This window comes from Phyllobates terribilis, unplaced genomic scaffold (assembly GCF_046119375.1).
Source record: "Phyllobates terribilis strain yellow unplaced genomic scaffold, ASM4611937v1 Scaffold_3__8_contigs__length_932513732, whole genome shotgun sequence".
Taxonomy (NCBI): domain Eukaryota; kingdom Metazoa; phylum Chordata; class Amphibia; order Anura; family Dendrobatidae; genus Phyllobates; species Phyllobates terribilis.
The window spans coordinates 224,808,403-225,096,760 of NW_027362763.1; the positions used below are offsets into that span (position 1 = coordinate 224,808,403).

Below are 288,358 nucleotides of genomic sequence, written 5' to 3' on the forward strand. Positions count from 1 at the left end.
AGAACCGTCAGTCAATAAGCCAAAAGGCACTCAGAGTTCAGAAAAAAACAGAGAGAAAAAAAAAGATCAGCGATCCTCCAACAGCTCCATCTCAGCCAGGATAGCGTCCTCGCCTCTCTTTCAGGTTGATACCCATTCCTGCGCAATTTTCTTGCCTTTAGCAGGTTGTCTAGGAGCATAGGCAATCTTCTAGGATACCAATTTCTCTTCCGCTTGTTTGGGGGTAAAACACGCTACCACACCACTGTCACGGTGTATGAGTAGTTTTACTGGGTTGAATCCCCATCTATACCGTACGCCGACCTCTCTCAATGCCCTGCACACATGGGTAAATTCTCTTCTCTTGCCAGGGTAGCCACAGAAAGGTCTGGGAAGACCTGCAGATTTTGAAATTCCTCAGGCAGCCTGGGAGTTTTCCTTAGTTGGTATAGGAACATGTCCTTCATAGTGAAGAAATGAATACGTGCCAAGATATCTCTAGGCAGGGTAGGGTCTACGTGTCTGGGCTTCGGTGTTCTATGAATCCTGTCCACATTAATTCATTAGGGGAAACCTCAGGTAATACAGCCACCAAGAAGCGTCGCATGAACTCAGATAGATCTTTATCTGGCACTTCTTCAGGGATTCCCCTAAACCTCACATTGTTACGTCTGGATCTATCTTCTAAGTCATAAACTTTATCAGTGACCCGAGACATCTCTTCCCTGAGTGCTTCATTTTCATCTACCAAGGCATTGATCGTTCTGGCATATTCTTTCATCTTGTTTTCAATGTGGGAAGTGCGATCCCCAATGGAAGTAATCTCCCCTTTCATTTCCTGCAGCATTGCCTGCATATCCTCCCCCATGGAGGAGCGAATTGCATCCAGAAAATCTTGCATATCTGCCCTTGTCATTGGAGCTGTGGGCTCATTATCCCTGCTGCTGTGTCTCACAGTCTCTGCTTCCCTTCCCCCTGAGCTTCTGGAAGAGTGTGAAGAGGCTGCAGGGGAAGCCGGCGCCATCTTACTCACTGTTCTTGTTGTTTGTCCCCTTTGGAAGAAAGCCTCCAATCTCGCCGGGGATCCTCTTTTCTGGGACCTTCCCCTGGTCATCATGGGCCCTGGGTGTTCCGCCGCCACCGGGTGTTAGGTAAGAGGCTGTAGAACGATGTTGTGTGCTGCTTTGTGCTGGTTTTAATCCTGGCTGGCTGGAGCTACAGTATGTAATTAAGCTGCTGCCACCTTGTCTTGCAAGCCACACCCAGTGTGTGAAAATTCTCAAGCAGCACCGGTGCCTTAAATGAGGTCCCGTAGCTCTCAGCTGATCTTCAGCTGTTTGAACTCCGGTGACCTCAGTGCCGGCAGCTTCTCGCAATATACTGCAGGAGCGAGCGCGCTCCTGTCAATGTATCTCTGGCTACCTGATAGGATCGTCACATCTCTGGATGTGGCTAGGCTATCAGTGAGATCATTGTGGGAAACTCGCTATATGGACTGCGGCAGGCAGATGAAGATTATGGTGGTTTATTATTTTACCTTTATTACAGGGGACAATGGCTTCAGGGATTAGCTGTAAGGTGAGTATATGGTGTTTTTTTATTTTTGATTTTTTAAAGGAGACGAGAACATCAGGGACAAGGTGTAGGTAAGTGGTAAGTGAGTATAATGTGTTTATTATTTTTATTTAAATAATTATTTATTTAAACTTTTTTTTTTTTACTTTCACTTTCACTGTGGAAGGGCCGCTGATGAGAGATTACTCCTCACATCAGCGACGCTTGCATACAGTGACAGGAGGCGCTAGATGATGGGGGTAGTAGCCCCATCAGCCGACGCCTATGACCCGCAGTAAGCTTTTTACCGCGGGTCACTGTCACAGCTGCGGGATCATGCTGACACCTGTCAGCATGATCCCGCAGCGCTGTGACTGGTGGTAGCGATCTTACTGACAATCACAGTCCCCGATTCCCATACTGTCACGCAGATGACAGCATGAGAAATCAGCTATGTTCGTGTTCGGGGCCGACTTTTGCAGATTTTTGCGTAAATATTTCGGGAACACGAACACGAACCCGAATGTGCCATATTCGTGCCAAATTTTAAATTGGCAATTGTTTTTCAAATTTATTCGCTCATCTCTAGTCATGAACACTGAACTTAACTGAGGCACGTGAGGCTTGCAGTTCTTTGGATGTTGTTGTGGGGTTTTTTTTGTGACCTCCTGGATAAGTCGCCGCTGTGCTCTTGGGGCAATTTTGGTCAGCCGGACACTCCTGGGAAGGATCACTACTGTTCCATTTTTTCGATGTTTGTGGATAATGCCACTCACTGACATTCGCTGGAGTCCCAAAGCTTTAGAAATGGCTTTATAATGTTTTCCAGACTGATAGATCTCAATGACTTTATTTCTCACTTGTTCCTGAATTTCTTTGGATCGCTGCATGATGTGTAGCTTTTGAGGATCTTTCGGTCTACTTCACTCTGTCAGGCAGGTCCTATTTAAGTGAATTCTTGATTGAGAACAGGTGTGCCAGTAGTCAGGCCTGTGTGTGGCTAGGGAAATTGAACTCAGCTTCCCAAAGATGTGATAAGCCACAGTTAATTTATGTTTTAATAGGGGAAATCACTTTTTCACACAGCGCCCTGTAGATTTGGATTTCTTTTTCCTTTAATAATAAAGATTTTCATTTATAAACTGCATTTTGTGTTTACTTATGTTATCTTTGTCTAATATTTAAATTTGTTTTGTGATCTGAAACATTTAAGTGTGACAAACATGCAAAAGAATAAGAAATCAGGAAGGGGGCAAACACTTTTTCATACCACTGTATAATAACTGAGAAGGGGTTGTCTGAGTAATTGACAACTCCTTTAAAGGTAAGAATTTTCCAAAGCATGTATTTCCTTAGGGGTCTGCAAGAATGGAAACCACCAGAACACCAAAAAATGGTACTAGGCATCATGTGGGCAGGGTCAGTATTGATGGAGGGTTAAAATGGGAACTTACCCAGGGCCCAAAGGTGCCGCCAGCAAGATTCTAAACAGCTTCTGGTTCAGTGGGCCTGTTATTCTGTGTACACCTGCCTTTACAAACCATAAACTGCTCTGATAATGTCCCTCCTGCATTATCATTTCCGTTTCAAAGGATAGATGAGTACAAGGACCTTTGGTGACATCATAGTCCCATAACCAATGTATTGAATTGATAATGAATATCTAATTTTATATTTTCTTAGAAGGTTAAAGTTCAATGTGTTTTATGAAATCCATTTAATTTTAAATTGATGAATGATTATGTACCCTAAAATGGCAAAGCTTTAGATTTGATAGAAAGCTTTCTACATTACTATGTTTTCGTATGTCGAATTGAACTTAAATTCTGATATAGCAACTTATATAGTAAGAATTAAAATTTTAAGAGTTATTTTTATTAAGACACTGAAATGAACACACATTTTTAAAATACGGTACATTTTTTTTCATATAAAACACAACAGCTAAATATTTGCTTGTCCAGAACAAAACAATACCATCAATACTATAAACCATACATAAAAATAAATATAAAACATCACTATAAAGAGCAACTGTGTGGTGCGTATCATTTACTATATTCTATAATATTACCTAAAATGTAAGCGTAAATGAAAAGATCCACTGTTTAAAGCCCTAACATTCACTTTGGGTACAGTACAGTGTTGACTATGACGTGTATACGAATTATGAGACATTTAAAGGAGTTATCTGGGACTTTTGTATTTTTTTCTTATGGGGGTTAGAACTCTTACAGGAAGGTAGCAGCTAACTATTCCTGCTGAATATCACCAAGAAAATACAGCTGCACTCTGAAATGCTCTAATATGCAAAAATTGAATATATAAATTTGGAACTGCATTTCTGCTATTGAAAATGTTAAAAAATGAAGGTACTTAATGCACAAATTTGCCAATTCATGAGAGCCTATCAGCCGCGGCAAGGCGTACGCCTTTGATGGGACCTTAACCATATATGCATCTCCCGATATGAAAGTCTACAATTTTAAAGGCAGGCAGGATAGAGCTCTAATTAAAAATGCATTAGGCTGTCTCTTCTGCTGGGCACCAATCTCTGCCAGCTCAGACTGGTCCCGGACCGCTCCTGCCGGCGATTTTGTTGCTTCATTCGACCACATGTCAACCGAGCAGCTCTTTCTTTTCTAGTCTGGTCTGTCGATGGGGTGCCACTGCTGATGTCATGCTGATTGACAATGGCACCCCGCAGTTAGGCAACTTGAAGCCGGCTTTCAATCAACATTACAGAGCAACATAGCAGAACAGAGTGAAACAGAAGAAGCTGCTGTGATGTCAACGTAAGTCGCAGAATCACTGGCAGGAGTGGTCCGTGACCACTCTGAGCCTGCAGAGACCATCGCTGGGCCGAACAGCCAGGTAGTTAGTAACTACCTGCCTGTAAGTTCTTAGCCCCATAAGTAACAAATACAAAAGTCCCAGATAATCCCTTTAACTTGTATCTAAGACATGATAATCTATATTTTATACCTCCATTTCCAACATGTAGATGTTTAATGTTTTTCCATCAATGACTTTAAGATGTTGAGACAAATATTTAAACACCACAATTGGGCAAGTTCTAGCACTATACAAAACCTCAATTATTTTTAACAATGCCTGCAATCTATTTTTTAAAACATCAAATATCTGATTATGTTTTTTTATCCCTTTTATCCCTTTTAACAAACTGACAAGTTTTATGCAAAAAGAAATATTATTCACAATATTTATAGTCATTTCCTTCATATGAAGACCAATACAATGTAGCAAATACATATGTCGAAAATACAATAGGCTGCATGGGCATGAATTGAATGGCAATAGGATGGATACCATAATATAGATAATATTGTAAATGAAATATATAGTAGGACACTTATAACTCTGTTTTAAACATAAACACATGGCAAGACACACAAATATTTATTAGCAATTTTTCAAAGTCCAATAGAAAATCACTCACGAATAACGAAAAATTGTGTTTGAAAACATTTCTAATATTTATTTTATAATTAACTATTACAAATAAGGAAACATGAATGATCACTGTATGCTGCTATTTTCATTGATATGTTGCCCAATTTTAACAAAATAGTTTCATTTATGTTCATACCTTAGATATAATCTACATCAAGGGAGCACAACCTGTGGCTCTTGGCCCATGATGTGTGGCTTATGGCTGTCTGCCAATCGGTACATTAGTACCAGGTCTAGCAAACAGCTAACGAGCATGTCTCCAAATTGTAACTTTTGTAAGTAGTTAAACACAGAAGAAAACATCTGGATGACATATACCAACCATAAAGGTAAGAGGGTAATATTTTAAGTTGGAAATAGGATAATACTGCCAGTTAGAGGGGTGCTTAAAGCTAGATAGTGTGTAGATAAATATACTGCCTATAAGGGAGGGTTGGCACAAGGTCTCAATGTGATTTCTGCATGGAAGCTTTGCTGTTATTATATTGGTAGTATGGGGCTTTGGATGTGACTCACAACCATTTCTCAGACCTGAATTTGGCTCTTCAGGAAAGTCCACTGAACTACACTATAAATGAATACATTTTTTTCAAGTTCCCATTTTCATTTAACAAATAGCCAAAATAATTGAGACTACTCTTAGGCTTGGAAGACACTTTGTGCCATATTTTTTATAATATGAGTTGAAAATGTTTCCATCCTATGTGTTTAATGTTCTTACACATTTCTGTTATATAACACAAAGTGGGCATGAATACAGCAATACAACTGGATGCCTCAAAGGATATTGCAGACATCTAAGGAATATATCTTACACTATGTGACCTATAAGCTGCTCTGTCATCTCAGATGACTGCTCAGAATTAACTTGCATGCGTGTACACATGAGGAAAAACACCATTTATTGCCATTATATAACTTGAATCTTGCATTTTCAACACTTATCTCAAAATTTTTAGTTATCTCTGAGCTAGTGGATGGAGACTCAATACTATGATATCTTCCATACATAGCACACACTTGAATGTGTCCTGCTATGTCTATGTAGCAAATGTTTCAGAAGCAGCAACCTAGAGAACATTATGCAATAGTACTGAACAGTATAACTGTGAATCCAGCTCTGGGGTGAGATACCCACTGACTAAAAAGTACAGAACGTTGTAACAGCACAGGTCTGTATGTGTCTATGTATGTCTCCCTTTCATTCTGCTTCTCTCTCTACTCATTCCATCTACTCTCCCTGCCCTCCTATAAACCTCAATAGGCAACTTTAACATGATCCTTCAGTGATCTCGAAGTCATTTTTTACTTTTTTTTAACAAAGATATTTTTTGCTCTATTTCTAAGTGAAAGATGAGTTCAAGGAGCAGGAGAAAGGAGGCACTGCTGACAGATGGCGAAAGAAGCACATTTTCCTGTTAAGATATTTTATAAAATTTCTTATATTTGCATGTATTTTATTCTAAGTTTGTTGGAACAACAGTGATTATTTAGTGTGAGCCTTGCGGTTTACGTTGCTGGATTTTCCATTTAATTCCAGACTTCTGTCTATCTAATAATATGCCTGGAGATTTGTGAGACGATTCACATACAATACATTTGTGACATCTTAGTTAATAATTCTGGCTTTGTTGTGCTCCTTCTTGCTGCAATTCCCAAAAAATTGCATTTTCATTCATATGCAAATGAGGCGTTAACGGGCATCTGTCAATAGGATCTCCCCTCCTAAGCAGTCAACGTGAGCATGCAGGTCATAGAAAGCTGAATAAAATGATACCTTGATATCTGCGATCTGATGTCTTATTCCAAAGAAATCCCCATTTTTTTATATTTAAATGAGCTATTAAGATCTATGGACCGGACACTGATCTGCATGAGAATCTGCCACTAGAGCTTATTTTGAATAAAAGGGAGGTTACATGTATGAGACATGTAATGACTGACTGTCTGCTGTCATAATCACACACAGCTCCGCAGTGAGAGCAGAGCTAACACAGTACAGCAGTGCTAATGCAGTACAGCAAAAGTGAACTTTGTCTCTTTGCAAAAATATTTGCAGCTGAAGTCCTGTCACAGTACTTCAGCTTCCACCTCACAGACAGCCACTGATGCAGAAATGGAGTACAGCAGAGCTGACAGCACTGTGAGTAGATACAGGCAAATGTGCTTGTCCTTGTAATAAGACAAATTCAACACTCCTGTACTAAATTACTTATAATCAGGCACAGCTCTGCAGCAGAGATGAAGCTCTATAAGAGGACAAGTGCTGTTACAAATATTTGTAATAAAGCAAAGTTCACTTCTTCTGTACTGTGTTAGCTCTGCTGTACTGTGTTATTTCTGATCTTGCTGCCGACCTGTATGTGATTATGAGAGCAGTCTGTCCGTCATTACACATCACACTGTTAAAGCTCCTTTCATTTAAAATAATCTCTGGAGGCAGATTCTCATACAGATCAGTGTCCAGCCCATAGTCCTGAACAGCTCATTTACATGTAAATGTAAGGGTGTGACCGAGGCCACTCATGTGCTTCATGCCTCCTTAATAAAACGAGTACTCTTTCCTTTAGGAATGTGGATATTGCTATAGACTGTGTATATATTTTGATGTAAGGTTTTCTAATTATTATGATTGAAATGTATAGTGTATAAGGAAAGCATAGGATACAGTTTAGGGTTTAGTGATAGATTCAAACATTAGTGCTGATAGGCAGTGGTAGGCCTATTAATGTATAAGATATAAGGCATAGTTTAGGACATAAGAAGTTCAGTGCATGTTGTTAGATGGTAGTGACTGCAGTTAAGTGGTGAAGGGTGACGTTTGCCCAGCAACCAATGGAGACAGTTGGGGATTGGTCAAGTTAAAAGTGGGATGGGTTTGGCCTAGTGAAGAACAACGGTTTTGACAGTCAGTCAGAGATGTAGAGAGATAGGGAAGATACAGTTATATGAAAAAGTTTGGGCACCCCTATTAATCTTAAGCTTATTGTTTTATAAAAATTGGTGTTTTTGCAACAGCTATTTCAGTTTGATATATGTAATAACTTTTGGACACAGTAATGTTTCTGCCTTGAAATGAGGTTTATTGTACTAGCAGAAAATGTTCAATCTGCATTCAAACAAAATTTGACAGGTGCATAAGTATGGGCACCTCACCAGAAAAGTGACATTAATATTTAGTAAATCCTCCTTTTGCAAAAATAACAGCCTCTAGTCGCTTACTGTAGCTTTTAATGAGTTCCTGGATCCTGGATGAAGGTATTTTTGACCATTCCTCTTTACAAAACAATTCCAGTTCAGTTAAGTTTGATGGTCGCCGAGCATGGACAGCCCTCTTCAAATGATCCCACAGATGTTCAATGATATTCAGGTCTGGGGACTGGGATGGCCATTCCAGAACATTGTAATTGTTCCTCTGCATGAATGCCTGAGTAGATTTGGAGCGGTGTTTTGGATAATTGTCTTGCTGAAAGATCCATCCCCTGCATAACTTCAACTTTATCACTGATTCTTGAACATTATTGTCAAGAATCTGCTGATACTGAGTGGAATCCATGCGTCGCTCAACTTTAACAAGATTCCCGGTGCCGGCATTGGCCACACAGCCCCAAAGCATAATGGAACCTCCACCAAATTTTACTGTGGGTAGCAAGTGTTTTTCTTGGAATGCTGTGTTTTTTTGCCACCATGCATAACGCCTTTTTGTATGACCAAACAACTCAATCTTGGTTTCATCAGTCCACAGGACCTTCTTCCAAAAAGACATTGGCTTCTCCAAATGTGCTTTTGCATACCTCAGCTGACTCTGCTTGTGGCGTGCTTGCAGAAATGGCTTCTTTCGCATCACTCTCCCATACAGCTTCTCCTTGTGCAAAGTACGTTGTATAGTTGACCGATGCACAGTGACACCATCTGCTGCAAGTTGATGCTGCAGCTCTCTGGAGGTGGTCTGAGGATTGTCCTTGACTGATCTCATCATTCTTCTTCTCTGCCTTTCTGATGTTTTTCTTGGCCTGCCACTTCTGGTCTTAACAAGAACTGTCCCTGTGTTCTTCCATTTCCTTACTATGTTCCTCACAGTGGAAACTGACAGGTTAAATCTCTGATACAGCTTTTTGTATCCTTCCCCTGAACAACTATGTTGAATAATCTTTGTTTTCAGATCATTTGACTGTTGTTTTGAGGAGCCCATGATGCCACTCTTCAGATGAGATTCAAACAGGAGAGCAACTTGCAAGTGGCCACTTTAAGTAGCTTTTCTCATGATTGCATACACCTGGCTATGAAGTTCAAAGCTCAATGAGGTTACAAAACCAAAAAAAGTGCTTTAGTAAGTCAGTAAAAAATAGGTAGGAGTATTTAAAACAAGAAAATGATAAGGGTGCCCATACTTATGCACCGGTCAAATTTTGTTTGAATGCAGATTGCACATTTTCTGTTAATACAATAAACCTCATTTCAAGGCAGAAACATTACTGTGTCCAACAGTTATTACATATATCAAACTGAGATAGCTGTTGCAAAAACACCAATTTTTATAAAACATTAAGCTTAAGATTAATAGGGGTGCCCAAACTTTTTCATATGATTGTAGATAAGTGAGTTGTAATGTTTAAGATTATGCAGAAGGAACACCTGAGAGGAAGGGCAGAATAGGCTAGAGGGCTGGAAACATATGGAAAGCATGAGATAGCAAGGTACAGCATGCGGGCGGCTGCCACTTCATTCAACGGTATCTCTTGGAAAATCTGGGGCCTACGGCCCAAATCTGGTATGGAAACGGGTACCTCTTTCATCTCCTGTAAAGGGTAGCCGGAAGGGAGACCGACACAGAAGAGTGAGACAGGAGGCATGAGAGCTGTAGAGCCAGAAACAGCATCTCGGGAGCCAGAAGGGCCAGAAACGAAAGGGAGAGCTCAGGCTGACAAAATGGATACGTGCCGTACTGTAACTGCTATGGAAACTGTGAACTTCTTGAGTAAAGTAAATATGTTAAAAACGGACAAGGAATCTGTCGTTCAATAGATGGAGGCATCTGGATTCAGGATCGTGGTACCCATGGACACTTCCAGCGCAACAGTGAGCGTGATGCATTTCACCCACAACACACGACAGATAAGACTTTATCTTTTATTTGTGGGGTGCAGGGTGTGGGAGAAGAACAGCAGCCCCTCGTCATGACTACCACCCTGCGCCCCTCACATATGAAAAAAGTGCCATTCTCTGGAGTAAGGGTGCTTTTACACTGTGTTTTGGCACCTGTTCTTTGGTCCCGTTGGGGTTTATGTCCGATCCCCCCGCAAAGCGGGATTCGGGAGTATGTGCCGATGGGGTGAACGTGAGCTCGGCCATGCATCATTTTTGGACATGTATGCCTACTGGAGACGGACACTCAGTTGTAGTCTACTACGACTTAGGAGGAGAGTTGATCCTATTGACAGATTCCTTTTAAGTGCTCTAGGTGTAAAATAGCATATTCTGAGCCTCTGCCTCCACAGGTTGTTTCCTTGCCCAACACCAGTTTTTTAGCTTGATAGATAGCTCACTGTCTAAGTGACATCAAGGACCAGACAAGGAAATTACATAGTGAGCTGTCCACAATATAACTTGGGGACAGTAATTCTTGTTATGTTTCAGGTTTTCATTCTACTGCAAAGAAGATTTCAAAATGAATAGGTGGAAATAGAAATCAATACGGTCCTTCCCAAAAATGGATTTCGGATTGAATATTTTTGACTGGAATTTTAAATATTACAAAATACAAGGTCAAATATCTATACCCCCTGTCGCAATATATCCCCCCTGTCTTAAGCAATCGCAACATATTTCCTTAAAAAGGTTGTTAACAGTACCTTTATATAAAAATGGACTGAAGTATGTCCATCTATGAACACCATTTCTAAGTATACATTTAAAAATAACAATCTGTATGTCCAAGTATATTGGATTGCTTATCTTGGTCTGATTCTAAACTAAGTATTTTAATCCAGAACAGCATTTACAACGGCTCATGAGCACATGTGACTTGCGGGCCCCTGATGTATGGCTCATGGCTGACTATTCAGAAGAGTGCCATATTCATTGTATCAGCGTTCACATGGGTCATTATTAGTGTTGACCAAGTATGTTCTATTAACCCTTTCGCCGAGTATGCTCGGGCCCAGCTCCGAGTATTTACAGCTGCTCGGTGCTATGATTGAATCGCTCCCGTGTGCATGATTTGCGACTGTTTGACAGTTTTAATACATGTAAGGAATGTCTATTTCTTACACATTCCTCACATGTAATAAAGCTGTCAAACAGTTGCAAATCATGCACACGGGAGCGATTCAACCATATCACCGAGCAGCTGTAGATACTCGGAGCTTGGCCCGAGCATACTTGGCGAAAGGGTTAATAGAACATACTCGCTCAACACTAATTATTACTTGTTGAGGAGGTCACTCGGTGACATTATTACTTGGTATTGGAGCACTTATGGGCATACTTACTTTATAAGTGATACTCAGGCCATTATTACTCTTATAAGGGGGAACTAAGGGCATTACTGCTTTATACGTGGAAACTCAGGACAAAAATCCTTTACAAATGGATACTCTTGTCATTTTTACTTTCAAGGAAGGTAGTCGGGATACTACCTTGTAAGGGGGTTCTCAGGACATTATAACGTTCTGAGGGGCACTTCTATGATTTATTCACATAGAATGAGGCTCACAACAATCTCTCAGAGCTGAATTTGGCTTTTAAGGTAACAAAGTTTGGGGTTCCTTCTTTAGAGCATAAATCTCCCTGTGTTCTAGCTGGCTTATTGTCTGCACATTGCATATGAAAAAAAAAACCACCTAACGATAAGACAGCATCCAGTAATGAATATGTTATGCATTCCTTTATCTGAATACAGTCACATTTTACGGCAGTACTTTTTTTTTGCATATTTTACGATATATCTGTGCTATCAGCATTAGGTTTCCAGCCTGCCATGGAGAAGACGTGTAAAATGTGACTAGAGAGGCTGTCTCCATCCTGTGGCCATCGCTGTCTCCAAGCCAATAATTCACAGCTGTGCTGGTCCTCAACTTTCTCCAGAACTCAATCCAAATCTGACACCAGACCCGAGATGACACTGTCGCTGTAGCCCGAAGGATCCACTGTCGTACACTTAAGCAAGAGAGAAGTTGAGGACACTTATGGCACATTTACTGGGTACCACACTGAATACACAGCCATTTGATTTTGACAGAACGTAGGTAGGAGGGCTGGCTGTGCATCAAGTGACAGGAAATGTGACAGGAAATGCGGTTTGCTGTGACCCTCAGAAAAATGTCAGACTCATTTTAAACTAAAAAAGCCCTACAAGATTTAAAACTTTGTGGAGTCAAATCTTGGTGACAAGTTCCTTTAAATGACAATTCCAGGCAAAACTAAAAAACAGATATAGATTTTATATCGGTATCTGATATGAAAAATATGTTCTGCATTTTGTTCAGCACAGATGAATATGTGGCTCTGGGGAGACGTACCATCTAGCAGTGGGTAAAGCTGCCCTATTAGGTAGTGTATCCCTAGTTACCAGTCTGTTTGATGTAGTTCAGCCGTTTAGATCAAAGCTGGATGGGCACCGCGCTGACATCAGAGAGAGGGGAGAGCCGCCATGTAGCTGTCAGGCCATTCCTCATCTCCCTCTTCTACTGTAAACTAAGAGCTTTCTAAACATCCATTTACCTATTTCTGGCCTTTGTGATGTCTTAAAGGGCTATACTCTGCATAGCGCTTCAGGAGCAAACTTGCTTCTCTTGCTCTCAGCTTTAACCCTGTAGGTTTTTACCATCTCCAGAAGTAATACCTGCAACATCCAGATGGTAAAATGACCCCTGGGGCATGTGAATTGCTGCAAAAAGCACTAGTAGGGCACATCATCAGAGAAACCACTGATTATGTGCTTTGCTAGTCACCTGACCACTACAGCTAATCACAGGCTTCATGGGTCTTGTTGAATTCTGGATAACACAGACTTTGTTTCTGGAGCTCCAAAGTAACCTGCATTGGGGTGATAGAAAGTCGATATTCCTCTGTGTTTTTACTTTGAAAACATTAATGCTTAAAGGAGTTGTCTGGTCTTAATCTACAAGTTTGCAGTCATTCTATGTCACTGCAGACTTGTGAATTCTCACATCATGAACACTGCATACTGTGAGGATTCTCCGATTCCGGGAATGGACGGTCATGTGACTGCAATTATGCAATATGCATACTCCTAGCCACATTCCAACTAGACTATGTCAGCCCTCATTCAATACACTTACATTGAGGGAAGCTGCATCCATCTAGTCAGCATGTGACTGCATGTATGCAAATCACATACTTGCTGTCACACGCCTGTTGCTCCTGGTGCTGAAGATTCCTCACAGTGCGCAGTGCGCATGATGTGAAGATTCACAAGTCTGCAATAACACAGAATGACTGCAGACTTGTAGATTAAGACTGGACAACCTCTTTAACACAAATATTGTTTTGTGCAACCCCTTTAAGCTATTGACCATTTAATCATATGTCAAGTTAAAGTTGAGTTGGATTTCAATGAAGGCTATTTTGTATTGTAAAACTGGCTCTACTTTTTCATGGGGTGTATGTGGCACTGCAGTACATCACTTTCAGGTAAAGAAGGTGGAGCTGCAACACCAGACACAGCCTTTAGACAGAAGTGGTGCTCTTTCTGGAAAAGAATACTTTTTTCTAATACAGGTCAATCCATATAACTGTGTCCCTTGGTTAGAGGCCAACTTGATGACAATAATGCAACCATTAGTCTTTTTTAATGTTATCACTTTCTGTAACTTCTTTCTAACTTAGTATTGATAGTTAGGCTACGTGCACATGCATGTATAAAAATATAAAGCTTTATTGGCTGATAGTGGCAATTTGAAAAGTGACATAATAATTTTGCATCTATCTTTCCAAAGCTCTTAATTATTTAAGCAATAAGATTGTATTTTGTGACACTGTCTCCTTATTTACATAGTCTCTATATACACATAAATATAAAATAATATGTATTCTTTTCATTGTGTAAATTCTCTCTACATAAAAATAAAATATTCTGAAATATTCTTTACAAATAATGAGGTATAGTCATTAATGATGGTTAGAGCATTCTTCCATTCAATCATACGTTTATCCATTAATTCAAACATTTTAATTGATTTAGGCTTTCTTGTGATGTGTTCATATTGTACATATACAAGGGTTGTCCGACCTTAGGCTACAAGTCTACAGTTACTATATGTGACTGCAGACTTGGGAAACCTCACATTGCATGCACTGCTTGCTGTAGGGATTCTCCTGTGTCGGGAGAAGTGGGTGAGTGACAGCAAGTACTGTATGTGATTTGCATACATGTGGTCGAGTGCCGACTAGACGTACATGGCTTCACTCAATGCAAGCATATTGAGTGAGGCTGGGCATGTCTAGTTCGAGTGTGGCTGGAAGTATGCAAAGTGCATACTTGTGGCCACATAACCGCCCACTCCTGGCAAAGGCACCAGACAATCCTCGCAGCATGTGGTGTGAAGTTTCAAAATTCTGCAATCACATAGACTGACTGCAGACTTGTAGCCTAAGGCCAAACAACCCCTTTAAAGGGAAATTGTCAGCTTGAAAATGCTACGCTTTATGGAAAAAGATTCAGTCTAACTTTCATGCATTTAAATCATTGCTCAGTCTGGACTTTGTAATCAAGGAGGTGTTTCTAATGAGTAATTCACAGCCTTCCCTTGATAAGTGTGAATACATAGATTGTTGTCAGTCACTGATTAGGACCACCCACTTGATTCCTAAGACCAAAATCAGTAGGGATTTCAATGAATAAAATGCAAGTTAAATTAAATCTTTTCCCACAAACCTATATATCAATCTGTTCGGCATCTCCGACTCTGTAAGATTACACTGTAGATCAGACTACATTTGCAATGTGACAGCTTCAGTTTAAAAGTCTTTTTTGCTATCATACTATCCATTATACTAAATTATACAATATCTTTATACAGGAAAAGTTTAGTGGCCACTGGTTATGTGTTGTAATTCTTGTAGGCTTTTGATACTGGAAACGGGCCGTGATTAACTAGACGCAAGTGAACGTTAATTTCAAGATTCCGAGGCCATTTGTGTTAACTCAAGATCTTTGAATAGTAGCAATTACCATTCTAGATGTGTCTATTGTGTAGTTCTTCGTGTTCACTCAAATGCGATGAGTTTTTCAGTGAAGCATTGAGGTGCTCTGATGGAAGATATGAAAGTGTACTCATCTTCATGTTCACGCTTGTATTTGACCGAAGTTTTGGTGGTATGTTTTTCAGAAGTTGTAGAAAGTGTTTCCTGAAATTCTTTCCAAAAAAACCATACAAAAAAGGGTTCAAACAGCTGTTGAAGTAGGCGATACAAATAGTGATAGGCATTCCTGTGTCGACAATGTCTTCAAATTGACAGTTTTCTATTATCTGAAACTGTATTAAAATATCCAAGAAGGTAAAAACTTGATGTGGAAGCCAGCAGAAGAAGAACACCAGAACAATGGCCACAATCATCTTAAAGATGTCATCATTCCTAGTCTTGCCCCTCTGTCCATGGAAGGTGGCCTTCAGTGTCTTGCCAATTAATGTGTAGCTTGTTAAGATGATCAAAAAAGGAACAAAGAATCCAAGAACGTTCTTTGTTATGTTCATCCCAGTCAAAACTGTTTTTGAAGAGTTGGGATAGAAAAAAGCACACACTGTGATGTTGTCTTTGAGGGGTATTACTGTACGATATATAAATGCAGGTAGGCTTGCCAGACATGCAATGATCCAAATGGAAATACAAATGATCTTACCAACCATTATTGTCCGGCGAATACGGGATATCATTGGATGGACAATGGCTATATATCGGTCAATGCTGAGGCAAGTAAGCAAAAATACAGTGGTGTACAGATTAAAGGTGACTGCTGCTGCGGATAGTTTGCACAAAAAGTTGCCAAAGGGCCAGTTATAGTGCATGGCTGTGTAGGCTGCCCATAATGGTAATGTGATCACAAAACACAAATCAGCAATAGCTAAATTCATTAAAAAGATACTGGCCACTGTCTTCATCTTCATGTAACAGTAAATCACGATGACAACAAGGCTGTTTCCAAAGACTCCTATAATGAATATTGTGCTGTACACTATTGGAACAGCAATAAATATGTAATTGTGTCTTCCTGCTGTGAAGCACGAAACTTCAACCTGATGTGATGAAATATTCTGCATCTTGAGATTTGTACGTTTTACAGTTTTCTTCTTTTCCCTTAAACCTAAAAAATAAGCACACAAGCAAAATTATTAATGTCTTTGAATTTATAAGTAGTTGAATGACTTGGTATATTATCTTTGTATCTAAAAAATTATTTTCATTATCATTTTGTTATATACAATACATATATGTATGTACAGCAGAGCCACATGCAAGAAGTTATAGAAAGTGTCATATATACAGTATATATATATATATCATATATATATGTACAGTACAGACCAAAAGTTTGGACACACCTTCTCATTTTAAGATTTTTCTGTATTTTCTTGACTATGAAAATTGTACATTCAAACTGAAGGCATCAAAACTATGAATTAACACATGTGGAATTATATACTTAACAAATAAGTGTGAAACAACTGAAAATAAGTCTTATATTCTAGGTTCTTCAAAGTAGCCACCTTTTGCTTTGATGACTGCTTTGCACACTCTTGGCATTCTCTTGATGAGCTTCAAGAGGTAGTCACCGGAAATGGTTTTCACTTCACAGGTGTGCCCTGTCAGGTTTAATAAGTGGGATTTCCTGCCTTATAAATGGGGTTGGGACCACCAGTTGTGTTGTGCAGAAGTCTGGTGGATACATAGCTGATAGTCCTACTGAATAGACTGTTATAATTTGTATTATGGCAAGAAAAAATCAGCTAAGTAAAGAAAAATGAGTGGCCATCATTACTTTAAGAAATGAAGGTCAGCCAGTCCGAAAAATTGGGAAAACGTTGAAAGTGTCCCCAAGTGCAGTTGCAAAAACCATCAAGCGCTACAAAGAAACTGGCTCACATGAGAACCGCCCCAGGAAAGGAAGACCAAGAGTCACCTCTGCTTCTGAGGATAAGTTTATCCGAGTCATCAGCCTCAGAAATCGCAGGTTAACAGCAGCTCAGATTAGAGACCAGGTCAATGCCACACAGAGTTCTAGCAGCAGACACATCTCTTCAATAACTGTAAAATAGCTGCAAGGAAACCACTGCTAAGGACAGGCAACAAGCAGAAGAGACTTGTTTGGGCTAAAGAACACAAGGAATGGACATTAGACCAGAGGAAATCTGTGCTTTGGTCTGATGAGTTCAAATTTGAGATCTTTGGTTCCAACCACCGTGTCTTTGTGCGACGCAGAAAAGGTGAACGGATGGACTCTACATGCCTGGTTCCCACCGTGAAGAATGGAGGAGGAAGAGTGATGGTGTGGGGGTGCTTTGCTGGTGACACTGTTGGGGATTTATTCAAAATTGAAAGCATACTGAACCAGCATGGCTACCACAGCATCTTGCAGCAGCATGCTATTTCATCCGGTTTGCGTTTAGTTGGACCATCATTTATTTTTCAACAGGACAATGACCCCAAACACACCTCCAGGCTGTGTAAGGGCTATTTGACCAAGAAGGAGAGTGATGGGGTGCTACGCCAGATGACCTGGCCTCCACAGTCACCAGACCTGAACCCAATCGAGATGGTTTGGGGTGAGCTGGACCGCACAGTGAAGGCAAAAGGGCCAACAAGTGCTAAGCATCTCTGGGAACTCCTTCAAGATTGTTGGAAGACCATTTCCGGTGACTACCTCTTGAAGCTCATCAAGAGAATGCCAAGAGTGTGCAAAGCAGTCATCAAAGCTAAAGGTGGCTACTTTGAAGAACCTAGAATATAAGACATATTTTAAGTTGTCTCACACTTTTTTGTTAAGTATATAATTCCACATGTGTTAATTCATAGTTTTGATGCCTTCAGTGTGAATGTACAATTTTCATAGTCATGAAAATACAGAAAAATCTTTAAATGAGAAGGTGTGTCCAAACTTTTGGTCTGTACTGTATATATATACAGGGTGATCCAAAAGTAGGTGGCCAGAAAATAATAACATTTATTTTGATTTATATATAAAATTATATTTACTAACACAAGCATAACATTGACAATTAAATTTTATTCTGAACAATAATACAAAAGCCCTTAAATTTTATCAACGCAGGAGCTCAAACTGTTTTCCATTACAATTTGCACATCTTTGAAGTCTGCCTCTTACTCTTCGACAAACTTTTTTGCACAAGTCTCTTTGGGTATTAATTTCTTGAAATGCATCTCTTATGCAATTTTTCAAATCACTGACACTCTTTGGTTTTCGACTATAAACTTTGTCCTTGAGTACTCCCCAAAAGAAACAATCCATTGGGGTCAAGTCTGGTGAACATGCAGGCCAATCAAGTGGGCCTCTTCGGCCAATCCATTTATTAGGAAATGTTTCATCAAGTTACTCACAGACTACTCTTGAATAATGTGGAGGGGCCCCATCTTGCTGGAAATAAAGGTCATTTGAATTAGGCTGTTGCTGTAACTGGGGAACCACTTGATTCATTAGAATTTCGAGATACTTATCTCCTGTGACTGTTCCATCAAAAAATATTGGTCCTAAAACACCAAAACTTGAAACACCACCCCAAACATTGACACCAGGCTCATTTAGTTGTTGCTCTAATGTTAAATGCATGTTCTAATTATACCAGTAAATACAATTATGTCTGTTAATATGGCCAGATAATTTGAAAGAAGCTTCATCACTCCACATAATGTTGTCTAAAATTACTGGATTTTCTTCAATTTTGTTAAGCATAAACTCACTAAATTGCAGCCACCTGTCTGGATCATCCTCCAATAAACCATGAATTAGACGTGGACGATAAGCTTTCCACCCAATAGATTTCAGGATTCGCATGAAAGAAGCTCGTGAAATTCCCAATTCCAAAGAGGCTCTTCTGGTGGACTTTTTTGGACTTTGAACAAATGTTTCAGCAACAAGTTGTTTATTATCTTCTGTACAGACTGTTTTGGGCCGACCAGTTTTTGGAGCATTAAGGATTGAGCCAGTGGCATTTAATTTGACACGAATGCGGTAAATGGTTTGTCTCTTTGGGGCTTGAGTACCAAATGTTTCAACCCAATTTGCTCTAACGGTTTCAGCATTTTGAGATTTCCAATACTCTGTTAAAATCCATTTTCTTTTATCTGTATTTAAATTATTTGCCATTATGTGTTATCTGAATTATCTGAAAAGAAAACAGATTTGGGGGAGATCTATCTGTGAAAACTAGATCTGTGAAACTGGCTCAGTTGCCCTTAGTAACCAATCAGATTCCACTTTACACCATGTTTGATAAATCTCCCTCTTTATAACCTTATTACAAGGAGAACTTGTGTATTGAGTGACGTCACCCAAGCACAGGACGGCAGACCTCCACATACTAGTGTGAGAACCGACGTGACCGGCCGGCACGCTGTCTGCACAAGCAGTGGAGGATTAAGCAGGAATCCAGGACAGCTGATTTACTACCTTGGGTGAATCCAGGACAAGATCACTGTCTCCTCTCCTTACCCCTAGAATTTTTCAAAGAGAATACATCAGATCTTGGATACACAGACATAAAGGTAGGCGTCCAACAATATTAGTTAATTGTATCATATACATATCCCCTTTATTCTTATTTCAGTACATGTATGCAGGGTGGCAAACAGTGCGCCTGTATGCAGCTCTTTTAACAAGTCTATAAGGGAACACTTGTACACATCTATTTTGTATCTTATTTTATTCCAGTTGCTCCCTTGAGAATTTCATTGTTTTTTAAATCCTCCATATGGTCCCCGATATATGAACATTTTGATTAATTGCAATTTTTTTAAAATCTTTACCAAGGAGGTATTGCTCACATGGTAGTAAGTCAGAGTTACCTAAAAAAACACTGTCAAAGAATTCTATGAGCAACGCCACTTTGGTAAAGACAATAAAAATTAACAGTAAATAAAAAAAGCCCATATTTATGGAACTGTATGGGAAATTAAATAAAAAAGACAAAAATGGAAGACTCTGAAAAGAAATAAAATGAGTTGAAAAACTTTCCACTCTTGACTTGGTGACAGGTCTACATAAATGATCAACTAATTTTTAGTATGATGTGGGTCCCACTCTTGGGTCACCTACCAATTGCAAGAATAAGACACTAAGGAAATAAAGTAAGAAGAGCACAACCTATTACCTACGTAATTTTTTAGACACCATCTCCATCTCCATCAGTGTCATGTACTTTGGTGTGTTTGTGACCAGCAGCTTCATTCAATTCCTTCTTGCTACAGTTCTGAGGCCACAGGACAGGTAGATGAAAATGTGGGATGCAAGTCTCGATTTTGATATTACGTAGGGCATTACTGGTAGAACCAAAATTGGAACCCTCAACAATCTAAAAATTATATCCTGTTCAGTGGCCAATTTATTGTAATTATTCATGCAGACTGGAATACTCCTTTAACACATTATTTATTGAAATTTGGAGTTTACCATAGTAAGTATTCATTAGCGACTGGTAAATAAGTAACCTAGCAGAACTAGTAGCTACTCTGGTGCCATGTGACCATATAAGACCCAGTATGATCATAGAGGTGTAACTTGAAGAACTGGCAGCACATATCACCTTTAAAGAAAACCTGTCACGTCATTTCTATAAGTTAAACTGTCCCCAGGTTCTTGCTAGTGATGCAATTTGCATCACTAACATGCTTTTTCTATGCAAATCACTGCTATATCCCACAAAACAGGCCTATAGAAAAAAGCCTAGCTGAGCAGAGTTATTATGTATTAAAAATGATCTTTAGTAAACACACCAAAGAGTACAAACAAGGTTAAAACCACACAATTCTACAAAGAGGAGACACAGATCCCTTACACCTCTATTTAATTAAATAAAGTGCTACTGCATGTAAATTCACTAAGAAGTCTATTCAACAGATAGTGACTACAAGTGTCCTTAATACTGTATAAAGTGACATATGCCTTGTGCAAACTGCATCCAAAATTAAACCCTTAAATAGTAGCGGTACAGAGCATCTCTATACAAGTACCAGCACTCCTTATTAACATTGAATCCATATATCAGGCTTATGGCAACTTCCAACAAGGTAAATAGCATACTTACAGCAGGCTGTGGGTGAATACAGCATGTCTTCATGCCCCTACACGAGCGTTTCGCCCTCGCTTCATCAGGGGGCATGCCTACAGGTGAGCTATCGAGTGTTTTTATAGGGCACACCATTAGGTGTAATTACTATCCAGATGTGGTGTGAATTACTGTGGAGATGGTCTCTGCCCCCTATGGCGCATGCATCACTGCACATCACTTTCTACAGGGCACTTCCGCCCGCCGATGTTGGAATGCACGTGTCCCACCGCAGCCTAGCAGCGGTGGGTGTGCACGCGTGCGCACACAGTGTCAGGGGGGGTGGGGGGGGAGTCCTGGAGCGTGACCTCTGCTATAGTCACTTGCTAAAATCACTTTATATACTTATAACTTACTTGCTCATTTAGCCATAGGGGTGTTCCTTTCTGTATTTAGTCATCCTGGTCACCGCCCACTCAATTTGAATCTTTATTTTACGCTTGCATACTTTCAACCTGTTCTCCAGCGTTCTCAGTGTGTTTGTCCCATTGCGCAAGCGCAGGTAATGAACTTGTGCTTTGGGAATGGGGTCCCCGCACATGCGCAGTGATGCTCGGCTCTCCCGCACTTGGGATGTGAAGCGCGGGTCACCCGCGCATGCCCAGTCAAGCTGTGTTGAGGTCATAGCTTCACTGACTGTGCAAATGCGCAGGAGCCGCATGTCACAGCGCACGCGTGGGGGAGCCGTGACACGCGGGGGAGCCGTGATGTGCGGAGGAGCCGCACGCATGCGCCGTGACTCGCAGCTCCCCTCGCATGTGCAGTGAAGCTGTGTTGAGTTCACAGCTTCACTGACTGTGCGCATGTGCAGGGACACCAATATCAATGCGCAAGTGCATTGCACATTACCTGAGCTTGCGCAATGGTACAATTACCCAGAACGCTGGAGAACAGATTGAAAGTGTGCAAGCGTGGAATAAAGATTCAAATTGAGTGGGCGGTGATCAGGATGACTAAATATGGAAAGGAACACCCCTATGACTGAACGAGAAATAAGTATATAAAGTGATTTTAGCAAGTGACTATAGCAGTGATTTGCATAGAAAAAGCATGTCAGTGATGCACATTGCATCACTAACAAGAACCTGGGGACAGTTAAACTCATAGAAGTGATATGACAGGTTCCCTTTAACACTTCCATAGCTGCATTTTCAGGATAAGTGACATTGGACTTGACAATAAGTTTCATGTCAAGTTTATATGGTCAATAAATATGATTCATTCTCTGGCTTCAGCAACGGGGCATATGCCTTTGAACCTTGTGCAAATGTTTGGCCCACAATTGCTGGTAGATTAGTACACCGGTGAGTGATTTTCTATAGAACTATGACGGAGGGGGCCGTTATTATTTTTCCAGCCCGCGTTCATAAACAAATGCTCCTGTTAATATTCTCCATTTGCGAATAGCCCCTGATGTCTCTAAAGAGGTGGCGGTACTGTAACTAAATGAACATCATCCTGTAATGTGAACTATGATACTCTCGTGAATGAATCTTTAATTTCATTTTCATTTAGGTAGACACTTAGCTTCAATGTATTGTAAAGAGATAATTGTCTATTAAGTCAAGAGGCTGGGAAACAGGATACTTTATGCTAATGTCATTGTACTTTAATATGGGAGCAAAGATGAATAATCATAATTTCTGAAGCTGCTCTTTTGTGTTTGGCAATAATTCTTGCTCTACAATCTGCCATGCTGGTTATTTTTATGATAATTATATCCGTAACTATATTCCTGTAGCCAATGACCCACAAAGCACTGCTGATTTTTCAACCTTATCTTATCAGAACTCAAAAATACTAATTATAGAGCAGTCGAAAAGAACAGGTCTCCAGTTTCCAGATCCCTGCTTGAGAAACTGGTGTTGTTGAAACACCTGGTAAAACGTATTCTTTGCATGTAAGTGGTGACTGGAGTTATCAAATATAATTTGATCATTTATCATTTCAAATAAATTCACTGAGTCTTCAGGCCTTCAACAGCAGAAGTGCAATTCAGTGTTTTGGGTGGTATTTAAAAAAAAAAAAATACACATATTATTTAACAGAAAAAGCATGTTCAATTTAGGTTTCGCATTATCATTTAAATAATAGTACTCCCTCAAATTCATCTCTTCTTAAGTTTTTTCACACGTGAAAAATTACTCTCATCTTCAAAGATGTGTAAATTTGTTTTTTTCAATTGAAAAAGACACCGGTAAGGCGTCGAAATGCGTTGTGAATAAAAAGCCTTTTCCTTATCATCATTTCTGAAGAATCAATTTACTCCAGCAGCGCAGTCCTCCTATGTGTTCATCCAACTGGATCCATCTTCAAAGATGGACATAATTGGCAAGTACTTGTAAAAGCAAGCAACTTTCTTATTAACTATTTTCTAAAATTTTAACATTTTCTATTTTTTTGTGTGTAGCTCACTGCCTAGAAGACTGGAGCAGTGCTTATAACCTTTTTTTCTATTGAGATTGTAAGCACTCTACTGAAGCTGGTTGGGATCACTAGATCACACCATTAGCTCTCGATCCCGGCCAGTTTCAGTGCTACTGCTCTCCTCCGGTGTTGCAGAGACAACGCTGCCACATGTAACTGCATCTAAAATGCACAGTCCGAACTAGTGTGATGACAATGCTGTTGGTCAGTCAGTCAGAAATGACCACCCATGAGGAATCAAGAAGTTGGCTGGCTGGAGAGAAGATAGGAGAACCCATTTAATAAATCAGTAAATTTGCCAAGAATTGATAAATGAGAATTAATTGTGATTAGATAATTAGTAGAGATGAGCGTTGTTCTACTCAAACTGTTCGCCAATCTCAAATTCGAGCTGTTTTGGGCGGTGTTCGAGCCGTTCGGCGAACACGAACAATTTGAGAAAAATTCGGCTGTTCGAGGTTATGTTCGATAACTGTTCGTGCACCAAAATCATAACTGGATTTTTTCTCAGTAATGATGAAAATTAATGTTAATACGCAGTTTGAGTGTACAGCGGGGTGGGGGGAGGGGCAGGGGATGGATCTCTGCAGGAACAATGAAGATCTCCATTTTTTTTTCTCTTTCCCGCATTTGCAGTGGGGAGGTGCAATCTGTCAGCCTATCAGCAGCGCACACACGGAGCGAAGTGCTTTTTTTCACACAAGCAAGGGCATGTGTCATTGGCAGTGTATGTCACATGTCCTTGCCCTATAAGACCAAGCCATTTTCCCCGTCGCCACCATTTTCTCACTGCTGCAGCTGCGTGTTAGACGGCACCGCTGTTGCTGTGTGCGCTATACCTTGTTAATTTCAAGCCAATTTTCGCACAAATATACAGATAGCTTGGGAGTAGGGAATAGTTGTGATTGCAGTCCTTTTAAGGACTAGGTTACAGCATTTCCTACGACTTTTATCAGGCAGGTCTGTGCTCTTAAATAGATAGGTTGTGGGAGTAAAGACTAATTGTAATTGGAGTCCTTTTCAGGACTAGGTTACATCAGTTCCTATCAGTTTTTGCCAGGCAGGTCTGTGCCAGTGCTGTGCAAGTTTTTTTCACAGCATTTGGCTGAATTTAGCAAAGCTAATCCTTTTTGGCCTATTGCAGAGTGTGTTAGTCAGTGGAGTAGCCTATCTGTGTTGCAAGATATACCACCTGTGTATAGAATACCAATTTTTTTACTGCACCTAGTGAAGTAAAATCTTTTAGGCATAGCATCATTCTATTAGTCCATCTATACTGACCTCCATCAGGTTGCAAACTGAATCTAATTTTTTTCTGCATCTAGCTCTGAAAAAATATTTGGCCTTCTAGCAGTGTGTGGGACTTGTTCTATTAGTCCACCTATACTGACCTCCATCAGGTTGCAAACTGAATATATTTTTTTCTGCATCTACCTCTGAAAAAATATTGGGCTTCTAGCTGTGTGTGGGACTTGTTGTATTAGTCCATCTATACTGACCTCTATCAGGTTGCAAACTGAATATATTTTTTTCTGCATCTACCTCTGAAAAAATATTGGGCTTCTAGCTGTGTGTGGGTCTTGTTCTATTAATCCATCTATACAGACCTCCATCAGGTTGCAAACTGAATATAATTTTTTTCTGCATCTAGCTCTGAAAAAATATTTGGCCTTCTAGTAGTGTGTGGGACTTTCTCTGTTAGTCCATCTATACTGACCTCCATCAGGTTGCAAACTGAATATATTTTTTTCTGCATCTACTTCTGAAAAAATATTGGACTTCTAGCTGTGTGTGGGTCTTGTTCTATTAATCCATCTATACTGACCTCCATCAGGTTGCAAACTAAATATAATTTTTTTCTGCATCTAGCTCTGAAAAAATATTTGGCCTTCTAGTAGTGTGTCGGACTTTCTCTATTAGTCCATCTATACTGACCTCCATCAGGTTGCAAATTAAAAATAATTTTTATCTGCATCTACAGTACCTCTGAAAAAATATTTGGGCTTCTAGCTGTGTGTGGGACTTGTTGTATTAGTCCATCTATACTGACCTCCATCAGGTTGCAAACTGAATATATTTTTTTCTGCATCTACCTCTGAAAAAATATTGGGCTTCTAGCTGTGTGTGGGACTTGTTGTATTAGTCCATCTATACTGACCTCCATCAGGTTGCAAACTGAATATATTTTTTTCTGCATCTACCTCTGAAAAAATATTGGGCTTCTAGCTGTGTGTGGGTCTTGTTCTATTAATCCATCTATACAGACCTCCATCAGGTTGCAAACTGAATATAATTTTTTTCTGCATCTAGCTCTGAAAAAATATTTGGCCTTCTAGCAGTGTGTGGGACTTGTTCTATTAGTCCACCTATACTGACCTCCATCAGGTTGCAAATTCAAAATAATTTTTTGTATGCATCTAGCTCTGAAAAAATATTTGGCCTTCTAGCAGTGTGTGGGACTTTCTCTGTTAGTCCATCTATACTGACCTCCATCAGGTTGCAAATTAAAAATAATTTTTATCTGCATCTACAGTACCTCTGAAAAAATATTTGGGCTTCTAGCTGTGTGTGGGACTTGTTGTATTAGTCCATCTATACTGACCTCCATCAGGTTGCAAACTGAATATATTTTTTTCTGCATCTACCTCTGAAAAAATATTGGGCTTCTAGCTGTGTGTGGGTCTTGTTCTATTAATCCATCTATACAGACCTCCATCAGGTTGCAAACTGAATATATTTTTTTCTGCATCTACCTCTGAAAAAATATTGGGCTTCTAGCTGTGTGTGGGACTTGTTGTATTAGTCCATCTATACTGACCTCCATCAGGTTGCAAATTGAATATAATTTTTTTCTGCATCTAACCCAGCCAATAGTTTTGGCCTAATACCACAGTTTGGCCACTCAGCTCTGCTCGGTTACCATCCATTGTCTTTTTGTGCAAACAACTCCAGAGTTGTGAATTAGTTAACCACCAAAATGAGTGGAAAAAGGCCTGCTGCTGGTGGAAAGGGGAATAGGCGTGTTGGGAAGGGGAAAAAAGGTTGTGTCCGTGGGGTAGGTGTTAAAGCAACAGTAACATCTGCAGAAGAAATACCATCTTCCAGCCAAACTAAAATGTCTACTTCTTTTAGCGAACAATGTGATAAGATCCCTTTCTTACGGCCACGCCAATCGCTACAAATTCCAGATGAGGCACAAAAACAGCAGGTGCTTCAATGGATATCAAGTGCTCCTTTAAGTGGGCTCTCCTCCACATCAACTTCAACATCACAAATACTCCAGTCCTCAAAGGTGTCACCCAAATCGCACTTGCTTCCTCACAGCTCCCAAATCTCCAGCTGCCCGTCTGAGTATGAGGTAGAACAGATGGTTGAGTCTGCAGAGCTGTTTACTCATACTATAGCTTGGGAATCAGAGGTCGACTGTAGCGCTTCTGTGAATCCAGACGAGGAAATGATCTGCACTGATGCCCAGAATCTTTATGAGTCGGATCCAGGACCAGACGCAGAAGGTTCTGACCATAATGTAGACCCTCATTCCCAAACTGTAACTCCTGTTGGTGGAGACAATGAGGAAGACGATGATAAGACTCAAATACCTGATTGGAGCGACAACGTTAGTTTTTTGTCAGGGCAGGAACAGGTTGGCTCTGAGGACGACTGGTGTGATAACACACAGGGTGATGATGATGAGGTTGGAGATCCCACTTACTGTCAACCCACAGTCAGCCAAGAGATGAGGTCAGCAGAGGAGGTGGAGGAAGATGCCAGTGACGACGAGGTCAGGTTGCGCCTTCCTGGACAGAGACGTAGTACTGGAAGCACGTCAACAACTGCATCCTCAAACACAACTCTGCCTCTCACCACAAGTCGTGGTGGCTCTTCAGGTCGCATGGGTGCTAAGCCTTGCATAGCCTGGGCATTTTTTCAGATCGATAAAGATGACCCAACTCGTGTTATCTGTAACATTTGTCAGCAAAAGCTAAGTAGAGGCCAAAAAATACATAGTTTGAGTACTTCATGCATGAACCGGCACATGTACATGAAGCATAAGTTGCAGTGGGAAGCTCAGTGTGCTACAATGCGGCCTAGCCGGCCGGGCCAACCACCGTCTGCCATATCTTGTGCATCCGCGGCCTCTTCATCCTCTGTGACTGGGGGGACAGCAGTCACACCTGTTTTGGGGCGCAGACCTGCCACCTCTTTACCCGCAACAGCCAGCGTGATTGGCAGGTCATCATTTTCTTTGGAGGTGGTAACACCAGCTGGTGTTGAGCGCTGTCCGACATCGATAGCACCACCTTTGGATCAAGGCAACCTAACATGTCCGCCTGCATCTTCCTCACAGACTGGCAGTTTGCCGGGGACACCCTTATCAACCCCGTCTAAGCACAATAGCCAGCCCTCGGTCCCTCAGATGTGGACAAGTAAAAGACCATTTCCTCCTAGCCATGAGAAAGCTAAGAGGTTGAATTTCACCATCTGCAAGCTCTTGGCTACAGAAATGCTGCCTTTCCGCCTGGTGGACACAGAGGATTTTCGAGACCTTATGTCCGTCGCAGTGCCCCAGTACCAGATGCCCAGTCGGCACTACTTCTCAAAGAAAGGTGTGCCTGCGCTCCACCAGCATGTCGCACACAACATCACCGCTTCTTTGAGAAACTCTGTGTGTGACAGGGTGCATTTCACCACAGACACTTGGACGAGTAGGCATGGACAGGGGCGTTACATGTCGCTGACTGGGCACTGGGTAACTATGGTGACAGCAGGACAAGGGGCTGCTGTCCAAGTCTTGCCGTCCCCACGAGTTGTGCGTCAATCCTCTTTATGTCAAAGTTCCTCCACTGCTTCTGCCTCCTCAACCTCCTCTCGGTCTTCCACCTGCACCCAAAGCCTGTCTGGTCATGCCACAAGCTTTCTAACTGCGCAGAAGGGATCCTGCACACCTCCTTACTATGCTGGCAGTAGGGCTCAACGTCATCAGGCAGTTTTTACTTTGAAATGTCTGGGAAATGTGAGTCACACAGCTGAGGAGTTGTGGTCAGCTCTGGAGAACCAATTTCATGAATGGCTGTCTCCACTGGACCTGAAACCAGGGAAGGACGTGTGCGACAATGCTGCAAACCTGGGTGCGGCCCTTCGCCGGGGCAATGTCACACACGTGCCTTGTATGGCTCACGTGTTGAACCTGGTTGTCCAGCAATTTTTAGCCCACTATCCCAGACTAGATGGCCTTCTGCAGAGGGCACGGTCGCTGTGTGCTCACTTCCGCCGTTCGCATCCCGCAGCCTAGCGACTTACATCTCTACAGAAGTCGTTGGGCCTGCCACTTCACCGGCTAAAATGCGATGTGCCTACCCGGTGGAATTCAACTCTGCACATGTTGCAGCGACTGTGGCAGCACCGACAAGCCCTGGTGCAATACGTTCTGACGTATAGCCTGGGCCAACGAGATCCAGAGGTGGGGCAAATCACGCTGGAGGAGTGGTCTCAGATCAGGGACCTATGCACCCTTCTGCACAGTTTTGAAATGGCGACGAAGATGTTTAGTGCTGACGATGCCATTATCAGCATGACTATTCCGGTGATTTACATGCTGGAGCACATGTTAAACAGAATTCGGAGTCAGGTGGTGGCACAAGAGGAGGTGGAGGAAGTAGAGGAGGAGGAGTTGTATGCGGAAGGGCTAACATCTGCAAGGTCCAGACGGTCGGCAGCACCAAGGCGGCAGGCATGTGAGGGTGGGGGAGATGGTTTTACCAGGGCGCATGGTAGCAGCCAAACTAGTGAGGAAGGTGCAGGAGCCCAGGAAGAAGTGGAGGACGAACTGATGGAAGACTCATCAGATGAGGGAGACCTTGATCACATTTCTGTTGTGCGAGGTTGGGGGGAGAGGACAGAGGAAGGAAGCATGATTGTTACCTCGCCACCAACACAACAGGGACTTGGTGCTCCTGGATGCGCAACACACATGAGTGCCTTCTTGCTGCACTACCTGCAACATGACCCTCGAATTGTGAGAATTAGAAATAATCCTGACTACTGGGTTGCCACACTGTTAGATCCCCGGTACAAAAGTAAATTTGCCGAAATTATTCCTGCCATAGAAAGGGATGCACGCATGCAGGAGTATCAGCAGAGACTGTTCCAAAATCTTACATGTGCTTTTCCACAAAACACCAGTGGTGCACGTAGTGAATCTCACAGTTCCAACTTGCCAACCGTGGGACCGTCAAGTGTTCAGCACTCAAACCGTAACAGAACCACAGTATCTGCTGGTAACATCAATTTTGCGGAATCATTTCACCACTTTTTTAGCCCATCCTTTGCAAGGCCACAGGAGACAAGAAGTCTGACACATAGTCAACGCCTAGAGACGATGGTACAGGAGTATCTCCAAGTAAACATTGAAGCCACGACTGTGTCACTGGACCCTTGCTCTTTTTGGGCTTCCAATCTGGATAAATGGCCGGAGCTAGCCACTTACGCCTTGGAGATCTTGTCATGCCCCGCAGCCAGCGTTCTGTCTGAACGTGTGTTCAGCGCTGCTGGTGGTGTGCTGACAGATAAGCGCACGCGGCTCTCCACTGATAATGTAGACAGACTCACGTTCATAAAGATGAACAAATCATGGATCCGAAACGACTTTTCTACCCCTGTGTCATCCTGGGGAGAGTAAAAGCTTGATGATTGGTTAAAATCACCCTACCAACCGTTTTAAGCTTTCAAATTACTAATCATGTTTATCTGTATCTTGACTGGAAAATAATTTGGGCTTTGTAGCAGTGTGCAGCACTGATCCTATTAGGCCATCTATAATAAGCTCCACCAGATTTAAAATTAAAAATAATTTTTAGCTGCATCTAGCCCGGAAAATAATTTTGGGGCTCCGAGATGCGCAAGACACATAAGTGCCTTCTTGCTGCACTACCTGCAGCATGACCCTCATATTGTCAGAATTCGAAGTAATCATGACTACTGGGTTGCCACACTCTTAGATCCCCCAAACTTTTCGATCAACCTTTTCATTTTAATAAAGACCAAAAAAATGGTCATTTTTGAAATTATAAGCATTAGCAGGTTGTTAGAAACTGAAATCAAACAGTTTTCAACTCAAAACTTTATTCTAGGTGATGTTACATTTTCACATAGGACCCCTTGTTCGAAAGGAGCTTCTGAACTCTCTCGTCCATTGAATTTGTCAGGTTTTGGATGGTTTCTGCTTCAATTGTTTTGCATGAGGACAGAATACCCTCCCAGAGCTGTTGCTTAGATGTGAACTGCCTCCCGCCATCATAGACACTCCTTTTAATGATGCTCCAAAGGTTCTGAATGGGGTAGAGGTCAGGGGAGCATGGGGGTCACACCATAAGTTTGTCCCCTTTTATGCCCATATCAGCCAGAGATGCAGATGTTTTATGTGCAGCATGAGATGGTGCATTATCATGCAGAAAAATGATCTTGCTGTGAAATACACGGTTCTTCTTCTTGAACCATGGCAGGAAGTGCTGTTTGAGAAAATCCACATACATTATGGAGTTCATCTTTAGCGCCTTCAGGGATCCTAAAGGGGCCGACAATCTCTCTCCCCATGATTCCAGCCCAAAACATTACTCCACCTCCTCCTTGTTGGCGCTGTAGCCGTGTTTGCGTGGGGTGTCTATCAACCAGCCATCCTCCACTCCATCCATCTGGACCATCGAGCGCTGCGCGGCACTCATCCGTGAACAAAACAGTTTTGAAATCAGTCTTCATGTAATGTTTGGCCCACTGGAGCCGTTTCTGCTTGTGTGAAGTGGATAGAGGAGGTCGACAGGATGGCGTATGCACAGCTGCAAACCTCTGAAGGACCCTGCATCTTGTTGTTCGGGGGACGTTGGAGGCACAAGCAGCTTCAAAAACTTGTCTGCTGCTATGACAAGGCTTTTTTGCCGCTGCTCTTTCAACCTGACGTAATTGCCTGTAGGAAAGAGTCCTCAATTTGCCCTTATCAGCACGCACACGTGTGTACTGTGAATCAGCTACATACTTCTTGATTGCCAAGACACTTCATCCTGATCATCGCACAATGTTGATTGTAGTCATGCCTTGACCTAAACACTCCACAATTTGTTGCTTCTCAGCAGCCGACACATCCTTTTTCTTTCCCATTTTGGCAGAAAATGTAGGCTGCTTAATAATGTGAGAGAGCCTTCTTAAGTAGTCTTGCCTTTCATTGGACACACCTGCCAAACTAATTAGCACAGGTGTCTGCAATTGCTTACAGTGATATAAAGAGCCCTGACACACATCACCATCAATGAGTTTAACTGACAAACAAACAAATTCTTCCCTTATCACTCCTAAACACTTTTTGCATAATAATTTGGAACGCAGTGTACATGTGCTTTTCCACAAAACACCAGTGGTTCACGTAGTGAATCTTACAGTTCTAACTTGCCAACCGTGGTCTGCATGGAATTGTTCAATAAAGGGCCCAAAATTAAGATAACATAGATGGGAGAGCTCTCTATGAATAGGAATTCCTAAGTATTTGATACCCTGTGAGGGCCAGGCAAAGGGAAAGTTGGACTGGATGGAATCCTATATGGATTTGGGGAGGGAGACATCGAGGGCCTCAGACTTCGCTGCATTGATTTTAAAATTTTACCGTGTAACAAAGTGATCTATTTCAGCCATAACAGCAGGGATGGATATATGTGATTGAGTGATATATACTAGGACATCATCAGCAAATAGAGAGCACTTGTACTCGGTGCCTCCCACCTCAATCCACCTAATATTGGGGTTATAGCGAATTGATGAGAGCAGGTGCTCCGTCACTAGGATGTATAAGAGAGGGGACAGAGGACATCCCTGCCTTGTCCCATTGGTGATTGTGAAAGGTGATGAAAATGTTCTGACGCACCCCCTGGGCCTTGGGACACCCGGAGCCGGACCCTTTTTGGTGGATGCTGGTGGTTGTAGTCTTCGTGGCGGCGACCCGGTTCCGTGGCTCAGGGCGGTCAAACCAGTGGCGGAACTATTTATGTGGTTTTGATGTTTAAATGTCCGACTACGCCACCCGTGGATTGCGGTCAGAGTGAACCGCCGCTACAGGGCAGACCGCTGAGGCTGGTGTTGTGGGTGCAGCAGAGCGTAGCATAACTCCCCACGGGAGGAGTATAGCCTCAGGGCAGTGTATGCGGAGGATGGGGGTGATGGTGCAGGGCAGCAGCAGTAATGACACGGAGTCAGTGATGCAGTCCAGGGCCTTTACTCACAGTTCTTATTATCCAGACCACGTCTGCAGGTAACGGCTGCCCACGTCGTACTGTGCTCACCAGGTGAGGGGCTCAGACAACTCCCAGATAACTTTGGAGCACTTCACAGGACCCCCTTTGTGTGTCCTTTGTCTGGCCTTTCTTACCAACACTTCTGTCCGGCTGCCTCGGGCCTCCTCTTGGTAAACTTGGCGCCAGTTTCCCTGACCCTATGTGGTGCCTTCCTAGCGGGTGTAGCGAGGGGCTGCGCCACATAAAATGTCAGATCCTCCGGTTTCTAGCTGAGGGTCGTTTCCTGCCTCCACTAGTTCGGGGACCGGTCTCCCCCTTTGGCCTGACCTCTCCACGCAGGTGGATTCGGGCGTGTGGTGGCGACTCGCCCGTCCGCACCCCTGGGATCCCTTCATTCCTCGTTCCTGGAGCCTTCTCCGCTCCTCTTCCTTCCTTCTCCCTCTTCCAGGCCTGGGCCTCTGTTACTAGGCCCGCCTCCGGAGCAGAGCTCATGCAGAGCCCCTGCTCCCTGCCACTTCTGCTCAGACTTCTCTGCACTGAACTAAGATGGTGCCCAACTTTTATACTCCCTTCTCAATGCACCCAGGAACTGCTTCCTCCCTGCTCCTGCACTACAGGGTTCCCCTTCCTCAGTGTTCCCTCCCCCCACTCCAGCCAGGGACAGGGACTGTCGTGCCCATCTCAGGGGCATATTGGTCGCCCTGCCCCACGGCAATGTGGTGTAATGCATGCAGGTGTCGGGTCCTGATCCACACTCCATCCTTACCTGAGAGTGAGATATCATACCTCTGGGTGAGGTGCAATACGTCTGTAGCAACCGAGCCCTCAGGGTGCTACAGTTCCATTTATCTTCAGCCTAGGTGACGTATTGCGATACAGGGCCGTGATTTTGGCTATAAAAGGGTCCCCTAGACCCCTACCCCAAGCTTTTTAAGAGAATCATATATGGCGTGCCAGGAGACTCTATGGAATGCTTTCTCAGCATCCAACGAGAGTATCTAATTACAAATTTTTAACTGCATCTAGCCCAGGAAATACTTTGTGCCTAGTAGCAGTGTCTGCTAGTCAGCGGATTATCCCGGCTGTTAAGCAAGCTACACCACCTGTAGTTTGGACACTTAATTTTTTCAAAGGAAATGCTTCGGGACCATGGGATACTTAGTGAAGAGCATCAGGAGGCACCCCAAGGCATAGGGGCTGGGACTGGCAGTAGGATGCCTTGTGGTGGACAGCCGAGCTCGATCCTTATAAAAGCTTTTTAACTGCAGCAGCTTTAGTGGACGCTACTGGAGCTGGAATTACCGCGGCTGCTGGCATGAGACTTGCCCTCCAATAGATCCTTGTAAATGGATTTAAAGTGTATTCATTCAAATTAGAGAGACAATTTAAATTAAAAAGCTTAGAGCTGCCTCCACCACAGGGGGGCTCGCTCGACCCACCAGCGGACAGGCACCAGTATTGGGAGAGGGGGGCTGGCCGTCAGGGTTCACCGCGGCTCTGGCACAAACCCGGCGACACGGAGGTGGCACGGGCAGGAGCGGACTGGCCGTGTCGGCTTCTCACTTTTTGGATTTTAGAAGGGCATGACATGCCTATATCTGTGTCTCCCCCTCCTTTTACTCCTCCACCTCTTTTATTTTCGCATGACTATATGTACTTGTCACTTTTCCATGTGTTAGTTATGTCTTCTGAGCAGTTTGTCAGCTTTTGGACACCTTTGAAGGTGTTTTCTATGTGTTTCTATGTGTTTTTGTTTGCCTGCCATTGGTTTTAACGGTGTTCGAAGGTGTTCGACGAACAGTTCGACGAACAGTTCGGCGAACACACGGGTGTTCGACGAACCGAACCGAACTCGAACACTACGGGGGTGGCTCAACACTAATAATTAGTACACCTGTTACCTTCAATGTTCTGTATGATACAGGTAACTTAAGAAAAAATATAGCTTAGACATCAAAAGTCAGACCAACGTGTCTGGTAAAATCAAATATTTTAGGTTATATCTTAGTTTTGGAATATCTTACTTCTTTAAAATGGTTAAGACAAAACGTATCCATACAGCTGGTTAAGGCATATTCCACTCGTGGAAGAGTTGCTTTAACGAGTTTCTACCAGGACCCGACTACATCTTGCATTTCATAGCCAGGCCAATACATTTATTGAAATGCTTCTTCTCCTTTACATAGGAAATTTGGATTTTCCTGTTTCTTCCAGTAATCATAGTCAACATCTTCTCCTGTCCCAGAAGAAGGGGTGGTCCGTAGCGGAAAACTCTTTCAAAGTGTTGGATTGAAAATGATTGAGACTGGACAAAAAGAGCTTTATACAGTATGTTCTTTTTAGGCTATGGTCACACCACCATATTTGCTCTCATCAGAGTTTGATCATAGAGTGATCCAATTTTCTGTGATCAGGAGACTCCATTCTGTCAGTCCATGAAAATCCAACCGAACTTGGATGTCATCCGAGTGCAGCCGATTTTTTCCACAGACTCATTGACTTGACTGCCGAGTGCAATCCAAATATTGGATGCAAATTGAGCATGTTGTAATTTTTTCCTCGAACAGAGTTGATCCGAGGAAAAAATCAGACATGTACCCGGCCCCATAGAATAACATTGGTCCAAGTGCGATCCAAAGTTTTGTTGCTTTTCACTCGGACCGAAAATATGTTCGTCTGCACAAAAATATGTTTGTCTGTACCAGCCCTTAAAGTAGCTTAAGAGCATTGACAAAGTACTGAGATGTACCTAGGAATGAGTTCTCCTGTTCATTCATTTGATCACCCATCTTTCAGCAAGTATTTGTAGTCACTTTTTGAAATCTGCACCCTGATTTAGTGCGCTGCACAATGCAGCATCTTACATTTTCAAAGTGATTGGAGTTTGGATATTCAAAACCAAAAAATAAACAATTTATCATCCTTAATCTTAGTAAAAAAAAAAAACATGGAAAATATTAATGATTTGAAATGGATCCTGCCCCTAATAGCCATCTCTCGATTTATATATTAACACATTAAGGCCTTGTGATTGGCCTTGTAGATCACACACAAATGACATTACCTCTTACAAAGCCCCTGGGCTATAATTAGGATGACATACTATTTGAAATCCACCTATAAAACAGCTTTGCTCCAGCGATCAGTGTCACACATGCGAGAAGACGAAAAGCAGGAAATTCAATTATGTCTGAAAGTTCACCTTTCATTCCAATTAAAGGCTAGAAAACAAATGGGAAGAGAGGGCTCCTTGCTTACATCCTACTTGATTAATGTTCTTACAAATGCTATAATTTGAGACGAGAGCTGGGAACTCGGAGCTTTTAGTTTTTAAACCAGGATGCAGTCTACAGTCTGCAAATACATCTCTAACTTTTACAATTAATCAGACAAATGAAAATAATAAATATATTAGTATTATTAACTCCTTGGCGTCACAGCCAGTTTTGACTTTTATAACAGATCTTTTTTTTTTCAGTTTTCTACTTGTTTCGTTCCAGGAGTCAGAACTCTTTACAATTACATCGACTCGCTAACGACCCTTGTCACATGACTTAGGATAAAAGCCAGAACCAGAATCTCAAGGTTCCTTAGAGAGTCGATATTGACTTTTAGGATTGCTGCTTCCAATAGGTGACACTAGAGTTCTAGTCCTCTTCCTCTCTGAAGAGACAATTGGCATAGTCATATAAGGGCTTGTTTTTTTCCAGACAATTTGTGTTTGTCAGTGGCTTCATTATGGGGTACATGAAACTTGTTGACAAAATTTAATTAACTCTTTATAGGAAGGAATATGAAGAAAACAACAATTCTGCCACTTTTCTTGCACTTTAAGTTTTACTCAATTCATCACTCTGCACAAATAAAGTGTAAAAGGGTTGTCCAGGTTCAGCACGAAAGTTTGCATATCACTTGTATTGGGCGAGGTCACGCACGTCTAGTTGGAATGTGGCTGGTAGTATGCATATCGCAGACTTGCGGTCATATGACTGCAACTTCTGGCACCGGCACCGCAGAATCCTCACACTTAATCAAAAATGTCCAAAAAACCACAAGAAAAATCAATTGCTAGACACTTCGATTCGACATTTACACATTAGATCCCTATTAGCAACGCAGTAGGCTCTGGGATAAAAAGTGACTCCAGCTCACAGAGGCATACAAATATATTACATTTATTAAGGCAAGGTAAAATTTACAAAATTAATACAAACAGAAATAGAAAAGAAGTAAAAATGATGGAGGGGGGACCTCGAATAGATAGGAGACACAGATATGTTCACCTTTTCTCTGGTACTTTGAAGCAAGTCATGCCAACAGTATATGGCATGAAAGTAAATTCATAATGCCTATGTATCTTTGTATGCTAAATATCGACTTCTATATTCAATACCAAGAGAGTTTGAGAAGTCAAAAAAATACCTAATACAATCTATAATTGTCAGTTCATAAAGTGCATTGTGCAAATGGCTAATAACTTCATTGTAAACTAAATTGACTGGTAGTAGCAGCAAACAAAGTGCATGGTGCCAAAGGAGAGCATAGCTGTCCTATAAAGGTAGGTGGTTACTTAGATTAGTTGCTATTGACCAGCCCAGGGGATGGGGATGACTCGGTACCCGGGCCTTTGCCTGGCCTTTGAGGATGTCGCGGTGGTCGGCTCCGGGGCCCGTACCCTGGGGTCACTCTTTAAAAAGGGATAGTTTGTTTATTTTATAAAAGTTCGTAACTAGTGTTGAGCGAGCACTAAAATGCTCGGGTGCTCGAAGCTCGGGCCGAGCTCGCCGTGATACTCGGGTGCTCGACCCGAGCAACGAGCCCAATGTTAGTCTATGGGAGACCCGAACATTTTTGTGGCGGCACTCCCGGCAGTCTGTAGAAAGCCTAAAAAGTGCCCAAAACGATAGTGACAGTGCTCAAATGACATGGGGACAGCATGGGGATCGACCCTGGAAGCATTTCTGACCCCCAGTCCACTGCTGTCAACAACGTGGTCAGAGGTATTAAGCCACTTTTACAGGCTCACAATAAAATGCTCAAAAACGAAAGCGAAAGTGCTTTCCTGTGAAATATGTTAACCCCTTAACGACCATGGGTCTTTCTGTTTTTGTGTTTTCCTTTTTTGCTCCCTTTCTTCCCAGAGCCAGAATTTTTTAAATTTTCGTTCAATATGGCCATGTGAGGGCTTATTTTTTGCGGGACGAGTTGTACTTTTAAACACCATCACTGGTTTTACCATATCGTGTGCTGGAAAATGGGAAAAAAATTCCAAGTGCAGTGAAACTGCAAAAAAAATGCAATTCCACAGTTGTTTTTTGGGTCCTTTTTTTACCACGTTCACAGATTGCTAAAACTGACCTGCTATCATTATTTTCCAGGTCGTTACGAGTTCATAGACACCAAACATGTATAGGTTCTTTTTTATTTAAGTGGTGAAAAAAAAATCCAAAGCTTGCTAAAAAAAACAAAAAAAATGACGCCATTTTCCGAGACCCTTAGCTTCTCCATTTTTCGGGATCTGGGGCCAGGTGAGGGCTTATTTTTTGCGTGCCGGGCTGACATTTTTATTGATACCATTTTGGGGTAGATCCGATGTTTTGATCGCCCATAATTGCATTTTATTGCAAAGTTGTAGCGACCAAAAAAACTTAATTCTGGCGTTTAAAATTTTTTTCTCGTTACGCCGTTTACTGATTGTATTAATTCTTCTTTTATATTGATAGATCGGGCGATTCTGAACGCGGTGATACCAAATATGTGTATGTGTTTTTTTTTTTTATATATATATATTTTATTTTGAATGGGGCGAAAGGGGGGTGACTTAAACTTTTATATATTTTTTATTTTTTTATTTTTTTAAAAACTTTTTTTTTACACTTTCTGCTTGCTTCTGTAGTCTCCAGAGGAGACTAGAAGCAGCAGTTGTCTGATTGCTTCTACTGCATACAAGCGATGAGCAGATCGCTTGTATGCAGGAGAAATGCTCACTTGCTATGAGCGCTGACCACTAGGTAGCGCTCATAGCAATTGAGACATGACAACCACAGGCGTCTGCTACAGACCCTGAGTTGTCATGCCCACCCATTGGTGACCCGCGATCACGTGACGGGGTCACTGATGGGCGGGGCTTAGGACTCTGTTAAATGCCACTGTCAGAGATTTAACATGTTAACAGCCGCGGGTGGATTGCGATTCCAATAATCAGCTGACATGTGCTCGCTTCAGTGCGGGCTCACCGCCGGAGCCCCCGCTGAACCGGCCTTCCCGACCTGGTGCGTACTATTACTGACCAGGTCGGAAAGGGGTTAAGGAACATCCTTTCCAGAGTAAAGACTTGTGTATAAGGTAAAATAAATAACCAAAAAAAAAATACTCCTCCACACCTTGGGCTATGTTCACAAGTAGCATTTTTAATGCGTTTTTGCACCTTTGTATTGCTTTCAACCGTGACAAATGCGTTCACCGGGAAATGTAATTTTAACATTTTACAACCTTATCTGGCCATGTGCTGTGTGACACATGCATACAGTGCTGAAAAGACAAGGGATCAGCATGGGGAAGACCCCTGGAAGCATCTCTGACCCCCAGGTCACTGTCTAAAAGTGTGCCCATCAGAAGTGATCCTTGCCGCATCAGAAGATGCAGACTTGCAACTATCCCCGTGCAAGTCCTTGTACCAGGGCAGTGTTCAATTGTACCTCCCCCATTCCTTGCAATGCAAGCGAAAATATGCAGCCAACCACCCACCCACCCGCAGGCTGCAATACCATACTGCTAGCTTTCAATTGAAATGGGGCCTTTTAGTTTGGAGGAGGCCGAAGCTGACCACTACCTCATGGCCGCTTCGGCAGCGAGGTATCCATACTCTGTCCCCAGCCGCCCGGCGTCCGGGTGTCCACGCTCGGTCCCCAGCCGCCAGGTGGTGGCCAGGTGTCCATACTCGGTCCCCAGCCGCCCTGATTTCTCCTGTCACCTTCCCCCACACTTTTCTTAGCCTGGCCTGCTTTAGGGCAGCATTGGACGAGCCCACCAGAGAACCAGACTCCTCCGGAGGGCCCTGGCTACTCCATCAGGGGAGTTGAGAGTGCCTAGGTGAGGAGCATGATGATGATGATAGAAGTTAACATCTGCTTTGTTTTCTTGGAATGCAAGCACATGTATGTAGTAGCGGCTAGGCCTGAGGTGGTCCGCGTTTTGGCGCATATCCTACCTCCTCCGAGGATTGCTGGATGTTTTCCTGCTACTATCCCAGTTCTATGACTCCCGTTAAAACAATGCTTCAGGTGATAAATGATGGATGAGGTGGTGGCAAAGGAGAAAGAGCAGGAGGAACAGGGACCATTCACATCAATATCAGGCCAGTCAACCAGATATGTCTTGTAGGATATGTTTCTGTAACAAAAGGAGCGGTTAGGCTACACAGTTATAGGGCATACAGTGAGTGCAATGCCTACCAAAAATTTCGAGCCACTCCAATGCCCCTTGGAAATGACATGGAGGTCAGAGGGCGTTAACTAAACCTTTTTTTCGATTTATAGCAACTGGATCTCCCGTGCACTGTTGGCCTAAGCAGTGAATGGAAGGCTTTCCAAAAATTATGAGGAACTGCAATGCCCCTTACAAGAGCCATGTGTGGCACCCCAGGGGTCTGGTCACCACAGTAATAGAGATATTACGTCGGAGAGCAAGTGGGAGGTTTCCTGGTCAGGATCCCTTAAACATGCAACATCCTCCTGCCCCAGTCCTGGGAGGGGAGAATACTGCCCTTATAAACTGGATCTGGGGCGGGGTTGAGTGAGTCAGAGAACAGTCAGAGTCAGAGTGAGAGCAAGGGAAAGTAACAGCAAGGAGCTCTGTAGGAGCTAGGAGCTAAAGACCAGGGGCTGGAAGCTGAGCAGAGCTCGCCCTGGCAGAAGACAATAGGAACCGGACACAGTAGTCCGAAGCAGTGAGGACTTATATATCCAGCAGCAGAAACCAGCCGGCAGGGGATTTCAGGTCCTTTGGCCATAGAAGCCCGGAGGCTCAGTCACAAGCAAGGGACCAGCACCGCCGTCGTGGAGCGGAGGCTAACAGAAGGCCCCAAGTCACCAGCCATACGGGTGACCACTACACGGTACACCCTGGGACGTGGGCTACTTCTACCCGCTTACAGCAAGGTAGCCAGGAAGAGTGCAGACAGACGGGGAGGCCTACAACTCCACCTGGCCAGGTGAACTCCTGCTTGCTCACAAACTGACCAGGCCTCTTATGCTAGCCAGTACTCCCAGGAGGGTCTACCTTATAATCATCAGTAAAGACCCTGAACTGCACTGCAAAGACTCTGAGTCGTTCCTGCTGCGCTCGTGCACCATCACCCCCATCATCCACACTCACTGCCCTGAGGCTATACTCCTCCCGAGGGGAGTTATCCCATTCTATGCTGCGCACACAACACCAGCCTCAGCGGTCTGCCTCGCAGCGGTGGTACTCCCTGACCGCAATCCACGGGTGGCGCAGTCGGACAATTAACCTCAAAACCTAAGAAAGACTGCCACTGGTTTGACCAGCCTGAGCCACGGGACCGGGTCACCGCCACGGAGACTACAGACCCCAGAGACCCGGCACCGGGTATCCCACACACGTGTACACACGGCTCAGGGGGCGCGTCACATGCAGTACAGCATATTACAAACATAAGTCCCATTATTGGGGAGTGGGTGTCCCATGGTATTTGCTTATGCTTTCCCTGCAAAAGCTGCCAAAAATTAGGACGGAGGAACTTGCAATGCTGGCACCCTAGTGGTATAGTGGTGGTGGAGGCTGAGGATAAGGAGAAGAAGATTAAACAGCCGAAACGAGGAAGCGTATACCCATGTGTGGGTGTGAAGCGGTGCATGTGAATACACCTCCCGAAATAACACAGTGGATTTGACTTTATGTTACTCTGCTGTCATTTGGTGGTGATGAGAAGACTGGCCCAATCCAGCCCTTGTTCATTTTGATAATGGTCAGCTTGTCAGCATTGTCAGTTGACAGGCGAGTGCGCTTTTCAGTTATAATTCCCCCAGCGGCACTAAAATCACGCTCCGATAACACGCTAGCGGCAGGGCAGGCCAGGACCTCCAAGGCGTACACAGCGAGTTCATTCCAAGTGTCCAGCTTGGATACCCAATAATTAAAAGGCACAGAGGAATCACGGAGGACGCTGGTACGATCGGCAAGGTACTCCCTCACCATCTTTTGAAACTTACCACTCCTTGTGAGAGTACCCCGCGCCTCAGGGCCTGTAAGCTGGGCGGGTGTCAGAAAACTGTTCCAGAATGTTGACAGTGTTCCCCTGCCTCTGCTGGATTGGAGTTGCATCTCTCTCGCCTGTACGCCTTGGTTGGGCAACGAACTGTGACCTCTGCCGCTAGCGTGTTCAGATGGGAATTTTTTTAAGAGTTCTACAGCAAGGGCCTTCTGGTATTGCCCCATTATTGTAGACCTCTCCACCTCAGGAATAAGAGAGTGAAAGTTCTCCTTGTAGCGGGGGTCTACAAGTGTCACCAACCAGTAATGACTGTCACCCAACATTTTGACAACGCGAGGGTCACGGTTAAGGCAGCGTAACATAAAGTCAGCCATGCGTGCCAGACTGGTAACGGGCAAGATTTACGTGTCCTCACCAAGATGACGACTGACCATGCTCTCCTCCTCCTTCTCCTCCTCCTCTTCCTCCTCCCCCCTGTCCTCAGGCAACCCACGCTGAACCGACGGTATGACACTTGTACAGGTGCTACCGTCTACAACGCATGATAGCAGCTCCTGTTCTTGCTCCTCCTCCTCCTCTCCCTCATTGTCCCCCAATGCACGTTGGGATGAGATTAGGCTGGGCTGTGTGTAATCGCCCGCTATGGCTTCTTGATCCATCTCATCATACTCTGGCTGCAATGCCTCCTCTTTAATTCTCTGCAGAGAGCGTTGCAAAAGACAGACAAGTGGGATGCTGACACTAATGATGGCGTCATCGCCACTCGCCATCTTGGTGGCCTCCTCAAAGTTTGTCAGGATGGTACATATGTCAGACATCCAGGTCCACTCCTGAGGTCTTATGTGTGGAGTCTGACCTGAATATCGACGGCCTTGTTGCAGCTGGTACTCCACAACTGCTCTCTTCTGCTCACAAATCCTTTGCAACATGTGGAGGGTAGAGTTCCAACATGTGGGGACATCACACACCAGTCGGTGTGCCGGAAGCTGCAAACGCTGCTGCAACACAGCAAGGGTGGCGGAAGCTGTAGCCGACTTGCGAAAATGAGCTGACAGGCGGCGTACTTTCACGAGCAGATCTGGCAACTCGGGGTACGATTTAAGAAACCGCTGAACCACGAGGTTAAGCACATGAGCCAGGCATGGTACGTGTGTGATCTCACCTCGCCTCAGAGCCGCCACCAGGTTACGGCCATTGTCACACACGACCATGCCGAGATGTAGGTTCAGCGGTCTCAGCCACAGATCTGCCTGCTCTTTCACAGCTGTCCACAACTCACAAGCAGTGTGAGGTTTATCACCTAAGCTTATGAGTTTCAGCACAGCCTGTTGCCGCTTGGCGGAGGCAGTACTGCAATGCTTCCAGCTTGTAACTGATGTGGTGATATCTGAGATGGAGGCTGAACATGAGGAGGAGGAGGAGGATGCGCAGGAGCTGTACACTGTGGGGGCAACTCTGACTGACATAGGGCCTGCAATCCTCGGTGTGGGGAGGATGTGTTCCGTCCCAAGGTCCGACTGGGTCCCGGCTTCCACTATGTTTACCCAGTGTGCCATCAGAGAGATGTACCGTCCCTGGCCACAAGCACTTGTCCACGTGTCCATTGTCAGGTGGACTCTCCCAGTAACTGCGTTGTTGAGGGCACGGCAGATGCTTTGGGACACATGCTTGTGTAGTGCAGGGATGGCACACCGGCAAAATAGTGTCGGCTGGGGACCGAGTACCGAGGGACGGCCACCGCCATAAGATTGCGGAAGGATTCCGTCTCCACCAGCCTAAAAGGCAGCATTTCCAATGCAAGCAGTCATGAAATGTGCGAATTTAGGACTGTGGCCTGTGGGGCGTTAGCTGCAAATTTCCGCTTTCGTTCAAAGGTCTGGGATATGGACAATTGAACGCTGCGGTGGGACGTGGACGTGGACGTTGATGCTGTTTCTTGAGAAACTGCCATAACAAGTGAAGACTGAGAGGAGGGGGCATCTTTACATGCAGTATGGACAGGGGATTGCCTTGCACACACAACAGGGGGTTCTATTGCACGCACAACAGTGGAAGAAGCAGTGGTGACACGCGCTGACACTTGTCGGGGACCCTGGGTTTCGCCCCACAAAGTCGGGTGCTTTGCTGCCATGTGCCTGATCATGCTGGTGGTGGTCAGGCTGGTAGTTTTGTCACCCCTGCTGATGCTGGCATGGCAGGTGGAACATATGGCCTTTTTGGAGTTATCAGCAGAGTCTTTAAAAAATTTCCAGACTCTGGAAGACCTACCGCTTGTACTGGCAACGTCCCTCGTGTTGATGTTACGGGGAACGGTTGCCTGCCTTCTGTCTGCGGCCACCACACTGCTTCTTCCTGCCTGTTGGGGTACTCTGCCTCCCTCCCCCTGTGTGCTGCTGGCCTCGCTCTGCATGTCCTCCTTCCACGTTGGGTCAGTTACTAGATCATCCACCACCTCCTCCTCTTCCACTTGCGCACCACGATCCTCCTCCTCACTTCCTGGCAATTGTGTCTCGTCATCGTCCACCTCTTGTGACAGATTGCCAACGTCAACTTCCTGTGGCCGTGGCTGTTCAAATATTTGGGCATCTCAACATGGGATCTCCTCTTCCACCACTTCAAGCGTATCAGGCGAGGGGCCCAAATATGGAAATGGACCAGTGAACAGCTCTTCAGAGTGTCCAAGTGTGGGATCACTTGCTGTCTGACCACACTCGGCATGGTGGGAGGAAGGAGCATCAGGGTGAGGAGGAGTATGCGGTCGAGACTCACGGCTACTAAGAGTTGACCGTGTGGAAGACAGACCGGAAGTGGTGGTGCCCAGGTAACTGGAAGTATTGTCTGCTATCCAATTAATAACCTGTTCACACTGATCAGTTCTCAATACTGGTGTTGTTCTGTGCTTCCCTAGTAATTCGGTCAAGAAGTGGGAGCGAGAAGATGTGGCTGTTGGTTGTGGCACATTTTCACCTTGGCCACGGCCCCGTCCTCTGCACGAACCATCACCAGAATGTCCACTTCCACGTCCCTTGCCACGCTCTTTGCCCATTGTAAATGAAGTAAAATAGCTTACACTTGCACTATCAATGGAAAAAGGGTAATAAAGAGTAGATTAGAACCGTGGAAGAGGAAAACCACAGTTATTGTTTACTGGGGTATGCCACACTTTTTTAAATAGAGATATTTGCGGCTGAACAGTGAGCGACATACTCAAACTGCTTTTTTTTAGATACCAAAGGCCCAAAACTGGATAGTACAGCGATTTGACCCGTGGAACTGCGAAACTACACTGGGATGTCGGGCCTACACAAGACTATTTTCAACAGATATATTTTTGTGTCACAACAGTCAGGAGACACTACTGTTTGTCTTTACGGAAAAAACTACCAAAACCTGAATAATAGAGATTTTTTACCATGGAACAGCAAAACCACAGTTATAATTTACTGGTGTATACCAAGCTTTTTAAAATATATATATATTTGCGGCTGAACAGTGAGCGACACACTCAAACTGTTTTTTTTTAGATACAAATGGCCCAAAAGTGGATAATACAGAGGTTTGTACCGTGGAACTGCAAAACCACACTTGTATTTCTCGGGCCTACACCAGACTATTTTCAACAGATATATTTGTGTCTGAAAAATCAGGGAGACACTATTTTTTTTTTTTTTACAGCAAAAAATACAAAAAGCAGGATAATAGAGATTTTTTACCATGGAACAGCAAAAGCACACTTCTGTCTCTCTGGCCTACACCAGACTATTTTCAACAGATATATTTGTGTCTGAAAAATCAGGGAGACACTATTATTATTTTTATACAGCAAAAAATGCTAAAAACAGGATAATAGAGATGTTTTACCGTGGAACATCAAAACCACAGTAATAATTTACTGGTGTATACCAGGATTTTTAAAATATATATATATTTGCGGCTGAACAGTGAGCAACACACTCAAACTGTTTTTTTTAAGATACAAATGGCCCAAAAGTGGATAATACAGAGGTTTGTACCGTGGAACTGCAAAACCACACTTGTATTTCTCGGGCCTACACCAGACTATTTTCAACAGATATATTTGTGTCTGAAAAATCAGGGAGACACTATTTTTTTTTTTTTTACAGCAAAAAATGCAAAAAGCAGGATAATAGAGATTTTTTACCGTGGAACAGCAAAAGCACACTTCTGTCTCTCTGGCCTACACCAGACTATTTTCAACAGATATATTTGTGTCTGAAAAATCAGGGAGACACTATTATTATTTTTATACAGCAAAAAATGCCCAAAACAGGATAATAGAGATGTTTTACCGTGGAACATCAAAACCACAGTAATAATTTACTGGTGTATACCAGGCTTTTTAAAATAGATATATATTTGCGGCTGAACAGTGAGCAACACACTCAAACTGTTTTTTTTAGATACAAATGGCCCAAAAGTGGATAATACAGAGGTTTGTACAGTGGAACTGCAAAACCACACTTGTATTTCTCGGGCCTACACCAGACTATTTTCAACAGATATATTTGTGTCTGAAAAATCAGGGAGACACTATTTTTTTTTTTTTTTTACAGCAAAAAATGCAAAAAGCAGGATAATAGAGATTTTTTACCGTGGAACAGCAAAAGCACACTTCTGTCTCTCTGGCCTACACCAGACTATTTTCAACAGATATATTTGTGTCTGAAAAATCAGGGAGACACTTATTATTTTTATACAGCAAAAAGTGGCAAAACAGGATAATAGAGATGTTTTACCGTGGAACATCAAAACCACAGTAATAATTTACTGGTGTATACCAGGCTTTTTAAAATATATATATATTTGCGGCTGAACAGTGAGCGGCACACTCAAACTGTTTTTTTTAGATACAAATGGCCCATAGAACTGCAAAACCACACTTCTATTTCTCTGGCCTACACCAGACTATTTTCAACAGATATATTTGTGTCTGAAAAATCAGAGGCACACTTTTTTTTGGGGGGGGGGGGGGGGGGGGCACCAAAAGGTTAATAAGATGGGTATTTGTACATTGTGAAGGAGGAAAAAAAAAGAGGATTTAGATAAAAAAAGGATTTTTCCTGGTCCCCCGGGACCTGGAGCTAAGTCCAGCAATTTCAGCAACAGGAGCAGCACACAGGACTGTAATTCAGCGTTTGCTGGTATAACCACTGCGTCTCCTATACAGCCTGCCTGCCTGCCTGATATACCTGGGATGGATATTAGTCCTGAGAAGGACTGTTTGTTTGATCTGGCAGCCTTTGCAGACCCTACACTAACTATTTTGCAGGATATATCTCTCCCTAAATCAGCAGCGCTGTCCCTACACTGTCTGATCCGGAGCGACTGTGTCCAAGATGGCGGCGCCCGGTTTTAAATACTCGAGGTGACGCTGTGCGGCCAGCCAATCACTGTAATGCCCACAAACAACATGGCTGCGGCATTACAGTGACTGGCTGGCAATCCCTGCATGTTCATTGGCTCTGTAAAGAGCGCCAAACATGCAGGGCGGAGACCCGAGCTCCCACCCGAGTAACCCGGAAATGCTTGGTGCTCGCCGAACATCCCGAGTAGCGTGAGGCTCGGGCGAGTACCGAGCAGTGTCGAGCATGTTCGCTCAACACTATTCGTAACGCCACCTGTGGCTTCTGGTGAAAACCACCAGCGCTGTGCAGTCTACTGAGGCTGATGATAAGGCAGCTTGATGGTATAGCTCCCCACAGGTGGAGCTAGGCCTCAGGGCAGCATACGGAGAGGGGGACGCAGGACAGGTGAGACCCAGCCGGGTCAGAGCAAGAATAGGGACAGACACGATAGTCACTTCAGTACCTTTTACTGATGGAAATTCAGGCACGTGCTGGAGCACTGTTGGGTGAAGGGTGCATATCAGGATCCTCCCCAATGAGCGGGTGTAGGGCCTCCTGTTCTTGCCTCTGCGTAGTAAGTTTCTGACCTGCCTGGAGCTAGGCCTAACTTTGTCTCTGTCCTGCACTGGCTGACCTTGTGGTAGGGCCTTTTCTTGGAAAACACGCACCTCAGCTTGCGGGGCCTATATGTTTCCCAGCTCTGTTACGTATCAGCACTTTAGCGATCCTGGGACTTGTAGTTCTCCAGGGATTCCGGTTATGCCTTACTGGGTTATAGAGATCCTGGTAAGCTCAGACCCGGTGTCCGGTAACCGCTTCGGGGTGAGCTAGTTAAGCTCCTCTGCCCCCTATGTACTAACTCTCCACTTGCCTTCGGCCTACTCGGGCCCTCACTAGGCTATACACACTAACGGCAGCTAGCCGCGCTTCACCGGTCTTATGGCGCCGGCACACCTTAAGCTATAACTGAGCTACAACTGAGTCTGGGCTGTGCTCCACTGCAGACTGACCCCTCTATTGCAGGAACTCTCTCAACAGACTTGGCTCTCTGTCGACTCCAGACTGACTGCAGCCTGGCTCCATCTTCCCTATTTATATCCCTAACGAGCTCCCTCTGCTGGTCTGAGGTGGAAGGTGGAGATGTGTGAATGTTTATGGGGGCCTCTTGTGGAGGAATCCATCAATACACTCTTCCAGGATCTGTGATACCAAACACAGCTGGGCATCACACTATATTCTGAGAGCCTCTAGTTTAACAATGTACAGTCAGCAGAGCTATATGAGGACTTTGTTATTGCGAAACAAGCTGTAGTTTTCATTGGTGACAATTTGTGATACATGGGACTTTTTGATCACTTTTTATTACACTATTTGGAAGGCAGAAAGAACTAAAAACACTTAAAGAAAATCTGTCATCTGATTCATTCTGTCCAAACCACAGGCAGCATGAATAAAAGCCTCATAGATTTTCTCTGAAACACTTGTGTTTCCGAAAAAATATACTTTAAAGAGCTGTTGGGGGACCATAGCCTGAGAAAAAAAATAGTCCAGCTTCTCCAGGTGATTGATAGGGAAAGACCTATGTACAAATGAGGGGAAACCTTTCAATCACCTGCAGCAGCAGGGGACTAGAACATGCGATCCTTTGAACCCATTAATAATACACTGCACAATATAGGTCATGCAGTGCATTACCTAACCTATCAGTGTTTGCCTGACAGAATTTTTGGCCCCGTCACAGCAGTATCTGATTGGCTGGGGAATAATCCAGACAAAAAGGCCATTATCAGGCCTTTTGTTGCCAAAGCAACATGTAAGCATCCTGCAATCACACTGTGTTAGTGCCAATGGGCGGACAAAGGTTGCAATCTCTCAATCTCTTCACATGCTGCTGTCACTACTGATTGAGGGGTTATAGTATGTTTGGCCTCAGCACATACAGTAGCAGTTGAGCTCAATTCCTGGGCAATCAGGTGGAACTCTATGCACGACTGTGGGAAATCACCTGCAATCTAAACATACAGTTGCGGAAAGCGGTTAAGAATGGTTAATGTGAGTGGTTTTAAAATGGAAGAATATATTTGGCAAAATCACAGGAAGCTATGAGCCCGCAGCAGTCTATAAGGCTATGTTCACACATGTTGTGCTGTTGTGTTTTTCAGCGTTATTTGCCGCAGATTTTTATGCAATATTTCAGCTGCGTTTTGCAGTACTAGCAAAGTCTATGAGAAACACCAAGGTTACTTACCGGTAGCCGGTTTTTCCTGAACCCATGACAGCACACCTTGAGAGAGGAATCCGCCCCATCAAGGACAGGAAACCGTCTGAAATAAAAGGGAGGTACCTCTCCCTCGCTTCAGTTGGATTACAGAGCATTGAGAGGACCTCCAGAAAAGGTTAGACACATAACCAACACCTACAATCTATATATATATATATATATATACAGTATATATATATGTATATATATATATATATTTATATAATCACCCAAAATGTAAAGTGCTTCACCAGGGCGTGATAAAAATAGGGGGGGGGGGGAACTACGAGTGCTGTCATGGGTTCAGGAAAAACCGGCTACCGGTATGTAACCTTGGTGTTTTCCCCTCACCCATGACAGCACACCTTGAGAGAATTTTGGAGAATATGAGCACCCTAGGGAGGGACCACTGCCTGAAGAACCCTTCTCCCAAAGGTAAGGTCAGAGGATGATAGATCCAACCGATAGTGCTTGTAAAAGGTGGATGGTGCAGACCAAGTAGCAGCTTTTTTGGTCAATCGAGACGTCTGCTCTCTCTGCCCAGGAGGTCACTACAGCTCTGCTGGAATGAGCTTTAATACCGTCCGGTGCTGGAACACCTGTAGATGTATAAGCTAGACAAATGGCCTCCCTAAGCCACCTAGAAATAGTTCCCTTTGATACCCCGTGACCTTTCCTACTCCCCTGAAAGGCAAGAAACAAGGACTTGTCCTTCCTCCACTGACTAGTCATGTCTATGTACTGTAGTAATGCCCTTCTAACATTTAGATTGTGGAACCTAACCTCCCCGGGTTTTTTGGGTTACTACAGAAAGAGGGAAGCACAATCTCCTGATTACAGTGGAATCTGGATACTACTTTCGGAAGGTATGCCGGATCTGTACACAGGACGACCCAGTCATCATGAATTTGAGTGTGTGGGGGATCAACAGAAAGGGCCTGCAGGTCACTCACCCTACGGGCCGACGTTAGGGCCATTAAGAGAATGGTTTTGAGGGTGAGGAACTTTGGAGAGATAACCTGCAGGGGTTCAAATGGGTCGCCAGAGAGTGCGTTTAAAACCTAATTCAGGTCCCATGGAGGAACTCTGAGAGCCCGAACTGGTTTAGCTCTGGAACAGGATTTAATGAATCTAGAGACCCACCTGTTCCCCGCCAGGTTGCAATTATAGAGCGCCCCTAGGGCGGATACCTGAACTTTAAGTGTTCCCGTAGCTAACCCCAGGTCACGTCCCTTCTGTAAAAATTCTAGGACATCTTTAATTGGAGGTTTATCCGACAATGGGGAGTCTATAAAATCCAGGAATTTTCCCCAGATTCTGGAATAAATCTTAGTTGTTATGGGCTTCCTACTACCCAATAGGGTGGAAACTAGGCCTGGTGAAAACCCCCTATTGCTCAGTAACAACTTCTCAAATTCCAAGCCGCCAGATGGAAACCTTTGGCTTGTGCATGCAACATCGGCCCCTGGATGAGAAGGTCCGGCCTGTCCGGCAGGACCCAGGGATCCGAGATCGACATTAGGCGAAGCAGGGAGAACCAGGGTCTTTTTGGCCAAAAGGGGGCTATCAGAATTATCCTCGCCCCCTCCTCCCGAATTTTCCTCACAAATGCCGGGATCATTACTATCGGAGAGCGTCCACAGCATAGGGATTCTCTGTTGGATTTAGTGAACAGAATCTCTCCACCTTCCTGTTCGCCCTGGTGGCGAACAAATCTATGTCCGGTGACCCCCATAGCTGGATAATCTGTTGGAAGACTATCGGGTTTAGAGCCCACTCTCCTTGTCTTAAAGTGTAGCGACTGAGGAAATCTGCCATTGAATTTTCTATCCCCCGGATGTAAAGAGCACTGAGGGATGGAAGATGCTGTTCTGCTAGATGCAGGATTCTGTTTGCCACTACCATAAGGGAGCGAGATCTTGTTCCTCCCTGGTGATTTATATAAGCTACTGTCGTCCGATTGTCGGACCTGATCTGGACATGGCGACCCTGTATGTGAGGAAGGATCCTATCAGGGATTTCTCCACTGCCAAAAGCTCTTTTAGGTTCGATGATGCCTCTATTTCATGACGTAGCCAGAGCCTCTGAACTGAGAGACCTGCTAGATGACCCACCCAGCCTGAGCCACTTGCATCTGTTGTAATTGTATGGTTGACTGGTTTGGACCACTGCAAGCCTGACGTCAGATTCTCCCTGTTTGTCCACCAGGAGAGGGAGTTTACTGTCTCCAAAGAAAGAGATAGACTTTTTTCTAAATGTCCGTTGAAGGATTTTTGTGCTGACAGGACCTCCCACTGAAGAAGCCTCATATAACTTTGGGCCCATTTGACTGCCGGGAGACAGGAAGTCATGGAGCCTAGTAGGGACATTGCTCCTCTCAGGGACATCACGGAAAACTTTATGGCCCTTGAGACAAGGCTGATTATTTTGCAAACCTTGTCTTCTGGGAGGAAGCAGGATTGGAGTTGGGAATTTAGGGTCAAGCCCAGAAAGATCTGAGTTCTTGAGGGGGATAGTTTTGATTTTTGAATATTTATCAACCACCCTAGCTGATGTAAAGCTGTCCTGACCTCTAAAAGTTGAGAGGAACAGTGGTTCTCCGATTTCCCTATTATCAGAAAGTCGTCCAAGTAAGGAACAATCACCACGTTTTTGATTCGGAGAAAAGCTGTCACCTCCGCTATAACCTTTGCAAACACTCTCGGTGCTATCGAGAGTCCAAAAGGTAGGGCAGTAAATTGGAAATGTCTCAATTCCCCTTGGAAGAACAGGGCTACCCTTAGGTACTTCTGGTAGTCTGGATGGATTGGGACGTGATAGTAGGCATCTTTTAGGTCGATAACTGCCATGAAACAATTGTGGTGTAGGAGTTTTACTGCAGAGTTCACTGATTCCATCTTGAAAGTCTGTTTCTCTATCAGCTGATTTAGACTTTTGAGGTTGATAATGGTCTTTAAGGACCCATTTGTTTTTTTTTATCATGAATAGGGGGGGGAATAAAATCCCCGTCCCCATTGTGAATCTGGAACTTCGTGAAGGACCTGCTTGTTGACTAAATCTAACACTTCCAATTCTAGGGCTATCTGCTCCTCCCTGCACTTTCTCCTGGAGGTGATCATGAAGGTTCGGTGAGGGACCTGACTGAAGCGTATCTTTAGGCTGTTCTTTATGATACTCAACACCCAGGGATTTGAAGTGATGGCTTCCCAAGCTGGGATAAAATGGGAAAGCCTTCCCCCGACCTCTAGCCTTGCGTCATTGGTGAAATTTTTTGGTACTGGAGGATGGCCCCCAAACATGTAACCAGAGTCCTTTTTAGATTTGGGCTCCCATCTTTTCCTTTCTTCCGGAGGGCGACCGCGGTTAAATCTCTTCCTCTGAAAATAGGACCTTTTTGTGTCCCCCTTGAACCCTGGGAAACCTCTCTTCCTGTCGCCAGCCTTCTCCAAAAGCTCGTCCAGTTTTTGGCCAAACAAGAGTTTACCATCACAAGAAAGGGAACATAGTTTATGTTTAGATTGTAGGTCTCCTGGGCAACCCTTGAGCCACAGAGCTGGTCTGGCAGCGAGTTTAACCGACTCCGCTGAGGAGTCGGCCAGAAAAGCGGATGCTGCTTGTAGCAAAGACAGATTGGAGAGAATTTTATCTCTGGATATCTTTTTATCCTTGAGCTGGCTTTCTTCAGACAGGTTGCCATCAAGGACAGGAAACCAACTGAAGCGAGGGAGAGGTTATTTCAGACGGTTTCCTGTCCTTGGTGGGGCGGATCCCTCTCTCAAGGTGTGCTGCATGGGTGAGGGGTAAATCAGAATTCTCTGTTCACACATCACGTTTTTTTGTTGTTTTGTATTTTGTGCCTTGGTTGGGTTTTTGGAAAATAAAGCATGTCACTTCTTCCTGCATTTTTCAGCGTTTTTTCACCCATAGGAAATAATGGGTGGTGAAAAAAATGCTGAAAAAAAGTCCCAGACAAACCCCTGTAATATATGATCTTCTGATGTTCTGTGATGTTCTGTGCCATTTTCTTTCTCTCTTAATCCTTCCCACTTTGCAATCCAAGTCTTCTCCCTGACAGCCCAGAGCCTACAGATGAGCACTGATGAAGGAGCACGGAATGCAATCCTGCTCATCAACACCAAATATTTAAGTGCTCTAGTTTACTTTGTAGATGCAGGTCTGGATGATTGGGAATTAAACACAGACACATGAGTTTCAATGAGAAGTGCTGATAGGCAGGAATACGTCACATAAGAGGAGGCTATCCAGGGAAAGTTTTTGGATGGATCGAGAAAGGAAGAAAATCATAATCTAAATTAGCCACTCTTATGTGCTGATTATATATAAGATGGCCAACCCTTTTGTATCAATGCTCAGTTTTAGGGCTCAAGTGTATTACTATTCTTCTACTTTATACAACCTTTCAGTTTAACACTAGAACTACTGATGGAGTCATTTTGACTCCTTTCGTTTTTTATTTCTCTTCTGTGACTACATTTTTCAGAATTCCGGCTTGAAACTCGGTGACTTTTCCTCAAATATGATGTGAAAAAAGATTTTGTGAGAATAAATAATTTTGGTGAAAAATTTGCGCGTTTTTTTCAAAATTTACCAAGAACTACTGAAGGGAGTCATTTTGACTCCCTACTATATTTTGAGGTCCTTTTGTCACTAAATGTTGCTATAAAGTTTTGTGCATAATTTTTTCACTCTGTCTTATTTACCCTGATGTTCATATAGATGCAGTTCAATTTACATGTCAACTTTTCACATTTTCCTTGTGTTTTACCTGCTTGTATTACTGTGTAATGCTGAACAAAATAGCTTGTTTACTCTAGGCTCTTATCTTATGCTAATGAAGGGTGGTGTTTTTCTAAGGTCCTAGCAGGAGACAGTATTCTGGATAGTAACTTTACTTTCAGTTCAGCTGAAGAGACAAAGAGAACAGACGCAGACATACGAGCTCTGAAGACTCATACAGGTATGAATTGTTATGAAATAGTTTAGCTGTCTGTCAACTGATTCAGCGCACCTACTTTTGAAGGTGGCAGAACAGTTATTATTTCTTTTAGTTTTCATTTCATTTCTATTTTTCAGCAGGGAACTATATAGAATTATGGAATTTGTGAGGAATATGGAGAGAAGACGTTTGATAAAGCCTCAGGATATTCTGGCTACTTTGCAATCCATACCGGAGGATGAATCGGAATCCGAACTGCAGGAACATGTATTTGATTCTGACAGTGATGAAGATTTCATTCCTCAGAACATATCAAGTGAATCTGAAGACTCAGAAGGAACAAATCCAGAAGGTAAGTAGTTATGTGTATTTATTTGTTCTTCCACACACTGAGTTAGGGCCTGTGCACACTAGCAGAATTCTGGCTGAATAGCCATCTGGATATTCTTGCCGTAATACAGGCCGTACCTGCCCGCTCATGCCTGAAGCTCCGCTCCGAACCCCGGGCTGGAGCCGATGTCAGGGACAGAGCAGCGCTTGCTTACGCGCGAGCACGGCTCCGTCCCAGACAGCGGCTCCAGCCCGGGGTTCGGAGCGGAGCTTCAGGTATGAAACTCCGCTCTGTACCTGAGCGGGCAGGTACGGGCCGGATTGTGGTGAGAATATCCGGTCGGATATTCCGCCGCTAATCCAGCCAGTGTGCACGGACCCTTACAAAACAAAAATTCTAAATATTCATCAACTTTTTTACAGATATTCCAAGCACATCAACTGGGGATCGGGCTCATGCAGTTATGTTGCCTCGTGACCATCCTCCTGGTCGTGGACAGAAAAAATCAGCAAAACGTCCCAGAAATGAAAGAACAACAGATAACGATGGCGGCGAAGGTAATGCAACAACAAACACCAGAGAAGGCGAATCTGAAGGAATACTAGTTTCAGCGGATGGTATTCAATGGAAACCTGTTGAAATTAGAGAACACTTGCCTGGTAGGCGTGACAGCCAAAATATTCTTCGAGAAGCACCTGGCCCTACAGGATACGCCAGAAGAAATATCATTATCGATAGTCCTTTGAGCGCATGGCGTTTATTTTTTGATTCATATATATTGACACATATAAAGAACTGCACGCTTGCAGAAGCATGCAGGAACAATAATTTACAGTTTACTCTATCTGATGAGGAGCTAGATGCATTCATTGCGATATTCTATGCTCGTGGAATATCTGGCACGAACCGTCACTCGATTAGCAGTATTTGGTGTAATGACTGGGGAATACCGTTTTGTAAAGCGACAATGTCTAGGGACCGCTTTGTTGAAATTATGAGGTTTCTCAGATTTGATGAGAAATCTACTCGATCGGAGAGACTGCAAACGGACAAGTTTGCTCTATTTTCTACTGTGTGGGACAGGTTTATTGAAAATTGTATTGCGTGTTACAAACCTGGCCCATACATAACGGTGGATGAGCAACTTTTCCCAAGCAAAACTAGGTGTCCATTCACGTAGTACATGCCTTCCAAACCAGATAAATATGGCCACAAATATTGGCTAGCTGTTGATAAGAGGAGCAAATATCTGGCAAATGGCTTCCCTTATCTAGGCAAAGATGACACACTCCGTGCTGAGGACCGTTTAGCTGACCATGTGGTAATGAAGTTATTGGACCCGTTTTTGAAAAAAGGTCGCAATGTTACAACCGATAATTATTTTACTTCAGTAAAATTAGCTAAACAGCTAAAAAGCAAAGGAACAACCATCGTGGGAACACTGAACAAGATAAGGCGAGAAGTGCCTAAAGAAATAAAATCCATGAAAGAGGAATTGTACAACACTAAAGTGTTTAGAAATGAAGACAATTTTACACTTACAGTATATCAAGGAAAGCCCAACAAAAATGTTGTCATTTTGAGTTCCGTCCATCCAGATGTTGTTGTTGCGTCTGATTCCGCTAAAAAAACTCCAGAAACGGTAAAGTTTTACAATGAAACAAAATATGGAGTAGATGTAGTGGATCAGATGGCACGAAAATATACCACACGAACATGCACAAGGAGATGGCCTGTTCATGCATTTGAAAATGCCTTAGACTTTGCGGGTATAAATGCATGGATAATATTCAAGGAGATTACCCACCAAAAAATGTCACGCAAGGCATTTTTGCAAACGCTTGTGAGAGAGTTGAGTGGTCCTTATGTCACAGATAGCGAAAAGGGTTCCACGTCCCAAGTTTCTACATGCTCAGAAGTGATGGTTCAAACAAAATTTTGCCAGATCAAAGAAAAGTGCAAGAAAAATAGATCTGTCGGAAATTGTAAGACTTGTGGTAAGTCTTTGTGTGGGCAATGTACTGCCATAAATCAAAGGCAATGCCTAAAATGCGAAACACCAAATGTTTAGAAGGTGAATTCTGCGCCATATTTTCATTTTTATGCTCCTCCACCTACATTTTCTCTGCTTTTTGTTCTTCAGTTGTTGTTTATATGTGTGCACTTGAATAAAAAAAAATGTTTGAAAAACGTCTATTATAATTATTGTTATTTTCTGTAGAAAAATAAGAAAAGCAGAAAAAAAACAATCAAAAGCATTACTGTTGGATCTCACAATAATAATACATTACAAAAAATATAATTATTAATAAATAACCACAAATGAAACTCTAAAAATAAACGAAAACAAGCAAGGAGTCAAAATGACTCCTTTCAGTAGTTCTAGGCGGGGTCACGAGTCCAGTAGTCCTAGTGGTAAGAGTTCTTTTTTTTAAACTTCATTTCATGGATGCTTGCCAACTTTTTTGGAATGTCTGGGAGGTACCAGGAAATAGGGGAGATCTCCCAGACTTCTGGAGAAGTTGACAAGTATCCGAGACCCTTTCCTGAATCTGCCTAAAATCAGTTTTGAAACATTGGCAAGCAGGCTTTTACTAGAATTTACTGTACCTCTGTATGCCTCCAAACAGAGTGATAGCAAGGTTTTTTTTATCTAATATGTATTAATTAGTGTTGAGCGAGCACTAAAATGCTCGGGTGCTCGAAGCACAGGCCGAGCTCGCCGTGATACTCGGGTGCTCGACCCGAGCAACGAGCCCAATGTTAGTCTATGGGAGACTCGAGCATTTTTGCGGTGGCACCCCCGGCAGTCTTTTAAAAGCCTAACAAGTGCCCAAAACGATAGTGACAGTGCTCAAATGACATGGGGACAGCATGGGGATCGCCCCAGGAAGCATTTCTGACCCCCAGGTCACTGCTGTCAACAACGTGGTCAGAGGTATTAAGCCACTTTTACAGGCTCACAATAAAACGTTCAAAAACGAAAGTGAAACTTTTTTCCTGTGAAATATGTTAAGGAACAACCTTTCCAGGGTAAAGACTTGTGTATAAGTTAAAATAAATGACCACAAACAAAAATACTCCTCCACACCTTCGGCTATGTTCACAAGTAGCATTTTTTATGCGTTTTTGCACTTTTGTATTGCTTTCAACTATGACAAATGCATTCAATGTCATTTTAACATTTTACAACCTTATCTGGCCATGTGCTGTGTGACACATGCATAAAGTGCTGAAAAGACAAGGGACAGCATGGGGAAGATCCCTGGAAGCATCTCTGACTCCCAGGTCAGTGTCTAAAAGTGTGCCCATCAGAAGTGATCCTTGCCGCATCAGAAGATGCAGACTTGCAACTATCCCCGTGCAAGTCCTTGTACCAGGACAGTGTTCAATTGTACCTCCCCCATTCCTTGCAATACAAGCTCAAGTATGCAGCCCGCCACCCACCCACCCCCCAGGCTGCAATACCATACTGCTTGCTTGCTTGAACTTGAAATTGGGCCTTTTAGGCATGTGGAGGCGGAATCTGGCCACCACGTCATGGCTGTGTTGGCGGCCTGGAATCCATACTCAGTCCCCAGCCGCCCGGCGGCCGGGTGTCCATACTCGGTCCCCAGCCGCCCCGCGGCCGGGTGTCCACACACGGTCCCCAGCCGCCTGGGGGCAGCTGGGTGTCCATAAACGGTCCCCAGCCACCCCTATTTCTCCTTGGAACATCCCCCCACACACTTTTCTTAGCCCGGCCTGCTTTAGGCAGCATTGGACGAGCCCACCAGAGAACCAGACTCCTCCGGTGGGCCCTGACTTCTCCATCGGTGGAGTTGAGAGTGCCAAGGTGAGGAGCATGATGATGATGACAGAAGTTAGCATCTGCTATGTTTTCTTTTAATGCAAGTGTAAGTGTGCAGCCTGCCACCCACCCACCCCCAGACTGCAATTCCATACTGCTAGCTTGCACTTGAAATGGGGCCTTTTAGTTTGGAGGAGGCCGAAGCTGGCTACTACCTCATGGCTGCTTCGGCAGCGAGGTATCCATACTAAGTCCCCAGCCGCCCATATTTGTCCTGGTGTGCCTTATACATAAGATTAAGCGCGTATACCAAAACATTACCTGTGCCCTCCCCAGTGCATTTAGTGGGAAGGAGAGCCTATTCCGCTGTAGTGTGTGCATGCCAAACCCCTGTTCATGGTACATGCGAAGATGCCTCCCACCTTGCACCTGTCATTGAAGACTTGCAACTATCCCCATTCAAGTCCTTGTCCCAGGGCAGTGTTCAATTGTACCTCTCCCATTCCTTGCAATGCAAGCGCAAGTATGCAGCCTGCCACCCACCCACCCCCAGGCTGCAATACCATACTGCTTGCTTGCTTGCACTTTAAATTGGGCCTTTTAGGCATGTGGAGGCGGAATCTGGCCACCACGCCATGGCTGTGTCAGCGGCCTGGTATCCATACTCAGTCCCCAGCCGCCTGGTGGCCGGGTGTCCCCGCTTGCTCCCCAGCCTCCAGGGGGTGGCCGGGTGTCCATACTCGGTCCCCAGCCACCCCTATTTGTCCCGGTAACCTTTCCCAAACTTTTCTTAGCCTGGCCTGCTTTAGGGCAGCATTGGCCGAGCCCACCGGACTATCAGACTCCTCCGGTGGGCCCTGGCTTCTCTATCAGGGGAGTTGAGAGTGCCAAGGTGAGGAGCATGATGAGGATGATAGAAGTTAGCATCTGCTTTGTTTTGTTGTAATGCAAGCGCATGTATGTAGTAGCGGCTAGGCCTGAGGTGGTCAGCGTTTTGGCGCATATCCTACCTCCTCCGAGGATTGCTGGATGTTTTCCTGCTACTATCCAAGTTCTATGACTCCCGTTAAAACAAAGCTTCAGGTGATAAATGATGGATGAGGTAGTGGTAAAGGAGAAAGAGCAGGAGGAACAGGGACCATTCACATCAATATCAGGCCAGTCAACCAGATATGTCTTGTAGGATATGTTTCTGTAACAAAAGGAGCGGTTCGGCTACACAGTTATAGGGCATGCAGTGAGTGCAATGCCTACCAAAAATTTCGAGCCACTCCAATTCCCGTTGGAAATGACATGGAGGTCAGAGGTCGTTAACTAAACCTTTTTTTCGATTTATAGCAACTGGGTCTCCCGTGCACTGTTGGCCTAAGCAGTGAATGGAAGGCTTTCCAAAAATTATGAGGAACTGCAATGCCCCTTACAAGAGCCATGTGTGGCACCCCAGGGGTCTGGTCACCACAGTAATAGAGATATTACGTCGGAGAGCAAGTGGGAGGTTTCCTGGTCAGGATCCCTTAAACATGCAACATCCTCCTGCCCCAATCCTGGGAGGGGAGAATTCTGCCCTTATAAACTGGATCTGGGGTGGGGTTGAGTGAGTCAGAGAACAGTCAGAGTCAGAGTGAGAGCAAGGGAAAGTAACAGCAAGCAGCTCTGTAGGAGCTAGGAGCTAAAAACCAGGGTCTGGAAGCTGAGCAGAGCTTGCCCTGGCAGAAGACAATAGGAACCGGACACAGGAGTCCGAAGCTGTGAGGACTTATATATCCAGCAGCAGAAACCAGCCGGCAGGGGATTTCAGGTCCTCTGGCCATAGAAGCCCGGAGGCTCAGTCACAAGCAAGGGACCAGCACCGCCGTCGTGGAGCGGAGGCTAACAGAAGGCCCCAAGTCACCAGCCATACCGGTGAGCACTACACGGTACACTCAGGGACGTGGGCTACTTCTACCCGCTTACAGCAAGGTAGCTAGGAAGAGTGCAGACAGACGGGGAGGCCTACAACTCCACCTGGCCAGGGGAACTCCTGCTTGCTCACAGACTGACCAGGCCTCTTATGCTAGCCAGTACTCCCGGGAGGGTCTACCTTATAATCATCAGTAAAGACCCTGAACTGCACTGCAAAGACTCTGAGTCATTCCTGCTGCGCTCGTGCACCATCACCCCCATCATCCACACTCACTGCCCTGAGGCTATACTCCTCACGAGGGGAGTTATCCCATTCTATGCTGCGCACACAACACCAGCCTCAGCAGTCTGCCTCGCAGCGGTGGTACTCCCTGACCGCAATCCACGGGTGGCGCAGTCGGACAATTAACCTCTAAACCTAAGAAAGACTGCCACTGGTTTGACCAGCCTGAGCCACGGGACCGGGTCACCGCCACGGAGACTACAGACCCCAGAGACCCGGCACCGGGTATCCCATACACGTGTACACACGGCCCAGGGGGCGCGTCACATGCATTACAGCATATTACAAACATAAGTCCCATTATTGGGGAGTGGGTGTCCCATGGTATTTGATTATGCTTTCCAAGCAAAAGCTGCCAAAAATTAGGACGGAGCAACTTGCATTGCCCCTTACAAGAGCCATGCAGTACAGCATATTACAAACATAAGTCCCATTATTGGGTAGTGGGTGTCCCATCGTATTTGCTTCTGCTTTCCCAGCAAAAGCTGCCAAAAATTAGGACGGAGCAACTTGCAATGCCCCTTACAAGAGCCATGCAGTACAGCATATTACAAACATAAGTCCCATTATTGGGGAGTGGGTGTCCCATAGTATTTGCTTCTGCTTTCCCAGCAAAAGCTGCCAAAAATTAGGACGGAGCAACTTGCAATGCCCCTTACAAGAGCCATGCAGTACAGCATATTACAAACATAAGTCCCATTATTGGGGAGTGGGTGTCCCATAGTATTTGCTTATGCTTTCCCAGCAAAAGCTGCCAAAAATTAGGACGGAGCAACTTGCAATGCCCCTTACAAGAGCCATGCAGTACAGCATATTACAAACATAAGTCCCATTATTGGGGAGTGGGTGTCCCATAGTATTTTCTTATGCTTTCCCAGCAAAAGCTGCCAAAAATTAGGACGGAGCAACTTGCAATGCCACTTACAAGAGCCATGCAGTACAGCATATTACAAACAAAAGTCCCATTATTGGGGAGTGGGAGTCCCATAGTATTTGCTTATGCTTTCCCAGCAAAAGCTGCCAAAAATTAGGACAGAGCAACTTGCAATGCCCCTTACAAAAGCCATGCAGTACAGCATATTACAAACATAAGTCCCATTATTGGGGAGTGGGTGTCCCATAGTATTTGCTTATGCTTTCCAAGCAAAAGCTGCAAAAAATTAGGACGGAGCAACTTGCAATGCCCCTTACAAGAGCCATGCAGTACAGCATATTACAAACATAAGTCCCATTATTGGGGAGTGGGTGTCCCATAGTATTTGCTTATGCTTTCCCAGCAAAAGCTGCCAAAAATTAGGACGGAGCAACTTGCAATGCCCCTTACAAGAGCCATGCAGTACAGCATATTACAAACATAAGTCCCATTATTGGGGAGTGGGTGTCCCATGGTATTTGCTTATGCTTTCGCAGCAAAAGCTGCCAAAAATGAGGACGGAGCAACTTGCAATGCCCCTTACAAGAGCCATGCAGTACAGCATATTACAAACATAAGTCCCATTATTGGGGAGTGGGTGTCCCATTGTATTTGCTTATGCTTTCCCAGCAAAAGCTGCCAAAAATTAGGATGGAGCAACTTGCAATGCCCCTTACAAGAGCCATGCAGTACAGCATATTACAAACATAAGTCCCATTATTGGGGAGTGGGTGTCCCATAGTATTTGCTTATGCCTTGCAAGCAAAAGCTGCCAAAAATAAGGACGGAGGAACTTGCAATGCTGGCACCCTAGTGGTATAGTGGTGGTGGAGGCTGAGGATAAGGAGAAGAAGATTAAACAGCCGAAACGAGGAAGCGTATACCCATGTGTGGGTGTGAAGCGGTGCATGTGAATACACCTCCCGAAATAACAGTGGATTTGACTTTATGTTACTCTGCTGTCATTTGGTGGTGATGAGAAGTCTGGCCCAATCCAGCCCTTGTTCATTTTGATAAGGGTCAGCTTGTCAGCATTGTCAGTTGACAGGCGAGTGCGCTTATCAGTTATAATTCCCCCAGCGGCACTAAAAACACACTCCGATAACACGCTAGCGGCAGGGCAGGCCAGGACCTCCAAGGCGTACAGAGCGAGTTCATTCCAAGTGTCCAGCTTGGATACCCAATAATTAAAAGGCACAGAGGAATCACGGAGGACGCTGGTACGATCGGCAAGGTACTCCCTCACCATCTTTTGAAACTTTCCACTCCTTGTGAGAGTACCCCGCGCCTCAGGGCCTGTAAGCTGGGTGGGTGTCAGAAAACTGTCCCAGAACGTTGACAGTGTTCCCCTGCCTCTGCTGGATTGGAGTTGCATCTCTCTCGCCTGTACGCCTTGGTTGGGCAACGAACTGTGACCTCTGCCGCTAGCGTGTTCAGATGGGAATTTTTTTAAGAGTTCTGCAGCAAGGGCCTTCTGGTATTGCCCCATTTTTGTAGACCTCTCCACCTCAGGAATAAGAGAGTGAAAGTTCTCCTTGTAGCGGGGGTCTACAAGTGTAACCAACCAGTAATGACTGTCACCCAACATTTTGACAACACGAGGGTCACGGTTAAGGCAGCGTAACATAAAGTCAGCCATGCGTGCCAGACTGGTAACGGGCAAGATTTCCGTGTCCTCACCATGATGACGACTGACCATGCTCTCCTCCTCCTCTTCCTCCTCCCCCCTGTCCTCAGGCCACCCACGCTGAACCGACGGTATGACACTTGTACAGGTACTACCATCTACAACGCATGATAGCAGCTCCTGTTCTTCCTCCTCCTCCTCCTCCTCTCCCTCATTGTCCCCCAATGCACGTTGGGATGAGATGAGGCTGGGCTGTGTGTAATCGCCCGCTACGGCTTTTTGATCCATCTCATCATACTCTGGCTGCAATGCCTCCTCTTTAATTCTCTGCAGAGAGCGTTGCAAAAGACAGACAAGTGGGATGCTGACACTAATGATGGCGTCATCGCCACTCACCATCTTGGTGGCCTCCTCAAAGTTTGTCAGGATGGTACATATGTCAGACATCCAGGTCCACTCCTGAGGTCTTATGTGTGGAGTCTGACCTGAATATCGACGGCCTTGTTGCAGCTGGTACTCCACAACTGCTCTCTTCTGCTCACAAATCCTTTGCAACATGTGGAGGGTAGAGTTCCAACGTGTGGGGACATCACACACCAGTCGGTGTGCCGGAAGCTGCAAACGCTGCTGCAACACAGCAAGGGTGGCGGAAGCTGTAGCCGACTTGTGAAAATGAGCTGACAGGCGGCGTACTTTCACGAGCAGATCTGGCAACTCGGGGTACGATTTAAGAAACCGCTGAACCACGAGGTTAAGCACATGAGCCAGGCATGGTACGTGTGTGATCTCACCTCGCCTCAGAGCCGCCACCAGGTTACGGCCTTTGTCACACACGACCATGCCGGGATGTAGGTTCAGCGGTCTCAGCCACAGATCTGTCTGCTCTTTCACAGCTGTCCACAACTCACAAGCAGTGTGAGGTTTATCACCTAAGCTTATGAGTTTCAGCACAGCCTGTTGCAGCTTGGCGGAGGCAGTACTGCAATGCTTCCAGCTTGTAACTGATGTGGTGATATCTGAGATGGAGGCTGAACATGAGGAGGAGGAGGATGCGCAGGAGCTGTACACTGTGGGGGCAACTCTGACTGACATAGGGCCCGCAATCCTCGGTGTGGGGAGGATGTGTTCCGTCCCAAGGTCCGACTGGGTCCCGGCTTCCACTATGTTTACCCAGTGTGCCGTCAGAGAGATGTACCGTCCCTGGCCACAAGCACTTGTCCACGTGTCCGTTGTCAGGTGGACTCTCCCAGTAACTGCGTTGTTGAGGGCACGGCAGATGCTTTGGGACACGTGCTTGTGGAGTGCGAGGATGGCACACCGGGCAAAATAGTGTCGGCTGGGGACCGAGTACCGAGGGACGGCCACCGCCATAAGATTGCGGAAGGATTCCGTCTCCACCAGCCTAAAAGGCAGCATTTCCAATGCAAGCAGTCGTGAAATGTGCGAATTTAGGACTGTGGCCTGTGGGGCGTTAGCTGCGAATTTCCGCTTTCGTTCAAAGGTCTGGGATATGGACAATTGAACGCTGCGGTGGGACGTGGACGTGGACGTTGATGCTGTTTCTTGAGAAACTGCCATAACAAGTGAAGACTGAGAGGAGGGGGCATCTTTACATGCAGTATGGACAGGGGATTGCCTTGCACACACAACAGGGGGTTTTATTGCACGCACAACAGTGGAAGAAGCAGTGGTGACACCCGCTGACACTGGTCGTGGACCCTGGGTTTCGCCCCACAAAGTCGGGTGCTTTGCTGCCATGTGCCTGATCATGCTGGTGGTGGTCAGGCTGGTAGTTTTGTCACCCCTGCTGATGCTGGCATGGCAGGTGGAACATATGGCCTTTTTGGGGTTATCAGCAGAGTCTTTAAAAAAATTCCAGACTCTGGAATACCTACCGCTTGTACTGGCAACGTCCCTCGTGTTGGTGTTACGGGGAACGGTTGCCTGCCTTCTGTCTGCGGCCACCACACTGCTTCTTCCTGCCTGTTGGGGTACTCTGCCTCCCTCCCCCTGTGTGCTGCTGGCCTCACTCTGCATGTCCTCCTTCCACGTTGGGTCAGTTACTAGATCATCCACCACCTCCTCCTCTTCCACTTGCGCACCACGATCCTCCTCCTCACTTCCTGGCAATTGTGTCTCGTCATCGTCCACCTCTTGTGACAGATTGCCAACGTCGACTTCCTGTGGCCGTGGCTGTTCAAATATTTGGGCATCGCAACATGGGATCTCCTCTTCCACCACTTCAAGCGTATCAGGCGAGGGGCCCAAATATGGAAATGGACCAGTGAACAGCTCTTCAGAGTGTCCAAGTGTGGGATCACTTGCTGTCTGACGACACTCGGCATGGTGGGAGGAAGGAGCATCAGGGTGAGGAGGAGTATGCGGTCGAGACTCACGGCTACTAAGAGTTGACCGTGTGGAAGACAGACCGGAGGTGGTGGTGCCCAGGTAACTGGAAGTATTATCTGCTATCCAATTAATAACCTTTTCACACTGATCAGTTCTCAATACTGGTGTTGTTCTGTGATTCCCTAGCAATTCGGTCAAGAAGTGGGAGCGAGAAGATGTGGCTGTTGGTTGTGGCACATTTTCACCTTGGCCACGGCCCCGTCCTCTGCAAGAACCATCACCAGAACGTCCACTTCCACGTCCCTTGCCACGCGCCTTGCCCATTGTAAATGAAGTAAAATAGCTTACACTTGCACTATCAAGGGAAAAAGGGTAATAAAGAGTAGATTAGAACCGTGGAAGAGGAAAACCACAGTTATTGTTTAATGGGGTATACCACACTCTTTTAAATAGAGATATTTGCGGCTGAACAGTGAGCGACACACTCAAACTGCTTTTTTTTTAGACACCAAAGGCCCAAAACTGGATAGTACAGTGATTTGACCCGTGGAACTGCGAAACCACACTGGGATGTTGGGCCTACACAAGACTATTTTCAACAGATATATTTTTGTGTCACAACAGTCAGGAGACACTACTGTTTTTCTTTACGGAAAAAACTACCAAAACCTGAATAATAGAAATTTTTTACCGTAGGATGGCAAAACCACAGTTATTGTTTACTGGGGTATACCACACTTTTTTAAATAGAGATATTTGCGGCTGAACAGTGAGCGACACACTCAAACTGCTTTTTTTTTAGACACCAAAGGCCCAAAACTGGATAGTACAGCGATTTGACCCGTGGAACTGCGAAACCACACTGGGATGTCGGGCCTACACAAGACTATTTTCAACAGATATATTTTTGTGTCACAACAGTCAGGAGACACTACTGTTTTTCTTTACGGAAAAGCTACCAAAACCTGAATAATAGAGATATTTTACCGTGGGATGGCAAAACCACACTTATTGTTTACTGGGGTATACCACACTTTTTTAAATAGAGATATTTGCGGCTGAACAGTGAGCGACACACTCAAACTGTTTTTTTTTTTTAGATACAAATGGCCCAAAATGGATAATACAGAGGTTTGACCCGTGGAAGTGCAAAACAACACTTCTGTTTCTCTAGCCTACACCAGACTATTTTCAACAGTTATATTTGTGTCTGAAAAATCAGAGACACGCTTTTTTTTTTGGGGGGGAGGGACACACCAAAAGGTTAATAAGACGGGTATTTGTACAGTGTGAAGGAGGGAAAAAAAAGGAGGATTTAGATGAAAAAAAAAGGATTTTTCCTGGCCCCCGACACCTGGTGCTAAGTCCAGCAATTTCAGCAACAGGAGCACACAGGACTGTAATGCAGCGTTTGCTGGTATAACCACTGTGTCTCCTATACAGCCTGCCTGCCTGGTATCTGGGATGGATATTAGTCCTGAAAAGGACTGTTTGTTTGTTCTGGCAGCCTTTACAGACCCTACACTAACTATTTCGCAGTTTATATCTCTCCCTAAATCAGCAGCGCTGTCCCTACACTGTCTAATCCGGAGCGACTGTGTCCAAGATGGCGGCGCCCGGTTTTAAATACTCGAGGTGACGCTGTGCGGCCAGCCAATCACTGTAATGCCCACAACCAACATGGTTGCAGCATTACAGTGACTGGCTGGCAATCCCTGCATGTTTGGCGCTCTTTACAGAGTGTAGGGTCTGTAAAGGCTGCCAGAACAAACAAACATGTAAAGAGAGGAGAGAACAAGGCGCACCTGATGAAGGTGGCTGTGTCCACCGAAACGCGTTGTGTGTATATTAATAAATCAGTCCTTTTAATATTTTTGCCCTGTTATTGGCGCTCTGGTACCGCTATTCATATCCATTTATTAGAACAAACAAACAGTCCTTTTCAGGACTAATATCCATCCCAGATACCAGGCATCCAAGATGGCGGCGCCCGGTTTTAAATACTCGAGGTGACGCTGTGCGGCCAGCCAATCACTGTAATGCCCACAACCAACATGGTTGCAGCATTACAGTGACTGGCTGGCAATCCCTGCATGTTCATTGGCTCTGTAAAGAGCGCCAAACATGCAGGGCGGAGACCCGAGCTCCCGCCCGAGTAACCCGGAAATGCTCGGTGCTCGCCGAACATCCCGAGTAGCGTGATGCTCGGGCGAGTACCGAGCAGTGTCGAGCATGTTCGCTCAACACTAGTATTAATCCGTCAGTCTCAGACAATATTGTGGCATATCTTCAATAAGCGACTATTAGAAGCCTTCAATGCTGTTGGAAATAGCATAAAACGTTAAATACTATATTAGCTTACAATAAAAAAGATGAAAGATTTTTACATTCTTTATTGATTTAGGTGCCATTTATTGGCAATTAATCAGTACTCATTGTGAAATGCTGATGTGAAAACAGCACATGATAATATATTATTATGAGGAAAAATAAAGAAAAACATAACAAACACTTCTACATTTTTTTTTACTGCAGATTGAAATAAATTGGCAAATTTTGTTTTTTGTACATGTAAGGTTAAGGTTTGTTTCGTCAGATTTCTGTGTCTCTTTGGTACCAGAGCATTGGATGCAATCATTTTTTTGGTAATAAAACGCAATAATCTATCAGAATACACTAGGATCCACTAGGAATTGTTAAAATGTGATCTATCAGATTCATTACCACTATGGCACAAATCATGATGGTAGTGTGAAAAGAGTTCTTAAATTCTGACTTCATTTTTCAACTTGTTTGTCCTGTTTCCCCGACAAAACACCTACATTTCATGTTCTATTCCGATTTTTGTAAATTATAGTTAATAGAACAATGGATGAAAAACATATGCAAAAATGGTCACAAAGATTTAATCTGGCATTAACTATGTTATGGCAACAAAAAAGGTGAATTGTATTGAGCTATAATGAAGTACCCATAGAAATCTATGTGGCCATATTGATTTCTTAAGTTGTAAGGTGTTTCTTTTCCAGATAAATGTCATATCAACCTGAAAAAAATTATAGCATGTTCAGTTAGATGTTATATTTCAGAAGTAATCTACCCTGCAATCATTATATCTGTAATATGGTGACATAAAGACCTATATGGCAGTATCTAGAAGACATATGGCACCTTAGTAGAAAGCTTCAAGAATTCTTTGTGTTTAACTACAGGCATCAAACCTGCAATGGCTTTGCTGTGTACATGAGTCCTAAATATAATGGTAAGGATATGTACACAAGTTGAGTATTTGCAGCAGATTTCTCTGCACCAAAAACTAGAGTGTAGGTAAGAAAAGCATTGTGTAAAATGTACGCTTTTTGATATGTTTTTACATGCATTTTTGTTTGGTAATATGCAAATTGCCTCTTCAGAGAGAAAGAGAACTAGAACTCTAGTGCCACCTATTGGAAGTAGCAATCCTAAAAAGTCAATATCAACCCTTTAACGAGCCTTGCCACGTTACTTAGGATAAAAACCAAACCAGAATCTTAATTTGTAGACACTGTGTTTCAGGGCACTGCTCCTCATCAGTGCAAATTGTGAGATCTGGTTTGGCTAGGTGAGAGGGGTCTGACCGGGATCCAAAGGGATAATGTTTCTCTTTGTGGAGAGTGACATGACAAGCCTGGCATGCCAATGTGGGGAAACTTAAGCCTTACAATGCTCCTCTGGGATATTAAATATGTAAATTGCGTCATCAGAGAGGAAGAGGACTAGAACTCTAGTGCCACCTATTGGAAGTAACAATCTTAAAAGTCAGTATTGACCCTTTAACGAGCCTTGCCACATGAATAAGGTAAAAGTCAAAACAGAATCTCAATTTGCAGACAGTGTTGATTAGTGCAAAAACGCTTTAAAAATACTGAAAAATTAACAAAGAAAAGCTTCATCCACATGAGATTTCAGAAATATTATTTACTTTGCTGGCACTGTAAAGTGAAGCATTTTTTGCTCTTCAAAAATGCAAGGAAACATTGCAGTAAAAATGCAGTGTGTAAACAAGCCCTAAGAGAACAGTGAAACATTATAGCTGATGTGGAAATGTCAACAATTTAAATACAAATGATTTATAGTAATCACTAGAGATGAGCGTTGTTCTACTCGAACTGTTCGCCAATCTCAAATTCGAGCTGTTTTGGGCGGTGTTCGAGCCGTTCGGCGAACACGAACAATTTGAGAAAAATTCGGCTGTTCGAGGTTATGTTCGATAACTGTTCGTGCACCAAAATCATAACTGGATTTTTTCTCAGTAATGATGAAAATTAATGTTAATACGCAGTTTGAGTGTACAGCGGGGTGGGGGGAGGGGCAGGGGATGGATCTCTGCAGGAACAATGAAGATCTCCATTTTTTTTTCTCTTTCCCGCATTTACAGTGGGGAGGTGCAATCTGTCAGCCTATCAGCAGCGCACACACGGAGCGAAGTGCTTTTTTTCACACAAGCAAGGGCATGTATCATTGGCAGTGTATGTCACATGTCCTTGCCCTATAAGACCAAGCCATTTTCCCCGTCGCCACCATTTTCTCACTGCTGCAGCTGCGTGTTAGACGGCACCGCTGTTGCTGTGTGCGCTATACCTTGTTAATTTCAAGCCAATTTTCGCACAAATCTACAGATAGCTTGGGAGTAGGGAATAGTTGTGATTGCAGTCCTTTTAAGGACTAGGTTACAGCATTTCCTACGACTTTTATCAGGCAGGTCTGTGCTCTTAAATAGATAGATTGTGGGAGTAAAGACTAATTGTAATTGGAGTCCTTTTCAGGACTAGGTTACATCAGTTCCTATCAGTTTTTGCCAGGCAGGTCTGTGCCAGTGCTGTGCAAGTTTTTTTCACAGCATTTGGCTGAATCTAGCAAAGCTAATCCTTTTTGGCCTATTGCAGAGTGTGTTAGTCAGTGGAGTAGCCTATCTGTGTTGCAAGATATACCACCTGTGTATAGAATACAAATTTTTTTACTGCACCTAGTGAAGTAAAATCTTTTGGGCATAGCATCATTCTATTAGTCCATCTATACTGACCTCCATCAGGTTGCAAATTGAATATAATTTTTTTCTGCATCTAGCTCTGAAAAAATATTGGGCTTCTAGCTGTGTGTGGGACTTGTTGTATTAGTCCATCTATACTGACCTCCATCAGGTTGCAAACTGCATATATTTTTTTCTTCATCTACCTCTGAAAAAATATTGGGCTTCTAGCTGTGTGTGGGACTTGTTCTATTAATCCATCTATACAGACCTCCATCAGGTTGCAAACTGAATATATTTTTTTCTGCATCTACCTCTGAAAAAATATTGGGCTTCTAGCTGTGTGTGGGACTTGTTGTATTAGTCCATCTATACTGACCTCCATCAGGTTGCAAACTGAATATATTTTTTTCTGCATCTACCTCTGAAAAAATATTGGGCTTCTAGCTGTGTGTGGGACTTGTTGTATTAGTCCATCTATACAGACCTCCATCAGGTTGCAAACTGAATATATTTTTTTCTGCATCTACCTCTGAAAAAATATTGGGCTTCTAGCTGTGTGTGGGACTTGTTGTATTAGTCCATCTATACTGACCTCCATCAGGTTGCAAACTGAATATATTTTTCTCTGCATCTACCTCTGAAAAAATATTGGGCTTCTAGCTGTGTGTGGGACTTGTTCTATTAATCCATCTATACAGACCTCCATCAGGTTGCAAACTGAATATATTTTTTTCTGCATCTACCTTTGAAAAAATATTTGGCCTTCTAGCAGTGTGTGGGACTTTCTCTATTAGTCCATCTATACTGACCTCCATCAGGTTGCAAATTAAAAATAATTTTTATCTGCATCTAGCTCTGAAAAAATATTTGGCCTTCTAGCAGTGTGTGGGACTTTCTCTATTAGTCCATCTATACTGACCTCCATCAGGTTGCAAATTAAAAATAATTTTTATCTGCATCTAGCTATGAAAAAATATTTGGCCTTCTAGCAGTGTGTGGGACTTTCTCTATTAGTCCATCTATACTGACCTCCATCAGGTTGCAAATTGAATATAATTTTTTTCTGCATCTAACCCAGCCAATAGTTTTGGCCTAATACCACAGTTTGGCCACTCAGCTCTGCTCGGTTCCCATCCATTGTTTTTTTGTGCAAACAACTCCAGAGTTGTTAATTAGTTAACCACCAAAATGAGTGGAAAAAGGCCTGCTGCTGGTGGAAAGGGGAATAGGCGTGTTGGGAAGGGGAAAAAAGGTTGTGTCCGTGGGGTAGGTGTTAAAGCAACAGTAACATCTGCAGAAGAAAGACCATCTTCCAGCCAAACTAAAATGTCTACTTCTTTTAGCGGACAATGTGATAAGATCCCTTTCTTACGGCCACGCCAATCGCTACAAATTCCAGATGAGGCACAAAAACAGCAGGTGCTTCAACGGATATCAAGTGCTCCTTTAAATGGGCTCTCCTCCACATCAACTTCAACATCACAAATACTCCAGTCCTCAAAGGTGTCACCCCAATCGCACTTGCTTCCTCACAGCTCCCAAATCTCCAGCTGCCCGTCTGAGTATGAGGTAGAACAGATGGTTGAGTCTGCAGAGCTGTTTACTCATACTATAGCCTGGGAATCAGAGGTCGACTCCAGCGCTTCTGTGAATCCAGACGAGGAAATGATCTGCACTGATGCCCAGAATTTTTATGAGTCGGATCCAGGACCAGACGCAGAAGGTTCTGACCATAATGTAGACCCTCATTCCCAAACTGTAACTCCTGTTGGTGGAGACAATGAGGAAGACGATGATAAGACTCAAATACCTGATTGGAGCGACAACTTTAGTTTTTTGTCAGGGCAGGAACAGGTTGGCTCTGAGGACTACGGGTGTGATAACGCACGGGGTGATGATGATGAGGTTGGAGATCCCACTTACTGTCAACCCACAGTCAGCCAAGAGATGAGGTCAGCAGAGGAGGTGGAGGAAGATGCTAGTGACGACGAGGTCAGGTTGCGCCTTCCTGGACAGAGACGTAGTACTGGAAGCACGTCAACAACTGCATCCTCAAACACAACTCTGCCTCTCACCACAAGTCGTGGTGGCTCTTCAGGTCGCATGGGTGCTAAGCCTTGCATAGCCTGGGCATTTTTTCAGATCGATAAAGATGACCCAACTCGTGTTATCTGTAACATTTGTCAGCAAAAGCTAAGTAGAGGCCAAAAAATACATAGTTTGAGTACTTCATGCATGAACCGGCACATGGACATGAAGCATAAGTTGCAGTGGGAAGCTCAGTGTGCTACAATGCGGCCTAGCCGGCCGGGCCAACCGCCGTCTGCCATATCTTGTGCATCCGCGGCCTCTTCATCCTCTGTGACTGGGGGGACAGCAGTCACACCTGTTTTGGGGCGCAGACCTGCCACCTCTTTACCCGCAACAGCCAGCGTGATTGGCAGGTCATCATTTTCTTTGGAGGTGGTAACACCAGCTGGTGTTGAGCGCTGTCCGACATCGATAGCACCACCTTTGGATCAAGGCAACCTAACATGTCCGCCTGCATCTTCCTCACAGACCGGCAGTTTGCCGGGGACACCCTTATCAACCCCGTCTAAGCACAATAGCCAGCCTTCGGTCCCTCAGATGTGGACAAGTAAAAGACCATTTCCTCCTAGCCATGAGAAAGCTAAGAGGTTGAATTTCACCATCTGCAAGTTCTTGGCTACAGAAATGCTGCCTTTCCGCCTGGTGGACACAGAGGATTTTCGAGACCTTATGTCCGTCGCAGTGCCCCAGTACCAGATGCCCAGTCGGCACTACTTCTCAAAGAAAGGTGTGCCTGCGCTCCACCAGCATGTCGCACACAACATCACCGCTTCTTTGAGAAACTCTGTGTGTGACAGGGTGCATTTCACCACAGACACTTGGACGAGTAGGCATGGACAGGGGCGTTACATGTCGCTGACTGGGCACTGGGTAACTATGGTGACAGCAGGACAAGGGGCTGCTGTCCAAGTCTTGCCGTCCCCACGAGTTGTGCGTCAATCCTCTTTATGTCAAAGTTCCTCCACTGCTTCTGCCTCCTCAACCTCCTCTCGGTCTTCCACCTGCACCCAAAGCCTGTCTGGTCATGCCACAAGCTTTCTAACTGCGCAGAAGGGATCCTGCACACCTCCTTACTATGCTGGCAGTAGGGCTCAACGTCATCAGGCGGTTTTTACATTGAAATGTCTGGGAAATGTGAATCACACAGCTGAGGAGTTGTGGTCAGCTCTGGAGAACCAATTTCATAAATGGTTGTCTCCACTGGACCTGAAACCAGGGAAGGCCGTGTGCGACAATGCTGCAAACCTGGGTGCGGCCCTTCGCCGGGGCAATGTCACACACGTGCCTTGTATGGCTCACGTGTTGAACCTGGTTGTCCAGCAATTTTTAGCCCACTATCCCAGACTAGATGGCCTTCTGCAGAGGGCACGGTCGCTGTGTGCTCACTTTCGCCGTTCGCATCCCGCAGCTCAGCGACTTACATCTCTACAGAAGTCGTTGGGCCTGCCACTTCACCGGCTAAAATGCGATGTGCCTACCCGGTGGAATTCAACTCTGCACATGTTGCAGCGACTGTGGCAGCACCGACAAGCCCTGGTGCAATACGTTCTGACGTATAGCCTGGGCCAACGAGATCCAGAGGTGGGGCAAATCACGCTGGAGGAGTGGTCTCAGATCAGGGACCTATGCACCCTTCTGCACAGTTTTGAAATGGCGACGAAGATGTTTAGTGCTGACGATGCCATTATCAGCATGACTATTCCGGTGATTTACATGCTGGAGCACATGTTAAACAGAATTCGGAGTCAGGTGGTGGCACAAGAGGAGGTGGAGGAAGTAGAGGAGGAGGAGTTGTATGCGGAAGGGCTAACATCTGCAAGGTCCAGACGGTCGGCAGCACCAAGGCGGCAGGCATGTGAGGGTGGGGGAGATGGTTTTACCAGGGCGCATGGTAGCAGCCAAACTAGTGAGGAAGGTGCAGGAGCCCAGGAAGAAGTGGAGGACGAACTGATGGAAGACTCATCAGATGAGGGAGACCTTGATCACATTTCTGTTGTGCGAGGTTGGGGGGAGAGGACAGAGGAAGGAAGCATGATTGTTACCTCGCCACCAACACAACAGGGACTTGGTGCTCCTGGATGCGCAACACACATGAGTGCCTTCTTGCTGCACTACCTGCAACATGACCCTCGAATTGTGAGAATTAGAAATAATCCTGACTACTGGGTTGCCACACTGTTAGATCCCCGGTACAAAAGTAAATTTGCAGAAATTATTCCTGCCATAGAAAGGGATGCACGCATGCAGGAGTATCAGCAGAGACTGTTGCAGAATCTTACATGTGCTTTTCCACAAAATACCAGTGGTGCACGTAGTGAATCTCACAGTTCCAACTTGCCAACCGTGGGACCGTCAAGTGTTCAGCACTCAAACCGTAACAGAACCACAGTATCTGCTGGTAACATCAATTTTGCGGAATCATTTCACCACTTTTTTAGCCCATCCTTTGCAAGGCCACAGGAGACAAGAAGTCTGACACATAGTCAACGCCTAGAGACGATGGTACAGGAGTATCTCCAAGTAAACATTGAAGCCACGACTGTGTCACTGGACCCTTGCTCTTTTTGGGCTTCCAATCTGGATAAATGGCCGGAGCTAGCCACTTACGCCTTGGAGATCTTGTCATGCCCCGCAGCCAGCGTTCTGTCTGAACGTGTGTTCAGCGCTGCTGGTGGTGTGCTGACAGATAAGCGCACGCGGCTCTCCACTGATAATGTAGACAGACTCACGTTCATAAAGATGAACAAATCATGGATCCGAAACGACTTTTCTACCCCTGTGTCATCCTGGGGAGAGTAAAAGCTTGATGATTGGTTAAAATCACCCTACCAACCGTTTTAAGCTTTCAAATTACTAATCATGTTTATCTGTATCTTGGCTGGAAAATAATTTGGGCTTTGTAGCAGTGTGCAGCACTGATTCTATTAGGCCATCTATAATAAGCTCCACCAGATTTAAAATTACTAATCATGTTTATCTGTATCTTGACTGGAAAATAATTTGGGCTTTGTAGCAGTGTGCAGCACTGATCCTATTAGGCCATCTATACTAAAGCTTCACCAGATTTAAAATTAATAATAATTTTTAGCTGCATCTAGCCCGGAAAATAATTTTGGGGCTCCGAGATGCGCAAGACACATAAGTGCCTTCTTGCTGCACTACCTGCAGCATGACCCTCATATTGTCAGAATTCGAAGTAATCATAACTACTGGGTTGCCACACTCTTAGATCCCCCAAACTTTTCGATCAACCTTTTCATTTTAATAAAGACCAAAAAAATGGTCATTTTTGAAATTATAAGCATTAGCAGGTTGTTAGAAACTGAAATCAAACAGTTTTCAACTCAAAACTTTATTCTAGGTGATGTTACATTTTCACATAGGACCCCTTGTTCGAAAGGAGCTTCTGAACTCTCTCGTCCATTGAATTTGTCAGGTTTTGGATGGTTTCTGCTTCAATTGTTTTGCATGAGGACAGAATACCCTCCCAGAGCTGTTGCTTAGATGTGAACTGCCTCCCGCCATCATAGACACTCCTTTTAATGATGCTCCAAAGGTTCTGAATGGGGTAGAGGTCAGGGGAGCATGGGGGTCACACCATAAGTTTGTCCCCTTTTATGCCCATATCAGCCAGAGATGCAGATGTTTTATGTGCAGCATGAGATGGTGCATTATCATGCAGAAAAATGATCTTGCTGTGAAATACACGGTTCTTCTTCTTGAACCATGGCAGGAAGTTTGAGAAAATCCACATACATTATGGAGTTCATCTTTAGCGCCTTCAGGGATCCTAAAGGGGCCGACAATCTCTCTCCCCATGATTCCAGCCCAAAACATTACTCCACCTCCTCCTTGTTGGCGCTGTAGCCGTGTTTGCGTGGGGTGTCCATCAACCAGCCATCCTCCACTCCATCCATCTGGACCATCGAGCGCTGCACGGCACTCATCCGTGAACAAAACAGTTTTGAAATCAGTCTTCATGTAATGTTTGGCCCACTGGAGCCGTTTCTGCTTGTGTGAAGTGGATAGAGGAGGTCGACAGGATGGCGTATGCACAGCTGCGAACCTCTGAAGGACCCTGCATCTTGTTGTTCGGGGGACGTTGGAGGCACAAGCAGCTTCAAAAACTTGTCTGCTGCTATGACAAGGCTTTTTTGCCGCTGCTCTTTCATCCTGACGTAATTGCCTGTAGGAAAGAGTCCTCAATTTGCCCTTATCAGCACGCACACGTGTGTACTGTGAATCAGCTACATACTTCTTGATTGCCAAGACACTTCATCCTGATCATCGCACAATGTTGATTGTAGTCATGCCTTGACCTAAACACTCCACAATTTGTTGCTTCTCAGCAGCCGACACATCCTTTTTCTTTCCCATTTTGGCAGAAAATGTAGGCTGCTTAATAATGTGAGACAGCCTTCTTAAGTAGTCTTGCCTTTCATTGGACACACCTGCCAAACTAATTAGCACAGGTGTCTGCAATTGCTTACAGTGATATAAAGAGCCCTGACACACATCACCATCAATGAGTTTAACTGACAAACAAACAAATTCTTCCCTTATCACTCCTAAACACTTTTTGCATAATAATTTGGAACACAGTGTACATGTGCTTTTCCACAAAACACCAGTGGTTCACGTAGTGAATCTTACAGTTCTAACTTGCCAACCGTGGTCTGTATGGAGTTGTTCAATAAAGGGCCCAAAATTAAGATAACATAGATGGGAGAGGTCTCTATGAATAGGAATTCCTAAGTATTTGACACCCTGTGAGGGCCAGGCAAAGGGAAAGTTGGACTGGATGGAATCCTATATGGATTTGGGGAGGGAGACATCGAGGGCCTCAGACTTCGCTGCATTGATTTTAAAATTTGACCATGTAACAAAGTGATCTATTTCAGCCATAACAGCATGGATGGATATATGTGATTGAGTGATATATACTAGGACATCATCAGCAAATAGAGAGCACTTGTACTCGGTGCCTCCCACCTCAATCCACCTAATATTGGGGTTATGGCGAATTGATGAGAGCAGGTGCTCCGTCACTAGGATGTATAAGAGAGGGGACAGAGAACATCCCTGCCTTGTCCCATTGGTGATTGTGAAAGGTGATGAAAATGTTCTGACGCGCCCCCTGGGCCTTGGGACACCCGGAGCCGGACCCTTTTTGGTGGATGCTGGTGGTTGTAGTCTCCGTGGCGGCAACCCGGTTCCGTGGCTCAGGGCGGTCAAACCAGTGGCGGAACTATTTATGTGGTTTTGATGTTTAAATGTCCGACTACGCCACCCGTGGATTGCGGTCAGAGTGAACCGCCGCTCCAGGGCAGACCGCTGAGGCTGGTGTTGTGGGTGCAGCAGAGCGTAGCATAACTCCCCACGGGAGGAGTATAGCCTCAGGGCAGTGTATGCGGAGGATGGGGGTGATGGTGCAGGGCAGCAGCAGTAATGACACGGAGTCAGTGATGCAGTCCAGGGCCTTTACTCACAGTTCTTATTATCCAGACCACGTCTGCAGGTAACGGCTGCCCACGTCGTACTGTGCTCACCAGGTGAGGGGCTCAGACAACTCCCAGATAACTTTGGAGTGCTTCACAGGACCCCCTTTGTGTGTCCTTTGTCTGGCCTTTCTTACCAACCCTTCTGTCCGGCTGCCTCGGGCCTCCTCTTGGTAAACTTGGCGCCAGTTTCCCTGACCCTATGTGGTGCCTTCCTAGCGGGTGTAGCGAGGGGCTGCGCCACATAAAATGTCACAGCCTCCTGTTTCTAGCTGAGGGTCGTTTCCTGCCTCCACTAGTTTCGGGGACCGGTCTCCCCCTTTGGCCTGACCCCTCCACGCAGGTGGATTCGGGCGTGCGGTGGCGACTCGCCCGTCCGCACCCCTGAGATCCCTTCGTTCCTCGTTCCTGGAGCCTTCTCCGCTCCTCTTCCTTCCTTCTCCCTCTTCCAGGCCTGGGCCTCTGTTACTAGGCCCGCCTCCGGAGCAGAGCTCATGCAGAGCCCCTGCTCCCTGCCACTTCTGCTCAGACTTCTCTGCACTGAACTAAGATGGTGCCCACCTTTTATACTCCCTTCTCAATGCACCCAGGAACTGCTTCCTCCCTGCTCCTGCACTACAGGGTTCCCCTTCCTCAGTGTTCCCTCCCCCCACTCCAGCCAGGGACAGGGACTGTCATGCCCATCTCAGGGGCATATTGGTCGCCTTGCCCCACGGCAATGTGGTGTAATGCATGCAGGTGTCGGGTCCTGATCCACACTACATCCTTACCTGAGAGTGAGATATCACACCTCTGGGTGAGGTGCAATACCTCTGTAGCAACCGAGCCCTCAGGGTGCTACAGTTCCATTTATCTTCAGCCTAGGTGACGTATTGCGATACAGGGCCGTGATTTTGGCTATAAAAGGGTCCCCTAGACCCCTACCCCAAGCTTTTTAAGAGAATCATATATGGCGTGCCAGGAGACTCTATGGAATGCTTTCTCAGCATCCAACGAGAGTATCTAATTACAAATTTTTAACTGCATCTAGCCCAGGAAATACTTTGTGCCTAGTTGCAGGGTCTGCTAGTCAGCGGATTATCCCGACTGTTAAGCAAGCTACACCACCTGTAGTTTGGACACTTCATTTTTTCAAAGGAAATGCTTCGGGACCACGGGATACTCAGTGAAGAGCATCAGGAGGCACCCCAAGGCATAGGGGCTCGGACTGGCAGTAGGATGCCTTGCGGTGGACAGCCGAGCTCGATCCTTATAAAAGCTTTTTAACTGCAGCAGCTTTAGTGGACGCTACTGGAGCTGGAATTACGCGGCTGCTGGCATGAGACTTGCCCTCCAATAGATCCTTGTAAATGGATTTAAAGTGTATTTATTCAAATTAGAGAGACAATTTAAATTAAAAAGCTTAGAGCTGCCTCCACCACAGGGGGGCTCGCTCGACCCACCAGCGGACAGGCACCAGTATTGGGAGAGGGGGGCTGGCCGTCAGGGTTCACCGCGGCTCTGGCACAAACCCGGCGACACGGAGGTGGCACTGGCAGGAGCGGACTGAACGTGTCGGCTTCTCACTTTTTGGATTTTAGAAGGGCATGACATGCCTATATCTGTGTCTCCCCCTCCTTTTACTCCTCCACCTCTTTTCTTTTCGCATGACTATATGTACTTGTCACTTTTCCATGTGTTAGTTGTGTCTTCTGAGCAGTTTGTCAGCTTTTGGACACCTTTGAAGGTGTTTTCTATGTGTTTCTATGTGTTTTTGTTTGCCTGCCATTGGTTTTAACGGTGTTCGAAGGTGTTCGACAAACAGTTCGACGAACAGTTCGGCGAACACACGGGTGTTCGACGAACCGAACCGAACTCGAACACTACGGGGGTGGCTCAACACTAGTAATCACTACTTGTACAAGTAAGCAACACTGAAAATATCTGAGAATCTCTAGTATGGGGGAATTGATATGAAAGAATTTGAATCATGAAGACATTTGCCCTCTTCTGCATAATCTCAGTCCATAGAGAGGCCCCCAGCTCTCCATCATTTCAAGTGTGACCATGCACCGCTGACTTTCTGCTGGGACCGGTGCTCTAATTACCAGCCGCCTAGGCCTCATTCAGCCATTTGTTATTTTTAAGTATGTTCCGGGTAGCAAAGGAAGGGCAAGAGCATAGGGGAGCAGTGCAGAGAGGTGGTAGTGTCAGGGAATAGTATGGAGAGGCGGGAGCATGAGTGGACACAGTATGGAGTGGGGGGCAGTATAGAGAGGTGGCAATGGGGGGACAGGAGTGGAGTGGAGGGAGCATGGGGAGACAGTATGGAGTGGTTACATTGCTGGGGGCAGTATCGAGAGGTAATAGCATGGGGGAACTGTATGGAGAGGTAGCAGCATGTAGGGTCATTGATGAATGGGATAATAAAAGGGAAGACAGTGTTGAGGCCACAGCTCCTAAGAAAGGACAATGTGTCAGTTATAGTTCATAAGGCCAAATGTGGTGGTTATAATTTATAAGGAAGGAAACTGATGTGATTATAATTTATAAGGGGGGCAGTGTGGAGTCAATGTACACTGCTCAAAAAAATAAAGGGAACACTTAAACAACACAATGTAACTCTAAGTCAATCACACTTCTGTAAAATCAACCTGTCCAGTTATGATTATATGATTGTTAATCAATTTCTCCTGCTGTTGTGCAAATGGAACAGACAACAGAAATGCTAGGCAATTAGCAAGACAACCCCTATAAAGGAGTGCTTCTGCTGGTAGTGATGACAGACCATTTCTCTGTTCTCATCCTTCTTGGCTGTTGTTTTGGTCACTTTTGCATTTTGTCATTGCTCTCACTAGTGATGAGCGAGCACTAAAATGCTCGGGTACTTGTTTTTCGAGTCAAGCAAATTGGAATGCTCGAGTGCTCTGTTCGAGCAACGAGCCCAATCTAAGTCTATGGGAAACTCGAGCATTTTTCAGGCGGCTCCCCCGGTCGTCTGCAGAGGGCCTAAAATTGCCGAAATCGATGGGAACAGTGCTCAAATGACATGGGAACAGCATGGGGAAGACCCCTGGAAGCATTTCTGACTCCCAGGTCACTGCTGTCAACAATGTTGTCAGAGTATTACACCAATTTACGGACTTACAATAAAACATACAAAAACAAAACCAAAATGGATTTTCCTGGGAAAAATGTTAAGGAACATCCTTTCCAGATTAATTACTTGTATCTAAGGCAAAATAAACAACCAAGAACAAAAATGCTCCTCCACACCTTGGGCTATGTTCACACATAGCGTTTTTGATGCGTTTTTGCACTTTTGCTTTCAACGGTGAAAAATGCATTCACCGGTAAAAGTTATTTTAACATTTTACTACCTTATCTGGCCATGTGATGTGTGAGACATGATCAGACACATTCATACAGTGCTGAAAAGACATGCGAACAGCATGGGAAAGACCCCTGGAAGCATCTCTGACTCCCAGGTCACTGCCTAAAACTGTCGTGATCTCATCAGACGTGATTCTATATTACTGTGATAAAAATACAGACATTTTTGGCAACGTGACAAATAATAAACTCTATTTAAAATTGGCAATGTGTGTTTCAAGGGATGGGGAAGTGGACGTTATAGTGATGGTGATAGTGCACGCACAGGGTCTGGGCAAGATGAAACTGTGCCTGCTGAGGGAGCACAACATCATGTTGAACTACCTTCTTGTCCTAATTTCTAGGGGGCCGTGGAACACCACTATTGAAGCCAGAGCAATGTGAAAAGGTTATTGGTTGGATAGCAGATAAAGCTTCCAGTCAGTTTGCCACCACCACCACCCTGTTTTCCACATGGTCCAGTCTCAGTAGCTGTGAGTCTGGACCACATTATTATTATTACTTTATCGCCATTTATTCCATGGCACTTTACATGTAAAAAAGGGGTATACCTCGCAAAAACAATTACAATGTGACAGTGACTGGTACAGGAGACCAGAGGACCCTGCCCGCCAGGGCTCACAGTCTACAAGGAATAGGTGAAAATAGAGTTGGTTGTGTAGCGGTATGGTGGAGCGAGGGTTACTGCAGGTTGTAGGCCTGTCGGAAGAGGTGGGTCTTCAGGTGCTATTTGAAGGTTTCAACAGTTGACGAGAGTCAGAAATGTTGGGGTAGAGAGTTCCAGAGAAGGGGGACTGCACCGGAGAAATCTTGTATGCGATTGTGGAAGATGAGATAAGAGGGGAGTACAGAAGGAGATCTTGTGAGGATCGGAGGTTGTGTGCAGGTAAGTACCGGGAGACTAGGTCAGAGATGTATGGAGGTTGTGGATGGCTTTGCATGCCAGGGTTAGGGTTTTGAACTGGAGTCTCTAGGCAATGGAGAGTCAGTGAAGGGTCTGAAAGAGAGGAGAGGCCAGGGAATAGCTAGGGGACAGATGGATTAGTAGGGCAACAGAGTTTAGGATAGATTGGGGGAATGCAAGAGTGTTAGAAGGGAGGCCACAGAGCATGAGGTTGCAGTCGTTGAGACGGGAGATGATGAGCGCGTGCACTAGTGTTTTTGTAGATTTGTGGTTGAGGAATGTGCGGATGCGGGAGACTTTTTTACTTGGAGTCGGCATACTCCTTACTCTGATCCTCCTTCCTCCCACCATTCTGAGTACCCTGAGACAACTGATTCCATACTTGGACACTCCGAAGAGCTGTTGTGTTTATCTTTCCAATTATAGATTCTGGCCTCTCACTCAGTCCGCTTGGAAGTGTAAAGAGCTTGGATATGTGGTTTGAAGGAGAGATTAGAGTCTAGGGTTACCCCAAGAGCTGTTCACTTTTCCATCGATAGATTTGGGCCTCTCAGCCGGCCAGCTTCAAGCAGGGCAACAGAATATCGCATGTAGCGATTTGAGCAGCCATGCTCGGGTGCTCGCCGAGTATCTTCAGCGTGCTCGGGTGTTATGTTATAGTCAGGCTGTGCACATGATTTGCGACTGTTTGACAGCTTTAATACATGTGAGGAATGCCTAAGAAACAGGCATTCCTCACATGTATTAAAGCTATCCACATGAGATTTCAGAAATATTATTTACTTAGCTGGCACTGTAAAGTGAAGCATTTTTTACTCTTCAAAAATGCAAGGAAACATTGAAGCAAAAATGCAGTGTGTAAACAAGCCCTAAGAGAACAGTGAAACATTATAGCTGATGTGGAAATGTCAGCAATTTAAATCCAAATGATTTATAGTAATCACTACTTGTACAAGTAAGCAACACTGAAAATATCTGAGAATCTCTAGCATGGGGGAATTGATATGAAAGAATTTGAATCATGAAGTTATATGTGTTATATCTGATGGACAACCACGGTTTTAAATAGCGGCCCTGTAGTTTACTATTCTTTACAGCGACCTCGTGTGAATAGCTTCACTGACACACTGTAACAAACTGTAAATGGAGGCCAATATTTTCCAGGTTCACTACAAAAATTGGATTTTTTTCACTGTAATATGGAAAAGATCTGGCTGTATTCTGCAGTGCTAACACGCAAATGAAGCAGAAAAATTGTGTACTCTGGATTGCTTTTAAGCAAATAATCAAGATTAAGATCCCCAAAAAATTAGCCCTGCCCCTGATATCTGGGGCTATGTCTACAAATATCTGTAACAGCAGAACGTGCAATGGACCCTCTTGTGCAGCATATACCCTGCCTGTCTTTGGCTTTTAAGCAAATAATCAGGATTAAGATAAAAAATAATTAGCCCTGGCCCCTGATCTATGGAGCCCTGCCTGCCTGCCTAACTCCTGATATCACCACTGAATATATGCAGCTGGATTAGTCCTCAGAAGAACTGTTAGTTCAGATGGATAAATAGATATGCTGTGAAATACCTACACTGACTAATAAACAAGCAAATCTCTCCCTCACTCAGCAGCAGCTCTCCCTACTCTGCCTGTTTCCGGGGTAAACTGTGACGAGCCTAGGGTCACCGGGTCTTAAATAGACCCGATAACGCTATGCGGCCAGCCAATCGCTGTAATGTCACAACCAACATGGCTACGGGATTACAGTGGCAAGCAATCCCTGCATGTTCATTGGCTGTCTAAAGAGTGCCAAACACGCAGGGCAGGGACTCAAGCTCCCGCCCGAACAACACGGAAATATTCGCCGAGTGCCGAGCTTGTCGAGCAGGGTGATGCTCGGGTGAGTACCGAGTAGTGGTGAGCACGTTCGCTCATCACTAGCTCTCACCTCTACAGGTACAATAGCATGAGTCGATGTCTACAGTACAATACACAGAAGTTGCTCAGGTACTGCAGCTAATCCAGGATGGCACATCAATGCGAGGTATGGCAAGAAGGGTAGCCATGTCTGTCAGCACAGTGTCCAGATCATGAAGCAGATACCATGAGACAGGTCAGCATACCTGGAGATGCGGAGGGGGCCTTAGGGTGGCAACAACCCAGCAACAGGACCACTACCTCCTCCTTTGTTCAAGGAGGAACAGGAGGAGCAGTGCTAGAGCCCTGCAAAATGACCTCGAACAGGCTACCAACATCCATGTGTCTGCTCAAATTGTCAGAAACAGACTCTATGAGGGTGGTATGAGGGCCTGATGTGCACAAGTGGGTGTTGTGCTTACAGCCCAACACCGTGTAGGGCAATTGACATTTGCCCGAGAACACCAAGATTGGCAGATTCGACATTGGCACCTTGTGCTCTTCACAGATGAGAGCAGGTTCACACTGAGCACATGTAACAGACGTGAGAGACGAGTCTGGAGATGCCATGGAGAACATTCTGCTGCCTGCAACATCCTCCAGCATGACCGGTTTGGCAGTGGGTCAGTAATAGTGTGTGGAGGCATTTCTTTGGAAGGCCACACAGCCATCCATGTGCTAGCCAGAGGTACCCTGACTGCCTTTAGGTACCGGGATGAGATCATCAGACCCATTGTGAGACCATATGCAGGTGTAGTGGGCCCTGGGTTCCTTCTGATGCATGACAATGCTAGGCCTCATGTGGCTGAAGGGTGTCAGCAGTTCCTGCATGATGAAGGCATTGATGCTTTGGACTGGCCTGCTCATTTCCCAAACCTGAATCCAATCGAGAACATCTGGGACATCATGTCTTATTCCATCCACCAATGCCACGTTGCAACACAGACTGTCCAGGAGATGACTGATGCTTTAATCCAAGTCTGGGAGGAGATCCCTCAGGAGAACTTCCGCCGCCTCATCAAGAGCATGCCCAGGTGTTGTAGAAAGGTAATACAGGCACGTGGAGGCCACACACACTACTGAGCATCATTTCCTTGTCTTGAGGCATTTCCACTGAAGTTGGATCAGCCTGTAATTTGATTTTCCTCTTTGATTTTGAGTATCATTCCAAATTCAGACCTCCATGGAATATTAATTTTGATTTACATTGATCATTTTTATGCTTTATTGTTCTCAATGCATTCCACTATGTAATGAATAAAGATTTGCAACTGGAATATTTCATTCAGTGATAACTAGTATGTGGTATTTTAGTGTTCCATTTATTTTTTTGAGCAGTGTATTATATGAGGGACAGTGTGGGGGTCATAATTTGAGCAGGGAGCATGATGAGGGGCAATTATTTATTTAGGTGCACAGGAACTATCGTGCAGCTTTTCTTACTTGAGACCTTCTCACCTCTCACCATTATTCTGCTTGTATCAGGTTTATGTGTGATTTCAAACTAATAATCCAGTTACTAATTCTTCTCTACCAAATCACCCATTAAATTAAAGTCCACTGGATATAGTAACACTATTGTACGTCTTGTACTTATGATATATGTCTTAAGCTGACAGTAAAATGATGGTTTATGCCAAATCTTAGCACTTCTATCTAGCTACAGATTGCAGAGTTCATTGTGTAGAACACGGCTAGCTCTGCTGCATTTTATGATTAGTGAAGATGTGGAAAGGACAAAATAATCTCATTAAGTCAGGTTTTTATTGTGCAATTTTTCTAGTAATCATTGTATGTTTTGCTCTGCTGCTGACTTGTCTGTTTCTGTGTGAGAAACAGCAGATTTCCAATAACCTTTTGTTCTAGTTGAGCCATCAGTTCATAAGTTTGGAAACTCAATAGCAATAAATCTTTGTTCACCATGAAAGTAACTTTTGCAATGTATATCTGTAGTAAGAACTAAAAGCTCTATCCTTTGTCATTGCCATTCTTGCTGAGGATTGTCCTAGCGGCTGTGGGAGGGTTTTTGAAGACAGGGAGCCTAGTACTGATTGGCTAACTATATCTTTGTGCTAGGAAGTATAAGTATTTTCAATGGGAAGAGGGGATTAGCAGCTCCCCCTCCAGAAAAAAAAGAAAAGAAAATGATTTAGCATTGACATTTAACATTTAACATGCCTTCTTATCCTGACATTATCTGGGAAAATTGGAGGGCCATCATACACATAAGAACATAACATAGTTGATGGGTTTAGCAAACTTTTCTCTAAACTGTATGGCAGCCTTTAGGTGCCAGACTACATTGTAGTATGATATATTGCCATTACTTTAGATTACAGGGCACTTTTCTATTTGCTGATATTGTTGAAAAATGATGGTTAAATGAGACTCAGTCAAAACAATAGAACCCACAAAAGTGACCCCTCATAAACATAATCAACAGAGTAACCCCACCATAAACATTGCCAGCAGATTGACCCCCCTCATAAACATGATCAGCAGAGTGAACTTCTTATAAACATTGCAAGCAAAGTGATCACCTTATAATCATCGCAAGCTGTGACCCCTCATAAACACTGCCATCAGAGTAACCCCATCTTAAACATCACCAGCAAAGTGACTAGCTTTTAAACACTGCCAGTAGAGTGACCCCCTCATAAACACTGCCAATAGAGTGACCCCCTCATAAACACTGCCAGTAGAGTGACCCCCTCATAAACATTGCCAGCAGAGTGACTCCCTTAATAAACATCACCAGCCGTGACCCTCCTAATAAACTTTGCCAGAGGAGTGACCCTCAAATTTTTTGTCAAATATATGATAGAAAAAAGGGGGAGGTTTGAAATTTGTGAACATAAATTCCCTTAAAACATTGTCATTTTATTAAATATCATTAAAATTCACCAACGAAAAAAAAACCCAAACTGTGTAACTAAATGGATACCTGTTTCCCTTGTCCAAAGACAAAGGAAAACCTCTCTGATCTCAATGTGTCCCTAGTCCGTACCTAAAGCTGGTCCTGGCTGCCAGCGGAGGTTGGCACCCTAGATCACGAGAATGGCGCCCCCGCTCCTCGGTGACTGTCCCTTCTGTCCCTGTTATGAGTCTACTACTGATATACGAATAGAGATGAAAAACAGATAGTATAGATTTCCCTCAAGTCTAAACTACAGTTAAAGATTCTTGATATATATGTTAATCTCTGGTAGCTGTCTTGCGTCTTTTTTGCTTTAATTATAGCAGTTCAAGTAGTATGTATGAGCGGTCCAAACACTCATTCCTCTCCTTCTATCTTGATAGTGTGGAAATATCAGGGTGGAAAAATAGCATACACAGTAGATTCAATAAATTATGGTATCTAAGAACTGGTAATAATTAGCTATATATATAAATACATGCTTCAAAAAACCCAGGACACTTCAGGCATATGCGCTACAAAGACCAGATTCATCCGCCCAGGACCCAGCAGGAATGCCTAACCAGTACAGACCAGACCAAATAAATTGACAAGACTCAAATCTGATACATGAATCAGGCACCAAATGTTTCTGCAATCGCCTCTCAGACGAAAGACTTATCTTCGATTAGTTATACTACATAGATATACAGTAGAGACCAAAAGTTTGGACACACCTTCTCATTTGGCTGGAGTGCTGGGGAACCAAAGTGAGGGGGAACCATGTAGTGGATGTGGGTGGAGGATGCAGACCAGGGGAGCACTTGAAGAAGATACATACTGTATGTCTTTCTCATGTTTCTGAAATCACCTCTTGATAGACTGTGTTATTTATAGCATAATGCTGGTTACATATTCATATATATATTATTCAGAAAACAGGTCTATTTCCTAAGCGTATATAGATTCTTATCAGAGACAATGCAAATCGGACATCAGTGGTTCAGAGAACTCATATGTAATAAATGAGTAAAACATTAATACTGTTTCTAAAATAGCCTCTTCAATCACAACACTCATATATGATGAATGAGTATAGCACTTATGTTTCTGAAGTCGCCCCGACGCGTTTCCCCAAAAACAGAGGAGTGACCCTCCTAATAAACATTGCCAACAGAGTACTCCCCTCATAACCATGATCAGCAGAGTGACCCCATCACATACATCCCCAGCAGAGTGACCCCTCATAAACATCACCAGAAGAGTGACCCCCTCATGAACATCACCAGCAGAGTAACCCCATAATGAACATCACCACCAAAGTGACACCCCTCATAAACATTGCTACCAAAGTGACCACCTCATGAACACTGGCAGCATAGTGACCCCCGATAAACATCACCATCTGTGTGACCTCCTTAATAAACATTGCCAGCAGAGTGACCCTCTTGATAAACATTGTCAGCCGATTGTCCCCCTTAAAAAGCATTGCCAGCAAAGTGACCACTTCATAAACATCATCAGCAGAGTGACCCCCTCATGGAGAATGCCAGTAGTGTGACCCCCTCATAAACAATGCTAACAGAATGCATGCTCACGCATAGTGCATTAATATACCCAGCTCCCTCAAGGGCCAACTATGAGTAGTCGTTACTGAATAATTATTTAAAAGGGATGTCAGGTTCCTGAAACAAGCAAAAAAACTAAAATGAGCTGCAAACATACTGAAATAATAAAAAGCATTACTTCCCTAATCAATTCCCTATTGATTCAGGGCAGTTGCCCCAAATGCCCCTGTTCGTGATTCTGTGTGACATGATTCCTCTTAATTAGTCAGCAAATGGAGGGTGGACTTACTGAATTGTACCCCAACATTGTCATTTTTGACCAGATTTGAATGGGGTTTAAAATGTCTTGCAAATAGCGATTGAAATGTTGGAAATGTTGGACCCTGAAAGAAATGCTGACTGACGGAGAGAGACCATGTAAAGCATCATCTGACCCATCTTAGCCAGGAATTGCTTTTGCACTTTTGGGGGCTACTTACTTTGATGTAGTTGTATAGTCTAGTATAACCCTATTAGGGAATTATATCACGCTCTTTCAGTAAAAAATAGAAATAGTTTTTTTTAGTTTAAATTTTGCCAATCCAAATTCTTTAAAATAAATAAATTCTCCCAAAGAATGTAATAAAAATATCAAATGAGGCATATTGAAAAGGACGTTACAGTATATTTTATTATATTTTATAATACTTATAACTAAAACTTCAAATAATTTTCAAGGGAAAGTCAACATTGACTTTTAATTTATACTTAGGACATTTCATATTTTTGTAATATGTTAATTTTTGAGTTAAAGGGAAACTATCATGAGAACATTGACTATCTACAGTGCCTACAAGTAGTATTCAACCCCCTGCAGATTTAGCTGGTTGACACATGCGGAATTAACTTGGCATTGTGACATTTGTACTGTAGATCAGCCTGGAAGTGGGAAATGCACTGCAGCAAATTTTATTTATTTATTTTTTTAAAACGTTAAAAGTTAATTCAGAGTGTCATTTATTATTCAACCCCTCAAACCACAAGAATTCTGTTTGGTCCCCCTAAAGTATTAAGAAGTAGTTCAGGCGCCAAGAATAATGAGCTTCACATGTGTGGATTAAAGATCTCTTTTGCCAGCCTTTTCTGACTATTTAAGACCCTCCCCAAACTTGTGAACAGCACTCAGACATGGTCAACATGGGAAAGACAAAGGAGCATTCCAAGGCCATCAGAGACAAGATCGTGGAGGGTCACAAGGCTGGCAAGGGGTACAAAACCCTTTCCAAGGAGTTGGGCCTACCTGTCTCCACTGTTGGGAGCATCATCCGTAAATGGAAGGCTTATGGAACTACTGTTAGCCTTCCACGGCCAGGACAGCCTTTGAAAGTGTCCTCCCGTGCCGAGGCCAGGCTTGTCCGAAGAGTCAAGGCTAACCCAAGGACAACAAGGAAGGAGCTCCGGGAAGATCTCATGGCAGTGGGGACATTGGTTTCAGTCAATACCATAAGTAACGTACTCCACCGCAATGGTCTCCGTTCCAGACGAGCCCGTAAGGTACCTTTACTTTCAAAGCGTCATGTCAAGGCTCGTCTACAGTTTGCTCATTATCACTTGGAGGACTCTGAGACAGACTGGTTCAAGGTTCTATGGTCTGATGAGACCAAGATCGAGATCTTTGGTGCCAACCACACACGTGACGTTTGGAGACTGGATGGCACTGCATACGACCCCAAGAATACCATCCCTACAGTCAAGCATGGTGGTGGCAGCATCATGCTGTGGGGTTGTTTCTCTGCCAAGGGGCCTGGCCATCTGGTCCGCATCCATGGGAAGATGGATAGCACGGCCTACCTGGAGATTTTGGCCAAGAACCTCCGCTCCTCCATCAATGATCTTAAGATGGGTCGTAATTTCATCTTCCAACAAGACAACGACCCAAAGCACACAGCCAAGAAAACCAAGGCCTGGTTCAAGAGGGAAAAAGTCAAGGTGTTGGAGTGGCCTAGTCAGTCTCCTGACCTTAACCCAATTGAAAACTTGTGGAAGGAGCTCAAGAATAAAGTCCACATGAGACACCCAAAGAACCTCGATAACTTGGAGAAGATCTGCATGGAGGAGTGGGCCAAGATAACTCCACAGACCTGTGCCGGCCTGATCAGGTCTTATAAAAGACGATTATTAGCTGTAATTGCAAACAAGGGTTATTCCACAAAATATTAAACATAGGGGTTGTATAATAATTGACCCACACTTTTATGTTTAAAATTTAATAAAATTCAACTGAGCAACATAACTTTTTGGTTTGTAAGATTTATGCTTCTGTTCATAAAACCTACTCTCGTTTTCAGCTTGAAGGCTCTAACTTATTTGCATCTTATCAAACCAGCTAAATCTGCAGGGGGTTGAATACTACTTGTAGGCACTGTATAATATAATGGGAGATGCGTGTCTCTGTCTGAAGCCTTTATAGACTGCGCATGCGTGACGCGCAGTCTGGCTCCAGACAGAAGCACGCATGGAGCCGTTACAGGTAAGAGGAGCGTATGGCACCGGAGATCGCGGTATGCGTAGACACTGAACACATACCGCGATCTCCGGCGCCATACTTATATACTTACCTGACCAGGAGGAGCGTTGTCACGGCTCCTCTGTTCGCCGGAGACCACGCATACAAGGATTGCGGGGTGAGGGGACCACGCATACAAGGATTGCAGGGTGAGGGGACCACGCATAAAAGGATTGGGGGGTAAGGGGACCACGCATACCAGGGTGAGGGGACCATGCATACCAGGGTGAGGGGACCACGCATACCAGGATTGGGGGATGAGGGGTGCCATGCATACCATTATTGGGGGATGAGGGGTGCCATGCATACCAGGATTGGGGCGATGAGGGGTGCCATGCATACCGGGATTGGGGCGATGAGGGGTGCCATGCATACCAGGATTGGGGCCATAAGGGGTGCCATGCATACCGGGATTGGGGCGATGAGAGGTGCCATGCATACCAGGATTGGGGCGATGAGGGGTGCCATGCATACCTGGATTGGGCACGAGGGGTGCCATGCATACCGGGATGGGGAAAGAGGGGTGCCATGCATACCAGGATGTGGGTGAGGGTCCCATGCATACCAGGATGAGGGATACCATACATACCAGGATAGGGATGAGGGATGGGCTACCATGCATACCAAAATAGGGATGAGGAGTACCACGCATACCAGGATTGGGGGTGAGGGGGTGCCATGCATACAAGGATTGGGGGTGAGGGGTGCCACGCATACCAGGATTGGGGGTGAGGGGTGTCACACATACCAGGATTGGGGGTGAGGGGGTGCTACGCATACCAGGATTGGGGGTGAGGAGTGCCACGCATACCAGGATTGGAGGTGAGGGGTGCCACGCATACCACAATTGGGTGTGAGGGGTGTCACACATACCAGGATTGGGGTGAGGTGGTGCCACACATACCAGGATTGGGGGTGAGGGGTGCCACGCATACCAGGATTGGGGGTGAGGGGTGTCACACATACCAGGATTGGGCGTGAGAGGTGCCACGCATACCATGATTGGGGGCGAGGGGTGCCACGCATACCAGGATTGGGTGTGAGGAGTGCCATGCATACCAGGATAGGATGGTGGGGACAGCACAAATACCAGGAGGGGGGCAGCACATACCAGCATGGGAGACCATATACCAATAAAAATGCTCGCCACCTGGGCATAAAACGGGTTTAATAGCTAGTTGTTTATATTTATGGAAGTTTTTTCATATTATGACATTGATTAAAAAAGCCAAACTAGTAATCCTGCAATTTTCACACTGGCCACTGGGGCTTTTTTTAGACTCAGACTTTCTGTCCTTTCAGGAAGAGTTTACAGTAAGGTTCCATGTTATTGGAGGCAGGATTATAATGACAGCTTGCATCTCTATACACAGCGGATAACACAGAAACCACCATCACAATAGATGTCACAGCTGAGTCTGCTCCCCTCCCTTCACAATGACTTTTGCACAGACTCATTGGACACTTCAATGCAAAAGAAAAGGGTTAATATCTGGGCATTGTGGCTATGTACATGTATTGTTTCTTGAAACAAAAGGAAGTTTAAGGCTAAAAAATCCCCAGAGGCCAGTGTGAAAATTGCAAGAGTTCTATTTTTTTACTTTCTATTTGTAATATGTAAAAAATATATATTTAACATTAAAACCTAAATGAATGGGTCATTTTCTGATGATAGGTCCCCTATAACAGAATCATAAAGTAGTTATTATTTTCCAGTATTAGAATTGTCCAATTATGACTTTTCCAGAATTGTGTTTCTGTTCTTTGTGGTAATGACATAAGTACTGTGTATTCTGTTAATGTTCTGGATAAATTGGCAATAGAGTTCTCAAATATTTTATTGTCTGCCAAATTACTAAGTAAATTATTTCCTGTTTGACCTTGTGGATTGCAACAAACCAGAAGGTCATTTATCTCTCATCCAAGAAAGGAAGCTAAATTTTTCACATGATTTTCTCTACAGTGTTTTCTCACTTTTACAATTTGATTTTAAACACACATTCATACATACAGTTAGGTCCAGAAATATTTGGACAGTGACTGAATCTTTGTGATTTGGGCTCTGTGTGCCACTATTTTTTATTTAAAATTACACAACTGAGGTGCAATTGAAGTGTAGACTTTCAGGTTTAATTAAATGAGTTGAACAAAAATATCTTGTGAAACGTTTAGGAATTACAACCATTTTTCTACAAAGTCTCCTCATTTCAGGGGCTCAAAAGTAATTGGATAAATTAACTTTACCATAAATAAAATTATCATTTTTAATACTTTGCAGAGAATCCTTTGCAGGCAATGACTGCCTGAAGTCTGGAAGCCAATGACGTCACCAAATGCTGAATTTCCTCCTTTGAGATGCTTTGCCAGGCCTTTACTGCAGCTAGCTTCAGTTGTTGCTTGTTTGTGGGTCTTTCTGCCTTATGTTTTGTCGTAAGCAAGCGAAATGCTGCTCGATGGGGTTGAGAGCTGGTGACTGACTTGGCCATTGCAGAACAACCACTTCTTTGCCTTAACCCCTTTATGGCCTTACACGTATCCATACGTCAAGGATGCCTGGTATTTAACGACCTTGGAAGTATGAAAAAGTAATGGCGGTTTTACGTGCACAGAGGATGTGCACACACTATCGCCGTTGGGTGTCAGCTGATTTTGACAGCTGACACCCGACTCTCAGTGCCAGGAGTGGTGCCGATCAAAAAGTGGAATAAAACACGATCAAAAAGACGAATGTAAATAAAAATGGTACCGCTGAAAACGTCATCTTGTCCCATACAGCTCCATCAGCTGAAAAATAAAAAATGTATTGCTCTCAGAATAAAGCAATGCAAAAATAATCATTTTTTCTATAAAATGGTTTTTATTGTGTAAAAGCGCCAAAACATAAAAAAAATATATAAATGGAGTATCGCTGTAATCGTACTGACCCGAAGAATAAAGCTGCTTTATCAATTTTACCACAACGGCATAAAAAATAAAAAAAAAAATTCCTGAATTGTTGGTTTTTGTTTATTTTTCCTCCCAAAAATCGTAATTGAAAGCGATCAAAACATGTCATGTGCTCGAAAGTGGTACCAATAAAACCGTGAACCCGTCCCTCGCAAAAAACAAGTCCTCACATGACTCTGTCGGCAGAAATAAAGAAAAATTATAGCTTCCAAAATATAGCGATGCAAAAAACTGTTTTTTCAAAGAAAAAAGTCTTTTCATGTGTGACAGCAGACAAACATAAAAAACAATGCAAATCTAGTATCGCTGTAATTGCACAAACCCAAAGAATAAAGTTGTCTAATCATTTATACCGCAGGAAGAATGGTATAATAAATAAATAAAAACAATTCTTCACCTGCTGCTGATTTGTTCGTTCTGCCTCCCAAAGATTGCAGTAAGGCTCGGCTCACATTTATCATGCGCTCAGCGCTGAGTGCTTACACTGCGGTTTCCATGTAAATCTCTGATACTTGATTCAGACAGAACCCCTGGTAGAAGATTCCCTATAATGAGGCAGATGGAGGCACTGTGGACGCCGTCTGGCCTATGATCCGGTGGTGTCCATCTTTTTATTAGGTGTGAATGAAGCGCTGTTGGCCACAGTTTTTTGCACCTTTGAAAAAAAGACACCACTGAACAGAGGCCAGATGGAGTCCAGAATAACTCTGCTGCCTCATTATAGTATATGGATCTCTCAGAGGTTTTATCTAATCACGTCACTCGGAGATTTAAAGTGCAAAGTGTAAAGCACAGGAAAAATGTATATTATGTATGTATGATATATTATGTAAAATCTTACCAATAGAAGCTTAAACTCAATCCTCAAAAAAAAAGCCTCCACTCACGTCCATCATCAATATAGGGGGCTTTCACGTTACTGGTAGCACAAAGGCTCTGGAAAAGCGAAATGTCTCCTTGCCCACCAGAAGAAATTCAGCAAATTCTGTGCTCCCATATCCAAATTCCCCCTTTCTTCTGAGCCCCAGTGTGCCTAAACCACATTTAGCATCCACATGTTTGGTATTTCTGTAGCGATGAGAGCACGCCTAATTTACGGGTGCATGTCTCCAGGAGCATGAGCTGGGCACAATGTACTGGTCACTATTATGTACTGTCACTACAACGTACTGGTCACAACAAAGTACTGGTCACTACAATGTACTAGTCACTACAACAATGGCAGTTTTTCAGTTTTCACTCAGTAACATCCACTGTTGCTTGTTTCTGGAACACACCCATGTAGTTAAAATCCTGACCACACCTGTACATAAATTACAAAAGGGGTATAATTTCCAAAGTGGGGTAACTTGCAGTAAGATTCTGCTCTTCTAGCACTTAGGGACTCTGTATATGGAGTCCACCTACTATTCTTGGAAAATATGCATTCCAGGAGGCAAATAGAGCTCCGTCCCTCCCGAGTCTCACCATGTGGCTAAGCAGTACTGTACAGCCACATATGGGTTATTTCTAAATTCAGCAGAAATTGTGTGACAAATTTTGGTGCCATTTTTACCCACTTTCCTATGTGAAAATGTAAAATCTGGGGCTAAAACAAAACTTTGGTGGTAAAAATGTGATTATTCTTTCTTTACTGCCCAATGGTATAAAACTCTTTGCGGCACATGTGGTGAACATGCTCACTGCACATCTAGATGAATTTATTGAGAGGTGTAGTTTGTAAAATCAGGTCTCTTATGGGGGGTTCTGCTGTTGTGGCAGTTTAAGGGCTCTGCCAATGTGACATGGCACCGTCAAACCAGTCCAGCAAAATCTGAACTCCAATATGGGGCTCCTTCCTTTCTGAACTTTCCCGTGTGCCTCAAAAGTAGTTTTCAACCACATACGGAGTATTGGTGTACACAGGAAAAATTGCACAATAAATTTTGGGATCCATTTTATCCTGATATCCTTGAGAAAATAAAAAAAGTGGTGGCAAAAACAAAATTTTGTGGGAAAAATATATATTTTTTCATTTTCACATATCAACGTTGTAAAATTCTGTAAAGCACCTGTGAGTTCAAGGTGCTCAACACACATCTAGAAAATAATTCCTAGAGGGGTCTAGTTTCCAAAATTTGGTCACTCTGGGGGGGTTTCCACTGCTGAGGGACATCAGGGCTCCCCAAACGCGACATGACACCCTCAAACCATTCCATCAAATCTGAATGGTGGTTTGGAAAGTCTGTTTTCCAACCCACCACTCCTTCTTTTTTAAGCTCTGCCGTGCACTCAAACAGTAGTTTACCCCCATATATGGGGTATCTGTGTACTCAGGAGAAATTGCACAACCAATTTTGGGTTATATTTTTTCCCTTGTGAAAAAAAAAATGATGCTAAAAGAACATCATTGTGGGAAAAATATGAAATTGTTATTTTCACGGCTCAATGTTATAAACTTCTGTGAAGCACCTGGGGGTTCAATGTGCTCACCACACATCTAGATAAGTTCCCAAAGGGGTCTAGTTTCCAAAATGGTGTCAATTGTGGGGGATTTCCACTGTTTAGGCACATCAGGGGCTCTCCAAATGCGACATGGCGTCCGCTAATTATTCCAGCAAATTTTACATTCAAAGAGCCAAATGTCGCTCCTTCCCTTCCAAGCCCTGCTATGTGCCCAAACAGTAGTTTTCCTCCACATATTGCATATCGGCGTTCTCAGAAAAATTGCACAACAAATTGTATGGTGCAACTTCTTCTGTTACCCTTATGGAAATGCTAAAAAACATTTTTGTAGGAAAAATTTGAAATTTTTATTTTCACAGCTCAATGTTATAAACTTCTGTGAAGCACCTGGGGGTTCAAGGTACTCACCACACATCTAGATAAGTTCCCTCTGGGGTCTAGTTTACAAAATGATGTCACTTGTGAGGGATTTCCACTGTTTGAGAACATCAAGGGCTCTCCAAATGTGACATGGTGTCCGCTAATTATTTCGCAAATTTTGCATTCAAAAAATCAAATGTCGCTCCTTCACTTCCAAACCCTGCCGTGCGCCCAAACAGTGGTTTTCCCATACATATGCTCAGGAAAATTTGCATAACACATTTTGCATCCATTTTTTTCTGTTACCATTGTAAAAATAAAAAAAATTGGGTCTAAAGTAATATTTTTGTGAAAAAAGTTAAATGTTCATTTTCTTCTTCCACATTCCAAAAATTCATGTGAAGCTCCTGAAGGGTTAATAAACTTCTTGAATGTGGTTTTTAGCACTTTGAGGAGTAAAGTTTTTTGAGAATGGTGTCACTTTTTGATATTTTCTTTCATAAAGACCCATTCAAAGTCACTTCAAATGTGATGTGGTCCCTAAAAAATGGTTTTGTAAATTTTGTTGGAAAAATGAGAAATCACTGGTCAAGTTTTAACCCTTACAACTTCCTAACAAAAAAAAATGTTTCAAAAATTATACTGATGTAAAGTAGATATGTAGGAAATGTTATTTAGTAACTATTTTGGGTGACAAAAGTTATTTAACGGCACAAAAAATAAAATTTGAAAATTGCAATTTTTTTTACATTTTCACCAATATTCCATTTTTTTCTCATATAAACGCAAAAATATTAAACAAATTTTACCACTATCATGAAGTACTATATGTCACAAAAAACAGTCTCAGAATCAGTGGGGTCCGTTGAAGCATTCCAACCTTATCTCATAAAGTGGTCATGAAGGTGAAAACAGGTTTGAGGATGTAAAGGGGTAATAAAACTCCTGGGTTGCTTTTGCAGTATGTTTTGGGTCATTGTCAATCTATACTGTGAAGCAACACCCTGGCTGCATTTGGTTGAATCTGACCAGGAAGTATCGCCCTGTAAACTTCAGAAGTCATCCGGCTGCTTCTGTCTTCAGTCACATCATCAATAAATAATAGTGACGCAGTGCCATCGGAAACCATGCATGCCGATTCCATCACACTGACTCTACCATGTTTTACAGAGAATGTGGTGTGTTTTGGATCATGGACTGTTCCAAACCTCCTCCATATTTTCATCTACCCATCATTCTGGTACAGGTTAATCTCAGTTTCTGTCTAAAGAATGCTTTTCAAGAACTGGGATGGCTTTTTTAGATTTTTTTTGGTAAAGTCTAACCTGGCCTTTCTATTTTTAAGGCTGATTATTGGTTTGCACCTTGTGGTGAAACCTCTGTATTTATTCTCATGAAGACTTCTGTTTATAGCAGAGTTAGATACTGAAACACCTATTTCCTGAAGAGTGGTCATCATTTGAGTGGATTTTGTGAAAGGTTGTTTATTCAACATGGAAAGGATTCTGCGATCATGCAACACTGTTGCCATCCATGAATGTCCAGGACGTTTTGAGTTCCCAAGCTCACCACTGTGCTCTTTTTTTGTCAGACTGTAGCAAACTCTTGATTTGGCCACTTCTAACATTTCAGCTATGTCTGATGGATTTCTTCTTTTATTCAGCCTAATGGGACTCTTAAGAACTCCTTTGACTGCATGCTTCTGGTTCACAGCAACAGCTTCTAAATGCAAATGCCACACCTGGAATAAGCTCCAGGCCTTGTACTTGCTTAGTTGATGATGAATTAAAGAGGGAATAGCCCATGCGCCCATTAAAAAGCTTTTGAGATAATTGTCTAATTACTTTTGATCCGTTTAAAAAGAAGCAGCTACATATTAAAGTGCTGTAATTCCTAAACCCTTACTCCAATTAAGATTTAAATACCCTCAAATTCAAGCTGAGAGTCTGAACTTTAAGCCTATATTGATATAAATGTATCTTAAATATGTTTTGGTAAACAGCTAAAATGCAAAAACTTATGTCACTGTCCAAATATTTCTGGAGTTACAGTCACTGTTACAGTTACTAGACGTTAACAACCTTTGTAGCCCAATGGCCACATTCAAGGATAACAGGTAACAGTTTGCAATATTATAGTGTGCATTAAAATAGAAATTACTAAAATAAAATAAATATTTATCAACAAATTATAGCCAAATACTTAGAAAAACAATGTAAAATACCAAATATCAATATGTAAAAAATAAAAAAACAAATACACTTTATCATCATGGCTTTTTATTAGACATTTGTGAATCTTTTGAAATTAGAATTTGCTGACTTTGCAGAATTTTCTGTAAAAAATTGATTTGAGGTAAATAAATTTGCCCAAATCTCAATACTGAAAAGCTTGTAATGGATCAGAAAATTCATGTGGGGGAGAGGAGAGAGAGAGAGTAAACCCTGCTGGTCATATGAGCTTACACTTTGTAAGCCAGAGGGAAAGGGGACTCCACAGACTATAAGAGCTTACACTTTACAGGTGAGAGAGAAAGGATCGCACTGCCATAAAGAGCGTACACTTTACATTTGAGATAGAAAGGATCCCACTGAGTATAAGAGCTTACACTTTACAGTGGACAGAGAGAGAGGATCCTACTGACCATAAGATCTTACACTTCACATGTGAGAGAGGATCCTACTGGCCATAAGAGCTTACACATTACAGGGGAGGGAGAGTGAGAGAGGATCCCACTGACCATAAGAACTTACACTTTATAGGGAACAGAGAGAGAGGATCCTACTGACCATAAGAGCTTGCACTTTACATGGGAGGGAGATGATCCTACTGACCTTTAGAGCTTACACTTTACAGGTGAGAGAGAGAGAGAGAGGACCCCATTGACCATAATAGCTTACACTTTACAGGTGTGAGAGAGAGGATCCTACTGATCATAAGAGCTTACACATTACAGGGGGAGGGAGAGAGAAAGAGGACCCGACTGACCATAGAGCTGACACTTTACAGGCGAGAGAGGGAGAAAAGACCCCACTGACCGTAAGAGTTTACAAGGTATAGAAGACAGAAAGAGAGGACCTTACTAACCATAAGAGCTTATATACTACAAAAGAGAGCCTTACCTAATGACTCTGGAGATAGAGAATGACTGCTGTACAAACTGTGCTCGACTGGGAACTGCTGATCTCAGATGGCTCAGGTACTGATCACCACTATACAAGGTATGATAATCTGTGAGATGTCATAGCGGCAGGATATTATGGTAAGATCCATGGGGCAACATAAAATGACCTTAGCTCGATCTCTGATAGCTCACCAGTGTGGAAAATTGTGCAGAACAAGTTTTTTTTTCAGGAAATTCAACTCAAACTCGATCCTCCTCGGATTGATCTGCTTTTGATCATAGTGGAGACACTGAAGCTATGTTCAATCTATTTTCAAACAGAGAAAAACAAAGCTTGACCAAACCTATTGATATTAATTTAATTTAGATATGACTGAATCCTTTAAAATTCAAATTTGCTAGCTTTAGAAATGTTTTACTTATTTGTTTTGCGGTGAATAATTAAATCGCAGGTACTCCAATTGCTTTTTTTTCTTTAATTTAAAAAGGTCTAGTTATATTTTTTCTATAAAGAATACTCAGTCTATAGATTTAAGTGATATATAGTGAATAGTGTTGTGTGATCACTAGTATCACAACTCAGTGTATCACTATGAATTAATATATCTGTGATATACAGCAGCAACAGCACATTAATGGCTGTTTTTTTCATTTTCACACAGAGCCAACAACCAAAGGTAGTATTAAACCTCTCATTGTAGACTTTACAACTAAACCAAAATTCTGAATTCAAGGCTTGTTTTGGCTTGTAATTGAAAGTGTGATACCTATGTTTTGGGATGCGCCATTTCTTTAAAGATAAATCTCCCTAATTCTGAAACTTAAACACAAGGGTTTACCAAACAAAGTGTGCTCACTGTTTCAAATAGTTTTTTGTGCCTGCTTCTTTGCTCCAATGGTCAAATATTAAACAGATACACACACCAACTGAATACAGTGACCAGTTGCAGGTTCTTGCTATTGGGACATGATTTTGTCTAGATTTTCTAGTCACATCCTATTTTGTAAAGGCACATGGCCTTTGTTTTTCTTCAACTTTAATATAAAATGTCTATTTTCATTTTGTCTACTCTAGACACATGACAATACAGCCGCTGTTGCTGCATGTTTGTTACTGGTTGTGAACCTACGTGTATCAACTTAGCATTTAGTAGGATTCGGAGGGCATAATGGTGTATGTGTCCCATCTCTCATCTCAGTCACAGCGGGTTTTGTAGCCTCTGACAGCAGCACCATCAGCTGGAATCAGCATTGTGTCCAGTCCACCTCCTCTGTCGTCCATAACAGTTACTGTAATGTTGTAAATGGTGAAATTTCCAATCTGTCAATAACACTTGTTTAAATTCTGCCCCAATATACCCTAGCATAGACTACCCTGGGAACAAAGGAACATACTACACCAAAAAAGCTTCTTCTAGTTGATATTTTGGAAGACATGAACAGTCAGCCTTTCTTCTCTAAAAAACTTAATGCTGGAGGAGATGAACAACATGATTCTAATGCCAATCTTCTTTAGAGGCTCTGTGAGTTGAGGTGGTAGGGACACTGATCATAGTTATACAACAACCCATTGGCATCAATAACACCATAATTAGAGGTATCAAACTGGGAACAATGCCTATTTTGTCCCCCAAAGCAACTCCATATACATACAATAGTTTATAATAAGGAGAAGAATGGAGCCTTAAATTGCTTAGAGCAATTGTCAAAATTTTATTACATATAAAAGTTAAAATCCATTACATAAACAACCCACATAGCAAAAATACATGAAAATGTGATAAACACAGACCTCGGGCTGTAAGTAACCAGTGGCACCAATTACATATATGTCATAATAAATAGAGAGTATGCCCCAAGGGCATTCCTATAGACAGCGTATATTAGTAATGTCTTATGAGTCCATAAATCTTACCCTGAACCAGAGCGAGAAAGGTATAGTACCTAATGCAAATATTGAGACCCATCCTAGTAACTATCAATAAGTTCAATGGAAAACATATCCTTAAAAGTTGGACTCATGGACATACCCAAAGGTTAAAGATGGATGCCAGTGGAACTGTCAGCCTGGTGAAGAGATTCCCCATGTCCCCTACGCATGTTTCGCTTGTATAAGTGACCGCTTCATCACTGTTCATAGCTGTAGCATTCTGAAACAGAGAAAACCTTGCGGTGGGAATCAGGTGGGGAGACAGGTGTTGGAGGTGGGTGAAACGAGCCTTGGCCATTTAACACACAGAGGCACATGTCTGCTGAATCAGGGATGACGATGAAGATGATGATTCTGTGTTGGACAAAACCTGAGAACCTGATAGGGATAATGAGAAGTTGAGGTCACCAAAGGAGGAGGTTGCTGGCATCTGTTATACATAGTGCACGCGACATGTGTTAAAAACATCCTCTGAGGCCAAATCAACTCTGGAGCAGGTAATGCTGCACATATGCCTCTTCTTGTGGAACAGGCATAAAAGTTCTGAAATATACATTTCAGCCCAAAATAAGTTATCCCATAGTAATATACAATTGTGGTTAGAGATGAACGAATCAGGCAAAATTCAAATTTGCCTGTTCTTGCGGATTTTCCTTGAAAATTTGATTCACATGAAATAGAAGGAGAAAAGTCTTTCAGAGAATCAATGCGAGATGTATGTAATAAGGAGAAAGAGCACCATCTGGTGAGCATTTCAAGTTTGCACGCTGGACCTGGTCAGGTGACCTCCAGCAGAGGATTTCAAAATTTAATGGTCGAGCGCGCAGTGCCTGAGGTGATTTCGGCACCAGACACAGAGAGAGACGTGACGCAGGCTGGACACGCTGAAGGAACCAGCGAGAGAGACCGAGGTGAGAGACCCGTAAGGCAAGACGGGTGGCTGCCGGTGAACGAGCGCGGGATTCAGCGCAGCGGTCCCTCGGGTGTCACGGCAACTTAAGGGGACCGGGACTTGGATACGACATTAAGGAAATGTACAAGACCCTCCTACCCACGACGTGGTAAACCGCCCCGAATGACAGGACAAAGAGAGGATAGAAACGAGTCGTGCCGGAGAGATCTCTTCAGCAGAAGCCGATGAGTGTCATCACTGAACAGGGCTGTCACTTCAACCGCTCCCTCACGGTACCGAGAACAATCAGGTTTAGGGTATCAGGTTGGGAGGGGGACAGATGAGGTGGAACAAGCCAAACCGGATCTAATTGACTTTGTCAGAAAAAGACTTAAAGGCCTTGCGGGAATAACCGGAGACCCCCGCTAGGGCCATTTGCAGAACCAATGGACTTCAGTGCTAATCCCATATTTGGGCTAGATACAGTATTTTAGAGAAGGATTTTATTGCTATTGTTATTGCTATTGTATTGTGTGTTATTGCTATTGTTATTGCTATTGTGATAGTGTTCTCATTACTAACCCCTGTTGCAATCCCTGTCAGCTTGTTTAATATATATATATATATATATATATATATATATATATATATATATATAGTGTTATTTATAGCTATTTGACTGCCCTCATTTTGTGACTGCGCGTTGCATTCTGACACCTGCATTACATTCGGAGACGTTATTCTCCATTCTCTCCTCATGAGAGCTGGAAGTCCCAGGTCGCTGTTAAAGGTCTGAGGATTTCAGTGTGAGCAGCGGGGATCAGAAGATTTGACCACCACAGGACTGGTGATGGTGAGGAGTGGAGGGGCTGGAGTGGTGAGCAGTAAGTTGAGCATAAGGAATTTTTTTTATCTTTAACATTTTGATACACCTTTATAGTTCAGAAAAATATTTGCCAGCGGCCCTCATTTAGTTGAATCCATGGCGGGTAGTAATGAATTATAAAAAATCTCCATTTTGGCAAATGCAGATTTTTATAAAGTTGAAGTAAAATTCAATTCCAGGGAGTGGAAAAAAAATAATAAAAGTTTTTTTCTTAGATAAAATATATGCTCTTCAATTAGATTAGCATTAATTTTATTATTATTATTATTATTATATATTATTATAGCGCCATTTATTCCATGGCGCTTTACATGTGAGTTTATTATTTTTTATTGCATTTTCTAATACCCCACTCTCTCTATATATATTTTTTCAATTAGATCAGCGCGAATGTATTATCTTCTAATTTATACGTCTATCGACACTGTGTGGTTATTGTCTTAATTCGCAGCAGATCTATTGCCCTAACCTACTAGTGCCACCACAGAGAAATTGTTTTATATTAAAATTAAATTCCACTCGAATATATTTCCTCATCTCTAGTTATTATGAAACACTGTGATTTTTTAGGATCTTTGAAAATAGAGCATGAGAAAGTTTCACGAGATTAAACAAAATAGAAAACATATGTAAAAATAGTGAGAAGTTAAGTAAAATAAAATTCTGTCCTTCTGTAAATGTCCTAAAATTGTCTCATGTTCAATCTTGTTCCTGCTTTCTGGCATCTGTTAAAAGAAAAAATAGGGTTAGAGGTTTTACCCCTGAAGATTCAATAATGACCCTCATGGGATTGATAACAAATGTGTATTGGGAAAGGCTAAGGAAATGATTACATGGTTATTTAGAGCTCCACCGTCTAAGGCACAACTGTATTGGTACAATGTAGAGGATTCTGATAAATTGTAACATTTTCATAAAATATTGTTGTTTAAACTTTTATGTATGTGTCTTTTTTGGTCTTCAATGGGTGTGGTTTACATAAAGAGGTGGGACCTTAGATTGACCATTTTACTAGAAATTTTAACAGAAATTGTTAGAAAATTATGTCACAAATCTAGGCTAACCCACAGCTGACTTACATTTGCTTTTCTGGTACAAAGACAGGCAAAGTTGTGAAAAAATGTATTATTTATGACAGTTGGCAAATTACCCATTGCCAATTTTTGTTAATATTAAGCACTAGAGATGAGCGTTGTTCTACTCGAACTGTTCGCCAATCTCAAATTCGAGCTGTTTTGGGCGGTGTTCGAGCCGTTCGGCGAACACGAACGATTTGAGAAAAATTCGGCTGTTCGAGGTTATGTTCGATAACTGTTCGTGCACCAAAATCATAACTGGATTTTTTCTCAGTAATGATGAAAATTAATGTTAATACGCAGTTTGAGTGTACAGTGGGGTGGGGGGAGGGGCAGGGGATGGATCTCTGCAGGAATAATGAAGATCTCCATTTTTTTTTCTCTTTCCCGCATTTACAGTGGGGAGGTGCAATCTGTCAGCCTATCAGCAGCGCACACACGGAGCGAAGTGCTTTTTTTCACACAAGCAAGGGCATGTGTCATTGGCAGTGTATGTCACATGTCCTTGCCCTATAAGACCAAGCCATTTTCCCCGTCGCCACCATTTTCTCACTGCTGCAGCTGCGTGTTAGACGGCACCGCTGTTGCTGTGTGCGCTATACCTTGTTAATTTCAAGCCAATTTTCGCACAAATCTACAGATAGCTTGGGAGTAGGGAATAGTTGTGATTGCAGTCCTTTTAAGGACTAGGTTACAGCATTTCCTACGACTTTTATCAGGCAGGTCTGTGCTCTTAAATAGATAGATTGTGGGAGTAAAGACTAATTGTAATTGCAGTCCTTTTCAGGACTAGGTTACATCAGTTCCTATCAGTTTTTGCCAGGCAGGTCTGTGCCAGTGCTGTGCAAGTTTTTTTCACAGCATTTGGCTGAATCTAGCAAAGCTAATCCTTTTTGGCCTATTGCAGAGTGTGTTAGTCAGTGGAGTAGCCTATCTGTGTTGCAAGATATACCACCTGTGTATAGAATACCAATTTTTTTACTGCACCTAGTGAAGTAAAATCTTTTGGGCATAGCATCATTCTATTAGTCCATCTATACTGACCTCCATCAGGTTGCAAATTGAAAATAATTTTTATCTGCATCTACCTCTGAAAAAATATTTGGCCTTCTAGCTGTGTGTGGGACTTGTTCTATTAGTCCATCTATACTGACCTCCATCAGGTTGCAAACTGAATATAATTTTTTTCTGCATCTAGCTCTGAAAAAATATTTGGCCTTCTAGCAGTGTGTGGGACTTTCTCTATTAGTCCATCTATACTGACCTCCATCAGGCTGCAAATTAAAAATAATTTTTATCTGCATCTACCTCTGAAAAAATATTTGGCCTTCTATCTGTGTGTGGGACTTGTTCTATTAGTCCATCTATACTGACCTCCATCAGGTTGCAAACTGAATATAATTTTTTTCTGCATCTAGCTCTGAAAAAATATTTGGCCTTCTAGCAGTGTGTGGGACTTTCTCTATTAGTCCATCTATACTGACCTCCATCAGGTTGCAAATTAAAAATAATTTATATCTGCATCTAGCTCTGAAAAAATATTTGGCCTTCTAGCAGTGTGTGGGACTTTCTCTATTAGTCCATCTATACTGACCTCCATCAGGTTGCAAATTAAAAATAATTTTTTGTCTGCATCTAGCTCTGAAAAAATATTTGGCCTTCTAGCAGTGTGTGGGACTTTCTCTATTAGTCCATCTATACTGACCTCCATCAGGTTGCAAACTGAATATATTTTTTTTCTGCATCTACCTCTGAAAAAATATTTGGGCTTCTAGCTGTGTGTAGGACTTGTTCTATTAGTCCATCTATACTGACCTCCATCAGGTTGCAAACTGAATACAATTTTTTTCTGCATCTACCTCTGAAAAAATATTTGGGCTTCTAGCTGTGTGTGGGACTTGTTCTATTAGTCCATCTATACTGACCTCCATCAGGTTGCAAATTGAATATAATTTTTTTCTGCATCTAACCCAGCCAATAGTTTTGGCCTAATACCACAGTTTGGCCACTCAGCTCTGCTCGGTTCCCATCTATTGTTTTTTTGTGCAAACAACTCCAGAGTTGTGAATTAGTTAACCACCAAAATGAGTGGAAAAAGGCCTGCTGCTGGTGGAAAGGGGAATAGGTGTGTTGGGAATGGGAAAAAAGGTTGTGTCCGTGGGGTAGGTGTTAAAGCAACAGTAACATCTGCAGAAGAAAGACCATCTTCCAGCCAAACTAAAATGTCTACTTCTTTTAGCGGACAATGTGATAAGATCCCTTTCCTACGGCCACGCCAATCGCTACAAATTCCAGATGAGGCACAAAAACAGCAGGTGCTTCAACGGATATCAAGTGCTCCTTTAAGTGGGCTCTCCTCCACATCAACTTCAACATCACAAATACTCCAGTCTTCAAAGTTGTCACCCCAATCGCACTTGCTTCCTCACAGCTCCCAAATCTCCAGCTGCCCGTCTGAGTATGAGGTAGAACAGATGGTTGAGTCTGCAGAGCTGTTTACTCATACTATAGCCTGGGAATCAGAGGTCGACTCCAGCGCTTCTGTGAATCCAGACGAGGAAATGATCTGCACTGATGCCCAGAATCTTTATGAGTCGGATCCAGGACCAGACGCAGAAGGTTCTGACCATAATGTAGACCCTCGTTCCCAAACTGTAACTCCTGTTGGTGGAGACAATGAGGAAGACGATGATGAGACTCAAATACCTGATTGGAGCGACAACTTTAGTTTTTTGTCAGGGCAGGAACAGGTTGGCTCTGAGGACGACGGGTGTGATAACGCACAGGGTGATGATGATGAGGTCGGAGATCCCACTTACTGTCAACCCACAGTCAGCCAAGAGATGAGGTCAGCAGAGGAGGTGGAGGAAGATGCTAGTGACGACGAGGTCAGGTTGCGCCTTCCTGGACAGAGACGTAGTACTGGAAGCACGTCAACAACTGCATCCTCAAACACAACTCTGCCTCTCACCACAAGTCGTGGTGGCTCTTCAGGTCGCATGGGTGCTAAGCCTTGCATAGCCTGGGCATTTTTTCAGATCGATAAAGATGACCCAACTCGTGTTATCTGTAACATTTGTCAGCAAAAGCTAAGTAGAGGCCAAAAAATACATAGTTTGAGTACTTCATGCATGAACCGGCACATGGACATGAAGCATAAGTTGCAGTGGGAAGCTCAGGGTGCTACAATGCGGCCTAGCCAGCCGGGCCAACCACCGTCTGCCATATTATTATTATTATTATTATTATTTATTATTATAGCGCCATTTATTCCATGGCGCTTTACATGTGATAGGGATATACATAACAAAAGCATTTACATAATCTTAACAAAACGAGTCAGCGACTGGTACAGGAGGAGCAAGGACCCTGCCCGCGAGCGCTCACAGTCTACAAGGGATGGGTGAGGATACAGTAGGTGAGGGTAGAGCTGGTCATGCAGTGGTGTTTACTGCAGGTTGTAGGCTTGTCGGAAGAGGTGGGTCTTCAGGTTCCTTTTGAAGATTTCCACGGTCGGCGAGAGTCTGATATGTTGGGGTAGAGAGTTCCATAGTAGGGGGTAAGCACGGGAGAAATCTTGTATACGATTGTGGGAGGAGGAGATAAGAGGGGAGTAGAGAAGGAGATCTTGTGAGGATCGGAGGTTGCGTGCAGGTAAGTACCGGGAGACTAGGTCACAGATGTATGGGGGAGACAGGTTGTGGATGGCTTTGCATGCCATGGTTAGAGTTTTGAACTGAATTCTCTGGGCAATGGGGAGCCAGTGAAGGGATTGACAGAGAGGAGAGGCTGGGGAATAGCGGGGGGACAGGTGGATTAGTCGAGCAGCAGAGTTTAGGATAGATTGGAGAGGTGCAAGAGTGTTGGAAGGGAGGCCACGGAGCAGGAGGTTGCAGTAGTCGAGGCGGGATATGATGAGGGCATGCACTAGTGTTTTTGCAGAGTCTTTGCTGAGGAATGCAAGGATCCGGGAGATGTTTTTGAGTTGGAGTCGGCAGGAGGTGGAAAGGGCTTGGATATGTGGCTTGAAGGAGAGATCAGAGTCCAGGGTTACCCCAAGGCAGCGAGCTTGTGGGACTGGGGAGAGTGAACAGCCATTGACGTTGATGGATAGGTCGGATGGGGGATGTGAATGAGAGGGTGGAAAGATGATGAACTCTGTTTTATCCATGTTGAGTTTTAGAAATCTGTCGGAGAAGAAGGATGAGATGGCGGACAGACATTGTGGGATTCTGGTTAGTAGGGAGGAGATATCGGGTCCAGAGAGGTAGATCTGTGTGTCGCCAGCATAGAGGTGATACTGAAAGCCGTTAGACTCTATGAGCTGTCCCAGGCCGAAGGTGTAGATGGAGAAGAGCAGAGGTCCTAGAACTGAACCTTGGGGGACACCGACAGATAGGGGGCGAGATGAGGAGGTGGTGCGTGAGTGGGAGACGCTGAATGTCCTGTCTGTTAAGTATGAGGAGATCCAAGATAGAGCCAAGTCCGTGATGCCAAGAGATGAGAGAATCTGGAGTAAGAGGGAATGGTCCACTGTGTCAAAGGCAGATGACAGGTCCAGAAGGAGGAGGATGGAGTAGTGTTGCTTGGATTTGGCATTTAGTAGGTTGTTGGTGACTTTGGTCAGGGCAGTTTCAGTCGAGTGATGCGGTCGGAAGCCAGATTGTAGAGGGTCGAAGAGGGAGCAGGAGGAGAGGTGGGAGCACAGTTCAAGGTGGACATGTTGTTCTAGAAGTTTTGAGGCAAAGGGGAGGAGTGATATGGGGCGGTAGCTGGTCAGAGAGGAAGGGTCAAGGGAGGGCTTTTTGAGGATGGGTGTGATTGTGGCATGTTTGAAACATGAGGGGAAGACTCCGGTTGTTAGTGATAGATTGAAGAGGTGGGTTAGGGTTGGGGTGAAGACTGTGGTGAGGTTAGTGATGAGGTGGGATGGGATTGGGTCAAGTTCGCAGGTGGTGAGGTGTGATTTGGAGAGTAAAGAGGAGACTTGACCTTCTGTAATGGTGGAGAAGTGGGGTTTGGAGGAGGAGGGTTGAGTAGATATGAGGAGGGGTTGTGTGGACTTTAGGCCAAAGTTTTGTCTGATGGTGTCAATCTTCTGTTTGAAGAATGAGGCAAAGTCGTCGGCTGAGATGAGAGAAGAGGGAGGAGGTGCTGGGGGACGAAGGAGAGAGTTGAAAGTGTTAAATAGCTGTTTAGGGTTGTGAGATAGGGAGGATATGAGAGATGAGAAGTAGGTTTGTTTTGCTGTAGTGAGTGCGGACTTGAAATTAGTGAGGGATTGCTTGAATGCGATGAAGTGCTCGATGGAGTGAGACCTTTTCCATCTCCGCTCCGCAACCCTGGAGGCCCGGCGCAGTTCTTTGGTAAGTTTAGTGTGCCAGGGTTGCCTGTTGAATGTGCGAGGTGTGGTGTGTGTGAGAGGGGTGATCGAGTCTAGAGCTGAAGCTATTGTGGTGTTATATGAAGCAGCAGCAACGTCTGCATCGTGTAAGGAATTTATGTCTGTGAGAGGAAGGAGGGATTCAGAGAGAGAGTGTAGGTCAAGGTGTTTGAGATTTCTGCGAGGGTGTGTGAGTTTGTGGAGTGGGGATTGTGCACCCGGAGAGGAGAGGGTAGAGAATGTGAGGAGGTTATGGTCAGAGAGAAGGAGTGGTGAGTTAGAGAGGTTAGATAGGGAACAGAGGCGGGTGAAGATGAGGTCCAGTGTGTGGCCATCTTTGTGGGTGGGTGTGGAAGACCATTGAGTGAGTCCAAAGGAGGAAGTGAGGGATAGGAGCTTAGAGACAGACGAGTGGGGAGTGTCAATGGGGATGTTGAAGTCACCCATTATGATAGTGGGGATGTCAGTGGAAAGAAAGTGAAGCAGCCAGGTAGTGAAATGGTCTAAGAAGGTGGTGGCTTGCCCTGGGGGTCGGTAAACGACGGCCAGTTGGAGGTTGGAGGGGGAATAGATGCGCACACAGTGCACCTCAAAAGAGGGGAGTGTAACGGAGGGTGGCAGTGGGATTTTGGTGAAAGCGCAGAGTTCTGATAGGAGGAAACCTACGCCTCCACCATGTTTGCCATTGAGGCGGGGGGTGTGGGAAAGGTGGAATCCGCCATATGAAAGGGCAGCTGGGGAGGCTGTGTCAGAGGGGGTGAGCCAGGTTTCGGTGATGGCGAGGAAGGAGAGTTTGTTTGTAATGAAAAGATCGTGGATGAAGGAAAGTTTGTTGCAGACAGAGCGAGCGTTCCATAGAGCTCCTGTTAGTATAGCTGAGGAGGTGGGTATTAGTTGGATGGGTATGAGGTTAGAAGGGTTGCGACAGTTTGAGGAAGGTCGTGGATAGGAGGTAGAAGTGACTGTGGGAATATGGCGAGGAGGACCAGGATTTGGAGAGATATCTCCAGCAGTGAGGAGGAGCAGAGAAAGTGTTAGCAGGTGGGAGCAAGAGAGAGCATGAGGTGGCTGTCTGTGTTTGGAGATCCAGGATTGAATGTTGAGGAATAATTTGGAGGAGGAGGTGAGATGAATGGGGAGGATAGAGGGAGAGATGAAGAGTTTCTTACTTGGTGTAGGGATTTGAGGGGTTATTAGAAAGTGGAGGACTATAGAGGAAAAAGTGAGAGCTAACAGAAACATAGTTAAAGGAGAGTAAGTGGTCAAAGTGTTTGTTACCTGACTCCTGCCCCGACTAACTGCCTCTGAAATAACTGCCACTTCTCTCCGAAGCCACTTTGCACAAGAAGACGCGTGCACACCCCAGCACGCGTGCACCCCTTACAGAGAGTCTAAATATATAGGCCACATTAAACTATATCAGGTGAAGGGCATTGTGGGAACAGCTTGTGGATAAATTAACAGCTGGTCATTTCAACAGGAGATGGCTGGGTGATCAAAGACAGAGCCAGGACTCTAGTCTCTGCAGTTTAGCACCTCTAAAAATCAGATAAGGTATATAGTGGGGAAGGGACAAACATATGTGAATATTGATTGGAGTGGGACAGATGAAGCAGGGGAATTATGCAGAGCATGTACCAGAGAGATGGGTCAGCAGAGCATTAGATGACAGCATACATAGGAGCAGGGGAATTATGCAGAGCATGTACCAGAGAGATGGGTCAGCAGAGCATTAGATGACAGCATACATAGAAGCAGGGGAATTATGCAGAGCATGTACCAGAGAGATGGGTCAGCAGAGCATTAGATGACAGCATACATAGGAGCAGGGGAATTATGCAGAGCATGTACCAGAGAGATGGGTCAGCAGAGCATTAGATGACAGCATACATAGGAGCAGGGGAATTATGCAGAGCATGTACCTGTGGAAAGAGAAGAAGAAGACGAATGTTAGTCCATGGCCTCTGAAATAACTGCCACTTCTCTCCGAAGCCACTTTGCACAAAGAAGACTCGTGCACACCCCAGCACCATATCTTGTGCATCCGTGGCCTCTTCATCCTCTGTGACTGGGGGGACAGCAGTCACACCTGTTTTGGGGCGCAGACCTGCCACCTCTTTACCCGCCACAGCCAGCGTGATTGGCAGGTCATCATTTTCTTTGGAGGTGGTAACACCAGCTGGTGTTGAGCGCTGTCCGACATCGATAGCACCACCTTTGGATCAAGGCAACCTAACATGTCCGCCTGCATCTTCCTCACAGACCGGCAGTTTGCCGGGGACACCCTTATCAACCCCGTCTAAGCACAATAGCCAGCCCTCGGTCCCTCAGATGTGGACAAGTAAAAGACCATTTCCTCCTAGCCATGAGAAAGCTAAGAGGTTGAATTTCACCATCTGCAAGCTCTTGGCTACAGAAATGCTGCCTTTCCGCCTGGTGGACACAGAGGATTTTCGAGACCTTATGTCCGTCGCAGTGCCCCAGTACCAGATGCCCAGTCGGCACTACTTCTCAAAGAAAGGTGTGCCTGCGCTCCACCAGCATGTCGCACACAACATCACCGCTTCTTTGAGAAACTCTGTGTGTGACAGGGTGCATTTCACCACAGACACTTGGACGAGTAGGCATGGACAGGGGCGTTACATGTCGCTGACTGGGCACTGGGTAACTATGGTGACAGCAGGACAAGGGGCTGCTGTCCAAGTCTTGCCATCCCCACGAGTTGTGCGTCAATCCTCTTTATGTCAAAGTTCCTCCACTGCTTCTGCCTCCTCAATCTCCTCTCGGTCTTCCACCTGCACCCAAAGCCTGTCTGGTCATGCCACAAGCTTTCTAACTGCGCAGAAGGGATCCTGCACACCTCCTTACTATGCTGGCAGTAGGGCTCAACGTCATCAGGCGGTTTTTACTTTGAAATGTCTGGGAAATGTGAGTCACACAGCTGAGGAGTTGTGGTCAGCTCTGGAGAACCAATTTCATGAATGGTTGTCTCCACTGGACCTGAAACCAGGGAAGGCCGTGTGCGACAATGCTGCAAACCTGGGTGCGGCCCTTCGCCGGGGCAATGTCACACACGTGCCTTGTATGGCTCACGTGTTGAACCTGGTTGTCCAGCAATTTTTAGCCCACTATCCCAGACTAGATGGCCTTCTGCAGAGGGCACGGTCGCTGTGTGCTCACTTCCGCCGTTCGCATCCCGCAGCTCAGCGACTTACATCTCTACAGAAGTCGTTGGGCCTGCCACTTCACCGGCTAAAATGCGATGTGCCTACCCGGTGGAATTCAACTCTGCACATGTTGCAGCGACTGTGGCAGCACCGACAAGCCCTGGTGCAATACGTTCTGACGTATAGCCTGGGCCAACGAGATCCAGAGGTGGGGCAAATCACGCTGGAGGAGTGGTCTCAGATCAGGGACCTATGCACCCTTCTGCACAGTTTTGAAATGGCGACGAAGATGTTTAGTGCTGACGATGCCATTATCAGCATGACTATTCCAGTGATTTACATGCTGGAGCACATGTTAAACAGAATTCGGAGTCAGGTGGTGGCACAAGAGGAGGTGGAGGAAGTAGAGGAGGAGGAGTTGTATGCGGAAGGGCTAACATCTGCAAGGTCCAGACGGTCGGCAGCACCAAGGCGGCAGGCATGTGAGGGTGGGGGAGATGGTTTTACCAGGGCGCATGGTAGCAGCCAAACTAGTGAGGAAGGTGCAGGAGCCCAGGAAGAAGTGGAGGACGAACTGATGGAAGACTCATCAGATGAGGGAGACCTTGATCACATTTCTGTTGTGCGAGGTTGGGGGGAGAGGACAGAGGAAGGAAGCATGATTGTTACCTCGCCACCAACACAACAGGAACTTGGTGCTCCTGGATGCGCAACACACATGAGTGCCTTATTGCTGCACTACCTGCAACATGACCCTCGAATTGTGAGAATTAGAAATAATCCTGACTACTGGGTTGCCACACTGTTAGATCCCCGGTACAAAAGTAAATTTGCCGAAATTATTCCTGCCATAGAAAGGGATGCACGCATGCAGGAGTATCAGCAGAGACTGTTGCAGAATCTTACATGTGCTTTTCCACAAAACACCAGTGGTGCACGTAGTGAATCTCACAGTTCCAACTTGCCAACCGTGGGACCGTCAAGTGTTCAGCACTTAAAACTGTAACAGAACCACAGTATCTGCTGGTAACATCAATTTTGCGGAATCATTTCACCACTTTTTTAGCCCATCCTTTGCAAGGCCACAGGAGACAAGAAGTCTGACACATAGTCAACGCCTAGAGACGATGGTACAGGAGTATCTCCAAGTAAACATTGAAGCCATGACTGTGTCACTGGACCCTTGCTCTTTTTGGGCTTCCAATCTGGATAAATGGCCGGAGCTAGCCACTTACGCCTTGGAGATCTTGTCATGCCCCGCAGCCAGCGTTCTGTCTGAACGTGTGTTCAGCGCTGCTGGTGGTGTGCTGACAGATAAGCGCACGCGGCTCTCCACTGATAATGTAGACAGACTCACGTTCATAAAGATGAACAAATCATGGATCCGAAACGACTTTTCTACCCCTGTGTCATCTTGGGGAGAGTAAAAGCTTGATGATTGGTTAAAATCACCCTACCAACCGTTTTAAGCTTTCAAATTACTAATCATGTTTATCTGTATCTTGGCTGGAAAATAATTTGGGCTTTGTAGCAGTGTGCAGCACTGATTCTATTAGGCCATCTATAATAAGCTCCACCAGATTTAAAATTACTAATCATGTTTATCTGTATCTTGACTGGAAAATAATTTGGGCTTTGTAGCAGTGTGCAGCACTGATCCTATTAGGCCATCTATATTAAGCTTCACCAGATTTAAAATTAATAATAATTTTTAGCTGCATCTAGCCCGGAAAATAATTTTGGGGCTCCGAGATGCGCAAGACACATAAGTGCCTTCTTGCTACACTACCTGCAACATGACCCTCATATTGTCAGAATTCAAAGTAATCATGACTACTGGGTTGCCACACTCTTAGATCCCCCAAACTTTTCGATCAACCTTTTCATTTTAATAAAGAACAAAAAAATGGTCATTTTTGAAATTATAAGCATTAGCAGGTTATTAGAAACTGAAATCAAACCGTTTTCAACTCAAAACTTTATTCTAGGTGATGTTACATTTTCACATAGGACCCCTTGTTCGAAAGGAGCTTCTGAACTCTCTCGTCCATTGAATTTGTCAGGTTTTGGATGGTTTCTGCTTCAATTGTTTTGCATGAGGACAGAATACCCTCCCAGAGCTGTTGCTTAGATGTGAACTGCCTCCCGCCATCATAGACACTCCTTTTGATGATGCTCCAGAGGTTCTGAATGGGGTAGAGATCAGGGGAGCATGGGGGTCACACCATAAGTTTGTCCCCTTTTATGCCCATATCAGCCAGAGATGCAGATGTTTTATGTGCAGCATGAGATGGTGCATTATCATGCAAAAAAAATGAACCATGGCAGGAAGTGCTGTTTGAGAAAATCCACATACATTATGGAGTTCATCTTTAGCGCCTTCAGGGATCCTAAAGGGGCCGACAATCTCTCTCCCCATGATTCCAGCCCAAAACATTACTCCACCTCTTCCTTGTTGGCGCTGTAGCCGTGTTTGCGTGGGGTGTCCATCAACCAGCCATCCTCCACTCCATCCATCTGGACCATCGAGCGCTGCACGGCACTCATCCGTGAACAAAACAGTTTTGAAATCAGTCTTCATGTAATGTTTGGCCCACTGGAGCCGTTTCTGCTTGTGTGAAGTGGATAGAGGAGGTCAACAGGATGGCGTATGCACAGCTGCAATCCTCTGAAGGACCCTGCATCTTGTTGTTCGGGGGACGTTGGAGGCACCAGCAGCTTCAAAAACTTGTCTGCTGCTATGACAAGGCTTTTTTGCCGCTGCTCTTTTAACCTGACGTAATTGCCTGTAGGAAAGAGTCCTCAATTTGCCCTTATCAGCACGCACACGTGTGTACTGTGAATCAGCTACATACTTCTTGATTGCCAAGACACTTCATCCTGATCATCGCACAATGTTGATTGTAGTCATGCCTTGACCTAAACACTCCACAATTTGTTGCTTCTCAGCAGCCGACACATCCTTTTTCTTTCCCATTTTGGCAGAAAATGTAGGCTGCTTAATAATGTGAGACAGCCTTCTTAAGTAGTCTTGCCTTTCATTGGACACACCTGCCAAACTAATTAGCACAGGTGCAATTGCTTACAGTGATATAAAGAGCCCTGACACACATCACCATCAATGAGTTTAACTGACAAACAAACAAATTCTTCCCTTATCACTCCTAAACACTTTTTGCATAATAATTTGGAACGCAGTGTACATGTGCTTTTCCACAAAACACCAGCGGTTCACGTAGTGAATCTTACAGTTCTAACTTGCCAACCGTGGTCTGTATGGAGTTGTTCAATAAAGGGCCCAAAATTAAGATAACATAGATGGGAGAGGTCTCTATGAATAGGAATTCCTAAGTATTTGATACCCTGTGAGGGACAGGCAAAGGGAAAGTTGGACTGGATGGAATCCTATATGAATTTGGGGAGGGAGACATCGAAGGCCTCAGACTTCGCTGCATTGATTTTAAAATTTGACCATGTAACAAAGTGATCTTTTTCAGCCATAACAGCAGGGATGGATATATGTGATTGAGTGATATATACTAGGACATCATCAGCAAATAGAGAGCACTTGTACTCGGTGCCTCCCACCTCAATCCACCTAATATTGGGGTTATGGCGAATTGATGAGAGCAGGTGCTCCGTCACTAGGATGTATAAGAGAGGGGACAGAGAACATCCCTGCCTTGTCCCATTGGTGATTGTGAAAGGTGATGAAAATGTTCTGACGCGCCTCCTGGGCCTTGGGACACCCGGAGCCGGACCCTTTTTGGTGGATGCTGGTGGTTGTAGTCTCCGTGGCGGCAACCCGGTTCCGTGGCTCAGGGCGGTCAAACCAGTGGCGGAACTATTTATGTGGTTTTGATGTTTAAATGTCCGACTACGCCACCCGTGGATTGCGGTCAGAGTGAACCGCCGCTCCAGGGCAGACCGCTGAGGCTGGTGTTGTGGGTGCAGCAGAGCGTAGCATAACTCCCCACGGGAGGAGTATAGCCTCAGGGCAGTGTATGCGGAGGATGGGGGTGATGGTGCAGGGCAGCAGCAGTAACGACACGGAGTCAGTGATGCAGTCCAGGGCCTTTACTCACAGTTCTTATTATCCAGACCACGTCTGCAGGTAACGGCTGCCCACGTCATACTGTGCTCACCAGGTGAGGGGCTCAGACAACTCCCAGATAACTTTGGAGCACTTCACAGGACCCCCTTTGTGTGTCCTTTGTCTGGCCTTTCTTACCAACACTTCTGTCCGGCTGCCTCGGGCCTCCTCTTGGTAAACTTGGCGCCAGTTTCCCTGACCCTATGTGGTGCCTTCCTAGCGGGTGTAGCGAGGGGCTGCGCCACATAAAATGTCAGAGCCTCCGGTTTCTAGCTGAGGGTCGTTTCCTGCCTCCACTAGTTCGGGGACCGGTCTCCCCCTTTGGCCTGACCCCTCCACGCAGGTGGATTCGGGCGTGCGGTGGCGACTCGCCCGTCTGCACCCCTGGGATCCCTTCATTCCTCGTTCCTGGAGCCTTCTACGCTCCTCTTCCTTCCTTCTCCCTCTTCCAGGCCTGGGCCTCTGTTACTAGGCCCGCCTCCGGAGCAGAGCTCATGCAGAGCCCCTGCTCCCTGCCACTTCTGCTCAGACTTCTCTGCACTGAACTAAGATGGTGCCCACCTTTTATACTCCCTTCTCAATGCACCCAGGAACTGCTTCCTCCCTGCTCCTGCACTACAGGGTTCCCCTTCCTCAGTGTTCCCTCCCCCCACTCCAGCCAGGGACAGGGACTGTCGTGCCCATCTCAGGGGCATATTGGTCGCCCTGCCCCACGGCAATGTGGTGTAATGCATGCAGGTGTCGGGTCCTGATCCACACTCCATCCTTACCTGAGAGTGAGATATCACACCTCTGGGTGAGGTGCAATACGTCTGTAGCAACCGAGCCCTCAGGGTGCTACAGTTCCATTTATCTTCAGCCTAGGTGACGTATTGCGATACAGGGCCGTGATTTTGGCTATAAAAGGGTCCCCTAGACCCCTACCCCAAGCTTTTTAAGAGAATCATATATGGCGTGCCAGGAGACTCTATGGAATGCTTTCTCAGCATCCAACGAGAGTATCTAATTACAAATTTTTAACTGCATCTAGCCCAGGAAATACTTTGTGCCTAGTAGCAGTGTCTGCTAGTCAGCGGATTATCCCGGCTGTTAAGCAAGCTGCACCACCTGTAGTTTAGACACTTAATTTTTTCAAAGGAAATGCTTCGGGACCATGGGATACTTAGTGAAGAGCATCAGGAGGCACCCCAAGGCATAGGGGCTGGGACTGGCAGTAGGATGCCTTGCGGTGGACAGCCGAGCTCGATCCTTATAAAAGCTTTTTAACTGCAGCAGCTTTAGTGGACGCTACTGGAGCTGGAATTACCGCGGCTGCTGGCATGAGACTTGCCCTCCAATAGATCCTTGTAAATGGATTTAAAGTGTATTCATTCAAATTAGAGAGACAATTTAAATTAAAAAGCTTAGAGCAGCCTCCACCACAGGGGGGCTCGCTCGACCCACCAGCGGACAGGCACCAGTATTGGGAGAGGGGGGCTGGCCGTCAGGGTTCACCGCGGCTCTGGCACAAACCCGGCGACACGGAGGTGGCACGGGCAGGAGCGGACTGGCCGTGTCGGCTTCTCACTTTTTGGATTTTAGAAGGGCATGACATGCCTATATCTGTGTCTCCCCCTCCTTTTACTCCTCCACCTCTTTTATTTTCGCATGACTATATGTACTTGTCACTTTTCCATGTGTTAGTTATGTCTTCTGAGCAGTTTGTCAGCTTTTGGACACCTTTGAAGGTGTTTTCTATGTGTTTCTATGTGTTTTTGTTTGCCTGCCATTGGTTTTAACGGTGTTCGAAGGTGTTCGACGAACAGTTCGACGAACAGTTCGGCGAACACACGGGTGTTCGACGAACCGAACCGAACTCGAACACTACGGGGGTGGCTCAACACTAGTAACGGCTGCCCACGTCGTACTGTGCTCACCAGGTGAGGGGCTCAGACAACTCCCAGATAACTTTGGAGCACTTCACAGGACCCCCTTTGTGTGTCCTTTTTCTGGCCTTTCTTACCAACCCTTCTGTCCGGCTGCCTCGGGCCTCCTCTTGGTAAACTTGGCGCCAGTTTCCCTGACCCTATGTGGTGCCTTCCTAGCGGGTGTAGCGAGGGGCTGCGCCACATAAAATGTCACAGCCTCCGGTTTCTAGCTGAGGGTCGTTTCCTGCCTCCACTAGTTTCGGGGACCGGTCTCCCCCTTTGGCCTGACCCCTCCACGCAGGTGGATTTGGGCGTGCGGTGGCGACTCGCCCGTCCGCATCCCTGGGATCCCTTCATTCCTCGTTCCTGGAGCCTTCTACGCTCCTCTTCCTTCCTTCTCCCTCTTCCAGGCCTGGGCCTCTGTTACTAGGCCCGCCTCTGGAGCAGAGCTCATGCAGAGCCCCTGCTCCCTGCCACTTCTGCTCAGACTTCTCTGCACTGAACTAAGATGGTGCCCACCTTTTATACTCCCTTCTCAATGCACCCAGGAACTGCTTCCTCCCTGCTCCTGCACTACAGGGTTCCCCTTCCTCAGTGTTCCCTCCCCCCACTCCAGCCAGGGACAGGGACTGTCGTGCCCATCTCAGAGGCATATTGGTCGCCCTGCCCCACGGCAATGTGGTGTAATGCATGCAGGTGTCGGGTCCTGATCCACACTCCATCCTTACCTGAGAGTGAGATATCACACCTCTGGGTGAGGTGCAATACCTCTGTAGCAACCGAGCCCTCAGGGTGCTACAGTTCCATTTATCTTCAGCCTAGGTGACGTATTGTGATACAGGGCCGTGATTTTGGCTATAAAAGGGTCCCCTAGACCCCTACCCCAAGCTTTTTAAGAGAATCAAATATGGCGTGCCAGGAGACTCTATGGAATGCTTTCTCAGCATCCAACGAGAGTATCTAATTACAAAGTTTTAACTGCATCTAGCCCAGGAAATACTTTGTGCCTAGTAGCAGTGTCTGCTAGTCAGCGGATTATCCCGGCTAATAAGCAAGCTACACCACCTGTAGTTTGGACACTTAATTTTTTAAAAGGAAATGCTTCGGGACCACAGGATACTCAGTGAAGAGCATCAGGAGGCACCCCAAGGCATAGGGGCTGGGACTGGCAGTAGGATGCCTTGCGGTGGACAGCCGAGCTCGATCCTTATAAAAGCTTTTTAACTGCAGCAGCTTTAGTGGACGCTACTGGAGCTGGAATTACGCGGCTGCTGGCATGAGACTTGCCCTCCAATAGATCCTTGTAAATGGATTTAAAGTGTATTCATTCAAATTAGAGAGACAATTTAAATTAAAAAGCTTAGAGCTGCCTCCACCACAGGGGGGCTCGCTCGACCCACCAGCGGACAGGCACCAGTATTGGGAGAGGGGGGCTGGCCGTCAGGGTTCACCGCGGCTCTGGCACAAACCCGGCGACACGGAGGTGGCACGGGCAGGAGCGGACTGAACGTGTCGGCTTCTCACTTTTTGGATTTTAGAAGGGCATGACATGCCTATATCTGTGTCTCCCCCTCCTTTTACTCCTCCACCTCTTTTCTTTTCGCATGACTATATGTACTTGTCACTTTTCCATGTGTTAGTTGTGTCTTCTGAGCAGTTTGTCAGCTTTTGAACACCTTTGAAGGTGTTTTCTATGTGTTTCTATGTGTTTTTGTTTGCCTGCCATTGGTTTTAACGGTGTTCGAAGGTGTTCGACGAACAGTTCGACGAACAGTTCGGCGAACACACGGGTGTTCGACGAACCGAACCGAACTCGAACACTACGGGGGTGGCTCAACACTATTAAGCACCAACTATGATCTATGAGATTAAACATGATAATGAGGAATGTAACTGGGAGAGAGGGTAGCATTTTGTCATATAGAATATACTTGCGATTTGAATCTGAATTGATATTTGGAATTGGTAATACACACTGCCTCCTAGTGGACAGGTAAGCATGTTTTACTTGACATGGAACAGCTGCTGTCTATAAAGCAATCCCCATTAAAATTGACCATAGAGGTATATGCAGGTCCTTAGACATGGCTAGAGGACAATTTTGTAAATAACTGTATAGAGAAAACTTTGACTTTATGCCATTCTGGAGTAAAAACCTTGATGAATCTCCTCCATAATATCAGTGTTAAAGGATATTCATAAACCATTAAGTGTGCAGTCATGTCACATACCATAAAGCACATTCTAGTAAATCAGATTCTCATATCCTCATGAAACCAAATACTTTGGAACATGAGAGATTTATTTTACCACTGGGGTTATCTTTAGCTTATTGGAAATGATTTTATTTGAAAGGAAAGCTCTTTGGTTCCAGTATTGCAACACACATGGAACTATATTTATATGTTTGAAGTTTCTGACCTGCCAATTCACCTCAAGGATTTATGAGCAGAGACTTATTTATTTGTGGACCTATAATTCTGCTATGTTTTCAAGAAATTCAGTCAGCCAAAATTATACATGGGAAAAATTCACATTACGATAAAATGTCGAAGATTTGTAAAATGTGAAACTGGAAGAAGTACAGATTTAGCACGTTGGAGAGTTGTGAAGTAGTGTTGTGGCATATTGGAAAGCTGGTGAAGAACTGGTCTGACTTACACTCTGTGCAAAATTATTAGTAAGTTGAGTATTTTGACCATATGCTTATTGGATGAAGCAGATCAAGTGATGTGTATTTGTGTAATGAGAGTGGATGAGGCCTATGGATACAACACCCTTTATCAAGATGTGCAGAATTATTACTGTTTTCCCTAGACAAAATAGGCCAAAAAAGAGATTTAACTGACCCTGGGTAAAAAAATTGTTAAAAGTTTAACTGAGGGATGCAGCATACTTGAAACTGCTACGATATTGGGGCTTAATCACAGAATCATCTAACGTTTTTCTGGAAATAGTCATCAGGGTCACAAAAAATGTGCTGAGAAAAAAACCCTCAAATTAACTATCAAAGATTTGAGAAGAATCAAACCTATTATTCACCAGTGCTGTCATATTCCAGAACTGCAACCTCCTTGGAGGGCCCAGAAGAACAAGGTGTTCAGTGTTGAGACATGGTCAAAGTAAGAAAGGCTGAAACCAGACCATCACTGAACAAGACACAAAAGATGAAACATCAAGACTGGGCAAAGAAATATCTGAAGACAGATTTTTCAAAAGTTTTATGGACTGAAGAAATGAAATGAACTGTTGACAGACCAGATGGATGGCCCGAGGCTGGATCAGTAATGGGTACAGACCTCTATTTCGAATCAGACCCCAGCAAGGTGGAGTTGGGCTGGTATTATTAAAGATTAGCTAGTTAGACCTTTTGGGGTTGAAGATAGACTCAAAATAAACTCCCAAATCTGCTGCCAGTTTTTCAATGACATTTTCTTTAAGAAGTGGTAAAGAAAAAGTCTTTCAAGAAAACCGTGATGTTTATGCAGGACAATGCTCCTTGCATTGCAGTTTCAACTGCTTGGCTTCCAGTAAAGGCCTTAAAGATGAAAGAATAATGTCATGAGTGAGCCCCTTCCTCAACTGATCAAAAAACTCTATTAAGTACTTGTAAGTCCTTCTTTAGCGGGAGATTTACAGTAAAGGAAAACAGTACACTACTCTAAACAGTGTCTGGGAGCTTGTAATTGGTGCTGCTCCATGGATTGAGGCTTATGACAGTTTATTGAAAAGAAGGGCGGCTATATCTGTCAATAATATATATATTTTTTAATGTATTTTGGTACATTTTGAGTTGTTTGGTTATTATTTTCACTTTAGCAGATGAAAATATACAACTGAGATGGGAAAATGTAAGTCTTTCATTTAGTTACATAATAATTCTGCATACAGAGTTATCCTCCTAAGAAAAACCTCACTTTTACATTCATAAATATAAAAATGTGCAATTTTTCTGAATTATACTCCCCAAATTCAGGTATGTATTGTAAATGTTCATTCGGTAATTGAATGGTAATCACCATGTGCAGCATTTACAGGTGTCTTTGTGATGTAAGTCTGCAGAAAATGTCTCACTCTTTAAAACGTAATCGTTGTTTTAATTTTTATGTTATAAATCAATAGTACACATGAAAATAATCAACTTTGTAATATATCATATCAGAGAAACCTGCTTCTTTTTCCACAATGACTGATATTAATTTTCAATTCATGGGTATAATCTGTATTCAGTTAAGACAGATTTTTACACTACTGAGATAAAAGATGGCAGTTGCTGTTTACAAGATTCTATGTAGAGGAGGAATGAGAGGTAACTATCTCTAGCTATTACTCCTCCCCTCTATATAGAATCTTATCAGTAGCAGCTGCCATCACCTATCTCAGTAATCTTCACTGAATACAGATTTTACCTCAGATTTGAGCATTTTGAAAATGACTGATCAATGGAGAGAGAAAGAAGATTTATCTGATAAGATATATTGCAAAGTTGCTTATTTTCATGTGTACTATTGATTTATGAAATGAAAATTAAAACAATGGTTACGGTTTAACCCCTTTCTGACATGAGATGTATCTATACGTCCCTTTGGCCTGGGCCTTAATGACCAGGTAAATATGGATAAGTCTCGGCGATTTTGCGCGCACAGAGGCTGTGCGCGCGTGATCACCGCCAGGTGTCAGCTGATTCTGACAGCTGACACGTGGCACTAAGTGCCAGGAGCTGTTCCCGCACTGTTCCCGGAACTTTAACCAGCTAAATGCTGCGATTGCAGCATTTAACATGTAGGCAGAGGTAAGAAAGCCCGTCTGCTTTTGCATCGGAGACCCCACGACGTCATTGCAGGGTCCTGATTGTTATCATGGTAACCCGATGTCATCATGACGACATTCGGGTCCCCAAAGCTAGGAAAGTTGCCAGATCATGCGCAGTGCATGATCTGGCAACTTTCTGTCAGTACAGAACTAACAGCTTGTATAGTATAGAAATGTTGCTGCATCCCTATACTATACAAGTGATCAGACTGCAATTAGTGAAAGTCCCATAGTGGGACAAAGTGTAAAAGTTAAACAAAAGTGAAAAAAGTGAAAAAAAAAATTGAAAAAATATTTTTTAAAAAAATCACAAAATAATAAAAAAATAAAAATATATTGTACCCATAAATAAATATTTTTATGAAAATAACAAAAAAACTAAATAAGTATACATATTTGGTATCACCACGTCTGGAACATCCTGACCTATAAAACTGTCCCATTAGTTAAACCTTACAGTGAACACGGTAAATAAAATAAATAAAAAACGATGCTTTATCATGATACCACCGAACAAAAAGTGGAATAAAATGCGTTTAACCCAAGGACGGAGCCAATTATGTCCTTAATTTTACAATTCTGACCAGTGTCACTTTATGAGGTAATAACTCTTCAATGGATCCCACTGAGAGTGTTTTTTTCATGACATATTGTACTTCACTATAGTGGTAAAAAAATTTCGATAAGACTTGCATTTACTTATGAAAAAAATGGAAATTTGGAGAAAATTTTGAAAATTTCCTAATTTTCAAACTTTGAATTTTCATGCCCTTAAATCACAGAGATATGCCACACAAAATAGTTAATAAATAACATTTCACACATGTCTACTTTACATCAGAACAATTTTGGAACAAAAATGTTTTTTTGTTGGGAAGTTATAAGGGTTAAAAGTTGACCAGCGATTTCTCATTTTTCAAACAAAATTTACAAAACCATTTTTTTAGGGACCATATCACATTTGAAGTGACTTTGAGTGACTTTTTCTATATGACAGAAAATACCCAAAAGTGACAACATTCTAAAAATGGCACCCCTCAAGGTGAGGAAGTTTATTAACCCTCCATGTGCTTCACTGAAGCAACGTGGAAGGAAAAAATTAACATTTAACTTTTTTTCACAAAATGTTTAGTTCTGACCCAATTTTTTTTATTTGTTTTATTTTCACAAGGGTAACGAGAGAAAATGGATCACAAAATTTGTTGTGCAATTTCTCCAGAGCACGAAGATATCCCATATGTGGGGGAAAACCACTGTTTGGGTGCACGGCAGGGTTTGGAAGGGAAGGAGCACCATTTGACTTTTTGAATGTAAAATTTGAAAGCAGACAGCATAGCCAGAACAATAAACAGAATATTTTAAAAAATTCCAATGTCAAATTAGAAAATAGCAAAAGGCAATGGTACTCACCAGCCAAGGATTCAAGAAAAATGCACACCAGGACGCAGCCGGCCCCCTTTTGTTAGAAGGAGGTAACACAGGTGCAGAATGCTGATAAACAATCACTCTCACACACTCTCACTGGCGGAGCGACTGCCTAGCACTAAAGCTGCACACTGATGAAGCTTGCAGTAGGGTGCAATTCACACACTCGCGGCACCGTGCCTAGTCAGCATCCTATTACACACCCCTACTATTCGATTAGGCGGGATGCCCGGCACCCTATCCGTGCATCGCAGAGGTGTGAAGCCCCAACTCACAAGGTCACCGTTAATGGGCCTGGCTGCGCCCCAGCAGATAAAAAAAGTGCAAAAATATCATATGAGGTATTAGTTAATATTTTGGCCAAAATACGTAAGCTCGCAACCCATCCTCAAGGGTCCTCACGGTTTTGCGAGTCCCTACTCTAACATTAAAAACAGACAGCATAGCCAGTACAATATACAGAATTTTTTTAAAAATTCCAAAGTCAAATTAGAAAATAGCAATTTTAGGTGTTGGGTGGTTGTAGACCTGAAATTTAGTCAGAATCATCAGTAGTCTCCCATGCTGGTCAAGCCAGGGCAGATGCTGCTTAGCATTGCCTTCAGTCCCAATGCCTATCCAGTGCACAAGAAGTACAAGCTGTCTCTTGGGTCCTTGTTCCTAGTAGTGTTAAGCATAGGTTGCAGAGGGGAACAAGGGCTGCTACAGCCTAAGTCCAGGATGCACTGCACTGAGCATGCCCGTGACATGGCGGACCGTGATTGGTGCTTTGGTGTCAGCTGATCCGGTGAGCTGGCACTGCCTGATTGGCCGCGGGTGACGTCATCAGTAGTGCGACAAATAATGTGACAGTGGGCAGGGCTTAGTCTTTAAATAGACCGCCCACAAGCAAGGCGGCGCGCTCTGATCATTGAGCTAAGGTTGTGTTCATGTGTGGACGCTTGTTTGTTTGAGCTCCACATGCTCTCTTGCTGCTCTAGCTTCGGACAGGCAGGTTTAGCTGGAGGGAGGCAGGTAGTTCCGTTTGACGGTCTGGCTCCGACAAGGGAGTCGCTATACACCCCGAGCAGACTGCGGACTCCGTATTCCTGGCACCGCCTGTTAGTCACATGGAGAATGACTCCGCAGTTCGGTCGCACACCAGCTGGGAGCACGTATACGCCGGCGTGAGTCACACACACTTCTTAGCGTCTGCTGCGTAGCCTCTGTGCAGTTATCAGGGCTACGGCTAGGTTGTTTGTCGCACATCTCTCGTGCAGGTAATGGAGATAGTGCAAATCCCTTTTCCCGTTTCGGTGTGCAGTAACATTGGAGGGATTTATATATTAGTTGGTTGTTTTACCTTCTTACCTGGAAGGTGTTCGACCACAGTCTTCTAGGCTGCATCGCGGACCCCGGGTTCGATTGCTTTCCATTATTAATAAAGTTGTTTGCAACCCTCCCCATAACAAGCAAAAGGCAATGGTACTCACCAGCCAAGGTTCCAAGAAAAATGCACACCAGGCCGCAGACGGTCCTGCTCAGGGAACTTATCTAGATAGTGGTGAACACCTTGAACCCCCAGGTGCTTCACAGAAGTTTATAACATTGAGCCGTAAAAATAAAATTTTAAAATTTTTCCCACACAAATTTATTTCAGCCTCCTATTTTGCATTTTCATAAGGGTAACAGGAAAAATTGCCCCATAGCATTTGTTGTGCAATTCCTCTTGAGTAAGCTGATACCCCATATGTTGGGAAAAACCACTGTTTGGGCACACGGGAGGGTTCGGAAGGGAAGGAGCAGTATTTGACTTTTTGAATGTAAAATTTATTTGAATAATTAGCGGATGTTATGTCGTTTTGGAGAGCCCATGATGTGCCTAAAAAGTGGAAACCCCCCACCAGTGACCCTATTTTGGAAACTAGACCCCTCAAGGAACTTATATAGATGTGTGGTGAGCACTTTTAACCATCAGGTAATTCACAGAAGTTTATAACGTATAGTCGTGAAATTAAGAAATCAAATTTTTTTCCACAAAAATGTACTTTTAGCCCCAATTTTTTATTTTCCCCAGGGAAAACAGGAGAAAATGGACCCCAAAATTTGTTGGGCAATTGCTCCTGAGTATGGACATACCCTATACGTAAGGTAAAACTATTGTTTGGGCGCACGGCAGGGCTTGGAAAGGAAGGAGTGACGTCTGGAACGCAGACTTTGATGGAATAGTCTGCGGGTGTCATGTCGCATTTGGAGAGCCCCTGATGTGCCTAAACAGTGGAAAACCCCGACAAGTTACCCCATTTTGGAAACTATACCCCTCAAGGATTTTATACAGGGGTATATTGAGCATTTTGAAACCACAGTTACTACACAGAATTTGATAACATTAGATTATCATACTGAAAATTTTCATTTTTTTCACGAAAATGTAGTTTTAGCACCAAATTTGTAATTTTTGCAATGGATAATAGAAGAAAACAGACCCCATAATTTGTTATGCTATTTCTCCCCATACAGTGCTGGCCAAAAGTATTGGCACCCCTGCAATTCTGTCAGATAATACTCAGTTTCTTCCTGAAAATGATTGCAATCATAAATTCTTTGGTGTTATTATCTTCATTTAATTTGCTTGCAAGGAAAAACCACAAAAGAGAATGAAGCAAAAATCAAATCATTGATCATTTCACACAAAACTCCAAAAAAGGGCTGGACAAAAGTATTGGCACCCTCAGCCTAATACTTGGTTGCACAACCTTTAGCCAAAATAACTGCGAACAATCGCTTCCGGTAACCATCAATGAGTTTTTTACAATGCTCTGCTGGAATTGTAGACCATTCTTCTTTGGCAAACAGCTCCAGGTCCCTGATATTTGAAGGGTGCCTTCTCCAAACTGCCATTTTGAGATCTCTCCACAGGTGTTCTATGGGATTCAGGTCTGGACTCATTGCTGGCCACCTTAGAAGTCTCCAGTGCTTTCTCTCAAACCATTTTATAGTGCTTTTGGAAGTGTGTTTTGGGTCATTGTCCTGCTGGAAGACCCATGACCTCTGAGGGAGACCCAGCTTTCTCACACTGGGCCCTACATTATGCTGCAAAATTTGTTGGTAGTCTTCAGACTTCATAATGCCATGCACACGGTCAAGCAGTCCAGTGCCAGAGGCAGCAAAGCAACCCCAAAACATCAGGGAACCTTTGCCATGTTTGACTGTAGGGACCGTGTTCTTTTCTTTGAATGCCTCTTTTTTTCCTGTACACTCTATGTTGATGCTTTTTCCCAAAAAGCTCTACTTTTGTCTCATCTGACCAGAGAACATTCTTCCAAAACGTTTTAGGCTTTCTCAGGTAAGTTTTGGCAAACTCCAGCCTAGCTTTTTTATGTCTCGGAGTAAGAAGTGTGGCCTTCCTGGGTATCCTACCATACAGTCCCTTTTCATTCAGACGCTGACGGATAGTACGGGTTGACACTGTTGTACCCTCGGACTGCAGGGCAGCTTGAACTTGTTTGGATGTTAGTCGAGGTTCTTTATCCACCATCTGCACAATCTTGCGTTGAAATCTCTCATCAATTTTTCTTTTCCGTCCACATCTAGGGAGGTTAGCCACAGTGCCATGGGCTTTAAGCTTCTTGAAGACACTGCGCACGGAAGACACAGGAACATTCAGGTCTTTGGAGATGGACTTGTAGCCTTGAGATTGCTCATGCTTCCTCACAATTTGGCTTCTCAAGTCCTCAGACAGTTCTTTGGTCTTCTTTCTTTTCTCCATGCTCAATGTGGTACACACAAGGACACAGGACAGAGGTTGAGTCAACTTTAATCCATGTTAACTGGCTGCAAGTGTGATTTAGTTATTGCCAACACCTTTTAGGTGCCACAGGTAAGTTACAGGTGCTGTTAATTACACAAATTAGAGAAGCATCACATGATTTTTCAAAGGGTGCCAATACTTTTGTCCACCCCCTTTTTTAGGTTGGGTGTGGAATTATATCCAATTTGGCTTTAGGACAATTCTTTGTGTGTTTTTTTCACTGAAGACAAATTAAATGAAGATAATAACACCAAAGAATTTGTGATTGCAATCATTTTCAGGAAGAAACTGAGTATTATCTGACAGAATTGCAGGGGTGCCAATACTTTTGGCCAGCACTGTATGTTATCAAAAATTACTGTTAGGCCACATGTCAGGGCTGAGAAGGAAGGATCACTATGCAACAAGGAAGGAAGGGGCAGGAACGTAATCTAGCATCACCGTCCAGGTAAAAATTGATTCTTTATAAGTGTATCATTAAAACCGAGTTAAAATCAAACTTCCTTACACGTTTAAGGCACCGAGATGTGCCCTTAGTTGTAGGATATAAAACAACAACAAAGCACAATGTTATATATACAAGAAAACCAATCACAATAGACATTAGTTAATTGCAATATGCAGACAAGGACTGAGCAATCACAGATCACATGAATATGTTAATTTCAGCCACACATATGGGAAGGTATTGAGGGAAAAGTGAATAAGAAAGGCTAACACTGAAAAATATATAATGAATATTAGTGACTAATGACTTATTATGTAAAAATAGTTAGTAAATGTAAAATAGATCATTTTTATAATTCATGCCTTTAGGGAACTTTGTATCTAAATGAAGAATCCAATATACTTCACTTAATGCTAAGGCTTTTTGCCAGTTTCCCCCCATGGGTTGGGCATTTAACCTTCTTGTACACAATTAGAACAAAAAAATAGAAAAATAAAAAAATAATTGCTGAACATATAGCAAACATTAAAAAAACAATAGCACTTATTCAGGCGCTGTGAAGCATTTTTGTTTCAATGCACAGAGGTGATTTATCACATTTTTCTTTTTTTGGAATTGAGAGGTTAAATGCCCAAACCCGTGGGTATTTAGCCTGGTGACACACACCCCACAAATTAAGTGCTCTCCCTGCTACAATAATGCCAAACATGTGGCCCCTTACTGTGGTTTAGGCACAGTGGGGCTCAGAAGGAGGGGGCATTTGGATTTGGGAGCGCAGAAATCACTGGATTTTATTTGAGGGGGTGGGAGCCATGTCGCTTTTCCAGAGTCTTTGTTCTACCAGTAACGTGGGACCACCTATAGTCTCAGTGACAGATGAAGGACCTGAGAGGGAGCTGGTTTTGTGTGGGATAAATTAGGGTTTTTATTGGTAACATTTTGGGTACATAATTTTTGATTGCTTGCAGAATAAGACTGGATCACCAGTCTACGCTGAGTACTTACGACGGGGTTTCCGTGTAAATCCCACAAAAATGTGATTCAGACGAAACCCCCAACAGAACCATCCACCACAAAGAGGCAAATGGAGACACTTTGGAGCCTGTTTGACGTCTACTCCGGTGGTCTCCATCTTTTTAGGTGCACACAGATCTGTGGTCGTCCACAGATGTGAGCTAAAAAAAAGCCTAAAATGATGGTACACCGCCAGAACAGAGACCAGTCCAAAGAGACTCCATCGGCCTCATAAGTGAGTGGTGCCATCTGGATTTTTTGTCTGAATTGTGGTTTTGGTGAATTTACACGGAAACCCCAAGGTAAGCGCTCAGCAGAGAGCGCAGGATAAACGTGAGTCAAGCCTTATTACGATTTTTTTGGATGCAGAATGAAGAAATAGACAGCAGTACCAGAATAGTTCTTATTTTTATTTTTTTTGCGGTTCACCATGCAGAATAAGTGATAAGGCGGATTTATACTTCGGGTCGGTGCGATTACGGCGATACCAGATTTATATGTTTTTTTTTAAGGTTAAGTTGCTGTCACGCAGTAAAAATGCTTTTTTTTTTATAAAAAGTAGTTATTTTCAATGCCATATTCTGAGAGCTGTAACTTTTTTATTTTTTTACAAATAGAGCTGTATGATGGCTTATTTTTTGTGGGGCAAGTTGCAGTTTTTTTGGTACCATTTTGGGGCACATAGTAATTTTTGATGGCTTTTTATTCAGATTTTTCAGATACAGAAAGAACAAAAACCAGCAATTCAGTTATTGTCTTTATTTTTTATTTTTTGCGCCGTTCACCGTGCGGTCAAAGTGGTATGACAAATTTGTTTGTCAGGTCGTTACGATTACAGCAATACCAGATTTATATTTTTTTTATGATTTGCTATTTTTACAGCCTAAAACAGTATTTTACAAAAAAGAATTTGATTTTGCATTGTCACATTCTGAGAGCTGTAACTTTTTTATTTTTTTGCCGAATGAGCCATATTATGGCTTGTTTTTTGCGGGACGGTTTAGCGTTTTTATTTGTATAATTTTTTTTTTACATATGACTTTTTGATCGCTTTTTATTACTTTTTTGTGAGTCAGTATAATGAAAAAGCGTAATTTTTGGCATGTTTTTTTTTTTTTTATGGCATTTGCCAAACAGACTAAATAACATGACAGTTTTATAGAGCAGGTCATTCCAGATGCTGCGATACCAATTATGTGTACGTTATTTTGTTTATCACAATCGCTGCGTTTTGAGAGGCGAAATGGATTTTAGTGATTTGTGTTCACTTTTTGTGTGTTTTTTTTAACTTTTTTACACATTTTATTTAACTTTTTTTTTACTTTTTCACCAAGTCTCACTGTGAGACATGTGTGATTGTCACTTTGATTGCTGGTCTCATACACTGCAGTAACTCTGTACTGCAGTGTATGAGACCGGTCAGTGAGTCACTGAGCTCACTTACTGTGCCTGTGAAATCCAGCTTATTGATGGATCTCACAGGTCACTGTATCCTGGGATCTGCCTTTCAAAAATCAAACTAGAAAGCGATCAAAAGATATTACGTGCCCGAGAATGGTACCAATAAAAACGTCAACTTGTCTCGCAAAAAACAAGGCCACTCACATTACTCTGTCAGCTGAAATATGGAAAAATTATAGCTTTCAAAATATGGCGATACAAAAACTAGTTTTTGCAATGAAAAGCGTCTTTTAGTGTATGACAGCTGCCAAACATAAAAACCCATTATAAATCTGATATCAATGTAATCGCACCGACCCGAAGAATGAAGTCAACTAATCACTTATACAGCATGAGGAACAGCGTAAAAAATAAATAAGACCAATTCTTCACCTACTGCCAAAAATCGCAGTAAGGCTCGGCTCACACTGCGCTTTCCGAGCCTTGCCTTGCACCGAAACAGTGGTTTTCCTCCACATATGGGGTATCAGCTTGCTCAGAAGAAATTGCGCATCAAATGGTATATGGTGCAATTTCTCTCGTTACCCTTATGAAAATGCAAAATTTGGGTCTGAAAAACATTTTTATAGGAAAAATGTGAAAATGTTATTTTTACGGCTCAATGTTATAAACTTCTGTGAAGCACCTGGAGGTTCAAGGTGCTCACCACACATCTAGATAAGTTCCCTGAGGTGTCTAGTTTCCAAAATGGTGTCACTTGTGGGGGTTTCCATTGTTTAGCCACATTAGGGGCTCCCCAAACGCAACATGGCATCCGCTAATTATTCAAGCAAATTTTGCATTCAAAAATTCAAATAGCGCTCCTTCCTTTCCAAGCCATGCCGTGTACCGTGCCGTGCACAGTGCTTTTCCCTCACATATGGGGTATCAGCGTGCTCAGGAGAAATTGCACAACAAATTTTGGGGTCCATTTTTTCCTGTTACCCTTACGAAAATAAAAAAATCTGGGTCTAAATTAAAATTCCTGTGAAGCACCTGAAGAGTTAATAAACTTCTTGAATGTGGTTTTGAGCACCTTGAGGGGTGCAGTTTTTAGAATGGTGTCACTTTTGGGTATTTTCTGTGATAAAGGCCCCTCAAAGTCACTTCAAATGTGATGTGGTCCCTAAAAACATGGTTTTGTATATTTGGTTGGAAAAATTAGAAATCGCTGGTCAACTTTTAACCCTTATAACTTCCTAACAAAGTTAATAACTAGCTTATGCAAGTAGACATGTGGAAAATGTTATTTATTAACTATTTTGTGTGACATATCTCTCTGATTTAAGGCATAAAAATTCAAAGTTTGAAAATTGCGAAATTTTCTACATTTTCGCCAAATTTCAGATTTTTTCACAAATAAACATCAGTCATATTAAATACACTTTACCACTATCATGAAGTACAATATGTCATGAAAAAAAACAATCTCAGAATCAGTGGGATCCATTGAAGCGTTCCAGAGTTATTACTTCATAAAGTGACACTGGTCAGAATCGTAAAAATTGGCCTGGTCATTAACGTGCAAACAGCCTTCGGGGGTAAAGGGGTTAATTATGCTATGACAGCGGCAGCATAAACTCATATTCTGCTCACTTGGTTTGGATGATCATTGCATGATTTCATTCTCTCACAATTTGGTACATTCTGTTACATTCTTTCTTAGTTGCAATTTGAATTGACCTAATATTAATCCAAACAAACATCGTTTATGAAGTCAGGACGAGAAAGATTGAAACTATGTATTTCTGAGTCATCAGACGTGGTAGATGGTTATCTTGACAGAAGTTGTTTTGAATGTATTTTTCATGTGGTTTTATAATCTGACAAGTACTCCGGATACTATTACACAAACAACAAACATTAACCACCGAGAAGTCTCCACATTGCCAATGAAAATGTATCACTGTCTGCAAATAAATCTAGCATGTCCCACAAGAACACAACACTTCACAGACGTTTATTTTCATATTCCGCTGGCCGCATTTAATTTTACCAGTTTTTGTCATAAGTAGAGCAGGCTTCTTGTTTATAGCACCATTTCCTGGGGTATGTTGTTATAAGGGACTTTCCTCTTATTAGAACTATATAAAACAGGGATGTCAAACTCAAACACACAGAGGGCTAAAATGAAAAACTTGGACAAAGGTGCCGGCCAACCAGTATAAATTAAGGGCCCCACATAGTCCTCCATATATAATAATGGGCCCTACATAGTCCTGCATTGAATAATGTCCCCACATAGTCCTCCATACAGAATAATGGCCCCACATAGGGGTGGTAGTTCTGGTGTTGCGGGCCAAATAATATCACCTTGTTGGCCCAAGGGCAGAGTTTGACATGTATGATATAAAATATGAAAGCTGAGCTAAGATTGGTGCTAGAGGAAGTAAAGAAAGGTTTTTTTTTCAGTTTTCATTAATTAGGTCTCATGTATGCAACCTAGGTAAGTGAACATCTGATGAAATGTAGTATAAACAGAAATTGTGAATACAACTGTCACGGGTGTGTCAGGTGTAATAGACAGTCGCTCTGGATCTGTCTGTAGAAGGACATTGCAGACACCTTCTTACACCTTCTTCCTTTAAAACCCAGCGGCGACCTCCCTCCTGCTGCTGATTGACATACCCTTGAATGAGAGTTAAAAACCCTCAGTTTGCTCCAGGCAATCGCCGGTGATATTTCTATGTACCTTTGTGCATGCTTGGAGCACTAACTGTTTGCTGGCTTCCTGTCTGGTTCCCTTGGAGGACAGTTGGCATTACTCCTCTGGTCTCTGCTCAAGCTAAGGTAATCCCCTTTGTTTGTCTACCTTGTTGTCTTTAGTTTGTAGTGGGGCCTGACTAGTGCTCACTCCTTCCCCTCCCTATCTAGGGCCAAGCTTTAGGGACATACAGGGTTTAGCTCAGCGATAGGTGTGGAACCTATATAGGGACGGTAGGGTAGGCAGGGTGTTATTAGATCTGCCTATGGGTTTCCACTCCCCATTTCCCTACTGTTTGGGCTTCCTCCCCCTCTTCCCTTCGTGTTGCACTTAGTCTTTCCCACACCTTGCGTGACAACAACTTGCTGATTGTTGGTCTATTTACTTTCGTTTGCAGCATTTCTATAACTCTTCTGATTTGTCAGGGTCTTCCCAATGTTATGTCCTCTTGCCTACCTTACTGTAAAGGTTGCCAACTGTCCAGAAATTCCAAGACAGTCCTTAAAAATATGGCACATTTTTGCCCTATCCAAAAAAAAAAAATTAAGGCGTCCAAAAAAACTCATACAGATTATTATGACTGTAATATTCATCATTTACAGTTTACATTGATGCAGCTGATGTCTTCATATCAGAATTATTGGCTGTAAACATGCATCACTTATAATCATGAAAAATGATTATGGGTTTCCGATGTGTAAAAAAAAATACTGTCTGTCCGTGATTTTTTGATATGTTGTCCAGACAAAAAAAGTCAAGTTGGCAACCCTGCTTATTATCATTCTTCACAAGAGTGGAACATGACCTGCACTTTTCCTTCTGATTTATTTCCAGTTACAGTATAGGCACATGTAACGACCAAAGACCACGCCAATAGTGATGGGTGAACCCGTGACTGTTTGGGTTTGGTTAATTGAGCCGAACAGTTTATTAAAAGTTTGGGTGCGGGTACCAGAAGAGTATCTGAACCCCGAACCCGAACGCGGACCCCATTCATGTGAATGGGGGAGCTGAATATACCTGGTTTGCCGCGTTGTCATTTGCATGGCAGCACAGGAAACACAGGCTCTGATCGGCGGTAATAGCATTACCGCAGTCAGAGCGCTGTGAGATCATGCTGACAGGTGTCAGCATGATCCCACAGCTGTGACAGTGACCCGTGGTAAAAAGATTACCGCGGGTCATAAGCGCCAGCTGATGGTACTACTACCACCATCAGCCAGCGCCTACTGCCATAGGAAATAGCGAGCGCAGGCGCCGCTGGATGGGAGTAGTAGTCTCTCATCCGCAGGCACCTGTGCTGAAAATAAAAAAAAAAAAGTTAAAATTAATAAAAAAATATTCAAATAAAAATAAAACACATTATACTCACCTAGGCCATGTCCCTGATGTTCTCTGCCCCTACAAAAAATAAAACTCAGTTCAACTCATTGACGTCAGCGCAAGCATGGGAAAATACTCTGACCTCATTTGCCGGCACTGAGCATCAGTATATTGCCGGCAAATGAACAGAGCGGTCACATTTTACAATGTGGCCGTTCTGTTCATGGGATCATCGTGGCACTCTCGATATTTGGACTGTGGCGGACAGGTGAGGATGAGGTTGGTTTATTATTTTACCTTTATTACAGATGATCATTGTCTTCGGGGATTAGCTGTAAGGTGAGTATATGGTGTTTCTTTATTTTTTATTTTTTGCAGGGGCGGAGAACATAGGGGACAAGGTATAGGTGAGTATAATGTGTTTTATTTTAATTTGAATTTTTTTTATTAATTTTAACATTTTTGTTTTTACTTTCAGCACAGGTGCCTGCGGATGAAAGACTACTGATCCCATCAAGCGACGCCTGTGCTCGCTGTTTCCTATGGCAGTAGGCGTTGGCTGATGGTAGTAGTAGTACCATCAGCCGGCGCCTATGACCTGCGGTAAGCTTTTTACCGTGGGTCACTGTCACAGCTGTGGGATCATGCTGACACCTGTCAGCATGATCTCACAGCGCTCTGACGTTGTAATGCTATTACTGCCAATCAGAGCCCGTGTTTCCTGCGCTGTCACGCAAGTGACAGCGCGGGAAACACCCGAACCTGAACATTAACATGGACTTCCTGAGAAAGTCCATGTTCGGGGTCAGCGCCCGAGCAGCAGGTATTCGGTACGGACCCAGAACTTTAGTGTTTGGGTTCGCCCATCACTACACGCCAACAATTACCTCTGATTACCACAGTTTTGCAATGATTGTTTTTCCTAACACTACAGATTGAACATATGGTAGTATATCTCTACTAAAAGGACCATACAAAAGGCAAACATTTTTGTAAGTTGCTAATGAAAACCCACTATTTTAGCAATCTTTCCTTCACACCATAAAAAAATAAAATTATATTCCCTGTGACTTAATTTGCCAGTTGTTTTAAACTTTGGCTCATCTGAGGGCTAACACAATGACTAACAAAATTACAAAGTACTTACTATTTACCAAAAATGACATATTCAGCAACAACAAAAATCACTCCAAAGTGATGGCTACTAGGTACAGTTGTGCTCAAAAGTTTACATACCCTGGCAGAATTTTTACTTTTTTGGCCTTGTTTCAGAGAATATAAATGATAACAAAACAACTTTTTCTCCACTCATGGTTATTAGTTGGGTGAAGTCGAACCGGTTGTAATCAACAGTTTTTACACTTAGCTGACTCTTTTCCTCCACAAGGCAGTTGCCAGCTGATGCTGGTGTTGATTTCTTCAGGCTTCCCCACCCAAACAATGCTTCATCTTCTGGCGGCAGCGAGCGGTCTCCGGTTTTACCCGCTGAGCACCTAGTCCATAACACGACACCTCACGTGCTTGGCTCCACAGACCCTGCGTCTCTTCTCTAGTCGGCTTGACTCCTCCGGTCCACTGCACTCAGCTCTTGCTCCCAGTACTGGAGCCAGGAGCCTGGACCCTCTCACACTGCTCTCCTGAGTGGGACTCTGCTCTTGCTTTCCCGTGCAAAAATTCCTCGTCTCTCCCTCTCTCTAGCCACGCCACCAGTTCTCTGGTCACCTGACCTCCCAGCTCTCCCTCTGGACATGCCCCCATCTTCCCAGTCACCTGACTCCTGTGCTGGAAGTCTGTCTTCCCCCTGCAACCAGAGGTACAGCCACGGCAGTTCCGGATCCTTTGTTCTGACAGTATTTACACCCCTGTCTTCCCTCTTACACAATCGCCAGAAGAAAGCCATTACTGTGCAAATGCTACAAAGTATCTCACCTACAATACGCCAAACAGCACAGAGACAAGCCTCAAAACTTCTGGAACAAGGTAATTTGGAGCGATGAGACCAACATTGAACTTTTTGGCCACAACCATAAAAGTTACTTTGGGAGAGAGGTCAACAAGGCATATGATGAAAAGAACACCATTCCTACAGTAAAGCACGGAGGTGGATCGCTGATGTTTTGGGGATGTGTGAGCTACAAAGGCACAGGAAACTTGGTAAAAGTTGAAGGAAAGATGAATGCAGAACGTTACCAGCAAATACTGGAGGCAAATTTGCACTCATCAGCCTGGAAGCTGCGCATGGGACGTACTTGGACATTCCAACATGACAATGATCCAAAACACAAGGCCAAGTCGACCTGTCATTGGCTACAGCAGAACAAAGTGAAGGTTCTGGAGTGGCCATCTCAGTCTCCTGACCTCAATGTCATTGAGCCACTCTGGAGAGATCTCAAGCGAGCAATTCATGCTAGACAGCCCAGGAATTTACAGGAACTTGATGCTTTTTGCCAAGAAGAATGGGCAGCTTTGCCATCTGAGAAAATAAAGAACCTCATCCACAACAACCACAAAAGACTTCAAGCTGTCATTGATGTTAGAGGGGGCAATACATGGTATTAAGAACTGGGCTATGTGAACTTTTGATCAGGGTCACTTGGATGTTTTTGGTTGTCATTAATATTTAAAAAGAGAAAACACAGTAGTTTGACAATAAATGGCTTCACCCAACCAATAACCATGAGTGGAGAAAAAGTTTTTTTGTTATCATTCATATTCTCTGAAACAAGGCCAAGAAAGGAAAAATTCTGCCCGGGTATGTAAACTTTTGAGCACAACTGTATCTCTTTTTTATTACCTTGCTGTCATATGGAATTTACTTCTAATTTCAGAGACTGATTGCATAAGTGGGTGGAGGTTTTTGTCTATCTTCTGCTTTCCTGCTTGATCTGAAAGGTAGGCTTTCGGCTAAGGGAAGGCCAAACATTGGACAGTGCAGGAGCACTGCATGCTGGGATATCAGGGAAATAAAGTTTCAGTAGTTATAGTGCTGGCTGAATACTTTTGAATATAAACTGCCCACTCAAAAAAACTGTATAGCAAGTTACAGAGCATAAGAATCAGGACAATTCCTGGAGCTATTAGACTGTGCATCAAAAAAAGTTAGTTTTTTTTTGGGGGGGCGGTATGAGAGAAGCAAACCATGCTTTTACTGAGGTTTTGGGTAAAAAGACAGGTATGTGTTAACATTGCAACCCCTTCAAGGAACCCTGTAATGAGTTTAGACTCCCGCAAGCTCACACATCCCATAAAAATGAGTCACCAAATATCTGCTTGATGTTTCCTCATGTGTGAATTGCCTGAGGCAGCAACTCCTCCTAAGACCCTCCACTCAGTTCTTGATTAATGTTTTTTTGGAAGTGTCAATCAAGAACAGAGAAACAATTTTCCGAAAATGATCAGGACCCTTCACACATCAAGAAATAGCCCAGTGGACACTTGGTGATTCCTTTTACATGTCAATAAAAGTTTGTTTTCTTTATTATGCTCAATGCTCATGTTTTTGGTGCAGAAGAAATCTAGATGTGAGGAACAGAGCACACAATAGGGTGATACCCTATGGAGAGAGAGGGGGTACGTGCTTGATTAATGCTCACCGGGAGGAGTTGTGACGGGCACAAATCCTATGTCGGCATGAAGAAAAGCAGCTGCTGGATAATCCTCCAGGAAATATTGGATCCAGTTGGATAAAACCTGTTCGGTGGGCTGCGCTGCTTGAGTAAATCAATTCTTCAACAATGATGATAATAATTTTTTTTTTATCAAAACATGTTTCAGTGTTGTATCGGCGTTTTTATCAAGTGAAAAAACCCAAGTGACATTGTTTCACTTGATAAAGATGCCGGTACGGCATTGAAACGTGTGGGAAATAAAATACCCTATCATAATCATTGATGAAGAATCCATTTACTCCAGCAGCGCAGCCCACCTAACGTGTTTCATCCAACTGGGTCCCATGTACTTGATACAAACTCACATAGATAATATGTCTTGGTGATCCTATACTTTGGCTCATCTTGTAGATGAGAAATTGCTGAAAGAATATTCAGGAACCTAAGACGGAAACTAACTTTTGTGTGACTTGTTTCTAGGATCATTGATGCATTCATGAAAGTATCCACTATCCCAGAATAAAAGCTGCTCCAATACATTGCATTCTTTCCTCAGTATTAAAATTAACTCATGGGAATGTACGAACGACAGATCATTGCTATCAATTATTGCAGTCTTCACAGAATAACAGCGATGACAGCTTGTTGCACATGGGCTTTTGCCTTGTACATTTTAGTGCTGGTAGAACAGGATTCAGCTAGAATTTGTGACTGGATATGACTGGATAGAAAAAAATGTTATTTTAAGCTTGAATGCAGTAGAAGGGATGCAAAATACACAACATTCTGTGAAAATAGAAAACACATGTAAGTCTTCTTTGTGGGGAGAACATTCCACTGAAAAATGGCATGAGATGCTCTCAGGGGTGATATCCTTCGCTAATTCCTTAAGGAGGCATAAATATTTATTGTTTCTCAAACTTTCTGGAAAGGACTTATATAGGATATTACAAATGTAAGCAATGCCCCTGCGAAAAGAGATTCCCAAACAAGAATGGGAAAGCCACATTTATTCCAGATGCTTATTCATACCTTTCACATCACCCCTCTGGTTCCCAAACACACTTCCGAAATGGTTATGTCATGCATGCCTTTAGATCTAGCTCTATCCTGGAATGTCCTCTGAAAACACTGTGAACAAGTACAAGGGGCAGTATCATAAGTGGATACTGATCCCTTCAGTGAGGACATACAGATCTAGTAAAGTCTCAGTTGAGTCATTTAACACTGGTACAGTTATATGAAAAAGTTTGGGTACCCCTATTAATCTTAAGCTTAATGTTTTCTTAAAATTGGTGTTTTTGCAACAGCTTTTTCAGTTTGATATATGTAATAACTGTTGGACACAGTAATGTTTCTGCCTTGAAATTAGGTTTAATGTACTAACAGAAAATGTGCAATCTGCATTCAAACAAAATTTGACAGGTGCATAAGTATGGGCACCCTTATCATTTTCTTGTTTTAAATACTCCTACCTACTTTTTACTGACTTACTAAAGCACTTTTTTTTGTTTTGTAACCTCATTGAGCATTGAACTTCATAGCCAGGTGTATGCAATCATGAGAAAAGCTACTTAAAGTGGCCACTTGCAAGTTGTTCTCCTGTTTGAATCTCCTCTGAAGAGTGGCATCATGGGCTCCTCAAAACAACTGTCAAATGATCTGAAAACAAAGATTATTCAACATAGTTGTTCAGGGGAAGGATACAAAAAGCTGTCTCAGAGATTTAACCTGTCAGTTTCCACTGTGAGGAACATAGTAAGGAAATGGAAGAACACAGGGACAGTTCTTGTTAAGGCCAGAAGTTGCAGGCCAAGAAAAACATCTGAAAGGCAGAGAAGAAGAATGGTGAGATCAGTCAAGGACAATCCTCAGACCACCTCCAGAGAGCTGCAGCATCAACTTGCTGCAGATGGTGTCACTGTGCATCGGTCAACTATACAACGCACTTTGCACAAGGAGAAGCTGTATGGGAGAGTGATGCGAAAGAAGCCATTTCTGCAAGCACGCCACAAACAGAGTCGGCTGAGGTATGCAAAAGCACATTTGGAGAAGCCAATTTCTTTTTGGAAGAAGGTCCTGTGGACTGATGAAACCAAGATTGAGTTGTTTGGTCATACAAAAAGGCGTTATGCATGGCGGAAAAAAAACACAGCATTCCAAGAAAAACACTTGCTACCCACAGTAAAATTTGGTGGAGGTTCCATCATGCTTTGAGGCTGTGTGGCCAATGCCGGCACCAGGAATCTTGTTAAAGTTGAGGGATGCATGGATTCCACTCAGTATCAGCAGATTCTTGACAATAATGTTCAAGAATCAGTGATAAAGTTGAAGTTACGCAGGGGATGGATCTTTCAGCAAGACAATGATCCAAAACACCGCTCCAAATCTACTCAGGCATTCATGCAGAGGAACAATTACAATGTTCTGGAATGGCCATCCCAGTCCCCAGACCTGAATATCATTGAACATCTGTGGGATCATTTGAAGAGGGCTGTCCATGCTCGGCGACCATCAAACTTAACTGAACTGGAATTGTTTTGTAAAGAGGAATGGTCAAAAATACCTTCATCCAGGATCCAGGAACTCATTAAAAGCTACAGGAAGTGACTAGAGCCTGTTATTTTTGCAAAAGGAGGATCTACTAAATATTAATGTCACTTTTCTGGTGAGGTGCCCATACTTATGCACCTGTCAAATTTTGTTTGAATGCAGATTGCACATTTTCTGTTAGTACAATAAACCTCATTTCAAGGCAGAAACATTACTGTGTCCAACAGTTATTACATATATCAAACTGAAATAGCTGTTGCAAAAACACCAATTTTTATAAAACATTAAGCTTAAGATTAATAGGGGTGCCCAAACATTTTCATATAACTGTATGTTGTATCACAGAACAAAAAGTCTAATTCAATACCTAACTTGATATTAGACAATGACTTGTGTAGTGTTAAAGAGGACCTGTCACCAGATTGGAGTGACCCGTTTTTGCTCTTTATTCTTGCTGCTCCTCTAATTTTTTTCTTTTTTAAATCCACAATGTGGTTCTAGCGATATAGACCCATTTAGTTAGTGTGCCCAATATGCTAATTTTTAACTGTACAAAAGGGGCATTTCTCATAGGATTCTCTGAATAATTACCCTGTGAGCAACACCCCCTTGGTAAAGATAATAAAAATGTGTGTATTGGGTACAGTAGATAAAAAGACCTATATCTCTAGAACCGTTTGGCAGAATTAAAAAAAGCAACAACCCCTGCTCCCCCCCCAAAAAAAAAACAAACATAAAGCTCTAGAGCAGGGGTGGGCAATTAAGTTTCCCAAGGAGCCACATGAGAAACCGTGACTGTTGTGGAGGGCTGCACATAACACATCTGCATCTCTGGCTGCTATGGGCATAAAAGGGGACAAAGTTATGGTGTGGCACCCATGCTCCCCTGACCTCAACCCCATTGAGAACCTCTGGAGCATCATCAAAAGGAGTTTCTATGATGGCGGGAGGCAGTTCATATCTAAGCAACAGCTCTGGGAGGGTATTCTGTCCTCATGCAAAACAATTGAAGCAGAAACCATCCAAAACCTGACAAATTCAATGGACGAGAGAGTTCAGAAGCTCCTTTCGAACAAGGGGTCCTATGTGCAAATGTAACATAACCTAGAATAAAGTTTTGAGTTGAAAACTGTTTGATTTCAGTTTGTAATAACCTGCTAATGCTTATAATTTAAAAAATGACCATTTTTTTTGCTCTTTATTAAAATGAAAAGGTTGAAAACTCTGCTGTACATAATAATTTGGAACATGCATTTTGAGTGCAGTTTGAGTTTTTTATTTTTTTAAAAATATACTGTTATCATAGGCAGTTTGTACAAAAACCTTTCAATTGTACTCTAATAGTTATTTGACTGGAAAATTACAATGACTGCAATTCATATAGGTAATTTGGGAAAATCTGAGAAAATATTATTTGCATAATAATTTTGAACACAGTGTAGTAAAGTACGGGGGTAATAATAAATATGTGCTTGAGCCATTCATTATAAAATGAATAATGTACTCATATGTTACAAGTCTAGTACTATACACCAGATTACAGGATAATTGCCACTCAAAATGTCTCTTTTTATCAGAGTGAATGCCACGCTTCCACTAATCGCTTCCATAAATACATTATGGCTCCATAGCTTGCTCTTACTGCCCATTATCTATTTATTGTTTATACTTCATGGTAAAGCTCCCAGGCTTGATAATGTTAAGGGAACATTGTGCCTTCATGCTTTTATTATGGCTTTTAATTGGGTTTGTGGATGTATACAAATTGATTTAATACAATTACATGAACATGTTTTGTAACACTAATCGCTATCATGTAGTTTATGTTTTCCCATGACGACAATTTGTGCTCTTTCCCCAACACAGATTGGTCGGCCCTTGGACCTATATTGTACTGTACGTGAGCTCTACCTGTTCGGAGTTATAATTTGTGTTTTGGGTCCCTGATCATAAAATGTGCAGTTCATTATTTTGGAAACTATGACTTTGGTTTCTTCTGAACTGTGTCAGAAGACAGCAGAATGTTTTTGATCTCTGCTCTATGTCAGATACAATTCGTAGACTTGAAGGTCATGTGCAACAGAAAAACTTTAGCCAAGAAGTAGTATTATTTGCAGCACTGTTGTAAAGAGTTTGTGACATTTTTCAATGTCTTATGATGTATTAAAGTCTTAGGAAGTTGTTGAGCTGGCAAAAGTTTTTCTAGCAGATGTCATTTGCTCTTGTTATTGCCAGCACTGGAATGTTTAATAATAATAATATTTTTTTTTATTTATATTGTGCCAACATATTCCGCAGCACTTTACATTTTAGAGGGGACTTGTACAGACAATAAAGACATTGCAGAATGTTCGGATATAACTCAATGCACAATATAGTCACCATTGTATCTGCTGTATGCGGTGTAAAAAATACTATTTTAATATAAACACAAGTGTCGTTTTAGGTTGTAGCTAGAATGAACATATACTTATACATGTGTTTAAGTCATGGCCAGTTTTCTAATAAATGGAGTTCAAATGTTGTAAAATATGCAAAAAAAAAAGCTTACTAAACTGTAACTTCGAATTCTTTCTCCTTTCAAAGATCTGTGCTTACAAACATTTGCACCATGTATTGTCTCATGCAACAGCTACGCATACAGTTTTCTTTGCTTGCAGGTACCCATACATAGAATCACTGCTGCAGAGCAACTGTTAAAGGGAATCTGTCACCAGGTTTTTGCTATCCCATCGGAGAGCAGCATGATGTAGAGACAGACCCTGAATCCAGCAATATGTCACTTACTGGGCTGCTTACTGCAGAAGATAAAGCAGTTCTCTGAATGCTGAGCTCTGTATAACCTCACCCACACCATGGATTAGCAGTTTTCTGTCTATTAACATTGTATACAAAAAACTGCCAGTCAGTCGTATGAATGGGGAGGGACTACTTGGCAGCATGCAAGAAGTTGTCTAGTAATAATCTCCTGCTGATAAAACAGTGATTTTATTGAAAACTACAACAGTTCAGTAAGTGACGCATCGCAGAAAATAGAGTCTCTGCCCCATCATACTGCTGCTCTCAGATTAAGTAGCAAAAACTTGGTGACAGATTACCCCTAAAGAGCACTGTTTCTTCTGGTGATTCCAAGTGGGTATAGGGAGACCTATAGACAATAATTCATATTAAAGCGCACCTGTCAGCAGGATTGTGCTCAGTAAACCACATACACTGTAAGGTGGGCGACATTACACAGCAAGCGATAGTTGCTACTGTGCACGTACAGGCATCATTTTGTTACAGGAAAAAGAAACTTGCCTGCAGCTATATGGCCCCCGCCACCCGCACTTGCGCAGCAGCATTTCTTGATTGCCGAGAGATGCTACTGCGCATGCACGACGCCACACTGCTGCACCCAAATTCTTTTTCCAAAAGCAAAACGGCGCCCGCGCGTGCTCAGTAGCGTCTCTCAGCAACCGAAAGATGCTACTGCAAATGCGCAGGACACAGCGGCCATTTTTGGACATGTAAATTTCAAATTATTATTATAATTATTATAAGAAGCCTACACATGTCAACATCTTCAGTCAATTAGCTCTTGAAACAAGTCATTATTTTCTCTGTATATGGTTTATTTTTTTGAAATCTGTATATGATATATGGATGAGTGGAACTTGTTTGTCTATATCGCGTATATGCAGTGCAGACACATAGGGAATTCCAAGCATGCGATCCCTTCCTCTCTCTCACTACTAGAGATGAGCGTTGTTCTACTCGAACTGTTCGCCAATCTCAAATTCGAGCTGTTTTGGGCGGTGTTCGAGCCGGTCGGCGAACACGAACAACTTGAGAAAAATTCGGCTGTTCGAGGTTATGTTCGATAACTGTTCGTGCACCAAAATCATAACTGGATTTTTTCTCAGTAATGATGAAAATTAATGTTAATACGCAGTTTGAGTGTACAGCGGGGTGGGGGGAGGGGCAGGGGATGGATCTCTGCAGGAACAATGAAGATCTCCATTTTTTTTTCTCTTTCCCGCATTTGCAGTGGGGAGGTGCAATCTGTCAGCCTATCAGCAGCGCACACACGGAGCGAAGTGCTTTTTTTCACACAAGCAAGGGCATGTGTCATTGGCAGTGTATGTCACATGTCCTTGCCCTATAAGACCAAGCCATTTTCCCCGTCGCCACCATTTTCTCACTGCTGCAGCTGCGTGTTAGACGGCACAGCTGTTGCTGTGTGCGCTATACCTTGTTAATTTCAAGCCAATTTTCGCACAAATATACAGATAGCTTGGGAGTAGGGAATAGTTGTGATTGCAGTCCTTTTAAGGACTAGGTTACAGCATTTCCTACGACTTTTATCAGGCAGGTCTGTGCTCTTAAATAGATAGATTGTGGGAGTAAAGACTAATTGTAATTGGAGTCCTTTTCAGGACTAGGTTACATCAGTTCCTATCAGTTTTTGCCAGGCAGGTCTGTGCCAGTGCTGTGCAAGTTTTTTTCACAGCATTTGGCTGAATCTAGCAAAGCTAATCCTTTTTGGCCTATTGCAGAGTGTGTTAGTCAGTGGAGTAGCCTATCTGTGTTGCAAGATATACCACCTGTGTATAGAATACCAATTTTTTTACTGCACCTAGTGAAGTAAAATCTTTTGGGCATAGCATCATTCTATTAGTCCATCTATACTGACCTCCATCAGGTTGCAAACTGAATATAATTTTTTTCTGCATCTAGCTCTGAAAAAATATTTGGCCTTCTAGCAGTGTGTCGGACTTTCTCTATTAGTCCATCTATACTGACCTCCATCAGGTTGCAAATTAAAAATAATTTTTATCTGCATCTACAGTACCTCTGAAAAAATATTTGGGCTTCTAGCTGTGTGTGGGACTTGTTGTATTAGTCCATCTATACTGACCTCCATCAGGTTGCAAACTGAATATATTTTTTTCTGCATCTACCTCTGAAAAAATATTGGGCTTCTAGCTGTGTGTGGGACTTGTTGTATTAGTCCATCTATACTGACCTCCATCAGGTTGCAAACTGAATATATTTTTTTCTGCATCTACCTCTGAAAAAATATTGGGCTTCTAGCTGTGTGTGGGACTTGTTGTATTAGTCCATCTATACTGACCTCCATCAGGTTGCAAACTGAATATATTTTTTTCTGCATCTACCTCTGAAAAATATTGGGCTTCTAGCTGTGTGTGGGTCTTGTTCTATTAATCCATCTATACAGACCTCCATCAGGTTGCAAACTGAATATAATTTTTTTCTGCATCTAGCTCTGAAAAAATATTTGGCCTTCTAGCAGTGTGTGGGACTTGTTCTATTAGTCGACCTATACTGACCTCCATCAGGTTGCAAATTCAAAATAATTTTTTGTATGCATCTAGCTCTGAAAAAATATTTGGCCTTCTAGCAGTGTGTGGGACTTTCTCTGTTAGTCCATCTATACTGACCTCCATCAGGTTGCAAACTGAATATAAATTTTTTCTGCATCTAGCTCTGAAAAAATATTTGGCCTTCTAGCAGTGTGTCGGACTTTCTCTATTAGTCCATCTATACTGACCTCCATCAGGTTGCAAATTAAAAATAATTTTTATCTGCATCTACAATACCTCTGAAAAAATATTTGGGCTTCTAGCTGTGTGTGGGACTTGTTGTATTAGTCCATCTATACAGACCTCCATCAGGTTGCAAACTGAATATATTTTTTTCTGCATCTACCTCTGAAAAAATATTGGGCTTCTAGCTGTGTGTGGGACTTGTTGTATTAGTCCATCTATACTGACCTCCATCAGGTTGCAAACTGAATATATTTTTTTCTGCATCTACCTCTGAAAAAATATTGGGCTTCTAGCTGTGTGTGGGACTTGTTGTATTAGTCCATCTATACTGACCTCCATCAGGTTGCAAACTGAATATATTTTTTTCTGCATCTACCTCTGAAAAAATATTGGGCTTCTAGCTGTGTGTGGGTCTTGTTCTATTAATCCATCTATACAGACCTCCATCAGGTTGCAAACTGAATATAATTTTTTTCTGCATCTAGCTCTGAAAAAATATTTGGCCTTCTAGCAGTGTGTGGGACTTTCTCTGTTAGTCCATCTATACTGACCTCCATCAGGTTGCAAACTGAATATAATTTTTTTCTGCATCTAGCTCTGAAAAAATATTTGGCCTTCTAGCAGTGTGTCGGACTTTCTCTATTAGTCCATCTATACTGACCTCCATCAGGTTGCAAATTAAAAATAATTTTTATCTGCATCTACAGTACCTCTGAAAAAATATTTGGGCTTCTAGCTGTGTGTGGGACTTGTTGTATTAGTCCATCTATACTGACCTCCATCAGGTTGCAAACTGAATATATTTTTTTCTGCATCTACCTCTGAAAAAATATTGGGCTTCTAGCTGTGTGTGGGACTTGTTGTATTAGTCCATCTATACTGACCTCCATCAGGTTGCAAACTGAATATATTTTTTTCTGCATCTACCTCTGAAAAAATATTGGGCTTCTAGCTGTGTGTGGGACTTGTTGTATTAGTCCATCTATACTGACCTCCATCAGGTTGCAAACTGAATATATTTTTTTCTGCATCTACCTCTGAAAAAATATTGGGCTTCTAGCTGTGTGTGGGTCTTGTTCTATTAATCCATCTATACAGACCTCCATCAGGTTGCAAACTGAATATAATTTTTTTCTGCATCTAGCTCTGAAAAAATATTTGGCCTTCTAGCAGTGTGTGGGACTTGTTCTATTAGTCGACCTATACTGACCTCCATCAGGTTGCAAATTCAAAATAATTTTTTGTATGCATCTAGCTCTGAAAAAATATTTGGCCTTCTAGCAGTGTGTGGGACTTTCTCTGTTAGTCCATCTATACTGACCTCCATCAGGTTGCAAACTGAATATAAATTTTTTCTGCATCTAGCTCTGAAAAAATATTTGGCCTTCTAGCAGTGTGTCGGACTTTCTCTATTAGTCCATCTATACTGACCTCCATCAGGTTGCAAATTAAAAATAATTTTTATCTGCATCTACAATACCTCTGAAAAAATATTTGGGCTTCTAGCTGTGTGTGGGACTTGTTGTATTAGTCCATCTATACAGACCTCCATCAGGTTGCAAACTGAATATATTTTTTTCTGCATCTACCTCTGAAAAAATATTGGGCTTCTAGCTGTGTGTGGGACTTGTTGTATTAGTCCATCTATACTGACCTCCATCAGGTTGCAAACTGAATATATTTTTTTCTGCATCTACCTCTGAAAAAATATTGGGCTTCTAGCTGTGTGTGGGACTTGTTGTATTAGTCCATCTATACTGACCTCCATCAGGTTGCAAACTGAATATATTTTTTTCTGCATCTACCTCTGAAAAAATATTGGGCTTCTAGCTGTGTGTGGGTCTTGTTCTATTAATCCATCTATACAGACCTCCATCAGGTTGCAAACTGAATATAATTTTTTTCTGCATCTAGCTCTGAAAAAATATTTGGCCTTCTAGCAGTGTGTGGGACTTTCTCTGTTAGTCCATCTATACTGACCTCCATCAGGTTGCAAACTGAATATAATTTTTTTCTGCATCTAGCTCTGAAAAAATATTTGGCCTTCTAGCAGTGTGTCGGACTTTCTCTATTAGTCCATCTATACTGACCTCCATCAGGTTGCAAATTAAAAATAATTTTTATCTGCATCTACAGTACCTCTGAAAAAATATTTGGGCTTCTAGCTGTGTGTGGGACTTGTTGTATTAGTCCATCTATACTGACCTCCATCAGGTTGCAAACTGAATATATTTTTTTCTGCATCTACCTCTGAAAAAATATTGGGCTTCTAGCTGTGTGTGGGACTTGTTGTATTAGTCCATCTATACTGACCTCCATCATTTTGCAAACTGAATATATTTTTTTCTGCATCTACCTCTGAAAAAATATTGGGCTTCTAGCTGTGTGTGGGTCTTGTTCTATTAATCCATCTATACAGACCTCCATCAGGTTGCAAACTGAATATATTTTTTTCTGCATCTACCTCTGAAAAAATTATAGGTCTTCTAGCTGTGTGTGGGACTTGTTGTATTAGTCCATCTATACTGACCTCCATCAGGTTGCAAACTGAATATATTTTTTTCTGCATCTACCTCTGAAAAAATATTGGGCTTCTAGCTGTGTGTGGGACTTGTTGTATTAGTCCATCTATACTGACCTCCATCAGGTTGCAAACTGAATATATTTTTTTCTGCATCTACCTCTGAAAAAATATTGGGCTTCTAGCTGTGTGGGACTTGTTGTATTAGTCCATCTATACTGACCTCCATCAGGTTGCAAATTGAATATAATTTTTTTCTGCATCTAACCCAGCCAATAGTTTTGGCCTAATACCACAGTTTGGCCACTCAGCTCTGCTCGGTTACCATCCATTGTTTTTTTGTGCAAACAACTCCAGAGTTGTGAATTAGTTAACCACCAAAATGAGTGGAAAAAGGCCTGCTGCTGGTGGAAAGGGGAATAGGCGTGTTGGGAAGGGGAAAAAAGGTTGTGTCCGTGGGGTAGGTGTTAAAGCAACAGTAACATCTGCAGAAGAAAGACCATCTTCCAGCCAAACTAAAATGTCTACTTCTTTTAGCGGACAATGTGATAAGATCCCTTTCTTACGGCCACGCCAATCGCTACAAATTCCAGATGAGGCACAAAAACAGCAGGTGCTTCAACGGATATCAAGTGCTCCTTTAAGTGGGCTCTCCTCCACATCAACTTCAACATCACAAATACTCCAGTCCTCAAAGGTGTCACCCCAATCGCACTTGCTTCCTCACAGCTCCCAAATCTCCAGCTGCCTGTCTGAGTATGAGGTAGAACAGATGGTTGAGTCTGCAGAGCTGTTTACTCATACTATAGCCTGGGAATCAGAGGTCGACTCCAGCGCTTCTGTGAATCCAGACGAGGAAATGATCTGCACTGATGCCCAGAATCTTTATGAGTCGGATCCAGGACCAGACGCAGAAGGTTCTGACCATAATGTAGACCCTCATTCCCAAACTGTAACTCCTGTTGGTGGAGACAATGAGGAAGACGATGATAAGACTCAAATACCTGATTGGAGCGACAACTTTAGTTTTTTGTCAGGGCAGGAACAGGTTGGCTCTGAGGACGACGGGTGTGATAACGCACAGCGTGATGATGATGAGGTTGGAGATCCCACTTACTGTCAACCCACAGTCAGCCAAGAGATGAGGTCAGCAGAGGAGGTGGAGGAAGATGCTAGTGACGACGAGGTCAAGTTGCGCCTTCCTGGACAGAGACGTAGTACTGGAAGCACGTCAACAACTGCATCCTCAAACACAACTCTGCCTCTCACCACAAGTCGTGGTGGCTCTTCAGGTCGCATGGGTGCTAAGCCTTGCATAGCCTGGGCATTTTTTCAGATCGATAAAGATGACCCAACTCGTGTTATCTGTAACATTTGTCAGCAAAAGCTAAGTAGAGGCCAAAAAATACATAGTTTGAGTACTTCATGCATGAACCGGCACATGGACATGAAGCATAAGTTGCAGTGGGAAGCTCAGTGTGCTACAATGCGGCCTAGCCGGCCGGGCCAACCACCGTCTGCCATATCTTGTGCATCCGCGGCCTCTTCATCCTCTGTGACTGGGGGGACAGCAGTCACACCTGTTTTGGGGCGCAGACCTGCCACCTCTTTACCCGCAACAGCCAGCGTGATTGACAGGTCATCATTTTCTTTGGAGGTGGGAACACCAGCTGGTGTTGAGCGCTGTCCGACATCGATAGCACCACCTTTGGATCAAGGCAACCTAACATGTCCGCCTGCATCTTCCTCACAGACCGGCAGTTTGCCGGGGACACCCTTATCAACCCCGTCTAAGCACAATAGCCAGCCCTCGGTCCCTCAGATGTGGACAAGTAAAAGACCATTTCCTCCTAGCCATGAGAAAGCTAAGAGGTTGAATTTCACCATCTGCAAGCTCTTGGCTACAGAAATGCTGCCTTTCCGACTGGTGAACACAGAGGATTTTCGAGACCTTATGTCCGTCGCAGTGCCCCAGTACCAGATGCCCAGTCGGCACTACTTCTCAAAGAAAGGTGTGCCTGCGCTCCACCAGCATGTCGCACACAACATCACCGCTTCTTTGAGAAACTCTGTGTGTGACAGGGTGCATTTCACCACAGACACTTGGACGAGTAGGCATGGACAGGGGCGTTACATGTCGCTGACTGGGCACTGGGTAACTATGGTGACAGCAGGACAAGGGGCTGCTGTCCAAGTCTTGCCGTCCCCACGAGTTGTGCGTCAATCCTCTTTATGTCAAAGTTCCTCCACTGCTTCTGCCTCCTCAACCTCCTCTCGGTCTTCCACCTGCACCCAAAGCCTGTCTGGTCATGCCACAAGCTTTCTAACTGCGCAGAAGGGATCCTGCACCCCTCCTTACTATGCTGGCAGTAGGGCTCAACGTCATCAGGCGGTTTTTACTTTGAAATGTCTGGGAAATGTGAGTCACACAGCTGAGGAGTTGTGGTCAGCTCTGGAGAAACAATTTCATGAATGGTTGTCTCCACTGGACCTGAAACCAGGGAAGGCCGTGTGCGACAATGCTGCAAACCTGGGTGCGGCCCTTCGCCGGGGCAATGTCACACACGTGCCTTGTATGGCTCACGTGTTGAACCTGGTTGTCCAGCAATTTTTAGCCCACTATCCCAGACTAGATGGCCTTCTGCAGAGGGCACGGTCGCTGTGTGCTCACTTCCGCCGTTCGCATCCCGCAGCTCAGCGATTTTCATCTCTACAGAAGTTGTTGGGCCTGCCACTTCACCGGCTAAAATGCGATGTGCCTACCCGGTGGAATTCAACTTTGCACATGTTGCAGCGACTGTGGCAGCACCGACAAGCCCTGGTGCAATACGTTCTGACGTATAGCCTGGGCCAACGAGATCCAGAGGTGGGGCAAATCACGCTGGAGGAGTGGTCTCAGATCAGGGACCTATGCACCCTTCTGCACAGTTTTGAAATGGCGACGAAGATGTTTAGTGCTGACGATGCCATTATCAGCATGACTATTCCGGTGATTTACATGCTGGAGCACATGTTAAACAGAATTCGGAGTCAGGTGGAGGCACAAGAGGAGGTGGAGGAAGTAGAGGAGGAGGAGTTGTATGCGGAAGGGCTAACATCTGCAAGGTCCAGACGGTCGGCAGCACCAAGGCGGCAGGCATGTGAGGGTGGGGGAGATGGTTTTACCAGGGCGCATGGTAGCAGCCAAACTAGTGAGGAAGGTGCAGGAGCCCAGGAAGAAGTGGAGGACGAACTGATGGAAGACTCATCAGATGAGGGAGACCTTGATCACATTTCTGTTGTGCGAGGTTGGGGGGAGAGGACAGAGGAAGGAAGCATGATTGTTACCTCGCCACCAACACAACAGGGACTTGGTGCTCCTGGATGCGCAACACACATGAGTGCCTTCTTGCTGCACTACCTGCAACATGACCCTCGAATTGTGAGAATTAGAAATAATCCTGACTACTGGGTTGCCACACTGTTAGATCCCCGGTACAAAAGTAAATTTGCAGAAATTATTCCTGCCATAGAAAGGGATGCACGCATGCAGGAGTATCAGCAGAGACTGTTGCAGAATCTTACATGTGCTTTTCCACAAAATACCAGTGGTGCACGTAGTGAATCTCACAGTTCCAACTTGCCAACCGTGGGACCGTCAAGTGTTCAGCACTCAAACCGTAACAGAACCACAGTATCTGCTGGTAACATCAATTTTGCGGAATCATTTCACCACTTTTTAGCCCATCCTTTGCAAGGCCACAGGAGACAAGAAGTCTGACACATAGTCAACGCCTAGAGACGATAGTACAGGAGTATCTCCAAGTAAACATTGAAGCCACGACTGTGTCACTGGACCCTTGCTCTTTTTGGGCTTCCAATCTGGATAAATGGCCGGAGCTAGCCACTTACGCCTTGGAGATCTTATCATGCCCCGCAGCCAGCGTTCTGTCTGAACGTGTGTTCAGCGCTGCTGGTGGTGTGCTGACAGATAAGCGCACGCGGCTCTCCACTGATAATGTAGACAGACTCACGTTCATAAAGATGAACAAATCATGGATCCGAAATGACTTTTCTACCCCTGTGTCATCCTGGGGAGAGTAAAAGCTTGATGATTGGTTAAAATCACCCTACCAACCGTTTTAAGCTTTCAAATTACTAACCATGTTTATCTGTATCTTGACTGGAAAATAATTTGGGCTTTGTAGCAGTGTGCAGCACTAATCCTATTAGGCCATCTATACTAAAGCTTCACCAGATTTAAAATTAAAAATAATTTTTAGCTGCATCTAGCCCGGAAAATAATTTTGGGGCTCCGAGATGCGCAAGACACATAAGTGCCTTCTTGCTGCACTACCTGCAGCATGACCCTCATATTGTCAGAATTCGAAGTAATCATGACTACTGGGTTGCCACACTCTTAGATCCCCCAAACTTTTCGATCAACCTTTTCATTTTAATAAAGACCAAAAAAATGGTCATTTTTGAAATTATAAGCATTAGCAGGTTGTTAGAAACTGAAATCAAACAGTTTTCAACTCAAAACTTTATTCTAGGTGATGTTACATTTTCACATAGGACCCCTTGTTCGAAAGGAGCTTCTGAACTCTCTCGTCCATTGAATTTGTCAGGTTTTGGATGGTTTCTGCTTCAATTGTTTTGCATGAGGACAGAATACCCTCCCAGAGCTGTTGCTTAGATGTGAACTGCCTCCCGCCATCATAGACACTCCTTTTAATGATGCTCCAAAGGTTCTGAATGGGGTAGAGGTCAGGGGAGCATGGGGGTCACACCATAAGTTTGTCCCCTTTTATGCCCATATCAGCCAGAGATGCAGATGTTTTATGTGCAGCATGAGATGGTGCATTATCATGCAGAAAAATGATCTTGCTGTGAAATACACGGTTCTTCTTCTTGAACCATGGCAGGAAGTGCTGTTTGAGAAAATCCACATACATTATGGAGTTCATCTTTAGCGCCTTCAGGAATCCTAAAGGGGCCAACAATCTCTCTCCCCATGATTCCAGCCCAAAACATTACTCCACCTCCTCCTTGTTGGCGCTGTAGCCGTGTTTGCGTGGGGTGTCCATCAACCAGCCATCCTCCACTTCATCCATCTGGACCATCGAGCGCTGCACGGCACTCATCCGTGAACAAAACAGTTTTGAAATCAGTCTTCATGTAATGTTTGGCCCACTGGAGCCGTTTCTGCTTGTGTGAAGTGGATAGAGGAGGTCGACAGGATGGCGTATGCACAGCTGCAAACCTCTGAAGGACCCTGCATCTTGTTGTTCGGGGGACGTTGGAGGCACAAGCAGCTTCAAAAACTTGTCTGCTGCTATGACAAGGCTTTTTTGCCGCTGCTCTTTCAACCTGACGTAATTGCCTGTAGGAAAGAGTCCTCAATTTGCCCTTATCAGCACGCACACGTGTGTACTGTGAATCAGCTACATACTTCTTGATTGCCAAGACACTTCATCCTGATCATCGCACAATGTTGATTGTAGTCATGCCTTGACCTAAACACTCCACAATTTGTTGCTTCTCAGCAGCCGAGACATCCTTTTTCTTTCCCATTTTGGCAGAAAATGTAGGCTGCTTAATAATGTGAGAGAGCCTTCTTAAGTAGTCTTGCCTTTCATTGGACACACCTGCCAAACTAATTAGCACAGGTGTCTGCAATTGCTTACAGTGATATAAAGAGCCCTGACACACATCACCATCAATGAGTTTAACTGACAAACAAACAAATTCTTCCCTTATCACTCCTAAACACTTTTTGCATAATAATTTGGAACGCAGTGTACATGTGCTTTTCCACAAAACACCAGCGGTTCACGTAGTGAATCTTACAGTTCTAACTTGCCAACCGTGGTCTGTATGGAGTTGTTCAATAAAGGGCCCAAAATTAAGATAACATAGATGGGAGAGGTCTCTATGAATAGGAATTCCTAAGTATTTGATACCCTGTGAGGGCCAGGCAAAGGGAAAGTTGGACTGGATGGAATCCTATATGGATTTGGGGAGGGAGACATCGAGGGCCTCAGACTTCGCTGCATTGATTTTAAAATTTGACCATGTAACAAAGTGATCTATTTCAGCCATAACAGCATGGATGGATATATGTGATTGAGTGATATATACTAGGACATCATCAGCAAATAGAGAGCACTTGTACTCGGTGCCTCCCACCTCAATCCACCTAATATTGGGGTTATGGCGAATTGATGAGAGCAGGTGCTCCGTCACTAGGATGTATAAGAGAGGGGACAGAGGACATCCCTGCCTTGTCCCATTGGTGATTGTGAAAGGTGATGAAAATGTTCTGACGCACCCCCTGGGCCTTGGGACACCCGGAGCCGGACCCTTTTTGGTGGATGCTGGTGGTTGTAGTCTTCGTGGCGACGACCCGGTTCCGTGGCTCAGGGCGGTCAAACCAGTGGCGGAACTATTTATGTGGTTTTGATGTTTAAATGTACGACTACGCAACCCGTGGATTGCGGTCAGAGTGAACCGCCGCTACAGGGCAGACCGCTGAGGCTGGTGTTGTGGGTGCAGCAGAGCGTAGCATAACTCCCCACGGGAGCAGTATAGCCTCAGGGCAGTGTATGCGGAGGATGGGGGTGATTGTGCAGGGCAGCAGCAGTAACGACACGGAGTCAGTGATGCAGTTCAGGGCCTTTACTCACAGTTCTTATTATCCAGACCACGTCTGCAGGTAACGGCTGCCCACGTCGTACTGTGCTCACCAGGTGAGGGGCTCAGACAACTCCCAGATAACTTTGGAGCACTTCACAGGACCCCCTTTGTGTGTCCTTTGTCTGGCCTTTCTTACCAACACTTCTGTCCGGCTGCCTCGGGCATCCTCTTGGTATACTTGGCGCCAGTTTCCCTGACCCTATGTGGTGCCTTCCTAGCGGGTGTAGCGAGGGGCTGCGCCACATAAAATGTCAGAGCCTCCGGTTTCTAGCTGAGGGTCGTTTCCTGCCTCCACTAGTTCGGGGACCGGTCTCCCCCTTTGGCCTGACCCCTCCACGCAGGTGGATTCGGGCGTGCGGTGGCGACTCGCCCGTCCGCACCCCTGGGATCCCTTCATCCCTCGTTCCTGGAGCCTTCTCCGCTCCTCTTCCTTCCTTCTCCCTCTTCCAGGCCTGGGCCTCTGTTACTAGGCCCGCCTCCGGAGCAGAGCTCATGCAGAGCCCCTGCTCCCTGCCACTTCTGCTCAGACTTCTCTGCACTGAACTAAGATGGTGCCCACCTTTTATACTCCCTTCTCAATGCACCCAGGAACTGCTTCCTCCCTGCTCCTGCACTACAGGGTTCCCCTTCCTCAGTGTTCCCTCCCCACACTCCAGCCAGGGACAGGGACTGTCGTGCCCATCTCAGGGGCATATTGGTCGCCCTGCCCCACGGCAATGTGGTGTAATGCATGCAGGTGTCGGGTCCTGATCCACACTCCATCCTTACCTGAGAGTGAGATATCACACCTCTGGGTGAGGTGCAATACGTCTGTAGCAACCGAGCCCTCAGGGTGCTACAGTTCCATTTATCTTCAGCCTAGGTGACGTATTGTGATACAGGGCCGTGATTTTGGCTATAAAAGGGTCCCCTAGACCCCTACCCCAAGCTTTTTAAGAGAATCATATATGGCGTGCCAGGAGACTCTATGGAATGCTTTCTCAGCATCCAACGAGAGTATCTAATTACAAATTTTTAACTGCATCTAGCCCAGGAAATACTTTGTGCCTAGTAGCAGTGTCTGCTAGTCAGCGGATTATCCCGGCTGTTAAGCAAGCTACACCACCTGTAGTTTAGACACTTAATTTTTTCAAAGGAAATGCTTCGGGACCATGGGATACTTAGTGAAGAGCATCAGGAGGCACCCCAAGGCATAGGGGCTGGGACTGGCAGTAGGATGCCTTGCGGTGGACAGCCGAGCTCGATCCTTATAAAAGCTTTTTAACTGCAGCAGCTTTAGTGGACGCTACTGGAGCTGGAATTACGCGGCTGCTGGCATGAGACTTGCCCTCCAATAGATCCTTGTAAATGGATTTAAAGTGTATTCATTCAAATTAGAGAGACAATTTAAATTAAAAAGCTTAGAGCTGCCTCCACCACAGGGGGGCTCGCTCGACCCACCAGCGGACAGGCACCAGTATTGAGAGAGGGGGGGTGGCCATCAGGGTTCACCGCGGCTCTGGCACAAACCCGGCGACACGGAGGTGGCACGGGCAGGAGCGGACTGGCCGTCTCGGCTTCTCACTTTTTGGATTTTAGAAGGGCATGACATGCGTATATCTGTGTCTCCCCCTCCTTTTACTCCTCCACCTCTTTTATTTTCGCATGACTATTTGTACTTGTCACTTTTCCATGTGTTAGTTATGTCTTCTGAGCAGTTTGTCAGCTTTTGGACACCTTTGAAGGTGTTTTCTATGTGTTTCTATGTGTTTTTGTTTGCCTGCCATTGGTTTTAACGGTGTTCGAAGGTGTTCGACGAACAGTTCGACGAACAGTTCGGCGAACACACGGGTGTTCGACGAACCGAACTCGAACACTACGGGGGTGGCTCAACACTAGTCAGGTTCCCTTTAAAAGGAGTTTTCCAAATATTGACATATTAGTTAGATGGATAATAGATGTCTGAACAGAGGAGGTCTGAATTTTGGACTCTCTCAGAATCTTCTTGGTGGAGAGAGGCATGCACAGTAATATCCATTTTAGTTTATTGGAAATATGCTGAGAGAGCAAATGCAAACAATATGCTGTCCATACCTATAGAGTAAAACTTCTTTAGAGGGAATCTGTCACCACATGTGACCTATGTAAACTATTACTATGAGCATAGAGGTTATAGACTGCTGAGGAGAGTGATTCCTGTATGTCTAATATCAGATGCCTTGTTGTGGACCTCTTCCAGGCTATGGAGAGGACACTACCTGGAAGATAACTCTGCCTCCAGAGATTATTTTATATATATTTTATATTTATTTAAAAAAATAAAAATGATTTGTATCAATCAAATGTAACCACTTGAAGTAAAACCCATTGTTGCTTGTTGACTAATCCTTAAAAAATGACATGTAATATTAGAATAAACATCAGATATATTGCCTTAAATTAATTTCTAATGTGTACTAGTAGTAGGGCAATAATGTTACGTCATTTTGAGATACAGACATTATTACCCATTGTTTTCTTTTCAATCTCTTTTGAAAAAAATATCATGGCAATATGGAACTTTTTGATCATCATAAAAAATCTGACATAACAGTGACTTAACCCCTTTACGACCTATGACATATAATTACATCATAAGTCACCTTCCCTGTTTGATGCGGGCTCCAGAGCTGAGCCCACATAATTTCTGGGGACATGACAGCTGATCTGATCAGCTGCCATGTGCCCCTAACAACCGCGGGTGGAATCGCGATCCATCCGCGGCTGTTAACATCTTAAATGCCCCTATCAATCTCCAACAGCGGCATTTAACATGACCGTGCCAGAAGGTGCACCATAAGACCCCCCCATCGGCGAGTCCATCACATGATTGCAGGGGGCTGATGTAATAGCAGACAATCATAACATCGTATCTACCCCAAAATGGTATCAATAAAAACGGTAGCTTGGTGTGCAAAAAATAAGCCGTTACACAGCCCCATATCCCCAAAAATGGAGATGCTATGGGTCTTGGAAAATGGCATCATTTTTTTTTACAAACTTTGGATTTTTATTTCACCTCTTATATGAAAAAGAACCTATTCATGTTTAGTATCTGCAAACTCGTAGTGACCTGGAGAATCATAATGACAGGTTAGTTTTAGCATTTAGTGACAAAAGAATTATGGAATGGCACTTTTTTTGCAATTTTTTGTTGCACTTGGAATTTTTTTCCTGTTTTCCAGTACACTAAATAGTAAAATCAATAGTGTTGTTGAAAAATACAACAAAAGTCCCACAAAGAACAAGCCCTCACATGGCCATATTGCTGGAGAAATAAAAAAGTTATGGCTCTGGGAAGAAGGAGAGCAAAAAACAAAAACGCAAAAATGGAAAATCCCAAGGTGGTGAAAGGATTAAATTCCAGTGGGCTTATGACTTTGTGAGTATTTTTGTCATGCTTTGAAAATACTGTTTTCTAATAAAAATAATATAAAATGTTAATGTTTTACAAAAATGAATAAACAGCGTTGGCTAAACCTCACCTTAAAAACCTAAACTAATCCGTTCATACTATATTCTATGAGGGTAGCAAAAATATTTAACAAATTGCAGAGTTTTATTTACTTTTAGCTGATCTAGGTTGAAGAAAAAAAAAGAAAATTCCCTCCGGGAATAAACAACTAATATTCTGTGACTTATTTTGCTTAGGGTATGGAATGTGAATTTGAGGGTCATTAATTTTACGTTGTTTATTACTGTAGACAGAAATATTTTATATTAAATAAACATGGTGTTCTCTGCTTCTCTGTGTAGGAAACTTTCACAAGGAATCACTTCATAAAAGCTTTCTGTAATCTTTTTTCCAGAGGAGAGCCATGCAGAACCCTGTATAGTGCTTAGAGTTAAAATGTTACATTTTATCTTTTTTGTCATTTAAAAATATCAAAATAGATAGAGATGTTTCTTAGAAATTATACTCTTGTTTCCGCTTTCAGACACATTCGCAGGCACGCTGGTCAGGCATGTTAAAAATCAGCATTCCTCACTCTAATTTGCTATACACCCACTCGTCATTAATATAGAAGTTCAGTTTATTTTGGAAAACTTCCATCTTTCACAAACTCATTGTCATGAGCAAAACGACCAAGACCAGACCACTAATGAATGTGCTATCGGTTATATAATGGAAGGACAGCATGATGGCTCAGTGGTCAGCACTGCTGCCTTGCAACACTGGGGTCCTGGGTTCAAATCCCCCCAAGGACAACATCGGCAAGGAGTTTGTATGTTCTCCCTGTGTTTCTGTGGGTTTCCTCTGAGTTCTCCAGTTTCCTCCTACACTCCAAAGAGATACTGATAGGGAATGTAGATTGTGAGCCCCAATTAGGACAGTGATGATGATATCAGTAAAGCCCCGTGGAATATGATATAATAAAAATATAATATTTATTGATCAGGAAAGGAAGGAAAATGTCACAAATTTGTGGAATTTTACTCATTATGTTAAGCGAAATCAAATATCTAATATTTTATGTAAAGTGATGTTCTTCACAGAAGATTAACAATAGAAATTTTTGTTGGGCCTTGGTCAACAGTGGTACCTCAAAACGAACTCAAGAAGTCTATTAATAATCTCTTATCTCCCTCAAAATGCACATATTAAAAACATTTTTACCAATAAATCAATTTAATAGCACCACTGAAGACCAATGGTATACTTTTCCACAATGTTACCGGGAGCAGAAGTGCTGGTGCTATGTTTCCAGTTCTGATGTCAGCATAAGAAAACCTATTCATCTAGGACAGAGTTTCCCAAACTCCAGTCCTCACAGCCCCAAACGCATCATGATTTCAGGATTTCCTTAGTATTGCACAGGTCATGCAATTATTATCAAGGCAGCAGAAATTGCCACAGGTTCTCTCACCTGTTCAATAATAAGGAAACCTTTAAAACATGATCTGTTGGGGGCCGTGAAGACTGGTGTTTGGGAAACACTGGTCTAGGAGAAGATGAATGCCATAACACTCCACCAAAATACACCCTTGTCACACTAAGGCCTGGGCAGACTTTAATTTTAAGCCAAAGGCGCACAAATCTTATGCCAGGACTGCATGCTCTACCAAATATATACCTATAGATCTTAACGAGATTCATTGCTACAGTAGTGAGGAGACCAAGGAGCATCACCTGTCAACCAAGGAGCTTCTTAAGCTTTGTTGGCCCATTGCCTAGCAAGCAACGCATGCAAAAAGTTATTCACTAGGGAGTTCTAAAAGACTTCCAAATGAAAAATTACACTGTGGAAAATTTATTTTTGAACTAAACAAGAGTTTCCCTAATGGAAGAGATTAATTAATGTTATCTATGAGTTAAGTTTAGTATGTCAGCATTATCTTCTTTAGTATTCAGTAGGTATAAGCACCCAAGCTGAGGACAGTTAGGGGGCTTTCACATGAAAAAGTGAACGCACTTGTAGAATAATTAAGTATGTAATCTACAATGTGTTATAATGTTTATTTAAAGAAACATTTAATCAGCAACTCTGCGGCAACAGATGTTCTCTATTTGTACCAAAGGCGAAAAGGGGAACATTGTAGTTAAAGGAATGCAATAAATTGTGCACATTTTTATTAGGGCATAGATTAGAAGGCTTTGTAGTCAGTTATTTTATTACCAGAGATAAGACCTTATACTGTATAGCACATACAGATGATAATGTAATGAGACGCTAAACCTGAAGTGTCTTTTATTTATAATTGCCTTACATTGTTATATGCAAGCTGCCTTTTCAAAAAAATATCTGCACTCATTTTCATCACTGAAGCCCATATATCTCTAGGTCCACCTTAAACATCATTGCTTTTTGTTCATGTTATTAGAAGCTTGTTTTACATGGTCTTTTATTAAATAAACTGTGCATTTAATATTTAGAACTGAAATAACTTTAACAAATAAATAAAGTTTAGTATTTCAATATTTAAATTATTACAATTGTTAAACAGGACATGACAGCTTCCTGATATGTAAACTTTAGTAAATACTTGCATTTTCAATAAAATACTTAACAACTCTGCATTGTGTCCTCCTGTGGGATTAACTTGACTACCATGTTGCTTTTCCTTAGTTATAGGGCACTTTCTGACAAATGTGTACTGACAGCACGGATTAAACCTGTACAAAGTATAGGGTGGGCATGCCCCATTGACAAGGTAAGGGGTAATAACCAATTGTTAATTTATTCATTAAGAGTTCTAAGAAAAAAAAAAAGGTATTTAATAGAGAATGCAAACGGACATGTCAGGAGGTCTGGCGGGAATATATTACGAAAGTAGAGTGACCTAATAGTTGAGTAATTGAAGTGTATCGATTTTATTAATATGCAGTATATCAAAACATATCAAGACAATTTAGTATTCAAATCATCAATAATTCATCTTAAAAGTCTAATCACATTGCTTTACAAAAGAATATAACATGCAGTTGTAAAGACCATTGTATTAAACCTCTTCCAACATTATCCTCCAGTCCTGGAAAAGTTTTATCTTTTCAGATGTACATGGAACTTTACTATAGTACATGACTCTCACTAAAAGCTGTGGGTTCAAAAAGCTACATCTGACCCTTAAAATAAAATCATGATTAATGATAATTGCTTGATTTACAATGGGCAGGAAAGCACATTACCATTGTCAGACTAAGCAGTATATATTAAAGCTGAAGGTGTTATCTTTGGATCTTTACCAGGAAGAAGTTAATGAAAGTTTACACTCAGTCCTATGTTTAACAGAAAATTAGGTAGAGAGAGATGGATACAATGACCAGATAGATAGATAGATAAACTTGTCAGATTGATGATTAGATAGATATTTTTGAATGTTGCAGTTTAATTACATAACATGCCATATATAATTGTAATTTCACATTTGTGCAGTCATAGATTAAACATATGGAAGTGACAATAGTTTTGATAACATTACGTTGTTTCATTGTAACAAAAGTAACACAGCAAACACATGCTGTCAAAGTAAATATGTCAAGATGTAAATTATGTCAAGCTTAAATTTATTTAACTATTTGAGCAAAACTCAAGGGAGAAACTATGCAAGAATATGATTTGTGTGCGGCGTTATACAGAAGAATGAAAAAAGAAAAAAACACTTACTTGGTTCACAGCTTGAGGATACAAGCAGACAACCTATAAGAAACGTCAGTGAGTATCCAACATATTCTCATATAGCAGGTCATAATATAGAAAAAGTTACAAAAGGATATATTGTGAAGGGTCTGGTCTTTCTCCTACCTGAAGAACAGAATCTGGCTCTCAGGTATATGCTTACAGCTAGAGCTGAATCTAGGTGACAGAGCTGGAGACAAGCATCTGTGATGGCCAAGGAAGCAGTTAATTTTGTGATCCTTCACTCCCAGCTGTACTGCAGCTAGAACAGATTTCTCCCTTATCCTTTCCATCAGATGCAAGGAACGCCTCTGCTGATCTCATCTTACTCTGTCTAAGAAAACACAGGATGGACAAACATTTAAAGACATAGTAATACTTGCATGCTCACAGGAAATGCAAGACACTTATTAGATTTTGCTAAGAATCAAGTATTGGATTATTTATGATCTACTTTTCAAAACATCTACGTTAAGCACACCAACACGTTTTGTCATGAATCGAAAATTACGTTTGCAATAAACTTTCTGTTATGCTTCTGGGCTCGATGCCCTTGAGCCTGCGCTTTGTGGTAGGCTTCTCTGTCCTTTTCTCCGAGTGCTTAGCTTCTGTTTTCATTGCTGCAGTGTTTTTAGGGTAACAGGTGTTTTTCATTTACTCATTTGTCTGCCCTATCAACTTTTGGTGCGGCTTTATATGCTTTCCCCCTACTGGTATTTCCTGCTGGTGATAGTCTCTTTTGGATATCTATCCATACTGCTGTAGTTTAAGACAGTCAGTGAAAGATCAGTTAGGGTTTATCTCTTTGCTGTTTCTATTCTTTACCCTGCACCTATCTTCTGTTTCTTAGGGAAGTAGGCGGCTTATTTTCTAACAGTACGTATTTAATCCTTTTTTATTTCATGGATTGTTTTACTCACTCTGGAATTTTTTTATTTTTTCCACACATTCTCTTTTCTGTAGGCAATCTGCACTCAGCTCTGCCCTTTATTTCTTTAGGAGGTACGTGAAGAGATCGATGGCCTATTAGGCAGAACAGGTCTGAGTTGTTATCGTCTAGTCTGTGGTGAGGGCTATCTAAGCTCTTGCAGATACCACTAGGGACTGCGCGGTCAGGATCTCTAGTCTGTACAGGAACAGGCAGGGTCAGTGGCAGTTTTTAGTGTGTTACCTATTTTCCTGAGTGAGTTACTACACTATCATAACATTATCACCAGCCCACTCCATTTTTTTGTGTGCTGAGATGCCATCATGGAAGCTGTGGACGCTCCCTGACTGCGCAATTGTGGTCCTTGTCTTTAGAGGGGGCAGACATCAGGCGGCAAGAAAAGCATGCGTTATCCGCCACTACACAGGTTCTATTCCACCCTATGGGTCCCCTGGAAGAAACTCGACAGCCTCCTCTGCATATATAAGGCTGACAACTTTGAGCCAGTAGATCATGGCCAGTCCATACATCGTGGTCTGTATTCAAACAGTGACACACGGATGTGTGAATCTAGCTTTATAAGTGATAAACAATGACTAGCAATAACATTAAAAGTGAAGTGAATAACATTGTCATATGACAATGGCACCAGTCAAATGATATAATATAATATCCAGTAATTGATCAGTTCTTGAAGTTGATATTTTTAAAGCAGTAAAAATGGGCAAGCATAAGGTTCTCAGTGAATTTGACAGGTACCAAATTGTGATGGCTAGATGACTGGGTTTGAACATCTCTAAAGCTGCATGTGTTGTAGAGGTGTTTATGGTATGCAGTAATTTACAGTGATAAAGAAGGGTAGTCAATGAAGTGAAAACAGGGTCCTGGGCTCCCAAGTTTCATTAATGTGCATGGGAAGTTTCAATTTTGATCCCACAAAAGAGTTACGGAACAAAACATTTCAGAAAAAATATTAATGCTGGCTATGGCAGAAATGTGTCAGAAAACACAGTGCTTTACAATGTGGTGCGAATGGGGCCTCATAGCCACAGAGCAACCGGAGTACCAATGCTGATCTCTGTCTACTGCCCATAGGTTTTACAAAACTTGAGCATAAGAACTCATATCATATGGACTGATGAGTGTGTATATCTCTTAATAGCACCAAGATGCACTATTGGAAGACAACTGATGGAGGCAGTGTGAAGCTGTGGGCATTGATCTGCTGGAAAACTTTGGCCCTAGAATTCATCTGGGCAGTCTTTTTATTTATACTAACATATACATTGTTGCAGAGCAAGTACAACTATTATGGCATCAGTATTTCCTAATGACAGTGGCCTCTTTTAGGAGGATATAGCTTCCTATAATGCTGAAAAAAATATTCAAGGCATAATTTTTGGATCATGACAAACACTTCAAAGTTTTCACTTGGTCTTCTTATTAGCCAGAACCCAAACTGATCAGGAATCTATGGGATATCCTGGAAAACCATGGAGACCGCACCTTGTGACTTATAGGACTTAAACAATTTACTGCTAATGGTTTGATGCCAGACAGTTCTGAGGTTTTATATTGTTCATACCTATATGGGGAATAGTTGTTTTGGTTGCATGAGGCGGCTTACGCAATATTAGGAAACGGGCTTTCTTGTTTTGGCTGATTCTGTATGTCCACATGCACTGACTTCCTGGTAATTTTCTATATCATAATTAGACAAGCCAATAATAAGCTTATAACATAAGACAAGCCAATAATTGTGGCATGACATTCATGTGAATATTCATCCCTGATTATTAGCCCATCTAAACAGGCTTGCTGCCACCCGACATTTGAGCAAAATGTTTGTTTGCTGTGTGCTATGATTTTTATGTCAAAGAAAAGAGAGACAAGCGCACATAGTGTGATAGCGTTTGGGAACAGTGGATAGGGGGCGAGAGTGGTGCTCACCTGATTGAGTTGTATTTGTCACAACACCAATAAGTGCCCATGTAGAATTAAGCTGCTGCAGTCCATTCTGTGGAAAGAATTGGTTTCTTTTCTACATAAAAGTTAAGTAATAGTAGAGGGGTTTAACGTATACCTGACCGCACTGCTTTATAGAATAAATTCTTCTACACTTGTAGTTGTACATTATGTAGTTTAATTACATGCATCAAGTCCTTACTGTTCTCTTTCTCAAATCAAACTACCTTCAAGGGCAGTGTCTCAGCACACTGCACACCACATATACAGTACAGACCAAAAGTTTGAACACACTTTCTCATTTAAAGATTTTTCTGTATTTTCATGACTTTGAAAATTGTACATTCACACTGAAGGCATCAAAACTATGAATTAACACATGTGGAATTATATACTTAACAAAAAAGTGTGAAACAACTGAAAATATGTCTTATATTCTAGGTTCTTCAAAGTAGCTACCTTTTGCTTTGATGACTGTTTTGCACACTCTTGGCATTCTCTTGATGAGCTTCAAGAGGTAGTCACCGGAAATGGTTTTCACTTCACAGGTGTGCCCTGTCAGGTTTAATAAGTGGGATTTCTTGCCTTATAAATGGGGTTGGGACCATCAGTTGTGTTATTTCGAAGTCAGGTGGATACACAGCTGATAGTCCTACTGAATAGACTGTTAGAATTTGTATTATGGTAAGAAAAAAGCAGCTAAGTAAAAAAAAACGAGTGGCCATCATTACTTTAAGACATGAAGGTCAGTCAGTCTGAAAAATTGGGAAAACTTTGAAAGTGTTCCCAAGTGCAGTTGCAAAAACCATCAAGCGCTAAAAAGAAACTGGCTCACATGAGGACCGCCCCAGGAAAGGAAGACCAAGAGTCACCTCTGCTTCTGAGGATAAGTTTATCCGAGTCACCAGCCTCAGAAATCGCAGGTTAACAGCAGCTCAGATTAGAGACCAGGTCAATGCCACACAGAGTTCTAGCAGCAGACACATCTGTTCAACAACTGTTAAGAGGAGACTTTGTGCAGCAGGCCTTCATTGTAAAATAGCTGCTAGGAAACCACTGCTAAGGACAGGCAACAAGAAGAAGAGACTTGTTTGGGCTAAAGAACACAAGGAATGGACATTAGACCAGTGGAAATCTGTGCTTTGGTCTGATGAGTCCAAATTTGATATCTTTGGTTCCAACCACCGTGTCTTTGTGCGACGCAGAAAAGGTGAACGGATGGACTCTACATGCTTGGTTCCCACCGTGAAGCATGGAGGAGGAGGTGTGATGGTGTGGGGGTGCTTTGCTGGTGACACTGTTGGGGATTTATTCAAAATTGAAGGCATACTGAACCAGCATGGCTACCACAGCATCTTGCAACGGCATGATATTCCATCCGGTTTGCGTTTAGTTGGACCATCATTTATTTTTTTAACAGGACAATGACCCCAAACACACCTCCAGGCTGTGTAAGGGCTATTTGACCAAGAGGGAGAGTGATGGGTTGCTACTAGTGTTGAGCGAGCACTAAAATGCTCGGGTGCTCGAAGCTCGGGCCGAGCTCGCTGTGATACTCGGGTGCTCGACCCGAGCAACGAGCCCAATGTTAGTCTATGGGAGACCCGAGCATTTTTCCGGCGGCACCCCCGGCAGTCTTTTAAAAGCCTAACAAGTGCCCAAAACGATAGTGACAGTGCTCAAATGACATGGGGACAGCATGGGGATCGCCCCAGGAAGCATTTCTGACCCCCAGGTCACTGCTGTCAACAACGTGGGCAGAGGTATTAAGCCACTTTTAAGGGCTCACAATAAAACGTTCAAAAAAGAAACTGAAACTGCTTTCCTGTGAAATATGTTAAGGAAGTTCCTTTCCAGGGTAATGACTTGTGTATAAGGTAAACTAAATAACCCCCCCCCAAAAAAAATACTCCTCCACACCTTGGGCTATGTTCACAAGTAGCATTTTTATGCGTTTTTTCACTTTTGTATTGCTTTCAACCGTGACAAATGCATTCACCGGGAAATGTCATTTTAACATTTCACAACCTTATCTGGCCATGTGCTGTGTGACACATGCATACAGTGCTGAAAAGACATGGGAACAGCATGGGGAAGACCCCTGGAAGCATCTCTGACACCCAGGTCACTGCCTAAAAGTGTGCCCATCAGAAGTCATTCTTGCCGCATCAGAAGATGCAGACTTGCAACTATCCCTGTGCAAGTTCTTGTCTCAGGGCAGTGTTCAATTGTACCTCCCCCATTCCTTGCAATGCAAGCGCAAATATGCAGCCAACCACCCACCCCCAGACTGCAATACCATACTGCTTGCTTGCACTTGAAATTGGGCCTTGTAGGCATGTGGAGGCAGAATCTGGCCACCACGTCATGGCTGCGTTGGCGGCCTGGAATCCATACTCAGTCCCCAGCCGCCCGGCGGCCGGGTGTCCACACTCGGTCCCCAGCCGCCAGGGGGCGGCCAGGTGTCCATACTCGGTCCCCAGCCGCCTGGGGGCAACCGGGTGTCCATAAACGGTCCCCAGCTGCCCCTATTTCTCCTGTCAACTTCCCCCCACACACTTTTCTTAGCCCGGCCTGCTTTAGGGCAGCATTGGACGAGCCCACCAGAGAACCAGACTCCTCCGGTGGGCCCTGGCTTCTCCATCAGGGGAGTTGAGAGTGCCTAGGTGAGGACCATGATGATGATGATACAAGTTAGCATCTGCTTTGTTTTCTTGAAATGCAAGCATAAATGTGCAGCCTGCCACCCACCCACCCCCAGGCTGCAATGCCATACTGCTAGCTTGCACTTGAAATGGGGCATTTTAGTTTGGAGGAGGCTGAAGCTGGCCACTACCTCATGGCTGCTTCGGTAGTGAGGTATCCATACTCAGTCCCCAGCCGCCCCTATTTGTCCCAGTGTGCCTTATACATAAGATTAAGCGCCCATACCAAAACATTACCTGTGCCCTCCCCAGTGCATTTAGTGGGAAGGACAGCCTATTCCGCGGTAGTGTGTGCATGCCAAACCCCTGTTTATGGTACATGCGAAGATGCCTCCCACCCTGCACCTGTCGTTGCAGACTTGCAACTATCCCCGTTCAAGTCCTTGTCCCAGGGCAATGTTCAATTGTACCTCTCCCATTCCTTGCAATGCAAGCGCAAGTATGCAGCCTGCCATCCACCCACCCCCAGGCTGCAATACCATACTGCTTGCTTGCTTGCACTTGAAATTGGGCCTTTTAGGCATGTGGAGGCGGAATCTGGCCACCACGTCATGGCTGCGTTAGCGGCCTGGTATCCATACTCAGTCCCCAGCCCCCCGGCGGCCGGGTGTCCATAAACGGTCCCAAGCCGCCCCTATTTCTCCTTGGAACATCCCCCCACACACTTTTCTTAGCCCGCCCTGCTTTAGGGCAGCATTGGACGAGCCCACCAGAGAACCAGACTCCTCCGGTGGGCCCTGGCTTCTCCATCAGAGGAGTTGAGAGTGCCAAGGTGAGGAGCATGATGATGATGATAGAAGTTAGCATCTGCTTTGTTTTCTTGGAATGCAAGCGCATGTATGTAGTAGTGGCTAGGATTGCTGGATGTTTTCCTGCTACTATCCCAGTTCTATGACTCCCATTAAAACAAAGCTTCAGGTGATAAATGATGGATGAGGTAGTGGCAAAGGAGAAAGAGCAGGAGGAACAGGGACCATTCACATCAAGCTACGGCTTCTTGATCCATCTCACCATACTCTGGCTGCAGTGCCTCCTCTTTAATTCTCTGCAGAGAGCGTTGCAAAAGACAGAAAAGTGGAATGCTGATGCTAATGATGGCGTCATCGCCACTCACCATCTTGGTGGACTCCTCAAAGTTTGTCAAGATGGCACATATGTCAGACATCCAGGTCCACTCCTGAGGTCTTATGTGTGGAGTCTGACCTGAATATCGACGGCCTTGTTGCAGCTGATACTCCACAACTGCTCTCTTCTGCTCACAAATCCTTTGTAACATGTGGAGGGTAGAGTTCGAACGTGTGGGGACATCACACACGAGTCGGTGTGACAGAAGCTGCAAACGCTGCTGCAACACAGCAAGGGCGGCGGAAGCTGTAGCCGACTTGCGAAAATGAGCTGACAGGCGGCGTACTTTGACGAGCAGATCTGGCAACTTGGGGAACGATTTAAGAAAACACGAAGTTAAGCACCTGAGCCAGGCATGGTACGTGTGTGATCTCGCCTGGCCTCAGAGCCGCCACCAGGTTACAGCCATTGTCACACACGACCATGCCTGGATGTAGGTTCAGCGGTCTCAGCCACAGATCTGCCTGCTCTTTCACAGCTGTCCACAACTCACAAGCAGTGTGAGGTTTCTCACCTAAGCTTATGAGTTTCAGCACAGCCTGTTGCCGCTTAGCAGAGGCAGTACTGCAGTGCTTCCAGCTTGTAACTGATGCGGTGATATCTGAGATGGAGGCTGAACATGAGGAGGAGGAGGAGGATGATGCGCAGGAGCTGTACAATGTGGGGGCAACTCTGACTGACATAGGGCCCGCAATCCTCGGTGTGGGGAGGGTGTGCTCCGTCCCAAGGTTCGACTGGGTCCCGGGTTCCACTATGTTTTCCCAGTGTGCCGTCAGGGAGATGTACCGTCCCTGGCCACAACCACTTGTCCACGTGTCCGTTGTCAGGTGGACTCTCCCAGTAACTGCGTTGTTGAGGGCACGGCAGATGTTTTGGGACACGTGCTTGTGTAGTGCGGGGATGGCACACCGGGCAAAATAGTGTCAGCTGGGGACCGAGTACCAAGGGACGGCCACCGCCATAAGGTTGCGGAAGGATTCCATCTCCACCAGCCCAAAAGGCAGCATTTACAATGCAAGCAGTCGTGAAATGTGTGAATTTAGGACTGTGGCCTGTGGGGCGTTAGCTGTGAATTTCCGCTTTCGTTCAAAGGTCTGGGATATGGACAATTTAACGCTGTGGTGGGACGTGGACGTGGCTGTTTCTTGAGAAACTGCCATAACAAGTGAAGACTGAGAGGAGGGGGCATCTTTGCATGCAGTATGGACATGGGATTGCCTTGCACACACAACAAGGGGCTCTATTGCACGCACAACAGTGGAAGAAGCAGTGGTGACACCCGCTGACACTGGTTGTGGACCCTGGGGTTCGCCCCACAAATTCGGGTGCTTTGCTGCCATGTGCCTGATCATGCTGGTGGTGGTCAGGCTGGTAGTTTTGTTACCCCTGCTGATGCTTGCATGGCAGGTGGAACAAATGGCCTTTTTGGGGTTATCAGCAGAGTCTTTAAAAAAATTCCAGACTCTGAAAGACCTACAGATTGAATTGGCAACGTCCCTCGTGTTGGTGTTACGGGGAACTGTTGCCCGCCTTCTGTGTGCGGCCACCACACTGCTTCTTCCTGCCTGTTGGGGTACTCTGCCTCCCTCACCCTGTGTGCTGCTGTCCTCTCTCTGCATGTCCTCCTGCCACGATGGGTCAGTTACTAGATCATCCACCACCTCCTCCTCTTCCACTTGCGCACCACGATCCTCCTCCTCACTTCCTGGCAATTGTGTCTCGTCATCGTCCACCTTTTGTGACAAATTGCCAGCGTCGACTTCCTGTGGCCGTGGCTGTTCAAATATTTGGGCTTCGCTACATGGGATCTTCTCTTCCACCACTTCAAGCGGAGCAGGCGAGGGACACAAATCTGGAAATGGACCAGTGAACAGCTCTTCAGAGTGTCCAAGTGTGGGATCAGTTGCTGTCTGACGACACTCGGCATGGCGAGAGGAAGAAGCATCAGGGTGAGGAGGAGTATGCGATCGAGACTCTTGGCTACTAAGAGTTGACCGTGTGGAAGACAGACCGGAGGTGGTGGTGCCCAGGTAACTGTAAGTATTATCTGCTATCCAATTAATAACCTGTTCACACTGATCAGTTCGCAATACTGGTGTAGTTCTGTGCTTCCCTAGTAATTCGGTCAAGAAGTGGGAGCGAGAAGATGTGGCTGTTGGTTGTGGCACATTTTCACCTTGGCCACGGCCCCGTCCTCTGCACGCACCATCACCAGAACGTCCACTTCCACGTCCCTTGCCTCGCGCCTTGCCCATTGTAAAGGAAGTAAAATAGCTTACGCTCGCACTATCAATGGAAAAAGGGTAATAAAAAGTAGATTAGAACCTTGGAAGAGGAAAACCACAGTTCTATTTTTCTGGCCTACACCCGACTCTTTTAAACAATCTGAACAATCAGGGAGAAACTATTACTGCTTTTCTTTACGGAAAAAATACCAAAAGCTGAATAATAAAGATTTTTTACCGTTGAATGGCAAAACCACAGTTATTGTTTACTGGGGTATACCAGAAAATTTTACATAGATTTATTTGCGGCTAAACAGTGAGCGACACACTCACATTGTTTTTTTTTTAGGTAAAAATGGCCCAAAAGTGGATAATACAGAGATTTGACCCGTGGAACTGCAAAACCACACTTGTATTTCTTGGGCCTACACCAGACTATTTTCAACAGATATATTTGTGTCTGAACAATCAGGAGACAATACTGTTTTTCTTTACAGCAAAAAATGCAAAAAAGCAGGATAATACAGAGATTTGACCCGTGGAACTGCAAAATCACACTTGTATTTCTCGGGCCTACACGAGACTATTTCCAACAGATATATTTGTGTCTGAACAATCAGGAGACACTACTGTTTTTCTTTACAGCAAAAAATGCAAAAAAGCAGGATAATACAGAGATTTGACCCGTGGAACTGCAAAACCACACTTGTACTTCTCGGGCCTACACCAGACTATTATCAACAGATATATTTGTGTCTGAACAATCAGGAGACATTACTGTTTTTCTTTACAGCAAAAAATGCAAAAAAGCAGGATATTACAGAGATTTGACCCGTGGAACTGCAAAACCACACTTCTATTTCTCGGGCCTACATCAGACTATTTTCAACAGATATATTTGTGTATGAACAATCAGGAGACACTACTACTGTTTTTCTTTACGGCAAAAAATGCCAAAAGCAGGATAATACAGAGATTTGGCCTGTGGAACTGCAAAACCACACTTCTATTTCTCGGGCTTACACCAGACTATTTTCAACACATATATTTATGTCTGAACAATCAGGAGACACTATTATTTTTTTTTTTACGGCAAAAAATGCCAAAAAAGCAGGATAATACAGAGATTTGACCTGTGGAACTGCAAAACTACACTTGTATTTCTCGGGCCTACACCAGACTATTTTCAACAGATATGTTTGTGTCTGAAAAATCAGGGAGACACTATTAGTTTTTTTACGGCAAAAAATGCCAAAAGCAGGATAATAGAGATTTTTTACCGTGGAACAGCAAAACCACAGTTATAATTTACTGGTGTATACCAGACTTTTTAAAAAATATATATTTGCAGCTGAACAGTGAGCGACACACTCAAACTGTTTTTTTTAGATACCAATGGCCCAAAACTGGATAATACAGAGGTTTGAACAGTGGAACTGCAAAACCACACTTCTATTTCTCTAGCCTACACCAGACTATTTTCAACAGATATATTTGTGTCTGAAAAATCAGGGAGACACTATTAGTTTTTTTTTAACGGCAAAAAATGCCAAAAGCAGGATAATAGAGATTTTTTACCGTGGAACAGCAAAACCACAGTTATAATTTACTGGTGTATACCAGACTTTTTTAAATATATATATTTTCGGCTGAACAGTGAGTGACACACTCAAACTGTTTTTTTTTAGATACAAATGGCCTAAAAGTGGATAATACAGAGGTTTGACCCGTGGAACTGCAAAACCACACTTCTATTTCTCGGGCCTACATCAGACTATTTTCAACAGATATATTTGTGTCTGAACCATCAGGAGACACTACTACTGTTTTTCTTTACGGCAAAAAATGCCAAAAGCAGCATAATACAGAGATTTGACTTGTGGAACTGCAAAACCACACTTCTATTTCTCGAGCCTACACCAGACTATTTTCAACAGATATATTTTTGTCTGAAAAATCAGGGAGACACTATTAGTTTTTTTTTTATGGTAAAAAATGCCAAAAGCAGGATAATAGAGATTTTTTTACCGTGGAACAGCAAAACCACAGTTATAATTTACTGGTGTATACCAGACTATTTTCAACAGATATATTTGTGTCTGAACAATCAGGAGACACTACTGTTTTCTTTATGGGAAAAAATGCAAAAAAGCAGGATAATACAGAGATTTGACCCGTGGAACTGCAAAACTACACTTGTATTTCTCGGGCCTACACCAGATTATTTTCAACAGATATATTTGTGTCTGAAAAATCAGGGAGACACTATTATTTTTTTTTTTACGGCAAAAAATGCCAAAAGCAGGATAATAGAGATTTTTTACCGTGGAACAGCAAAACCACAGTTATAATTTACTGGTGTATACCAGGCTTTTTAAAATATATATATTTGCAGCTGAACAGTGAGCGACACACTCAAACAGTTTTTTTTAGATACAAATGCCCCATAACTGGATAATACAGAGGTTTGAACAGTGGAACTGCAAAACCACACTTCTATTTCTCGAGCCTACACCAGACTATTTTCAACAGATATATTTGTGTCTGAAAAATCAGGGAGACACTATTAGTTTTTTTTTTATGGCAAAAAATGCCAAAAGCAGGATAATAGAGATTTTTTACCGTGGAACAGCAAAACCACAGTTATAATTTACTGGTGTATACCAGACTTTTTTAAATATATATATTTGCGACTGAACAGTGAGTGACACACTCAAACTGTTTTTTTTAGATACAAATGGCCCAAAACTGGATAATACAGAGGTTTGAACTGTGGAACTGCAAAACCACACTTCTATTTCTCGAGCCTACACCAGACTATTTTCAACAGATATATTTGTGTCTGAAAAATCAGGGAGACACTATTAGTATTTTTGTTACAGCAAAAAATGCCAAAAGCAGGATAATAGAGATTTTTTACCGTGGAACAGCAAAACCACAGTTATAATTTACTGGTGTATACCAGACTTTTTTAAATATATACAGTACAGACCAAAAGTTTGGACACACCTTCTCATTTAAAGATTTTTTTGTATTTTCATGACTATGAAAATTGTACATTCACACTGAAGGCATCAAAACTATGAATTAACACATGTGGAATTATATACTTAACAAAAAAGTGTGAAACAACTGAAAATATGTCATATATTCTAGGTTCTTCAAAGTAGCCACCTTTTGCTTTGATGACTGCTTTGCACACTCTTGGCATTCTCTTGATGAGCTTCAAGAGGTAGTCACCGGAAATGGTCTTCCAACAATCTTGAAGGAGTTCCCAGAGATGCTTAGCACTTGTTGGCCCTTTTGCCGTCACTCTGCGGTCCAGCTCACCCCAAACCATCTCGATTGGGTTCAGGTCTTGTGACTTTGGAGGCCAGGTCATCTGGCGTAGCACCCCATCACTCTCCTTCTTGGTCTTATACAGCCTGGAGGTGTGTTTGGGGTCATTGTCCTGTTGAAAAATAAATGATGGTCCAACTACACGCAAACCGGATGGAATAGCATGCCGCTGCAAGATACTGTGGTAGCCATGCTGGTTCAGTATGCCTTCAATTTTGAATAAATCCCCAACAGTGTCACCAGCAAAGCACCCCCACACCATAACACCTCCTCTTCCATGCTTCACGGTGGGAACCAGGCATGTAGAGTCCATCCGTTCACCTTTTCTGCATCGCACAAAGACACAGTGGTTGGAACCAAAGATCTCAAATTTGGACTTATCAGACCAAAGCACTGATTTCCACTGGTCTAATGTCCATTCCTTGTGTTCTTTAGCCCAAACAAGTCTCTTCTGCTTGTTGCCTGTCCTTAGCTGTGGTTTCCTAGCAGCTATTTTACCATGAAGGCCTGCTGCACAAAGTCTCCTCTTAAAAGTTGTTGTAGACATGAGTCTGCTGCTAGAACTCTGTGTAGCATTGACCTGGTCTCTAATCTGAGCTACTGTTAACCTGTGATTTCTGAGGCTGGTGACTCGGATAAACTTATCCTCAGAAGCAGAGGTGGCTCTTGGTCTTCCTTTCCTGGGGCGGTCCTCATGTGAGCCAGTTTCTTTGTAGCGCTTTATGGTTTTTGCAACTGCACTTGGGGACACTTTCAAAGTTTGCCCAATTTTTCGGACTGACTGACCTTCATGTCTTAAAGTAATGATGGCCACTCGTTTTTCTTTACTTAACTGTTTTTTTCTTGCCATAATACAAATTCTAACAGTCTATTCAGTAGGACTATCAGCTGTGTATCCACCTGACTTCTGGACAGCACAACTGATGGTCCCAACCCCATTTATAAGGCAAGAAATCCCACTTATTAAACCTGACAGGGCACACCTGTGAAGTGAAAACCATTTCCGGTGACTACCTCTTGAAGCTCATCAAGAGAATGCCAAGAGTGTGCAAAGCAGTCATCAAAGCAAAAGGTGGCTACTTTGAAGAACCTAGAATATAACACATATTTTCAGTATTTTCACACTTTTTTGTTAAGTATATAATTCCACATGTGTTAATTCATAGTTTTGATGCCTTCAGTGTGAATGTACAATTTTCAAAGTCATGAAAATACAGATAAATCTTTAAATGAGAAGGTGTGTCCAAACTTTTGGTCTGTACTGTATATTTGCGGCTGAACAGTGAGCGACACACTCAAACTGTTTTTTTCAGATACAAATGGCCCAAAACTGGATAATGCAGAGGTTTGAACAGTGGAACTGCAAAACCACACTTCTATTTCTCTAGCCTACACCAGACTATTTTCAACAGATATATTTGTGTCTGAAAAATCAGGGAGACACTATTAGTTTTTTTTTTATGGCAAAAAATGCCAAAAGCAGGATAATAGAGAATTTTTACCGTGGAACAGCAAAACCAGAGTTATAATTTACTGGTGTATACCAGACCATTTTCAACAGATATATTTGTGTCTGAAAAATCAGGGAGACACTATTAGTTTTTTTTTACGGCAAAAAATGCCAAAAACAGGATAATAGAGATTTTTTACCATGGAACAGCAAAACCACAGTTATAATTTACTGGTGTATACCAGACTTTTTTAAATATATATATTTGCGGCTGAACAGTGAGCGACACACTCAAACTGTTTTTTTTAGATACAAATGGCCCAAAACTGGATAATACAGAGGTTGGAACCGTGGAACTGCAAAACCACACTTCTATTTCTCTAGCCTACACCAGACTATTTTCAACAGATATATTTGTGTCTGAAAAATCAGAGACACACCTTTTTTTTTTGGGAGAGGGTACACCAAAAGGTTAATAAGACGGGTATTTGTACAGTGTGAAGGAGGAAAAAAAAAAAGGATTGAGATGAAAAAAAAAGGATTTTTCCTGGCTCCTGAGACCTGGAGCTAAGTCCAGCAATTTCAGCAACAGGAGCACACAGGACTGTGATGCAGCGTTTGCTGGTATAACCACTGCGTCTCCTATACATCCTGCCTGCCTGCCTGATGTCTGGGATGTATATTAGTCCTGAGAAGGACTGTTTGTTTGATCTGGCAGCCTTTACAGACCCTACACTAACTATTTTGCAGGATATATCTCTCCTCAAATCAGCAGCGCTGTCCCTACACTGTCTGATCCGGAGCGACTGTGTCCAAGATGGCGGCGCCCGGTTTTAAATACTCGAGGTGACGCTGTGCGGCCAGCCAATCACTGTAATGCCCACAAACAACATGGCTGCGGCATTACAGTGACTTGCTGGCAATCCCTGAATGTTCATTGACTCTGTAAAGAGCGCCAAACATGCAGGGCGGAGACCCGAGCTTCCGCCCGAGTAACCCGGAAATGCTCGGTGCTCGCCAAACATCCCGAGTAGCGTGATGCTCGGGCGAGTACCGAGCATGCTCACTCAACACTAGGTGCTACGCCAGATGACCTGGCCTCCACGGTCACCAGACCTGAACCCAATCGAGATGGTTTGGGGTGAGCTGGAATGAGTGAAGGCAAAAGGGCCAACAAGTGCTAAGCATCTCTGGAAACTCCTTCAAGATTGTTGGAAGACCATTTCCGGTGACTACCTCTTGAAGCTCATCAAGAGAATGCCAAGAGTGTGCAAAGCAGTCATCAAAGCAAAAGGTGGCTACTTTGAAGTACCTAGAATATAAGACATATTTTCAGTTGTTTCACACTTTTTTGTTAAGTATATAATTCCACATGTGTTAATTCATAGTTTTGATGCCTTCAGTGTGAATGTACAATTTTCATAATCATGAAAATACAGAAAAATCTTTAAATGAGAAGGTGTGTCCAAACTTTTGGTCTGTACTGTATATGCATCTAACAGATTAGTAAAACACTTTTATAATAAAGAACAGAAAAGTCTTACAAAATTACAAATGAAATCCACACTGCCTCACTAGCACAGATAGCTAGTGTAGTGTGCCGGCGATTGACACTGTCTAATCCCTAGATCAAACACTGCTTGTTTTATTAATTTAAAAAGAGTCCAATTATATATTTCCATGTACTCAACACTTTTTCTAAAGTTTATTACTTTTATTTTCTCCTAAAAATGTTAAGATTACTACAACACTATTCAACTTTATGTACTAATAAAACTTTTCTTTTTTTTCAATGAAGCTTCAGCGTTGCTAATGCATGTAGACCGCACCTTCGCTACACCCAGAGTGGTTGATCCTTATAGGCATTGGAGTACTTTTTTAAATATATAAAGCTCCCCTGTCTTCATTAACCCTTCTATGTGGTTTGATTTGAGAAAGAGACCTGGTACAAACTCAAAACACGTAATAAAACTACTTAAAGCACAGCTACACGCGTGGAAGAATTTATTCTATAGAGCAGCGCAGTCAGGTATATGTCAAACCTCCCTCACGATTTTTATGTTGGCTTAAAAATCATCATTATTGGCATCACATCATTGTGAGTAAATGGTACTTGTGCTGCTGATAACTTGTTCTATGAAACAGAACGCTTGTATTAATGATCATTCTGTGCACATATATTCTTTATCTAAACAGGCTAGTAAACAACTGGAGATTGGTTTGTATGTAGCCAATTGGTTTTAAGGCCTGCATCGGCCCATATGGAAGGGGAATAAAGCAAGAGGTACACTATTAATTAATTAGACCATTTGTCTTATTAGAACTGAGCCATCACGTTATATTACATTCATTACTATAGCTATGCCCTAACATAATAGAATTAAGAAGGGGCCAAGCAGCCAATATTAAAAGAAAACTAACAGATAAGCAGAATCCTATTCTAGGATTAGGGCTAGAGCCCTAAACATAGGGAAAGGAATTTCCAAAATAAATAGGTACTTTTTACTTTTTTGTTGTTTTAAGACTGCAGACAATGAAGAAGGGTACAAAAATGCATTAATTACGCAATGTCTTCTGACTGACCACACAAGTGAAGCAATGCCCTTGAGGGGTTGGAAACTGCAGATGGAGACCTGAGGGAGAGAACAAAATACATATAGAGACTATGTGGTATGGTAAGTCACCATCATCCAAGATCCAAACCTCCAGTGATAGGTACCAGGGTCTATACCAGGTCAACAGAGGTGTGACAGAGGAGTACCGGACACTGCTATAGACTATGGGTGACCTATAAGCCTACAGGGCAGATGCCACTACTGATATTAAGCTGGGTTGTGATTGTATCGTAGAAATAAAATCTATTCAGTTCTTGCCACCCCACCTTGATTAATAAATTACTTTATTATGGCATTGAATGCTGATGCCAATCACACTTCTTTCACACAAACAGCACTCTGCCAGAGTAATTTCTCCAATCACCCCCAATCTTAAGAAATCAATCATTACTGAAGTAAATTAATTAGTTGGGAGAAAGTGCGAATACTGACTAAAAAGAAAATGCACGTGAGAAAGTTCAATATTTCTTATCCCACATGTGTACAGTGATCAGGGCACCAGTAAACAGGAAAAATCAACTAACAAGCTGACCACATTCATGCTCATGATTTATCACTAATGTGTCATTTTGTTCCATTATATGCTGAAGAGAACGGACAGTCCTTATTTCTGCATAAAACATAAGAAATACAAATTGCATGAAAATAATAGCACATTCTCTGACTTAAATTTTCCTTCAGTAAGAGGAACATTCAATAAAAACATTTCTAATATTGTTTTTCTGTACCGACACATTATTAAACCCATCAGTAAGACTTAGATTATTGCAAACGGTAAATTGTTTTGATTTTCCTATTACGTTGTCAATTTTGTAATGTGCTCATTAAACTTTCATCTTCATTTACATGAGGTCACATTATGAATAATATTATGAATAAGTCATCACTAACAGCTGCTGCTTTGTGTTCAGTCTATGGCTGTGGAGTAATCGTCATAATTACTAATGATAGTACAACTGTGGCATCTAGGCTTTAGTATCTTATTGGGAATGGCATGTTGTGACTGATAATATAAAACTTTATCTACTGATTTCACTTATTGGCTACTTACAATCAGTTTCTTATATTTCAAATATTTCAATCATTTTCAATTCAAACAACCCGAATGATACATTTTTACTGCAACCCAAAAGGGAGACATGTATGAAAATGTCCATGAGTTAGGTTATTTTCTAAATGATGGCTATCCAATTTGAAGTCTGCAATTAAATGAATGTTTGAGTCAGCAAAATACCTATAATAATCCAATCAAATGACAGAGAAAAGTTGCCACCTATCCTGAGTCAAATTAAGAAAATTCCATTAAGTGTTAGCTACACTCTTACCAGTCAGCCCTCGGCTGGAATTTGGCAAAGTCTCAATTGGATTATTATTTTCTAAACATGCTAGTAACTAATAACAATGATCTATGAAGCTGAAATAAGTGCAACACAATGCAACTATCAATTCTTATTGCGGTCACCAAATCTGATGCTTTATTGCAAGCTATGATAGTTGTTCTATAACTACACTACACGTCTGATATGGTAAGTCAACTTTTTGGCTCCTGTGAATATGATATAATGTAAAAATGTAACATTGGACATAATTATCGGTACCATTGCATTGAACACAATGTTATTCAGACTGATCCTTAGATTTTTCAAGCCCCGCTCCCCTCACACACCCTTACTCCCTCCAGAGTGAGAGAGAGAGATCTAGAACTCCCGCAAAGCACATAATGCTTCCAGTTTTCATAATTGTTCAAAAACGCCCATACAGCAAACAATGCTTCCAATTTTTTGGATTTATTTTGAATGCCAGCACAGCCAGTGTTGCTTCCAATTTTCAGTTGCTTGCACAGCAAGCGATGCTTCCAATTTTCAGGACCGATCCTGGGTGCTACACAGCTAGTGATGCTTAAAATTTTCTGAATTGATCTAGGATGCCAGTACAACAATTTATGCTTCCAATTTTCAGGATCGATCTAGGGTGCCCACACAGCAAGTGGTGCTTCCAATTTTAGGATCAATTTAGGGCAATTGTACAGCAACTGATGCATTCAATTTTAAGGATTGCTATAGGGCTCATTCACAGCAAGTGATGCATCCAATTTTCAGGATCAATCTAGGGCAACCAACAGAACAAGTGATGCTTCTAATTTTTAGGATCAATCTAGGGCGACTCACACAGCAAGTGATGCTTCCAATTTTCACAATTGATGTAGGATGCCCACACAACAAGAAATGTTTCAAGTTTTCAGGATCGATCTAGGGTGCCCACACAGCAAGCGATGCTTCCAATATTCTGTGGCGTGCACAGCTAGTGATGCTTCCAATTTTCAGGATTGATCTAGGATGCCCGCACAGCTAGTGATGCTTCTAATTTTCTGGATCCATCTAGGGTATCCACATAGCAAGTGATACTTCCAATTTTTTGGATTGATCTAAGTTGCCCACACAGCAAGTGATGCTTCCAATTTTCAGTTGCGTGCACAGCAAGTGATGTTTCCAATTTTCAGGTTCATGCCCAGCAAACAATTGTAACTGCTGTATTATCATAATCAGAGCCACAGTGTAAGATAGTCTCTCCTGGTTAATGGCACTATGTTTCAATGCCCGGTGGGGGAACCACAGTGTCGTGGTACAAGGAGGGACCAGAGGGGCGTAACTAGGAGCCTTACTTGGACCGACTCTGTGAACCAAGGAGGGACCGGGAAGGTGGACCAGGTGCTACTCTGGGACCGACCTCATGTGAGAGCAGGCGACTCCCATGGGACTGACAGCAGATGCTGACTGGCACAGCAGATAGGCTGGTAGACGGGCACAGTTGGTAAGCAAGTTTGGCTGGCAGGCAGGCTGGTGGGTATGGCTTGATAGACAGGCTGGCGGGTACGACTCATAGGCTGGCGGGCGCGGCTGATAGGCTGGAGGGCACGACTGATAGACAGGCTGATGGGCACGGCTGATAGACAGGCTGGCGGGCATGGCTGATAGACAGACTGGCGAGCACAGCTGATAGGCTTTTGAGCACGGCTGATAGACCGGCTGGCGGGCAGCACTGGGACCTAAAACTGACAGGAAGGTTAGGAACCAAACGGACAACGTTGCACAGGCACCTCAATGTTGGGGGAGATACCTTAAATAATACCTGTCTTGCGGCCGGGGACATCTTAGGATGGCACGCGTGGCCCCTTTAGGAGACAGGGAGAAAGCGCGCGCACCCTAAGCACAGTGCTTGGGGATCTGCGCATTGTGCGATCACCCCGGACACAGCCAGCATGGGAGACAGCCAGCGGAGCTGGAGACACCGGCCTGGGGCAGCGGCGGTAAGGGGATCGGCGTCTCTGTGGAACAGGAGGCAGAGACCCCGACGCTACACACTATACCATATCGCGTGATCGTTGGAAGACATTTTGGGGAAGCCTGCATAGTCTGTGACTCATGCAATCTTCTGCTATGCGTAAAATAGTAATCAAATTGCTCACTGTTCGAATCCACTTGGGCCTGTGGATTTCAGGATGATCAATTCGAACATCTCTAATATTTACTACCATTGAATATATGCAATTGGAACTGCATTACTGTTATAGAAAATATATTAAAATGAAGGTACGTAGTGCACAAATTGGCCAATTTGTGAGAGACCAATAGCCAGCTTCAAGGCGTGCACCTTTGTTGGGACCCTAACCTAATATGCCTCTACCAGGCTAAAAACCTACAATTTTAAGGGCAGGTAGGATCCAGATCTAATTAAAAACACCTTAGGCTGGTGGGAGGAGTGCTCAGAGGGAGTGTACTGCAAATATAAAAGGCTTACCAGCACCTCCAAACAGAACAAGACAACTATGAACAGGTGCAAGCTGGGTGACCAAGTCAATAGAGCTAAGAAAAATCAGCTGCACTCTGAAATGTTATAATATGAAACATTGAATATCTGAAATTATAACTGCATTATTACTATAGAAAGTACGTTAAAATGAAGGCTCTTGGCGCAAAAATAGTTCAATTCATGAGAGCCCAACAGCCAGTGACAAGGCATACCTCTTCCCATCAGCCTAAGGTGTTTTTAAATAGAGCTGGATCCTGTCTGCCTTTGCAATTCTAGGCTTTTACTTTTAGCCTGGAAGAGGCATATTAGGCTAGGGTCCCAACAAAGGAGTACGCCTTGTCACTGGCTTTTGGGCTCTGAGTTTAATTAGTATAATTGGATTCAGATGGGGAGAAAAATGGTAGTGTGCATTTGCCCTTACAGAAATGCTAAAGCAAAAAAAAACACACCAGATGACTTGATAAATTAAAATAGGACCAAAGAAAATGATTGTTGAAATGGCTGTTCTACAAAGCTTAAATCCTGAAAAAAGGTTTCTGCTTTCTAATATATACTTTTCATGTGCATGATCTCTGCTTAATGTCAGCAAACATTTTGCAGAGACTGAAAACTTCCATAGACAAAGTACAGACTGCATGACCACAGTAACCTCAGCTTTTCCTACAGCTGCTGTATCATATTGCAATGATCATGCTTTTCACCTGGTAGACAGGTTTCCTAATAGATAGAGAAAAGAATAAGCAGGGCATTCCTCTTCAACTGACCACATCATTATGAAGAAGAATGCAACACCCAGATGATGGCGAGGTTTGACTGAATAAAGAAACAGTTAGTGAAGTCTGTAATAAGTAATTTTTAGCCAAATTTCTGCAAGGGAACCACTATAAATAGTAATTAATAGGCCTTGCTTCATCAAAGCTTTTATGCCAGAAAACTAGCGTAAAAAGTATTGAAAAGTCAAAAAATTTCTGCGCAATGCACAAAAAGTGTGCGACTTTAAGTGTTAACAGTGGGCAGAGCAGATAGCAGGACAAGGGAATGACTGGGCCTGATGACTGGAGTCAGATTTGTGGCAAGGCGCACATGGAGACGCACATCACCTTGCTCCTCACCTGATTCACTAAGAGGCATACACTCCTTAATGAATCAGGAGCCTCACACTCCGCCCTGCTCGCTCATCAAGACCGGCTTCAAAAATGATAAATCGGAACCATACTTTATAATAGTATTACACAGACCTTTCTTTTACACTGCGCCCCTGACAAAGCTGGGTGAAATGTGCGTTACGGCGCAGTGCTACACACCTAACTGGGCTCCACATTATTATTATGTAAGTTTGCATCCTATACTCTTCTATTTGATGTATATGGTAACCACTAGATTATGTACTGTAATAGATATGTGAGCAAACTAACTATATACTGTTTATAGCCTTGGGAGGTTTGTTGTTAGCCCTCCATTGAACTACTCTGTTTTTTAACAAAATCTGTTATAATATTTTCTATTTAATAGTTGATATATTTGTGGAATATTTTGCAGCACCATTTTCCTTTTGGTTTATCTCGCGATAGTTAGGTGCATCTCTCTTGTTCAGCCAGATACTTTGTGGTTATAGGAATATTCTTTGGTCTCAATAAAGGGTTAGACTTTACGGTAGCCACCTATAGATAGCGTTAGAGATTCCATCTTTTTTCATTTGCAGGAGAGCTGTTTTTCAAATATATTAGTAAAAAAAGAAATCTTAAATAAGTTTTTTGTTTTTTACTTTCTCTTAAATTCTGCAAACAAAAAAATATAACAACTAGTTTTTTAAAGAGGCTAAGATGTTATAAAAATGAACTTATTATGGTGCATGTAATGCCCATTCTGGCAACTTTACTAAATGATGGCCTCATAATTGTGTGATAACTTCAGGCCTTGTTTTAAGTGTGTTTAATTAAAAAGAAGAAGAAAACTAATTGGCCGTGTAATGCGCCTTTCTTAAATAATTATGCACAATTAAATTACTGAAATATCCTCACAGGCAGTTCAGGAAATTTAAGATGAACCCCACTGCAGTTCAAAATTAAAAATGTATTCATTTCCAATTAACTAATTTTCAAAACATAGAACCTGGACCCATTACTTTTAACATGAACATCATACATAGGAAATTGGCTCAGTAGGACTCGTGGTTACTAATGACCGAGATGAGGGTTACTTTCTTATTACAAGAGACACTGACTGAGTAACTGCAGAGTGTCCTGCTATTTCTGAGTGCAGAGTACGATGTCTCTTAAATTATTAATGAGAAAATGACGACATTACAATTATTAGTGATCATTCAGTTCAGGAATTAACAGCCATTAAAAAAATCTTCACACAGAAGAGGCAAACAGCTTGTGTTCTCTACTATGGCCAGTTACTTGATTACTTGTATTTTTACTTGTCGTTTGAAGAAAGCATGTCTTATTTTCTATTAGAAAAAAGTTTTATTTTTTACTTGATAGTTTTTTTTTTTAAAGAGAACTTGTAAGTCACCAAGTCAAAAGTAATCCATTAATTACTTTTGATTTATCCCTGCTGCTCCCTTGCGGGCTGTGTATTTATACTTTTGATTACATTTAATATTGCATTTACATATATATGATATACCATAGTTAAATACATTTGGATGAAAATCCAAATAAAGTTTAAAGATTTTAATGAGCCATTGTAGAATATTAATATTACTGTTTTCATGTTGACTGATTAGTTAGCGCAAACAATTACGGCTGCTGAATCCATCTTTAGCTGGTACATGAAGAATTATTTAAATAGTAAATAATTACTTTCTAGTCATGATGCTTAGATCTGGATATGGACAAATGTTTCTTTTTGATATACTAGTGTGCTGATCACTCAAGCAATTTTTTTCATCTGCAGCCAACTTCATTATATTAAACCTATCAGATAACCAACAGAACATTTGTTTCATGCAGAAATGATCTATAAGCATAACCTTAGAAAACTGTGTCACTAATATAGTACTATGGGGAATTGTTTTATTAAACTCATTTCTTAAGATAACTAGTACAGTGTTTTGAGGTTAACTCTTATAAGTTTCATATTAAAATTACTTTAGGCTCTTTACAAAATTGGGAATAACTCCTATTTTTTCCCCGTGCCATAAACATATTTTATCAAATAAGTCTCAAAGGTTTACTGTTCTTAAAGACAGCTCTAAAAAACTTGTTGCATTGATCAGGGTGAATGGGAATACTTTATAAAGTGGGTCAAAAAAGGTAAAGGGAATCTGTCAACGAAAAATGTTCAAACGAAGCGCAAGTGCTTAGTAAAGATGAGTGGATCTGAGGAGATGTGAATTAGGCAAATCATGCGGATTTTACCAGGAAATTCGATTTGCAGCTAATTTATTCTCCGTGAATTGAATGCCCCTTATTATGCTCAGCAGTCTGAAGAGAACTCAGAACTTAATAAATGTAAGATGTAGGCAAAAGGAAAAATAAATGACTCATACTTACCTCGCCGCTCACCTCTCCAGTCACTCCTTCTGCTTACTATTGTCCCCGTACGCTCTATACAGTCTACTATGAGTAGCAGAGGTGTCCAGAGAGGTGAGAAGCAAGGTGAGTATTAGTTTTTGTCTTTTATCCTTTTTCCAGTTGTCTATGGTTCAACAAAATGATAGATAACTGGCTGACATTTTGCTGAATTTGCCTAGAGCTAATGTCAAAAAAATCTGTATTCTGCAAAACACAGATTTTTGTAAAATTCTGGTAGAATACAATTCTTCTCAAAATGCGCCCATCTCTAGTGCTTAGTGTACCCTTGGCCAAGCAGATCAGTGCACCTTCTACCTACTTGGTTTCCATGTACCTCTGTCCTTTGGTCCTTGTGAAACCAAAACTATCAATCAAGAAAGATGGGGCAATAAACTGTTTGGCCTGACCAAGGGCGCATCAGGAGCAGTATATGATAAGTTTGAATAGTCATTTTGTGCTGACAGGCTCCGTTGAAAGGTTTCACAGTTGTTACCTACAAAGCTAGAATTTAGAACAAACCATAGATATACAGTATAATATAGAACAAACAAGCAGAACAAACCAGAGGAATGTTGTGGCTCTTGCGGTCCTTGGGCTCCCTGAATGAGGGCATGCAGCTGTTCACAGCTCCAGATAGCAGTGCGCACTAGTGGCACCAGAGATAGCAGTAATATAACGTTCTACTAGGGCCCTATCTATATTGCAAGCAGCACTCAATTTAGAGGCATATTGTAGCGTCGGCGTCCCTGCCTCCTGCTTGGGGGGGACGCCGTTCCCCTCACCTCTCCGCTCCGTGCCCGGCGTCCTCCTCCCGCTCTGCTGGCAGCGCGCGCTACTTCCCAGTCACTGTGCTTAGGGCGCGCGTGCGCTCCCTCTCTCTTAAAGGGGACGCGCGCGCCGTCCTAAGGAGTCCCCGGCCAATGGCCGGAGGATCTCGCCATATATAAGGCACCTCCTCCAAAATGGAGGTGCCCGAGCAATGTTGTTGCAAAGCCTTTCAACTCTGCTTCAGCCCTCAGGTCCCGTTGCCAGCTTATTTTCCAGTGCTGTCTACCAGCTTGCAATCCTGCGATCCGACAGTCTGCCTGCCAGCATCTGCCAGTCTGTCTATGGATCAGTCCGCCTGCAGACCAGGAAGCACCTGCCAGATACCTGCCTGATACCTGCCTGATACCTGTCTACCTGCTTGCAATCCTGCGGTCCGACAGTCTGCCTACCAGCACCTGCCAGTCTATCTATGGATCAGTCAGCCCGCGGACCAGGAAGCACCTGCCAGATAACTGCCTGATACCTGCCTGCCTGCCAGCCTGTCCAGAGACTCTTACCCGCTCACCTGGGAGCGCTCACCTGCTACCCGCCTGCTAGCCTACCTGGAGGCCTAGCCGTCACTTGCTGTGACCACCTGCCTGTCCAGAGACTCTTACCCTGCTGTCACTTGCCGTGACCACCTGCCTGTCCAGAGACTCTTATCCTGCTGTTAATTGCCGTGACCACCTGTCTGTCGAGAGACTCTTACCCTGCTGTCACTTGCCGTGACCACCCGCCTGTCTAGAGACTCTTATCCTGCTGTCACTTGCCGTGACCACCCGCCTGTCAAGAGACTGTCCCCGTCACTCGCCGTGACCTCCTGCCCTTCTACCCAGAGACTATCCCTGTCACTTGACGTGACTGCCTGCCCACTTTCCCTGGGAGCCACCCGCTTCCTTACAAGGACTGCCCCTTTGTATAGTAGCTCAGAGGTTCCACCTCCCATACCCGTTACAGTTTACTTGGGCCATGGAACCCGGTGGCACCCAAGCTCCCTCGCTCTCGGACCTATGCCATGAACTATCCTGTCAGAGGTCCCAACAGGAGTCCATCCTGAGCCACCTGCATAGTGTTAACTCCCGCCTGGACACACTGAATACCTCTTCGGGACCTACTTCCAGTCGCACGACTCCTACCCCGGCAGCGTCGCTGCCCATCAATACCATGGCATCCCTTCCCGGTCCCCGCCTTTCCACCCCGCCTCATTTTAGTGGAGATCCCGGTCAGGCACGGGGCTTCATTAACCAGTGCACCCTGCACTTCGAACTTTTGGCACACCAGTTTTCCACTGACAGAGCCAAAGTGGCCTTCATTATGTCCCATCTCACTGGGGAGGCGCTGGCTTGGCTAAATCCTCTATGGGAGAGAGAAGACCCCCTGGTGTCCAACTTGCCAGTCTTTCTCATGGCCTTCCGGAAAGTCTTCGACGAACCAGGACGAAAGACCTCATCCGCCTCATCTCTGCTGCGCCTCCGTCAAGGGAGTCTCACTGTGGGCCAATATGCCATACAGTTCCGCACCCTTGCTTCTGAGCTTGCCTGGGATAACGACGCCCTGGTGTCCGTCTTCTGGGAGGGTCTATCCGGTCGAATTAAAGATGAACTTGCCGGTCGGGACATTCCTACCACTCTCGACGACTTAATAACACTTGCCACCCGGATTGACATCTGGTTCCAGGAGCGTACCAAAGAGGTCACCCGTGAGAGGAGATTTCCTCGCCTTGCTCCTACCTTCCAGAATCCCGTCACTTCCTCTCTTACTCCCCAGGTGCACTCACCCGAGCTTATGCAGGTCGACCAGACCAAGATGGTCAAAACCCGTCAAGAATCACGCCGTGCCGAGGGGAGCCGCTTCTACTGTGGCAGTAAGGAGCACCGGATCCGTTCCTGCCCGGAGTGGTCGGGAAACGCCTGTGTCTAGGATCGCTCAGAGAGGTCGTCCTAGACAAGAATAAACCCTCTCCATCTCTGATGCTGTCAGTCTCTATCATCTGCGGGGAGAACCGTTACTTCGAACTAGCTCAACTTGATTCTGGAGCTGACGGAAATCTCATTTCTCAGTCCCTGGTAGAGAAACACCGCATTCCCACCAAAGCACTGGCTGTACCCTTATCTGTCGCCTCTGTGGATGGGGGTCTCTTACTGCATCCCATCCAACTCATCACCGAATCCATAACTCTGCAGGTGGGAATGCTGCACTCTGAGAGCATCTTCTTCCATGTTCTGCCTGGACTCTCTCACGCCCTCTTGCTAGGCCTACCTTGGCTCCAGAGACATGCACCTGTGCTTGATTGGCAGACCGGAGAAGTCCTTCGTTGGGGGCAGGACTGCCATAAGACTTGCTTAGTTCCCGTTCGTCCTGCCCGTCCTTCTCCTACCCCAGCCAATCTACCCGGCCTACCGGTTCCCTATTGGTCTTATGCGGACGTCTTTAACAAAAGAGAAGCAGAGACATTACCCCCTCATAGACCATACGATTGCCCAATCGACCTGATACCCGGCGCTACTCCTCCCCGTGGGCGTATTTACCCTTTGTCCGCTGCTGAAACCCGGTCCATGTCTGAATATATCGAGGAGAATCTGGCCCGGGGATTTATCCGGAAATCTACCTCCCCGGCAGGAGCAGGCTTCTTCTTCGTCAAAAAGAAAGACGGCTCACTCCGTCCCTGTATAGACTATAGAGGCCTTAACCAGATCACGGTGAAAAATAAATACCCCCTTCCGCTCAATCCTGAATTATTTGACCGTCTGAGGGGTGCTAGAATCTTCACCAAGCTGGATCTCCGTGGGGCGTATAACCTGGTCCGTATCCGTCAGGGAGATGAATGAAAGACGGCATTCAACACCCGGGACGGCCACTATGAATACCTCGTAATGCCCTTCGGTCTCTGTAATGCTCCCGCCGTCTTTCAAGAGTTGGTCAATGACATCTTCCGTGACCTTCTCTACTCCTGCGTGGTGGTGTACCTGGACGACATCTTGGTCTTCTCTCCGGATCTTCCCACACACCGGAGGGATGTTCGTCAGGTCCTGCTCAGGCTCAGGCCGAACCACCTCTACGCAAAATATGAGAAGTGCCTCTTTTAGCAGACCTCGCTTCCATTTCTGCGCTACATAATCTCTCAGACCGGCCTACGAATGGATCCTGAGAAACTGTCTGCCATCCAGAAGTGGCCCCGACCAGAGGGGTTGAAGGCTATTCAGCGGTTCCTGGACTTCGCCAACTACTACCGCCTCTTCATTCCGCACTTCTCTTCCCGGACTGCCCCTATCTCTGCGCTCACCCGTAAGGGCGCTAATCCCAAAGAATGGCCGCCCGAAGCAGAGGAGGCCTTCCTTTCCTTGAAACAAGCTTTCCCCTCCGCCCCTGTGCTGCATCGTCCGGACGGCAACAAACAATTCTTCCTAGAAGTAGACGCTTCCTCCTCCGGAGCCGGAGCGGTACTCACCCAAAAATCGTCTTCCGGAAGAATGGTAACCTGCGGCTTCTTCTCCAAACTCTTCTCCTCTTCTGAGCGCAATTATTCTATAGGAGACCGAGAATTATTAGCCATTAAGCTGGCACTGGAGGAGTGGCGTTACCTGCTCGAGGGGGCTCTTCACCCAGTAATAATTTACACGGACCACAAGAACTTGGCTTACCTCCAGAGTGCCCAGAGACTTAACCCGTGCCAAGCTCGGTGGTCCTTGTTCTTCGCCCGCTTTGATTTCATTCTTCATTTTCGCCCGGCTGACAAAAACATCAAAGCTGATGCCTTGTCCCGATCCTTTTTGGTCTCTGATCTAGAGGAGGAGCCTAAGCACATCATCGACCCCGCCAAAGTAATGCAGGTGGCCCCCGTGAATCTAAATCGTCTTCCACCCGGTAAGACGTTCGTAACAGTACCTGATCGTGAGAAGGTCCTACACTGGGGACATTCATCTAAGCTAGCTGGCCATGCTGGTCTGAAAAAGACCCTCCAGCTTATTACCCGGCATTACTGGTGGCCTACCCTGCACAAGGATGTAATAGACTTTGTTTCTGCCTGTGCGTCCTATGCCCGCAACAAGGTTCCTAGACACCTGCCAGCCGGCCGCCTCCTGCCTCTTCCTGTACCTGCTGCCCCGTGGCAGCATATAGCCATGGACTTTATAACGGACCTCCCTGTCTTTGCCGGTTGTACGGTCATTTGGGTGGTCGCTGACCGCTTTTCTAAGAAGGCTCACTTCATTCCCCTGCCAGGCCTCCCGTCTGCATCTGAGTTGGCTAAAGACTTTATCTATCATACTGTATTTTCCATCTTCATGGTCTCCCTCTCCACATCGTATCCGACCGAGGAGTTCAGTTCACCTCTCGCTTCTGGCGAGCCATGTGTAAATTGCTGGGGGTCACCTTGGACTTCTCTTCTGCTTATCACCCACAGTCCAATGGTCAAGTAGAGCGGATCAACTAAATTTTAACCAGTTACCTCCGGCACTTTGTTAATGCTCACCATTCCGACTGGGATGATCTTTTACCGTGGGCCGAATTTTCCTACAATAATCACGAGAGCGAATCTTCCTCCAAATCCCCGTTTTTTATAGTCTACGGTCAGCATCCTCGGATCCCGTTTCCCATCTCCACCTCGGTGGACAATCCGGCTGCGGAATCTCTTGTTATCGAATTCTCCTCCATTTGGGAAAGTACCAGATCCGCACTTCTTCAGTCATCCGAGCGGATGAAAAAACAGTCTGACAAAAGACGTCTGGATCCGCCACAATTCCGTCCTGAAGATAAAGTCTGGCTCTCGTCCAAATATGTCCGGCTCAAGATTCCTTCCTACAAGTTAGGGCCTCGGTTCATCGGCCCACTGGAAGTTATCAAACAGATCAACCCGGTGGCCTATAAATTGAAACTCCCGGCCAACTTGCGGATCCCTAACTCCTTCCATGTATCTCTACTCAAACCCGTTGTACTTAACTCTTTTTCCAAGTTTACAGGTACGCCTCCTGCTCCGGTTTCCGCTGAAAACAAGTTTGAGGTAGAGAACATTCTGGCCACCAAAAGGGTAAGAGGAAAGACCTTTATTCTAGTGGATTGGAAGGGGTTTGGTCCTCAGGAGAGAACGTGGTAGCCCCGTGAGAACATCCATGCCCCTCTCATCCTTGATAAATTTCTCTCTGGCCTAAAAAAGGAGGGGCCTAAAGGGGGGGGTACTGTAGCGTCGGTGTCCCTAGCAGGAGGCAGGGACGCCGTTCCCCTCACCTCTCCGCTCCATGCCCGGCGTCCTCCTACCGCTCTGCTGGCAGCGCGCGCTGCTTCCCGGTCACTGTGCTTAGGGCGCGCGCACGCTCCCTCTCTCTTAAAGGGGACGCGCGCGCCGTCCTTAGGAGTCCCCGGCCAATGGCCGGAGGATCTCACCATATATATGGCACCTCCTCCAAAATGAAGGTGCCCGAGCAATGTTGTTGCAAAGCCTTTCAACTCTGCTTCAGCCCTCAGGTTCTGTTGCCAGCTTGTTTTGCAGTACTGTGTACCTGCTTGCAATCCTGCGGTCCGACAGTCTGCCTACCAGCATCTGCCAGTCTGTCTATGGATCAGTCCACCTGCGGACCAGGAAGCACCTGCCAGATACCTGCCTGATACCTGCCTGATACCTGTCTACCTGCTTGCAATCCTGCGGTCCGACAGTCTGCCTACCAGCACCTGCCAGTCTGTCTATGGATCAGTCCGCCCGCCGACCAGGAAGCACTTGCCAGATACCTGCCTGATACCTGCCTGATACCTGCCTGCCTGGCAGCCTGTCCAGACACTCTTACCCGCTCACCTGGGAGCGCTCACCTGCTACCCGCCTGCTAGCCTACCTGGAGGCTTAGCCGTCACTTGCTGTGACCACCTGCCTGTCTAGAGACTCTTACCCTGCTGTAACTTGCCGTGACCACCTTCCTGTCCAGAGACTCTTATCCTGCTGTCACTTGCTGTGACCACCCGCCTGTCTAGAGACTCTTATCTTGCTGTCACTTGCCGTGACCACCCGCCTGTCAAGAGACTGTCCCCGTCACTCGCCGTGACCTCCTGCCCTTCTACCCAGAGACTATCCCTGTCACTTGACGTGACTGCCTGCCCGCTTTCCCTGGGAGCCACCCGCTTCCATACAAGGACTGCCCCTTTGTATAGTAGCTCAGAGGTTCCACCTCCCAGACCTGTTACACATATCTCTTAATCTTATCTTCAAAAGAGTTTGACTAAGATTAAGATTGGTGTTTTCTTCTCATCATATTAAAATATTATATTCATCATCATATTAAAAAGTGTATAGTGGGTTGAAAAACAATTTTCTCCTTTTATAAATTCTTTACTATTATTGTTTATTTGTCAGAATGAATAGTTTATGACTCTGTTTCAGTGAGTTGCATTGACAGCGGGGGACACAGCATGCATACATGGAAAGTTCTACAGCTTTATAATATACTTTACGACTAATTTATCAAAACTGTAGCATAGCCATAACCATAGCAAACAATAGCTTTCATTTTCCCAGAACTGCTTAATATTTTACCACCTTAGTGATGGAGCCAATTTTGACCTTAATCACCAGGCATTGATATTTGAAATCTATGTGGTAATAAGTTTCGAATGCTTAAACCTATCCCGCTGATTATGAGGTTGCTTTTTTGTGACACTTTGTACCTTATGATAGTGGTAAATTTAAGTTGATATTTTTTTGCATTTGTGAAAATATTAGAATTTTGGCAAAAATTTAGAAAATGTAGCAATTTTCAAAGTTTCAATTTTTATATCCTTAAACTAGTTAGTCATGATGTACAAATAATGAATAAATAACATTTCTAATATGTCTACTTTACATCTGCATCATTTTTTAAACATACGATAATTTTATTTTGTTATGATGTTAGAAGGATTAAAATCTTAGCAGCAATTTCTAATTTTTTCAGGAAATTTACAAAACCTGTTTTTTTAGGATATCTATTCAGATTTAAATGGACTTTGAGGGGCCTATATATTGGAAAGTCTCCAAATGTGATAACATTTTAAAAACTACACCACTCAAATACTTCAAAACTGCTGTCAGGATTTCTTTTAACTTTTCAGGTGCTACACAGAAAATAATGAAAAGCGGAATGAAAACAAAAGTAAACTGTAAATTTTCCTCTAAAATGTTGCTTTAACGGAAGTGACGTAGCGGCTTTATGCAAGCGCGGCTAGTTCAAAAGGAAACTCCAGAGTAGGAGTTAACATGGGCCTCTGGGTCTGGTGATGTGGCCAGAGACAGGAGGTTATGGGCTGGATATTCCGGTAAAGTCCCCCCAGCCCTCCTAAGTCTCCCCTGAGGAATCTTTATGAGAGGAAACATGTAGGGAGCATCCTACCTGTGGCTTACTTTTTGAGACCACTAGGTGGTGAAACTTTGAAATATGGTCTCACACCAGGATGGATCTAGCTATTTGTGGCATACAGAGGAAGTGTTGTGCTTCAGAACACAGTCACAGGAGACAGGGAGTGTTTTAGCAGAGCCCCAGGGGGATTGTGGGGAACTTGTTATTGTAGTCTGGCTGAAGCCAAAGAGAAAGGTGGTGTGTTATATGGATCTGACAGAAGGCAACTGAACAGGATTCAGATCAGGAGAGAAACTAAACACAGGTCAGATAAACTCCCTGAACGAACAGTGCAGAGTATTATCGGGCAGGAAGATAAGGACTGGAATGAATTATGTCACAGGGATCATCTCCCTCATCAAACCCTACCCCCCCTCCATCTCCATGCAGGATAAACAATGCTGTCTACCATTGTGTCCTTGTGAAGGAAAAGCCTGTGGTTGTGTATGAACAGAAGTGTGCTGCTAAGAGACCTAATCTATGCTGAATTATGCTACTGAAGAGACTGTAATACTGTGCCTTGTGAAGAAACTACTGTATTGCTACTGGAGCCAGTTGCTCAAGAAACTCAGACTGTATTGTAATGAAGATTGTTGCTGTAATATCCCTGAATCACACTGGCCGTGCTTCATATTAAATTCCACTGTTAAACTGTTGAAAAAGACTCTTGTCAGATGTGTCTGGTCAGCAATTGAATCTATTGTGTGCCTGAGAGAAGCTGCAGCCTATGGTCGCCCTAAGTAACGGTTCCCACAGGATTTCAAAGAATTCATGAAACTCGTCTTGCCCTATCTGAACCTAGCGGCGTGTGTGTAACATATTTGCCACTGCAGGACTGGGTGAGATTTTTCTAGTTTCTATTTATGACAGCCAAAGTTCTATATGCTACAGTAATGCCTTGCAATATACACTCCTTGCTTTGGTATATATTTGTGTGATATATGTGATCTCTGCAAATTGTCACTTCAGAGATCAAATTCTTTGCTGGAAGTATATATTTAATATAGCAGCGGATCGTGTTCGATAAGAGTCTAATCAAGCGGAGTGTCTCCCCTCCACCTATACTGAGTCATCCCTGCGAACTGTATAGAGTAAGTTTCCTCTGTAATCCTGTTTATTTTGTGTAACTGTATATTCTGTATTGTATTGTCCCCTTTGTAAAATCATTGTATATTTTTCAGAACACTGCCTCCCTTTTGGATTAAATATAAAATTTAATAGTCCTGTTTCTTTTGCTCTGTAATCGTTCTCTCTCCCGAAGCCATATACGCTACCAGAATACAGGCGGCCAGGCCAGTATTATATTTCAAACTTGGCCGGTGGTGGCAGTGAATAATAATTGGGCTTTCGTGAAACTAACAGTGACTATATGTGGTGAATCTCCTTGGCTAAATCCAGGCTGCGTCGCCTTCAGCAGGGGGGATCGGTCAGTGGAGACTTAGAGTGAAGGGAATAATTATTTGATCCCTTGCTGTTTTTGTAAGTTTGCCCACTGACAAAGACATAAACAGTCTATAATTTTAAGGGTAGGTTACTTTTAACATTGAGAGATAGAATATAAAAAAAAAATCAAGAAAATCACATTGTGTAAATTGGATAAATTTATTTGCATTTTGCAGTGAGAAATAAGTATTTGATCCCCTACAAACCATTATGAGTTCTGGCTCCTACTGACCAGTTAGATGCTTCTAATCAACTTGTTACCTGCATTAAAGACAGCTTTCTTATATTGTCACTAGAGATGAGCGGTGTTCGACTAGAACTGTTCGCCAATCTCAAATTCGAGCTGTTTTGGGCAGTGTTCGAGTCGTTCAACGAACACGAACGATTTGCAAAAAATTCGGCAGTTCGAGGTTATGTTCGATAACTGTTCGTGCACCAAAACCGTAACTGGATTTTTTCACATCATGCAGGGATTGTCTGCCACTCACTGTAATGTCACAGCCATGGTGGTTGTGGCATTACAGTGATTGCCCAAATCGATGGGAACAGTGCTCACAGTAAAACACGAAAAGCCGGCAATTCAGCAGCGGCATACACCGGTACCCGACAATTTAGAACAGAAAGAATAGAGCATCACGCATAGATTAGATAGATAGAAACATGTCAGTCACATATATAAGAAGTACAGTGACAGTGTTGGTTACTATACTTGTCATTTAGTGTTAAAGGATTTCTTAAAAAAAATAAGAGTGTTTTCATGCACCGTCTCTTTAAAAAAGCCAGCCGGCAATTCAGCATCGGTACCTGACAATTTAGAACAGAAAGAATAGAGCATCACACATAGATTAAATAGATAGAAACATGTCAGTCACCTATATAATAAGTACAGTGACAGTGTTGGTTACTGTACTTGTCATTTAGTGTTAAAATAAAGGATGTATTAAAAAAAAAATTGGCATGGGGTTCCCCGTAATTTTAGTCTCTAGTGGAGGTTAAGCAGACGGCTGGGGCAGATGTTTGAAGCCTGGGAAGGGGTAATACCCACGGAGATTCCCAGGCTACTAATATCAGCCCCCAGCTGAATACCTAGCCTTTACTAGCTATTAAAATGGGGGACCCCCCAAAAAAATGATGTGGGGTCCCCCCTATTTTAATAGCTGGCAAAGGCTAGGCAGACAGAAGAGTGTCTTCTGAGCAGTTTGTCAGCTTTTGGACACCTTTGAAGGTGTTTTCTATGTATTTTTATTTGCCTGCCATTGGTTTTAACGGTGTTTGACGGTATTCGACAGTGTTCTAAGGTGTTCGACGAACAGTTCCATGAACATCCCGGTGTTCGACGTACCGAACCGAACCCGAACACTACAGGGGTGGCTCAACACTAATTGTCACATGTATAAAAGACTCCTGTCCACAGACTCAATTAATCAGTCAGACTCTAACCTCTACAACTTGGGCAAGACCAAAGAGCTTTCTAAGGATGTCAGGGACAAGACCATAGTCCTGCACAAACCTGGAATGGGCTATAAAACCATAAGTAAGATGCTGAGTGAGACAACTGTGCAATAGTAAGAAAATGGAAGAAATGCAAAATGACTGTCAATCAACATCGATCTGGGGCACCATGCAGAATCTCACCTCGTGGGGTATCCTTGTTTATGAGGAAGGTGAGAGATCAGCCTAAAACTACACGGGGGGGAACTTGTTAATGATATCAAGGCAGCTGGGACCACAGTCACCAAGAAAACCATTAGTAACACATTACGCCTTAAAGGTTTAAAATCCGACAGTGCCCGCAAGGTCCCCCTGCTCAAGAAGGCACATGTGCAGGCCAGTCTGAATTTTGCCAATGAACACCTGAATGATTCTGTGAGTTATTGGGAGAAGGTGCTGTGGTCAGATGAGACAAAAATTGACCTCTTTGGCATTAATTCAACTCGTGTTTGGAGGAAGAGAAATGCTGCCTATGATCCAAAAAACACCGTCTCCACTGTCAAGCATGGAGGTGGAAACATTATATTTTGGGGATGTTTCTCTGCTAAGGGCACAGGACTACTTCACCGCATCAATGGAAGAATGGATGGAGCCATGTACTGTAAAATCCTGACTGCTGTGCTTGCCAACAAGGGTTTTGCCATCAAGTATTAAGTGTTGCTTCCCAGAGGATTCAAATACTACTTTCTTACTGCAAAATGCAAATAAATTTATCTAATTTATGCAATGTGATTTTCTTGATTTTTTTGGATATTCTATCTCTCAATGTTAAAATTAACCTACCCTTAAAATTATAGACTGTTCATGTTTTTGTCAGTGGGCAAACTTACAAAAACAGCAAGGGATCCAATAATTATTTCCTTCACTGTATATAGTGCTGGCCAAAAGTATTGGCACCCCTGCAATTCTGTCAGATAATACTCAGTTTCTTCCAGAAAATGATTGCAATCACAAATTCTTTGGTCTTATTATCTTCATTTAATTGCTTGCAAGGAAAAAACACAAAAGAGAATGAAGCAAAAATCAAATCATTGATCATTTCACACAAAACTCCAAAAATGGGCCAGACAAAAGTATTGGCACCCTCAGCCTAATACTTGGTTGCACAACCTTTAGCCAAAATAACTGCGAACAACCGCTTCCGGTAACCATCAATGAGTTTCTTACAATGCTCTGCTGGAATTGTAGACCATTCTTCTTTGGCAAACTGCTCCAGGTCCCTTATATTTGAAGGGTGCCTTCTCCAAACTGCCATTTTGAGATCTCTCCATGGGTGTTTTATGGGATTCAGGTCTGGACCCATTGCTGGCCACCTTAGAAGTCTCCAATGCTTTCTCTCAAACCATTTTATAGTGCTTTTGGAAGTGTGTTTTGGGTCATTGTCCTGCTGGAAGACCCATGACCTCTGAGGGAGACCCAGCTTTCTCACACTGGGCCCTACATTATGCTGCAAAATTTGTTGGTAGTCTTCAGATTTCATAATGCCATGCACACGGTCAAGCAGTCCAGTGCCAGAGGCAGCAAAGCAACCCCAAAACATCAGGGAACCTCCGCCATGTTTGACTGTAGGGACCGTGTTCTTTTCTTTGAATACCTCTTTTTTTTCCTGGACACTCTATGTGGATGCTTTTTCCCAAAAAGCTCTACTTTTGTCTCATCTGACCAGAGAACATTCTTCCAAAACGTTTTAGGCTTTCTCAGGTAAGTTTTGGCAAACTCCAGCCTGGCTTTTTTGTGTCTCGGGGTAAGAAGTGGGGTCTTCCTGGGTATCCTACCATACAGTCCCTTTTCATTCAGACGCCGATGGATAGTACGGGTTGACACTGTTGTACCCTCGGACTGCAGGGCAGCTTGAACTTGTTTGGATGTTAGTCGAGGTTCTTTATCCACCATCCGTACAATCTTGCGTTGAAATCTCTCTTCAATTTTTCTTTTCCGTCCACATCTAGGGAGGTTAGCCACAGTGCCATGGGCTTTAAACTTCTTGATGACACTGCGCACGGAAGACACAGAAACATTCAGGTCTTTGGAGATGGACTTGTAGCCTTGAGATTGCTCATGCTTCCTCACAATTTGGTTTCACAAGTAGTGTTGAGCCACCCCCGTAGTGTTCGAGTTCGGTTCGGTTCGTCGAACACCCGTGTGTTCGCCGAACTGTTCGTCGAACTGTTCGTCGAACACCTTCGAACACCGTTAAAACCAATGGCAGGCAAACAAAAACACATAGAAACACATAGAAAACACCTTCAAAGGTGTCCAAAAGCTGACAAACTGCTCAGAAGACACAACTAACACATGGAAAAGTGACAAGTACATATAGTCATGCGAAAAGAAAAGAGGTGGAGGAGTAAAAGGAGGGGGAGACACAGATATACGCATGTCATGCCCTTCTAAAATCCAAAAAGTGAGAAGCCGACACGTTCAGTCCGCTCCTGCCCGTGCCACCTCCGTGTCGCCGGGTTTGTGCCAGAGCCGCGGTGAACCCTGACGGCCAGCCCCCCTCTCCCAATACTGGTGCCTGTCCGCTGGTGGGTCGAGCGAGCCCCCCTGTGGTGGAGGCAGCTCTAAGCTTTTTAATTTAAATTGTCTCTCTAATTTGAATAAATACACTTTAAATCCATTTACAAGGATCTATTGGAGGGCAAGTCTCATGCCAGCAGCCGCGTAATTCCAGCTCCAGTAGCGTCCACTAAAGCTGCTGCAGTTAAAAAGCTTTTATAAGGATCGAGCTCGGCTGTCCACCGCAAGGCATCCTACTGCCAGTCCCAGCCCCTATGCCTTGGGGTGCCTCCTGATGCTCTTCATTGAGTATCCCGTGGTCCCGAAGCATTTCCTTTGAAAAAATGAAGTGTCCAAACTACAGGTGGTGTAGCTTGCTTAACAGCCGGGATAATCCGCTGACTAGCAGACCCTGCTACTAGGCACAAAGTATTTCCTGGGCTAGATGCAGTTAAAAATTTGTAATTAGATACTCTCGTTGGATGCTGAGAAAGCATTCCATAGAGTCTCCTGGCACGCCATATATGATTCTCTTAAAAAGCTTGGGGTAGGGGTCTAGGGGACCCTCTTATAGCCAAAATCACGGCCCTGTATCGCAATACGTCACCTAGGCTGAAGATAAATGGAACTGTAGCACCCTGAGGGCTCGGTTGCTACAGAGGTATTGCACCTCACCCAGAGGTGTGATATCTCACTCTCAGGTAAGGATGTAGTGTGGATCAGGACCCGACACCTGCATGCATTACACCACATTGCCGTGGGGCAGGGCGACCAATATGCCCCTGAGATGGGCACGACAGTCCCTGTCCCTGGCTGGAGTGGGGGGAGGGAACACTGAGGAAGGGGAACCCTGTAGTGCAGGAGCAGGGAGGAAGCAGTTCCTGGGTGCATTGAGAAGGGAGTATAAAAGGTGGGCACCATCTTAGTTCAGTGGAGAGAAGTCTGAGCAGAAGTGGCAGGGAGCAGGGGCTCTGCATGAGCTCTGCTCCGGAGGCGGGCCTAGTAACAGAGGCCCAGGCCTGGAAGAGGGAGAAGGAAGGAAGAGGAGCGGAGAAGGCTCCAGGAACGAGGAACGAAGGGATCTCAGGGGTGCGGACGGGCGAGTCGCCACCGCACGCCCGAATCCACCTGCGTGGAGGGGTCAGGCCAAAGGGGGAGACCCGTCCCCGAAACTAGTGGAGGCAGGAAACGACCCTCAGCTAGAAACAGGAGGCTGTGACATTTTATGTGGTGCAGCCCCTCGCTACACCCGCTAGGAAGGCACCACACAGGGTCAGGGAAACTGGCGCCAAGTTTACCAAGAGGAGGCCCGAGGCAGCCGGACAGAAGGGTTGGTAAGAAAGGCCAGACAAAGGACACACAAAGGGGTCCTTTGAAGCGCTCCAAAGTTATCTGGGAGTTGTCTGAGCCCCTCACCTGGTGAGCACAGTACGACGTGGGCAGCCGTTACCTGCAGACGTGGTCTGGATAATAAGAACTGTGAGTAAAGGCCCTGGACTGCATCACTGACTCCGTGTCATTACTGCTGCTGCCCTGCACCATCACCCCCATCCTCCGCATACACTGCCCTGAGGCTATACTCCTCCCGTGGGGAGTTATGCTACGCTCTGCTGCACCCACAACACCAGCCTCAGCGGTCTGCCCTGGAGCGGCGGTTCACTCTGACCGCAATCCACGGGTGGCGTAGTCGGACATTTAAACATCAAAACCACATAAATAGTTCCGCCACTGGTTTGACCACCCTGAGCCACGGAACCGGGTTGCCGCCACGGAGACTACAACCACCAGCATCCACCAAAAAGGGTCCGGCTCCGGGTGTCCCAAGGCCCAGGGGGCGCGTCAGAACATTTTCATCACCTTTCACAATCACCAATGGGACAAGGCAGGGATGTTCTCTGTCCCCTCTCTTATACATCCTAGTGACGGAGCACCTGCTCTCATCAATTCGCCATAACCCCAATATTAGGTGGATTGAGGTGGGAGGCACCGAGTACAAGTGCTCTCTATTTGCTGATGATGTCCTAGTATATATCACTCAATCACATATATCCATCCATGCTGTTATGGCTGAAATAGATCACTTTGTTACATGGTCAAATTTTAAAATCAATGCAGCGAAGTCTGAGGCCCTCGATGTCTCCCTCCCCAAATCCATATAGGATTCCATCCAGTCTAACTTTCCCTTTGCCTGGCCCTCACAGGGTATCAAATACTTAGGAATTCCTATTCATAGAGACCTCTCCCATCTATGTTATCTTAATTTTGGGCCCTTTATTGAACAACTCCATACAGACCACGGTTGGCAAGTTAGAACTGTAAGATTCACTACGTGAACCACTGGTGTTTTGTGGAAAAGCACATGTACACTGTGTTCCAAATTATTATGCAAAAAGTGTTTAGGAGTGATAAGGGAAGAATTTGTTTGTTTTTCAGTTAAACTCATTGATGGTGATGTGTGTCAGGGCTCTTCATATCACTGTAAGCAATTGCAGACACCTGTGCTAATTAGTTTGGCAGGTGTGTCCAATGAAAGGCAAGACTACTTAAGAAGGCTGTCTCACATTATTAAGCAGCCTACATTTTCTGCCAAAATGGGAAAGAAAAAGGATGTGTCGGCTGCTGAGAAGCAACAAATTGTGGAGTGTTTAGGTCAAGGCATGACTACAATCAACATTGTGCGATGATCAGGATGAAGTGTCTTGGCAATCAAGAAGTATGTAGCTGATTCACAGTACACACGTGTGCGTGCTGATAAGGGCAAATTGAGGACTCTTTCCTACAGGCAATTACGTCAGGTTGAAAGAGCAGCGGCAAAAAAGCCTTGTCATAGCAGCAGACAAGTTTTTGAAGCTGTTTGTGCCTCCAACGTCCCCCGAACAACAAGATGCAGGGTCCTTCAGAGGTTTGCAGCTGTGCATACGCCATTCTGTCGACCTCCTCTATCCACTTCACACAAGCAGAAACGGCTCCAGTGGGCCAAACATTACATGAAGACTGATTTCAAAACTGTTTTGTTCACGGATGAGTGCCGTGCAGCGCTCGATGGTCCAGATGGATGGAGTGGAGGATGGCTGGTTGATGGACACCCCACGCAAACACGGCTACAGCGCCAACAAGGAGGAGGTGGAGTAATGTTTTGGGCTGGAATCATGGGGAGAGAGATTGTCGGCCCCTTTAGGATCCCTGAAGGCGCTAAAGATGAACTCCATAATGTATGTGGATTTTCTCAAACAGCACTTCCTGCCATGGTTCAAGAAGAAGAACCGTGTATTTCACAGCAAGATCATTTTTCTGCATGATAATGCACCATCTCATGCTGCACATAAAACATCTGCATCTCTGGCTGATATGGGCATAAAAGGGGACAAACTTATGGTGTGACCCCCATGCTCCCCTGACCTCTACCCCATTCAGAACCTTTGGAGCATCATTAAAAGGAGTGTCTATGATGGCAGGAGGCAGTTCACATCTAAGCAACAGCTCTGGGAGGGTATTCTGTCCTCATGCAAAACAATTGAAGCAGAAACCATCCAAAACCTGACAAATTCAATGGACGAGAGAGTTCAGAAGCTCCTTTCGAACAAGGGGTCCTATGTGAAAATGTAACATCACCTAGAATAAAGTTTTGAGTTGAAAACTGTTTGATTTCAGTTTCTAACAACCTGCTAATGCTTATAATTTCAAAAATGACCATTTTTTTGGTCTTTATTAAAATGAAAAGGTTGATCGAAAAGTTTGGGGGATCTAAGAGTGTGGCAACCCAGTAGTCATGATTACTTCGAATTCTGACAATATGAGGGTCATGCTGCAGGTAGTGCAGCAAGAAGGCACTTATGTGTCTTGCGCATCTCGGAGCCCCAAAATTATTTTCCGGGCTAGATGCAGCTAAAAATTATTATTAATTTTAAATCTGGTGAAGCTTTAGTATAGATGGCCTAATAGGATCAGTGCTGCACACTGCTACAAAGCCCAAATTATTTTCCAGTCAAGATACAGATAAACATGATTAGTAATTTTAAATCTGGTGGAGCTTATTATAGATGGCCTAATAGAATCAGTGCTGCACACTGCTACAAAGCCCAAATTATTTTCCAGCCAAGATACAGATAAACATGATTAGTAATTTGAAAGCTTAAAACGGTTGGTAGGGTGATTTAAACCAATCATCAAGCTTTTACTCTCCCCAGGATGACACAGGGGTAGAAAAGTCGTTTCGGATCCATGATTTGTTCATCTTTATGAACGTGAGTCTGTCTACATTATCAGTGGAGAGCCGCGTGCGCTTATCTGTCAGCACACCACCAGCAGCGCTGAACACACGTTCAGACAGAACGCTGGCTGCGGGGCATGACAAGATCTCCAAGGCGTAAGTGGCTAGCTCCGGCCATTTATCCAGATTGGAAGCCCAAAAAGAGCAAGGGTCCAGTGACACAGTCGTGGCTTCAATGTTTACTTGGAGATACTCCTGTACCATCGTCTCTAGGCGTTGACTATGTGTCAGACTTCTTGTCTCCTGTGGCCTTGCAAAGGATGGGCTAAAAAAGTGGTGAAATGATTCCGCAAAATTGATGTTACCAGCAGATACTGTGGTTCTGTTACGGTTTGAGTGCTGAACACTTGACGGTCCCACGGTTGGCAAGTTGGAACTGTGAGATTCACTACGTGCACCACTGGTATTTTGTGGAAAAGCACATGTAAGATTCTGCAACAGTCTCTGCTGATACTCCTGCATGCGTGCATCCCTTTCTATGGCAGGAATAATTTCTGCAAATTTACTTTTGTACCGGGGATCTAACAGTGTGGCAACCCAGTAGTCAGGATTATTTCTAATTCTCACAATTCGAGGGTCATGTTGCAGGTAGTGCAGCAAGAAGGCACTCATGTGTGTTGCGCATCCAGGAGCACCAAGTCCCTGTTGTGTTGGTGGCGAGGTAACAATCATTCTTCCTTCCTCTGTCCTCTCCCCCCAACCTCGCACAACAGAAATGTGATCAAGGTCTCCCTCATCTGATGAGTCTTCCATCAGTTCGTCCTCCACTTCTTCCTGGGCTCCTGCACCTTCCTCACTAGTTTGGCTGCTACCATGCGCCCTGGTAAAACCATCTCCCCCACCCTCACATGCCTGCCGCCTTGGTGCTGCCAACCGTCTGGACCTTGCAGATGTTAGCCCTTCCGCATACAACTCCTCCTCCTCTACTTCCTCCACCTCCTCTTGTGCCACCACCTGACTCCGAATTCTGTTTAACATGTGCTCCAGCATGTAAATCACCGGAATAGTCATGCTGATAATGGCATCGTCAGCACTAAACATCTTCGTCGCCATTTCAAAACTGTGCAGAAGGGTGCATAGGTCCCTGATCTGAGACCACTCCTCCAGCGTGATTTGCCCCACCTCTGGATCTCGTTGGCCCAGGCTATACGTCAGAACGTATTGCACCAGGGCTTGTCGATGCTGCCACAGTCGCTGCAACATGTGCAGAGTTGAATTCCACCGGGTAGGCACATCGCCTTTTAGCCGGTGAAGTGGCAGGCCCAACGACTTCTGTAGAGATGTAAGTCGCTGAGCTGGGGATGTGAACGGCGAAAGTGAGCACACAGCGACCATGCCCTCTGCAGAAGGCCATCTAGTCTGGGATAGTGGGCTAAAAATTGCTGGACAACCAGGTTCAACATGTGAGCCATACAAGGCACGTGTGTGACATTGCCCCGGCGAAGGGCCGCACCCAGGTTTGCAGCATTGTCGCACACGGCCTTCCCTGGTTTCAGGTCCAGTGGAGACAACCATTCATGAAATTGGTTCTCCAGAGCTGACCACAACTCCTCAGCTGTGTGACTCACATTTCCCAGACATTTCAATGTAAAAACCGCCTGATGACGTTGAGCCCTACTGCCAGCATAGTAAGGAGGTGTGCAGGATCCCTTCTGCGCAGTTAGAAAGCTTGTGGCATGACCAGACAGGCTTTGGGTGCAGGTGGAAGACCGAGAGGAGGTTGAGGAGGCAGAAGCAGTGGAGGAACTTTGACATAAAGAGGATTGACGCACAACTCGTGGGGACGGCAAGACTTGGACAGCAGTCCCTTGTCCTGCTGTCACCATAGTTACCAAGTGCCCAGTCAGCGACATGTAACGCCCCTGTCCATGCCCACTCGTCCAAGTGTCTGTGGTGAAATGCACCCTGTCACACACAGAGTTTCTCAAAGAAGCGGTGATGTTGTGTGCGACATGCTGGTGGAGCGCAGGCACACCTTTCTTTGAGAAGTAGTGCCGACTGGGCATCTGGTACTGGGGCACTGCGACGGACATAAGGTCTTGAAAATCCTCTGTGTCCACCAGGCGGAAAGGCAGCATTTCTGTAGCCAAGAACTTGCAGATGGTGAAATTCAACCTCTTAGCTTTCTCATGGCTAGGAGGAAATGGTCTTTTACTTGTCCACATCTGAGGGACCGAGGGCTGGCTATTGTGCTTAGACGGGGTTGATAAGGGTGTCCCCGGCAAACTGCCGGTCTGTGAGGAAGATGCAGGCGGACATGTTAGGTTGCCTTGATCCAAAGGTGATGCTATCGATGTCGGACAGCGCTCAACACCAGCTGGTGTTACCACCTCCAAAGAAAATGATGACCTGCCAATCACGCTGGCTGTTGCGGGTAAAGAGGTGGCAGGTCTGCGCCCCAAAACAGGTGTGACTGCTGACCCCCAGTCACAGAGGATGAAGAGGCCGCGGATGCACAAGATATGGCAGGCGGTGGTTGGCCCGGCTGGCTAGGCCGCATTGTAGCACACTGAGCTTCCCACTGCAACTTATGCTTCATGTCCATGTGCCGGTTCATGCATGAAGTACTCAAACTATGTATTTTTTGGCCTCTACTTAGCTTTTGCTGACAAATGTTACAGATAACACGAGTTGGGTCATCTTTATCGATCTGAAAAAATGCCCAGGCTATGCAAGGCTTAGCACCCATGCGACCTGAAGAGCCACCACGACTTGTGGTGAGAGGCAGAGTTGTGTTTGAGGATGCAGTTGTTGACGTGCTTTCAGTACTACGTCTCTGTCCAGGAAGGCGCAACCTGACCTCGTCGTCACTAGCATCTTCCTCCACCTCCTCTGCTGACCTCATCTCTTGGCTGACTGTGGGTTGACAGTAAGTGGGATCTCCAACCTCATCATCATCACCCTGTGCGTTATCACACCCGTCGTCCTCAGAGCCAACCTGTTCCTGCCTTGACAAAAAACTAAAGTTGTCGCTCCAATCAGGTATTTGAGTCTTATCATCGTCTTCCTCATTGTCTCCACCAACAGGAGTTACAGTTTGGGAATGAGGGTCTACATTATGGTCAGAACCTTCTGCGTCTGGTCCTGGATCCGACTCATAAAGATTCTGGGCATCAGTGCAGATCATTTCCTCGTCTGGATTCACAGAAGCGCTGGAGTCGACCTCTGATTCCCAGGCTATAGTATGAGTAAACAGCTCTGCAGACTCAACCATCTGTTCTACCTCATACTCAGACGGGCAGCTGGAGATTTGGGAGCTGTGAGGAAGCAAGTGCGATTGGGGTGACACCTTTGAGGACTGGAGTATTTGTGATGTTGAAGTTGATGTGGAGGAGAGCCCACTTAAAGGAGCACTTGATATCCGTTGAAGCACCTGCTGTTTTTGTGCCTCATCTGGAATTTGTAGCGATTGGCGTGGCCGTAAGAAAGGGATCTTATCACATTGTCCGCTAAAAGAAGTAGACATTTTAGTCTGGCTGGAAGATGGTCTTTCTTCTGCAGATGTTACTGTTGCTTTAACACCTACCCCACGGACACAACCTTTATTCCCTTTCCCAACACGCCTATTCCCCTTTCCACCAGCAGCAGGCCTTTTTCCACTCATTTTGGTGGTTAACTAATTAACAACTCTGGAGTTGTTTGCACAAAAAATCAATGGATGGGAACCGAGCAGAGCTGAGTGGCCAAACTGTGGTATTAGGCCAAAACTATCGGCTGGGTTAGATGCAGAAAAAAATAATATTCAATTTGCAACCTGATGGAGGTCAGTATAGATGGACTAATAGAGAAAGTCCCACACACTGCTAGAAGGCCAAATATTTTTTCAGAGCTAGATGCAGATAAAAATTATTTTTAATTTGCAACCTGATGGAGGTCAGTATAGATGGACTAATAGAGAAAGTCCCACACACTGCTAGAAGGCCAAATATTTTTTCAGAGCTAGATGCAGATAAAAATTATTTTTAATTTGCAACCTGATGGAGGTCAGTATAGATGGACTAATAGAGAAAGTCCCACACACTGCTAGAAGGCCAATATTTTTTCAGAGGTAGATGCAGAAAAAAATATATTCAGTTTGCAACCTGATGGAGGTCTGTATAGATGGATTAATAGAACAAGTCCCACACACAGCTAGAAGCCCAATATTTTTTCAGAGGTAGATGCAGAAAAAAATATATTCAGTTTGCAACCTGATGGAGGTCAGTATAGATGGACTAATACAACAAGTCCCACACACAGCTAGAAGCCCAATATTTTTTCAGAGGTAGATGCAGAAAAAAATATATTCAGTTTGCAACCTGATGGAGGTCTGTATAGATGGACTAATACAACAAGTCCCACACACAGCTAGAAGCCTAATATTTTTTCAGAGGTAGATGCAGAAAAAAATAGATTCAGTTTGCAACCTGATGGAGGTCAGTATAGATGGACTAATACAACAAGTCCCACACACAGCTAGAAGCCCAATATTTTTTCAGAGGTAGATGGAGAAAAAAATATATTCAGTTTGCAACCTGATGGAGGTCTGTATAGATGGATTAATAGAACAAGTCCCACACATAGCTAGAAGCCCAATATTTTTTCAGAGGTAGATGAAGAAAAAAATATATGCAGTTTGCAACCTGATGGAGGTCAGTATAGATGGACTAATACAACAAGTCCCACACACAGCTAGAAGCCCAATATTTTTTCAGAGCTAGATGCAGAAAAAAATTATATTCAATTTGCAACCTGATGGAGGTCAGTATAGATGGACTAATAGAATGATGCTATGCCCAAAAGATTTTACTTCACTAGGTGCAGTAAAAAAATTGGTATTCTATACACAGGTGGTATATCTTGCAACACAGATAGGCTACTCCACTGACTAACACACTCTGCAATAGGCCAAAAAGGATTAGCTTTGCTAGATTCAGCCAAATGCTGTGAAAAAAACTTGCACAGCACTGGCACAGACCTGCCTGGCAAAAACTGATAGGAACTGATGTAACCTAGTCCTGAAAAGGACTCCAATTACAATTAGTCTTTACTCCCACAATCTATCTATTTAAGAGCACAGACCTGCCTGATAAAAGTCGTAGGAAATGCTGTAACCTAGTCCTTAAAAGGACTGCAATCACAACTATTCCCTACTCCCAAGCTATCTGTAGATTTGTGCGAAAATTGGCTTGAAATTAACAAGGTATAGCGCACACAGCAACAGCGGTGCCATCTAACACGCAGCTGCAGCAGTGAGAAAATGGTGGCGACGGGGAAAATGGCTTGGTCTTATAGGGCAAGGACATGTGACATACACTGCCAATGACACATGCCCTTGCTTGTGTGAAAAAAAGCACTTCGCTCCGTGTGTGCGCTGCTGATAGGCTGACAGATTGCACCTCCCCACTGTAAATGCGGGAAAGAGAAAAAAAAAATGGAGATCTTCATTGTTCCTGCAGAGATCCATCCCCTGCCCCTCCCCCCACCCCGCTGTACACTCAAACTGCGTATTAACATTAATTTTCATCATTACTGAGAAAAAATCCAGTTATGATTTTGGTGCACGAACAGTTATCGAACATAACCTCGAACAGCCGAATTTTTCTCAAATTGTTCGTGTTCGCCGAACGGCTCGAACACCGCCCAAAACAGCTCGAATTTGAGATTGGCGAACAGTTCGAGTAGAACAACGCTCATCTCTAGTCCAGGAGAGAAGTAGGCAGTAACGAGCAGCCATCAGTGAGTTTATGCAGCATGACCCACTGGGAATCTGCCTGGTGGGGCAGATTGCCAATATGGGCCTGGCTAAAAGTATGGTAAAGACTGACAAGTATGTTATACTATATAATAGTGCAAATTTATATTTCATTCAATATATTTTATTAATATTTCATTGAGTGAGATGTAGTGATGAGCGAGCGTGCTTGTCACTACAAGTAACTCGCCCGGCATCACTGTGCTCGGGATGCTCGTTATTCGGCAAGTATTTTTTGAATGTTCAGACGGGAGCTCGAGTCCCAGCCCCACATGTTTGGTGCTTTTTAGGCAGCCAATAAACATGCAGGGATTGCCTGCCAGTCACTGTAATGCCGTAGCCATTCTGGTAGTGGCATTACTGTGATTGGCTGGCCACATAGCGTCATTGGGTCTATATAAGACTCTGGACCCTATGCTTATCACAGTCTACCCCGGAAACAGGCATAGTAGGGAGAAGTGCTGCAACTGAGCGAGGGAGAGAATTTTACCTGCATTTAGGCAGGGATTCCACACCACTTTTATTTCTTTTATCTGTAACAACAGCCCTGGTACGGGCCCATTCTAGTTAATATTAATACTTCTGTTAGAGAGAGTTTGTGAAGGAATAGTGTAGGACAGGATAGGGTTCATTGCACTTTCTTTCTGCTGCTGAACACATATCTACAGCTCTTCTCAGGGATAATAATATTCTTAATCCTGCTAATTGTTGTGAAAATAAATATAATATGCCATTTATACTGGTCAATTTCTGCATTAAAGCATACAGCCAGACTTGGTTGATTTGAATAGCATTGCTATATAGTGCAAGCAGTGAAAAAGTCCATCAGAGGTGTGCTAAATTTGCTGCGATCCAAATTCTGCAAAGTTTTCTCAGCAGCAAAATATTCTATGCTATTTAAACTGCAACAGTTGTGCGTTGAAAACATACATCCATACTTGGCCAGTGAAAAAGAGCATGGCTATTTTCCTACTGCAGTGTAACAAGTCCATCTGAGGTGAGAAAATTTTACTGCTATAATAATGCAAAATTTTTTTTGAAGCAGCAAAATATTATATGTAATTTTAATTGCAACAGTTGTGAGTTTAAAACATAAATCCTGACTTTTTCAGTAACCATTAGCATCGCTCTATTGCTTTAGCACTGTAACAAGTTGATCTGAGGTGGGCAAATTTTACTGTGCTAAAAATACTGCAGTTCTCTCAGCATCTAAAATTTCTACTCTATTTAATTTGCCCCAGTTATGCATTCAAAACGTTAATCAAGACTTGTCTGGTAACCAGTAGAATCGCTATATTGCTATTGCACTGTACCAAATTGATCTGAGATGAGCAAATTTTACTGCGCTAAAAATACTGCCGTTTTCTCAGCAGGGAAATATCATACATACTTTGAAATGGGCAAAGCTCGTGATAAGGGATGTGGAAGTAGACGTGATGCTGATGGTGAGCAGAAGCCGAGGCCGTGGGCAAGGTGAAACTGTGCCGGCTGAGGGAGCACAACAAACACACGCATCATGTCGATATAGCTTCTTGTCGCAAAATTTAGTCAGGCACCGAATACCACTCTTGATGCCAGACCAATGTGATAAGGTTGTTGGTTGGAGAGCAGAAAATCCTTCCAGTCAGTTTACCAGCACCACCCTGTCTTCCACATGGTCCTGTCTCAGTAGCCGTGAGTCTAGACCACATAGTCCTCATCCTTATCCTCCCTCTATGCCGGAGACAAGTGATCCCACACTTGGACACTCCGAAGAGCTGTTCACATTTCCATTTATAGATTCCAGCCTCTTGCTCTGCCCGCTTCAAGCGGGACATGAGAAGATTGCATGTAGCGATGCCCAAATATTTCAGCAGCCACGGTCACAAGAAGGCGATAGTGGGAAATTGAAATTACTGTTGCAAGAGGTGGATGATGATGAGACACAAATACCAGCCAGTCAGGAGGAGGACCAAGGTGCTGAAGTGGAAGACAAGGTGGTGGACAATGAAGATACTGACCCAACCTGGGAAGGTCACCTGCAAAGCGAGGACAGCAGTGCAGAGGTGGAGCTATCCTCAGCACCATAACAAGCAGGAAGAGGCAGTGGGGTGGCCACAGACACAAGGTGGGTAACTGTTCCCCAGAACACCACGAGGGAAGTTGCCAGTCAGAGGGATAGGTCTGCCCGAGCATGGTGCTTTTTTAATTTTTTCATTTAACCCAAAAAAGGCCATTTGCAACATCTGCCATGCCAGCATCAGCAGGGGCAGCACAATTACCAGCCTGACCACCACAAGCATGCTCATGCACTTGACAGCAAAGCACCCGACTAGTTGGGCCGAACAACAGGATCCAGAAACAGAGTCTGCGGGAGGTATCACCGCCTCTTCCCCATTGTACATGCACGCCAATCCCCTGTCCATTATGCAGACGAAGATGCCTCCCACACTGCATCTGTCGTTGCACACTTGCAACCACCATCAGCAACCACATCCACATCCTTGTCCCAGTTCAGCGTGCAGCTCTCCCTAACCCAGTCCTTGGAACGAATGTGCAAATACACAGCCACCAACGTACAGGCCACAATACTAAATGGCCACATTTCCAGACTGCTTGCCTTGGAAATATTGCCATTTAGGCTTGTGGAGATGGAAGTTTTCCACAATATCAAGGTGGCGGCCGTCCCTTGGTACTCAGTCCCCAGCCGACACTATTTCTCCCAGTGTACCATCCCCTCCTTACACAAGCATGTGTCCCATAACATTACCTGTGCCCTCACCAATGCAGTTACTGGGAAGGTCCACTTAACAGACATGTGGACAAGTGCTTGTGGCCAGGGACGTTACATTTCCTTGACGGCACACTGGTGAATATTGTGGAAGCCAGTACCCAGTCGGTCCCTGGGAGGGAACACATGCTACTGACACCGAGGATTGCGGACCCTGGTTCAATTATGGTTGCCCCCACCTTTTTCAGCAGTTCCTGCACCTCCTCTTCCTCCTCCTCACCCTCCATCTCCAATACGTCAACATCAGTTGCAAGCTGGAAACACTGCAACACTTCCTCGGCCAAGCGGCAACAGGTTCTGCTGAAGCTAATCTGCTTAGGTGACAAACTGCACATTGCTGCAGAATTGTTGAAAGGTCTAAGACTAGACTGATCTGTGGCTCTCGCTCCTGAACCTACAGCTAGGCATTGTCATGTGTGACAATGGCCGAAACCTGGTGATGGCTCTGAAGCTTAGCAACCTCGCTCACGTACCATTCCTGGCCCACGTGCACAACTTCGTTGTTCAGTGGTTTCTCAAAACCTACCGTGATCTGCCTGAGATGCTTGTGAAAGTACGCCATGTGTATGCCCATTTCCGCAAGTCAGCAACAACTTCCGCCACCCTGGCAGTGCTTCAGCGGCGTTTGCAACTTCCAGTTCTCCGACTAGTATGCAATGTCACCACGCATTGAAATTCAACATTACATATATTGGCAAGGCTTTGTGAGCAACAGAGGGCAGTTGTTGAGTACCATCTTCAACACGCCCATCGGTATTCTGGTCAACCTCCGTACATAAGAGCTGATGAGTGGGTATGGATGTCTGACATCTGTGCAGTTCTCCAAAACTTTGAGGACTCCATCAAGATGGTAAGCGGTGATGATCTCATAATTAGCTTCACCATCCCGCTTCTCTGTCTACTGAAACACTCGCTGCTCACAATTAAAGAGGAGGCTTTATAGGCAGATCAAGATGAGATGGAGCAAGAAACTATACAGGGTGATGCTACACAGCCCAGCCTCATCTTCTCAACATGGACTGGGTGATAATGAGGAGGAGGAGGAGGAACATGAGCTAGTTTCCTGCGCTACAGCTGGTACTACCCACATCACCTTTTTCCCGTCTGTTCAGTGTGGATGGCCTGAAGAGGAGGAGAAGAGGGAGGATGAGTAGGAGGACCAGGAGGAGGATTAGGAGGAGAACATGTAAAGTCGTCTTCTTGGTGGGGACAGGGAAGTCTTAGCTGTTGGTAGTCTGGCACACAAGGCTGAGTTTAAGTTCCGCAGCCTTTCCCGTGACTCTGGCATTGTACGCATGTTTGCCAACACTAATTGCTGGTTGGTAACCCTTCTAGATGCACGCTGCAAGGAGAACTTTCTATCTCTCCTTCCTTTGGCGGCAAGGTCTTTGAAAATGTTGCAGTACCAGAAGACACAAGTTGAAGTATTATTTTAAAAATTCCCATCTGACAAAGCTGGCAGCAGAGGTCACAGTTCCTTGGAGAACCAAGGAGTACAAGCGAGTGAGACACATACCAGATGTAGCAGAAGCAGAGAAACACTCTCAAAGGTCTGAGACAGTTTTCTCAGACCCTGCCAGCGCCCAGGTTTTGATGCATGGGGTACTCTGACAAGGAGGGAAAAGTTAAGGAAGATGCTGAAGGAGTACCTCAGCCGCCGTACCAGCGTCCTTCGTGATTCCTCTGTGCCTTACAACTATTGGGTATCCAAGCTGGATATGAACTATCTCTTGGAGGACCTGGCCTGCCCTGCCACTAGTGTTTTGTCAGAGTGGGTTTTTAGTGGCACCAGGGGTATTATAACTGATAGGTGCATCTGCCTGTCAACTGAAAATGCTGACAGGATGAGTCTTATCAAAATGATCAAGGGCTGGATTGCTGGATTGGTCCAGACTTCACCAGATGACAGCAGTGGAACATAAACTCAAATCCAGTGTTATTTTTTTTTCTATTCCCATGCACCACTTCCCACCCAGACATGGCTACATGCTTCAGGATTTTGTCTTTTTTATGTCGTCCTTTTCCTTCTCCTTCTTGTCATCCTCTACCACCATATCAACTGGGTGATCATCATGCAACCCCCCCATTAGTGATTTTAAGGGTGTTTATGATCCCTGCATGAACAATTTTTAGAGGCCTACCTCTAACATTCTCTAATATACACTGCTCAAAAAAATAAAGGGAACACTCAAATAACACATCCTAGATCTGAATGAATGAAATATTCTCATTGAATACTTTGTTCTGTACAAAGTTGAATGTGCTGACAACAAAATCACACAAAAATCATCAATTAAAATCAAATTTATTAACCAATGGAGGCCTGTATTTGGAGTCACCCCCAAAATTAAAGTGGAAAAACACACTACAGGCTGATCCAACTTTGATGTAATGTCCTTAAAACAAGTCAAAATGAGGCTCAGTATTGTGTGTGGCCTTCACTTGCCTGTATGACCTCCCTACAATGGCTGGGCATGCTCCTGATGAGGTTGCGGATGGTCTCCTGTGGGATCTCCTCCCAGACCTGGACTAAAGCATCCGCCAACTCCTGGACAGTCTGTGGTACAACGTGACGTTGGTGGATGGAGCGAGACATGATGTCCCAGGTGTGCTCAATCGGATTCAGGTCTGGGGAACGGGCGGGCCAGTCCATAGCTTCAATGCCTTCATCTTGCAGGAACTGCTGACACACTCCAGCCACATGAGGTCTGGCATTGTCCTGCATTAGGAGGAACCCAGGGCCAACCGAACCAGCATATAGTCTCACAAGTGGTCTGAGGATCTCTTCTCGGTACCTAATGGCAGTCAGGCTACCTCTGGCGAGCACATGGAGGGCTGTGCGGCCCTCCAAAGAAATGCCACCCCACACCATTACTGACCCACTGCCAAACCGGTCATGCTGAAGGATGTTTCAGGCAGCAGATGACTCTCCACGGTGTCATAGAATCATCATAGAATAATAGAATGGTAGAGTTGGAAGGGACCTCCTGGGTCATCTGGTCCAACCCCCTGCTCAAAGCAGGATTCACTAGATCATCTCAGACAGATGTCTGTCCAGCCTCTGTTTGAAGACGTCCATTGAAGGGGAACTCACCACCTCTCGTGGCAGCCTGTTCCACTCATTAATCACTCTAACTGTCAAAAAGTTTTTTCTAATCTCTAATCTGTGTCTCCTCCCATTTAGTTTCATCCCATTGCTTCTAGTCTTTCCTTGTGCAAATGAGAATAAAGATGATCCTTCTACAATGTGACAGCCCTTGACATATTTGTAGACAGCTATTAAGTCTCCTCTCAGTCTTCTTTTTTGCAAGCTAAACATTCCCAAATCCTGCAACCGTTCCTCATAGGACATGGTTTGCAGACCAGTCACCATTCTGGTCGCTCTTCTCTGAACTTGCTCCAGTTTGTCTATGTCTTTTTTAAAATGTGGTGCCCAAAACTGTACACAGTATTCCAGATGCGGTCTGACCAAAGAGGAGTAAAGACCGATAATGACTTCACGTGATCTAGACTGTATGCTTCTGTTAATACATCCCAGAATTGTATTTGCCTTTTTTGCTGCTGCATCACACTGTTGACTCATGTTCAGTCTATGATCTATTAGTATACCTAAGTCTTTTTCACATGTACTGTTGCTTAGCTCTATTCCTCCCAATCTGTATATGCTTTTTTCATTTTTATTGCCCAGATGTAGTACTTTGCATTTTTCCCTGTTAAAAACCATTCTGTTGGTTGCTGCCCACTGCTCCAGTTTATTTAGGTCTTTTTGAATCCTCTCTCTCTCTTCTCTAGTATTAGCTATCCCTCTTAGCTTTGTATCATCAGCAAATTTAATCAGTTTACCCTCAATTCCTTCATCTAAATCATTGATAAAGATGTTGAACAATACAGGTCCCAGGACGGAGCCCTGTGGTACCCCACTTGAGACATTCATCCAGCTGGATGTGAAGCCATTTACAACCACCCTTTGAGTCCGATCACTAAGCCAGTTATGAATCCACCTAACAGTTGCCTGGTCCATTGCATACTTGGTCATTTTTTCAATAAGGATGGTGTGAGATACTTTGTCAAATGCTTTGCTGAAGTCAAGATATACTATATCTACAGCATTTCCCTGATCCACCCAGTCAGTGATTCTGTCATAGAAGGAAATTAAGTTAGTCTGACATGACTTGTTAGTTACAAACCCATGCTGACTCTGGTTAATCACTTCATTCTTATCCATGAACTTACATACATGTTGTTTAATAATTTGTTCAAAGATCTTTCCTGGTATAGAAGTCAGACTCACCGGCCTATAGTTCCCTGGGTCCACCTTCTTCCCCTTTTTGAAGATAGGAACAACATTTGCTCTTCTCCAGTCTTCTGGGACTTCTCCTGTTCTCCAAGAATTTTCAAAGATTATGGAGAGTGGTTCTAAAATTTCTTCTACGATCTCCTTCAGTACTCTGGGGTGTAATTCATCTGGACCTGGAGACTTGAACTCATTTATGTTAGCTAAATATTCCCTCACAATCTTTCTGTTTACAGATAACTTGGATTCCTCTATTCCTTTAAAAGGACAGTGAAGATCAGTTGATGTTACATTTTCTTTCTGAGAGAAAACAGATGCAAAATAGGAATTAAAAAGTTCGGCCTTCTCAACATCCTCTCTTACCATTTCTCCATTTTCATCCTGTAAAAATCCTATAGCATCTTTGACTTTTCTTTTACTTTTGACATACCCCCAAAATCCTTTTTTATTGCTTTTGACATCTCTTGCAAGCCTTAATTCATTGTCAGCTTTAGCTAACCTGATACGTGCCCTGCAGGATCTGCAGACTGCATTATAATCTTCTTTAGATATGCCTCCCTCTTTCCATTTAATAAACATTTCTTTCTTTCTTTTTAGCATGTGTTTAAGTTCTGTGTTCATCCATCCTGGTTTCCTTAAATGCTTCCCATTCTTCCTACTTTTCGGGATTGTTAACGATTGTGCTTTGAGAATCTCATTTTTAAAAATTTCCCATCCTTCCTGGACATTTTTGTCCTTAAGGACATCCAGCCATTGGATCCCTCCTATTCTCTTTCTGAGTCTCTTAAAATCTGCCTTTCTAAAATCTAACCTTGAAGTTTGAGTCTTCACATGTCTTCCTCCTCTAGTTATCCAAAATTCTATAATAGCATGATCGCTGCCTCCTAGGGTCCCAGCCACCTTTACCTCCTCAACCATTTCCTCCCTGTTTATAAGGATTAGATCCAAAGTAGCAGATCCCCTTGTTTTCTCCCCTACCTTTTGGAAGATAAAGTTGTCAGCAAGAGAGGATAAGAATTTGCTTGACCTGTTAGTTTTACTTGAGAGAGATTCCCAACAAATGTCTGGATAGTTGAAATCTCCCATGACCACTACGTCATATTTTTTGGAGAACTTGGTCATTTGATACATAAAGAGTTCATCCATATCTTCAGCTTGCCCAGGTGGCCTGTAGTAAATGCCTACAATGGTGTCCTTTCCGTTGTTCTCTCCTTGTATTCTTACCCAAACAGTTTCCACAGAACTCCCAGTCTCTGAAGCTTCAATCTCTGTGCAGATATACGCTTTTCTAACATACAATGCAATACCTCCTCCTCGTTTATCAAGTCTGTTTCTTGCAAATAAGTTGTATCCTTTTAGCCTTTTATTCCAATCATGTGTATCGTCCCACCAAGTTTCAGTGATTCCAATGACATCATATTCTTTTTCCTGCATTAGTAGTTCCAATTCTCCTTGTTTGTTGCCCATGCTTTGTGCATTTGTATAAAAACATTTTAGTTTGTGATTGGTTTCTCTTCCTCCCATATTTTTATTATTTAGATTTTTTGTCTTTGTTCTTCTTTTCCACTTCCAGTAGCAGAGATCTCAATAGTATTTGTCAGCTGTATGGCTTTTTCTGGCCTTTTGCTTCCCTTCCCACATTGTTCTAGTTTAAAGCTCTTCTGATGAGTGTAGCAAGGCGACTTCCAAATACATGTTTTCCAGTCTTCGTAAGGTGCACCCCATCTCTAGCAAGTAGTCCATCGTATAGGTAATTCATTCCGTGATCCAGAAATCCAAATCCTTGTTGACGGCACCATCGACGTAGCCAGTTGTTCACCTGTAGAATCTTATTCCACCTCATTGTTCCATGGCCATCCACTGGGAGGATGGATGAGAAGACCACCTGCGCTCCCAATTCTTTCACTTTCTTGCCTAAGTCTTCAAAGTCACTGCAGATGGTTTCCAGGTCCTTTCTTGCGGTGTCATTTGTCCCCACATGTATTAGCAGGAATGGGTAGTGATCTGTAGGTCTGAAGAGTCTTAATATCCTGTCAGACACATCTTTAATTTTTGCTCCTGGAAGACAGCACATTTCTCTTGAGGTTATGTCTGGTCTGCAGATAGCGGCCTCTGTTCCTCTTAACAGGGAATCCCCCATGACCACCACTCTCCGTTTTTTCTTCACAACATTCTTCTTTCTCCATCCAGGAGGATTCTGAGGGCTTACAAGGTTATTCATTGCTGGCAAAGTCTTATTTTGCTGTATTTCTTCATGGTTCTCCTGCGTGAGAGCCTGGTACTGGTTCCTGAGCAGTATGGGTGCTGACTGCCTCTCGATCCTCCTGCTTCTGTGGGTCACATGCTTCCATTCCTCTGTTTCGTCAGGTGCAGTTCGAATTTCTTCTCTTTCTGAATCATGAAGAGATAATTCTGCTCTGTCTAAGAACTCTTCACCTTCCTTAATGATTTTCAAGGTAGTTAACCTCTCTTCTAGATTTCGCAACTTTTCCTCCAACAGGGACACAAGCTTGCATTTCTGGCATGTGAAGTTTGGCTTTTCCACTGGCAAGTCTGTGAACATGTAGCAGGATAGGCAGCTCACCAAATGGCTCCTGGACTCTTCCATGTTCTTATTGTTAATGTTCCCAAAATGCAGTGGGAATATGCAAATTATCTCCTCAGGACTCCTCCCCTGGTTTACCGATGTCCTCTTTTCAGCTCCAACAGCCAAAATCCAGTGTTCTTTGAGCTCGCGGAGACTCTTCACTTACCCCAAAATGCAGTGGGAATATGCAAATTATCTCCTCAGGACTCCTCCCCTGGTTTACCGATGTCCCCTTTTCAGCTCCAACAGCCAAAATCCAGTGTTCTTTGAGCTCGCGGAGACTCTTCACTTACCCCAAAATGCAGTGGGAATATGCAAATTATCTCCTCAGGACTCCTCCCCTGGTTTGTCACATGTGCTCAGTGTGAATCTGCTTTTATCTGTGAAGAGCACAGGGCGCGAGTGGCAACTTTGCCTATCCTGGTGTTCTGTGGCAATGCCAAGCATCCTGCACGGTGTTGGGCTGTGAGCACAACCCCCATCTGTGGACATCGGGCCCTCATACCACCCTCATGGAGTTGGTTTCTAACCGTTTGTGCAGACACATGCACATTTTTGGCCTGCTGGAAGTCATTTTGCAGAGCTCTGGCAGTGCGCCTCCTGTTCTTCCTTGCACAAAGGCGGAGGTAGCGGTCCTGCTGCTGGGTTGTTGCCCTCCTACGGCCCCCTCCACATCTCATCTCCTGGTGTACTGGCCTGTCTCCTGGTAGCGCCTCCAGCCTCTGGACACTACGCTGACAGACACAGCAAACCTTCTTGCCACAGCTCACATTGATGTGTCATCCAGGATGAGCTGCACTACCTGAGCAACTTCTGTGGATTGTAGAGTCCGTCTCATGCTACCACGAGTGTGAAAGCACAACCAACATTCAAAAGTGACCAAAACATCAGCCAGAAAGCATTGGTACTGAGATGTGGGCTGTGGTCCCCACCTGCAGAACCACTCCTTTATTGAGTGTTTCTTGATAATTGCCAATAATTTCCATCTTTTGTCTATTCCATTTGCACAACAGCATGTGAAATTGATTGTCAATCAGTGTTGCTTCCTAAGTGGACAGTTTGATTTCACAGAAGTTTGATTTACTTGAAGTTATATTCTGTTGTTTAAGTGTTCCCTTTATTTTTTTGAGCAGTGTATACCCCCAGGAGTAAATGTTTTTCAACTCATGCACTTAGTGACTGGGCATTACCAGTCTAGGATACCCACTCCTTAATAATGGGAAAAAAATTCTGAGGCCCTCCACTACATCTCTTCAAAGGGGTATTGGAGTGTCTTTTTCTAATTTTTGGCATTCCTTACTGCATATGTTTTACCAGTAGTGATGAGTGAGCATGTTCTGATAACCCTTTCGGTGAGCATGCTCGGGTGCTTGCCAAGTATCTTCAGTGTGCTCGTGTGTTATGTTTCAATCACCCCATGCTCATGATTTGCGACTGTTTGACAGCTTTAATGTGAAACAGACATTCCTCACAAGCTATGAAACAGTCGCAAATCATGAGCAAGGAGTGACTGAAACATAATACCCGAGAACGCTGAAGATACTCGGAAAACACCCGAGCGTGCTCGTAAATCTCGAGTAACAAGCATGCCCGCTCATCATTATTGACCAGACTAGGAGACCCACTCCTTAGAAATGGGAAAAAATGCTTTTTGAAGGATCCTTCTAGTATTGGAAACATTTTTGGAAACCAAAAGAGCTGGTTGGTTCTATTAGTATATGATCCGGAAACCTTGTTGTGGGCTGTCAGGTGGTCATCACAAAGGGAGTCTCACACTGCATAAATTATTTCACAGCCAGGCAAGAGACTTTGGATAGAAGATCCTGGTCTCCTCCATATCAGGCTTAGTAGATGCAAAACGCTTTATTACATTCCCCAGCAGGGTTCATGAAATAACAGTCTATCTAAAAAAAAAGTCTATTCTATTCCCTCTTAATACAGCTGGTAGCTGCATGTAGTAATAGGGACAGGTACTAGGTATCATCTGTTGGAAATGAGTGTTCATTTTCGTCACATACTTCTCTTCCACTGTCTATAACTTGACTGTTTTTTTTTCAAAAAAATCATTGACAGATTCATAACTTTTATGGTGATCGGTACTCAAAAATTCATCTAAGAAGGCAGGGTTGCTTGCGTTCCTCCACAGTTTTATGCTGCCACAAAATTACCTCTGTTATCTGCAATGTACAATGAGCTATCGCACTAGGGATAGCATATTACAGGTATCTATTCAGGAATTATTGCCTTACAGTCCTTGCTGCTGCAGCCAAAGAAAAAAAATCTATTCTATTCTCTATCAGGGTTTCCCCCACTTTCTTCAGCAGGTGGGCGGAATGTCAACATCAGTGACAGTACCTCCCCCTTCTATGAGTGGTCTCTGGACACTCAGGACCAGGTTTCTCTGGATGAGAGGCATGGAATGAACAAACCAACTTAGGGGCATTCACCTCCGATGCTGAAACATACATCCTTTCCTCTGGACCATAACCCCTCCAGTGCACAAAGTACTGAAGGGAGCAATGCTGATGACGAGAATCCACAATCTTTGAAATTTGGAAATCTAAATTGACATCAACCATGATTGGGGGTGGCGGTAAGGGGGAGGACTCAAGAGGTACCACATACTTCTTGAGCAGAGACCTGTGAAACACATCTTAGGAACCTTAAGAGCCTGAGGTAACTCCAGACGAAACGCTACTCGGTTAATGACGGCGGTTATTTTATAAGGACCAATAAATCTAGGTCCCAGTGTCCAGGAAGGACCCTTCAACTTGATATTCCTCATAGACAACTACACAAAATCCTTCACATCCAGACCTGGCAAGCGTTTCCTATCAGCCATACCTGTGTGTCTGTCTCCCATGATTTTCAAATTACACTGAACCCCCCGCCACACAGAAGAGAGCGACGAAGCAAAACGCTCCTCCTCAAGAGCTCCCGGAGCCGCTCCACCACTAAAGGTACTAAATTGTGGATGAAATCCGTATGCACCTAAGAAAGGTGACCTGTCACTAGTAGAGATGAGCGTTGTTCTACTCGAACTGTTCGCCAATCTCAAATTCGAGCTGTTTTGGGCGGTGTTCGAGCTGTTCGGCGAACACGAACAATTTGAGAAAAATTCGGCTGTTCGAGGTTATGTTCGATAACTGTTCGTGCACCAAAATCATAACTGGATTTTTTCTCAGTAATGATGAAAATTAATGTTAATACGCAGTTTGAGTGTACAGCGGGGTGGGGGGAGGGGCAGGGGATGGATCTCTGCAGGAACAATGAAGATCTCCATTTTTTTTTCTCTTTCCCGCATTTGCAGTGGGGAGGTGCAATCTGTCAGCCTATCAGCAGCGCACACACGGAGCGAAGTGCTTTTTTTCACACAAGCAAGGGCATGTGTCATTGGCAGTGTATGTCACATGTCCTTGCCCTATAAGACCAAGCCATTTTCCCCGTCGCCACCATTTCCTCACTGCTGCAGCTGCGTGTTAGACGGCACCGCTGTTGCTGTGTGCGCTATACCTTGTTAATTTCAAGCCAATTTTCGCACAAATATACAGATAGCTTGGGAGTAGGGAATAGTTGTGATTGCAGTCCTTTTAAGGACTAGGTTACAGCATTTCCTACGACTTTTATCAGGGAGGTCTGTGCTCTTAAATAGATAGGTTGTGGGAGTAAAGACTAATTGTAATTGGAGTCCTTTTCAGGACTAGGTTACATGAGTTCCTATCAGTTTTTGCCAGGCAGGTCTGTGCCAGTGCTGTGCAAGTTTTTTTCACAGCATTTGGCTGAATCTAGCAAAGCTAATCCTTTTTGGCCTATTGCAGAGTGTGTTAGTCAGTGGAGTAGCCTATCTGTGTTGCAAGATATAACACCTGTGTATAGAATACCAATTTTTTTACTGCACCTAGTGAAGTAAAATCTTTTGGGCATAGCATCATTCTATTAGTCCATCTATACTGACCTCCATCAGGTTGCAAACTGAATATAATTTTTTTCTGCATTTAGCTCTGAAAAAATATTTGGGCTTCTAGCAGTGTGTGGGACTTGGTCTATTAGTCCATCTATACTGACCTCCATCAGGTTGCAAAATAAAAATAATTTTTTTCTTCATTTAGCTCTGAAAAAATATTTGGGCTTCTAGCAGTGTGTGGGACTTGTTCTATTAGTCCTTCTATACTGACCTCCAGCAGGCTGCAAATTGAATATAATTTTTTTCTGCATCTAGCTCTGAAAAAATAGTTGGGCTTCTAGCGGTGTGTGGGACTTGGTCTATTAGTCCATCTATACTGACCTCCATCAGGTTGCAAATTAAAAATAATTTTTTTCTGCATCTAGCTCTGAAAAAATATTTGGGCTTCTAGCAGTGTGTGGGACTTGGTCTATTAGTCCATCTATACTGACCTCCATCAGGTTGCAAATTAAAAATAATTTTTATCTGCATCTACAGTACCTCTGAAAAAATATTTGGGCTTCCAGCAGTGTGTGGGACTATTTGTATTAGTCCATCTATACTGACCTCCATCAGGTTGCAAATTCAAAATAATTTTTTTCTGCATCTAACCCAGCCAATAGTTTTGGCCTAATACCACAGTTTGGCCACTCAGCTCTGCTCGGTTACCATCCATTGTTTTTTTGTGCAAACAACTCCAGAGTTGTGAATTAGTTAACCACCAAAATGAGTGGAAAAAGGCCTGCTGCTGGTGGAAAGGGGAATAGGCGTGTTGGGAAGGGGAAAAAAGGTTGTGACCGTGGGGTAGGTGTTAAAGCAACAGTAACATCTGCAGAAGAAAGACCATCTTCCAGCCAAACTAAAATGTCTACTTCTTTTAGCGGACAATGTGATAAGGTCCCTTTCTTACGGCCACGCCAATCGCTACAAATTCCAGATGAGGCACAAAAACAGCAGGTGCTTCAACGGATATCAAGTGCTCCTTTAAGTGGGCTCTCTGTTAGAACCTTGCTGTTAGGTTTTTTTTCCTTTGCTGGTCACATGACCTTGTTGGCCTATTTAATCCTGCTCCGCCCTTCTGGCTTTGCTGGACTTCATTGTATATCTACTTTCTAGCTAGCCTGTGCTCTGTATCTAACTCTGTTAGTTTGCTTGGTCTACGGACCTCTAGGTTCTATCTATTTTGTTTGTTCGTCTTTCTGCTGCTATTTCTGTTAGGAGGTGTCCCATATTCCTCCCAGTCCTTAGTACTTGTAGGGATTCCCTCCCCAAATCTATAGGTCTCCGTACAGACTAGATTAGGACTGTAGCAGGTCTGATCGCAGGATCAGGTTCCCTGTTACATCGTAGGGATTCAGCTGAGTCTTATAGTAGGGACAGATCTCCTCTCTTTCCTTAGCTTTGGTAGCAGAACATAACAGTAAGTCCAGCCTGTAAATTCTCTAAGGAAAGATTTTTTTTTTGTTCCATCATGGTGTCGGTTCAGGATTTGGCTAAACACCTGCAGGGACTCTCTCTGGAAGTGGCCGAGCTCCGTCAGCACGTGAGTAACTGTCCTGGAGCATATTTCTTGGAGCCTAAGGTATGTTTGCCGGATTTATTTTTTGGTGAACATCGAGAATTTTTTTCATTTAAAAATGCTTGCTTATTGTATTTTCGTTTGAGACCCAAGTCCTCTGGGGATGAATCCCAGCGCGTAGGGTTCATAATGTCACTTTTGCGCAAAGAGCCTCAGGAGTGGGCCTTTTCTTTGCAACCTAGTGATACATGCTTCAGATCAGTGGATAGTTTTTTTTCTGCTTTAGGACTATTATATGATGATCCTGACCGTGTGGCATCAGCTGAGACTGAGTTGAGACGTTTAAAACAAGGATCAGGTAATATGGAAAAATATTGTACACATTTTCGTCGTTGGTCCACTCAAACAGGGTGGAACGATTCTGCTCTGAAAAGTCTATTTCTTGCTGGGCTCAGTGAAAAGGTTAAAGACCTGCTAATTGCTTATCCTACACCTGAGGATTTGCAACAGGCTATGCAATTAGCTATACGGGTGGACAGAAGACTGCGTGCTAGGGTTAATGAGAGCAAATCCTCTGCTATGTCAGTTTCTGGTTATGATAATGTGTGTACTAACAGTGGTGAACCGATGGAGATTGGATCGGTGGCACCTCGCTCTCAAGAAAAACACCGTCGTTTTTCAGAAGGCTTGTGTTTCTATTGTGGAAAATCTGGTCATTTGATTAAAGGCTGTGAGCTTCGTATGAAGAAAGAAAAAAAAATGGTCAGTCACGCCCGTATTGCCTGTTTAAATTCCAAGGGTATATTTTTAGCTGCTTCCACGATTGCTCAGGAAAAATTAATGGAATTTCGGGTGTTTGTTGATTGCGGGTCTACACTGAATGTTATTGATGGGGGATTCGTGGAAAAACTCAATTTAAAACCTGAACCTTTATCATCCCCCATTGCTGTGGTTTCTGTGGATGGCTCCCCTTTGAAGAATATTACTCTCAAGGTCAGTGAATTTCCTCTCACTATTAATGGTGTTCACCATGAGAAATTGGATTTGGTAGTGTTGAATAACTTGCCTTCTCCAGTAATATTGGGTTTGCCCTGGTTAAAATTTCACAATCCTGTACTGGATTGGTCTACCAGTGAAATTAAATCCTGGAGCCATAAATGTTATGACAAGTGTTGTAACGGGCGTATTGCAGCTTTGGATAGGGGAGAATTGCCTGTTCCTATTCAGGATTTTTGGAGAGTTTTTTCTGAGAAAGAATCGCAGGTTTTGCCTCCCCATAGAGACTATGATTGTTCTATTGAATTTGTCCCTGGAGCGACTCTTCCTAAAAGTCGTTTATTTAACCTTACTATTCCTGAGAGGAAGGCTTTGGAGGAATACATACAGACAAGTTTGGCCGCCGGTCACATTAGGCCCTCTAAGTCTCCTGTGGCGGTTGGATTTTTTTTTGTAAAAAAAAAAGGACGGCGGTTTACGTCCCTGTCTGGATTTTCGTGAGATTAACAAAATTACGGTACGCAATCCTTACCCACTGCCATTGATTCCTGATCTGTTTAACCAGTTATTGGGGGCCAAGTGGTTCTCTAAAATTGACCTTAAGGGGGCATACAATCTGTTGCGCCACTTCTTGGAAGGTGCGGAATTTCCCGTTCAGGTTCTTACGGATCATAAAAATCTGATATATCTTGACGCTGCCAAGCGCCTGAATGCCCGTCAGGCTAGGTGGGCACTGTTTTTCTCGCGGTTTAATTTCTCCGTTACTTACATCCCTGGTACTAAGAATGTTAAGGCGGATGCCTTGTCTCGCAGTTTTTCTCCCATAGTCGGTGCTGAGAAAGAGGAAAACATTTTACAAGAAGGTGTTGTGATAGCTGCTTTAGACTCCGTTTTGGAAGATGAGATTCTTAAAGCTCAGGAGAATGCCCCATCTAACACTCCTCATGGGAGGTTGTTTGTGCCTGGGACCTTTAGGAGAGATTTGTTTGTTGAGTGTCACGAATCTCGGTTGGCAGGTCATCCCGGAATCTCTGAGACCAAGAGACTGGTGGGTCGCAGTTTTTGGTGGCCTGGATGGCAGAAGGAAGTCATTAAGTGGGTGCGCCAATGTACTGTATGTGCTAGATCTAAGTCCTCACATACTCCTGCTGCGGGGTTGCTTTGTCCTTTGGAGGTCCCCAGTGCTCCTTGGACACATTTGGCTATGGACTTTATAACTGACCTTCCCCCCTCTGAGGGTTTTACTGTCATCTGGGTGGTCGTGGACCGTTTTAGCAAGATGTGTCACTTGGTTCCCTTCGTCAAACTGCCCTGCGCTAAAACTCTCGCTAAGGCCTTTGTCAAGGAAATTGTCAGACTTCATGGCGTTCCTACTGACATTGTTTCTGATAGGGGTCCTCAGTTCGTGGCTCGTTTTTGGCGTGCCTTTTGTGACAGGTTGGGAATTCATTTGTCGTTTTCGTCCGGATATCATCCTGAATCTAATGGCCAGACAGAAAGGAAAAACCAGGATGTTGAGCAGTTCTTGCGTTGTTTTGTGGCAGACAATCAAGAGGGGTGGTCTGAGTTTCTGCCACTTGCCGAATTTGCTCTGAACAATCATACATCTTCTTCTGCTGGTTGTTCGCCTTTTTTTTGTTGTTCTGGGAGACATCCGTCGTTTGGGTCGTTCTCCAAGTTGGGATCTGCCGTGCCTGAGGAGGAGAATTTTTCCGGTGATTTGGAAAGAGTTTGGACGGATGTGCGTGGTAATCTTCAGGAGGCCAACAGAAAATCTAAAGACTACTTTGATAGGAAACGACAGGAGGTTTTGTTCGCTGTTGGTGACATGGTTTGGTTGTCCTCTAGGAATCTGCGGTTGAGGATTCCTTCTAAGAAATTGGGTCCCAAGTTTGTAGGGCCCTTTAAGGTGCTTCAGGTTGTCAACCAATCTGCTGTTAGGTTGGAGGTTCCTACCTCCTGGAGAATTAATCCGGTCTTTCATGTCTCTCTGTTAAAAAAAAGCTGTTGTGTCGGATGGTGACGCCTCTGCCTCTGTTCCTCCGGTGGTGGAGGACGGGGAATATGAAATTTCTCGCATCCTTGACTCTAGACGGTATAGAGGTAGTTTGCAGTATCTTGTGGCCTGGAAAGGTTTCGGACCCGAGGATAACTCTTGGGTGAGGTCAGATGATGTTTCCGCGTCCAGACTTATCAGAGCGTTTCACAGGAGATTTCCTGATAAGCCTGGTCCTAGGGGATCCGGAGGATCCTCTTAGAAGGGGGAGTACTGTTAGAACCTTGCTGTTAGGTTTTTTTTCCTTTGCTGGTCACATGACCTTGTTGGCCTATTTAATCCTGCTCCGCCCTTCTGGCTTTGCTGGACTTCATTGTATATCTACTTTCTAGCTAGCCTGTGCTCTGTATCTAACTCTGTTAGTTTGCTTGGTCTACGGACCTCTAGGTTCTATCTATTTTGTTTGTTCGTCTTTCTGCTGCTATTTCTGTTAGGAGGTGTCCCATATTCCTCCCAGTCCTTAGTACTTGTAGGGATTCCCTCCCCAAATCTATAGGTCTCCGTACAGACTAGATTAGGACTTTAGCAGGTCTGATCGCAGGATCAGGTTCCCTGTTACATCGTAGGGATTCAGCTGAGTCTTATAGTAGGGACAGATCTCCTCTCTTTCCTTAGCTTTGGTAGCAGAACATAACACTCTCCTCCACATCAACTTCAACATCACAAATACTCCAGTCCTCAAAGGTGTCACCCAAATCGCACTTGCTTCCTCACAGCTCCCAAATCTCCAGCTGCCCGTCTGAGTATGAGGTAGAACAGATGGTTGAGTCTGCAGAGCTGTTTACTCATACTATAGCCTGGGAATCAGAGGTCGACTCCAGCGCTTCTGTGAATCCAGACGAGGAAATGATCTGCACTGATGCCCAGAATCTTTATGAGTCGGATCCAGGACCAGACGCAGAAGGTTCTGACCATAATGTAGACCCTCATTCCCAAACTGTAACTCCTGTTGGTGGAGACAATGAGGAAGACGATGATAAGACTCAAATACCTGATTGGAGCGACAACTTTAGTTTTTTGTCAGGGCAGGAACAGGTTGGCTCTGAGGACGACGGGTGTGATAACGCACAGGGTGATGATGATGAGGTCGGAGATCCCACTTACTGTCAACCCACAGTCAGCCAAGAGATGAGGTCAGCAGAGGAGGTGGAGGAAGATGCTAGTGACGACGAGGTCAGGTTGCGCCTTCCTGGACAGAGACGTAGTACTGGAAGCACGTCAACAACTGCATCCTCAAACACAACTCTGCCTCTCACCACAAGTCGTGGTGGCTCTTCAGGTCGCATGGGTGCTAAGCCTTGCATAGCCTGGGCATTTTTTCAGATCGATAAAGATGACCCAACTCGTGTTATCTGTAACATTTGTCAGCAAAAGCTAAGTAGAGGCCAAAAAATACATAGTTTGAGTACTTCATGCATGAACCGGCACATGGACATGAAGCATAAGTTGCAGTGGGAAGCTCAATGTGCTACAATGCGGCCTAGCCGGCCGGGCCAATCACCGTCTGCCATATCTTGTGCATCCGCGGCCTCTTCATCCTCTGTGACTGGGGGGACAGCAGTCACACCTGTTTTGGGGCGCAGACCTGCCACCTCTTTACCCGCAACAGCCAGCGTGATTGGCAGGTCATCATTTTCTTTGGAGGTGGTAACACCAGCTGGTGTTGAGCGCTGTCCGACATCGATAGCACCACCTTTGGATCAAGGCAACCTAACATGTCCGCCTGCATCTTCCTCACAGACCGGCAGTTTGCCGGGGACACCCTTATCAACCCCGTCTAAGCACAATAGCCAGCCCTCGGTCCCTCAGATGTGGACAAGTAAAAGACCATTTCCTCCTAGCCATGAGAAAGCTAAGAGGTTGAATTTCACCATCTGCAAGCTCTTGGCTACAGAAATGCTGCCTTTCCGCCTGGTGGACACAGAGGATTTTCGAGACCTTATGTCCGTCGCAGTGCCCCAGTACCAGATGCCCAGTCGGCACTACTTCTCAAAGAAAGGTGTGCCTGCGCTCCACCAGCATGTCGCACACAACATCACCGCTTCTTTGAGAAACTCTGTGTGTGACAGGGTGCATTTCACCACAGACACTTGGACGAGTAGGCATGGACAGGGGCGTTACATGTCGCTGACTGGGCACTGGGTAACTATGGTGACAGCAGGACAAGGGGCTGCTGTCCAAGTCTTGCCGTCCCCACGAGTTGTGCGTCAATCCTCTTTATGTCAAAGTTCCTCCACTGCTTCTGCCTCCTCAACCTCCTCTCGGTCTTCCACCTGCACCCAAAGCCTGTCTGGTCATGCCACAAGCTTTCTAACTGCGCAGAAGGGATCCTGCACACCTCCTTACTATGCTGGCAGTAGGGCTGAACGTCATCAGGCGGTTTTTACATTGAAATGTCTGGGAAATGTGAGTCACACAGCTGAGGAGTTGTGGTCAGCTCTGGAGAACCAATTTCATGAATGGTTGTCTCCACTGGACCTGAAACCAGGGAAGGCCGTGTGCGACAATGCTGCAAACCTGGGTGCGGCCCTTCGCCGGGGCAATGTCACACACGTGCCTTGTATGGCTCACGTGTTGAACCTGGTTGTCCAGCAATTTTTAGCCCACTATCCCAGACTAGATGGCCTTCTGCAGAGGGCACGGTCGCTGTGTGCTCACTTCCGCCGTTCGCATCCCGCAGCTCAGCGACTTACATCTCTACAGAAGTCGTTGGGCCTGCCACTTCACCGGCTAAAATGCGATGTGCCTACCCGGTGGAATTCAACTCTGCACATGTTGCAGCGACTGTGGCAGCACCGACAAGCCCTGGTGCAATACGTTCTGACGTATAGCCTGGGCCAACGAGATTCAGAGGTGGGGCAAATCACGCTGGAGGAGTGGTCTCAGATCAGGGACCTATGCACCCTTCTGCACAGTTTTGAAATGGCGACGAAGATGTTTAGTGCTGACGATGCCATTATCAGCATGACTATTCCGGTGAATTACATGCTGGAGCACATGTTAAACAGAATTCGGAGTCAGGTGGTGGCACAAGAGGAGGTGGAGGAAGTAGAGGAGGAGGAGTTGTATGCGGAAGGGCTAACATCTGCAAGGTCCAGACGGTCGGCAGCACCAAGGCGGCAGGCATGTGAGGGTGGGGGAGATGGTTTTACCAGGGCGCATGGTAGCAGCCAAACTAGTGAGGAAGGTGCAGGAGCCCAGGAAGAAGTGGAGGATGAACTGATGGAAGACTCATCAGATGAGGGAGACCTTGATCACATTTCTGTTGTGCGAGGTTGGGGGGAGAGGACAGAGGAAGGAAGCATGATTGTTACCTCGCCACCAACACAACAGGGACTTGGTGCTCCTGGATGCGCAACACACATGAGTGCCTTCTTGCTGCACTACCTGCAACATGACCCTCGAATTGTGAGAATTAGAAATAATCCTGACTACTGGGTTGCCACACTGTTAGATCCCCGGTACAAAAGTAAATTTGCAGAAATTATTCCTGCCATAGAAAGGGATGCACGCATGCAGGAGTATCAGCAGAGACTGTTGCAGAATCTTACATGTGCTTTTCCACAAAATACCAGTGGTGCACGTAGTGAATCTCACAGTTCCAACTTGCCAACCGTGGGACCGTCAAGTGTTCAGCACTCAAACCGTAACAGAACCACAGTATCTGCTGGTAACATCAATTTTGCGGAATCATTTCACCACTTTTTTAGCCCATCCTTTGCAAGGCCACAGGAGACAAGAAGTCTGACACATAGTCAACGCCTAGAGACGATGGTACAGGAGTATCTCCAAGTAAACATTGAAGCCACGACTGTGTCACTGGACCCTTGCTCTTTTTGGGCTTCCAATCTGGATAAATGGCCGGAGCTAGCCACTTACGCCTTGGAGATCTTGTCATGCCCCGCAGCCAGCGTTCTGTCTGAACGTGTGTTCAGCGCTGCTGGTGGTGTGCTGACAGATAAGCGCACGCGGCTCTCCACTGATAATGTAGACAGACTCACGTTCATAAAGATGAACAAATCATGGATCCGAAACGACTTTTCAACCCCTGTGTCATCCTGGGGAGAGTAAAAGCTTGATGATTGGTTAAAATCACCCTACCAACCGTTTTAAGCTTTCAAATTACTAATCATGTTTATCTGTATCTTGACTGGAAAATAATTTGGGCTTTGTAGCAGTGTGCAGCACTGATCCTATTAGGCCATCTATACTAAAGCTTCACCAGATTTAAAATTAAAAATAATTTTTAGCTGCATCTAGCCCGGAAAATAATTTTGGGGCTCCGAGATGCGCAAGGCACATAAGTGCCTTCTTGCTGCACTACCTGCAGCATGACCCTCATATTGTCAGAATTCGAAGTAATCATGACTACTGGGTTGCCACACTCTTAGATCCCCCAAACTTTTCGATCAACCTTTTCATTTTAATAAAGACCAAAAAAATGGTCATTTTTGAAATTATAAGCATTAGCAGGTTGTTAGAAACTGAAATCAAACAGTTTTCAACTCAAAACTTTATTCTAGGTGATGTTACATTTTCACATAGGACCCCTTGTTCGAAAGGAGCTTCTGAACTCTCTCGTCCATTGAATTTGTCAGGTTTTGGATGGTTTCTGCTTCAATTGTTTTGCATGAGGACAGAATACCCTCCCAGAGCTGTTGCTTAGATGTGAACTGCCTCCCGCCATCATAGACACTCCTTTTAATGATGCTCCAAAGGTTCTGAATGGGGTAGAGGTCAGGGGAGCATGGGGGTCACACCATAAGTTTGTCCCCTTTTATGCCCATATCAGCCAGAGATGCAGATGTTTTATGTGCAGCATGAGATGGTGCATTATCATGCAGAAAAATGATCTTGCTGTGAAATACACGGTTCTTCTTCTTGAACCATGGCAGGAAGTGCTGTTTGAGAAAATCCACATACATTATGGAATTCATCTTTAGCGCCTTCAGGGATCCTAAAGGGGCCGACAATCTCTCTCCCCATGATTCCAGCCCAAAACATTACTCCACCTCCTCCTTGTTGGCGCTGTAGCCGTGTTTGCGTGGGGTGTCCATCAACCAGCCATCCTCCACTCCATCCATCTGGACAATCGAGCGCTGCACGGCACTCATCCGTGAACAAAACAGTTTTGAAATCAGTCTTCATGTAATGTTTGGCCCACTGGAGCCGTTTCTGCTTGTGTGAAGTGGATAGAGGAGGTCGACTGGATGGCGCATGCACAGCTGCAAACCTCTGAAGGACCCTGCATCTTGTTGTTCGGGGGACGTTGGAGGCACAAGCAGCTTCAAAAACTTGTCTGCTGCTATGACAAGGCTTTTTTGCCGCTGCTCTTTCAACCTGACGTAATTGCCTGTAGGAAAGAGTCCTCAATTTGCCCTTATCAGCACGCACACGTGTGTACTGTGAATCAGCTACATACTTCTTGATTGCCAAGACACTTCATCCTGATCATCGCACAATGTTGATTGTAGTCATGCCTTGACCTAAACACTCCACAATTTGTTGCTTCTCAGCAGCCGACACATCCTTTTTCTTTCCCATTTTGGCAGAAAATGTAGGCTGCTTAATAATGTGAGAGAGCCTTCTTAAGTAGTTTTGCCTTTCATTGGACACACCTGCCAAACTAATTAGCACAGGTGTCTGCAATTGCTTACAGTGATATAAAGAGCCCTGACACACATCACCATCAATGAGTTTAACTGACAAACAAACAAATTCTTCCCTTATCACTCCTAAACACTTTTTGTATAATAATTTGGAACGCAGTGTACATGTGCTTTTCCACAAAACACCAGTGGTTCACGTAGTGAATCTTACAGTTCTAACTTGCCAACCGTGGTCTGTATGGAGTTGTTCAATAAAGGGCCCAAAATTAAGATAACATAGATGGGAGAGGTCTCTATGAATAGGAATTCCTAAGTATTTGATACCCTGTGAGGGCCAGGCAAAGGGAAAGTTGGACTGGATGGAATCCTATATGGATTTGGGGAGGGAGACATCGAGGGCCTCAGACTTCGCTGCATTGATTTTAAAATTTTACCATGTAACAAAGTGATCTATTTCAGCCATAACAGCATGGATGGATATATGTGATTGAGTGATATATACTAGGACATCATCAGCAAATAGAGAGCACTTGTACTCGGTGCCTCCCACCTCAATCCACCTAATATTGGGGTTATGGCGAATTGATGAGAGCAGGTGCTCCGTCACTAGGATGTATAAGAGAGGGGACAGAGGACATCACTGCCTTGTCCCATTGGTGATTGTGAAAGGTGATGAAAATGTTCTGACGCACCCCCTGGGCCTTGGGACACCCGGAGCCGGACCCTTTTTGGTGGATGCTGGTGGTTGTAGTCTTCGTGGCGGTGACCCAGTTCCGTGGCTCAGGGCGGTCAAACCAGTGGCGGAACTATTTATGTGGTTTTCATGTTTAAATGTCCGACTACGCCACCCGTGGATTGCGGTCAGAGTGAACCGCCGCTACAGGGCAGACCACTGAGGCTGGTGTTGTGGGTGCAGCAGAGCGTAGCATAACTCCCCACGGGAGGAGTATAGCCTCAGGGCAGTGTATGCGGAGGATGGGGGTGATGGTGCAGGGCAGCAGCAGTAACGACACGGAGTCAGTGATGCAGTTCAGGGCCTTTACTCACAGTTCTTATTATCCAGACCACGTCTGCAGGTAACGGCTGCCCACGTCGTACTGTGCTCACCAGGTGAGGGGCTCAGACAACTCCCAGATAACTTTGGAGCACTTCACAGGACCCCCTTTGTGTGTCCTTTGTCTGGCCTTTCTTACCAACACTTCTGTCCGGCTGCCTCGGGCCTCCTCTTGGTAAACTTGGCGCCAGTTTCCCTGACCCTATGTGGTGCCTTCCTAGCGGTTGTAGCGAGGCGCTGCGCCACATAAAATGTCAGAGCCTCCGGTTTCTAGCTGAGGGTCGTTTCCTGCCTCCACTAGTTCGGGGACCGGTCTCCCCCTTTGGCCTGACCCCTCCACGCAGGTGGATTCGGGCGTGCGGTGGCGACTCGCCCGTCCGCACCCCTGGGATCCCTTCATTCCTCGTTCCTGGAGCCTTCTCCGCTCCTCTTCTTTCCTTCTCCCTCTTCCAGGCCTGGGCCTCTGTTACTAGGCCCGCCTCCGGAGCAGAGCTCATGCAGAGCCCCTGCTCCCTGCCACTTCTGCTCAGACTTCTCTGCACTGAACTAAGATGGTGCCCACCTTTTATACTCCCTTCTCAATGCACCCAGGAACTGCTTCCTCCCTGCTCCTGCACTACAGGGTTCCCCTTCCTCAGTGTTCCCTCCCCCCACTCCAGCCAGGAAATGGGACTGTCGTGCCCATCTCAGGGGCATATTGGTCGCCCTGCCCCAGGGCAATGTGGTGTAATGCATGCAGGTGTCGGGTCCTGATCCACACTCCATCCTTACCTGAAAGTGAGATATCACACCTCTGGGTGAGGTGCAATACGTCTGTAGCAACCGAGCCCTCAGGGTGCTACAGTTCCATTTATCTTCAGCCTAGGTGACGTATTGCGATACAGGGCCGTGATTTTGGCTATAAAAAGGTCCCCTAGACCCCTACCGCAAGCTTTTTAAGAGAATCATATATGGCGTGCCAGGAGACTCTATGGAATGCTTTCTCAGCATCCAACGAGAGTATCTAATTACAAATTTTTAACTGCATCTAGCCCAGGAAATACTTTGTGCCTAGTAGCAGTGTCTGCTAGTGAGCAGATTATCCCGGTTGTTAAGCAAGCTGCACCACCTGTAGTTTAGACACTTAATTTTTTCAAAGGAAATGCTTCGGGACCATGGGATACTTAGTGAAGAGTATCAGGAGGCACCCCAAGGCATAGGGGCTGGGACTGGCAGTAGGATGCCTTGCGGTGGACAGCCGAGCTCGATCCTTATAAAAGCTTTTTAACTGCAGCAGCTTTAGTGGACGCTACTGGAGCTGGAATTACCGCGGCTGCTGGCATGAGACTTGCCCTCCAATAGATCCTTGTAAATGGATTTAAAGTGTATTCATTCAAATTAGAGAGACAATTTAAATTAAAAAGCTTAGAGCTGCCTCCACCACAGGGGGGCTCGCTCGACCCACCAGCGGACAGGCACCAGTATTGGGAGAGGGGGGCTGGCCGTCAGGGTTCACCGCGGCTCTGGCACAAACCCGGCGACACGGAGGTGGCACGGGCAGGAGCGGACTGGCCGTGTCGGCTTCTCACTTTTTGGATTTTAGAAGGGCATGACATGCCTATATCTGTGTCTCCCCCTCCTTTTACTCCTCCACCTCTTTTATTTTCGCATGACTATATGTACTTGTCACTTTTCCATGTGTTAGTTATGTCTTCTGAGCAGTTTGTCAGCTTTTGGACACTTTTGAAGGTGTTTTCTATGTGTTTCTATGTGTTTTTGTTTGCCTGCCATTGGTTTTAATGGTGTTCGAAGGTGTTCGACGAACAGTTCGACGAACAGTTCGGCGAACACACGGGTGTTCGACGAACCGAACCGAACTCGAACACTACGGGGGTGGCTCAACACTAGTCACTAGACTCTTGGCAATGTTTATAGCAAACTCGGCCAACGGTAAGTAAGATGCCCAATTCTGAGCGAAGTCTCCACAAAGACAACTGCACCCCCAGTCAAGTACAGAAAGTTTTCCAGACTTTAGAAACAAACTGGGTCCCCCAATCTGACACCACATCAAAAAGAACTTCATGAAGCTTCACGATCTGATTAATGAATTCCTGAGCAAGAGTCTTGGCATTCAAAAGTTCCGGTAATGCGATGAACTGTACCATCTTACTGAACCTATCTACAACCACCAGAACCACAGTCTTGTCTGCAGATACTGGTAAGTAATGAAATCCATGGACAAGTGTGTCCATAGTCTACTAGGAATAGGCAGCGGCTGAAGAGAACAAGATGGACGGGTAAGCAATACTTTTGAACGCGCACAAATGCTGCAAGCAAATCACATCCTAATGCAACCCCAGCCACCAAAAACGATGATAAAGGAGGTCCGCAGTTGCCTTACTACCTACATGACCAGCACGCACAGAGTTGCGATGTTTCCTAATAACTTTATGGTGCATATTACATAGTACATATAACCTCCCCGAAGGCCAGAGACAGGGGCGTCCCCCTGAGTCTCCAACACCTCCCCCTCCAGGTCAGGGCACAAGGCCGAAATGACTACCCCATTCTGCAAAATAGGGGCAGGGCTCTCATGGTCACTACCACCTGGGAAGCTCTGGGATAAAGCAATAGCCTTGATGTTTTTAACCCTGGACAGAAAGTGACAACAAAATTGAACCTAGTAAAAAACAGAGACCACCTAGCCTGCCTAGGGTTGAGACGTTTAGCAGACAGAAGATATGACAGGTCCTTATGGTCCGTGATAATAGTAATAAAATAGACTGCCCCCTCCGACCAATGTCGCAATTTTTCGAAAGCCAATTTAATTGCCAAAAGCTCCTTATTACTCACATCATAATTTCTTTCGACCAAAGACAACTTTTTTGAAAAGAAGGCGCATGGCCGCCATTTACAAGGGGACGGACCATGAGACAACACAACCCCCAACCCCCATCGGCTTTTACGATGAAAGGTTGAGAAACATCGGGTTGACTGAGTATAGGGGCTGTGGCAAAACATCTCTTTAAAGAGGAGAAAGTCGGCTGGGTGGCAAAAGACCATTTAGAGAAATCTGACCCGTTTCTTGTCACTACAGTGAGGGGTTTCACAATTACTGAATAATTTTGGATAAATTTCTGGTGAAAATTAGTAAAGCCCAGAAGGCGCTGTAATACCTTCAGGTTCCCGGGATGGTACCAATCAATTACAGCACGGATCTTCTCCAGATCCATCCAAAAGCACATTTCTCTAGTTTGGCATATAGTATGTTATGTCTTAAAATCTGTAGTACCTGTTTAACATGATCCTGATGTGTCTCTAAATCAGGTGAGTAAACCAAAATATCATCCAGATAGACCACGACAAACCTACCCACTAAATGGTGGAAAATATTGTTTATGAAGTACTGGAAAACCGCAGGTTCATTGGTGAGGCCAAAAGGCATAACCAAACTCTCGAAATGCCCCTCAGGGGTATTGAAAGTCATTTTCCATTCATCACCCTCTCTGATTCTAACCAGATTATAGGCTCCCCTTAAATCTAACTTGGAGAACACTTTAGCTCCCATAACCTGGTTGAATAAATCCAAAATCAGAGGAAGAGGATAAGGATCTCGGACGGTAATTTGATTCAATTTCCGTAAATCTAAACAGGGATGGAGACCCCATCTTTTTTCTTAACAAAGAAGAACCCTGCTGCCACAGGCGGAGATGAGGATCGGATATGTCCCTTTTCAGGGGCTGGCTGGCAAATTTTGTCCTGGGGGGCAAGCAGACAGTAGTGGCCCATGAGCAGCGGCCCATCCTTATTGTGCTTACAGTATGAAATTCACTATTCAGTGGTCTCAATACATCGAACATCCTCATCGGACACGTGCCTCTAGCGCCCAATCAGCGCTGGCGACACTGTCTTCACCTTCGCACAAATTGAACTTGAAGAGGAAGTCAGAGATCAGCTGCAGCCCGGACTTCTTCTTCATGTTCAATTTGTATGAAGGTGGAGACAGTGACGCCAGCGCTGATTCCACTTAAGGAAGCTTGCCATTAACTTTTTTCCCTAATCCTGTGTAAATATTGTGTAGTTTAGTGTCAGTGTGTTAATATACCCACCAATCGCCGTTCTCTCCAATATCCAGCGCTGTTCTGCTCCTCATCTGAGTCACGTGACAGCGATTCAGACTCTAAGCATTATGCCACGGTCCCACTATCAGTATTTGGTCAGTATCTTTTTCTCAGGAGTGGGAGCCAAAACCAGGAGTGGGTGATAAATGCAGAATTGGTGACTTGTTTCTATTATACCTTTTCTCTGATTGTTCCTCACCTGGTTTTGACTCCTGAGAAAAAATACTGACTGAATACTGACCAAATACTGATAGTGGGGCCGTGGCCTAATGCGGAGAGTCTGAATTATCGACACGAGGAGCAGAACAGCTCTGGATACTGTAGAAGCTGGTGATGGTGGGTATATTAACACATCGACACTAAACTACACTAACATTTACACGTGATTAGGGAAAATAGGTTAATTGGAGGCTTCTTCAAAGCAGAATATTTTCTGTATAATGGACCTGGTTAAATTTAGAAATATGGTGCAAATCTAGCCTAAGGGTTGTTCAAGTTACAGTTGCAGCAAACTGCCAAGTGAGTACATGTAAAGAAAAAAAGGAATTTAAAGGTCCCGCTCTGCTTCTGTATTACCATCTTTAAGCCAGGGATATGTTTTTAGAAGTGCAGTGAAGCAGGGTACCCTGTGCTTTTTAATACGTTCCTAGGTAGAATATACCTAGCGTTAAGGTGGCCACACATAAGTATAGGGCACGACATACTTACTGTACCTCTGAATACCTTTTTTGTTTGTTTTTTTCCAAACATATTTGCTCATCCAAATCACCAATGACACAAACTCCACAAGAATGAAAAAAGGTCATATTGTAGGATATATCAGTCACATATTATCCTGTATATACATCTGAAATTTGTGCACACAGTATAGCACAATCAATATACAGGAGAATATGTGACACAGACACCAGATACATAGTATGTGATGGTATAATGGTATCTATCATAGTTTGACTACAGTCATCAGATGTAATATACATATACAGGATATATAAAGGTATATATTATACTATGACTACAGACATCAGATATTACACCATCTGCATATTATCCTGTATATAACATCTGATATCTGTGCACATAATATAGCACATACAGTATATAGGAGAATACATGACCGTTATATGATATATTGTGATTGCAGGCATTAGACAGTACAAACAGGAAAATATATGATGGTATTTATATATTATACTCAGACTACAGGACGTCAGATTTTACATCAGCCGCATATTATACTGTATATAACGTGATGTCTGTGCATATAGTATATTATGCAGTATACTTGAGAATATATGACTGATATATAGAGAAGAATGAATTTATTTGCAGGACCGTGGTAAGGGGGCTCGGTAAGTATTTGGTGGCCGCTGGACAGGAGCCCTGCACTTCCTACTATCTGCTGGAATACTTGGTTCTTCCTGTAATTTGCAGCCTGGCGCGATGTCATGTGTGTGTCACCCTGCAAAAGTGACATTGCAACAGGGCTGCAAATCATAAGAGAAGATGCTGGCAGGTAGGAGGAGGTGTGCAGGGTTCTTGTCTGGTGGCCACGGACTACCGGCATGGCTGCTGGACCAGGGTCCTGTGAATAGATTTGCTCACCTGTATTGGTATACGGATAAGCTGTAACTACAGAAATCAGATGTCATATTCAGGATAGTATGCCATGGTATATATTGTACTATGTGTACAGACATCAGATGTCATATACAGGTCAGAAAGATTATACAGTCTGGACTTGGGTAGTATAGCTCCGGGAATCAGGTTAATCGGACAGTCATATGCACGATGAGGAGGCAAATCCTGACAGCCCTTCTGAGAAAATATGTCCTCAGAACCAGACAAAAATGCAGGTAAGGTCTCCATAGAGACCAAAGAAAAGGGAAATGTTTAAGCAGTTTTCATGACAGTAATCTCCCCATTCCACAATTTCCTTGGATTGCCAATCCACTGCCAATCAGGGTAGACCCGGAGTGGGAAGGCCCTCCAGGACATAACAAGGAATTACTTCATAATGAAGGGGCCCTAACCTCAGTCTTATATCATGTACAATCTGTGTTAGACATCTCTGTGAAAGTGACGCTTAGTCGAGGGCATAAATAGGGATGGGCTTAGTTAACGTACAACAAGTAAGCCCATGAGTTCTCACAAACTCAGCATCAACCATGCTGACTCCAGCTACACTATCCACAAACACAGAAATTTGCTCAGTCTTGCTCTCTAGCGCCACATCTGCAGTCAGGACAAACCAAGAACTGCATCTAGAAGACAAACACGCCCCCTGATTATCCAGCCCCACACTACCAGAGTCAATCGAGTTCCAGATGTTCCTTTTTGCTTAGGAACCGAGGGACAGACCCCAATAAAATGTCCCTTTTTACCACAAAAAAATACCCCCTTTCTCTTGCGGAATTTTTGAGAAATATGCGACGCAGTAGCTCCCCATAACTGCATGGGTTCCTCCAAATCCATAAGTACAGGTTCACCCCAGACTGAGCCACCAGCAATGGGGCGTTGCCCCTAAAAGGGGCACAGGAGAAGGTGGTCTCACTCACCTATCCCGAAGATGTCTGTCTAGGCGTATAGCTAATGACATGGCAGCTTCCAAGGACCCAGGGTTTTGTAAACTGCCAAGGCATCCTTCAACCTTTCTGAAAGACCCTGACAAGATTGGCTTCTGAGAGCCATGTCATTCCACTTAGTATCGGTTACCCATCTACGGAATTCGGAACTACAGTGCTGGCCAAAAGTATTGGCACCCCTGAAATTCTGTCAGATAATACTCAGTTTCTTCCTGAAAATGATTGCAATCACAAATTCTTTGGTATTATTATCTTCATTTAATTTGTCTTCAATGAAAAAACACAAAAAGAATTGTCCTAAAGCCAAATTGGATATAATTCCACACCAAACCTAAAAAAGGGGGTGGACAAAAGTATTGGCACTGTTTGAAAAATCATGTGATGCTTCTCTAATTCGTGTAATTAACAGCACCTGTAACTTACCTGTGGCACCTAACAGGTGTTGGCAATAACTAAATCACACTTGCAGCCAGTTAACATGGATTAAAGTTGACTCAACCTCTATCCTGTGTCCTTGTGTGTACCACATTGAGCATGGAGAAAAGAAAGAAGACCAAAGAACTGTCTGAGGACTTGTGAATAGAGATGAGCGTTGTTCTACTCGAACTGTTCGCCAATCTCAAATTCGAGCTGTTTAGGGCGGTGTTCGAGCCGTTCGGCGAACACGAACAATTTGAGAAAAATTCGGCTGTTCGAGGTTATGTTCGATAACTGTTCGTGCACCAAAATCATAACTGGATTTTTTCTCAGTAATGATGAAAATTAATGTTAATACGCAGTTTGAGTGTACAGCGGGGTGGGGGGAGGGGCAGGTGATGGATCTCTGCAGGAACATTGAAGATCTCCATTTTTTTTTCTCTTTCCCACATTTACAGTGGGGAGGTGCAATCTGTCAGCCTATCAGCAGCGCACACACGGAGCGAAGTGCTTTTTTTCACACAAGCAAGGGCATGCGTCATTGGCAGTGTATGTCACATGTCCTTGCCCTATAAAACCAAGCCATTTTCCCCGTCGCCACCATTTTCTCACTGCTGCAGCTGCGTGTTAGACGGCACCGCTGTTGCTGTGTGCGCTATACCTTGTTAATTTCAAGCCAATTTTCGCACAAATCTACAGATAGCTTGGGAGTAGGGAATAGTTGTGATTGCAGTCCTTTTAAGGACTAGGTTACAGCATTTCCTACGACTTTTATCAGGCAGGTCTGTGCTCTTAAATAGATAGATTGTGGGAGTAAAGACTAATTGTAATTGGAGTCCTTTTCAGGACTAGGTTACATCAGTTCCTATCAGTTTTTGCCAGGCAGGTCTGTGCCAGTGCTGTGCAAGTTTTTTTCACAGCATTTGGCTGAATCTAGCAAAGCTAATCCTTTTTGGCCTATTGCAGAGTGTGTTAGTCAGTGGAGTAGCCTATCTGTGTTGCAAGATATACCACCTGTGTATAGAATACCAATTTTTTTACTGCACCTAGGGAAGTAAAATCTTTTGGGCATAGCATCATTCTATTAGTCCATCTATACTGACCTCCATCAGGTTGCAAATTGAATATAATTTTTTTCTGCATCTAGCTCTGAAAAATTATTGGGCTTCTAGCTGTGTGTGGGACTTGTTGTATTAGTCCATCTATACTGACCTCCATCAGGTTGCAAACTGCATATATTTTTTTCTTCATCTACCTCTGAAAAAATATTGGGCTTCTAGCTGTGTGTGGGACTTGTTCTATTAATCCATCTATACAGACCTCCATCAGGTTGCAAACTGAATATATTTTTTTCTGCATCTACCTCTGAAAAAATATTGGGCTTCTAGCTGTGTGTGGGACTTGTTGTATTAGTCCATCTATACTGACCTCCATCAGGTTGCAAACTGAATATATTTTTTTCTGCATCTACCTCTGAAAAAATATTGGGCTTCTAGCTGTGTGTGGGACTTGTTGTATTAGTCCATCTATACTGACCTCCATCAGGTTGCAAACTGAATATATTTTTTTCTGCATCTACCTCTGAAAAAATATTGGGCTTCTAGCTGTGTGTGGGACTTGTTGTATTAGTCCATCTATACTGACCTCCATCAGGTTGCAAACTGAATATATTTCTTTCTGCATCTACCTCTGAAAAAATATTGGGCTTCTAGCTGTGTGTGGGACTTGTTGTATTAGTCCATCTATACTGACCTCCATCAGGTTGCAAACTGAATATATTTTTTTCTGCATCTACCTCTGAAAAAATATTGGGCTTCTAGCTGTGTGTGGGACTTGTTCTATTAATCCATCTATACAGACCTCCATCAGGTTGCAAACTGAATATATTTTTTTCTGCATCTACCTCTGAAAAAATATTGGGCTTCTAGCTGTGTGTGGGACTTGTTCTATTAATCCATCTATACAGACCTCCATCAGGTTGCAAACTGAATATATTTTTTTCTGTATCTACCTCTGAAAAAATATTGGGCTTCTAGCTGTGTGTGGGACTTGTTGTATTAGTCCATCTATACTGACCTCCATCAGGTTGCAAACTGAATATATTTTTTTCTGCATCTACCTCTGAAAAAATATTTTGCTTCTAGCTGTGTGTGGGACTTGTTCTATTAATCCATCTATACAGACCTCCATCAGGTTGCAAACTGAATTTATTTTTTTCTGCATCTACCTCTGAAAAAATATTTGGCCTTCTAGCAGTGTGTGGGACTTTCTCTATTAGTCCATCTATACTGACCTCCATCAGGTTGCAAATTAAAAATAATTTTTATCTGCATCTAGCTCTGAAAAAATATTTGGCCTTCTAGCAGTGTGTGGGACTTTCTCTATTAGTCCATCTATACTGACCTCCATCAGGTTGCAAATTGAATATAATTTTTTTCTGCATCTAACTCAGCCAATAGTTTTGGCCTAATACCACAGTTTGGCCACTCAGCTCTGCTCGGTTCCCATCCATTGTTTTTTTGTGCAAACAACTCCAGAGTTGTTAATTAGTTAACCACCAATATGAGTGGAAAAAGGCCTACTGCTGGTGGAAAGGGGAATAGGCGTGTTGGGAAGGGGAAAAAAGGTTGTGTCCGTGGGGTAGGTGTTAAAGCAACAGTAACATCTGCAGAAGAAAGACCATCTTCCAGCCAAACTAAAATGTCTACTTCTTTTAGCGTACAATGTGATAAGATCCCTTTCTTACGGCCACGCCAATCGCTACAAATTCCAGATGAGGCACAAAAACAGCAGGTGCTTCAACGGATATCAAGTGCTCCTTTAAGTGGGCTCTCCTCCACATCAACTTCAACATCACAAATACTCCAGTCCTCAAAGGTGTCACCCCAATCGCACTTGCTTCCTCACAGCTCCCAAATCTCCAGCTGCCCGTCTGAGTATGAGGTAGAACAGATGGTTGAGTCTGCAGAGCTGTTTACTCATACTATAGCCTGGGAATCAGAGGTCGACTCCAGCGCTTCTGTGAATCCAGACGAGGAAATGATCTGCACTGATGCCCAGAATCTTTATGGGTCGGATCCAGGACCAGACGCAGAAGGTTCTCACCATAATGTAGACCCTCAATCCCAAACTGTAACTCCTGTTGGTGGAGACAATGAGGAAGACGATGATAAGACTCAAATACCTGATTGGAGCGACAACTTTAGTTTTTTGTCAGGGCAGGAACAGGTTGGCTCTGAGGACGACGGGTGTGATAACGCACAGGGTGATGATGATGAGGTTGGAGATCCCACTTACTGTCAACCCACAGTCAGCCAAGAGATGAGGTCAGCAGAGGAGGTGGAGGAAGATGCTAGTGACGACGAGGTCAGGTTGCGCCTTCCTGGACAGAGACGTAGTACTGGAAGCACGTCAACAACTGCATCCTCAAACACAACTCTGCCTCTCACCACAAGTCGTGGTGGCTCTTCAGGTCGCATGGGTGCTAAGCCTTGCATAGCCTGGGCATTTTTTCAGATCGATAAAGATGACCCAACTCGTGTTATCTGTAACATTTGTCAGCAAAAGCTAAGTTTAGGCCAAAAAATACATAGTTTGAGTACTTCATGCATGAACCGGCACATGGACATGAAGCATAAGTTGCAGTGGGAAGCTCAGTGTGCTACAATGCGGCCTAGCCGGCCGGGCCAACCACCCTCTGCCATATCTTGTGCATCCGCGGCCTCTTCATCCTCTGTGACTGGGGGGACAGCAGTCACACCTGTTTTGGGGCGCAGACCTGCCACCTCTTTACCCGCAACAGCCAGCGTGATTGGCAGGTCATCATTTTCTTTGGAGGTGGTAACACCAGCTGGTGTTGAACGCTGTCCGACATCGATAGCACCACCTTTGGATCAAGGCAACCTAACATGTCCGCCTGCATCTTCCTCACAGACCGGCAGTTTGCCGGGGACACCCTTATCAACCCCGTCTAAGCACAATAGCCAGCCCTCGGTCCCTCAGATGTGGACAAGTAAAAGACCATTTCCTCCTAGCCATGAGAAAGCTAAGAGGTTGAATTTCACCATCTGCAAGTTCTTGGCTACAGAAATGCTGCCTTTCCCCCTGGTGGACACAGAGGATTTTCGAGACCTTATTTCCGTCGCAGTGCCCCAGTACCAGATGACCAGTCGGCACTACTTCTCAAAGAAAAGTGTGCCTGCGCTCCACCAGCATGTCGCACACAACATCACCGCTTCTTTGAGAAACTCTGTGTGTGACAGGGTGCATTTCACCACAGACACTTGGACGAGTAGGCATGGACAGGGGCGTTACATGTCGCTGACTGGGCACTGGGTAACTATGGTGACAGCAGGACAAGGGGCTGCTGTCCAAGTCTTGCCGTCCCCACGAGTTGTGCGTCAATCCTCTTTATGTCAAAGTTCCTCCACTGCTTCTGCCTCCTCAACCTCCTCTCGGTCTTCCACCTGCACCCAAAGCCTGTCTGGTCATGCCACAAGCTTTCTAACTGCGCAGAAGGGATCCTGCACACCTCCTTACTATGCTGGCAGTAGGGCTCAACGTCCTCAGGCGGTTTTTACATTGAAATGTCTGGGAAATGTGAGTCACACAGCTGAGGAGTTGTGGTCAGCTCTGGAGAACCAATTTCATGAATGGTTGTCTCCACTGGACCTGAAACCAGGGAAGGCCGTGTGCGACAATGCTGCAAACCTGGGTGCGGCCCTTCGCCGGGGCAATGTCACACACGTGCCTTGTATGGCTCACGTGTTGAACCTGGTTGTCCAGCAATTTTTAGCCCACTATCCCAGACTAGATGGACTTCTGCAGAGGGCACGGTCGCTGTGTGCTCACTTTCGCCGTTCGCATCCCGCAGCTCAGCGACTTACATCTCTACAGAAGTCGTTGGGCCTGCCACTTCACCGGCTAAAATGCGATGTGCCTACCCGGTGGAATTCAACTCTGCACATGTTGCAGCGACTGTGGCAGCACCGACAAGCCCTGGTGCAATACGTTCTGACGTATAGCCTGGGCCAACGAGATCCAGAGGTGGGGCAAATCACGCTGGAGGAGTGGTCTCAGATCAGGGACCTATGCACCCTTCTGCACAGTTTTGAAATGGCGACGAAGATGTTTAGTGCTAACGATGCCATTATCAGCATGACTATTCCGGTGATTTACATGCTGGAGCACATGTTAAACAGAATTCGGAGTCAGGTGGTGGCACAAGAGGAGGTGGAGGAAGTAGAGGAGGAGGAGTTGTATGCGGAAGGGCTAACATCTGCAAGGTCCAGACGGTCGGCAGCACCAAGGCGGCAGGCATGTGAGGGTGGGGGAGATGGTTTTACCAGGGCGCATGGTAGCAGCCAAACTAGTGAGGAAGGTGCAGGAGCCCAGGAAGAAGTGGAGGACGAACTGATGGAAGACTCATCAGATGAGGGAGACCTTGATCACATTTCTGTTTTGCGAGGTTGGGGGGAGAGGACAGAGGAAGGAAGCATGATTGTTACCTCGCCACCAACACAACAGGGACTTGGTGCTCCTGGATGCGCAACACACATGAGTGCCTTCTTGCTGCACTACCTGCAACATGACCCTCGAATTGTGAGAATTAGAAATAATCCTGACTACTGGGTTGCCACACTGTTAGATCCCCGGTACAAAAGTAAATTTGCAGAAATTATTCCTGCCATAGAAAGGGATGCACGCATGCAGGAGTATCAGCAGAGACTGTTGCAGAATCTTACATGTGCTTTTCCACAAAATACCAGTGGTGCACGTAGTGAATCTCACAGTTCCAACTTGCCAACCGTGGGACCGTCAAGTGTTCAGCACTCAAACCGTAACAGAACCACAGTATCTGCTGGTAACATCAATTTTGCGGAATCATTTCACCACTTTTTTAGCCCATCCTTTGCAAGGCCACAGGAGACAAGAAGTCTGACACATAGTCAACGCCTAGAGACGATGGTACAGGAGTATCTCCAAGTAAACATTGAAGCCACGACTGTGTCACTGGACCCTTGCTCTTTTTGGGCTTCCAATCTGGATAAATGGCCGGAGCTAGCCACTTACGCCTTGGAGATCTTGTCATGCCCCGCAGCCAGCGTTCTGTCTGTGTGTTCAGCGCTGCTGGTGGTGTGCTGACAGATAAGCGCACGCGGCTCTCCACTGATAATGTAGACAGACTCACGTTCATAAAGATGAACAAATCATGGATCTGAAACGACTTTTCTAACCCTGTGTCATCCTGGGGAGAGTAAAAGCTTGATGATTGGTTAAAATCACCCTACCAACCGTTTTAAGCTTTCAAATTACTAATCATGTTTATCTGTATCTTGGCTGGAAAATAATTTGGGCTTTGTAGCAGTGTGCAGCACTGATTCTATTAGGCCATCTATAATAAGCTCCACCAGATTTAAAATTACTAATCATGTTTATCTGTATCTTGACTGGAAAATAATTAGGGCTTTGTAGCAGTGTGCAGCACTGATCCTATTAGGCCATCTATACTAAAGCTTCACCAGATTTAAAATTAATAATAATTTTTAGCTGCATCTAGCCCGGAAAATAATTTTGGGGCTCCGAGATGCGCAAGACACATAAGTGCCTTCTTGCTGCACTACCTGCAGCATGACCCTCATATTGTCAGAATTCGAAGTAATCATGACTACTGGGTTGCCACACTCTTAGATCCCCCAAACTTTTCGATCAACCTTTTCATTTTAATAAAGACCAAAAAAATGGTCATTTTTGAAATTATAAGCATTAGCAGGTTGTTAGAAACTGAAATCAAACAGTTTTCAACTCAAAACTTTATTCTAGGTGATGTTACATTTTCACATAGGACCCCTTGTTCGAAAGGAGCTTCTGAACTCTCTCGTCCATTGAATTTGTCAGGTTTTGGGTGGTTTCTGCTTCAATTGTTTTGCATGAGGACAGAATACCCTCCCAGAGCTGTTGCTTAGATGTGAACTGCCTCCCGCCATCATAGACACTCCTTTTAATGATGCTCCAAAGGTTCTGAATGGGGTAGAGGTCAGGGGAGCATGGGGATCACACCATAAGTTTGTCCCCTTTTATGCCCATATCAGGCAGAGATGCAGATGTTTTATGTGCAGCATGAGATGGTGCATTATCATGCAGAAAAATGATCTTGCTGTGAAATACACGGTTCTTCTTCTTGAACCATGGCAGGAAGTGCTGTTTGAGAAAATCCACATACATTATGGAGTTCATCTTTAGCGCCTTCAGGGATCCTAAAGGGGCCGACAATCTCTCTCCCCATGATTCCAGCCCAAAACATTACTCCACCTCCTCCTTGTTGGCGCTGTAGCCGTGTTTGCGTGGGGTGTCCATCAACCAGCCATCCTCCACTCCATCCATCTGGACCATCGAGCGCTGCACGGCACTCATCCGTGAACAAAACAGTTTTGAAATCAGTCTTCATGTAATGTTTGGCCCACTGGAGCCGTTTCTGCTTGTGTGAAGTGGATAGAGGAGGTCGACAGGATGGCATATGCACAGCTGCAAACTTCTGAAGGACCCTGCATCTTGTTGTTCGGGGGACGTTGGAGGCACAAGCAGCTTCAAAAACTTGTCTGCTGCTATGACAAGGCTTTTTTGCCGCTGCTCTTTCAACCTGACGTAATTGCCTGTAGGAAAGAGTCCTCAATTTGCCCTTATCAGCACGCACACGTGTGTACTGTGAATCAGCTAAATACTTCTTGATTGCCAAGACACTTCATCCTGATCATCGCACAATGTTGATTGTAGTCATGCCTTGACCTAAACACTCCACAATTTGTTGCTTCTCAGCAGCCGACACATCCTTTTTCTTTCCCATTTTGGCAGAAAATGTAGGCTGCTTAATAATGTGAGACAGCCTTCTTAAGTAGTCTTGCCTTTCATTGGACACACCTGCCAAACTAATTAGCACAGGTGTCTGCAATTGCTTACAGTGATATAAAGAGCCCTGACACACATCACCATCAATGAGTTTAACTGACAAACAAACAAATTCTTCCCTTATCACTCCTAAACACTTTTTGCATAATAATTTGGAACACAGTGTACATGTGCTTTTCCACAAAACACCAGTGGTTCACGTAGTGAATCTTACAGTTCTAACTTGCCAACCGTGGTCTGTATGGAGTTGTTCAATAAAGGGCCCAAAATTAAGATAACATAGATGGGAGAGGTCTCTATGAATAGGAATTCCTAAGTATTTGATACCCTGTGAGGGCCAGGCAAAGGGAAAGTTGGACTGGATGGAATCCTATATGGATTTGGGGAGGGAGACATCGAGGGCCTCAGACTTCGCTGCATTGATTTTAAAATTTGACCATGTAACAAAGTGATCTATTTCAGCCATAACAGCATGGATGGATATATGTGATTGAGTGATATATACTAGGACATCAGCAGCAAATAGAGAGCACTTGTACTCGGTGCCTCCCACCTCAATCCACCTAATATTGGGGTTATGGCGAATTGATGAGAGCAGGTGCTCCGTCACTAGGATGTATAAGAGAGTGGACAGAGAACATCCCTGCCTTGTCCCATTGGTGATTGTGAAAGGTGATGAAAATGTTCTGATGCGCCCCCTGGGCCTTGGGACACCCGGAGCCGGACACTTTTTGGTGGATGCTGGTGGTTGTAGTCTCCGTGGCGGCAACCCGGTTCCGTGGCTCAGGGTGGTCAAACCAGTGGCGGAACTATTTATGTGGTTTTGATGTTTAAATGTCCGACTACGCCACCCGTGGATTGCGGTCAGAGTGAACCGCCGCTCCAGGGCAGACCGCTGAGGCTGGTGTTGTGGGTGCAGCAGAGCGTAGCATAACTCCCCACGGGAGGAGTATAGCCTCAGGGCAGTGTATGCGGAGGATGGGGGTGATGGTGCAGGGCAGCAGCAGTAATGACACGGAGTCAGTGATGTAGTCCAGGGCCTTTACTCACAGTTCTTATTATCCAGACCACGTCTGCAGGTAACGGCTGCCCACGTCGTACTGTGCTCACCAGGTGAGGGGCTCAGACAACTCCCAGATAACTTTGGAGCGCTTCACAGGACCCCCTTTGTGTGTCCTTTGTCTGGCCTTTCTTACCAACCCTTCTGTCCGGCTGCCTCGGGCCTCCTCTTGGTAAACTTGGCGCCAGTTTCCCTGACCCTATGTGGTGCCTTCCTAGCGGGTGTAGCGAGGGGCTGCACCACATAAAATGTCACAGCCTCCTGTTTCTAGCTGAGGGTCGTTTCCTGCCTCCACTAGTTCGGGGACCGGTCTCCCCCTTTGGCCTGACCCCTCCACGCAGGTGGATTCTGGCGTGCGGTGGCGACTCGCCCGTCCGCACCCCTGAGATCCCTTCGTTCCTCGTTCCTGGAGCCTTCTCCGCTCCTCTTCCTTCCTTCTCCCTCTTCCAGGCCTGGGCCTCTGTTACTAGGCCCACCTCCGGAGCAGAGCTCATGCAGAGCCCCTGCTCCCTGCCACTTCTGCTCAGACTTCTCTGCACTGAACTAAGATGGTGCCCACCTTTTATACTCCCTTCTCAATGCACCCAGGAACTGCTTCCTCCCTGCTCCTGCACTGCAGGGTTCCCCTTCCTCAGTGTTCCCTCCCCCCACTCCAGCCAGGGACAGGGACTGTCGTGCCCATCTCAGGGGCATATTGGTCGCCCTGCCCCACGGCAATGTGGTGTAATGCATGCAGGTGTCGGGTCCTGATCCACACTACATCCTTACCTGAGAGTGAGATATCACACCTCTGGGTGAGGTGCAATACCTCTGTAGCAACCGAGCCCTCAGGGTGCTACAGTTCCATTTATCTTCAGCCTAGGTGACGTATTGCGATACAGGGCCGTGATTTTGGCTATAAAAGGGTCCCCTAGACCCCTACCCCAAGCTTTTTAAGAGAATCATATATGGCGTGCCAGGAGACTCTATGGAATGCTTTCTCAGCATCCAACGAGAGTATCTAATTACAAATTTTTAACTGCATCTAGCCCAGGAAATACTTTGTGCCTAGTAGCAGGGTCTGCTAGTCAGCGGATTATCCTGGCTGTTAAGCAAGCTACACCACCTGTAGTTTGGACACTTCATTTTTTCAAAGGAAATGCTTCGGGACCACGGGATACTCAGTGAAGAGCATCAGGAGGCACCCCAAGGCATAGGGGCTCGGACTGGCAGTACGATGCCTTACGGTGTACAGCCGAGCTCGATCCTTATAAAACCTTTTTAACTGCAGCAGCTTTAGTGGACGCTACTGGAGCTGGAATTACGCGGCTGCTAGCATGAGACTTGCCCTCCAATAGATCCTTGTAAATGGATTTAAAGTGTATTTATTCAAATTAGAGAGACAATTTAAATTAAAAAGCTTAGAGCTGCCTCCACCACAGGGGGGCTCGCTCGACCCACCAGCGGACAGGCACCAGTATTGGGAGAGGGGGGCTGGCCGTCAGGGTTCACCGCGGCTCTGGCACAAACCCGGCGACACGGAGGTGGCACGGGCAGGAGCGGACTGAACGTGTCGGCTTCTCACTTTTTGGATTTTAGAAGGGCATGACATGCCTATATCTGTGTTTCCCCCTCCTTTTACTCCTCCACCTCTTTTCTTTTCGCATGACAATATGTACTTGTCACTTTTCCATGTGTTAGTTGTGTCTTCTGAGCAGTTTGTCAGCTTTTGGACACCTTTGAAGGTGTTTTCTATGTGTTTCTATGTGTTTTTGTTTGCCTGCCATTGGTTTTAACGGTGTTCGAAGGTGTTCGACGAACAGTTCGACGAACAGTTCGGCGAACACACGGGTGTTCGACGAACCGAACCGAACTCGAACACTACGGGGGTGGCTCAACACTATCCTGGACCATGCTCATATATTAATGTCATGCTGATAGAGAGGTCCAGGACGATTTTCAGTCAGGGGTTGGTGTTGGTTCATGAGATACAAATGTATATAGGGCTGACCTAACAATTTAATTGAACAATGTACTGCAAAAGTATTGCTCTTGTAGTCAACTACTTATGGTGGTTCTGGTGTTGTATTTATTTCCCAGTGATGGTTCGTGTTTCGTAATCATATACATTGATGGCTCTGGTGTGGTGTTGTATTTATGTACTGATGATGCTTTGGGTGTCATTTTAATGTGCTGATGATGGTTTTGATCATGAATACATCACTAGAACTATCATCACTACATGAATATGCCACAAGAACTGTCATCAGTACAGGAATACATCACCAAAATCACCATCAGTACGGGAATACTGCATAAGAATCATTATCAGTTTTGTTGCAAGGTGTATTTTTAGCATGACAGACACAAACAACATCAGACCAACCCTTTATTCATAATGGGGTCTGTTTGGTTTCCATTAAGGTATTTGTCAAATGCTCCCATTATAGTTAAGCTCTATTAGTTTCAATGATTATCTTTGCATTTGACATTTATAATATAGGATGTCGGGGATGAATATCGCTATTTGTCTCTGATATCGTGTAAATGGTCTACATACAGTGAGTACACTCCCTAGGCCACACCCCTAAAGTGTACAACTTTGTTACTTTTGCTGGTATTTTTGGGTGAAAAAGATAACAGTTCTAGTGAAAGTGGTCATCAGAGCTTGTTACTGGACACATCTAGAGATGAGGGGGGGTGCGTTAGGGGTCCTGTTACCTTAATCTCAGTCACATTCCTTTGCTTGGGGGTGGGAGACATCATTGGCCTCTTCTGCCTAAGCATAAAAATACCTTGTCCTGGCCCTGTTTAGAGACCTCACATGGCAAAGGAAGTACAATATTTTCCAAGCTATATCTATAAAGTTTGAGTTTGACACAATGCATGGATATATCCATAGTCAGGGAACGTCAAAGAAAAAAAAGAAAAAAGTTTTTCCAGCTCACCAACGTGAAAGGAGCCCTCTGACAGTGCAAGGATTCAGCTGTGTCAGCAGTAGGACAAAGCAATAGAGGTGAGTATCCAGCAACAGGTCCGGGAGAGCGTGATTAAAACCAAAAATGTTTCAATATGAATTCATTAAAAAGCAAAAAAGAAAAAAAAATGTTGGAACTTTCCCCGGGGACTGTACCCTGTTACTCCAGTAGATCTGACACGTTTCAAACTAAGTACAGTGCATTGTGAAAGTATTTGGCCCCTTGAACTTTTCTACCTTTTGCCACATTTCTGGCTTCAAACATGAAGATATAAAATTCTAATTTTTTTGGGAAGAGTCAACAACAAGTGGGACACAGTCGTGAAGTGGAACGAAATTTATTGGATATTTTAAACTTTTTTAACAAATTAAAAACTGAAAAGTGGGGCGTGCAATATTATTCGGCCCCTTTACTTTCAGTGCAGCAAACTCACTACAGAAGTTCAGTGAGGATCTCTGAATGATCCAATGTTGTCCTAAATGACTAGTAATGATAAATAGAATCCATAGAATCCACCTGATAGTCTCAGGGTTCTGTTTCAAGTGCAGAGAGCATCATGAAGACCAAGGAACACACCAGGCAGGTCCGAGATACTGTTGTGGCGAAGTTTAAAGCCGGATTTGTATTCAAAAAGATTTCACAAGTTTTAAACATCTCAAGGAGCACTGTGCAAGGAATCATATTGAAATGGAAGGAGTATCAGACCACTGCAAATCTACCAAGACCCGGCCGTCCCTCTAAACTTTCATCTCGAACAAGGAAAAGACTGATCAGAGATGCAGCCAAAAAGCCCATAATCACTCTGGATGAACTGCAGAGATCTACAGCTGAGGTGGGAGAGTCTGTCCATAGGACAACAATCAGTCGTACACTGCACAAATCTGGCCTTTATGGAAGAGGGGCAAGAAGAAAGCCATTTCTCAAAGATATCCATAAAAAGTCTCATTTGAAGTTTGCCACAAGCCACCTGGGACACACACCAAACATATGGAATAAGGTGCTCTGGTCAGATGAAACCAAAATCGAACTTTTTGGCCACAATGCAAAAAGATATGTTTGGCGTAAAAGCAACACAGCTCATCACCCTCAAAACACCATCCCCACTGTCAAACATGGTGGTGGCAGCATCATGGTTTGGGTCTGCTTTTCTTCAGCAGGGACAGAGAAGATGGTTAAAATTGATGGGAAGATGGACGGAGCCAAATACTGGACCATTCTGGAAGAAAACCTGTTGGAGTCTGCAAAAGACCTGAGACTGGGACGGAGATTTATCTTCCAACAAGACAATGATCCCAAACATAAAGCAAAATATACAATGGAATGGTTCAAAAATAAATGTATCCAGGTGTTAGAATGGCCAAGTCAAAGTCCAGACCGGAATCCAATCGAGAATCTGTGAAAAGAGCTGAAAACTGCTGTTCACAAACGCCCTCCATCCAATCTCAATGAGCTTGAGCTGTTTTGCAGGGAAGAATGGGCAAGAATTTCAGCCTCTCGATGTGCTAAACTGATAGAGACATACCCCAAGCGACTTGCAGCTGTAATCGCAGCAAAAGGTGGCTCTACAAAGTATTAACTCAAGGGGGCCGAATAATATTGCACGCCCCACTTTTCAGTTTTTAATTTGTTAAAAAAGTTTAAAATATCCAATAAATTTCGTTCCATTTCACGATTGTGTCCCACTTGTTGTTGATTCTTCCCCCAAAAATTAGAATTTTATATCTTTATGTTTGAAGCCAGAAATGTGGCAAAAGTTAGAAAAGTTCAAGGGGGACAAATACTTTCACAATGCACTGTAGTTCTTATTCATAGTCTCGCATGGTTCCATGTTACAAGTAAATGCCTTAAATAGTAAAAAAAATAAAAAATAAAGAAAGAATAGATCTACTGGAGTTACAGGGTACAGTCCCCGGGGCAGTCCCAAAACATTTTTTTATTTTTAAAAGATATGGATTGTGGATGGAGTGCAGGGCGCTGTGATGTGCATGGGAGAGGAGTGGTATTATAATGAAGAGAGGAGGCAGGGATTTCTTCCAGGCAACGTATGCCCTGGAGCCTGGAAGAAATCATTAGCATAAAGAAATAAAATACGATTTCTCAATAACAAGACTGCTAATATGAGGCATACAGGTAGGACTAGTTTAACATTTCTATCACCTGTATGCCCATATTAATAGGTTATATACGTCTCAGGGAGTGACAGATTTCCTCTAATGGAATTTCAAATAATTTAGTTTGATATGTTACAACAATTTTGTGCTTTGTACCTTGTCCTATGCACAGCCCAAACTCTACCACCTGTAAAAGGGACTCCAGAAGCAGGCATAATAAAATGTATTATCATAAAAAATTAGAAAGAAGGTAAGAGTCATGAGACGTATTGAAAATTTAGACAATAAATTTAGTTTTGGGAAAAATTTCACATTTTGTGTCAAATCCTGGCAAATATGACTTTTTCATTAAATAATGTCAGTTAGGCATCTGTCATTGAGGCTGAGCACATGCAATTCTTTTTCAAAAGGCAGTACAATCTAGGTGGTCTGGCATCACTTGTGTTGGTAAACTTATATATGTTTTCAGGCACTGTTGAACTTTCTATACCAACAACATTCGCAACATAACCTGCTCCCAAGCCTACTGCCAAAGAAGCAAATCTTCCCCTAGGAGATCTTTTGGCTGGACATCAGCTTTTCTCTTACAACAACTAGACAAACCTCCCACTCTGATGACATCACCTATTCGGCACCCCGATTTGGTTCCCAATCATCACGACCTTCATCCATGACTTGGCTTATAATGGCCTCTACGTGTAAAATGGAAATCTAATTATTACTAAGAGATTTGCCTGGCCCAGTATTAATAACAAATGAGTTGTAGCAACGGCCATCAGAAGCCGGCAAAGCCTTAACCCTTTTCTGTATTTTTTTTGTTTCAATTATTCTACCCTTCAACCAAAATGCAATGTAACCCTGAAGTGCGCATTGGCTACATGTAGGTTCATACCTGGAAATGAACATGGGGCAACAGCATGCAGTATGGCCTTTTGGTGTGCATTTGATAAATTGGACTATTAAGACAAGTAATCAAAAATTTCTTGAAAGATTTATAAAAAAACCCAAAAAAAACCACCTTGGGCCTTTTCAAAATTCAATAGGAAAAAAAAGGTAGGTCCACAATACAAAAGCAAGCACCGGTAGGTGTATTCAGCTGGCTTGTATCGATCTATGTGCTTGGACTATTACCAAAACGAAGTGTGCAAAAAAAAAATTACAACACGCACACTTTGTGAGGTAAACAGTTGTGTTTAAATTTCTGCATTATGGATATTTTTTTGTCTTTAAAAAAAAAATAATAATAATTATAACTTGCGAGTCTCACATTCTATCTGTGACAAACAAGCCTTTGTTTCAGGATTTTTGTTTAATTTCAAAATTAGGACAGATGGTATTAATCTGCCCTCCTTGTTTCCAGTGTGTGAAGAATATAAAATGCTATTATTAAGGTGATTTTTCTGTAGTATAACACAGATAAATCAATTCACAGTCAAACTGACTATGCTGGTTCAGCACCTCCCTATATTTCTTGAATCTTTAGTTCATTGTTTACAGACTGAGACTACCACAATCATTTGCAATGTGCTTTAGCACTGCAGTAGTACACCACAATCAGATTTAGGCTGTGTGCCCACGATGCTTTTTTAATGCGTTTCTGCAGCGTTTTTGCATGGTAGAAGGGCAGCAATGTTCCCCAATGATAATCCACATGTGCTGTGCACATGCTGCGGAAATTTCCGCTGCGGATTATCATTGCAGAAAAAATCGCAGCACTACCAATTAATTTGCGGAAGTGCTCCGTTTTCGCTGCCATTGACTTGCATTAGCACGCACCAATTCCGCAAGACTGCATCTGTACTTGCGTAATTGGCGCGTTCTAATGTGCGGATGGTATCCGGGTGTAGAGGAGAGGAGACTCTCCTCCGGACCCAGGTACCATTAAAAAAATCTGTAAAAAAAGAATAAAATAAAAAATAAATGTATATTTATTGTACTTTCCGGCGGCCCGCGCTGTGCTCCTCCTTGCTTCCCGGAACTTCGCGGTGGATTGAAGGACCTGCGCTGACGTCAGAGTTATGTGATGGATTTATATAGTGTGACCTAGTTGTCACAAGCACTTTCCAAGTGATGCTAATCGCTTGGAAAGCGCTTGTCAATCTGCATGCGGAAATGTCAGTGAATAACGCTCCATTTCCGCATGTCCCTGGCAGGAAAACGCATGTACAATCCGCATGCTTTTTTTTCTGCCAGGGAGATGCAGAAACGCTCAGGAAAAAATCCTGAGCATTTCTGCATCGTGGGCACATAGCCTTAGGCTTTTTTCTATTCCTATGTGCAATTAGCTGTGCACAGTGAACTCCTATTCATACGCTATAAAATCTCAAAATAAAGCTGCATGGCAGGTCCTCGTCATCTTTACTATCTGTGATTTTGCCCCATAATTGGCTGCACTTACCCAAGTGATGTGATAAGTGCAAGACTTTGAGGAAGCCTATAAGGCTGTGGATCATGAAATCAGCTCACTTTGAGTTTTCTTTTTTGCGATCCTCTTTAATCAAATTACTAAGTTTTCAAATTCACAGGAACCAGTGAATTTGAGCAAATTTGACTCAATGTTAATTCTTTTTACATTGATCGGCTAATCTCTAGTAAGAATGTATGAGAAATTGTTATTCTGCATACTATATCTGTTCATGCTATCTTTATGTCACCTACAGTGCTGCTCACCATTATTGGCATTCCTTCATTTTTTCATAGACTGTACAATATCTTCATAAATAAATGGAAATGTACCAAAGTTATTTCAGGATTTTTTAATTAGTGGTCCAAAGTAATACAACAATAAAACATTGTTTTTCAACTTCCATGTTGCAATTTCAAGGAAGAAACAGAATAAACAGCATATGCAACAAGAAAGGGACCCCAAATTAATACTTGGTTATACACCCTTTGACATTGCTGACAGCTTCCAAACGTTTCTTGTAGCCAGCTATAAGCTTCTTGCCCGTCTCAGATGCAATTTTCTCCCACTCTTCCTTTTGCAGTTTGTCCAAGCATTTGAATGCTTACAAGGTTCTTTTTCCCAATGACAGATTTCAGCTCACCCCAAAGATTTTCAATGGGATTGAGGTCAGGACTGATTGCTGGCCATTTTAAAACAGTCCATTTTTTCTTTTTCAACCATTCCTGTGTACTTTTGGCTGGGTGCTTTGGGTTATTGCCTTGCTGAAAGACCCATGATCTTCGACTCAAACCAAGTTTTCTCACACTGGGTAGGACATTTCACTCTAAAATCTCTTGAAAATTCTCTGATTATATGATTCTTGTGATACTATCAAGGCTTCAAGTACCAGATGCAGCAAAGCAACCCCACAGAATTATGGGTCTTTCATCATGCTTAGCTGTTGTTAAGGTGTTCTTTTCCTTTTAAGTTTCATTGCATTGTCTGTAAACAAACTGTTGCCTTGCATTGCCAAAAAGCTCTATTTTTGTTTCATCTGTCCACAGAACATTTTTCCAGAAGGATTGTGGTTTGTCAAGGTACTCTTTGGCAAAGATCAGTCATTCCTTTTTATGGCTTTTCTTCAGCAATGGTTTCTTCCTTGACCTTTGCCCATAAAGCTCTGCTTGGTACAGAGTGCAGCGTATGATACTTGTTGAAACCATGACTCCAGACTGTTCCAGGTTGACTTTCAGGTCTTTGGATTTTTGACGTGGTGTTTTTTCCACCATTTGCATCAACGTTTGAAAACATCTCTTGTCAATTATCCTCTTTCCCCCATGTCCAGGGAAGTTCTTGACAGTTCCATGCTTGGCAAACTTCTTAATAACATTGTTGAAACTGGGATACCAAGGCCTTTGGAGATGGCTTAATAGCCTTTGGAAGTCTTGTGTTTGCTAATAATAGTTCTGATGTCCTCAGACGACTCCTTTGTCTTCACCATTGTGACAAAGGAACAGGGCCTACCATGTGGCTTTTTAAAACACTGAAGTAATCATTCATTGCCTAATTCATGTCACATGACAATCACAGGTGAAAATCTTTTGTGATTTACTACAGGCGAGTCAAAATGGGTTTCCATACTAAATTATTCTACAGGGTGCCAATACCAGTGACACAGCAAGCTTTAGGTTTTTCCATTTTTCCCTCCATTGTTTTTATTTTTTTTTAATTAATGTTTATCATTTGCTCTTTTGTATTTAACACAATTGCTCTATACAAAAAAATTGTTTCACTTAATTCATTTTTTTCAGGAGATATTCCACATTACAGTATGTACTTAAACTTCATGGGTGACAATAACGATGAGTAGGACTGTATGCTGTATGTTAAATTATTTAGCTGTTTTTTCCTAAAATATTGAGAAAATGATCAAACACATAAAACAGCATAAAGCAGAATGTCCAATATCCATTTATGCTGGATGAATAAAGTGAGATTACTATGACTGTGTGCGTAGAAAAACTTTACTCCTACTGTTAGAAACTATATAAATAAGCACATGCAAGTTAGTACAGTACAAGAAATACACTGTTTATTTTATTTAATGACTTATAACTTTGTACCGGAGAGCACCATGAAAACAGGAATCATGATTTCTGCTTTGTGTATAGTTTGAAGGTAATCCCTTAATTTATATAGTTCATTTTATCACGCATATACCTTATAGTTATTGCAGGGTTGTGTAGCATAAAATACTCATTTTTCATGTACTGTAAGGATGTAACCTTCACTTATCTACATAACTTTTTTTCACTTGTATTTCTTGTAAAATCAGTTTGAATATAGATTAAACAACCATTTATACTACAGTAAAGAAGAATGTAGATGCTGTAACATAAGCCAATATGGCTAGTATTAAGGAAAAGAGTTCAAATTAGGTTATTTTATTCATTTTCTCTCTATATACATACTGTATACACAACAGGTGAAATAAGTATTGAACACATCAACAATTTTTAAGTAAATATCTACAGTAAATTTCTAAAGGTGCTATTAACATGAAATTCTCACCAGACGTCGGTAACGACCCATTCAATCCACACAGGCAAAGAAATCAAACCATAGTTGTCCGTAAATTAAGGAAGTTGTCCATGACTTTATCATTCATGAGCTATCCTTAGGATAGGTCATAAGTATCTGATTAATCGGGGTCTGACATCCAGCACCCCCTCCGATCAACTGTTGTCGGTGTCAGCGGCCACCGGTCAGAACTGCTCAATTGCGGAACTGCTCTGCCTTCTGATATTGACAATGGTAGGATAGTGCACATCCGACTCCTATTGATTTGAATAGGTGGATGATGTGCAGTAGCCTGCTGCGGCCACTATCAGAAGATGGAGCAGCTCCACAATTGAGCAGTTCTGGCTGGTGGGCGGCGCCGCCGCCAACACTGCGAGTAGCTGATTGGCGGGGGTGCTGGGTGTCGGACCCCGACTGATCAGACATTGATGACCTATCCTTAGGATAGATCATCAGTGATAAAGTAGTGGACAACCTCTTTAAGTTATGTGTAATAGTGACAAATGTCACCGGTGAAAAATATTGAACACATGAAGAAAAAGAGGTGCAAAAAGCCATGGAAAGTCATGACACCAGCTGAAATCTATCAGTAATTAGAAATCAATCCTGACACTTAGTGAGAAAAATATTTAGATTTGAGAGTCCTCAGTGGTTGATACCTTTTAATGGCTAACTGAAAAGATGGTCACAAATTGCAAGCTTTTGAGACTACCTTGGTCTCTTCATCAGGCTATATACAACAAAATCTGAAGAGTCACATATTTATACACAATAAGACACACAAAAAATGCAATAGATAAGACAGGTAGGGATGAGCGAGTAGTCAAATAATCGGACTCGCTATACTGGTAACGAGTAGCTCCCAATACTCGGGTACTCGTCACGAGTAGCAAGTCCAATGTAAGTCAATGGGAAAAGCGAGTAAGCTGAGTAATTGTCTGCTGGAGCCTATAAAGTGGTCTGGGGGCTGAGGAAAGGGCTGAAATGAGTGCATGATTGTTTAAAAGCCGGCGGTAAAAAAACACCGGGTTTTAAACAATCACTCAGCCCCATACTTGCTTCCCCGCTCCCTCCCATCCCTATCCTCTGTTCCCCTGCCGCCTCCCATCCTGATCCTAAGTTAGGACCGGGCGGGGAGTGCAGCACCAGAGAGCTTTCCCGTTCAGTGCTGTGCTCCCCGCTCCCTGATGTATGCTCCCCGCTCCCTGGTGCTTCGCTCCACATCCGGTCTTAACTTAGGATCGGGATGGGAGGCGGCGGAGCGGGGAGCATACATCAGGGAGCGGGGAGTGCAGCAACGAACGGAAAAGCCGTCAGTGAAGTCTTTTCACTGCCGGCTTTCCTGCCGGTTATTTCAAATGAACAGCTGAGGTATCAGCTGATGCTGATCAGCTGTTCATTTGAAGTAGCCGCGGTGCCCTCAGAGGGTTCATGTGAGTTCATGCTTGACAGCATGAACTCACATCAACTTTCCCACGGCCGCACAGCTCAGCTACATCTCTGGTAGAGAATCTCTACCAGAGATGTAGCTGCGCTAAAGAAGAAGACTCCATTGGATTACGTCGGACGGAAGATAATTTTTTTTTAATAAAGATGGAGTCTCTAAGTGTTTTTTTTTTTATTTCTAATAAAATATTTTTTTCTATGTGTTGTGTTTTTTTAAATACTTTACTAGAAATTCATGGCGGTCATGAATTAATTTTTCCCAAAAAATGTTGACGTGGGCTTCACCATATTTTTGTATGCCAGCCAGGTACAGCATCCAGGAACGGGCTGCCCCCAACCACAAGCTGCCTATTTGTACCTGACCGGACACAACAATATAGGGAATATAGATGAGCGTTGTTCGACTCGAACTGTTCGCCAATCTCAAACTTGAGCTGTTTTGGGCGGTGTTCGAGCCGTTCGGCGAACACGAACGATTTGAAAAAAATTCAGCTGTTCGAGGTTATGTTCGATAACTGTTCGTGCACCAAAATCATAACTGGATTTTTTCTCAGTAATGCTGAAAATTAATGTTAAAACGCAGTTTGAGTGTACAGTGGGGCGGGGGGAGGGGCAGGGGATGGATCTCTGCAGGAATAATGAATATCTCCATTTTTTTTCTCTTTCCCGCATTTACAGTGGGGAGGTGCAGTCTGTCAGCCGATCAGCAGCGCACACACGGAGCGAAGTGCTTTTTTTCACACAAGCAAGGGCATGTGTCATTGGCAGTGTATGTCACATGTCCTTGCCCTATAAGACCCAGCCATTTTCTCCGTCGCCACCATTTTCTCACTGCTGCAGCTGCGTGTTAGACGGCACCGCTGTTGCTGTGTGCGCTATACCTTGTTAATTTAAAGCCAATTTACGCACAAATCTACAGATAGCTTGGAAGTAGGGAATAGTTGTGATTGCAGTCCTTTTAAGGACTAGGTTACAGCATTTCCTACGACTTTTATCAGGCAGGTCTGTGCTCTTAAATAGATAGGTTGGGAGTAAAGACTAATTGCAATTGCAGTCCTTTTCAGGACTAAGTTAGATCAGTTCCTATCAGTTTTTGCCAGGCAGGTCTGTGCCAGTGCTGTGCAAGTTTTTTTTCACAGCATTTGGCTAAATCTAGCAAAGCTAATCCTTTTTGGCCTATTGCAGAGTGTGTTTGTCAGTGGAGTAGCCTATCTGTGTTGCAAGCTACACCACCTGTGTATAGAATACCAATTTTCTTACTGCACCTAGTGAAGTAAAACCTTTTGGGCATAGCAACATTCTATTAGTCCATCTATACTGACCTCCATCAGGTTGCAAATTAAAAATAATTTTTTTCTGCATCTAGCTCTGAAAAAATATTTGGCCTTCCAGCAGTGTGTGGGACTTGTTCTATTAGTCCATCTAAACTGACCTCCATCAGGTTGCAAATTGAATATAATTTTTTTCTGCATCTAGCTCTGAAAAAATATTTGGCCTTCTAGCAGTGTGTGGGACTTGTTCTATTAGTCCATCTATACTGACCTCCATCAGGTTGCAAATTGAATATAATTTTTTTCTGCATCTAGCTCTGAAAAAATATTTGGCCTTCTAGCAGTGTGTGGAACTTGTTCTATTAGTTCATCTATACTGACCTCCATCAGGTTGCAAATTGAATATAATTTTTTTCTGCATCTAGCTCTGAAAAAATATTTGGCTTTCTAGCAGTGTGTGGGACTTGTTCTATTAGTCCATCTATACTGACCTCCATCAGGTTGCAAATTGAATACAATTTTTTTCTGCATCTAGCTCTGAAAAAATATTTGGCCTTCTAGCAGTGTGTGGGACTTGTTCTATTAGTCCATCTATACTGACCTCCATCAGGTTGCAAATTGAATATAATTTTTTTCTGCATCTAGCTCTGAAAAAATATTTGGACTTCTAGCAGTGTGTGGGACTTGTTCTATTAGTCCATCTATACTGACCTCCATCAGGTTGCAAATTAAAAATAATTTTTATCTGCACCTAGCTCTGAAAAAATATTTGGCCTTCTAGCAGTATGTGGGACTTTTTCTATTCATCAATACTGACCTCCATCAGGCTGCAAATTGAATATAATTTTTTTCTGCATCTAGCTTTGAAAAAATATTTGGCCTTCTAGCAGTGTGTGGGACTTGCTCTATTAGTCCATCTATACTGACCTCCATCAGGTTGCAAATTGAATATAATTTTTCTCTGCATTTAGCTCTGAAAAAATATTTGGCCTTCTAGCAGTGTGTGGGACTTGTTCTATTAGTCCATCTATACTGACCTCCATCAGGTTGCAAATTAAAAATAATGTTTATCTGCATCTAGCTCTGAAAAAAATATTTGGCCTTCTAGCAGTGTGTGGGACTTGTTCTATTAGTCCATCTATACTGACCTCCATCAGGTTGAAAATTTAATATAATTTTTTTCTGCATCTAGCTCTGAAAAAATATTTGGCCTTCTAGCAGTGTGTGGAACTTGTTCTATTAGTCCATCTATACTGACCTCCATCAGGTTGCAAATTGAATATAATTTTTTTCTGCATCTAGCTCTGAAAAAATATTTGGCCTTCTAGCAGTGTGTGGGACTTGTTCTATTAGTCCATCTATACTGACCTCCATCAGGTTGCAAATTAAAAACAATTTTTATCTGCATCAAGCTCTGAAAAAATATTTGGCCTTCTAGCAGTGTGTGGGACTTGTTCTATTAGTCCATCTATACTGATCTCCATCAGGTTGCAAATTAAAAATAATTTTTATCTGCATCTAGCTCTGAAAAAATATTTGGCCTTCTAGCAGTTTGTGGGACTGGTTCTATTAGTCCATCTATACTGACCTCCATCAGGTTGCAAATTAAAAATAATTTTTATCTGCATCTAGCTCTGAAAAACTATTTGGCCTTCTAGCAGTGTGTGGGACTTGTTCTATTAGTCCATCTATACTGACCTCCATCAGGTTGCAAATTAAAAATAATTTTTATCTGCATCTAGCTCTGAAAAAATATTTGGCCTTCTAGCAGTGTGTGGGACTTGTTCTATTAGTCCATCTATAATGACCACCATCAGGTTGCAAATTAAAAATAATTTTTATCTGCATCTAGCTCTGAAAAAATATTTGGCCTTCTAGCAGTGTGTGGGACTTGTTCTATTAGTCCATCTATACTGACCACCATCAGGTTGCAAATTAAAAATAATTTTTATCTGCATCTAGCTCTGGAAATATATTTGGCCTTCTAGCAGTGTGTGGGACTTGTTCTATTAGTCCATCTATACTGACCTCCATCAGGTTGCAAATTAAAAATAATTTTTATCTGCATCTAGCTCAGAGAAAATATTTGGCCTTCTAGCAGTGTGTGGGACTTGTTCTATTAGTCCATCTATACTGACCTCCATCAGGTTGCAAATTAAAAATAATTTTTATCTGCAACTAGCTCTGAAAAAATATTTGGCCTTCTAGCAGTGTGTAGGACTTGTTCTATTAGTCCATCTATACTGACCACCATCAGGTTGCAAATTAAAAATAATTTTTATCTGCATCTAGCTCTGAAAAAATATTTGGCCTTCTAGCAGTGTGTGGGACTTGTTCTATTAGTCCATCTATACTGACCACCATCAGGTTGCAAATTAAAAATAATTTTTATCTGCATCTAGCTCTGAAAATATATTTGGCCGTCTAGCAGTGTGTGGGACTTGTTCTATTAGTCCATCTATACTGACCTCCATCAGGTTGCAAATTAAAAATAATTTTTTTCTGCATCTAGCTCAGAGAAAATATTTGGCCTTCTAGCAGTGTGTGGGACTTGTTCTATTAGTCCATCTATACTGACCTCCATCAGGTTGCAAATTAAAAATAATTTTTATCTGCATCTAGCTCTGAAAAAATATTTGGCCTTCTAGCAGTGTGTGGGACTTGTTCTATTAGTCCATCTATACTGACCTCCATCAGGTTGCAAATTGAATATAATTTTCTTCTGCATCTAACCCAGACAATAGTTTTGGCCTCATACCACAGTTTGGCCACTCAGCTCTGCTCGGTTCCCATCCATTGTTTTTTTGTGCAAACAACTCCAGAGTTGTGAATTAGTTAACCACCAAAATGAGTGGAAAAAGGCCTGCTGCTCGTGGAAAGGGGAATAGGTGTTGGGAAGGGGAAAAAATGTTGTGTCCGTGGGGTAGGTGTTAAAGCAACAGTAACATCTGCAGAAGAAGGACCATCTTCCAGCCAAACTAAAATGTCAACTTCTTTTAGCGGACAATGTGATAAGATCCCTTTCTTACGGCCACGCCAATCGCTACAAATTCCAGATGAGGCACAAAAACAGCAGGTGCTTCAACGGATATCAAGTGCTCCTTTAAGTGGGCTCTCCTCCACATCAACTTCAACATCACAAATACTCCAGTCCTCAGAGGTGTCACCCCAATCACACTTGCTTCCTCACAGCTCCCAAATCTCCAGCTGCCCGTCTGAGTATGAGGTAGAACAGATGGTTGAGTCTGCAGAGCTGTTTACTCATACTATAGCCTGGGAATCAGAAGTCGGCTCCAGAGCTTCTGTGAATCCAGACGAGGAAATGATCTGCACTGATGCCCAGAATCTTTATGAGTCGGATCCAGGACCAGACGCAGAAGGTTCTGACCATAATGTAGACCCTCATTCCCAAACAGTAACTCCTGTTGGTGGAGACAATGAGGAAGACGATGATGAGACTCAAATACCTGATTGGAGTGACAACTTTAGTTTTTTGTCAGGGCAGGAACAGGTTGGCTCTGAGGACGACGGGTGTGATAACACACAGGGTGATGATGATGAGGTTGGAGATCCCACTTACTGTCAACGCATAGTCAGCCAAGAGATGAGGTCAGCAGAGGAGGTGGAGGAGGATGCTAGTGATGACGAGGTCAGGTTGCGCCTTCCTGGACAGAGACGTAGTACTGGAAGCACGTCAACAACTGCATCCTCAAACACAACCATGCCTCTGACCACAAGTCGTGGTGGCTCTTCAGTAGTGTTGAGCCACCCCCGTAGTGTTCGAGTTCGGTTCGGTTCGTCGAACACCCGTGTGTTCGCCGAACTGTTCGTCGAACTGTTCGTCGAACACCTTCGAACACCGTTAAAACCAATGGCAGGCAAACAAAAACACATAGAAACACATAGAAAACACCTTCAAAGGTGTCCAAAAGCTGACAAACTGCTCAGAAGACACAACTAACACATGGAAAAGTGACAAGTACATATAGTCATGCGAAAAGAAAAGAGGTGGAGGAGTAAAAGGAGGGGGAGACACAGATATAGGCATGTCATGCCCTTCTAAAATCCAAAAAGTGAGAAGCCGAGACGGCCAGTCCGCTCCTGCCCGTGCCACCTCCGTGTCGCCGGGTTTGTGCCAGAGCCGCGGTGAACCCTGACGGCCAGCCCCCCTCTCCCAATACTGGTGCCTGTCCGCTGGTGGGTCGAGAGAGCCCCCCTGTGGTGGAGGCAGCTCTAAGCTTTTTAATTTAAATTGTCCCTCTAATTTGAATGAATACACTTTAAATCCATTTACAAGGATCTATTGGAGGGCAAGTCTCATGCCAGCAGCCGCGTAATTCCAGCTCCAGTAGCGTCCACTAAAGCTGCTGCAGTTAAAAAGCTTTTATAAGGATCGAGCTCGGCTGTCCACCGCAAGGCATCCTAGTGCCAGTCCCAGCCCCTAAGCCTTGGGGTGCCTCCTGATGCTCTTCACTAAGTATCCCGTGGTCCCGAAGCATTTCCTTTGAAAAAATTAAGTGTCCAAACTACAGGTGGTGTAGCTTGCTTAACAGCCGGGATAATCCGCTGACTAGCAGACACTGCTACTAGGCACAAAGTATTTCCTGGGCTAGATGCAGTTAAAAATTTGTAAGTAGATACTCTCGTTGGATGCTGAGAAAGCATTCCATAGAGTCTCCTGGCACGCCATATATGATTCTCTTAAAAAGCTTGTGGTAGGGGTCTAGGGGCCCCTTTTATAGCCAAAATCACGGCCCTGTATCACAATACGTCACCTAGGCTGAAGATAAATGGAACTGTAGCACCGAGGGCTCGGTTGCTACAGACGTATTGCACCTCACCCAGAGGTGTGATATCTCACTCTCAGATAAGGATGGAGTGTGGATCAGGACCCGACACCTGCATGCATTACACCACATTGCCGTGGGGCAGGGCGACCAATATGCCCCTGAGATGGGCACGACAGTCCCTGTCCCTGGCTGGAGTGGGGGGAGGGAACACTGAGGAAGGGGAACCCTGCAGTGCAGGAGCAGGGAGGAAGCAGTTCCTGGGTGCTTTGAGAAGGGAGTATAAAAGGTGGGCACCATCTTAGTTCAGTGCAGAGAAGTCTGAGCAGAAGTGGCAGGGAGCAGGGGCTCTGCATGAGCTCTGCTCCGGAGGCGGGCCTAGTAACAGAGGCCCAGGCCTGCAAGAGGGAGAAGGAAGGAAGAGGAGCGGAGAAGGCTCCAGGAACGAGGAATGAAGGGATCCCAGGGGTGCGGACGGGCGAGTCGCCACCGCACGCCCGAATCCACCTGCGTGGAGGGGTCAGGCCAAAGGGGGAGACCGGTCCCCGAACTAGTGGAGGCAGGAAACGACCCTCAGCTAGAAACCGGAGGCTCTGACATTTTATGTGGCGCAGCCCCTTGCTCCACCCGCTAGGAAGGCACCACATAGGGTCAGGGAAACTGGCGCCAAGTTTACCAAGAGGAGGCCCGAGGCAGCCGGACAGAAGTGTTGGTAAGAAAGGCCAGACAAAGGACACACAAAGGGGGTCCTGTGAAGCGCTCCAAAGTTATCTGGGAGTTGTCTGAGCCCCTCACCTGGTGAGCACAGTACGACGTGGGCAGCCGTTACCTGCAGACGTGGTCTGGATAATAAGAACTGTGAGTAAAGGCCCTGAACTGCATCACTGACTCCGTGTCGTTACTGCTGCTGCCCTGCACCATCACCCCCATCCTCCGCATACACTGCCCTGAGGCTATACTCCTCCCGTGGGGAGTTATGCTATGCTCTGCTGCACCCACAACACCAGCCTTAGCGGTCTGCCCTGTAGCGGCGGTTCACTCTGACCGCAATCCACGGGTGGCGTAGTCGGACATTTAAACATCAAAACCACATAAATAGTTCCGCCACTGGTTTGACCGCCCTGAGCCACGGAACCGGATCGCCGCCACGAAGACTACAACCACCAGCATCCACCAAAAAGGGTCCGGCTCCGGGTGTCCCAAGGCCCAGGGGGTGCGTCAGAACATTTTCATCACCTTTCACAATCACCAATGGGACAAGGCAGGGATGTCCTCTGTCCCCTCTCTTATACATCCTAGTGACGGAGCACCTGCTCTCATCAATTCGACATAACCCCAATATTAGGTGGATTGAGGTGGGAGGCACCGAGTACAAGTGCTCTCTATTTGCTGATGATGTCCTAGTATATATCACTCAATCACATATATCCATCCCTGCTGTTATGGCTGAAATAGATCACTTTGTTACATGGTAAAATTTTAAAATCAATGCAGCGAAGTCTGAGGCCCTCGATGTCTCCCTCCCTAAATCCATATAGGATTCCATCCAGTCCAACTTTCCCTTTGCCTGGCCCTCACAGGGTATCAAATACTTAGGAATTCCTATTCATAGAGACCTCTCCCATCTATGTTATCTTAATTTTGGGCCCTTTATTGAACAATTCCATACAGACCACGGTTGGCAAGTTGGAACTGTGAGATTCACTACGTGCACCACTGGTATTTTGTGGAAAAGCACATGTAAGATTCTGCAACAGTCTCTGCTGATACTCCTGCATGCGTGCATCCCTTTCTATGGCAGGAATAATTTCTGCAAATTTACTTTTGTACCGGGGATCTAACAGTGTGGCAACCCAGTAGTCAGGATTATTTCTAATTCTCACAATTCGAGGGTCATGTTGCAGGTAGTGCAGCAAGAAGGCACTCATGTGTGTTGCGCATCCAGGAGCACCAAGTCCCTGTTGTGTTGGTGGCGAGGTAACAATCATGCTTCCTTCCTCTGTCCTCTCCCCCCAACCTCGCACAACAGAAATGTGATCAAGTTCTCCCTCATCTGATGAGTCTTCCATCAGTTCGTCCTCCACTTCTTCCTGGGCTCCTGCACCTTCCTCACTAGTTTGGCTGCTACCATGCGCCCTGGTAAAATCATCTCCCCCACCCTCACATGCCTGCCGCCCTGGTGCTGCCGACCGTCTGGACCTTGCAGATGTTAGCCCTTCCGCATACAACTCCTCCTCCTCTACTTCCTCCACCTCCTCTTGTGCCACCACCTGACTCCGAATTCTGTTTAACATGTGCTCCAGCATGTAAATCACCGGAATAGTCATGCTGATAATGGCATCGTCAGCACTAAACATCTTTGTCGCCATTTCAAAACTGTGCAGAAGGGTGCATAGGTCCCTGATCTGAGACCACTCCTCCAGCGTGATTTGCCCCACCTCTGAATCTCGTTGGCCCAGGCTATACGTCAGAACGTATTGCACCAGGGCTTGTCGGTGCTGCCACAGTCGCTGCAACATGTGCAGAGTTGAATTCCACCGGGTAGGCACATCGCATTTTAGCCGGTGAAGTGGCAGGCCCAACGACTTCTGTAGAGATGTAAGTCGCTGAGCTGCGGGATGCAAACGGCGGAAGTGAGCACACAGCGACCGTGCCCTCTGCAGAAGGCCATCTAGTCTGGGATAGTGGGCTAAAAATTGCTGGACAACCAGGTTCAACACGTGAGCCATACAAGGCACGTGTGTGACATTGCCCCGGCGAAGGGCCGCACCCAGGTTTGCAGCATTGTCGCACACGGCCTTCCCTGGTTTCAGGTCCAGTGGAGACAACCATTCATGAAATTGGTTCTCCAGAGCTGACCACAACTCCTCAGCTGTGTGACTCACATTTCCCAGACATTTCAATGTAAAAACCGCCTGATGACGTTGAGCCCTACTGCCAGCATAGTAAGGAGGTGTGCAGGATCCCTTCTGCGCAGTTAGAAAGCTTGTGGCATGACCAGACAGGCTTTGGGTGCAGGTGGAAGACCGAGAGGAGGTTGAGGAGGCAGAAGCAGTGGAGGAAAAATGACATAAAGAGGATTGACGCACAACTCGTGGGGACGGCAAGACTTGGACAGCAGCCCCTTGTCCTGCTGTCACCATAGTTACCCAATGCCCAGTCAGCGACATGTAACGCCCCTGTCCATGCCTACTCGTCCAAGTGTCTGTGGTGAAATGCACCCTGTCACACACAGAGTTTCTCAAAGAAGCGGTGATGTTGTGTGCGACATGCTGGTGGAGCGCAGGCACACCTTTCTTTGAGAAGTAGTGCCGACTGGGCATCTGGTACTGGGGCACTGCGACGGACATAAGGTCTCGAAAATCCTCTGTGTCCACCAGGCGGAAAGGCAGCATTTCTGTAGCCAAGAGCTTGCAGATGGTGAAATTCAACCTCTTAGCTTTCTCATGGCTAGGAGGAAATGGTCTTTTACTTGTCCACATCTGAGGGACCGAGGGCTGGCTATTGTGCTTAGACGGGGTTGATAAGGGTGTCCCCGGCAAACTGCCGGTCTGTGAGGAAGATGCAGGCGGACATGTTAGGTTGCCTTGATCCAAAGGTGGTGCTATCTATGTCGGACAGCGCTCAAGACCAGCTGGTGTTACCACCTCCAAAGAAAATGATGACCTGCCAATCACGCTGGCTGTTGCGGGTAAAGAGGTGGCAGGTCTGCGCCCCAAAACAGGTGTGACTGCTGTCCCCCCAGTCACAGAGGATGAAGAGGCCGCGGATGCACAAGATATGGCAGACGGTGGTTGGCCCGGCCGGCTAGACCGCATTGTAGCACACTGAGCTTCCCACTGCAACTTATGCTTCATGTCCATGTGCCGGTTCATGCATGAAGTACTCAAACTATGTATTTTTTGGCCTCTACTTAGCTTTTGCTGACAAATGTTACAGATAACACGAGTTGGGTCATCTTTATCGATCTGAAAAAATGCCCAGGCTATGCAAGGCTTAGCACCCATGCGACCTGAAGAGCCACCACGACTTGTGGTGAGAGGCAGAGTTGTGTTTGAGGATGCAGTTGTTGACGTGCTTCCAGTACTACGTCTCTGTCCAGGAAGGCGCAACCTGACCTCGTCGTCACTAGCATCTTCCTCCACCTCCTCTGCTGACCTCATCTCTTGGCTGACTGTGGGTTGACAGTAAGTGGGATCTCCGACCTCATCATCATCACCCTGTGCGTTATCACACCCGTCGTCCTCAGAGCCAACCTGTTCCTGCCCTGACAAAAAACTAAAGTTGTCGCTCCAATCAGGTATTTGAGTCTTATCATCGTCTTCCTCATTGTCTCCACCAACAGGAGTTACAGTTTGGGAATGAGGGTCTACATTATGGTCAGAACCTTCTGCGTCTGGTCCTGGATCCGACTCATAAAGATTCTGGGCATCAGTGCAGATTATTTCCTCGTCTGGATTCACAGAAGCGCTGGAGTCAACCTCTGATTCCCAGGCTATAGTATGAGTAAACAGCTCTGCAGACTCAACCATCTGTTCTACCTCATACTCAGACGGGCAGCTGGAGATTTGGGAGCTGTGAGGAAGCAAGTGCGATTTGGGTGACACCTTTGAGGACTGGAGTATTTGTGATGTTGAAGTTGATGTGGAGGAGAGCCCACTTAAAGGAGCACTTGATATCCGTTGAAGCACCTGCTGTTTTTGTGCCTCATCTGGAATTTGTAGCGATTGGCGTGGCCGTAAGAAAGGGATCTTATCACATTGTCCGCTAAAAGAAGTAGACATTTTAGTTTGGCTGGAAGATGGTCTTTCTTCTGCACCTACCCCACGGACACAACCTTTTTTCCCCTTCCCAACACGCCTATTCCCCTTTCCACCAGCAGCAGGCCTTTTTCCACTCATTTTGGTGGTTAACTAATTCACAACTCTGGAGTTGTTTGCACAAAAAAACAATGGATGGTAACCGAGCAGAGCTGAGTGGCCAAACTGTGGTATTAGGCCAAAACTATTGCCTTGGTTAGATAAAAAAAAAATTATTTTTAATTTGCAACCTGATGGAGGTCAGTATAGATGGACTAATAGACCAAGTCCCACACACCGCTAGAAGCCCAAATATTTTTTCAGAGCTAGATGCAGAAATTTTTTTTATTCAATTTGCAACCTGATGGAGGTCAGTATAGATGGACTAATAGACCAAGTCCCACACACTGCTAGAAGCCCAAATATTTTTTCATAGCTAGATGCAGAAAAAAAATATTTTTAATTTGCAACCTGATGGAGGTCAGTATAGATGGACTAATAGACCAAGTCCCACACACCGCTAGAAGCCCAAATATTTTTTCAGAGCTAGATGCAGAAAAAAATTATTTTTAATTTGCAACCTGATGGAGGTCAGTATAGATGGACTAATAGACCAAGTCCCACACACCGCTAGAAGCCCAAATATTTTTTCAGAGCTAGATGCAGAAAAAAATTATATTCAATTTGCAACCTGCTGGAGGTCAGTATAGAAGGACTAATAGAACAAGTCCCACACACTGCTAGAAGCCCAAATATTTTTTCAGAGCTAAATGAAGAAAAAAATTATTTTTAATTTGCAACCTGATGGAGGTCAGTATAGATGGACTAATAGACCAAGTCCCACACACTGCTAGAAGCCCAAATATTTTTTCAGAGCTAGATGCAGAAAAAAATTATTTTTAATTTGCAACCTGATGGAGGTCAGTATAGATGGACTAATAGACCAAGTCCCACACACTGCTAGAAGCCCAAATATTTCTACAGAGCTAGATGCAGAAAAAAATTATTTTTAATTTGCAACCTGATGGAGGTCAGTATAGATGGACTAATAGACCAAGTCCCACACACTGCTAGAAGCCCAAATATTTTTTCAGAGCTAGATGCAGAAAAAAATTATTTTTAATTTGCAACCTGATGGAGGTCAGTATAGATGGACTAATAGACCAAGTCCCACACACCACTAGAAGCCCAAATATTTTTTCAGAGCTAGATGCAGAAAATTTTTTTATTCAATTTGCAACCTGATGGAGGTCAGTATAGATGGACTAATAGACCAAGTCCCACACACTGCTAGAAGCCCAAATATTTTTTCAGAGCTAGATGCAGAAAAAAATTATTTTTAATTTGCAACCTGATGGAGGTCAGTATAGATGGACTAATAGACCAAGTCCCACACACTGCTAGAAGCCCAAATATTTTTTCAGAGCTAGATGCAGAAAAAAATTATTTTTAATTTGCAACCTGATGGAGGTCAGTATAGATGGACTAATAGAACAAGTCCCACACGCTGCTAGAAGCCCAAATATTTTTTCAGAGATAAATGAAGAAAAAAATTATTTTTAATTTGCAACCTGATGGAGGTCAGTATAGATGGACTAATAGACCAAGTCCCACACACTGCTAGAAGCCCAAATATTTTTTCAGAGCTAGATGCAGAAAAAAATTATTTTTAATTTGCAACCTGATGGAGGTCAGTATAGATGGACTAATAGACCAAGTCCCACACACCGGTAGAAGCCCAAATATTTTTTCAGAGCTAGATGCAGAAAAAAATTATATTCAATTTGCAACCTGCTGGAGGTCAGTATAGAAGGACTAATAGAACAAGTCCCACACACTGCTAGAAGCCCAAATATTTTTTCAGAGCTAAATGAAGAAAAAAATTATTTTTAATTTGCAACCTGATGGAGGTCAGTATAGATGGACTAATAGACCAAGTCCCACACACTGCTAGAAGCCCAAATATTTTTTCAGAGCTAGATGCAGAAAAAAATTATATTCAGTTTGCAACCTGATGGAGGTCAGTATAGATGGACTAATAGAATGATGCTATGCCCAAAAGATTTTACTTCACTAGGTGCAGTAAAAAAATTGGTATTCTATACACAGGTTGTATATCTTGCAACACAGATAGGCTACTCCACTGACTAACACACTCTGCAATAGGCCAAAAAGGATTAGCTTTGCTAGATTCAGCCAAATGCTGTGAAAAAAACTTGCACAGCACTGGCACAGACCTGCCTGGCAAAAACTGATAGGAACTGATGTAACCTAGTCCTGAAAAGGACTCCAATTACAATTAGTCTTTACTCCCACAATCTATTTAAGAGCACAGACCTGCCTGATAAAAGTCGTAGGAAATGCTGTAACCTAGTCCTTAAAAGGACTGCAATCACAACTATTCCCTACTCCCAAGCTATCTGTATATTTGTGCGAAAATTGGCTTGAAATTAACAAGGTATAGCGCACACAGCAACAGCGGTGCCGTCTAACACGCAGCTGCAGCAGTGAGAAAATGGTGGCGACGGGGAAAATGGCTTGGTCTTATAGGGCAAGGACATGTGACATACACTGCCAATCACACATGCCCTTGCTTGTGTGAAAAAAAGCACTTCGCTCCGTGTGTGCGCTGCTGATAGGCTGACAGATTGCACCTCCCCACTGCAAATGCGGGAAAGAGAAAAAAAAATGGAGATCTTCATTGTTCCTGCAGAGATCCATCCCCTGCCCCTCCCCCCGCCCCGCTGTACACTCAAACTGCGTATTAACATTAATTTTCATCATTACTGAGAAAAAATCCAGTTATGATTTTGGTGCACGAACAGTTATCGAACATAACCTCGAACAGCCGAATTTTTCTCAAATTGTTCGTGTTCGCCGACCGGCTCGAACACCGCCCAAAACAGCTTGAATTTGAGATTGGCGAACAGTTCGAGTAGAACAACGCTCATCTCTACTCTTCAGGTCTCATGGGTGCTAAGCCTTGCATAGCCTGGGCATTTTTTCAGATCGATAAAGATGACCCAACTCATGTTATCTGTAACATTTGTCAACAAAAGCTAAGTAGAACCGGCACATGGACATGAAGCATAAGTTGCAGTGGGAAGCTCACTGTGCTACAATGCGGCCTAGCCGGCCAGGCCAACCACCGTCTGCCCCATCTTGTGCATCTGCGGCCTCTTCATCCTCTGTGACTGGGGGGACAGCAGTCACACCTGTTTTGGGACGCAGACCTCTTTACCCGCAAGCGTGATTGGCTGGTCATCATTTTCTTTGGAGGTGGTAACACCAGCTGGTGTTGAGCGCTGTCCGACATAGATAGCACCACCTTTGGATTAAGGCAACCTAACATGTCCGCCTGCATCTTCCTCACAGACCGGCAGTTTGCCGGGGACACCATTATCAACCCCGTCTAAGCACAACAGCCAGCCCGCGGTCCCTCAGATGTGGACAAGTAAAAGACCACTTTCTCCTAGCCATGAGAAAGCTAAGAGGTTGAATTTCGCCATCTGCAAGCTCTTGGCTACAGAAATGCTGCCTTTCCGCATGGTGGACACAGAGGATTTTCGAGAACTTATGGCCGTCGCAGTGCCCCAGTACCAGATGCCCAGTCGGCACTACTTCTCAAAGAAAGGTGTGCCTGCGCTCCACCAGCATGTCGCACACAACATCATCGCTTCTTTGAGAAACTCTGTGTGTGACAGGGTACATTTCACCACAGACACTTGGACGAGTAGGCATGGACAGGGGCGTTACATGTCGCTGACTGGGCACTGGGTAACTATGGTGACAGCAGGACAAGGGGCTGCTGTCCAAGTCTTGCCGTCCCCACGAGTTGTGCGTCAGACCTCTTTATCTCGAAGTTCCTCCACTGCTTCTGCCTCCTCAACCACATCTCGGTCCTCCACCTGCACCCAAAGCATGTCTGGTCATGCCACAAGCTTTCTAACTGCGCAGAAGGGATCCGGCACACCTCTTTACTATGCTGGCAGTAGGGCTCAACGTCATCAGGCGGTTTTTACATTGAAATGTCTGAGAAATGTGAGTCACACAGCTGAGGAGTTGTGGTCAGCTCTGGAGAACCAATTTCATGAATGGTTGTCTCCACTGGACCTGAAACCAGGAAGGCCGTGTGCGACAATGCTGCAAACCTGGGTGCGGCCCTTCGCCGGGGCAATGTCACACATGTGCCTTGTATGGCTCACGTGTTGAACCTGGTTGTCCAGCAATTTTTAGCCCACTATCCCGGACTAGATGGCCTTCTGCAGAGGGCACGGTCGCTGTGTGCTCACTTCCGCCGTTCGCATTCCGCAGCTCAGCGACTTACATCTCTACAGAAGTCGCTGGGCCTGCCACTTCACCGGATAAAATGCGATGTGCCTACCTGGTGGAATTCAACTCTGCACATGTTGCAGCGACTGTGGCAGCACCGACAAGCCCTGGTCCAATACGTTCTGACGTATAGCCTGGGCCAACGAGATCCAGAGGTGGGGCAAATCACGCTGGAGAAGTGGTCTCAGATCAGGGACCTATGCACCCTTCTGCACAGTTTTGAAATGGTAACGAAGATGTTTAGTGCTGACGATGCCATTATCAGCATGACTATTCCGGTGATTTACATGCTGGAGCACATGTTAAACAGAATTCGGAGTCAGGTGGTGGCACAAGAGGAGGTGGAGGAAGTAGAGGAGGAGTAGTTGTATGCGGAAGGGCTAACATCTGCAAGGTCCAGACGGTCGGCAGCACCAAGGCGGCAGGCAAGTGAGGGTGGGGGAAATGGTTTTACCAGGGCGCATGGTAGCAGCCAAGCTAGTGAGGAAGGTGCAGGAGCCCAGGAAGAAGTGGAGGACGAACTGATGGAAGACTCATCAGATGAGGGAGACCTTGATCACATTTCTGTTGTGCGAGGTTGGGGGGAGAAGACAGAGGAAGGAAGCATGATTGTTACCTCGCCACCAACACAACAGAGACTTGGTACTCCTGGATGCGCAAGACACATGAGTGCCTTCTTGCTGCACTACCTGCAACATGACCCTCGAATTGTGAGAATTAGAAATAATCCTGACTACTGGGTTGCCACACTGTTAGATCCCCGGTACAAAAGTAAATTTGCAGAAATTATTCCTGCCATAGAAAGGGATGCACGCATGCAGGAGTATCAGCAGAGACTGTTGCAGAATCTTACATGTGCTTTTCCACAAAACACCAGTGGTGCACGAAGTGAATCTCACAGCTCCAACTTGCCAACCGTGGGACCGTCGAGTGTTCAGCACTCAGACCGTAACAGAAACACAGTATCTGCTGGTAACATCAATTTTGCGGAATCATTTCACCTCTTTTTTAGCCCATCCTTTGCAAGGCCACAGGAGACAAGAAGTCTGACACATAGTCAATGCCTAGAGACGATGGTACAGGAGTATCTCCAAGTAAACATTGAAGCCATGACTGTGTCACTGGACCCTTGCTCTTTTTGGGCTTCCAATCTGGATAAATGGACGGAGCTCGCCACTTACTCCTTGGAGATCTTGTCATGCCCCGCAGCCAGCGTTCTGTCTGAACGTGTGTTCAGCGCTGCTGGTGGTGTGCTGACAGATAAGCGAACGCGGCTCTCCACTGATAATGTAGACAGACTCACGTTCATAAAGATGAACAAATCATGGATCCGAAACGACTTTTCTACCCCTGTGTCATCCTGGGGAGAGTAAAAGCTTGATGATTGGTTAAAATCACCTCACCAACCGTTTTAAGCTTTCAAATTACTAATCATGTTTATCTGTATCTTGGCTGGAAAATAATTTGGGCGTTGTAGCAATGTGCAGTACTGATTCTATTAGGCCATCTATACTAAACTCCACCAGATTTAAAATTACTAATCATGCTTATCTGTATCTTGGCTGGAAAATAATTTGGGCTTTGTAGCAGTGTGCAGTACTGATTCTATTAGGCCATCTATACTAAGCTCCACCAGATTTAAAATTAATAATAATTTTTAGCTGCATCTAGCCCGGAAAATAATTTTGGGGCTCCGAGATGCGCAAGACACATAAGTGCCTTCTTGCTGCACTACCTGCAACATGACCCTCAGATTGTCAGAATTCGAAGTAATCCTGACTACTGGGTTGCCACACTCTTAGATCCCCCACACTCTTCGATCAACCTTTTCATTTTAATAAAGACCAAAAAAATGGTCATTTTTGAAATTATAAGCATTAGCAGGTTATTAGAAACTGAAATCAAACAGTTTTCAACTCAAAACTTTATTCTAGGTTATGTTACATTTGCACATAGGACCCCTTGTTCGAAAGGAGCTTCTGAACTCTCTCGTCCATTGAATTTGTCAGGTTTTGGATGGTTTCTGTTTCAATTTTTTTGCATGAGGACAGAATACCCTCCCAGAGCTGTTGCTTAGATGTGAACTGCCTCCCGCCATCATAGACACTCCTTTTGATGATGCTCCAGAGGTTCTGAATGGGGTAGAGGTCAGGGGAGCATGGGGCTCACACCATAAGTTTGTCCCCTTTTATGCCCATAACAGCCAGAGATGCAGATGTGTTATGTGCAGCATGAGATGGTGCATTATCATGGATGAAAATGATGTTGCTGTGGAATACACGGTTCTTCTTCTTGAACCATGGCAGGAAGTGCTGTTTGAGAAACTCCACATACATTATGGAGTTCATCTTTACCCCTTCAGGGATCCTAAAGGGGCCGACAATCTCTCTCCCCATGATTCCAGCCCAAAACATTACTCCACCTCCTCCTTGTTGGCGCGGTAGCCATGTTTGCGTGGGGTGTCCATCAACCAGCCATCCTCCACTCCAATCATCTGGACCATCGAGCGTTGCACGGCACTCATCCGTGAACAAAACAGTTTTGAAGTCAGTCTTCATGTATTGTTTGGCCCACTGGAGCCGTTTCTGCTTGTGTGCAGTGGATAGAGGAGGTCGACAGGATGGCGTACGCCCATCTGCAAACCTCTGAAGGACCCTGCATCTTGTTGTTCGGGGGACGTTGGAGGCACCAGCAGCTTCAAAAACTTGTCTGCTGCTATGACAAGGCGTTTTTGCCGCTGCTCTTTTAAGCTGACGTAATTGCCTGTAGGAAAGAGTCCTCAATTTGCCCTTATCAGCACGCACACGTGTGTACTGTGAATCATCTATATACTTCTTGATTGCCAAGACACTTCATCCTGATCATCGCACAATGTTGATTGTAGTCATTAGAGATGAGCGGTGTTCGACTAGAACTGTTCGCCAATCTCAAATTCGAGCTGTTTTGGGCGGTGTTCGAGTTGTTGGACGAACCCGAACGATTTGCAAAAAATTCGGCTGTTCGAGGTTATGTTCGATAACTGTTCGTGCACCAAAAGCGTGTCCTGCATGTCTGGCGCTATTTAGAGCACCAATCATGCAGGGATTGTCTGCCACTCACTGTAATGCCACAGCCATGGTGGTTGTGGCATTACAGTGATTGCCCAAATCGATGGGAACAGTGCCAACAGTGAAACATGAAAAGCCGACAATTCAGCAGCGGCATACACCTGTACCCGACAATTTAGAACCGAAAGAATAGAGCTTCACACATAGATTAGATAGATATAAACATGTCAGCCACATATATACGAAGTACAGTGAAAGTGCTGCTTACTGTACTTGTCATTTAGCGTAAAGGATTTATAAAAAAAAATAATAGTGTTTTCATGCACCGTCTCTTTAAAAAAGCCGGCCGGCAATTCAGCAGCGGTACCCGACAATTTATAACAGACAGAATAGAGCTTCACACATAGATTAGATAGATAGAAACATGTCAGTCACATATATATGAAGTACAGTGATAGTGTTGGTTACTGTACTTGTCATTTAGTATTAAAATAAAGGATTTATTATTAAAAAAATTGGCGTGGGGTTCCCCTTAATTTTAGGCTCTAGCGGAGGTTAAGCAGACGGCTGGGGCAGATGTTTGAAGCCTGGGAAGGGGGTAATACCCACGGAGCTTCCCAGGCTACTAATATCAGCCCCCAGCTGAATACATAGCCTTTACTAGCTATTAAAATGGGGGACCCCCCAAAAAAAATGACGTGGGGTCCCCCCTAATTTAATAGCTAGCAAAGGCTAGGCAGACAGCTGGGGGCTGATATTAATAGCCCAGGAAGGGAGCCATGAATATTGGCCCCCTCCCAGGCTAGAAACACCAGCCGTCAGCCGCCCCAGAAATGGCGCATTCATAGGATGCGCCAATTCTGGCACTTAGCCTCGCTCTTCCACGCTGCCCTGGTGCGGTGGCAGGGGGTAATAGGGTTGGGGTTGATGTCAGCTTATAATGCCAGCTGACATCAAGCCCAGGTTAGTAATGGAGAGGCGTCTATAAGACACCCCCATTACTAACCCCATAGTCAAAGTTAAAAAAAACACAAACACCCAGAATAAAGTCCTTTAATTGAAATAAAGACACAATCCTTTATTGTTCTAAATTAAACCATACTTACCGTCACGCCCATTCCAGCTGAAGCCAACGATCTCCTGCAATAAAAGAAAAATAATAAAGCAACCTCATCCTTACCTTTCCATGGTTCCCACGACAGCTTCAGCTCTGCTACATCGAGATGACAGGCTGGACCGCAGCAGAACGCTGCCATCCAGCCTCTCATCCCGCAGACACTGAGAAGCGCAGGCTTGCTTGCGCTGCTCAGCGTCTCTCTGTGACGACATCCAGATGAGCCGAGTTCATGTCCAATGAACTCGGCTCACCTCATGCACGTCACTGACAGCGTGGGAAAATTCTCACGCTGAAGCGGTGAGTGCAGGAGAATTCTCCCACGCTGTCAGTGACGTGCATAAGGTGAGCTCATGTCCAATGAACTCAGCTCACCTCCTGCACGTCACTGACAGCGTGGGAGAATTCTCCTGCACTCAGCGCTTCAGCGTGAGAATTCTCCCACGCTGAAGCGCTGAGTGCAGGAGAATTTTCCCACGCTGTCAGTGACGTGCATAAGGTGAGCTCATGTTCAATGAACTCAGCTCACCTCCTGCACGTCACTGACAGCGTGGGAGAATTCTCCTGCACTCAGCGCTTCAGTGTGAGAATTCTCCCACGCTGAAGCGCTGAGTGCAGGAGAATTTTCCCACGCTGTCAGTGACGTGCATGAGGTGAGCCGAGTTCATTGGACATTAACTCGGCTCATCTGGATGCCCTCACAGAGAGACACTGTGGAGCGCAAGCAAGCCTGCGCTTCTCAGTGTCTGCGGGATGACAGGCTGGATGGCAGCGTTCTGCTGCGGTCCAGCCTGTCATCTCGATGTAGCAGAGCTGAAGCTGTCGTGGGAACCATGGAAAGGTAAGGATGAGGTTGCTTTATTATTTTTCTTTTATTTCAGGAGATCGTTGGCTTCAGCTGGAATGGGCGTGATGGTAAGTATGGTTTAATTTAGAACAATAAAGAATTGTGTGTTTATTTCAATTAAAGGACTTTTTTCTGGGTGTTGTGTTTTTTTTAAATACTTTACTAGAAATTCATGGTGGTCATGTCTAATATTGGCGTGACCCCATGAATTTCGGGCTTAGGGCCAGCTGATAATGCCAAGCTGGCCCTAACCCCTTTATTACCCAGTGAGCCACCGCATCAGGGCCCTGGATGAGTTGGGTACAGCGCCAGAAGAAGGCGCTTCTATGAACGCGCCATTTTCCGGGGTGGCTGCGGACTGCAATTTGCAGCGGGGGTGGCCCAGAAAGCTTGGGCCTCCTGCGCTGCGGATTCCAGCCCCCAGCTGCCTAGTTGTACCTGGCTGGACACAAAAACAGGGCGAAGCCCCACGTCAATTTTCTTTAAATTATTTCATGAAATAATTAAGAAAAAAAGGGCTTCCCTATATTGTTGTGTCCGGCCAGGTACAAATAGGCAGCTGGTGGTTGGGGGCAGCCAGTTCCTGCCTGCTGTACCTGGCTGGACACAAATATAGTGCGAAGCCCCACGTCAATTTTTTTTAAATTATTTCATGAATTTCCTGAAATAATTTAAAAAAATTGAAGTGGGGCTTCGCACTATATTTGTGTCCAGCCAGGTACAGCAGGCAGGAACGGGCTGCCCCCATCCACCAGCTGCCTATTTGTACCTGGCCGGACACAACAATATAGGGAAGCCCTTTTTTTCTTAATTATTTCATGAATTTCATGAAATAATTAAAAACAAATTGAAGTGGGGCTTCGCACTATATTTGTGTCCAGCCAGGTACAGCAGGCAGGAACGGGCTGCCCCCAACCACCAGCTGCCTATTTGTACCTGGCCGGACACAACAATATAGGGAAGGCCTTTTTTTCTTAATTATTTCATGAATTTCATGAAATAATTAAAAAAAAAGTACGTGGGGCTTCGCCCTATTTTTGTGTCCAGCCAGGTACAACTAGGCAGCTGGGGGCTGGAATCTGCAGCGCAGGGAGGCCCAAGCTTTCTGGCCCCCCCCCGCTACAAATTGCAGTCCGCAGCCACCCCGGAAAATGGCGCGTTCATAGAAGCGCCATCTTCTGGCGCTGTACCCAACTCATCCAGGGCCCTGGTGCGGTGGCTCACTGGGTAATAAAGGGGTTAGGGACAGCTTGGTATTATCAGCTGGCTCCAAGCCCAAAATTCATGGGGTCACGCCAGTATTAGACATGACCGCCATGAATTTCTAGTAAAGTATTTAAAAAAAACACAACACCCAGAATAAAGTCCTTTAATTGAAATAAACACACAATTCTTTATTGTTCTAAATTAAACCATACTTACCATCACACCCATTCCAGCTGAAGCCAACGATCTCCTGCAATAAAAGAAAAATAATAAACCAACCTCATCCTTACCTTTCCATGGTTCCCACGACAGCTTCAGCTCTGCTACATCGAGATGACTGGCTGGACCGCAGCAGAACGCTGCCACACAGTCTGTCATCCCGCAGACACTGAGAAGCGCAGGCATGCTTGCGCTCCTCACTGTCTCGCTGTGACGGCATCCAGATGAGCCGAGGTCATGTCCAATGAACTCGGCTCACCTCATGCACGTCACTGACAGCGTGGGAAAATTCTCACGCTGAAGTGCTGAGTGCAGGAGAATTCTCCCACGCTGTCAGTGATGTGCATGAGGTGAGCTCATGTCCAATGAACTCAGCTCACCTCCTGCACATCACTGACAGCGTGGGAAAATTCTCCTGCAATCAGCGCTTCAGCGTGAGAATTTTCCCACGCTGTCAGTGACGTGCATGAGGTGAGCCGAGTTCATTGGACATGAACTCGGCTCCTCTGGATGTCGTCACAGAGAGACGCTGAGCAGCGCAAGCAAGCCTGCGCTTCTCAGTGTCTGCGGGATGACAGGCTGGATGGCAGCGTTCTGCTGCGGTCCAGCCTGTCATCTCGATGTAGCAGAGCTGAAGCTGTCGTGGGAACCATGGAAAGGTAAGGATGAGGTTGCTTTATTATTTTTCTTTTATTGCAGGAGATCGTTGGCTTCAGCTGGAATGGGCGTGATGGTAAGTATGGTTTAATTTAGAACAATAAAGGATTGTGTCTTTATTTCAATTAAAGGACTTTATTCTGGGTGTTTGTGTTTTTTTTAACTTTGACTATGGGGTTAGTAATGGGGGTGTCTTATAGACGCCTCTCCATTACTAACCTGGGCTTGATGTCAGCTGGCATTATAAGCTGACATCAACCCCAACCCTATTACCCCCTGCCACCGCACCAGGGCAGCGTGGAAGAGCGAGGCTAAGTGCCAGAATTGGCGCATCCTATGAATGCGCCATTTCTGGGGCGGCTGACGGCTGGTGTTTCTAGCCTGGGAGGGGGCCAATATTCATGGCTCCCTTCCTGGGCTACTAATATCAGCCCCCAGCTGTCTGCCTAGCCTTTGCTAGCTATTAAATTAGGGGGGACCCCACGTCATTTTTTTTGGGGGGTCCCCCATTTTAATAGCTAGTAAAGGCTATGTATTCAGCTGGGGGCTGATATTAGTAGCCTGGGAAGCTCCGTGGGTATTACCCCCTTCCCAGGCTTCAAACATCTGCCCCAGCCGTCTGCTTAACCTCCGCTAGAGCCTAAAATTAAGGGGAACCCCACGCCAATTTTTTTAATAATAAATCCTTTATTTTAATACTAAATGACAAGTACAGTAACCAACACTATCACTGTACTTCATATATATGTGACTGACATGTTTCTATCTATCTAATCTATGTGTGATGCTCTATCTTTCTGTTCTAAATTGTCGGGTACCGCTGCTGAATTGCCGGCCGGCTTTTTTAAAGAGACAGTGCATGAAAACACTATTATTTTTTTAAATAAATCCTTTACACTAAATGACAAGTACAGTAAGCAACACTATCACTGTACTTATTATATATGTGACTGACATGTTTCTATCTATCTAATCTATGTGTGAAGCTCTATTCTTTCTGTTCTAAATTGTCGGGTACAGATGCTGAATTGCCGGCCGGCTTTTTTAAAGAGACGGTGCATGAAAACACTAATATTTTTTTTAATAAATCCTTTACACTAAATGACAAGTGCAGTAACCAACACTGTCACTGTGCTTCTTATATGTGTGACTGACATGTTTCTATCTATCTAATCTATGTGTGATGCTCTATTCCTTCTTGTCTAAATTGTCGGGTACCGGTGTATGCCGCTGCTGAATTTGCCGGCCGGCTTTTTTAAAGAGAGTGTCTTCTGAGCAGTTTGTCAGCTTTTGGACACCTTTGCAGGTGTTTTCTATGTGTTTCTATGTGTTTTTGTTTGCCTGCCATTGGTTTTAACGGTGTTCGAAGGTGTTCTAAGGTGTTCGA

General features: G+C 44.1%; 2 protein-coding genes across 2 annotated transcripts; one reads left to right on the plus strand and one right to left on the minus strand.

The window, feature by feature from the left end:
• Positions 1 to 11,386: 11,386 nt before the first annotated feature.
• On the minus strand, positions 11,387 to 165,357 carry AGTR1 (angiotensin II receptor type 1). Its single transcript, XM_073674652.1, has 3 exons — positions 165,159 to 165,357; positions 165,021 to 165,053; positions 11,387 to 16,333 (listed from the first exon to the last, which is right to left on the minus strand). Exon 3 carries the CDS (start codon positions 16,287 to 16,289, stop codon positions 15,207 to 15,209), a length of 1,083 nt encoding a protein of 360 aa, XP_073530753.1. The 5' UTR covers positions 16,290 to 16,333; positions 165,021 to 165,053; positions 165,159 to 165,357; the 3' UTR covers positions 11,387 to 15,206.
• Positions 54,742 to 101,838, plus strand: LOC141258508 (uncharacterized). Its single transcript, XM_073673498.1, has 4 exons — positions 54,742 to 54,849; positions 54,966 to 55,180; positions 55,582 to 55,970; positions 101,770 to 101,838. Exons 2-4 carry the CDS (start codon positions 54,985 to 54,987, stop codon positions 101,836 to 101,838), a joined length of 654 nt encoding a protein of 217 aa, XP_073529599.1. The 5' UTR covers positions 54,742 to 54,849; positions 54,966 to 54,984.
• Positions 165,358 to 288,358: the final 123,001 nt, after the last annotated feature.

Excerpts from the sequence above, each read along its gene's own strand:
- AGTR1 (XM_073674652.1), bottom strand. The coding sequence starts at position 16,289 with ATGCAGAATATTTCATCACATCAGGTTGAAGTTTCGTGCTTCACAGCA.
- LOC141258508 (XM_073673498.1), top strand. The coding sequence starts at position 54,985 with ATGGAATTTGTGAGGAATATGGAGAGAAGACGTTTGATAAAGCCTCAG. Across the intron at positions 55,181-55,581 it reads AGAAGGAACAAATCCAGAAG|ATATTCCAAGCACATCAACT; the intron begins GTAAGTAGTTAT and ends ACTTTTTTACAG. Across the intron at positions 55,971-101,769 it reads AGAACTGCACGCTTGCAGAA|ACACATGACAATACAGCCGC; the intron begins GCATGCAGGAAC and ends TGTCTACTCTAG.